General features: G+C 45.6%; 1 protein-coding gene across 1 annotated transcript; it reads right to left on the bottom strand.

Moving 5' to 3' along the window:
- Nucleotides 1-114,071: 114,071 nt before the first annotated feature.
- LOC142588993 (uncharacterized) lies at nt 114,072-227,487 on the bottom strand. Its single transcript, XM_075700787.1, has 7 exons — nt 227,470-227,487; nt 204,022-204,101; nt 200,922-200,990; nt 171,781-171,867; nt 147,966-148,052; nt 123,210-123,472; nt 114,072-114,344 (listed from the first exon to the last, which is right to left on the bottom strand). Exons 2-6 carry the CDS (start codon nt 204,095-204,097, stop codon nt 123,243-123,245), a joined length of 549 nt encoding a protein of 182 aa, XP_075556902.1. The 5' UTR covers nt 204,098-204,101; nt 227,470-227,487; the 3' UTR covers nt 114,072-114,344; nt 123,210-123,242.
- Nucleotides 227,488-288,358: the final 60,871 nt, after the last annotated feature.

Genomic DNA, 288,358 nt, shown 5'->3' with positions numbered 1-288,358 from the left:
GACGCTTCCTTCCCGGTGCCTTCAACCGCTCGACGTTCTGTTGGAGCCGTTCTTTCGCGTTGACTAAGACTTACTTAGCCTTTACCCTCTATCAACATCTGGCAAAAAGTGGGTCGCTGTGGCGACCGATTACGCCGCGCGTTAGCGCATCAGCAGAATGCGTCCATAAGCTGCGCCACAGACGTCGCGGATTTTCTTCCTCACGACATCCTTTCAGAACTAAGAGCTCCCCGGTAATTGTTCACTGACCATGACCGGGCTTACCTTTTCATTATCATCGCCGACATCCTGGAGTCCTGCTCAATCAAGCGCAGGCTGACATTTACCATCACTTGATGTTCGCTTCAATATAGGTGAAGAACACTTAGACAACGCTTAACTGCACTTCATCCTCTATATATGGTCCTGCGGAGCGTCTGAATCGAACCTTGACAAACATGTTTGCAAAGTGTATGTCTCGTCCGGCCATATTGATTTTTACCTAGCTCTACCCTATGTCACATTTGCATAGAATTCTTCGAGCCCATACTCATACTCTTGCCCATACTCGCCTCCTGAACTCCCAAGACAACGAATGGCGTTTGTGCCATTGTCCACATAGAGACGTGCACTTTTCGTCTGGATCTCTGGCACTGCGGAGGTCCCCAGCCCGTCACTTTAGGCTGGCAGAAAACTCCTATCTCGGTACACAGTCCCATAAGGAATGCTGTGTCTTGTTACTCCAGTTATGTATGAAATACACACACCACATATATACATGCTCCTTAGTCGTCGGTCACCGCCGCGAAAGAAGCATTGATTGCGCAATGAAAGACAGGAAACCATGTGCCCCTGAGCTTTCTGCTTCCATCACTAACTACCACACGCTGCCCCCACAATTCCATCACGGTTCATTCGCAATATTATTTCCCTTATGTTCCACCGACATACAATTCCTCCTCCAAAGTAAAGCGTTGCAGGACTCCATGACAGGTTCGCCTTGTTGATTACAACTGTTGCTCACCTTTGCTTCATTCAACCTGTCGTCTCTACGTTGTGGAATGCGCATGTCTTACTGTTGGCGAAACGAAATAAGAAGGCAATACTTTGCAAACTTGCGCAGCAAATCTTCACAACTGGCCTTCTAAGCATAATAAACCATCTGTAAATGTTTTGTTAAATTGTGACACTGCATACCTAATAGTATAAAATGGATATCATATAAACTTCACTATGATTATCATCATCATCGACCTATTTTATGTACACAGCAGGACGAAAGCCTCTCCCTCCGATCTCCAATTGCCCTGTGCAGCGCCAACCGATCGTAACTAGTGCCTGCAAATTTCATAATTTCTACACCCCACCTAGTCTTCTGCCGTCCTAGACTGCGTTTCCCTTTTATTGGTACCCTTTCTGTAACCCTAATGATCCACCATTTATTTAGGCTACACAATACATGACCTTCCCAGCGCCATTTCTTTCCGTTAATGTCAATTCGAATATCGGCTATGCCCGTTCGCTCTATGATCCACACCGTTCTTTTTCTGTCTCTTAACGTGCCGCCTATTATTCTTCGTTCCATAGCTCCTTTCGCGGTCCTTAAAATGATTTCGAGCGTGTTTGTCAGCCTCCAAGTTTCTGCCCCAATGTTCACACCAGTAGAATGCACTGATTGTAGTCCTTTCTTTTTAGTATTAACGGTGACCTTCAAGTAAGGATCTGAGAATGTCCGCCTTATTCGCTCAACCCAGCTTTATTTTTTCTGTAAAGTTTCTTGTCATGATCAGGGTCCTTTGTAATTCACCTAGGTAAATGTATTCCTTCGCAGACGCTAGAAGCTGACTGCCGATCTTCAACGCTTGTTCCCTTGCCAGGTTATTGATCATTATCTTTGTTTTAGGCATTTCAATCTTCAAGCCCACTCTTAGACTCCCTCTGTTAAGGTCCTCAATTGTTTGTTGCAACTCGTCCCCAGTGTTGCTGAACAGGACAATGTCATCTGCAAACCAAAGGTTGCTCAGATATTCGCCGATTATCCATAATCCTAAGCCGTCCAAGTTTAATGGATGACATACTTCTTCCAATCACGCTGTGAATAGCATTGGGTAGATTGTTTCTCCTTGTTTCACCCGTTTCTTTATATGTAAGTTCGTAATTTTCCTGTTGGAAATTTTGTTAGCTGTGGAACTTATGTAAATATCTTTGAAGATTATCATACTTTGCTGGTGATGCTGCGCACTGACACGGACACGGCGAAGACACACCAGAAAATGCGACACTCGCTGCTTGCACAAAAAAAAAACACGACACTCGCCATGTCCGTGTCAGTGCGCTGCTTTACCAGCAAGGTATGATGATTAATCACCAACTAGCCCAACTTTCCGCATTAGTGATCTTTCAAAATATTTACGTAAGCCTCCTGTACTCCTTGAATATGTAGTGCCTCTGTGACTGCTGGTATCTCTACTGAATTAAGTGCCTTTCCATATTCTATGAAAGCCATGTAGAAAGACTGATTGTACTCTGGCGATTTCTCGCTTACCCTATTGAGTACGTGAATTTGGTCCATTGTACAGTATCTGTTCCTGAGACCAGCGGGTTTCCTTGGTTGAATGAAGTGAACTGTTGCCCTCGTTCTATTGAAAATTACCTTGGTGAATATTTTTTACATTACTGTAAGTAAGGTGACGGCCTTTTTTTTTTCAATTCTTTAACGTCTCCATTTTTGCGGATTAGTATATTGTTGGCATTCTTCCAGTTCTTTGGGAGCCTTGTAGTTTTAGACATTTCGTATAAACTGCCGCAAGCTTTTCAAGCACAAAGTCTCCTCCATATTTGATTAAATCGACAGTTATTCCATGTTCACCTGCCACCTTTCTTCGTTTCATGACTTCTAAGGGCCTTCTATCTTCATCGCATGTTATAGAAGGAGCCACTGTAACCTGTCATTTCTGCGTTCAATGGTGGTGTCGTGGCTGCTCTGGGTACTGTGCAGGCCCGTATAGAATTCTCGCGTTGCTGTTACTATATCTTCGAAATCATCGATGATGTTACCCCGCCTATAGTTCCATGCGTACATCTTGGCTTGTCCTATGCCAAGTCTTGTTCTCATTGATTTCATGCTGCATCCATTTATTACTTCTTCGTCAGTCTGGCTTACGTTATAATTACGAATATCCTTTATTGTGTCCTTGTTGATCAATTTTGACTATTCTGCGAATTCAATTAAATATCTTCAGTTGGGCAGTTTCACTCTTTTAGTTTCTTTGTTAGGTCCTTCGTTGCTTGCGGGAGCTTGCTTACTCGGTAAGGGCCTTTGTGCGTTGGTGGAGCCTTGGCGCGTTTGCTCCTTCATCAATTCCTGCTACTGAAGGCAGCCTAGTTACAGCTTCATTCATCAGCTCTATGTTACCTACATCTCACCGTTCTAAGGCTGCATATTTGTTTGCAAGTTCTACCCATAATTGGTCCGCCTTTATCCCCACTGCCGCTAGGTTGGCCTGTCTGTTCTTGACAAATTTTCCTATTTCTATCTTTAAAATCAGGTGAATCCTTGACCTCAGTGACCTATTATCGCTGCATTTTACCCTACCTAACACTTTTACTTCCTGCACTATGCTGGGATCGGCAGAAAGTATGAAATCGTGTTCATTCTTCCTTTCACCATTAGGGCATTTCCAGGCGCGCTTATTGTTGCTACGCTTTCTCCAGAAGGTGCTCATTATTCGTACCTTATTCCTTTCCGCGAATTCTACCAACATCTCTCCTTTAGTGTTTCTAGAACAGACGCCGTAGTTAGCAATACCTTGTTCATCAGCCTGCATTTCTCCTCTTTGGCACTGAAGTCGCCCAATACTACGATATCATGGGTTCGCATGTTTCTCATGGATAATTCCATATCCTAATAAAACTTATCTACTTTACCATCATCATGACTGCCTCGTAGGCTTGTACCTCCCTAAATCTATACCGCTTAAGTTTTATTACTACTGCTGCCCTCTCATTAATGCTGTAGAATTCGTCAATGTTGCCCTCTGTGACCTTATGTATTAGGAATTCTACCCCGTATACCTTCCTATCTAGGAATCCTCTATAGTAGAGTACGTCGGCGTTAGTCAGCCCTGTATAAACCTCACCAGTTGTTCTAACCTCACTAAGGACAATGATATCCACAACAATGCCTGAGAGTTCCCCAAATAGTCCTGCTAAGATCGCCTCACTCGAAATAGTTCGGGTGTTAAAGGTTTCAAGGGTCAGTTTCCATTAGCATCCTGTCCTTCATAAATAAGTTATAGATTTTTATACATAATTCAATTACATTGAAATACATTATTTATGTCACTTATAAACAGAAATTCTACTGATATTTAGTTTAGTTTATATTACCGAGGGAAGAAGAAGAAGAAGCCGGAGGGAGCGGATGCACATCACGTCGGCTCCGTATTCCACGAATGTTCTTCTAGCGCAAATCGCCAAAAAGCCACCCGCTATTGCACGCCAACGGACGCAGCTCGTTCCCAGGAACAAGTGGGTACCGAAAACCAGGTGGGATTCCCATTTTTCAAGCCTCTACGACAATATTTTGGCCGGACCTCGTGGCGGGAGAGACGCGAGGCCATGCGCCGGAGCCGGCTTCCTCAACAATTGCCGATCATTTTCTCAATGATGGAAGTCACCGTAGAGGGGCGCAGCATATCCCAGGAAGGAATGGATACAAGCAAGCGATGGAAGGAGGTCAGACACAGAAGATCATACCGGCGAACCTCCCAACATCGCGAGAGCACCTTGTCGCCGACGCGGCTCGACAAGTGCAACAATAACCCATGGAAAGGCAGGCTAGAGCACATACGCAAGGCAAGCAGAATGTCACATTTGCCAAGAGGGGATTACAAGATTGTGATCAGACCGCGTGGAGGACTCAAATTATCCGAGCACGGTATAGTTCCCCTCACAGCTGCGGTACAAGATGCGGCAGGTATTCCTCGAGACGAAAGGGAGGAGGTCATTGTCTGCCCCAACAATTATCAAAATATCCTCATCGTCAGTACCTCGGATCAAGAGCGTGCAAACAAATATCAGGAAGTAGCACGTATCAAGATTCAAGACAAGTTTTACGAGACCAATGCTTACGAGACAGCGCCTGACATGACGGCCAAAGGAGTCATCAGAGGAATCCCACTCGTCGAGGGCCCAAGAGACATCACAGCAGCGGTGGTTACGTGTAAAAACCCAACGGCGATAGCAGCAAAGAGACTCAGTAATACTACCACAGTGATTGTGCTCTTTGAAGGACACAAAGTGACCACGTACGTCCGATACAGGGCAGCGCTACTCCCTTGCTCCCTGTACAGGAAACAAGTCGACTTCTTTCACCAATGCAACAGACTTGGACACAGAGGAGATGTATGTCCCAACCCTGACAACAAGATTTGTGCGGGATGTGGAACATCCAACCTAGATAAGGACCACAGGTGCCAACCTAAATGTCAGTTATGCGGCGAGGACCATCCGACCGCAGACAAGACGTGCAAAGCCAAATTCAAAAAGCCCTTCATCGTTAAACGGATACAATGGCTCAGACTGCAACGAGAACGACAAGAAGACCATGAAGACGCTATCTCAAGAGAAGACAGAGCAGAGTCTCGCGGAACGCCTGGCCTCCTAAACGCCAGGGAACGACGCTCCAGATCGAGAACAAGGTCTCCATCCACCACCAGATCCTTATCCCGGTTCGGCTCCAGGACACCGGGCACACGATCCAGATCCAGGTCCAGAACTAGGCCATCCTCTTCAGCAAACCAGACTAACACGGTGAGCTGGGCAGACGTGGTCGACGGCGTGCGCCGGGGGGCTGGTGGGGAGACAGCCATTAATAACGAGATCAAGCAACTAAAACACGAGAACGCGCAGTTGAGGATTTTGCTAGCACGTATGAGCGATGAAATCAAAATTCTCAAGGAAGGAAAAAACCAAATAAATCCGGTAACTTCCACTCCACACGCGAGCACGAAAGAGCCATTTGAAATCCCGGGCAATAAGATGGACGAAGGGGATGAGCCCCCTCCACTCAAACGCAAGGCCCAAGCCATCAGTGATAAACAAGATCACGCAGTGGTAGATAAACCATTAGCCGATATTCAAAAGAGCCTAGCAGAAACAAAAGTCAAATGAAAAACGGGACGAAATGATGAATGAAATGGCTAAGGCAATAGCAGCAATTATGAGTAGATTAGACATCCTAGAGGCAAACCAGTCACCAGGTAATGGACTCCCCTCTGTTGCATCAGAAGCACCACAATCCTTTACCCACTTCACAACCACCTAATTATATAAGATCAGCTTCTCTCCAACCTCCCGTCTCCCTCCCATGGTCACACCCGAAATGAGGCGCGCTAAAGAAGGGTTCAGGATATGGCAGTGGAATTGTAGAAGTTACGAAAACAAAAAGTCAGTTTTGCAGCAGTATTTGAAAGACAAGGATACACCGGACGTCATAATTCTGCAGGAAACACACGGGATTGCAAAGCTAGCAGGATACAGATCTTTTGTCTATGCCGAAGGGGACACCAGGGCATTAACTACGCTGGTAAAAAGAAACATAACTTGCATGCAGCACAACACAGGCATAACGCACATGGACAATATTCTATAGGAACTCATCCCACAAGATAAGACAGGACGTAGCTTATTAATTCTCAACATTTATAGTAACCCCATGCTACATAAACACAAATTCAAGAACCTATTCCAGAAAACACTCAGACTTGCTGGAGAAAATCCGGTAGTTATAGGAGGAGACTTTAATGCCCCACACACCACGTGGGGATACTTATATACCAGAGCAAAAGGAAGGGACTGATGGAACGACTCGGAAGAATTAGGCCTCACGCTTGTCACAGACCCCGCCACTCCAACCAGAGTAGGCACGGCGCTAAACAGGGACACAACCCCAGACCTAACCTTTACCAAGAATATTGAAAAGGCGACGTGGCACAACACACTGGAAGATTTGGGTAGTGACCACAACATATTGGAGTTACACGTCAGAGAAGGGCCGAATAAACCCAAGGAACGACAGATCAAATTAGTAGACTGGGAACTATTTCATAGAACGCGAGAGAAGGCACATCAACGATCAATCGCAGGCATAGAACAATGGACTAAGGAGCTCAGTGATGACGTCAAAGCTGCCACAAAAATAGCACCACCTGAATCTAACTTGGATAAATGCGACAGCAGACTTCTCCACATTTGGGAAGCTAAGCAGTCGCTTCAGAATAGACTTAGCGGTCCGAAGCATAACAGAAAGTTAAGAAAGCGCATAGCACTCCTCAACAGAAAAATAGAAGAACATGCTAAGCAATTGACCAAGCAACAATGGGACGAGATATGTAATTCCATGGACGGACAATTAAGCACCGGCAAAACCTGGCACATGCTCAGGTTCCTGCTTGGCCATGACAATAACAAGAAAAATCACATACAAGCCATTAATAAGTTAATACACGCATATGAGGGTACAGAAGAGGAATTTCTCAATGAATTACAGCAGAAATACTTAAAACAGGCACCCCCTTTCATCTATCCTAGCTACAACGGGAATACAAACGCAAAATTAGACGAGGAACTCACGGAGGCAGAAATCCGCGCGGCCCTACAAAAGTTAAACACCAAATCCGCCCCAGACCCGGACGGTATAACCAACAAGACTCTCAGGAACCTGGATGATGAATCGATAGCCAAACTAACAGAATACATAAACGAGTGTTGGGTAAAAGGAGAAGTGCAAGCTCAATGGAAGAAAGCGACGATAACGCTTATTCCAAAACCTGGTAAGAAGCTTGAGATAGACAACCTCAGACCAATCTCCCTAACATCCTGCGTCGGAAAATTAGTGGAACATGTAGTTTTAAACAGAGTAGACAACTTCTTAGAGGATAATACCATATACCCAGATACAATGATAGGATTTCGCAAAAATCTTTCGACACAAGATGCGATGCTCCAACTTAAGCATCAGATAATCGATTATAACACGAGCTCGACAAGGGCCATCTTGGGCCTTGATCTTAAAAAAGCTTTCGATAATGCCAACCACGCAACCATATTGGAAAACATCGAACGAATAGGACTAGGGCAACTGACATGTAACTACATCAAGAGCTTCCTATCAGATAGTAAAGCAGTCATCTCCGTCGGAGGGCTCAAGTCACCCGAGATCGACATAGGGGGGGCCGGCACGCCGGAAGGCGCTGTCATCTAGCCGATGCTGTTTAATCTCGTCTTGATGGGATTCCCCGAAAAATTAAATCACATAGAGTCCCTGAATCACACAATCTACGCGGACGATATTACTATCTGGACCTGTGATGGCAGCGACGGATCAATAGGACAACGACTCCAGACAGCAGCAAACACAGTAGAGGAACACCTCATAGGAACAGGCCTCACATGCTCTGCAGAGAAATCTGAACTTATATTGTACCGCCCCACACTTAGAGGCAGGCCTCCCAAAGGATACGACAGAAACAAAGCTCATGAGGAAATCAAGCTACACACCAAGAACGGGCGGAATATCCCAATAGTCAACCAGCTCAAAGTGCTGGGTCTGGTAATCGAGAACAAAAGCACAAATAGGGAAACAGTAAAGAAGTTAGACACAAAGGTAACAAACACCATGGGATCAATCAAACGAATTACTAACAAGCACCAAGGTTTGAAGGAAGAACGTATCATACGGCTGATACAATCATTCGTAATCAGCCAGATCACATACATAGCAGCCTTCCACAATTGGTTTGCAGCTGAAAGTGTAAAATTAACAACATGATAAAAAAAGCATAAAAACTAGCGCTAGGGGTTCCCATCAGTACGAGCACGGATCTCTTGCTAAAGTTAGGACTCCACAACACACTGGACGAACTCATAGAAGCACAACAAACATCTCAAGCATAGCGACTAACCAAAACCAAAACGGGACGGCATATACTAAGCAAACTAGGAATGAATTATCACAATCTATACGGGGAAAAGAGCACGATAACGAGAGAAATTCGTGACGAACTCCAACTACCAAATATACCCAAGAACATGCATCCAGGTTACAACGACGGCAGACGCAAGACAAGAGCAGAGAAAATTATCCGAAGCTTTGGGTCAGACGACAGAGCAACCTTCGTAGACGCGGCTGAATACCCAGACAGAAATAGCTATGTAGCAGTAATCGTAGATCACACCCAAAAACCCCTTACAAGCGTATCAGTTAATACCAAACATTCCGAGACCGCAGAGGAGGTAGCCATTGCACTAGCATTGGTCTCCACGAATGCTCAGTACATCATTAGCGATTCTCAAGCGGCCATTAGAAATTATGCAAAAGGTAGGATCTCTCCTGAGGCATGGCACATCATCAGAGTCAATGAAGCAAAGTTCGCCAATGCAGAGAAGAACGGCAGGCAATTCATCTGGTTCCCAGCGCATACGACTCCAGACATTCCCGCAGTCAACCTCAACGAGGTAGCACACCGCGAAGCTCGAGGTCTTACTCGCCGAGCTGAGCAAAGAGTGACTTCCATCGGTCAGGAGAACGCGGAGGAGGAAATCTGGAGAGAAAAAGATGTATTAACAAGATTTAGTGATATTACCAAATTCTATCAAAATCGGAGGCGGGTATTACCACCGCCTCACACTAAACTGAACAGAGCTGAGTCCGTTACTTGGAGGCGACTACAAACAGAAACTTATACGAGTCCCGTGCAACTAAAAACTTTCTACCCCGATATATACGAGAGCGATATGTGCAAGCTATGCAAGTCTGTTAGAGCCACCCTTCAACACATGTTGTGGGGATGTGAAATATACCAAAATAAAATGGCAGTCTCCCCAGAAAATCTACGGGCGCGGTGGTCGGCCGTGCTGCTCAGCTCAGAACTGCAAGACCAACTTTGGGCCGTCCAGCGAGCCAAGGAAGCCGCACGGGAGCAGCAGCTCCCAGTGGCCATCTAGGCGGCCCCAGGCCCGGGCCTCCCAATCGCCGGATTCCAAATAAAGTTATCACACACACACACACACATTTACCTAGATATGCTTGAGGTAATGCTAATAGGTACCGAAGTGGTAAAATCAGCCCATTTATATAACTTCGATATTCACAAGGGTAAACAGTGTCGTTTTGAATGAAGGCCTATTACAGGTCCGTTTTTGTTTACCTCATAAGCAGCAACTGTGCATTCAGGAGCGAGCGTAATATTAAAGAATGAATTCATCCATAAACTGAGCCTACATAGACATTGCCGAATTGTGTGTTCGCTATTTTTGCAGATCGGTGGCACGTTACTTTCACGCGAGCATACTGCTCATAATGATTTCTGACACTTTCGAATCTGCGGCCTTAAACCGCGAAGACTCTTGTGGCTGCTTTAATAAAGGAATTACTGAAGAGCTAAATCGTCATGGCCAACTTAATTGGCACATATTTCATCCCAATAAGCTTTGAAATTATTAGCCGCAGTATCAGATCTGCACCTGAGGGCATGACTGTGTTTGCGCAACCGCAGCTCATGTTGATTTGATCATCTTCTTGCATGAGAAAAGAAAATAAGCATTGCGTGATTGTTTTTGAGAGAAGTTACTTCAAGGGAATGAAAGGTCTCGAGGAAGGTATGGGAGGTGTACCGAAGAAAACTGTCTTTGATCCCAGAAAAACTCCAGATGTCATGTACTGCGCTCCTCCAGAACAAGCTTCTTTGAGTGCGGTGAGCATTGAAAGCACCTGTTAACCATCTGATTTTAATATGGTCATAACTTTGAACCTCTGGACTTCAGAGTCAAATTATTATAGTTAGCTTTATCTACGCAGGCTAGTACAGCCGGCTTTTCACCCACCGGCAAGAGCTAGCAGGATATTAAAAATATAGGGTAACTTTTCGGCTGTGTATGTGTAGCATGTTCGTTTGTTGTGCCTATCGTAAACATAATGTACTTAGTTGCACTTGTTTTCTTCGGACGTGGCACTCTTCTTGTCCGAAACATGTGCCTGGCTCTATATGTAGTTATAAAAGCGGTAATTCATTGAGAGCGCAATGGCAAATCGGACAGTGCATCGTGCCAGGCGCGTACGTCAAGCTACAGGTGTGGTGAAAATAAATATTTTGACGGAAAAATAGCGCAAATTTACAAGAACAAAGCAAACATATACATACAGCATTCCTATGGCTTGTTCAACAATATCTTCATTGTCTCTTCATTGGGTCTCTTCATTTACTGTTAATTCATTCAATGTGTGTAAGTCAGCAATAGCGTAGCTTAAACCGAAACTCTACCGTGATAACTTAAACGCTTTCAGGTTAGGCGGTATCAGAGCGACCAAAGGAGAAAAAATATTGTACATGGAAAAATGTGTTATTGTACTTTCAAGAGAACTGGGATATATGAATGAATGAAAAATTAAGATGCCTGTTGACAGTGTACTGACTGTTATTGTATCGTAAAGACACATTGCCCCGTTTTTCCTTGCTCTGTTTTCATGACATTTACAGGACAGCTCTACACCCCTGGGTTCAACAAAATCAAGGTTGTTTTCGCAAATACCAAATGTGTCCTCTTAACGGAATACCTGGATAAAGGTACATCATTAAGAACTTCTCACCACAATTTCACAACTGCGACAACATTAGCCATCTCGATGTTGCAATTTTAGTAGACCGACGTGTATTGCGAGGTATAGCCCAGTTCACTATGTGTGCACTATGCCGTACCACCACACGGACTGTAAAGTCAAAGCGTGGTCATTGGTTGGAAAACAGATATTGTATTGGAAAACAGTGTATCACTAAGTCGTACACATGGAAGGGCCCCTCGCGGAACGCTTTAAAAAGCTTTGCATGCGCAAATTGGCTTGCAACAAGAGGAGACAGGGTTCTAGCTAAGCAAAAATAGTGTACTATGGTAGAATACTATGCATGACAGGGGGAAACAATGCATTGCTAGATGCAGGCAAACCAAGCACATCGCAGCAAATCAAACATTATTGGGCACTGCTGACCATTGCAAGATCGCGAGGCCTAATGTTCATTTCGTGTCTCTTATTTTTCTTTTTTATGGGGCGGAAGATTTTTTTTTTCGCTAGACACTGGGTCTACAACCAGGCATTGGAATATAATACAGGCACCCGCTATCTTTAAAGCCTGTACCAAGGTACTAATTAAGTATAAATCGTTTAGAACAAACTGTTTAAAAATAATTCCTGCTGTTAAAATTGTGAAGTAAGAAAACTAATCTACAGTAAAATCCTACACAAATATTTGGAAACTGACCCTTAACGCTGAAATATATAAGGACCAGTAAAGGCTCCTACCTTGCAATAGCCTGAGCTTGCTTCGAGTCGGCGTTGTCATCTTCCTAGGAGAAATTAATTATCTTAACCTCCTACAACCAAACTGTTCGCTCAATTTATAGACAATTGGTGCGAGAGACATTTGAACTTGAATAGAACAATGGTTCACATTCAGGATACTTGCGTAAAACTACTTTCGCTTAGACGACAAAATAAAGACTAGGTCCTAAGTATTTAACACATGTGAAACTACAAATTACCACACGCACATTCACATTGACGGCGAGAATTCAGGTGGTCACTTTTAAAGTGACTTGCAATGGCAATGTGGACGTGTTGGTTGTTCCTCATGGAATGAGCGAGTTGTATTGCGGGCAAGGCGCAAAGACAAGGGACGATACATATAGATGGGCGTTGTGTGTCACGAATATGTGCCGTCGCGTGTCCATGTGCCTTGTCTACGCTACTAATCACTCGCTTTTAAGACCTAGGTGTCTCCAAAAAAGCGCCTCCTAGTAAATAAGTGATTCGATTAGACCAACTATATTGTGACTGGCGAATACCGTTTCGATCTCCACAATGAACAGACCAATGGCAAATAGAAAAGAATAGGCAAGACAAATACGCCTTTAGTAATATTCAAGCAAGTACAAAGTTGCTCCTGGCACCATAGGGAAACAAATATAACAAGAGGGCAACAAGAAATATGTCACACTAGTATTAACGCCGACCATTTGCTGCCGCCAGCATGGAAAAAGAGAGTCAAATTAAGTTAACAGAAATTGTTTCATTTTTTGTTATTCTTTCTCGAAACCCAAAGGACTTAAATGTTCGGCCGAAAAGTCGGAAGCACTGTTCCTGATGCCCCCCGGAAAACGGCGGCTTCACCAAAAGCGCGAGGCGGGCATGCACCTGTACGTCAACGGCGCCGAGATTCCCGCGGTCGACAGTATCCGCGTCCTCGGGCTGAGGATTCAGGCAAACCGGAAAAATTATGAAACGCCTGCTAGCTTAGAAGCCAGTTCAAATCAAACGTGTCGTCTTATCAGACGAATAGCGAACAGGCACGCTGGGATGAAGGAGGCGAATCTCCTGAGGCTAGCACAAGCCTTCGTAATCAGTAGGATAGTGTACGTGGCACCCTACCTCAAGCTCAGTTCTGTAGAACGGAACAAGCTCGAAATGATTATTAGGAAAAGTGTCAAGGTCGCGCTCGGACTCCCCCCGAACACGCCCACTGGCAAACTTATGAAGCTGGGTGTGTCGAACACTCTCGAGAAACTGATTGAGGCTGCCGTTACCGCGCAGCACCAAAGGCTACTTGGATCTAAAACGGGTAGGAAAATTTTAGAGAAATTAGGCTACGAGCCTAAACATGAGCAAATGTGCTCAGGAGACATACCCAGACAGATCAGGGACAAGGTAAAAATACCTGCGCTATCCAGAAACATGAACCCTGCCTTTCACTACGGCAGACGTAAAGACAAGGCAGAGGCATTACAATCTAGATACACTTGTCGACAGGACGTCCTATATACGGACGCTGCGGAATATGAAAGCAAAGCGGCACACGCGGCCGTGGCGGTTAGAGAAGATGGAACGCCGGTGGCGTGCTGCACAGTCAGTGGCGTCGAGGCGGTTGAAGCTGAGGGAGTAGCGATAGCCTTGGCCCTCAGCCAAAGGGGGGTAAATGTGGTCATCAGCGACTCCGAAAACGCTGTGAGAAACTACGAATCGAGGAGGGTGACGGAGACTGCCATCCGTATATTAAACAGGGAAGGAGGACCCAGACAGCTTGTTCTCCTCGTTTGGGCACCAGCTCACCGGGGACTTAGAGGGAACGAGGCGGCCCATTCGGTCGCCCGAGGTCTTACTTACCGGTCGACCCCGGAAGATCCCAAATCACCGAAACTAGAAACAGAAGAGAGGATATGCGCGCATACCAGGACATCGTAGCACACTACAGACTAAATCGCCAAATTTACCCGGGAGCGGACAGAACGCTCAGTTAGAAAGATGAGGTTATGTGGAGGAAATTACAGACGGGGGTTTTTCCAAACCCCGCACTTTACAGCAAGTGGCATCCAGGAGTATTCAGGTCAAAGTGCAAATTGTGTGATGAGGCAGCAAATCTGGTTCACATGGCGTGGACATGTCCCGCTAAGCATTATAGCTCGCGCACTCTAGAATCCTGGGAGGCTTTGCTCCGCAGCCCAGACCCCAACGTCCAGCGGGACATCATCGGTCAAGCCCTTGCTGCTGCTGTGTCTCAAGGTATTCCGGCCGACGGCTAGGGGCGAAGTGGAGGAGCATTTCGCTCCTGACGTTCATTGACTGGTGTCTTTAATAAAGTTCTTCCTCCTCCTCTTTCTCGGCAAAAGTAAACATATCTGCGTATAAATTAAAATAAACTTTGCGGCTTGCTTCCGTTGCCTAGCGACAGGCGAATCGATAAATGACGAGCAAGGTGCATGCGTCATTCGTTAGACACACCGCCGAAACGAGCGAGACCGGCCGCGCATCTGAGCGGTCACCCGTCTGCCTATTTTTCTATTTTAAAGCGAAAGCTTGACTGGCCGCGACCTTGCGATTTCGCCGTGGCCGTGCTCCGAGGAGGCACATGACGTCACACCGTGTTCCTCGTCACACCGCCTTCCTCGTCGTTGCGTTCGCCTCCGCTCGCTTCGCCAGCTGCTTGGGATGCCTGGAGTATAGAAAATGAGACATCGCGTGCGGCACAACCACACTTGAGGCGGCAGTATGGACGGCGGCTATTCTGATAAGCAGGACGAGGCCTGGAATAGGCATCGGAACGAGATGAAGAGGAAACGAATCGCCCAGGAAACAGACGAACAGTGCGCCGAACGACTGGCTAAACGCCACAACACAGCTAGACAACCAGACTAACCTGGACTTGCAATCAAGAATGACCAAGGCTAAGCATGGTATGCCTCAGCTTTCGCTACGTATATCCTGGCATAGCCGAGCCAAGCCACTGCCAATTTTGGGATTTAGCCTGGTTTGGTGGGCTCCCGGCGAATTCTTGCTTTCCTTCGGAACTTCGACGTGACACCACTGCACTATTGGACTATGGCAAGGTGAGAAATTTTGTTCGACTTTCTGCGAAGCATTTCAAGCAATAGGGCTTACGGCACGGCACCTAGGCTGTACTTGTGACGCAGTTAACGAAAAACAGCGCGGCCGTCATTGCCCAGTTAATTCGAATAAATGAATCGTACTGGGAGATATTTGCGACGGTTTCTATGAAACCGAATATTATTTTAAATTATTACGGTAGTTTTCGGGCACGCTGGTCCCACAGGGTGCTTTGACGCAGTTTCGCGTGTACTGAATCTTACTTCGACAAGTTTTGGCGCTTTATCTGACCCCGAACATTACTGTGACTGATTTCGTTAGGTTTGGGGGTACTCTTCAATCGCAGTGAGTGCGCCAGGCGCTGTGACGCGGTTATCGAAAAGCAGCTCGACCATGGTGCGCAGTCAAATATTGCGCTTTAATGCACTTACAACTTCATGGCGCTTTCTCTGACGTCCAACATTGTCGAAAATTATTTTCGGTACATTTTTGTTGCTTATGAGGCCCGCTCGCCGCGCCTGTCGTGACGCAGGGAAAGGCAGCTCGGCCGTGGTGACAAAGTTAGTTTGGCGCGTACTGATCTTACTGCGACAAGTTCGAGACAGTTTTTACGGCCCTGCAACAATTTAAGCCTTCTTTCGGTACTCACGCTTGTTGAAAACGCGACGACTAATTGTCAAAAGTGATAACACGGCCGCGTGTTGCTTGCGCCGGCCGAACGCGGGAAAGACAGTGCCACGGAGCCCAAAAAACAGGAACTCGTAACTCAATAATTTCTCTTGAGTGCGAGTGAAAGTAATTCGGCGAGCGTGCAGCATCGTTTGGCTGAGAGCCTGTGTTGTGGCAGCCTCTGGGTATAGGAGGCGTACTATCGCGTCGGTTGTAGCCAAGTAGTAGAAACGCGCAGTAGTCCGTGCATTTGTGCTAATAAGGTGCCGGAAGTAACGCCCGCGTGGAGGGGAATACTTGGAAATAGAATCTTTTCGTGGTTTCTACGATATTTGGGATGGGTCGGGTATTTTCTGCGCCGTGTGTCGAAAACCGAGCTGCCTTTGTTTGCAATGCCGCCCATCCACCACTTTCGCACGTTTCGCCTCTACACGCATTATTCTTGCATGTTAATACCAAAATGACACTTGCTTGTAATTTATCTTTTCAGCTCACGTCGTCTGGTGGAGCTTCCTACGGGAAATTCGGCCTACCTCGTTCCACAACGTTGCATGAATGCACGAAAAGCCCACAACGAGCATTTGTATAAAAGAAAATAAACATTTCCTAATTTCACAAGGCGTATTGCGTCTTTAGAAACTGCACATGGCACAAATTCAATGGAGGCTTGTAAAGGTCGTTCGCAGTCAACTTTTCTTAATAATAAAATGATTTCGCTACAAGACCATGCGCCGTTGAGCTGTAGAAGAAAAAAAAGAAAAAAAAGAAGAACCAGCGTAGCTGGCGTGACGCGTACCAGCTAACATTCAAAACGCGCGCGCACAAAACCGAAATCGGAAGTATGGTTCTGGTATTAACGTCGGCGGCTTCTTGCGCTGCAGTAAATTGGGCCGCTGGGCTCTATGGGGGTGTCCTCTCTTGTACTTCTTTCTCTATGCTGCCATCTCTAAAGCACTAGACTTTTGGCGAGGAGCGTTCGAAGGCATGTCTTGCCCGAGAGGCACATTCAATCCACACCTTCAACAATTGTGGGATCCTTCAATGGGAATTGTATTAAGCGGCTTATTCACTCATTTGTCACTTCACCGGCGCTCGAGTAGCATGAATCGCAGCCGATTTGATACTGCGCCCGTTTAGCCGCAGTCATATACACTGAAAAACACCGCAACATCGGCCACATTAGGTTCCACAAAGGCCTTCGTACGGCAATTGCGTAAACGCCACCAAAACAACACATTTTGCAGACGTGCTTGCCGTGTTTCTCACCCCGGAAACTAAAATTTATTATTTCTAGCTGTGGTCACGTCACCGTCCTGAAAAGGGGCAATTATTAATTAATTACGGGGTTTTACGTGCCAAAACCACTTTCTGATTATGAGGCACGCCGTAGTGGAGGACTCCGGAAATTTCGACTACCTGGGGTTCTTTAACGTGCACCTAAATCTAAGCACACGGGTGTTTTCGCATTTCGCCCCCATCGAAATGCGGCCGCCGTGGCCGGGATTCGATCCCGCGATCTCGTGCTCAGCAGTCCAACACCATAGCCACTGAGCAACCACGGCGGGAAAAAAAAAGGGCGGGGGCATTGTGAAACACGTTTTAAGGTTTATGTGCAGACACATCTCTACTATGGCAAACAATACTCAGCATCGCGTTAGGACGCTAACGGCAAATGTATTTATTTATTCAGTTATTTATTTATACATATGCAGCGCAATTTGCGCTATAGGAGGAGTGGGAGTGAGTGCCAAATAAGGCAAGCCACTCAATTTTTTTTTTTTGCGGATTACTGTAGATGAAAGAATTGCAGGTTGTTTTGCTGCTCATTGGTAGTCAAATACAAAGCGCCACAGCGAGGGCTAGCAATCGCCAATGGAATATGTTATTGGCGCCATCGTTGTGGGACTTGAACACGCGATGATATCAGTTTTCTTCGGGGTGGATTGTTGTCCTCTGAATTACAATGGCGCGGGAAGGCAGCGCAAATGCTTTAGTTAATTGCTTACTTTGATGTCCACAGTTGTAAGGTACCGCCTCTGAAACGTAACTGGTACCTCAGGTAATTATTTTTTCGATTGTCTTTCAGGAGGTCTAAAACAACCATGCACTCTATGGGTCGTAGAAGAACATATTACTAAACCTCCCGCTTGCTGCCTGTTTGCCATGCTTGCTTTATGCGTCTCCAGGCCCTACAATGCCTACGAAAGGGAGACGGAGCTGTGTAAAGTTTTGCGCAAAGCTTCAATTGCCAGCAAATAAAATACCGCTCGTATTTTGGTTGCAATGTGTTGCAAAAGCTACACGAACTGGCTCAATGCTAACGAACTGATAATTATGCATCCTTTTATGTGCTCACACTGGGGCCCGCTGCAGCGAGAGGGACATAGCTCACTTTCGCCTGTTTCTGTGAATAGTGCCTAAACGGTGGTACACAGACAAGACTGGAATATTTCATATTGACTTTCAATAAATAACATCGGTGTAAAACAACATGCTCCTTCGTTCATTTTGCCGACCGGGCGCCATTATAACTGAGCATTTGCTGCAGTGATATTTTATTGCAATTAATAATTAGGCGGGGGCTCGAAGGGCGTTTTCACCGTTCGGGCTGTTGTGCTGCAGCGCTACTGCCAGGCGTGAGCGCCCCAATCATCCTTGTCTCAAGAGACGCGCAGTGCGTTTTGTTAGGACATCGATGAATCGAAATGGACGCACTGTAACCACTGTGCGCAATCGGCATCGCCGGAGCAAGGGCGGCGTCCTGACAGACGCTGCAGGCGTAAGCGTTTCTTGCACACGCACTAGCTTTGATGCTGCATAGCTTTGTGCATACCACACCATGCTGCATTCACTGATATGTGTGGAACGGAAAGTAAACGCAAATATAAATTTACCTACCCTTCCACATGCCGCGGAAAAACCCATGGATTTCCCTAGATCTCGTAGAACATCGAGGTGTGGAACATGCAATACCACTGGCAGAGCTCCTAATCATGCCGCCATTTAACGACGCCTTTAGCAGAATTCTAAACATTATTATCGCTTTCATTGCTCTGGCTTTGTGTGAAGCAAATTATTTCTTATATGTACCCGTAACTCACTAGTTAAGCTCTAGTCAAAGTGTAGGCTGGAAATTTAAACAATGAGTTCTCGTCTTCAACCACAAAATAAAAAAATTGTTTATGCGCGCAATAATAAATAAGGGCTTGAGAGCACACAATTACCTCTTAACGATGACACTGTTGCATAGAATGAACGAGATACAGGGGCTTGTTTTAATGCGATGGCAATAAATGGGGATATCAAAACGCGCTTTCCATCCGTTCGTTCATTGCGCTAGGCTGACGACGACCGTTCTCATCAACGATGCTACTGTGGCGTTGCCTATTTGCAACGTTATCCTTAGCTAGACAGCGCTTTGGGGCGAAGAAAGAAATCTTTGTTCACTGCCTCTACCATAGTGCACGCGTTGGCGAAATTCCAAGACCCACCGATTCGTTAATATACCGGGTGTGTCAAGTAACTGAAACCAAGGGTCAAAGAAATGTAAACAACCAGCTAGGTGACACAAACTACAAAGTGCGTTGAGTACATAAGCTAGCTGGGCCAGTCGGTCCATCTTTAGAGCTATTACACACACCACTCACTAAAAAACATGGACGCAGAAAACGAGCGCTGACTGACGACCAAAAGTTTATTGCGGTTAAGCTCGTACACACACACACACACACACACACACACACACACACACACACACACACACACACACACACACACACACACACACACACACACACATATATATATATATATATATATATATATATATATATATATATATATATATATATATATATATATATATATATATATATGAGAACTGCCACATGCATACACCCGTGCACCAGCATTTCCCAAACCAAAAGCAAATCAAGAAATGCAGTGATAAAGCAAGAAGTCCGAAAATTTTAACGATTTGATGTGTCCAAATCAGCCTTTTCTATCTTGTGTAGTGCGAGTTATACCTAGCTTACGGGTGACAGGTGGCTTTCGCACCTGTGACCCCATTTATTGGTTAGGTAGGCCTCTAAAATGAGGCGGGCATTTTCATTTTGTTTGTCCAGATTACGCATGTGCGTTCAACAATGGGCTTGCAAGCGCGCCTTTTAGTGGCAAGCCCTTAAATGGGTTGACAGGTGCGTAAGCCAGGCATCACTCCCGCTACACAACAAAGAAAAAGCTTTTTTAGACACATCTAATCGTTAACATTTTCGGACTTCTTTCTTTATCGCTGCATTTCTTGCTTTGCTGTTGGTTTGGGGAATGTTGGTGCGTGGGCGTACACATGTGTAAGATTTCCTATAAATACGTGTTTAAACACAATAAACATTTACTCGTGAGTCAGCGCTCGTGTTTGTCTGTTCTTCTTCGGTGTTTTTTAGTGTACACTCTGTATAATCGTTACAAAGTGTTTGCGTTCCCGTGGTGGTCCTCATAGAAGGTCCTCATAGTTGCCTTCTTTCTTTTTAATTTGGTACTTTAGTAAATATGAAATATCAAGATACATTATATTAACTCTACAGCCAAGTTCAGTTCGTCACGTTGTAGAATGGGTAAAAAACAAAAGATCCACTTTTTTGCCGCAACGTACCTTCTGGGTGGTACCTTTTTCTGGCATTTCATGCAAGCCAGCAAAATATCAAAAGGATGCAGGTGGGTGCGCTAAAGCGATGTCGCCGCAGCGTTCAATGCCACGTTTCGAGCGAACGGAGTGAACGGACGGTGGTCAAGTGAACAGTCAGTGCTCCTAGCATTGTCTTCAGGCTGTGTGACGGCCATCGAGGGCGGCGTGCGGATAGGACGCGCCACGGTCGCTTATAAGCCATAGCCTAAGCGCTCCAATCCAAGCCACCTAAATTAGAGTGGATTCTGGAAATATTTAGCTTTATACGGTTAAAGGACTTTCATTTACTGGTGACACTCTGACCTGATTGCCACAGTTCATTCAATCGCCTGCTAAACACAGCTACCTGTGTGTCTGGCGGGTAAGATGACAGTTCCTAAGGAGCTATTCGTGGCTTTAACAGTGCCACCAAATGACTGGTCTTCCACTGCGTCGGAACAGTACTCATATGGCCTTACAATATGAATGCATGACTTTCTTAACTTCTGCTACGACTTGACACAGACCAACGTATGAAATACCGTCATAGCCAGGCTCAGACGAATGTCTAAAAGCAGCAAGTTTGGTATCCCGTTGCGCCATCGTGAAAGCAAGATCAGGAGAAGCATCTTCAGGAGGTGGTGTGGGTCTGTATAGTGAGAAACATGTTGAATCGTAACTGAGTATTCCCTTACAGAAGCCTTATGCGACCTGCAATTCTGTCTGCTACAGCAGCAGAGCGAGAGCTCATAAATGACATATTTAGTTGAGGAGGAGCGTGCATGCTTTGTGATTGCCTGATCATATAGAGAGGATTTTGAGTATACAGCGATATACAGAATGTCCTCCACCATTCTTTTCGCATTATTTGAAGTTAACGGCGTTTTATTTTTCGTTCTATTCACGGACATATAGCAAGCGTCAATAAAGATGTAGTCCCATATACTTCCTTTTCACTCGGCGAAGGATTTCTCGAAGGTGTTTCCACCATATATCGTTGTCATTCTTCATGTAGGCCAACAGATAAACTCCATGGGCCATCTGTGTCAATCGTTGGTTTCATGACCGCAAAAACACAACATACAGGGAACTAGTGACAATTTGAGATGCAGTACTCTGTATATTTAGGGCAACCTCATAAAATATTTTCATGTGGTGGTGACCTTGAAGAACACAGTAGCTGTACTTGGAAAGACAAAACTAACTTTTATTGGGCGAACCTGTGCCCACAAAAACAGAGTACACTTATACCACAACGATAGCGGCGAACACGGTCGGCGATCGTCGAAAATCTGATCAGCGGGTCCAGCGCGTCGGCTTTTATACAGCAGTCATCGAATGTTCCAGACTAATCTTCAGGACCTGCGTGCCTTCCACAAAGTTCTACACCATTCGCGTCAGGCGATCAAATCAGATAACACATGATTCGGCGACAACAGACAGCGGATAGAAGCATTGATAACTTTCGAGAAACTTCGGATACAAGCAGGCGCGTTCCGCGCTGTGCAATAACATTTGTTAGGAGGCGAAACGTGGTCACCCGATAAAGAAAAGTACACGTGTCAATAAGGATAGTATACATGGTACAACTAGGGACTGTATCCCATCTAGCTAAGAAGGCAACATATTACAACACGTACAGCGCAAATAATGCACGGACACTGAAGGAATGAGGACATTCAAAGCGCTGTTTCCGACCCCATTCTCTCCTCGGTCCATGATTAATGTCAGCTTTACCAGCCCCTGAGATGTAGATTATATTCACCGACACGAAGTCGGCTCTGCCGTTGCTCGAGTTGTATTAATAGAAGGATCATGCACTAAGGTACTGGAGCCTAACGCCTGCCCTCAGCTGCTTACACCTTAGAAGCCGTTTAAAAAATATGTGCACATATTATTAGCGTTTAGGTAACTGCGGTAATCGCTACTGCGCAATGTTTTGTCAGCATCATACCTTCGTTGTTTGTTGCGGCCTTTCTTTATTTATTGTTTTTTTTTTGTTTTACGGCCTTTAGTTTCTTTGCTTACTTTTATTTTTAGTTTTATTTTTTACGACGAAAGCATTAAGGTACGGACACACTGGCGTCAAAACGCGCGCGGCACGCCGCCAGCGGCGCGCCGCGTGCCGCGAAACCTGCTGCGGAAGCGGTTTGGTCTGCCGCGCAGAGGATGGGTCAAGGAGCCATTTTCGGCGGCTTGCCGCGTGCCGCGAACCAATGAGAGACGTCCGGGCTTTCTCCTAAGCGCCACCTCTTGGCTACTGCCGAAGTTAACTTCCAGCGGCGGCGGCGGAACCACGATCGACGACCGAGCGCTCCAAGCCAGCCGCGACAAACAGCGCGTCGTCAGAACATCGTCGTCTGCATCTGCCATTGCAGGAATCAACGCGATAAGCGCGGTAGATGACGAGGGACGAGGAGCTGGTATCTGCTAACCGAGCAAGAAAAAAGCGCGCGACAACCGCGATATCGCGCCTATGCTTGCGCAGTTCGAGACAACGCGAGATCAGCGCTGTCACGTGACTCCGCGGCGGCCGCCGCGCGCACTACCGATGTGGCCTCGCTGCCGTGCGGCGTTCTTGCCACCGGCGGCGTGCCGCGCTCGTTTTGACGTCAGTGTGTCCGTATCTTTAGCCGGGGCACTAGCGCGTTTGGGCGGCCGGCGCCGATAACTTTTGAAATAGTTTTGAAGCGATTGCGCTGGATGTATGAAAGAAGACGAAGTGGGCAAGGGGAGAAGTTAGAACAAAGAAGTTTGAATAAAATGGTGAACGACACCCGTCTCACTGAGATTGTCTTTCCTACTGCCGTCCTAGTTAGGAATGTTGCAATTTGGCGCAGCCGACAGTTTTAGAAGACGAGATAGGCGGGTTACATTTTCCGTCGACCAGGCGTCCTTGGAGTCTCCTGTTTTCACCTGATATCAAATGCGCGGTGAGTCAGCGACGCACCTTCCTCTCGAAGTTTATTCTACCACGCTGATCAACGTGGTGCTGCAACAAGCTGCAAGCAGCTGCCAAGCCTTGATGCAAACAGTATCGGTGATAGTGAATCTATAGCTCCAAATAATCAGCGAACTCATTCTCGAACCGCTGCAAGAACCGATAAAGCATAGAACCCTCAAAGAGGAAACACCTGCCGGGAAGGTGAGCCTACACTTGACCGTTATATAACAACTGCAAAGGCACATTATGCAGCAGAATGCAATGCTAAGAACTTCGGTCCAAGCGCCTAATCGAGAGAAATCAGCACAAGATATTGTTCGAAACAGATGTTTTTGAAGGAAACACGCAAAGTGCGCAATACCGGCTGTGGTTTTTTTCACTACGCTTGTGGACAAAAATATATGGCACTCTGAAGACACAAAGATTTTGATTATGCGCAGCTATTTGGGCGTTATAGCCAGAAAATGCTATGATGTGCAACACATGGATCATGGAACAACATGTTGGGAACTGTGGAGAAGCAACTTTTTAGCGGCTTTTGAAGGAAATGCAGCAGAAAGATTGGATGCTTAACTACGGTGCAGTTATACATGTGGCTCTCTGCTTGAGTACTCTCTTGAGAAGCGTCGCCTATTGCAATCTGCAGAACCGAAGCTTTCGTCACCTGGTGACGAAACTCTCATACTCCCATACTCCTCAGCCTTGATCACGCAAAAGTTCTGTATCGAGATCCGTAGACAAGTCCAGCCCAAAGGTCCGAGAACATTTGATGACCTTCTGAACTTTTTAGGCACAACCAGGCGCTAGAACAGAGCAACTTGATTCTCGTAAGCTGAGTGAACGTCTGGATCTTTCCCGTCCTCAGAAAGTGAACATACCTTCATAAACAAACCCCTGGGAAGCTTTAATCATGACTGACAGGATGGGGAAGAACCAATTACTGTATTCACAACAAACTACTTCCACATCATCTGACTACCGTGGATCGCAAGCCCGAAGTAATAATTTCAGTGAGACAGTGTATTTGGTGTCTTCAAGCTAACTGTATGCCCCCATTGCGGCAGATGGCGTTGTAGTGAAGGCTCTCATTGACAGTGGGGCTTCAGTATCGATAATCAACAAGACTCGAGTGGATGCCGCTCTTCTGCACGTTGGTAGAACAGTGCGTGTCCAAGCTACGATGGATCCGTGACGATGCATAGCGAATGGATAACTCTGTCAATTGAATTCCAGGGACATCCTGTTACCAGTGACGTATTGGCAGTTCCCAATATCACCTCTTATTTTCTTTTGTCCCGCCCAGGCATGAAGAAACTTAAGATAAACCTCTACTGGGACGACAAAGTAATGGGCGAAGACGCCATCAGAACAGAAGATCCTGGTGAAGAACCTAATGGTATCGAGGCTGATTTTTACCAGGAAGATATCAAGACAAAGTACCCAGAGCTTACATGCATGGGGAGCTATCCTCGAGCGACAAAATCACACGTCGTTCATTTCGAGCTCGCAGCTAAAACAGTGGTACGTAGAACCCCCTATAATATCTCCTGAAATAAAATGGTGTGACTCAAATGAGAGTTGCAAGAAATAAGTATTATCCGGCCTTCTCTATCCCTATTTCCTTCTCCCGTAACTATTGCATCAAAAGAAGACAGGACATTCCGCCTCTGCACAAACTACCCTGCTTTCGATCGTAAAACTCAATTGATACCTAATCCAATGCCGAGAATCGACGATATCATTGGAGAAACTGGTGGTTGCCATTGTTTTTCACGAATAGATCTCTGCAAGGGCTTTTGGTAGATTACCCTAAGTGAAGACACGAAAAATTGCGTTTCGTTCATAACCCAATTTGACTTGTTTAAGTACAACCACCTACCATTTGGTAGGAAAAACTCCTCACCGTCGTTTAAGAAGAATAAGAATGACATTCTGAAACATTACCTGGGCACATTTTGCAATGTCTACATTGAAAACATCATCGCCTACTCCAAGGCAAAAAAAACACCGCAGTGAACTTTCCAACGTTCTACATGCTCTCAGTCTTGCACAGCTCAAAGTGAACTTCAAGAAAAGTGCATTCATTCAATATAGAGTAGCATTCCTTGGCAGTGCGTTTGATGGACACACTAAAAACACTAAGCAAGAATCGGTAGAGAGAATCTCCAAGCTGTTGAAGAGCATTATGACGTGCACTCCGTGCGCGTTTTTCTTGTCTTTGTAGAACACTTCTTGGCGTTTATCAAAGACTGTGCACTGAGAACAAGCTGCCACACATGTTTAACTCAAAACGACTTTCCTTTTCAATGCGACGAGGAGTAAGAAGCTGTCACTTGTGATCTGTCACCGGATTTTGGTCTACCGTTCGTGTTGAACAAGGACGCAACACATTGTGCTTCCGGTGCGGTTCTATACAAGAAACCCTCAAAACAAACTATTCAAGCCAAGCATGCCACCGTGGGGTATTATAGCTACTGGCTTAAACACACTGAATTAAATTACTCTACCACAGAAAAGGAAGCTCTGGCCGTCTTAAAAGCTGTGTAATAGTTTCGTATTTACCTGAAAGGTGGAAAACTCATACTTTTCACTGACCATCAAGCACTGACTCAACTTTTGAGCATGGCCGAGCCAAGAGGCGGCATTGCTAGATGGGTTAAATATCTGCAACAATTTGATTTAGTAATTTCACACCGTCCTGACCGACTCCTCAGTGATGCTGACACACTATCAAGATTACATGTTGACGAATCAAGCAAGAAGCTAGAGGCAATCAATCATATGAAGCTGTGGGAAGGTACAGAAGAGCTCCAGTTTATCAATGGAAAGTATCACGCACCACCAACTATGGTTCCAAAGATTCTTCATCTGTACCACTACGCTCGTGGACCGGGCGAACATAATGGCATCTGGCCCACTTATAAGAAGTTGCTGATAAGATTCACATGGCCGGGCATTACACACGACATCAGCCATTACATCCGCACATGCCACCTCTGCCAGCTGAACAAAGATAAATTAAAGCAATCGACAGACGCTATGACAAACCTTGAATATTCAAGCGTCCCGTTCGAAGGAATTCATTTGGACTTCGCGTAGCTCAAAAAGAAGGGGGGAAGGAGTGAAGCAAACGCAAGCTTTCTTGGTCTCCATAGGGGGCCCAAGGACGATTGCGGCTAAATCTGGCAAAGAAGACTCAAACAGCGTAATAGATCTCCTCAAGGCTGAATGCTTCAACACACAAAAGACGCTCGTCTGCGACAACAGGCCGGCTTTGCGGAGTGTCAAATTATCAAAGTGGGCACAGGAGCACGGCATAATGGTCAAGTATTCTTCACCATACCACCCAGCAAGAAACGGCCTAGTGGAACGTGCCATACAAGACATCAAACACTATCTGAATACGTATCCAGACTTTACCGGTGGCTGGAAGTGCTATCTCGAGGCCCCTGTGAAACATCACAACAGGTCGCACACTAGTGCTTTCGGCTGCAGCTCTCATTTTGCCACTTTGGGTGCAGCGCCCGTACTTACTGCAGATCGTGAGCTCGAAGAGCCTCCTATCGAAGAGCCTTCTAGGAGAACCTCGAACTTGCTGAAGTAAGGATAACTATCAAAGAACGGGAGGTCTACAGGCGCCGCATAAAGAGAAACTTGAAGGCGCAGTAACCAGATACCGGACATACAACCTGGAGACTATGTCCTTGTAAGGTCAGAAGCTGTGCCTTCCAACACTAAATTTTACGGATCATTTCATGTGATTAAGACCGTATCCCAGCATGGAATATTGAAGAACATCTGATACTTCGGAGCCTTGGGTCAAACAGAGTGCGCCTTTATTGGAAACATATTCATGCATTGCACCAGGCACCAGGAGGTGTAATCAATTGAAGTCCGGAAGCCTGAAGCGCTCTGCGCTGCTTGTATATAAGAAAACGAAGTGGGCTAGGAGAGAAGTCAGAACGAAGAAGTTGGAATAAAATGGCGGGCGACACCGTCTCATAGAGATTAGGTCTTTTTTTACTGTCATTGTAGTTAGGAAGATTACAAGGTTTAGAAAGCATTTCTTGAACGAGATCTGTTCTTACCCTTGGGCTGGGACCTCTTAGGCTCCCACGTGTGACAGGTTTATTTCAAGGGCACATTGCAGCTCGCCGAGCCCTGTGGACTGGGGGACCTGCAATTTAAGCCAATGAGCTTGGACCATTTCTTCACCATCGCCAAGATCCACCCACATGATGATTTGTTTCTGTCAACATCTCGGGCGTGGGGGGAACGCATTTTTTCCTGAGTCTAGCCATAGAGAGCTTCGCTGCAAAACTAAACCAAACTAATGTCGCGAAGATTGCCGAAAGTAATGCGCTTAGCATTGAAGCAATATGGCTTCCCAGCATATTGCCACTATCGAGACACCTTATGTATGAGGCGTACACTGCAACGGCACTCTTCTCCCGCACTTACCTGTGATCTATCTGCACTGTCAAGCGGCACCGTCACGAAGTGTGTGCGTGACCTCAAATTTATGCCGCGTAGGTGTATGCGCAGAGAAAAGCATCATTCGCAGCCGGGTTCCTCTCTCGCGTTGTTTCTGCACATCCGGAGCTATCTAGAACACCTGCCGAGATGTTCGCTCATTGCCTTCTAGATATTTGGCACGTTATGGCATGCGAACCCTGCGACTGGTTCCTTCTGTGGACGCACACCTAAAGGCACATATTCAGTGTTCCAAGTTAGCGAGACGTTCCCTTTAAAAAAATGTGAGCAGGAATGTACGAGAGCTTTCGTACCCTAATATTGCTTCGTATATTGTATGGCTACTCATAGGCGGTACTATATCTCATAGAATGAACGATTTCTAGTAGATTGAACAAGTTCCCGTACTACAGGAGATCTCATTCTTGTCGTTGTACCAAATTCTCACACATGGTGAACGAGTGTTCTGTGACCTACAGTGCGTTCGCTACGAACGTGTTTGTTTGCATGACCTCAGTGTATACAAGATGAACGTATTCGTATGACCTGTGAGAGTGTGCACTCTGAAATTAGAACCTCATTTTCATATTCACTATATCGTTGCCGAACCTGAAACTGATATCCCCGAATCTCAGTTGGTGCCCCCACATTAGAAACATAGATTCAGTGGCTTGAAACAGACTGTGACGAATAAGACACCCGTTGAACATACAACCACATAAGCAAAACTTGCAGCTTATACTTCACTCAAGCGTCCCTTACTGCAATATGCTGACTGGGTCCCCGATCCGCCCACTAAAACGGATGTAAATAGTATTGAGGTAGTATAGAGAAATGGCACTACGGTTCATACACTGCGCCTACGGAAGACAGGTATGAATACCTGATCTTTTCAGCCGTTCCCGTCTTCCAACCTTTGTAACTTCTCGATAAATATACCGTTTGAATACATTATTTGCAATCGGTAACAATGATTCCAATATAGCATTCCGTACTCATATGCAGTGCAACAGAACACGACGGACTCGGAACAAACATGATAATACAAATATAATGCCTCAATGCAGAACCAATGCATACAAGCTATTGTCCTTTTAAAGAACGATAGCTTACTGGAACAAATTGCCTGACGATGTGGCCACGTTATCATCGCTCGATGCATTTTTCAGCAATCAGTAGTAGCCAATAAATTTTGTGTTCTTGGTGTTTCACTGGTGTGCTTTTTAACGCGATAACGTTAAGAAATAAATTGCAGAAGAGTACGCATTTGGGCTGGTTCGTTCATGATTACGAGCACAAAAACAGCGCTAAACAACAGGACGAGGAGGGGGACACACACAACAGCGCTGTCTAATTTTATTCTTTCAGTCAGCATATATACAGTCCGCCGCTATCTCAAAGCACATAATCAACACAATTGAGCATGCGCAGGGCAGAAAAATACAAATCATGCGATAGGAAGGCAGTCTGCGTAGAAAACAGAGAACTAAAACACTAAAACAAAGTTCAAAAACGAGCTAGAGATAGTCAGTTATCACTGCATTGCATTAAATGTGCCTTCAAGCCGTCTTTTAAAGATGTGAGCTACCTGTCAAGATACCGCGATAACCGCGCACGTCTTATTTCCGAAGCTTTCTACATTCATGTTAGCGGCGAAGCATGTGTAAGCCCTCCCTCTATTTCTCTTCTTCTGAAGGCTTCCGGAAGCTTCCGAAGAATAAAGACACTTGGTTGTTAGTCAGCGCTGTTGCCTGTGTCCTTCTCGCCGTCCTGTTTAGCGCTGTTTCACTGCGCGTAAGGGTTACGGATCCCGTGTCGCAAAGAATCTGGTGTCCTGTGTCTGGCATTGGACGTCGCCTCGGCAAAAGGAATTCGGAACCATTTCCAGGACAACGCATCACCACATTTCTCAACCACCAAAGTTGCTCATACCTTGTCTTTCAATCTTTACAAAGTTGTTCTTAAGAATTTTAAGAACGGCAGCCCACAAACAAAGGTAATGAAAAAGAACACCGACAGCGCAAGTAAGTAGCGCTAGCTCTTCCCAGGCTGAAATATTAAAAGTACGAAACAATAACAAGAGATTGACCCACGCAAAAGGCCGCTTTTTTAACGGAAAGCTCGCCTTCGCGCATAGCGTTCGCAGCCGGCGTTTCCCGGTGAATTTAAATAAAGAGACACACGGTACGATTCGGCGTCCGATCCGACGTGCGGCGCCGCAGGCTCCGACATGCGGCATACGACGATTCGGGGCACACGGTGCGTGCATCCGAAAGATTGAGCGGCGCGTAAGCTCCGCCGAGATCCAGCCCCTAGTTTGACTTCTTAGCCACGTCGAGAAAGGCAATATAAACAACTCTGCACAACACTGCTTCGCTTTACGCGAACACTGTCAACAAAATTATGCCCCTGCGAGGGACAGAACACGTCACGACGGCGCGATGTCCACTGACAACTCCGCTAACAGCCAGCGATAGGGCTGCTAGGCCTAGCTAGGCAGACGCCGCGGCCGATGGCGCCTACGATCCAACCAGAGCTCGTCGAAGAGCGCTTATGGTTGCCAAAACAATTAACACTGTACACTTAGTTCGCCCGTAATTAAATGCAATTGGTTTACTCGACGCAGTCGTTGCGAAAGGCAAACGTGCAAGCGAAGCGAGCAGCCTCACTCAGATGGTCGGTCTGTGATGTCTACCCTCGAAATGCCCTCGCGTCGCGGCTCCCGATCTCTCCAGTAGTTTTGTCCTGGTGTACTAGGCGGTGCTTTGCATAGCAGGCACACGTTCGAGATAATTTTGCTGAACTAGTAACTATTTTGTGTCGGAAACAAACTGCAGCAGGCAAGGAAAAAAAACTGCGAGAAACCGGCCAGCGAGCGCCACCTCCATGGAGGGAACGTCAGAGAACGTCACATGCTAGCCGCGCTGTCATTGGCTGCGGCCAGACGACGGTGCGGCTGTCGGATGCGTCGGACGATGAAAATCTGCCTGGTTCGTCGCACGCCAGACGTCGGATCCGGCGCTTCGGAACAGCAAAACACCTCGATTCCGGCTGCCGTACCGGCGCGTCGGACGCCGGATTGGACCGTGTGTCTCCCGCTTAACGGTTTCATAAGCTACATTTGTCCGGAAGCAAGAAAAGCATTTGGGGCTTTCACTGCTATCGCGTTCCACTATTCAAGGCGAAGCTTAAGCGTCCTCAAGATTTGATGTTTTATTTTCGGCTTTGAATGTAACGTGTTTGTGTCTTGTTTTGCTTCTGCCTAATGAACTGTGCAGAAACGTAACAATGTGCCTATGTGGTTCTCTCCTGTAGTTCTTGCTATTTTCTTGATGGACCATTAACATGTAAACGTCCTGTACCCACTCTTGGCTTGGCTACCAAAAGGCGGCCGGCAGTGTTGAGAAAAAGAAACAAATAAATTAATAAAATAAATGTAATTCGAGTAAGTATAGTACATCCAAAATCACCTGTGGCGGCTTTACTGCAGTGTTGTGTTGCTGTAATAGTTTCTTGAGAGACCTACACTAAACGTAGTTTTGAGGTGAAAAAAAATGTCTGGTGAAGAAATAGCTTGCACGAGTAAATAAAAGTGAGTGTTTTACGCAAGTTGTCCTTCATATCCATTTCAGATTTTTTAAATAATGTAGTCGTTCAATTTTAAGCAAGACCATATCATATATCTGAAGAAATTGTCTATTAGACCTTCAAATAGCACTTTCATACGCACAGTCTGCTGACAGAAGACAATTGGATATGTTGCTTGAGAGAGCTTGGAGAACACTTCAATAAGTAAAACAAAGCCAACAATTCCTTTCACTCATTCGTTAACATGACACGCAGGCAAAAACAGTTTGGCCTGCGTTTATCACGTAAGAATGGTACTGCCTTCAGAAACAGGATCTGTAATGGGACAATAATAGAATTCATAATCGATAATGGGACCTTTAATAATCAACCTATATATTAATTATTTGGACTCATATTCGTTATCGCGGGTTTCAGTTTGTACTGTAACAGTGAATGGTCGACGGTATGCCTGTAGGGTTTGCCTAGCCGAGTTCACGCCCGTCTGCGCACGTGCGATTCTGGAACTACGAGGCCAGAACCATGTAGAAATCGTTCTATATTGAGTTACGCATCGAGATAAGGAAAACACACCTATCGCGGATACATCATCAAGTTTTTAGACACGTAAGATTTACGAAATGGGTTGCAGAAATCTCCGAAACGCACTGCCAATATGTGCCTGCCGAAATGCCCCCTTCTTGTTTTCAAATCGAGTGAATCTTGCACGTTGTTATTATTTGAAACGCGAGTAGCGGTCTGAGCTTTTTGTCACCCGGTGGCGGAGTCTTCCGAATCGTTCGGGAGCAATTGATTGAATTGGATTTATTAATAGGAAAGACAGAGAGGTCGACCTGAGCTAGTGCGCTCTAGTTTGCTACTCTGCACTAGGGAAGAGGGAAGGGGAGTGAAACTACTGGGATGAATGATGGTGATAAGAGAAGTGGTGAGTGCTTATGTACATGAGACAGTTGTCTTGCTGGAGCCGCTCGTCAAGCTTGGTGTCCTGCAGAAACTTCAACAATACTTTTGTTGCACGTATTGAAATTGCAGTGTCAGGCCATGGGCCGAAGATAGCTTCTATTGTTTGGAACTATTGTTTGGCGGCCCCTCTCGCCCCTTAGAATTTGCCTTTGAGCAAAATTTTTTGTCAATGCACCCTCCTCACATCCGACGTATCAGTCGTGCGCGGTGCACCACTACCAGTTCCGTCTCGTTCGGAAAGACTTCTCCGTTGCATGAGACAGGCAGTTTAGACCGTGAACTGTTTGGTGTACCTCCCTCCAGACGCGAGTAGTGAATTCTCGGTACGCGTGGAAAGTTTCTCATTTTCAAAATTTTTTTTCACACTACTTTTAAGTGCTGGTCGATTCCGCCGAAAATATATCGTGTATCTAGCCGTGTTTGTGGCTTCTTGCGTATGGGCGACTCGGAAACCAAAATGTTAGAACCATTGAGAAATAATATGCCGTACCACCTGCCTCGACCATCAAAACCCGTATACCGCGAATAATTCATGCATGTTTTCAGGCAATTGCGATATACTAAATGGAGTTAAATTGACCCTACCCACGTGCCCCGCACTGACTTTCTAGTGAGAGCCCCCCCCCCCCTCCCCAAAGAAACAAAAAGAAATGGTGGCGCTAAAGGAAGATAAAAAGTGATGAGAAGCTTTGCAGTAGCATGCAAACAATAAGAAACAAGTGACGTAACGTCAACAGTTGCTCCGAGGCCAGAGCTGTTTGGAAATCGTTCAATATTGAGATACCCATCGCCATCAGGAAAAAAAAAACTTCCATCGCGAATAAATCAAATAAGGCTTTAGGCATGTAGGACCCTCTGGGCTGTACATGTCGGCAATAAGGTATCCTCGCGCCTACGGGATTATCTGACTGAGCTATGTCGAATGCTCAGTTGCCATAGTAGGAAGTGCGAATCCCTCTTTAAGGTTTTTTTGACGATAGTGAGCTGGCGAATAACCTACTCAAGTGCCCAACATCTGTAGGCTTAGAGTAATGCCTGTCACCGGCAAAAGATGTCGAGAGCGAGTGGCGCTATACTGATCTAGGTGCAACCAAGTTAGGAAGGCCGACTAAGCTTAAACAAGACACTCCCTCACCAGAGCAGGAATTGGCCTCCCTGGTGCAATATTCGGCCACTCCCTCCCAAATAACTCGCTCAATTACCCAATGCGCCTCAGTACCCAGCAGCTGTGGATCGCCTGACTAAGACAGCACTCAGACCCGTAACACAGCAGAGGGTGCTAAGAATCACTGGGTCCGGACAGGCCGCAAATGGAAAGTGACCCTTGCAACGTTTAATACCCAAATACTCTCGAGTGAGGCTAGCTCAGCAGGACTCTTTGAGGAACTATCAGACATTGCTTGGGATATCATCGGACTTAGTGAGATTAGAAGAACTGGTGAGGCTTATGTATTGCTGAATAACGGACATGTACTCTGCTATAGAAGCGTCCTAGATAAGAAGCAATACGGGTAGGGTTACTAATACATAAGTTCATAGCGGGCAACATGACGAATTCTACAGCATTAATGAGAGGGTAGCTGTAGTGGTAATCAAACTTAATAGGGGTTAAAGATTAAAGGTAGTACAAGCCTACGCCCCAACATGCACTCACGATGATGAGGAAGTAGATCAGTTTTATTAAGTTGTTGAACCAGCGATGAGAAAAGTGCAAACTCAGTGTACTGTAGTAATGGGCGACACCAATGCAAAAGTGGGGGGAAAGCAGGCTGGTTAACATGCGATTCGCAACTATGGCGTCGATTCTAGGAACGCTAGAGGAGAGACGCTGTAGATTTCGCAGAAAAGGGTAATCTTTGAATAATGAACACCTTTTTTCAGGAAGCGTAACAACAGAAAGTTGATCTGAGAAAGCCCTAATTGTGAAACAAGAAATGAAATTGACTTAATAATTTCTGGTGATCTCAGCATAGTGCAGGATGTAGAAGTGATGATCGGGTAAAGTGCAGTGATCATAGGTTAGTGAGGGCTAGGATTCACCTGAATATCAAGTGAGAAAGAGCAGAATTGGTCAAGAAGAAACAGGTCAACCTAGAGGCAGTAAGGTCAAACGCAGACAAATTCAGGCTGGTACTTGCAAACAAATATGCAGCCTTGGAACAAATAGATGATGAGAGCTAATGAATGAAACCGTAACTTGGCTGGGTTCAGAGGCAGCAAATAAAGTGGCAGAAGACATGTCACCAAGGCAACCAGTAGGCAAGCTCTCCCAAGTAACAAAAGACCTATTAAAGAAACTACAAAGATTGAAAGTGCACAACTCAGGAGCTAAGTTACAATTCGCGGAACTGTCACAACTGATCAACAAGGGGAAAATAAGTTATATTCGAAACTATAACGTGAGAAAGACTGAAGAAACCGTCAGAAATGGCCACAGCCTGAAATGAGCGAGAAAAACACTTGGCAAAGGAGAACCCAAGATGTATTCACTGAAAGATAAGCAAGGTAATATCATTAGCAATCTCGAAAATATAGTAAAAGAAGCGAAATAATTCTATATTGACCTGCACAATGCCCAGAGGAGTCAGGATACCTCAATTAGAAACAGTAATGAACCGAATACAGAAACTCCTTCTATTACTAGCGATCAGGTCAGAAGGGCCTTGCGAGACATGAAATGAGGAAGAGCGGCAGCAAACGATGGAATAACAGTCGATTTAATCAAAGATGGAGGAGGCATAATGCTTGCATAACTGGCGGCTCTTTATACGAAGTGTGTGTCAACTGCAAGGCGCCCAAAAAACTGAAGGACTGCCAACATAATAATAATCCACAAAAAGGGTGGCGTTAAAGATTTGATAAATAATAGGCCCATTAGGTTACTCCTAGTATTATAAAAATATTTACCATAATAATCTCTAATAGATAAAGGGCAACACTGGACTTTAGCCAACCAAGGAAACAGGCTGACTTCAGGAAGGGACACTCTACAATGGATCACATCCATGTAATTATTCAGCTGCTGGAGAAATCCGCAGAGTACAATAGGCCTCTCTATATGGCTTTCATAAATTACGAAAATGCATTTGATTCAGCAGAGATACCAGCATTCATAGACGCGTTACGTAGCGAAGGAGTACAGAAGGCTTACGTAAATACCTGGCAAAATATCTACACAGATTGTACAGCTGCCATAAGTCTACATAGGAAAAGCCGGAAGACACCTATAAAGAAAGGGGTCAGACAGGAAGACAGAATCTCTACAATGCTATTAACTGCGTGCTTGGAAGATGTCTTCAAGCTATTAAACTGGGAAGGCTTAGGAGTAACGATCGATGACGAATGTCTCAGCAACTTTTGGTTTGCCGATGATATTGTTCGATTCAGCAGCAATGCAGACGAGCTACAACAAATGATTGAGGACCTTAACAGAGAGAGTGGAAGAGCGGGGTTGGAGATTAATATGCAGAAGACAAAGATAATGATGAATAGCCGGGCAATCGAATTAGAGTTCAGGATCACCAGTCAGCCTCTAGAGTCTGTGAAGGAGTACGTTTACCAAGGTCAAATAATCACAGGGAACCCCAATTATGAGAAGAATATTCATAGTAGAATAAAAATCGGCTGGATGGTATATGGGAGACATTGTCAGCTCCTGAATGGAAGCTTACCATTATCATTCAAATGGAAGGTGTACAATCAGTGCATTTTACCAGTTCTAACATATGGTGCAGATACATGGAGACTGAGAAAGAAGCTTGATAACAAGTTAAGGACCACTGAGAGAGCGATGGAACGAAGATTGCTAGGCATAACGTTAAGAGACAGAAAAAAAGCGCGTTAGATCAGAAAGCAAACGAGTATAGACGATATTCTAATTGACATCAAGAGAAAAAAATGGAGCTAGGGCAACGCGTCAAATGCGCCGGTTAGCCGTTGGAGAATTAGGGTTACAGAATGGGTACCAAGAGAAGGGAAACGCAGTCTAGGACGGCATAAGACTAGGTGGCGTGATGAAATTAGGAAATTCGCGGGCGCTAGTTGGAGTCGGTTGGCGCAGGACAGGGGTTACTGGAGATCGCAGGGAGGGGACTTCGTTCTGCATTGGACATTAAAACAGGTTGATGATGATGACGGGGATTATGATGATGATGATTATCTTCCTTCTATAGCTTCTACACCCAAAATCATTATGTATGCAGATGATTGAAACATATTTTTCTCAAGCCCATTACTACCGATCTTAGAAGACAATGTTAACACTTACCTAAACCATCTCTCTGATTGCTGTCACATAAATGGGCTACAACTAAACGTCAATAAATAAAGTATAATATATTTAAACCAATAAACAAACCATTCTGCGGTGATATCACTATATTGTTCCGCTGTAGTATAATACAAGTGCTAAAAATGGAAACATTATTGGGAATTTGGTTTCAGAATGACTGGGCATGGATAACGCTGGCTCATACATTACCTGGAGAAATAGGTAAAACTGTTGACTGCATGTAGAAAATTAGGGAGCCCATTCCTCTACGGTTAGATAAAGCTTTGTACAACATACTTCTTTTTTCTAATCTTGGGTGCACCGATATGTACACTATCATACTGTGCATCTGTATGAGGAACAAATTCTGTTAGAAATTATAACCCATTGACAGTGTTACAAAAGAAGGTATTAGGAATAGTTGAGAATTACCGCGGTAAACCACGCGATCTTTGTGCAGGCAATTTCTTTATTAAACATACTATGTTTCTAGCGACAAAGGCATACTACTACATGTTATTGCAAAATATAAAAAGTAAGCTATACCTCACTGCTACAAGTCACACTATATCAAAGAGTATCTGCATCAAGAGCAAAGGAGAATAGTTCTGTCTAGAACCAGCTACTGCTCACAGTTCCTCATATATTCGTCAGGTTATGACAGGTATTTTATACATAATTAGAGCAGTCCTGCACAGACAATAATTATTCAAACAATTCTATAGTAATATAAGCTGAAAAACAACAAATTAATACAGACAAGTTTCAAAAAGCACGTACATGTTCAAATGGAAAACATGACAAAATAATGTCTACTGTTCAGAGCCGACAGAATGAGCACATCACTAGTGTTTAAAACACATCGTCTAGTGGGAACGAAAAATAGGAAATGAGTCAGAGTTATTAATGGATGCGTCCAGGCAGTGTCATTCTCGTGTTACTAGCGGAACGAAATCCAAAATGAAGAAAGGGGCTGACAGACGGAATAACACACTATCGTATAAAGTTACAAACCGGGATAAGGTGCCTCAGAAAGGCACCTTATCACCTTTATACATTTATAACCTTTATAACATTGCGTGTAGAAAGATTGTTTAAAGGTGTCACTGTTATGTGAATACTCACTTAGTGTGTGCACGTGCCGGTTCCTTCATGTACATTTGTGTGTCAGTGAAACATACTTTGATGAGCAGATCTTAAATGTGTTATTGTCACGTGGTAGTGACAGTTGAGAAGGCAGCAAAACTGTGAATTACGAAACGAGCGTTTTATTAGGCGAACTTGTGTCCTCAAAACAGGCTAAACTCAAAGAAGGATGGTAGCGGCGAAAACGATCGGCGGTCGTCGAAAATCTGATGAGCGGGTCAAGCGCGTCGGGTTTTATACATCTGTCGTCGAATGTTCCAGAGCAATCGCTGGGACCCGCGCGCCTTTCACAAAGTTCCACATTATTCGCGTCGCGCGCACATGCAATCAGATAACACAAGTTGCGGTGAAAGACAGCGGACGGAGCGATCGATAACACTTCAGAAACTTCTTTTACATGTAGGCGAGTCCTGCGCTGTGCGATAACATTTGTTAGGCGGCGAGAAGTGGTCGCCCGACAAAGATGAAGTACACGTGTCATCATGAAGTAGCTAATACAGGAATTTGAGTCGCACGCGCTTTGTCCTTTTTAGTGTTTCAAGCCCGGAGGTTGCAGCTAGTTCAGTTGGAGAGTCAGTTTGTTTATACTTATTGTGAATGAACCTGAGTGCTTTACGCTGTACACGTTCAAGTCGCGAAAGGTTAGTTACACACTGAGGAAACCAAACTATGTTAGGATTTTCTAGTACAAGTCTAATGAACGTTTTATATGCGAAAAGTCTAGTTTGTTCAGGGGCAATGCGAAGACACCTTTTCAGAAAAAAACAATTTGCCCTATGCAGTTGAAGTGATGTTATCGATGTGTTCGCCCCATCCTAAGTCATTTGTTGATGTAACACCTAGGTATTTGTGTTTGCTGACCAACGCCAGTGGTATCCTATTGATTGTGTACACAAGCATTGATTGTTGTTTTCTTCGTATTACTGAAACTGCTGCACATTTATTTGTGGAAATTGACATCTGCGAGTTATTACACCAAGAATCAATTTTATCTAATGATCTGTTACGTACTACATTGTCTTGGTGACTCGTGATTTCTCTGTAAATTCTACAATCGTCAGCAAAGAGTTTAATGTTACACTTGATATCTCTGGTAATGTCATTAATAAAGATCAGGAACAATAAGGGCCCAAGAACAGAGCCCTGAGGAACACTGCACGTCATTGGCACAGTTTTGGATTGGACGTTATAAAATAAAACGACTTGTGAACGTTGCCGTAGCAAATGTTCTACCCAAGCCAAAATTTCGCGATGACTGATAAAACCCGGAAGTTGTGCGATTGGTTTGGAATGGCACACGCAGTCGAAGGCATTAGCGAAGTGGAGTAATATGATATGAGTTTGGCTGTTATTGTCAATATTTAGAGCTAGGTCATGCAAAACTTCTGTTAATTGGGTGACTGTTGATAAATCGCGGCGAAATCCATGCTGATGAGGTGATAATACGTTATTGCGCTCTACAAACTCAGTGAGCTGCTTTGAAATTATATATTCCAGTATTTTACATGCAGTGCTAGTAAGTAATATCGGCCTAAAATTTGGAACTAAAGAAGTGTTCCCTAATTTACGAATTTGTAACACCTTGGCAATTTTCCAATAATGTGGTAGTCTGGGATTGCCAAGAGATTTCCAATAGAATAGACCTAAGCATTGGCTGCAAGGTTCGGCGTGTCGTGCTAAAAACACATTTGTAATTCCATCGGGGCCGCTTGCTTTCTTACTGCCTATACCTAGTGCAAGATAAAAAATTCTAGCGTCTGAAATGATCAGGGGATCAATTTCTGGGGCATTGTATAGATCTATTTCAGGTTTGACACAGTTATCTACAGTAAAAACCGAACGTAAGAAATTATTATGCGTGTTTGCTTTCCTAACCTTTTCTTCAATTGGGATATAGGAGGCGTCGTTTCTCTTGGTGCTAAAATGTTTGCAGCACCCCCGTTGTGGGTTATTCTTAATGAAATTAAGAAGTGTTACCTGAAAGTAGTGTTGTTTGGCCTGTTTTGCTTTTTGATTGAGGTCTGAACTAGGCTGTGCTAGTCTAGCTGTTTTAAGTACGGTTGCTCCTCTGGATTTATTATTCTGTCTAAGCCGTTAAAGGCGACATTTTGCTTGAATGATGCCATGGGTAATCCAAAATTTTTTGTTCGAGGGCGCTGTAATAAAATGGGTACAAAATGAAATATGCAGTAACAATGTCTTTGAAAGTAAACCAAAGATTGATATATGTATCGGCATTTCACGAAACTACGTCAGAAGAGCGAAATTCATGTTCGAGATAGGTGAGCGTACTTGCATCACCAGCTATGTGAAACTTACGGACGGTTGCTAAACGGGTTGAGGCGAAATGATAATTCCAAGGTTTACCAACTAGCTCAATCAAATACCAATGGAATACCAGCAATGGAATACCATCTAGCCCGCACCCAAACCCTGCTGCGGTAGTACACAAATGGGAATGTCATGATTAGAGATACCTGGTGCAATGGGAAATTACAACTAAGGAATGTAAGAACAAATACGTTTTGCGATGTATCCTGAATGCGTGTTGGACATAATACTGTTTGACAAAGGTTGAAGTTCAACATCAAATCGACGATTCGGTAAGTTGCGGAGGAAGGACGGGAGGTGCGCGTTAGCCCAATCCATTTCAGGCAGATTAATATCACCCACAAGTATCACCCGAGAATCACGGCTGCGAATGTGGCGTTGCACATACTCTTGAACAATACTTATTCACTCGTGTCCAGTAGAAGGGCTCGGATACACAACCTAAGAAACTATCCGCGCCGTTCGTTCTTAGTTTACTAAATATGGTCTCAGCCCCTTCTATATAAGGAAGGAAGACGAAAGAAAGCTGCTGTTTTATCAGCAAAGCTACACCACCGCCACGTGTCTGTCGATCTTCCCGTAGTACCGAATAGTTCAGTGTAGTGAATTCATCATTCGCGATGTCTATCGACATCCACGTTTCGGTGATGCCTACTATATCGGGTTCATTTTCTAGTAACAATTTGTCAAGCTGATCAACTTTCTTAAGGATACTTCAGGCATTTCCGTTTAATATGGTTATATTTTTCATCGTGCCGTGCGGCGGATTCCCTGCTACGGGGGCTTGCTTAGGTCGTCGTTCTTTTTTTTTTTTTTTGTAATGACATTACATCATTTATTTCGTCGACACACAAATATGCATTTATTTATTTAGAGTTTATCAAATGGTGGTGACACCTTCTCATGCTTTTCTAGGTGTGGCTTTGATTTTTCCCACAACTTCTTCCGCAATTCGCGCATTTTTGGTGAAAAATCTTCGCCCACCGAGTAGTCCGTTTCCTTTAGCTTGCAGCAGTTTCTAGTGTCACTCTTTTCTGTCTGGCATCACTAAGCTTGTAAATGGCCCCCCTTTTTTTTATCTGGTTCCGGTCTACCTAAACGCTGAATTCACTCAATGGCAACCGGGTGTAATTTTAGAGTCTCCTGTATTATTTATTCATTGACAGTGCTTTCAAAGGAGTCGTTTGTTTCACCTTCCTCTTCAGGTAAGCCGTATGTGATCAGGTTGGACCGTCTACTGCGGTTGTCAAGATCAACTATTCTCTGTTTAGCTTATCGATCACACGGTTAATGTCTGCTAACTGCTTACGGAAAGAAGCAACAGAATCTCCGAGTCGCGTTAGTGCGTCAAGTTTTTTTTTTTCAATATCGTTTTTCAACTTGTTCTCCTTGATATCCTTAATATCTAATGCTATTTTCTTCAGTTTCTTGGCAATTTCAGCTATATCTGATCTCGGGTTCGTTTCAATATCACCTCCTAGCAGCAATAACTTTCTCAAACATGACGTCACACAAAACATATAGCTCACAAGCCGTGGGCATGGGAGCACTATCACACATGGGTCACTTGAACGAGCACACTGTCGGTACTGTTTCCTCACCTGCACGATGAAAGAAAACGGATTCTGAGCGAACCGCAACCCCGCAGTCCCACCGCGCCCAGTGCCAGTTGATCGTTCGCCAGTGCTATATATATGCTCCAATCTCGTGGTGGCGTTCTCGTCTCCCGAGGCGCAGTTTTTACCGTGCAGCTTGTCTCCGATGAGCGGGCCAGGTGATATGCCTCTGTTTCTGGTCGAAGTCGATGATGCGGCACATGAAAACTTGTGTCGATGAACCCTCCAGCCGAACGGTTTGCGCTGGTCTGTCCTGCATTCCCTGCCGAGGCATGAAGCAAGACGCCAACGAAGAAGAGCACAATGAAAGAAAGCGGATTCTTAGCGAACCGCATCCCTGCAGTGTATATATATATATACGAGAAGAACGGGGGTGAACCAAGGGGCCTGATTTTTATTAGTCATATCAGAAGAAGCCAACAAACACTAACACCAAGGACAACATAAGGGCAATTACTTGTGCTTAATAAATGAAATAAAGAAACGTTAAATTAATGGAAATTGAAGTGGTTGAAAAAACAACCTGCCGCAGATGGGAACCGAACCCACAAACTTCGCATTTCGCGTGCGAGCTTCTGCATAAGAAGCCGATCAATGAATTAGCTTAAGAGGGAAAATAGAGGAAGTCCAGGTCAAGCTACAGAACAGGTATTCGGCTTTAACTCAAGAAGAGGACCTTAGTTTTGAAGCATTGAACGACAATCTTGTGGGCATCATTAAGAAGTGTGCAATAGAAGTCGGTGGTAACTCCGATAGACAGGATACCAGTAAGCTATCACAGGAGACGAAAGATCTGATCAAAAACGGCAATGTATGAAAGCCTCTAACCCTACAGCTAGAATAAAACTGACAGCACTTTCTAAGTTAATCAACAAGCGTAAGACAGCTGACATAAGGAACTATAATATGGATAGAATTGAACATGCTCTCAAAAACGGATGAAGCCTAAAAACAGTGAAGAAGTAACTAGGAATTGGCAAGAATCAGATGTATGCGTTAAGAGACAAAGCTGGCAATATCATTACTAATATGGACGAGATAGTTCAAGTGGCTGAGGAGTTTCATAGAGATTTATACAGTACCAGTGGCACCCATAACGATAATGAAAGAGAGAATTGTCTAGAGGAATTCGAAATCCCACAGGTAACGCCGGAAGAAGTAAAGAAAGCCTTGGGAGCTATGCAAAGGGGGAAGGCAGCTCGGGAGGATCAGGTAACAGCAGATTTGTCGAAGGATGGTGGGCAGATTGTTCTATAAAAACTTGCCACCCTGTATACGCAATGCCTCATGACTTCGAGCGTACCGGAATCTTGAAAAAACGCTAACATAATCCTAATCCGTAAGAAAGGGGACGCCAAGTATTTGAAAAATTATAGACCGATTAGCTTACTGTCCGTTGCCTACAAAGTATTTACTAAGGTTACAGCAAATAGAATCAGGAACACCTTAGACTTCCGTCAACCAAAGGACCAGGCAGGATTCCGTAAAGGCTACTCAACAATAGACCGTATTTACACTATCAATCAGCTGTTAGAAAAATGTGCGGAATATAACCAACCTTTATGAATAACTTTCATTGATCACGAGAAAGCGTTTGATTCAGTCGAAACCTCAGTATTCATGGAGGCATTGCGGAATCAGGGTGTAGATGAGCCGTATCCTGGAATCCTGGTATCCTGGTATCCTGGAACACTCACTTGGCTAACGTTTGTGAAAGGCTGCGCAAAATAGCCTGCCTACTGCATTCTATTAAAGCACTATGCCCAATTTACGTAAGGAAAACAATAGCACATGCATTAGCGTACAGTGTGCTGAGATATGGAATCTGTTCTTTTTATTTCTGTTCAGTGTTTTGGCGCAATAAAGTTGATTCTTTACTAAAATCCATAATTCGGGCGGTGATGTATGGTGTGCACATTACTAACAATTCCAGTCTTTCTTCATGCTCGCACATGCCCTCGTTCAGGCTGTTATTGAAAGAAACGGTAATCCTTTTGTATATATGGAACAATGAGTTCTGCCTCCCGTATGTGCCCGCCAGAGCATTACGTACACGTGACCGCTTTACCTTACCAAGAGTACGGACAAGATATGGCAAACGTGTCCGTGCCTTCTATGTACCTGATGTATTAAATGACCTGCCAGATAAAGTTTTATCTTCCAGCACACGGAAAGAAGTCAAATCTTATATTTTTGATTTGTATGTGTAATTTGGTTTCTTTCCTTTCTTTCTTTCTTTCTTTCTTTAGTTTTATTTTGAGTCTTGTACATAATTGATTTACTGTGCCGCTCCATGGCTTGCTCCATTCTGCCGAGCGCTGCCCCACAAGCCCATTGTTGGCTTGGGCAGGCTCGTATTTGTATGTCATTTTCGAAATATATATATATATATGTAAAAACACTAAAAGATATCTATAGCGGTTCCACAGCCACCGTATTCCTCCATAACGAAAGCAACAAAATCCCAATAAAGAAAGGCGTCAGACAGGGAGATACGATCTCTCCAATGCTATTCACAACGTGTTTGCAGGAGGTATTCAGAGACCTGGATTGGGAAGAATTGGGGATAAGAGTTAATGGAGAATACCTTAGTAACTCGCCATTCGCAGATGACATTGCCTTGCTTAGTATCTCAGGGAACCAACTGCAATGCATGCTCACTGACCTGGAGAGGCAAAGCCGAAGGGTGGGTCTAGAAATTAATCTGCAGAAAACTAATGTTTAACAGCCTCGGAAGAGAACAGCAATTTACAATAGGTAGCGAGGCACTGGAAGTGGTAAGGGAATACATCTACTTAGGACAGGTAGTGACTGCGGATCCGCATTATGAGACTGAAATAGTCAGAAGAATAAGAATGGGCTGGGGTGCGTTTGGGAGGCATTCTCAGATCATGAACTGCAGGTTGCCATTATCCCTCAAGAGACAAGTTTATAACAGCTGTGTCTTACCAGTACTCACGTACGGGGCAGAAACCTGGAAGCTTACGAAAAGGGTTCTACTTAAATTGAGGACGACGCAACGAGCTATGGAAAGAAGAATGGTAGGTGTAACGTTAAGGGATAAGGAACAACATTGGGTGAGGGAACAAACGCGAGTTAATAATATCTTAGTTGAAATCACGAAAAATAATTGGGCATGGGCAGGACACGTAATGAGGAGGGAAAATAAACGATGGTCATTAAGAGTTACGGAATGGATTCCAAGGGAAGGGAACCGCAGCAGAGGGCGGCAGAAAGTTAGGTGGGCGGATGAGATTAAGAAGTTTGCAGGGACAACATGGCCGCAATTAGTACATTACCGGGGTAGTTGGAGAAGTATGGGAGAGGCCTTTCCCCTACAATGGGCGTAACCAGATTGATGATGATTATGACGATGATGATGATGATGATGAAATTATTTGTCTACAGAAACTCGTTCTTATAAATTCCTTAGGAAAATATTTTTGTGAATTCTTCCTGCACTTCCGAAAGTTGTTGTAGTAATGTGTATTTTCACATCTCAGTTCTATTACTATTGTGCTAGGTCAAAACGCTATTTGCCGTATATTTACCGGGTTCATCATCCGTCGGCACACAACAGAATTATGTACTTGGGGGAGTTGGGAGCTTTGTCAAGCAGCGATAAAGCATTTCTACAGAAAAAGCAGAATGTACTATCATGTGACGTAGTACATTCGTGGAATGATGAAAGGCTATAAAGGTCTATTCGTTCAATGCTGCTTCTTCGCTGCCCGACTCCAGCGTCCTCACAGCGAGTTTTCCCGGTCATCAACTGAGATGCGATCATGTTTGCTAGTGCGCGTGTGACGCCATGCTAGGTAATTTAGTTACTAAGTGAAAAGTTAAAACTTTATAGGGCCGATCAATATACTAGCCTTACTTCGTATGGCTAGCTGTCCAATAATTCGCTATCGCAATCGATGCTTAGGATGTAGGGCGAAGGTGCAACTTTTTTCTGTGGTGTGTAATTGCACTGAAGGGACAGCCGCTCCTGAGTCGGTTGGGTGCTACTCTAAAAACAAAGAGAGTTCCGGGCACTCGCTTTGAGGGAGCAGCTGCTTGTCCCATATTTCACTCTCTTTTCAAGAGTAGATCGACCCTCTTAGAGAGAGAGTAGGTCAACTCCTCCTGACAGTTTTGTTACTCCACCGCAAGGGATTGCTAGTACTCTTCCGCAGATTGCTAATACTCTTCCCACAGGGTGTGGTAGTACCCTTCCGCAAATTACTAATACTCTACCCGCAGAGGTAATATACTCCCCCCAGACCGAGTCCTTCTATTCCCCCAAACAGGGTGCTTGCACTCCTTCTGAACAGAGCGGTAGTGCTCTTCCCAATACCCTCTTAGCCAAGTCCTGGCTAAAATCCACGCATGCAGGCAGGAAATCAGATCAAATTAAGGCCGCTGGTATAACGTTCCTTAGGCGGCTCCCCAGAGACAGCGGCCCAATTCCAAGCGGCCTTCAGAATAGGCGTGAGCAAAGTGATGCAGGATTTTAAAGTCATTTTTCCTGGCTATTTGCTGCCTACCATGAGGCGTGACTGCTCTATGCGTTCCGAACGCCACTGTAGAGAAAAAAAAAAGAGAATTGACACTTAATCCGCAATTATCTTCGCAAATTTCACAATCACGGGTCACATAACCGAATTAGAACACAATTGTCAAGGGAATCACATACTCAAGAAAAATCGCAATACTCCATACATCACGTGGATTCGAACCCACGTACGCTCGCTTTGATACAAGGCAAAGCACACATCCTAACCATTACACCACAGCGCCACCACGCCCAGTCGTGTTCTTTTAGAGGTTATATATAAACCGAATGTATTTGGGGAATCGGCTGCGGTGGGTGGAGTTTCTCTGCAGTGTGCTGTGCTGTTGAATACTGGAATACGTTTGCGTTTGCATCATTTCCATTACTTGCTACGACTAACGAAGGAAGACAACGCAGACGACAACATGAGAAATATTCATGGCTTGTCGTCACCGCAGAAAAATAACAAATGTGCCGTTCAGCTGACGATCGAGTGCTTCTCCAGTCCATGCATTACATGTTCTCCGAAAATACGCGGATACAAAGTATCGCGCCAACCATCCACGTATGTGTATTTAATTCTACCGTATACTGGTGAGCATTTCTATTTATTTTTTTCCGCCAGTTCCATTCGTATAAGTTCAACTGCGACGCCAGTACCAGGCATTTCGACGTGCGTCACGCAGCCGTGTAGGCGTTCTTTTCAAGTGCATTAGTTTAGAGTTTGGTGCAGTCCGCTGTAAGCTGTTGTCCTGCATTAGCAGCGGATCGTTATCGTTTCGAAGCGCATGCACTCCAGCATTTGGAGACTGCTTATGCCGATGGCCGCGTCATATGCATCGGCACACATGTTTATATTACTAATGTGTCAACTTGTTACGCGTGCACTGCTCGTATCCTGTGGCAGTGCTCGTTCTAAAAGCTTGGAAGACCATCTACACTCATGCGTGTGTTCAAAATATGTTCCCCACGAACACCGGCTCAAGAGTCGCTCAAACTTTAGTTTATCAATACTAGTGCCATAAGAGTGATTGCGACCTCCCTGGCGCAAACTCTCACCACGGCTACAACAGCACGGGAAAATTTTTACGCTTGGTAATAAGAGGATGCGAGGAAGAAAACTTGAAAGAAATCACGTACGGACAGTCCCAGCACTCTATTCCCGTTTCTATGGAAATTCAGCTATAACTATCGCCTTCGACATTCTTAGCCATGCATCAGGTTAAAATTGCGAATGACGAGACGGCAAATCTCCGCCGTTGGCTTATATCAATTCCAACAATCGAAACGGCTGTACGGTCAGTGGGCAACATGATCTACGCGAACGTGGTGGTTAACCTAAGAGGAGGAAAAATAGCTACTTATTCTGCGACACACCCTAAGATTCGAGTGGCCCACAGCTATACTTAGAGCCATGGCGAATTGTCAGCTACATCAAGTACCAAATATGTTGCATAATTATGCGCCAATGTACAATTTTTAAAGTTTTCACCATTGCACATGCCTGTCCACTGGGCGCAGGCACATTATGGTGGCCACAAAATGACCATGCAGTTGTCAATGCTCACTTCTTTTCTTCAATTACAAGTGCTCCTATCTTCGTTACCTATCCACACCGCCCTTTTTTGCCGCGCTCGGTAAAGCAATCTTACGTAGCACGTATTGAGCACGCACTCTTCCAATAATGGTATTATTGTAGAGGTTGAATAAATAATTAGGCCATATTGTGTGATATTCACCAAGATCATTTTCGATAGAGTAACGGCAACCCTTGACTTCAGCCAACCAAGGGAACAGGCTGGCTTCATGAAAGGATAGTGTACAATGGATCGCATCCATGTAATTAATCAGGTAATCGAGAAATTTGCGGAGTACAATGAGCCTTTTTATATGCATAGAATACAAAAGGCATTTGATTCAGTAGAAATACCAGCAATCATAGAGGTATAACGTAATGGAGGAGTACAGGAGGCTCACTTAAATATCTTGGAAAATATCTACATAGATTCTAAAGCTGCCTGAATTCTCCACAAGAAAAGTAGGAAGATACCCATAAGCAAAGGGGTCACACAAAGAGGAACAATCTCTCCAATGTTATTGAGTGCGTGCTTGGAAGAAGTGTTCAACCTATTAAATTGGGACGGCTTAGGAATAAGGATAAAGGGCGAATATCTCTGCAACCTTCGGTTTGCAGATGACATTGTCCTGTTCAGCACCACTGATCACGAGTTAGAACAAATGATTGAGGTCCTTTACAGAGAGTGTAAGAGTGGGGTTGCAGATAATTATGCTACAAACAAAGATGATAATCAATAGCCTCGCAAGGGACCAGGGTTCAGGATCGCCAGTCAACCTTTACCGTCTCCGAAGGAGTACGTTTACCTTAGATAGTTACTCACAGGAGACCGTGATCATGAGAAGGAAATTTACGGAATATTAAAATTGCGTTGGAGCCGGGCATGTTCACAGCATTTTATTTCCGGGGAAGGGCGCTACGCCAAGGTCACTTTTCTATGCAAATGACGAGGGTGGGGTGCTTTTACTAGAACAAATATGAATAATGCCCACCATTCACCCCAAAGACGCGTAAACCTGCAAAAGAGAATTGAAATAACGTGTATCTCACAGCAACGCCTGTGAGATACACCTCTCCTTTACTTGGCAAACAAGGAACCACATCAAATGGATTCGCGCATGAAAGATGCGCAGGAAGAACCTTGACAAGAACAAGTTGAAAAGCGAAAGCGAAAAATAAAGATTTGTATTTGCGTTTAATTAGCTGTGGAAGAATTGTAGATAAATGTATACTTGCGGAACAATCACAGTTCTTTTAGATCCCTCGTTTACTGCTTCACCATGTGCCAAAACCGACTCGTGTTCTTATTTGGGAAGTTGCGTTATGATGCGGGGTCACCAGTCCCGTACAACCGCACAGAGCGCAGGACGTTGTGGTTCTAGACGTTCTGCGCCCACTGCGGAAGGTTAGAAAAACACCCCCATTAGCACAACAGAGAAGTGGCTACATCAAGCGGCTCGATTGATAACATTGGAAGTGCCATTCAAAATACACGTAATTATTCACCACTTCCCGTGGCGTTTTCTCTACTTCCCCTTTCAAATGAAAATATGTTGATGCATAAATATTTTCACAAACAATTTTCGTTTTTTCCTTTTTGTTTGGCTGATGTCTTGGCTCTCTCCCTTAGTAGATCGCTTAATTTTTCATCTCCTTGCGCCTCTTGTTTCGAGTTGCCAATTTTGCACGAGAAGTGCTGCACAATTATGGAAATGACAGACGAGGTAACGGGTAACAGTTGTATTGCTTATGGGTTTAACGGTTATTGCAGGGTCTAAAGATTGACGCTGTTTCGCATTATTTTATTTTCCCCCTTATCTAACGCATATCGCGGGTATATGTTTCTGAGGATCTGCCAGCGTCGCCGCGAGCAATCAAGGAAGTAAACGGAAAAGTTCAAAACATCTGGCGTTTTTTCCGGCTGCAACTTGTTCCTCAAGCATGCAGACCAGCTGACTGTGAACTGAATCCCTTTCCTGGCCCTTGGATCAGTCTGAACTAAGAAGGTTGAACTAACGAAGCAACAGCGATGCGCGTGATCATTGAATAGATGGTGACATAAAAATTTTGTTGGGCATTATAAACAAAATAAAATTTCATAATTTAAACAATAAATTACGCCCTGCCTGCTGCAATAGATGGTGATGACTGAACTCATCTTGAGTTAATCGCGTGGGCACCGAATTGATGAGAAAACTGGCCTCCACGCCCCAGGAGATGCCGATAACCACCGCCATCTTTGTTTTTTATCCAGCGGCCATGCCACCGCCATACCGAAGGAGTGAAAAAATTGACAACCATTCCGCTATGTGAAGTTGGAATGGCAGCGAACGCTGACAACAGTAAAAGCTCTCAAACGAAAGGCAACGTGTTTGACCTCCGCAGCGGGTAGACCTGAATTTGAAGCAAGCATTAAGCAGCCCCCAAACGTGGGCCACTCGAGAAGGTAGTGCAATGCCGGGCCCAGCCGCGACGGAAGTGAAGCAGGCGTAAAGTGCTCCCCATCCGTAAGCCCATCCCGAAGATATTGCAATACCGGTCCCACCCACGTCGGAGGTGAAGCAAGAGTTAAGTGCTCCCCATTCGTGGGTCCATCCCGAAGGCAGTGCCATGCCGGACCGACCCGCGCTGGAGGCGAAGCAGGCGTTAAGCACTCCCTATACGTAGGCCCATCCCGAAGATTCCGAAGGGCGCGTTATAGGTTCCTGAGACCACAGGTGTATGTGCCACTGATCTTGGACCGTTTTTGCACAAATCACCAGGATCAGCCCACATGATGATTTTTCTGTTAATGGACGCCAAAAAAACGATGGAAGTTAGTCATATACTGATTTCGCTGTAAAGACAGCAAAATGTTGACCACCGAGTACACTGATTTGCCAGCGCCTTATCAATGTGTGTGAGGAGTGGTGGCCTGGGCCGATAGGGGGGGTGTCACTTATTTACCGGGGGGGGGACGGGTCACCCCTCCTGGGTACGTGCCTGGTTGGAGCGCGCATACGGCAAACATACATATCCTTCCTACAAGTTTACAATTATCCCTAAAAAGATAGGTGCACAATCAGTATATTCCGCCGGTCCTAACATACGGGGCATAAACTTGGCGACTGACAAAGATGCTCGAAAACAAGTTAAGGACCTCGCAAAGACTCATGGAATGAAAAATGATACGCGTAAAGTTGAGAGACAGCCCTGTGTGGATCACAGAGAAACCGGGCATAGTAGCTATAATAACTGACCTGAAGAGAAAGAAATGGAGCTGTTCAGGTCACGTATGGAGTACGTTAGATAATCGGTAGACCATTAGGGTTACAGAATGGGTGCCAAGAGATGGGAAACGCAGTCGTGTACGGCGAAAGACTAGGTGGGGTCGTAAAATTTAGAAATTCGCTGGTGCAACTTGGAATCTGTTGGCGCATCACAGGGTAATGGAAATCGGAAGGACAAGCCTTCGTCTTGAAGTGGACTTAAAATAGTCTGATGACAAAGATGATGATGAATTCTGTAATTAGGCGGAAAACAAAAATAATATGATTATCTCCAAGCGACGGCAAACAATATTAGCTTGGTTCTGTCCAGCTAGGTGACCTTTGTATATATTTATATGTTGGTGCATGATAGTTAGGGCATCTGGTCTACTGCCTATGATCACTGATTTAATATTCGCAACGCCTTTACAGCTGTCGTGATGGTGCGACCGGTGCCTAGCATTAGGTATTTTTAATTTCTTGCACTCGGCCTTGTTACTTGTGTACCCATATCGCGTTACTTGGTTTCTTGGGATAGGAACCCTATGAAAGTTTGAGAAAGCTTTGCGAAGTTCTGCGAATGATCCCACATATCCTGCTAACTTGATCTCTGTGTGAGTTTTCACAGCGCTTATGCTAAAGTTGTTCACAAATGTAATAGATGAAATATTCTTTTGTTTTAGCTTTATTTACGTTATTACGTGAGTCATCGCTTGAAGTAGTCACGTTGTTTTGCCGCTATGAAATATTTACTGACAGTTCTACCACGTCGTAACTGTAGTTAGGAACATTTCTGTAACAGAAGCCCTGCCATTGATAAATCATTTTATATGTATGCCTCAGTGCCTCATTCAAACAGGCCGAACGCTATTCCCAGTGCCTTTCTTTTTGTTGGTGCTCCTTTTTTTTCTTTTCCTCATTGATCATTAGTACAGAAGGAGGTCCCGGAGTTACAAGAACTGTCAGGGGGACCTCCTATTAGTAATTTAACATTGCATGAATTATTACATTATGACAACATAGCAGCGACAGACATCAAAAAACACGAACCTAATGAAAAAATAAACAAATTCGTGATAATTGCGAGAAGACTGCTAAAGAGGCATGGTATGATTGAGTTGATTCCTTGAAGGTATATAGCTTATTATTTCCGTTTGAGATAGATTTATTAGGTATCTTTATTTACACAACATGAGCTCACCTAATGTTTTAAGCCTACACACTTCCGGTAGGCGTCTCGCTGTGCCGTTTATGTTAACAGATGTTTAAATTGCACACAATAGAATAGGTATTATGCATTATGTTTTAGTGTATTTACTTCCTACCGCTGCCCCATATTAGAAATGATTTTCTACAAAGCTGTGTTAGCTGTTTTTGTTTCTTTTCTGCAGCAATGTAAGGATTCTAAGGATTCCAATAGCCATTCTAGTACGTGCATTGAATTCAAGATGCATCAATACTTATATTTTTTTTTCTATCAAATACTTCGAGTTCACGAACAAGCCAGCCACATTGATACATGTTTCTTTGGTGCTTAATTATCTAGCGCGACGAACGTCTATAAATGTCTGCAAATGAAGGCACACAATAGAAAGAGAACAACGGCACTGACACAAGCAGTTATTTCTTCATTGCAACATATACACATGGCATATATCACGTCAATTTCCTTCTTTTAATGTCCCATAAGAATGATTACATCTGAAGAATTAAAAACAAAGGCGGGCGTAAATGAGTGCTGGGGGTGACTTTGAGTCCAAAGAACTATTGTTTTACGGTAACGGGGACGCGAATTGGGCACACATCAGATAACCCTTTTCAGTGAAGAGACGTGGGTGATATTGTCAGAAGGCAGCGACGTTCACATTCACAAGGTCGGCACTCCATTATGCAGATCGAGCGCTTTCTTGCAGTCTGTTGCACCACGCTCTTCCAATGAGTGGAATCGCCTTCCGCCTCGACGGTCACCATTGCAGACTATCAATTATACAAGAACATCGTAGCTAACACAATGTAACTAGGATTTTTTCTTCACATTGTTCAACCTGTCCTCACGAATGCCACAGCTAAATTTCTAAATCTAGGTGCCACTTGTTTTATTTTTTGTTTGTATACGTATATATATTCTTTCTTTATCAACTCCAGTTTGTTGAATTTACCTTTTTTGCTTGTAACCGCTCCTCTCTTTAGTGCCGTAATGGCCCTGGGGGCATGACAAATAAATAAATAAACAAATACCTAATGAGACAGTAACAAATATGTGGATGGTAAAACTAACTTTTTATTGGCTGAACCTGTGCCGAGAAAAATAGGTTATGCTCTAAGCGCAACGATAGTGGTCAACACAGTCCCCAATCCTCAAAATCTGATCATCGGTACAAGCGCGTCGGTTTTATACATGACTGATCGAAGGTGCCAGAGTAATTGCCGGTGCCTGCGTGTCTTCCAGACAGTTAAACACAATTCGCTTCGTGCATACATGTAAGCGGAATAAACAAAGTTTGGTGATAATAGACCGCAGGCAGAACCATCGATAACATTCGAGAAAGTTCCCACACATGCAGGCACGTCCTATACTGAGCGATAACATTCTTTAGACAATAAAATGGGGTCACCCGATAAAGATGATCAAGTGCACATGTCAATATTTGGTAAGCATTATTTGTAATTTTAATTGCTTATCTTCTCTTTTAACTAAGCTTTCCGATGTGTGGTCGAATCTATCATTATACGTATTATTATCTACAATATGTGCAAGCTTTAAACCTTAGGAATGAGAGCCCGAAAAATATTTTGGTATTACTTGCAGATATTCTACCGCCTGTAGTGATGTCCGACGTAGAAGCTGTCGCTTTTTGTTTGCAAAATATTTTTGTATTAATGGTCCCTTTGTGATGCAAGAGAAGCTATCATGGTTATGTACAAGTAGATTTAGAAAGTGAAGGTTATAATAGAATATGTAGCCACCGTCAGAAGCATCACAAGTTATTCCCTCCGGCATCGCGACGCCATTTCTTTGAGCATAACTGTAATTTGATATCGCGAAAGCAACCCTTATAAAGGCGTAATTTATTTGGAGCTCACAGTTCCCAGATTTTGGAGATGTCTGTGATTTTATCATTAGTTTCTTTTGTGAAAGCTCACCACCGACTCTATGGCTGTAGTAGAAGGAAATGTGTTTAAACTCAGAAAGTGAACACAGAACTGACCAGTCCTGAAGGAACCACAATTATTAGGGATGGATGCCAGTGAGCAGTGAAATTCGCTTTCATTCGTCCTACTCCAAGCATGTGTAAGTTATAATAAATCGAAGGTATTTATTAATATAAGGATATCTTGTGAAGTATCTGCGTCTAAATGACTGAAATATGTCTGGTAGAGACAGTGTCTTAGATAATTCTAGTAAATGATCTTTTAACAAAGTAGTTCTGGGGCAAGTATATACGCAGTAAATACATTCAATAAAGTCTTTTTCATGCTAGTAACTGAAAGGGGCACAAAGTTTCTGGCATTTAGGATAGCTAAAAATTGCCTAAAAATAATTCACTATTCCCAGCGAGGCATTGATTTTTAGTGCAAGTGAAATGCAAATACTGATAACCTCATCAGACACAAAGGTCAGCGTATCCTAGTGGTAGCTGAAACATAAATGTATATGCGCGGACAGGCGTGTGTATGTCAGCCGTTCATTTAACTAGTAAAACATGAATATGCAAACTTCAATCATTAGTAACAACGCGTGTTTGGTGTATAGTCGCTTTCGCGTAAGTTTTACCTGTTCTTAAAGGTTTGTTTCGGCGCATTCAGATTACATACAGCTGAGCTCTGCCATTATTCAAATTTAAGGACAGGATTAACTAAGAACATTCGCGAAAAACAAAACAATTATTGAATCAAATAAAAATATTTTCTGATTTTATAGCTACGTCAAAAACGATGTTGCCATGGGGGCTGTTTAATTAGGAAGACAATAATCTTCAATGTACAGGCTCACGTAGATAATACCGTTGAAAATCAGGCGTCTGAATAACTGTGGGAATTGTGGATGATAAAGTGTTAGTACTTGTCAGTGCTAGAACAAGGAAACAGGATGTTACCAGACGCATCTACAGTGCTTGTTCGCTGAAAGAGTTGAGACTTAGCAAGTAGTGCATGGATGCAAATTTGTACAAACACTTGATAAGCTTAAGCAATTCTTAGTGGCTGACTGGAAAACAATGTGCATACTTTGTTTGTTGTGTGCGTTTCCATAGGATCTGGCGCAACAATCGGAGCTAACCTGGAGCAAAATCATTCCCTGCATTCATTGCACTCCTTGTAGTCCTTGCACTCATCGTACTGCCTCCTTCGGGACTACAATAACTGATGGCATTGTTTGATATTCGAAATGTATGAATTGTCTTTGTCTTTAAACACAGAAATATTAAAAAGAATAACACGGACTATTCAATTCGTCTTACACATTACAATTATTCGCGCACCGTACTGTAAGTCATTGTGACAAGTCGCATATAGAGCTTCCCTTGAAAGACAGCGCTTATGTGGCCTCTTCGTTTATGTGTCTATTTGTTGTGCTGCGCGATTGACGCAATCGATTTCGTTTAGTTCTTTATTGTATTGCAGCTAGTTTAATCGTACCACAATGGCCTGCGCTGGTTACACCCAAATCCAGAGAACTAAACACGCGCAGGCGATGCTAAGATTATGCGTCGGTGTTGCTTTTAAAATATATTGATGTTCAAAAGCTATCCTAAGCAAAATCAACACATTTGCATAAGATTGCAGCAGCTGACTTTGTTCTCAAATGTCTACATGAATACTTGCTAAATGCTCAAAAAACAGGGCAAAGAATTAAATAAAAGATTAGGCAGGAATGGATTTGTATGCATTGATGTCAAATTTTTCACAATTTTCCGCGTTGCCCCAATGATTCTGAAGGAACTTAGTATCTGTCGTGCAACTTGCCTTTTCCTGCAAGAGAGCCGACAATCAGGCAGCTGGAGTCACTGTAGAGGACTGGATATTCGAAAGCATGAGTGAATGTAAGCGATGCATGATGTCCTGCGTATAAAACACATGCAGCTGTTTTATATGTCATTGCGCTTAGCAACATTGAAGACATAATAACAAGCAGCAGTATCGGAACTTTACTTTATTTAAATTATCTGTTTGCGTTAACGGGACTACTACACGGTCATTTGTAATACATTATCCAGAGCAAGTGATGTCACAATACTTAAAAATGTCAAGAAGGCGCTTGCATGTCGAGTCTTTTAAACCTATGAATAAATTATATAGCAACATTACTGTTATTAACCTTGTGTGATACACACAAGCATCAGATAGGGCAGTGAGCAAAACAGTACATGTAGGCATACAAGATACACGATATGAGCAAATGTGATACGTAAGGCTTCAAAATACAGTTGTAAATTTGACAAAAATATGTCTTCAGTTGTGAAGCGTGCAAGCCATAAATAATACTATCCCATTTAATTGAGGGTTAGCAACGAGAAATACTAATGAAATTGGGATTTTGTTATCTATGGTCAGAATAAAGTACCAGCCCTACACCAATGCCATTCCTGCTTGTACTTCTTGGTCAGAGAGGCACTCAGCCCGGGTTATCAATCGGATCAGTCGAACGTGACAAGGGACGATAAGAGGTACAGAAGCGAGCAGAGAAAGTTGCCATGAACGACAAGCAACCGTGAAATCCCTACGATGCCGGCGGCTACCGCCACAGCTCGTGAATATGATCTTGTGGCTCAGATGTGTCCACTGCGTGTATTGGTCTAATCATCATCATCATCATCATCATCATCATCATCAGCCTGGTTACGCCCACTGCAGGGCAAAGGGCTCCACCATATTTCTCCAGCAGCCCCGGTCATGTACTAATTGTGGCCATGCCTCCCTGCAAACTTCTTAATCTCATCCGTCCACCTAACTTTCTGCCGCCCCCTGCTACGCTTCCCTTCCCTTGGAATCCAGTCCGTAACCCTTAATGACCACCGGTTATCTTCCCTCCTCATTACATGTCCTGCCCATGCCCATTTCTTTTTCTTGATTTCAACTAAGATGTCATTAACTCGCGTTTGTTCCCTCACCCAATCTGCTCTTTTCTTATCCCTTAACGTTACACCTATCATTCTTCTTTCCATAGCTCGTTGCGTCGTCCTCAATTTCAGTAGAACCCTTTTCGTGAGCCTCCATGTTTCTGCCCCGTAGGTGAGTACTGGTAAGACACAGCTATTATACACTTTTCTCTTGAGGGATAATGGCAACCTGCTGTTCATGATCTGAGAATGCCTGCCAAACGCAGCCCAGCCCATTCTTATTCTTCTGATTATTTCCGTCTCATGATCCGGATCCGCAGTCACTACCTGCGCTAAGTAGATGTATTCCCTTACGACTTCCAGTGCCTCGTTGCCTACTGTAAATTGCTTTTCTCTTCCGAGACTGTTAAACATTACTTTAGTTTTCTGCAGATTAATTTTTAGACCTACTCTTCTGCTTTGCCTCTCCAGGTCAGTGAGCATGCATTGCAGTTGGTCGTCTGAGTTACTAAGTAAGGAAATATCATCAGCGAATCGCAAGTTACAAAGGTATTCTCCATTAACTTTCATCCCCATTTCTTCCCAATCCAGGTCTCTGAATACCTCCTGTAAACATGCTGTGAATAGCATTGGAGAGATCGTATCTCCCTGCCTGACGCCTCTCTTTATTTGGATTTTGTTGCTTTCTTTATGGAGGACTATGGTGGCTGTGGAGCCGCTATAGATATCTTTCAGTATTTTTACATACGGCTCGTCTACACCCTGATTCCGTAATGCCTCCTTGACTGCTGAGGGTTCGACAGAATCAAATGCTTTCCCGTAATCAATGAAAGCTATATATAAGGGTTGGTTATATTCCACACATTTCTCTATCACCTGATTGATAGTGTGAATATGATCTATTGTTGAGTAGCCTTTACGGAATCCTGCCTGGTCCTTTGCTTGGCAGAAGTCTAAGGTGTTCCTGATTGTATTTGCGATTACCTTAGTAAATAGTTTGTAGGCAACGGACAGTAAGCTGATCGGTCTATAATTTTTCAAGCTTTTGGCATCCCCTTTCCTATGGATTAGGATTATGTTAGCGTTTTTCCAAGATTGCGGTACGCTCGACGTCATCAGGCATTGCGTATACAGGGTGGCCAGTTTCTCTAGAACAATCTGCCCACCATCCTTCAACAAATCTGCTGTTACCTGATCCTGCCCAGCTGCCTTCCCCCTTTGCATATCTCCCAAGGCTTTCTTTACTTCTTCCGGCGCTACCTGTGGGATTTCGCGTTCCTCTAGACTATTTTCTCTTCCATTATTGTCGTGGGTGCCACTGGTACTGTATAAATCTCTATAGAACTCCTCAGCCACTTTAACTATCTCATCCATATTAGTAATGATATTGCCGGTTTTGTCTCTTAACGCCTACATCTGATTCTTGCCAATTCCTAGTTTCTTCTTGACTGTTTTTAGGCTTCCTCCGTTCCTGAGAGCATGTTCAATTCTATCCATATTATACTTCATTATGTCTGCTGTCTTACGCTTGTTGATTAACTTCGAAAGTTCTGCCAGTTCTATTCTAGCTGTAGGGTTAGAGGCTTTCATACATTGGCGTTTCTTGATCAGATCTTTCGTCTCCTGCGATAGTTTACTGGTATCCTGCCTAGCGGAGATACCACCGACTTCTATTGCACACTCCTTAATGATGCCCACAAGATTGTCATTCATTGCTTCAACACTAAGGTCCTCTTCCTGATTTAAAGCCGAATACCTGTTCTGTAGCTTGATCTGCAATTCCTCTATTTTCCCTCTTACCGCTAACTCATTGATCGGCTTCTTATGTATCAGTTTCTTACGTTCCCTTCTCAGGTCTAGGCTAATTCGAGTTCTTACCATCCTGTGGTCACTGCAGCGCACCTTGCCGAGCACGTCCACATCTTGTATGATGCCAGGGTTAGCGCAGAGTATGAAGTCTATTTCATTTCTAGTCTCGCCGTTCGGGCTCCTCCACGTCCACTTTCGGCTATGCCGCTTGCGGAAGAAGGTATTCATTATCCTCATATTATTCTGTTCCGCAAACTCTACTAATAACTCTCCCCTGATATTCCTAGTGCCTATGCCATATTCCCCCACTGCCTTGTCTCCAGCCTGCTTCTTGCCTACCTTGGCATTAAAGTCGCCCATTGGTGTAGTGTATTTAGTTTTGACTCTACCCATCGCCGATTCCACTTCTTCATAGAATCTTTCGGCTTCCTGGTCATCATGACTAGATGTAGGGGCGTAGACCTGTACTATCTTCATTTTGTACCTCTTATTAAGTTTCACAACAAGACATGCCACCCTCTCGTGAATGCTTTAGAATTCTTGTATGTTACCAGCTATATTCTTATTAATCAGGAATCCGACGCCTAGTTCTCTTCTCTCCGCTAAGCCCCGGTAGCACAGATTGTGCCCGCTTTTTAGCACTGTATATGCCTCTTTTGGCCTCCTAACTTCACTGAGCCCTATTATATCCCATTTACTGCCCTCTAATTCCTACAATAGCACTGCTAGACTCGCCTCACTAGATAACGTTCTAGCGTTAAACGTTGCCAGGTTCATATTCCAATGGCGGCCTGTCCGAAGCCAGTGATTCTTAGCACCCTCTGCTGCGTTGCAGGCCTGACCACTGCCGTGGTCTGTTGCTTCACTGCTGCTGGGGACTGAGGGCCGGGGTTTGATTGTGTTGTTCATATAGGAGGTTGTGCCCAAGTACTGCACCAGGGTGGCCAATCCTGCTCTGGTGAGGGAGTGCGTTACCGGTTCTGGTCACCGGGATTAGGCCACACTGGTCTAATATACCTGCGTAAATGTCGGCACGGAGACTATAAATATTCTCGGTACACAGCATCCCGTCTGTATCTCGGTATGTATTCTCGTACTGTACTATAACACAGCGCGAAAACCCCTCTAATTTTCACGTTCTTTTCACGATTTGTCTGTTCTGCAGCTTGTTTTAACTCAGTGTTTTTTATTTGCGCATTGTTTTTGATTAGATTTGTAAGTTATGATGCGAAACGTGATATTTGAAGCTTGCACTTTTGTGTATAATGGTGAGTTCACACTAGTGGCAAGAATGGTCATTGCCAGCCGCCATAAGGGAACGTGCACGTGGTAAATCTCTGCAGCGAAGATCACAGCGACGCGTGTTTAGTGGGATGCCTAAGTCACGTGACGTCATCTGAGCCCCCGAGTTCTTTCTTTTTGTTCAAGAGTTCTCCGGGAAGTCTGAATGATGGTTGCGAGCCCCTTTCTCGAGTGCAGACAGCTACATCCAAAGTCGTCTCGGATATGCCGCTGATTAGATAAGGCTAGGGCTGGCTTAAATTCAGATCGTTTATAACACCATGCGCATTCGGCACGTTTTGCAATCAGTCCCCCGCACCGCCCACTATGACCTGCCTAAAACAGCCTCTCCACGTGGTCGTCTCCACTTTTCAGTTCATTCACGGCTGTTTGGAACAAGATTTTCGGTCCCACAGTCAAGACACGGCACACAAATGCCACCTTCCTTTGTGAGGCGCCGCACAACCATGGGCGTTGGTTACTGACGCTCGGCAGAGTTGTCATGGCTCTAGAATCATAAATCAGGACTTCACGTGTCGCTGAGTGTAAGATCGCTGCCAGTGCTTCGAGCCCTCCGAGCGATTATACGAGGCACTCACGGAGACGTTCTGGCCAAATCTGTACCAGGAGTCGAAGGGCGCACTCCCAGCAACTCCGTGTTAAGACACGCTCTGACTTGTGCTGACAACGAAATTCGGCACGCAGCTCAGTCTCGTTTATGAGAACCACCAATATAACGTCTGTACTCCTTCAATCGCCTTTTGCGTCAGGCGTCGCCTCGCTCTGCCTGCAGCTACTACTCTCAGCATATCGACTGCAGTAAAACTAGGTAGGCATGTTGCGCACAAGATGAAGGCTATTGTTACTTCCAATTTGTATTCCATTTGCGGCCGTGGCAGAAAGCATGTTGTTCACCCATACCACGCATAGCCGGGCGCTCTTACCGCTTTGGGAAACGGTCTTTTTGGTTATTCCCACTTTCCGCGTGTGTCTTTCTCCGCTAGTGTGATCACCTATTCACGCAGCTTTTTCCAGCATCGCAAGTCTTCTTTTTTTTTCAGCGACAGACTTATGTTACTTAGGCTCGGTGTAAAACGTTCTCAGTATTTCCTCTTACATTGCTGGGGTCGCGTGTGATCTGGCGTATGAGTTATTTAGCTTGAAGGAAGCGCTTTTTAGTCCATCAAATTATGGTAGCCGCTGAATCTAGACAAAGTTCTCTGTGGTGAGTTCAAGGTGTTTTGAATGCCTGACAGTTGTTCTGACTAGCGCATATGAAGAGCGGGGCTATGTTTGGAAAGAAAGCTCATGCGATGGTGCAAACTTTTTCATGCGAGAATGCAACTGTTTTGTTGGGCTCTCAGTGAGCGTATATGCATATTGCACTGTATGCATATTATATGCAACTGTATGCATATTTTTGCATACAGTTTGCATATGCGCGGTGTAATAACTTCAGTACCGTTAGCATAATTACGAAATATGTATCTACAGTAACGCTGTTCCTGCTCGCATCACTTCGAATACGCCTTTCTTCTGCGGTACACATTGTAACACGTGTTGGTTTCATGTGCATTGGAGCCTATTTCGTGATGACGTGTTGGTTATAGCAAGGCATTTGAATTTGAATGGCGTTGAGTGCCAACGGAACATTCATTTTTCATTTCAATTCATCCATCATAAGAAATTATTCTATGTCTACCTGGAAGTATTGCACTACGCGGACATACATCAACCTGCTTTGTGGCTTGAAATAAAAGAAAGGGTACAAATTCCACCACAGTTGTAGAATCACGGTGTCCTTGCTTTTATTGTAATAGTTGTTGAGTTCAAAATGTGGTTTTGGCGCGTAAAACCATAAAATTTAAATTTTTTTTTTTTTAATTTATGAAATTCTGGAAAGAAAACGTATCTGATTAGAATAAAGTACGAAATGAATGCGTAATTACTTGGTCCAGGCAAGAAAAGAATTCAAGACCTATCATTTATTTCTAAAGTTACTGCAAACTAAGTGCACGGATGAACTTTTTTTATGTTATACAGCATAGGGAGGAGGGGGGGAAGGGGGGGAACATTTACCTGGAGGTAAAGCAGAGATATGTCCGTTTATATCCTGTGGTTCAATTCGCATTGTTGGCTGCACGTTTGTCACATTAATTAGTGATAGCTTTAATGTGACATTGCTGAAAAAAATTATCGACAAATCACGTACTTATATCACAAATGAAAAATCTACATATTACGAAGGTTCTAGAACTCAAGTTTTGTAGCGGAGTAGAAGCTCCCAGTATTATTATAGTTTGAGCGGTTGGCTATTACAGATAATTTGGACCAGAACTTAAACATTATTTTGCAGTAGAATATGCAACATTTACATTTTTTCTTTGGTAACCAGAGAAAATGACTGATACCCACCATGGTAGCCAAGTGCCCATCGCATTCCGCTTATGAGTTCGTGGTTGCGGTTTCAATGCTGGCCGCGGCTGCAGTTTCAGCCGAAGCAAACGCTTGCTAGTGCGCATCACAATGTTTAACATACGTCTTAAGGATGACAACAAAAATAGTCACAGGCATGCGCGGCAAACGCAGCACAGTCACAGTAACAGCACGAAGACCGGCTCTCTATGCGTCTTTTTCACGAGAACAAACTGAAATGTCCCCCCGGCGCTCTGGGTTGTGTGCGCTCTACGCAATAGTGGGTTAAGCCCAACGTTGCCGGGTAGGAGCCGCGTGCGTAGCTGAGAGATTCGCTTTTTCAGCAGTGATTCGAGCTTTGCGAGGAGGCGCGATAACCTGTACCGGTATCAGGACTACGTGACCCATGCGATTTCTTAATATCTGGTGCGTGTACCACAAACAACTGCTATATGTCTTCACACCAGGTTGACTGCAACGCAACACCAATGCAAATTTAGCACGTATCGACACTCCGCGGCGTGCATCTCACATCTCGTGAAAAGTTGCGCAACAGAATCTCCCGGTTTGAAACAGCGCGACCTCCCAGCATGCGCGCCTCCCATTTGGCGCACCTTCGAAGTGGCCGCTGGCAGGCAAAAAACATTCACGGGCACCTTGTTCTCTCTGCATAAGAGCACTGCTTGTTAATCCGCTGTCGCCATCGTAATTCCGGCATTTTGCTATTTTTCGAAGTGAAGACATCTTTTGAACTGGGCTAACAAAGTCTAATCCCCTCCCCCTCCGTTTTACTGGCACAACAACGTAGCGTAGTTGCCTTGTGTATAGTCCCCTTAAGTCAGCGTGCAGGGATTTCATCCTTCATCCATAGATCAAACAGCCGCAAAAGATTAACACTCTTCTAAAGTGATCATTTTATCGCAGAAGATGAACATTTTGAAAGTGCCGAAATGATACTCCTCTTAAACGACTGACCCTCGGACAAAAACTTGCATTGTCATGAAGGTACTAATTTGCGCCCATTTAAGGTGTTGCTTGAAACGATATCCAAGATGGATGTCTTCTACGTCTCAGCTATATCGATCATGGCGCCTCAGTGCAGCGCTACACATTGGCGCCACCTCAATCCCGATGAGGGAGGAAAATAGAAACACTTGTTACCATGCTTTAGGAGCCCGCTTTTATTTATTTATTTATTTATTTACAAATACTGCTATTCCTTACAGTATCCTTTCCTTTCCCTACAGGAGCCTTTCCTTACAGTATCTATCCGAAAGTTGCTGCGCAGCTCAGGGGTATTATATTGTTGCGAATGGAAACATGCGCTCATGTAGAATATTTACACAGTGGCAGCGAGTGGTGCCACAACAACGAATATGGCGGGCTGGGTTACAGTTCGTTGCGCTTTCTCGTCCGCAGGACAGGTGACTCATAACATTTCCCTCCAGCGAAAGTCGGAACTCCGTGTAGCCCAAATGCGATGGCACGGAAAAAGTGAACCGCACACAGGGTTAATCAGTATTTGGGACATGATCGGTCTTAAGGCGGGCAACGTGCGCGATGCCTGGGCGAGGTTGAGCCAAAGGCGACGAAGACAATGGAGCAATTTGTTACGTTACATCGGTAATATGGCTGCACAATCGATATTGCCCAGCGTACGGGAACATTAGCTTTTCAGAAAGGTCGACTCGGCACGAACCAGCGAACCAGAGAACCAGCGCCGAAGTTGTTATGGCTATTCTATCGCGATTGCTGTTGGATCTTCGATTTGCTCAGCAGTGCGATGAGCTGCAAAAAGGCAGACACTTGGGCAGGAGCCTAGGTAAAAAAACGTTTTTCTGGACCAGGCATGTAAAAAGGCCGTGCTAGCTTTGGAAAATCTTTCACAAAGTAACGAATGTAAGAACAGAGGTCAAAATACGAGCGGACGTCGTGTGATGAATGGGAAGTTGGAAAGTTCGTAACGCGTATACTTTGTCAGAGCCAGGTCGTATGCCGGCTGCATGAACAATGTGGCCAAAGACGGTGAACTCTCGGTGTCTGAAACAGCGTTTCGAGGAGTTTAGTTGAAGCTGAGCAGAGCCAAATAGCTGAAAATGGCCAATGGTCCTTGTACATAACTGGGAACAACGGCGAAAAAACGACGACGCCGTCAAGGTAACATAAGCAAGTAGACCGCTTGAGCGACCGAAAGAGGGAGTCCATCATTCGTTGAAATATCGCTGGTGCATTACACAGCCCAAAGGGCATTTCTTTAAACTGGTAGAGCCCAAGGCGTAGTGAATGCGGTCTTATCGCGATCCTGCTCGTCAACTGCAATTTGTCTATAGCCGGACTGAAGATCTTTGGAAGAAAAATAAGTAGAGTCGAATACATCGTCTATTCACGACAAAGGGCAGACGTCCTTTATTGTAATCTTGTTCGGGTGCTGATAGTTGCTACAGAACTGCGAGGTTTTGTCTTTTTTTTTCTGACAAGCACCACAGGGGACGCCCAAGGACTCGCAGGTGATGTCCTCGCAGGTGATCCAATGATGTCCTTAGTCACCATATTCCCAACATTTATTTGAATGACACGGCATTTGGGCATAGACACATGGTAATGACATATATAGATGGGCATATCGTCCACAGTATCGATGCGATGTTTTACCAGTGATATCTGGCAAAGGTAGGGTGGGAAAAGAACGCCGCGGTAAGATGATAACACGCTGCGAAGACCTTCTGTTACAGAAGAGGCGATATCAGCGCCAAGCATTCTGTCAAGAGGGCCAACGAAAGCAGTACTCGTGCCCGACCTTGCTGGCGACAACTGTGGAGAATCGATAGTCCGGGTCAGGGGGTCGCGATCATCTAAAAGTGGTATGCTGCCCAACGTGGTGCGTTCGGAAAGAAATTGTGGAGCGTGTCCAAAGTTGAGAATAGGTAAACACGCCCGGTTCACTGCAACAGTCACAACAGAGTGAGGGAGTGCAACACACCCCGCGAAAGTACATCGAGAGCAGGGGAGATCACATAGTCACCGTGACAAACACGGGGCTCTGAGGTCAACGTGACATAGGTCGCGGTAGGGCGTGTTATACGAACAAACTTGACGATATACAAAACCAGTGGCGAATCGATGCTAAGGTCGGCTACTGAAAAAAGTTCCAACTTGTGGAAAACCAGATGAGCAGTCAATGAGGGCAGAATGGGTGCCCAGAAAGTCATGACCTACGTGAAGTCAGGGGAACACTGTTGTAGAACGACGAATGGGACAGGTATGCTGGGCAGCAAAGCTGACACGCGCAGTGCTCATGATAAAGAAGGAAGGTGTACCGCTGTCGGCAACGGGAACGACAGCAGACGTGATGGCAGTAAGAATCTTGCGCAAATGACGATAAAGTCGAACGCTAATGGCAGATAGTTGCACCCCTGAGTCTATGAGCCCCTAAAAACGCGCGCCGTCCACTTCTACGTCTAAAGATTTTGTCGGGTAGCTAGAGTCAACAGAGGATTTCTGGGTCAGTTGTCCAATGTAGCATCACCTCTGGGAGTTGCACTGCTAGTTTGGCGAAAGTGGGCTCCGACGGTGTGGCGAGAGCGAGCGATGGGGCAGCGGAGTGCGAGAATTCCAGTTCTGCGGGGATGGCAAGAGGTCGTAGCGTGGAGTCGGGTTAGGAACATCAAGGCGCGGTGGGTCATTGAGAGTAAGAAACAAATGGAGCCAACTGTCTTCCGACTGGTAAGTGTACGTGGGACGAGGTGACGACGGCCGGCGATAGCTACAATGGCGGGAAATATGGCCTATCCCATATAAGTTAAAGCATGTTGGCCTTTTGTGACGCGTGTGCCACGCGTTTGAATAGCGGCATCCAGGATAGGGCTTTTGTGGACGGGGAGGACGAAAGAAATTGGTAACCACGGGGCGACTTACACCACAGATGAGATGAATGATTGCGTTCTGCAACTTTTAGCTCGCAAGGGTTGGATCAGCGATAATGACGGACGGGACTCGTCGTAAGAACGGGTCCCGTCCGTCATTATCGCTTGTGCGGCCTCATTCTCCGGCCGCACAAGCCACAGCAAGCTTTCGGTGCCATGTGTCTCGACGTCGTCAGAGGTTTAGGTAACGGCGGCGTCGGGGTAACGGAAGTAACGAAGGTGTAACAGCTCTGTGGTGTCCTTAAGATATACCCCGCACCTCCACCAAAGATGTTACAGGGAGATGACAGAAAGGGTGCATGTAAAATATTTACAGATAAGCAGCAATTGGCACCATGACAGTAAAGTTGGCGGGCTGGGGCACAGCTCGTGCTCTTTTTCGTCTTCTAACCAACTACTTCGTCTGCAGGACCAGGTGGCTCATAACAATATAAACATCATAATTATTTTAGTTATTAGTCTTGTTCATGTGAATTAGCTAAGCAAAAACGAACATAAATACATAACCCGTCGCGCAGCAACTTCATTGTGTCTGATGCCTCCAAAATGTCTGTAGTCTCCCTTTGCTGCTCTCAAGTTCATAAGACCCACGTTTTGCATGTTAACCTTTATCATCACAGCAGGAAGTTCGTGCCGTAGAGGCAAGTATAACAATAAAGAAAAAAATAAAGTTCAGTTTTTCTTAGGACCCGGAGATCTGCGCTTAAACGCGATTATTTCAGTGGTTGGCCTTTTGTGTTTTCCTTTTGGTTGGACCGAGATTGATGCGCTCACTAATCACGGCGCTGCATTCATCTATAGCTATGCAAAAGTTGCGGGTCCTGAAGTTCTATCGTCGCCTCAAAAACCACGACTGGCCTCATTGCACGCAACACCCATAAGGTGTCGCGACTGAGATGTATTCCTAATCGCGTAGCACACACACACACACACGCAAACATACATGCACGCATGCACGCACCTACTCATAAAGCGGACCGTTTCGCTACGCAAAGGGGACCCAACGTCTTCGCTGCTTTTCGCGGCGAATTAAACCACATGACAACAAACATAGCACAATTCTATGAAAGAGCCGATATTTTTCATTACACACGCTATCACAGGCCAACACGTGGTTCACGTTCCCAAGTAAAGAAGGCCTTCGTCACCATGTTTTCATCACGCAGTTTACTACACCTGTGCTCTCCCACACGACATGCTGCCAATCTGGCTGACTAGAGAATTATGGCGGTTCTCGTAAAAATAAAAGCAAAAAGACAGACGTCCACGTGGCACCCACCGACACCAACACTGCGCCATTGCACGATGCAAAAAGCTGGCGGTGGCTGTTTCCCAAACCATGATGCACATGCACCAGTGACGTCGTCGGCGTGGTGTGATATACCACAGGACAAACCTATACGTTGCAACAGCTACATGGCATGCTACCTAGTGCGAAAATATGCAACTGCAATTCAAAGTTTGTACCTATCGATGCTACACGGCACGCATCTGACATCCCATGACTCCTTGCGCTCTAGGACGTTTGTATAGGGCGTTTCCGCCGCAACTAGCAAGACCTGCCGTGGCGCAGTGGCATACAGCTGACTGCCGTGTAGAGGGCCGGATTTCCATTCCCGCGGGAACTTGGTATTTTGCTCAATCTTGGCAATACCTCCGACGGACACACCCGGCGGCGGCGGCGGCGTCAGACAACATCGACATCGACCACCGAATCGACCATTGGATTTAGCTGGTGACACGCTATGCTTTAAAACTTAACATGCGAAAGTTCTTCTGACGTACCCCGTGATATCCATGCTGCAGCTTCTGTTGCCATATATTTCTCTCAATTTCAAAAGCATCTGCATTTCTTGTAAGCAGGCAAGCAAGGTGCGTATATAAGTAGCAGAATGCATTTTGAGGCGAGCGATTCACTCAGCTACATCAAAAAAGTATATCACAAGAAAATGAGCGCTTCTGTAAAAATGTTAATGACCATTTTGACTTTAAAGCAATGAAGCATTTGAATGCATAATAACTGTACGTGGACACTTCCTTTAGTACGTGTTTTATTTTTTTTCTTAAAATTAATACGATGCCGAATTCTTTCCTGTACATCGTAAAGAAAAGGTTTGAGCAAGACCTCGACTCGTTCTAAAACGTAATTGCAATCTTGCCAATTTCAATTTGCATTGCAGAAATAATTGAGCATTGAACGGCTGCGGATGCTGCGAAACATGTAAAAAAACTCTTTATTTTATACAACTACTTAACACGAGACTTAACACGAGACTGCTTAACACGAGACTGCTATCCACATCCCCGGCCTCTGGGCTGTGGCTCAGAGTAGCACCACTAATGGTGCACTACTTCTAGCATTAAGCGCGTCATTCAAATCTATATAGTGTCATGGACAGAGCAAAATGTAAGCGTTGTATTGAGAAATACGGGCGCCAGCAGAAGACAAAGAGCCAGAAGACGGATGTGGTTGTTGTTGATAGCGCTCGCCCCGCTCTGCCGTAGTCTCTTTCTGTACATTCATATAAAACACCGAGCGCATCTAGCCTTAAACGCGTACTATCAATTGGTGGAGGTGCTGGCTCTTTTCTTTTCAAACTGCAGCTCCGTACCCGGACTCTACCCCGTCTTGGCCATGCCTGCCGACGTGCCACAGCAAGGTTCTACCGCACCACCGGTGGTCGCCTGCTGTTGAATACCAAGACAGCGATACCCTGTCACCTTCAACGGCACCAACGAGCGCGAAGTCGAGGACTGGCTCACTTCGTATGAGTGGGTGAGTGACCACAATAAATCAGATGACGGCGACAAACTCAGCAACGCCCAATTTTTCCTGGCGGGTGTGGTACAGCTGTGGTTCCACAACCATGAAGCTGATATTGGCAACTGGTTTTCCTTTAAAACGAGTTTCGCGGAAGACTTCGGCCGACCCGCTGTTCGCAAGCTCCGCGCAAACAGCTCTACGCGGTCGCAGCCAGCAATCCGGCGAGAACTTTGCCTCCTACATTGAGGATATTTCCGACCTCTGCCGTCCCATCAACCCTGCTATATCCGTATCTGATAAAATCCGGCACATCATGAAGGGTATCGAGGACGACGCCTTCTAAATGCTCATTACCAAAATTACCCAAACTGTCGCAAACGTCGCTCAGTAAGGCCAGAGATACGACGAGTTGCGGAAACGGCGTATTTCTACACGCCTCCAGAGCTCTGACATGGCCAGCATGTCAGCATTTACTGTCACCGCCGGTTCTATATAGAACACAATATTAACGCAGCTGATACAGTAGTTTGTCTGAGCAATGCCACAATTGCCCCTTGTTCACCGTGTCCCAGACTCCGCGCAGGTGCTTGCTCCCACAATACGACATGCCATAGAGGAGCAAATTTCTGAGGCACTACCAACTTCCTACCAGCATCCGCCTGTTTCCGCTCCCCTGACCGATGCGGAAGTCACACGCACGCAGGCACCAGCAATGCCGCTCGGCGCGAATCCTGGTCGACCTGCAAATGACTACTACGCTAAGTGTGCGCCTGTCCACCCAAACCCGCCACCTTTTCGCAGTCCCGCACCGCCATCCACTAATCTTTGGAGCACTCCGGACAACAGGCTCATCTGCTACTTGTGTTGCCTAACTGGCCATGTCGCTCGCATCTGTCGTCGTCGTGACTTCCGTGCTAGTGCGGGCGCAGAACATGAGGGCTACTTACGTCCTGAGCCAGCGCACCCGATCTCCTCCCACACAACGATGGACACCTGCTCACGAAATCGACGTGGCTACGGCCCACGTCGGTCGCCCTCACAACATCGCCATCCAATTTCCCCTATGCTTCGTCACCCCCAACCCGTTCAAGCGGAAAGCTAGCCATCGCAGTTTCGGAGGCAGGACCTCCACTCGTGTCGACAACTTCAAGGCGTCGATTTCTATCTTTAAAGGAAATAACCGTGACTATGGAAGGTGTTTCCGCACAAGCACTCGGTAATACTGGATCGGCTGTGTCTGTTCTTGGTGGACAACTGTGCCGCATGTTAAAAATGATCCCAATTCTGCTTTCCGACGTCTCCCTGCGTACCGCAACCGCGCACCACATTCAACCTTCAGTGGTATGCACAGCTCACCATGTCATTCAGGACATTATGTACGTAGTCAAATTTGTCGATTTCACCATGTTAGCACGACGTTATTTTGGGTTAGGACTTTTTTCCTACTAACCATGCCGTTGTTGACTGTGCGTGTGCCGAACTTGAGTTGTCGCCATTGTGTGACGCCTCATCTGACAAGCCACCTTCTCGAGTGGTTGTCGCCGCAGACACTCACATACGTCCTTTGTCTTCTGTTCTTGCACCACTTTCTTGCGGCTGTGCTCCCTATTCCACAGTCCTGTGTGCGCCCACCGAAACCTTCACGCCTCGCGAAAATTTCCTACTCCCTTTTGCAGTTCTCGCCGTCGAAAACTGTTGCAGCGCCATTTATGTCACGAATCGGTTTTATTCCACAGCAACCTTATGGGGAAAGTGGAGGGAGCCCCGCGTAACCTCAACGAGGTGGCGCACAGGGAGGCACGAGGATTATTGTGCCGTGTACTCCCTGAAGGGGCTGGATCTCCCGCTCCTGAGTACAGGGACCAGCTGTTAACCTACAACGAAATCACCAAGCACTATTACTTAGGGCGCAGGGCATTCCCGTTGCCACATCCTAAATTAAGTAGGCCGCAGGCGGTTACATTAAGGCTTCTGCAGACACGGACGTACCCTAACCCGGTCATCATGAATAAAATTAATCCGGACTGCGGGGTTTCAGTCTATTGTAGTAAGTGTGGGGGTTTGCTCGATTTAGAACACATGCTTTGGCGCTGCTTGGCGTTGGCCGGTGATGGTTCTCGAGGTGAACAGTGGTGGCAGCGGATGCTGCACAGTGAAGTGCTGGCGGACCAACTCAGGGCTGTCCAGAGGGCCCGTGTGACGGCAGAGGGGCTCGGCCTCTCCTTACCGACGTGGGAGCGGCCCGCATCAGTCCCAGACTGATCCCTCAGGACCTCAATAAAGTTATTCATACCATACCATTATTCCGTGGCGAATAAGGTCGGCTTCACAATATTGCTACATTATCTACGTCGTGTCGAAATCCTCTATTGACGCTCCAAACAAACAGAATTTACTTGATGTTCACGTCGACGGTGTCCTTTTGACGGCGTTAATAGGAACTGGAGCCCAGGTTCCCATAATGAGTAGTAACCTGCGTCGTCGACTGAGGAAGGTTCTCATGCCTGCTACTTCACGAGCCGTACGCGTGGCCGATTGCAGCACTCTTGACGTCAATGCAATGTGTACTTCCCGTATAAGTATCGCCGACCACCATGTTCCTCTTCTTTTTGCAGTGCTAACCAATTGTCCCCATGACCTAATCCTTGGACTCAACTTTCTTGTGGGCGATTCAGATTTGATCGACCGTACTGCCAGTACCCTTTGACTCAAACCTCCGCTACTCGTGCATATGCCTGCAGAACTGCCGAACAACTTTAGTACGACCGCCTTTGTCCGCCTGCCGCCTAAACCCTTGACTTTCGTCAATTTGCCCTAATGTTTTCCTGTGCCTGATGGTGATTACGTCGCCACACCTGCTTCTGGTGTCCTTTTGATGCGCAATATCACTGTGCTCACTCGGTCGTCACCGTCACCGATAATTGGGCAGGCCTCTCCGTCGTCAATTTTGGCCTGACAAAGGAATTTCTACTCGAGGCATATCGGGTGCAACGCTGCGTGCTATAGGAGATGACCACGTCACGACGTTTTTAGTAAACGACTGCTAAGATTTTTCACCATGTCCACAGGATGCTATTTGCCGAGAAACAACCTTTCAGCCCATGATTGCTGCGGACCTATTGCCTGAAGAAGCAGCAGCTCTGTGTCGCCTTTTGGTTTCCTCCTGCAACATCTTCGACCTCAACAATCGTCAATTGGGCCCGATTTCAATTGTTAAGCATTACATAAATACTGGTGATGATAGTCCTATTCATTGCTGGCCATATCGAGTTTCTACTTTAGAACGTAAGGTTATTCAATATGAAGTGAACAAGATGCTTGCCAAAGCCATTGCTGAACCTTCGTCGATCCCTTGGGCGTCGCCCGTGGCGCTTGTTAAGTAGAAAGATGGCACATGTTGTTTCTGCGTAGATTATCCTCATCTAAACCGCATTACCAAAAAAGACGACTACCTCTTGCCTCACATTGACGACGCCCTCGGCTGTCTACACGGTGCCAACTACTTTTCATCAATAGACCTTCGGTCTGGTTATTGGCAAATTTCTGTGGATGAAAAGGAACAAGAGAAGGCCGTGTTCGTCGCCCCTAATGGTATATATCATTTCGAAGTTATTCCTTCGGTCTATGCAACGCCCCAGCAACGTTCGAATGCATGATGGACTCATTGTTTCAAGGGTTCAAATTGTCAACATACCTCTGCTGCCTACACGACGTTCTTGTACTTTCGCCTACAATTGAGACACACCTTGAGCACTTATCAGTTGTTCTTCAAGTCTTTCGCGAGGCTGAGCTCCACTTAATACATCGAAGTGTCACTTCGGTCATCACCAGTGTACAGTGTTGGGTCACCACGTCGATGGTTCCCCTATTGAACCAGATCCGGAGAAAAATCGTGCTGTCACGTATTTTCCTGTACCTCAGTCTGTCAAAGACGTCCGAAGTTTGTAGGGCTCTGCTTGTACTTCCCACGTTTCATTAAAAACATCGCAGCGATTGGCCGAACACTTACTGATCTTCTGAAGAAACTTGTCGTTTACGTAGAGCCCCACTGAAACTGCCGCGTGTGCCCACCTCACCAACATTCTCACCAAACCACCTTTATTGGCCCTCTTTGACCCGCCCTCCCATACACGGGTGCGTACCAATGCCAGTGGTCACGGTATCGGAGCCGTCTTAGCCCAGCACAAACCGGGTCAAGATTGTGTTATCGGCTACGCTAGCCGCCTCCTCACAGTAGACGAGCGCAACTATTCGATTCCAGGTCGTGAATACCTGGCTCTCATATGGACGGTTTCAAAATTCCGATCGTTCTTGTTGGCATGCACTTGTCTGTAATCACGGACCACCAGGCGCTCTGCTGGCTTTCCTCACTCATGGATCCTACCAGCCGGCTTGGTCGCTGGGCTCTATGGCTGCAAGGATACTCCTATGCAGTAGGGTACCAGCAACGCCGATGACGTCAAGATGCAGACTGTTTATCACGCTATGCAGTGGACGAACCACCCGCCGACCCTGACCCGATGTCGATGCTTGCTTTTTATTCGTTTCTCAGTTGCTACACGTTGCCGACGAGCAACGCCGTGATGCCACCTAATGCGCCATCATCGATGGCTTGGAATGTTCGATTTCTGATCCGTCCCTACACCTGTTTGTTCTCCGCGATGGTGTATTATGCTGCCACAATATACGCCCCGATGCTCCTGTCCTACTCCTCATCATTCCCTAGCACCTACGGTCAGCTCTTCAACACGAACTTCATGATTTAGCAACGGCAGATCACCTTGGCGTCGCCCGCACCTACGACCGGATTCTCGGACGCTTCTTTTGGCCAGGCCTTGCCCTCTCCATCCAGAAATACGTTGCGGCGTGTGAGAAGTGCGAGCGCCGAGAAACACCGTCGACTCTCCCGGCCGGGTGCCTTCAACCTTCGACATTCCTTCGAAGCCGTTCTCTCGCGTTGACTTGGACTTACCTGGCTCTTTCTCTCTATCCACGTCTGGCAACAAGTGGACCACTGTGACGACAGAATATGCCACGAGCTACGCCGTCACCAGAGGACTTCCAACAAGGTGCGCCACAGATGTCGCCGATTTTCTTTTACGCGACGTGACTCTGCAGCTTCGTGCCCCACACCATCTGCTCACTTACCCTGGTCGGATATATCTTTCTAAAGTCATCGCCGATATCCTGAAGTCCTGCTCAACCAAGTACAAGCTGACTGGGTCTTACCATTCAGAGACTAATGGTCTCATGGAGCGTCTGAATCGCACACCAACAGACATGCTTGCAAAGTATGGCTCGTCCGACCATACTGATTAGGACCTTGCCCCTACCATATGTCACTTTTGTATATACTTCTTTGCGTCATGACACTGCCGGTTACCCCCCTTTCGTTCTGTTCTTCGGCCGAGAACCCACATTGCCACTGGAGGCATCCTTTTCAAACGCCGAAGCAGAGACCAGCGAGTATGCACTTGACGCCATCACCAGGCCAGTCCAAGCACGCGAAATTGCCCCGCGCTCGCCTCTTCACCTCCCAGGAGAAGCAACGGCGTTTGTACGATCGACAACACAGAGACGTCTACTTTTCACCTGGATCTCTGGTACTCCAGTGGTCGCCGACTCGTCACGTTGGCCCGTCGGAAAAACTCTTGTCACTGTACACAGGCCCATATCGAGTGCTGCGTGGCTTGACTCCAGTTACGTACGAACTTGCCCCAATCAGTACCAGTGCCTCATCTACCCCAAATTTCACTGACCTTGTACATGCCTCCTGCGTCTAACCATATTACTATCCCGTTATCACCGATATTTAGACGCACCGGGACGGTGTGTCGGCCGCCGGGGATAATGATAGATGCATATTGCGTGTTTTTTGTTGACGATGCTCGCAGAATCCTCGACGAAGACGACGAACGTTTTCTTGCTCTGGAGATGTCAGCTGGACTGGCCAGCGCTGCAGTTATCCTTTGTAAATATACTTTTAAAATAGTCCCTAGTTCTTAATCTTTCGTTTGCATAACAATATTGATTCAGTCTACTCTATCGAACTGCCGGATGGTATGTTAAGTCTTCTCGTTGACAGCCTTGCTCCTGTGACCAGCGCCGATTCGTCCTCCTTGGAGGCCTGTCTTCCGTCAATTGACTCCGAACTCCCGCCTGCCCAGCGCACCCAAATTTTCGAGCTGCTCGAGCGCTTTCGAATGTCATTCGACCATAAGCAATCTTCCTTGGGCTGCTCATCCGTCATCGTTCACGATATTGACACCGGCACTGATGCACCCCTACACCATATCGAGTTTCTCACGCTGAACGTCGCGCCATTGATGAAAAAGTCAACGACATGCTTCATCATGGCGTTATTCATCCCTCACACAGCCCTTGGGCCTCCACAGTTGTGCTGGTTGTGATATAAAGAATGCATGAATATCGTACGACGACTATAGACCCGCGTCTTGAGCGATTGTGTTTTGAACGTCTTAAAGTTTCCATGCTGTGGTGGATCGTTCAATAGGAACAGCCCTGTCACGTTGTGACGGCCGCGGGAAAGCATACTGCCAGACACCTTCCACGCCTGCTAACACGCTGCTAGAGACAGCGCATAATGTATTGGCTTAGAGGTATAGCCACCAATACTGCTAATAAATAGGTGATATTTGTCGTCTGGGTTATCAATACACTGCGCAATGAAACATCAAATGCAGCGTAAATATCATCTTTGGCAAATGTACGTCTGCAAGTATATTATTCCTTAATGATGCGAAAGCGTAAAATGGCTCATTCAGCAAAAAAAAGCCGGCGTTTTCTGTCTGTAGCAGGAAAAGTGCACCACGCCACGGCGCGGATGTGCCTCGATGGAGTAGAGCGGATGAAAGGGCACACCTGCAACACCTGGCGCATCGTACTGAGCCAGGTCTTGCGTCAAAGGCGAAAGCATCACCACGACCCACTTCTCCTTCGCTCTCACTCTCGAAAGCCGGGGTTATCCGAGCGTTTTTTATCGAATTAAGCCTTCGCCTGCGTTCTTCAAAAACATTTCAATCGCATCAATAAACTCAAAGTGAAACTGAAATGCACTTCGGTAAGGCTAAATGAAAACGCGCAGAAGCGTCTCAACACGCTCGCTAGTCCGCAAGGAGTTAATAGAGAGTTTTAGGATTGGGGTCCCAAGCGGCTTGAAGAACCAAGAATGCTGCAGGCCACAAGCGCGCATGCGCATGCGCAGAACCGAAGTCACTCTTGGGTTCTTGCGTTTGCGTTGACCGAACACCCAGTACCCGAAAAGAAGCGTTGTACTCCACGCCGTCTAGGCTCTAAAAACAGCCTACTATATTCATGCTGCTAACATAGGGATTGGGCTTATTACTTTTTATTGTTTGTCCTTCTTGCAAAAACAGTTTGTTTGTTTTCACTTGCAAGAAAAACATTTCATCTTCTGCATTATAGAATCTTTTAAGTTTCCCCACTGCGGCGTCCCGACTAGTCGACCAAACGCTGGCTCCGTTTAACACAATTCTCAAACTCTGCTGCTCCTCTAAACCCAAGAGCAGCCAGCCTAACGCGGCTTGGAGACCCAGAATCTTGTATCCCCAATTCTAAATCTCTATAATAACTTGAAGGACCGCACAGCGGCGTTCAATTGGACATTACTTTTTGTGCATCTGCAACTCATAAGAAGTGCTAAGCCCTCCTCGAGTTTTCCTTTCAAGATGAATACCTTCTACCAGCGTTTGGCTGTATGCTTATATTGACAATCGATGCTGATGGTATCTGCGATGTTTTCTCACCTTCTTTTAATCATTCGAGCCTGGTTTCATGTGTAGAATTCTGGGCCGCGAAGAATATCCATGTACCAAAAAATTGAGGCAGAACTTGTCTCGCGATAACTGTCGATGGTTATACCATTAACATTCGCGTAGTGCACTTACACGTATTTCGGAAGTGTCGTTTTATTTAACATCTGTACTGGTTTTTGTGAGACAGCCGTCTCTTCGGCTCTGCAGCGAACTTCGTTATCATTCCCCTTTGCTACGGCAGTTGCTTCCCAAGGTCGACTATCAGCATGACCGCGACTGAATGACACCGACGGAGTGACGACGATATAACGATGAGGAAATGGTGGCAATGAAACGACAAAGGTGGTACAAGGACAATGAAACAACCTTTCCTAAGTGATTAAGATGGTATAAAGACCACAGCGTAAAAATAATAGCACATTGGTATGACATTAACGGTAAGACCTCAAATGCAAGAACAAGCTGGAATGATGACGATGGAACGACCACGACTCCATGACGACCATGGCATAACAACGGACGCGTGACAGCGGCTGTTTGACTATGATACAACGACGACGACCGCGTACCAGTGGCAACATAATTACGATTGAGTGACGGCAACCTCATTACTTCATAATTTCGAAACAGGAATGACATCGGTGGATTGCTAAAGCTGGTATTATGACGAATGACGTTGCTGAAGTTATGTCGATCTCAAATAGCAGCATGACAACGATCGCAATGCGACAATGGTGTGAAGGCGACTTTGTGACAAGGATGGAGTGACCACGACGGCTGAAGACAGTAAGAAAACGGAGACAGATTGACAACGATACATGAACAGGATAGGAAAACAATGATGGTGTGGGAACGAATGGATAACGACAACTCTATGACGATAAGACAACGACGACGACGGCGTCAAACAGTATCAGAACAGTGTGATCACAGGGGTGTGACTACGACTGTATATGAAAGCCCGTGTAACGACAGTGGCCTGAAGATGACGTCATCACGAGAGGCGGACGGCAAAGCTATGTTTACGACGATGCAATGACCGCGGCCTAAGCAATTAGGCAATCTGAATCACTGGGCCTGCATAAAACGCGTAACAACGATGGGCCAGTGAGAGTCAGAGCACCAAGATGGAATGGCGGCGATAAAATGACATCGCGCACATGCCCTAAAACCTAGTGGCTCAAGCCCTTAGATAACACCAACGAATCACATGCTGTAAGAGGTTAGATAGATAGATAGATAGATAGATAGATAGATAGATAGATAGATAGATAGATAGATAGATAGATAGATAGATAGATAGATAGATAGATAGATAGATAGATAGATAGATAGATAGATAGATAGATTCACGTATACCACTTAATACAAATATGATTATTTAAAAACCCTGCCTTACCGTATCGGAAAGCGCAAGGTAGATAGCAAATTCCTATGGGAGCCTCAGGTGGCTCCCGGTTTGGCTGGCACCCCGCAGTGTTTACGAGCCCGCATTCCATGAAATGTAGTAACAGACGTTTCAATCAACCCGGAGAGCTGAATGAGCGGTAGAGAGAACGGGCCCTACCGGTTATCGCCTGTGGAAGCAAACACTTCCAACATCGCTGAAGAGAAAGCCCCCCCCCCCCCTGCAACGAATCACCAGTTGTACCCAATACATAACACGTGACGTTTGCGTCAGGAAGCGCCCGCCTACAGTTTTAGCGTGACGAATTAGGTCGCCCAGCAAATCTATTTTTGCAGCCTATTCTTTTCTTTCCTACTTCATTACCATGAAATAAACAGTGCAAGCTTCGCTCTAGAAATTGTCTCGCCCCTGCCTGGTCGCGATGGTGTCCTGGACGCCCGTGGCCTGCCGAAAACGCCACGATACACAGAAGTTACACCGGTCGATGTTCAAGTAACCGGCGTCGGAATAATAGGCTCAGAGCGGCTGAAATAGGCAGATAATGTCACTTTCATTAATAGTTGCCCTTATATAACAATGTTGTTTCACACTGCGTGGCGATATATCGCGTCGCTCGTGACATTCAATAATACATGCTATGAAGCGGTTGCGTACACAATTAAGGGCAGAGGTCGTACTAAATTCAATCACTTCATTTTCCCTACACAAGGCCAATACGATGTCCCTTGTTCTCCCTAAATATAAGCGTTTCCTGACATTCAGTTTTCTCGGGTCACTGGCAAACAGCGTATCTAGATCATATAGCCCTCTCGACTACTTGCTGAACAATTTTTTTACAAATTTTGCAGCTCATTCGGATGAATGTAGGTTCGCATTAATACCTCCCCTAGCCCTGAACCCATTTTCACTGTACTTGATTGTGGTGGCACGTATACTTATGCCACAGAAAGACGGTAAGCTCTGCGGGCTCAGAAGAAACATTCTACGCGCATCTCTCATCTCGCGTCTCTCGCGATTCCCTGTGGACACGCTCGGCTCTCTGGCAGCGGTGCCGTATGTTCCGCGCATTCCCAGTGGCATATGCACATGAGTGCAAGTTAGCGTTTAGGATTCACTGTTGAAGGTTCTATGCCAGTCGAACACAACAAGTGGTACCAGGGTCTCATACCGAATTACACGTACCCTAGTTGGCAACGAAAAGTTTATTGAAGAGTGGTGCTTGTCATACATCGTTGATTGCACCATCTCATATACGCGCGTGAACGGTTCACATTTTAGCGTGATACCGTCAAGGGCCCCGTGTCGCAGAAAATCCGGCGTCGGCATCCTGCGTCGGGCATAGTTTCAGCAAAAAAAAAAAAGAAATTTGAGAACCATGCATACCCAGGCTTTCAATGTTGCAAAAGGAAGGTACGGAAATAATTGAACTTCTCAAGCTAAAATACGCAGAAAATCTAAAAGTACAACTTAAACACAACCTACGTACATGATATCCTCGGAATATAACTTGAATATGCAAGAAAACATAATTATCTTACACGAAAACTCATACATACCTGTTTTTCACCGCTTCTAGCATCTATAGACCGGCCACCGCCTGCGCCATCGGTGCGCGCCGGTGCGCGGATATCTTGGAGGCCACGGATTGGCGCGCCCAGTTCATCGCACCACCTCCAGATGGCGCTAGCCTACGTCGCATCGAGGCGCACCCAAGAGGCCAGCTTTCAACCAGAAAGCCCGCCTTCGTGAATAGCATTCGCCGCCAGCGTTCCCTGGTAAACATTATGGTTACAAACGCTGCAGTAGCCGGGAAGCTTGAAAAGCAGTCAGGGATCTTTGAATTCCATCGCGCTCCCCTCCTAAACGCGAAGCTTAAGCGTCCTCTACCTTTTTTTACTGGACTATCTTCGTCGTTGGTTGACCCGTTTACACTGCACTATCTTTCAGAACGGCCCACATATTTTTGCGGTATAGATATGCAGATTGGTATTTAGCTAGATAGACAGAAAGAAAATCGGCTTGATAGTGCTATTAACATTAAAAAACAAATGAACTACGAAATCGCGGGACGTTGTATGGGCTGTTGCTGACGAATTTGATAACTGTTTCTCATTCTTTGAAGGCATCAACAGTCACTATATATTACAGCGAGTCTGCTTATGACTAGCTGATTCGCGTATCGAGGATACAGCAGCCTGCCAAGTGGTCATTTAATGAACCGTCGGGATTAACATGGTGATAAACACCAGGGCCGCACATTTCACCTTCTGTGTTTAACCATTTGTACGGAGTGCTCGGGTGGAGATTTCTTATTCTGATTAATTCTACTTAGAGGAATAGAACGTGCATGAGTGTTTATTTATTGTAGTATTTCTCGCAGAATCGCCGATGCCAATAGAGAGCGGCCATGCCAAATATAGTACTGAAGCCCAGCTCTTTCGATTCGCCCACAACTTCTGCGCTCATGGCAAAAGGCAAACACAATGCGCCTGAGAAATCCAGCATTGTGTTTGTCGGTGCATACCAATCGACATACCTGCGTAGTCGCATAAGTTAGCCAGAGAAGCGTTAGGGAGTGCTGTTGGCAGCCTTCGAAGACAGCACCTGTACTTATACCCCAACACCACGTCACATTCGCGCGCACCCCTATTTGCGTCGAAACCGTATGGACACGAGAAAAGCTGTTTATGTAGCATCGATGATGACAAAGCAGAACTCTCAACTCAGGTTTTTTCCATTATACTTATTTCTGAGTTCAATAGTGCCGATCTCTCGTGGACAGTCGGTGCAATAGGCCTAACCTTTGGCAGAGAGGATTAACAATTTCACAGGTGGCGCATGGCGAAGCCTGAGGCTTCTGGATTGCAGCTTGATAAGCCTTTATCTTTACTGATTTACACATTAAGGGAAACCTAAGCAGAGAAATTGTTCGAAATTCGTTATCACTGCAATAATGTTGATGGTGCAGCGGTGGCGTACAGGTAGAACACCCGCCTCGCGTGCAAGAGGTCCGTGGTTCAAATCCCGGTGCCGCGCAATTTTCCACAGGAATAAAAAAAGAAAAAAAATCCGCGTGTTGATAAAATGGCATAAACAGGCCTGGAGTGTGGTCTGATCCCGGTGACCAGAACCGGTAACGCCCTCCCTCACCAGAGCAAGATTGGCCACCCTGGTGCAGTACTTGGCCACAACCTCCTATATGAACACAACAATCAAACCCCGGCCCTCAGTCCCCAGCAGCTGCGAAGCAACTGACCACGGCGGTGGTCAGACCTGCGACGCAGCAGTGGGTGCTAGGAATCCCTGGCTCCGGACAGGCCGCCATTGGAATATGAACCTGGCAACGTTTAACGCTATAACCTTATCTAGGGAGGCGAGTGTAACAGTGCTATTGGAAGAATTAGGGCGCAGTAAATGGGATGTAATAGGGCTCAGTGAAGTTAGGAGCCCGAAGAAAGCACATACAGTGCTGAAAAGCGGGCATGTCCTGTGCTACCGGGGCTTAGCGGAGTGACAGGAACTAGGAGTTGGATTCCTGATTAATAAGACTATAGCCGGTAACACACAGGAATTCCATAGTATTATTGAGACGGTGGCAGGTCTTGTTGTGAACCTTAATAAGAGGTACAAAATGAAGGTTGTACAGGTCTACGCCCCTACATCCAGTCATGACGGCCAAGAAGTCGAAAGCTTCTATGAAGACGTGGAATCGGCGATGGGTAAAGTCAAAACAAAATACACTATACTGTTGGGCGACTTCAATGCCAAAGTAGCCAAGAAGCAGGCTGGAGACAAGGCAGTGGGGGAATAAGGCATAGGCAATAGGAATAGCAGCGGAGAGTTATTAATAGAGTTTGCGGAACAGAATTATATGTGGATAATAAATACCTTCTTCCGCTAGCGGGATAGCCGAAAGTGGACCTGGAGGAGGCCGAACGGCGAGACTAGAAATTAAATATACTTCATACTCTGCGCTAACCCTGGCATCATACAAGACGTGGACGTGCTCAGCAAGGTGCGCTGCAGTAACCATAGGATGGTAAGAACTCAAATTAGCCTAGAGCTGAGGAGGGAGCAGAAGAAACTGGTACATAAGAAGCCGATCAATACGTTAGCGGTAAGAGGGAAAATAGAGGAATTCCAGAGCAAGCTACATAACAGGTATTCGGCTTTAACTCAGGAAGAGGACCTTAGCGTTAAAGCAATGAACGACAATCTTGTGTGCATCATTAAGCAGTGTGCAATAGAAGTCGGTAGTAACTCCGTCAGACAGGATACCAGTAAGCTTTCGCATTAGACGAAAGATCTGATCAAGAAACGCCAATGTGTGAAAGCCTCTAACCCTACAGCTAGAATAGAACTGGCAGAACTTTCGAAGCTAGTCAACAAGCGTAAGACAGCTGACATAAGGAAGTATAATATGGATAGAATTGAACATGCTCTCAGGAACGGAGGAAGCCTGAAAGCAGTGAAGAAGACATTAGGAATTGGCAAGAATCAGACGTATGCGTTAAGAGACAAAATCGGCAATATCATTACTAATATGGATGAGATAGTTCAAGTGGCTGAGGAGTTCTATAGAGATATATACAGTACCAGTGGCACCCACGATGATAATGGAAGAGAGAGTAGTGTAGAGGAATTCGAAATTCCACACTTAACGCCGGAAGAAGTAAAGAAAGCCTTGGGAGCTATGCAAAGGAAGAAGGCAGCCGGGGGGGATCAGGTAACAGCAGATTTGTTGAAGGATGGTGGGCAGATTGTTCTAGAGAAACAGGCCACCCTGTATACGCAATGCCTCATGACTTCGAGGATACCGGAATCTTGGTAAAACGCTAACACAATCCTTATCCATAAGGAAGGGGACTCCAAAGACTTGAAAAATTATAGACCGATCAGCTTACTGTCCGTTGCCTAGAAAGTATTTACTAACGTAATTGCAAATAGAATCAGGAACACCTTAGACTTCCGTCAACCAAAGGAACAGGCAGGATTCCGTAAAGGCTACTCAACAATAGCCCATATGCACACTATCAATCAGGTGATAGAAAATTGTGCGGAATATAACCAACCTTTATATATAGCTTTCATTGATTACGAGAAAGCGTTTGATTCAGTCGAAACCTCAGCAGTCATGGAGGAACTGCGGAATCAGGGTGTAGACGAGCGGTATGTAAAAACTACTGAAACATATCTATAATGGCTCCACAGCCACCGTAGTCCTCCATAATGAAAGCAACAAAATCCCAATAAAGAAAGGCGTCAGGCAGGGAGATATGATCTCTCCAATGCTATTCACAGCGTTTTTACAGGAGGTATTCAGAGACCTAGATTAGGGAGAATTGGGGATATGAGTTAATGGAGAATACCTTAATAGCTTGCGATTTTCTGATGATATTGCCTTGCTTAGTAACTCAGGGAACCAATTGCAATGCATGCTCACTGACCTGGAGAGGCAAAGCAGAAGAGTGGGTCTAAAAATTAATCTGCAGAAAACTAAAGTAATGCTTAACAGTCTCTGGAGAGAACAGCAATTTACAATAGGCAGCGAGGCACTGGAAGTCGTAAGAGAATACATCTACTTAGGGGAGGTAGTGACGGCGGATCCCGATCATGAAATGGAAATAATCAGAAGAATAAGAATGGGCTGGGGTGCGTTTGGCAGGCATTCCCAAATCATGAACAGCAGGTTGCCATTATCCCTCAAGAGAAAAGTATATAATAGCTGTGTCTTACCAGTACTCACCTACGGGGCAGAAACCTGGAGGCTTATGAAAAGGGTTCTACTCAAATTGAGGACGACGCAACGAGCTATGGAAAGAAGAGTGATAGGTGTAACCTTAAGGGATAAGAAAAGAGCAGATTGGGTGAGGGAACAAACGCGAGTTAATGACATCTTAGTTGAAATCAAGAAAAAGAAATGGGCATGGGCAGGACGTGTAATGAGGAGGGAAGATAACCGATGGTCATTAAGGGTTACGGACTGGATCCCAAGGGAAGGGAAGCGTAGCAGGGGGCGGCAGAAAGTTAGGTGGGCGGATGAGATTAAGAAGTTTGCAGGGACGGCATGGCCACAATTAGTACATGACCGGGGTTGTTGGAGAAGCATGGGAGAGGCCTTCGCCCTGCAGTGGGCACAACCAGGCTGATGATGATGATGATGATGAACACAAAAAGGAAAGGAAATGGTAAGCGTTTGCATTAGAATACATTATGCAACTTTTTTTTGCGCATCCTGCAACATAGTTGTAAAAAAGGTTAGAAAAAAAGCTACCTGCTGTTGTGGCCTGCGGCTATGACGTTAGCTACTAAGCGCGAGGTCACGGGATCAAATGATGGGTGCGGCGGCCGCATTTCAATGCTGGTGAAATGCCAGAACCCTTGTGTATTGTTTGCACGCTAAGGAAACCAATGTGGTCAAAACTATCACGGAGACCCCTACTATGGTGCACCTCGTCATCAAATTGTGGTTTTGAGTTACTTTAGTTCCCATAAATTTAAAGGAATTATATTGTGGCGTTCTTGGTTAACGTTATCCGCAGTCACCTTGACTGACATAAAAAAAATCTACGAACCAAAGATAGTGGGCGGCCATTACAAGAAAAAGTCAATAAAGAAAGAAATATACATAAGGTGACAACGAAATCTGTACGCAGATCAGAAAGAAAGAACTGCATTTGAATAAAAAGAGAATACGCAATCACTACGCACTAGAAGATATAAAAGAAATGTGCTGTGGAGCTGTATTGAATATTTTTGCATCCTTTATGGTAAAACAGGCTGCAAAATTATGCAAATGTCAATTGAAATGTACAGTGCAATTTACACGAATGTTAATGTGCCTTAGACTACGTACAGCACATGCATAAAATCAATAAAACCATCAAAACGGATTGTTCTGATTTTAAATAGTTTTGTAAGCTCATTAAGGATATAACATAAGATTTTGTAAGACAAGGTTATTCAGTAAAGTTGGAAGCGCAGATCGAAGCATTTGCTGACCGTAATTAGCTATAGAATGCGGACCCTTCTATTGTTCAGGTGTTGTCGTGTCGCAATGCACAAAGCCTTTTGAAATGTTAACTAACGGAATTCATTCATTTTGGAAGTCATCTCAGCTCAGCGCAATGGGCTGTTACATTTACGGATTAAACCTGTGTTCATATAATCAAGTGATCTTACTTTTGAAAAGTGGGACGAAGATATTGGGACATCACCTTACGCGGCTCCTTCTCGTCGTGACATTAAAAGCTATCACAATTTGCGCCTCTCTGGCGCAATACAGTGAGGTAGCTCATTTATATGTTCTCTTCGCTATAATTTATGTTCAACGTGACTGCTTTGCAATGAGGTCTAGACGAAACGAGTGAACTGGTAGCTCAAAATGCTTATCCGGAAACAGAACTCGGGTGTCATAAATCCATAATGATAATTTGTTGCTTGTTTTTTTATGTAGCTCTTGCGGATTTGCATTAGGTAATGAATTGAATTTCCGTAACTTACAATCCTGGTTACCCTAACTGAAAAATTGTTGGGTGTCCTTTGGTTTTCGTGGCTCTTTGCGAAGAGCTCTAGAGCAAACTGATGATTTCATGACGTTCTCTCTCAAACAGGTTAGTCACGGGAAAGTGTTGCCAGAATACACCCAGAGCTTACACCTTTCTTCAGGAGGAAAATTGGGATAATCGTTCTAGTTAATAGTTTGGTGCCAACAGCCACGGGCGGTTGGTTTATTGTTGGAATAAAAAATGTTAATTGTTCACTTTTGCAAAACACAGTACCAGTACGAATAGAAAGAACCATTTAGAGGAACTAACAGGCGATAAAAAGAAGGATTGGCAGAGGGCACGCATTGTGCTCGACGTAATTGCATTATGTGGATAAGTTACCCAGAGCAGGGGCTACACACAGTAGGGGTTATTTCTTAGTCGGCAGGATAGCTACGGCTAAAGACAGCACGCAATGTTGGTACAATGATCTGTTCGTACGATGTTGGTGCAATGTTGGTACAATGATCTCCTAAATAATGTGTGCCTTATACAAAGAAGTGTTCTAGCGAAGATAAACATGATCGGGCGAATAAAATTATTTCATCTCATACTGGCTCCTGTATGAGTTTTCAGACAACAGCTTTTGTTATACAGAGCTAAATTAATTTAGCCCAACTTTTCGCTTTCATATGTTTGCCAGGTCAATTTCACTGCTGAGTAAGGCCAGCGAACACCACGGTGATTCTGTTCTTTTCAGATCTGCAATAGCAGCAGACGCGGGCAGCACCTCACAAAAGGGAAATTACCAATGAGGCTTCCAGCAATAATTCGACAATAACCCCTGTCCCAATGCCGCAGGCTCACCACTGTTATCAGCTGGTACAAAAGTGACATGAACATGTCATTCAAAGAAAGCCTCTTATTCACAACTTTATCGATATTTCGAATAATTCCTACGTGTTTAAAAAACATGCTTTTGGAATTATGTAACCGTTTAAAAATACCAACAGGATTTGGATCTTGGTATGTGAAGACTTCGTTGTAATTGGAATATTGTGCGTAGACGTTAGCAGCATGTCATTCCATAATGAAGGCGACGTACAAAACTGAAAATATAATAATAATATTTTGTTTACGCGTGTGCTCATATGGCAATTTTGTCCACTGCACATGCGGTCACTCTGCGCGAGAACAAGATCATTAGCAGTGAACTGTGCAGAAAGGGCTATAAGGACATCATAGTGTTTTGGGGAAGCTGAAAGTAGTCTAAGAAATGTTGATTCTGGAACTGTTAACAATACTCAAAGATCACTGCATGAGTCCGCTTTGTTGGATACTTGAAGCAGAATTACCTCAGTAAATTTCACGTTGTTACAAAAGCCCAGTTTACGATGGAAAGTCAACACTTCTATACGCGATCAGCCGGTTTGAAGAGGCCTGCTTGAGTCTGAAGTTCTGCAGTGCCTGTACAACCGTTCTGGTTTAAATATTTGTCCATTTCATATGATGTATAGGCTTATAATAAAAGTTGGTTTTAAGTACTAGACATACAGCAAACGTGTACTGTTATATAAAATGCTTAACCGCTTTATAGTCTCGACTACTTCAGCCTTAAGTTTTTCCTTACATAGATATCATTACTGAATATTTTTCGCTGTCTATAAATTGAACCAGACACCGCGGCATAACATTATTTACGGGATCAACGGCTTCACTGAACTCAAGGGTCATAGAAGGGTTGAAATCTGGGCCAGTTGGTACATACTTGAACGAAAAAAACCAGTCAAAAACACAAAGGACAAGAGGAGAGGTTCACACCACAACGACTGGTGTGAACCTCTCCACCACACACCACACCACAACCAGTCGTTGTGGTGTGAACCTCTGCTCTTGTCCTTTGTGTTTTTGACTGGTTTTTTCGTTCAAGGGTCATGGCACGCTGAGAACTACGAAAGAATGTCGAACAATTTGAAGACAAAATAACAAAACATCTACGACAACGCGCTTCCGAAGATCACAAACAAGTCCAACCTACTTATTCACGCTCGTGGCATTCCCAGCATCGACCGCCCTCCCAGCTCATGCACAAAACACGTAAAGCTAACAAAGTTGTCTAGAAGTTAGAGATTACTACAAAATAGCATATGACATCCGTCACACCGAAAAATAAGAGGACACAGACTTTTCTCTTCACTCGACAAACTGCATCCTACTCATTCAGGTGTAGTCTCTACTGAGTCACTACCAAGATTTTAAATCACCACCTGCATAACAGGTCCTCTGTCATTGCGGTTTTTATTTTTGTTACAATCCCCCTAAATCGATGTTCAGTTTATATTAGCGCTTAGTGAACAATCTAGTTGTAATCACCGATGTTAAGACCTTTCCTCTGTTCGCCAGTGTGTTTATCTACAAATCTATCTATCTGTGTCTCTAACCGTATCCCGCCCATTTTTGGGTCACTGGGCACCGCATGGTCTAATGTGTAGAGAATTGCGCTGAGGAAACCGGGCTCAAAACCGCCCGCCAGGCCCATTTGGGTAACTCGTTTTGTGGTACTGGTTATGTGCCGTCCATCAATAATCTCCTTTGAGGCTAACTTGGGTCTCTAGGTCTATTGGGGTTTTACTGCGGTTGAATAAAAAATAGTTTTAAATGCCGAGCGGAATTGGACTCATATGATTTACATTCAGAGTATCGTGTCGGTACGTATACTCCCGGACGCGCCACGCGCCCACTTCGTGGAAGCGCCGTCAGTTGGCGCAGCGTGTCCTGCGAGAAATGCGAGAGAATAATCAGACTTAATACAAGTCTCCTACATGACATGTTCCGGAATAGCGATACGGCGCGTCACTGCAATGCTTAAGTGTTGTATTACCGTCGAAATTTATAAACAAATGGATTTTGGCAGAACATATTTGACCAGCCCCATTGTTATACAATGAAGAAACTTATAGAATGAACGTATTTGCCCCGCGCAAGAATATACCATTATTTGAAGTCTTTCTCTTTTTTTAGTTCTACAATTTATCTTGCGGCCCGATTCAAGTGATGCCTGTTTTATGTACACATAAAGTTTATGTTGAATAAAAGCTTCTGGGAATATGGGGTGACAATGATCGGGAAACAGCTCGTAGTCGGATCAGTAGCTTGGGTGTAGTCATGCTTTACTGCGGCAGTGACGCTTCATTTACTACATTGCGGCACGACTCCTCAAGACATGCAATGGATCTTCCAGCAGCTGGGCGAGGACAGAAGAGAAAAGTAACACCAAGCACTACCCCACTTTCTAGAAGCGAGAGACTGAATGCAGGCAACGTCAGTGTCACACCCATGCAGGCTATGATTCACATTATTTTCGGAAGAGGCATGAAAGCGATAAAAATGGTAAAGAAACGCACTCTACTGAAGTTTACTTTTCATTGCTGATATCAGTGCACAGTCTAAAGGGGCCCTGAATAGCTTTCTATAGAAGTAGAGAAATGCATCAATGCATTTGAAGCTAAAATACACTTTCTCAGTCAACAATACCGGCAGAACGTACTCGAATGCGTTTAGCAGAAGCGGAGTTATTGGCAACTAAACAGCGCTTATGGTCGCCTTTGCTGTGCCGCCGCTCATCATTGAGTGTTGCTACAGAGCGCAAAGCGAAAAAACACGCTGGCCAAAAAGGCGGATGAATGATGTCAGTAAGCACTGGCTTCCAACTAACATATCTGAAAAAAAAAGATATATATATATATATGTATATATATATATATATATATATATATATATATATATATATATATATATATATATATATATATATATATAATAAATAAAAAATAAATAATGTTATATATAACAGAATCTGCGTGCGTGTTTGTGTGTGTGTGTAATGAGAAATTCTTCAGGCTACCTTTCAAACGCAAAGAATTTGAATGATGCTTCCAGATAAACAAAATGTGTAATTCATTTCAAAAATTTTGACCGGTGGACCTATTTTCACCAGGGCTTAAAGAAAGTGGAAGTTCGGCACTGATAGTGAACACAGCAGACCGGGGGTCCGGTTGCTCCCAGATGCATCAAATGTAAAGGGACAGTTGTGACCGTGATTGACTTTTTCTCGGTCTTTTGGCAAATGTACAGCTGCCTTATTGGCAACGATGCAGTGCGAAAGGAAGGCGGAGTCCCTTGTATATAGGGCAGGGAGGTCAGTGAAAAGAAAGAGAAAAGGAAGCTAAACAGGAGGAAGGAGACATAAGTAAGAGAGTGGAAGTTGGGCGGAGAGTAGCGGCTGCTAGGTTCCCGCTGATACGAAGCAATGGGGGAGAAAACACTGGCTCCGCAGTGCCAAGGCGCGTACCGCCGTTGTAGCGGGAGAGGGGGCAACTTGGACAGGGTGGCGGGGAGCACAATAGAGAAGGTGCCCGCAAGGAAGACGGAAGAGCATCAACTTGTTGAAGGTAACACAGTGTCACAATACACATATGCAAGGCACGACACGTTCCGGAAACCTCGGGGTCCAGCTGATGTGCGGAAAACGCCTTTTTCTAAAAATAACAGGCACGTGGGGTTCGCAAAAGAAGCACGTCGCTGGGCTTACTTACCTAAAGCGCCATGAAAAAGTCAATCACTTTTACAACTGTCCCTTTCGGTATGATGTAACTGAGAACGATGAACGACCGGGCCCCCGGTCGGCTGTCGTCACTATCAGTGCCGAACTGCCATTTTCTTGTAAACCCTGATAAAGATCGCTCCACCGGTCGAAACCTTTGACAATACAGATTTGTTCAGTTTACCTTGTAGCAACGCTGAAGATATATATATATATATATATATATATATATATATATATATATATATATGATAGAAAGAATCGCGCAAGGAAGATGCGGTGAATAGCGGTAAAACAGGAAGACGCGGAGTCCAATAAATGGGGCTCCACATAACTACTCTGTATATGGCGGTACAGTAGTCGACAGGATCTACCGTGGCCTACATCAAGACCACGTCCAGGTAATCCATCAATGTCCCGATGTACTCGGGAGTTCCCGAGGACGTCTGCTTTGAAAAGTAGCTCCGGCTCGTCGAGGGGAACACTGCGGCTGCTGTATGGACGGAGCGACGCACGGTGTGCCATTTCTCCGATTACCTTGAAGGTGTGGTCTTCCGATCGTACTTTACAAGTGATCTTGACAAAGGCTCATCTTGGAAGAGCTTCACCAAAAGATGACGCAACGCTTTATAAGCTCCCTCGAGAGTCCTTTAAGCCTATGAACCGCCGTGGTACGCTCTAGTGAACGATTTAGAGCATTTCATCGACCACACAATTTTTACTAGTCTGAAAGCAGGTAACAAATATCTGACCTCTTAGTAGTGACTAGCCTTTCTAGTTCATTAAGTGTTCTCGAAGTTCTTAGAAATCAGCAACTAAAAAAATGGATTTATCTGGTAGAAAGCTTCTTGCGCCTAATCTTTTCTATCCCTGTATCCTAAAAACTTCTCGTAAATATGCCACGTGAGTAGCAATCAGTTATATATACCAACAAATACTCAAGATATTGAACAAAATAGTAACATCCTATTATAGTTTGCGTATGGCTGATTGCGGGGCAACCCTCACAATTACAAATAAAATTCAGTGAATACATCAAGTGCCGCACTTTACCTCGTGTTATCAGCGCAGTCGTCATGTTGCTGGTGTCGCGGGGATGAGACGCGTGAAGTGATCCGCATTTCTGCTGCACATCTGTGATGTTCTCACAACAATCGGGCCCAGCCTCTCACGCGCCCTGCTTCATGATTGAGTGGCACTTGAAGTTCAAAGGTATTAACAAAATCCTTCTTCCGTAGGTTATTGAAGAGTTGAGAGCATAAAGCCTCTTTGGCCAAGCCGTCAGTTTAGATATCGCACTTTTCTATATTTGCTATAAAAATGCAATATTTAGGCCGTATAATTTAGGTATTTGGTGCACCCAAAGCGATTGGTTTCAGAAGTTTGGGCCCTGTGTAATTTCGTCAGCATTGCTTACGCGCCTTTGACAAAGTGCTGGCTGAAGTTAAAGTAACATCGCTTATGCGGCAAGCAAAATTTATCTGGAGCAGTAGTTATATGCATTAACGTTTCTGAAAGTTGACCTATCCTTGAAGCAATCGCTGGCTACGGTTTGTTTGGACATTAAATACTCCTGTCCTGGCGTATTTTCTGTAGCACACTAAACACATCACAGCCTGAAACAATTGGCGTAATGATAAAAAACTGAATCCGAGAATCCCTCGCTGCCGGCTCAAATTTTCCAAAACGTCTTCGTTAAGACTAGAAGCGTTGTATTTCTACGTATCCTGAATATGGATGTTTTATTAAATGGTGCTTGTTTTATTTTTAAGGAGAACATTTTACAACATACTTGTTGTTCTACTTAGCCCGGGTTAGTGGTAACCGATTTTTCTTGTTTGTAATCTGAATATTCACGCAAAAAAGGTTATATTGCCTTGTCGGCTTGCTTTTTTATGTTTGAAACGGGCTACCAGACATTTTAAAACAGCCTCGAGAAAATGGAAGCTCGATCGACTGCTAGTGAACGTAGGATGACGCGTATATCAAGGATGACTATACTGAAGCTTTGGTTTTTTTATTAGGATGTCATTGGAACAAGCTTACTGATGCATCAGCCCACATGTATTTCCTTAGTTTCTGGCCGAAAATCTGCGTGATAGAAAATTTGGTCTGACGCATATGTCGTTTCTGCTAGTTTTACATTCTGTTGTTACTGCTACTGTAGCGACAGAGTGAACGTTTAACAACCGTCACAATACCCACAAGTTAATCGAATATAATCTGCCTCGCTACGCCCCATAGATATTAGGCGGATAACGAACTACATATAAAAAAGAGAGAGTCAACCAAGTGCCATAGCTAAAGAAGACAAAGGTGAATACATAGTGGTGGAAAATACCTATCGCAACGCCAGCGCAGTGGGCTTGGCGTCAAAACAAAATTTGAGGCACTCACGCCGAAGATCCGCAACAACCACCACCTAGTCATAGCCAGTGGGCAAAGGGAGATGCTAGCATGCGACGGATCACATTCATTCAACTTGGCCGTAAGCATCACCAAGTCTCCACACACTTGGCAGCCTCCGAGATTACGTAGAAACGATTCGTCACTGGCATCGACAGGGAAGCGCATTTGCACGAAATAATGGCAAATCTATGCTACCCTCAAGTATCGATTCTCTACGCTCCCAGGCCTGGAAAGCAGAATGTCCTTCTCCAGCCAGCCATCCATCTCCAGCCCATCTCAGCACCTTCGATGGGCTGGAAGTCCCGAGGTGATGTTATTACGGAGAACACCCGATGAAAAAACTGCGACCGCAAAAGCCCACCAATGACCAACAAATTGCGTGCTGCGCCAAGGCACAGACCGCGTACCCGAGACCCGAGACCGCGCACTTGGGTTGCCCGGCCCGATGGCTCAAACCGTATAACAAATCGCACCTCCTTTGAAAAGCCTACCATTTCAGCGATGACAAGGATGCCGCTGCAACCAACAATGAACCGAAAACTCAGGGGGCAAGCAATTACCAAGAATCACGAAGACCAACGTATAATGAGGCCAATCGGCACGAACATCATCAGCCTCAAATAAACGAGATAATTCTAGGGACAGCTCGAGGTCGCAATGCAAGGACACCCAAGAGACAAATGTCGCGAAGCCGTGACAAGCGACCATGGGTCGGAACGAATGGCAAGTACCGATACACTAAACTCTGAAAGGATCGTGGGGACCCCGTCCTCCAAGTGCATTGGAACAAAGAAAAACCGTCTTTCAAAAACCGTCTAGGCCACAAAGTTATGTTTTCTTGGAATGACGGTGTTACATTTCGTGGAGTAGGCGCGAGTGGCTCCATCCCCTTGGTGTTTGTGCTGTGAGTGTTTTGTTGGCTGGGAAAGTATTTGTGTCAGAATTCCTTGCTCTTTGTCGTTGTTTGCACGATGTTACTCTTGGTATCGATTTTCTTGAACTGTGCGGCACTTCCGTGGACTGTGGTTGTGCGGAAATATCATTGAACAAGTTAATTATATCAGCAGATTCCGAAAAAAGCTCGCGTGTCGAAGGCATGGACACAGACACACTCAGTGTTCACTTCTTGATGAAGTTATTGCACCGTCGTAGTGCCGGACGCCCGTTCGTGTTTTTGCAAGTACTGTTGACGCTGATTGTGTTGACCTTGTAGTTAGGCATCTACGCATAAACTGTGCTAAACAAGATATATTTGTGCCCTGCTCTGTCGTGTGCATGACGAAAGGAGTCGCCACATTGTGGGCACTGAACTGTTCCGCCATGCCGGTTGTCCTTATTCGCGGTATGAAAATCGCTCTCTTCGATGAAGCCGTATGTAACTGAATAGCGGCACTAAGTACGGACGTCTCTACAGCTTGCTCTCCTTGATATAATCGCCATTTTGAAGACCTAATTCTTGGCATGATCAGCAAGACTCTCGGTACATCTGAACGGCAAGCACTGGTACATGTCCTTGCCAGGCATGAGGCTGTATTCGACTTCACGCATTGAGATGCACCCCTTCATTTACCGTCGTCCCGCGCTCGTCACAGAATAAATACCGGCTCCGCACACCCCATCCGCCAAAAGCCCTACCGAGTGTCATCCTCCGAGCGCAAATTATTGCAGAGCAAGTCAATGAGATGATGAACAAAGGTGTCGTTCAAGAATCGTCTAGTCCATGGGCAGCCCCAGTAATCCTGGTCCAAAAAAAAGATGGCTCCTGGAGATTCTGCGTGGATTACAGGCATCTAAAACGCAGTGACTAAGACGGATGTCTATCTACTACCACGAATCGCTGACGTCATTGATTGCTTACACGCTGCTTCTTACTTCTCAACACTTGAGTTGCGATCGGGGTATTCTCAAATACCTATGGACCCGGCCGACAAAGAAAAGATCGCTTTCGTGACTCCAGATGGCCTATTCGAGTTGAATGTTAGGCCTTTTGGCCTTTGCAAAGCTCCTGCCACCTTCCAAAGATTAATGGACAGAGTGCTACGTGGTCTAAAGTGGGAGATATGCATGTGTTACCTCGATGATGTTGTAATCTTTGGCCGAACGTTTGAAGAACCTAAAAGAACGTCTCTGCCTTGTTCTCGACTGCATTGAGAAAGCGGGACTGGTTCTAAACTAAAGGAAATGTCGCTTTGTCGCACGTCAAACACTGGTCCTGGGACACTTAGTGGACAAGGATGGCCTCCGACCCGATCCTCGTAAGATTGAAGCCGTGAGCTCCTTCAAGCCACCGCAATCAGCACGAGAACTTTGCTCATTCATTGTACTATGTTCGTATTTTCGTCGTTTTGTTCACGGGTTTGCGGACACCGTTTACGTGTTGACAAGTATTTTGCGACAAAATGCATCCTTCCATTGGACACCAGAGTGTGACGCATCATTCTGTCAACTGAAGTTTTTACTAAGGTCAGCACCCCTCTTGCGTCATTTCGATCCATCTTGCCCGACTGAAGTTCACACTGATGCTAGTGGAATTGGAATAGGAGCGGTGCTTGTACAACGCCACACTGGCGCAGAACATGTCGCATATGCCAGCCGTTGCCTTAGCAAATCTGAACGCAATTATACGGTTACGGAACAGGAATGCCTGGCAGCTGTTTTCGCCATACAGAAGTTTCGGTGTTATCTTTACGGTAGACCATTCAAGATTATCACCGACCATCATTATTTATGCTGGCTGGTCGGTTTGCGTGATCCCTCTGGTCGGCTCGCATGTTGGGCGCTGCGCCTCCAGGAATACGACTTTGTGGTGTCGTACAAGAGTGGCCGTCGTCACGCTCACGCAGGCTGCCACTCTCGGATTCCTCTTGCGCCTACCCACTGCGATGCTGAGAATCTCGCTGCTGTTACTTCTACGTTCCCTGACGTGGCAGACTTTCAGCGAGAACAATGGAGTGATGTTACCCTCGATCCGCTCTTTGTCGCCGCCCGTACTTCTCAAGGCAGCGGTCGCTTTACTGTCCGTGGTAAATTACTCTACAAAACTAATTACTCTCCGTATGGAGCGCGTTTTCGGCCTGTTGTCCCCGAAAGTCTCCGCTCCGACGTTCTACGCGCCATGCATGATGATGTGACATCCGGCCATTTCGGCTTCGTACGAACGCTCCACCGCACGCAGGAGCGCTTTTACTGGCTCAAGATGTACGAAACAACTAAGTGCTATGTGGTTAGTTGTGAAACGTGCCAACGTCATAAGCAACCGACCACCGCAGCCTCGGGTCCTCTTCGGCCATTGTCACTGCCTAGTATGCCGTTCGAGCAAGTAGGCATAGACCTTTTGGGTCCATTCCCGTTATCTAACGACAAGAACCGTTGGATAATTGTCTGCGTAGACCATCTTACACGGTATGTAGAAAAAGTAGCCACACCGTCTTCCACCGCCGCTTTCGGGACGGTCTTCCTGCTGCGTTCCGTGGTCCTTCGTCCTGGCCCACCACGTGTCATCATCAGCGACCGTGGTCGCCAGTTCACGGCTGATGCCATTAAAGAGTTACTTCGCTTGTGTACTTCACAGCGTCGTCATTCCACGCCGTATCATCCACAGACCATTGGCCTCGTTGAAAGGAGAAACAGAACCATGACCGACATGCTTGCCATGTACGTCTCCTCCAATGATAAGAACTGGGACGACGTGCTGCCCTTCATCACTTATGCATACAACACGGCGAAATACGAAACCATGAACTATAGCCCATTTTATCTCCTTTATGCATGGTTACCGCGAAGCCCTCTGGACACTTTCTTGCCGTTCGTTCTGCACAGTGACGATTCTGTATCGAAGACATTGCGTCTCGCCGAAGAAGCCCGTCGAATAGCTCGTCATCCTACTCTGGCCTCGCAAAGTTGTTCGAAAGAGCGATACGGCGACCGTCACGTACAAGTATCATCAGAAAAAGGTGACGGTTTATTTTTGGACACCGAAACGCAAGCGTGGATTGCGCCAAAAGTTCCTGTCACAATATTCAGGCCCATTTGTAGTTGTGGACCGCCTGAGCGAATTTACTTACGTCATAGCTTGCCTACTGTGCAATGGTCGGCAATCAAGGAGAACTTAGCTGACTCATATTGCTCGCCCAAAGCCTTTCTACCCTGCTTGTCTATCCTTACTCGCCCCATGGGCTTTGACTGCTTCTGGGGGACTGTAACAAATACGAAAGGCACGGAAAAGAAGAAAGAAGAGAAGGCGAAGAGAACGAGGAGTTTGAGAGGCCGACTTCAGTCTAACATACCTAGCGGAATTCCTAGCTGTTGTCCTAGCTTTACCAAAGCTACAATCTTCCAGGACCACCGCGGTAATAATCACAGATTCTTTGTCGCTGTGCACCTCACTTACGGCTCCTGGCGAGTCACACATATTGAAAACTTTGTACTAACTGGCTCCAAGTCATTTGAGAAGTTTACGATTAATATGGGTAGCTGAGCACAAAGGCATATTTATGAATGAGGTGGCAGACAGCTGGGCCAAGGCTTCTATCAGCGGCCCGGTGCTTCGCCTTCTTCCAACGATGGGATTGATCACGTCCGCCAGGTTCAGAAGATACATCCTTTTAACATCACAATCAAACCTTGAATCATCCTTGGAACTACACCACTTACAATTCTCTTGGAGCAGGAAGTTTTACAAAACAAGTCAAACGGAAAATTACATTAACGAGACTACGTTGTCGAGTCCCACCTCTAAATTTTACATGCACCGATCTGGTCTGGCAATATCCCCATTGTGCTATTCTTGCAATGCATTAGAGACGAATGAGCACTACTTACTGGAATGCCCGCGCTTCTCCTCCATGAGGAAAATGGCATTAGAAATTACAGTGCGACAGCTTGGCCTGCCATTGAACACTACGGTACTACTGTTTTTCGGAGCGCCTGTGCTTGGGCACTCACACAGGACTGCGTACTTCGCCTTAGAAAAATTTATTATTGAATCAAACCGATTTCATTGATGACAGCATTATTATTTTCATTCCTCCTCCATTGCCTCATTTATATATTATAGATAATTATTTGTTTTCCTCTTCATAGCATGACAGTCTACTGAGCCCTTTCAATTTTACCTCGCCTAAATTCATGTAACAAAATTATAGATTTTTTCCTCCATTTTCTTAACACATAAGCAAACTCTGCCCGACTCTTGATCAATCCCAGCGAGTGGGTAAGCGCCAAACTCATCAAGGACATCATCATCATCATCACCGAGCTGCGCTACGATCAGGCTACGATCATCGTCCATCTCCTGCATATAAATCCATTTCTTCGCAACCTCTCCATAACAATATAAAAGGTGTTGACTTACTGTTACAACGAAAGTTCATATCACTTAATAATAGTCCTCTAAATTTTAGCATGCAGAGGCACCACGTCGCTATGAAATATTCATGCAATATGTATGTGTGCAAGTGTTACCCATGCATTTCTGCCATTGTTTGAATTCAATGGGTAATACTTGTATAGATAGAACTGCAATCCCTATTGTTTAACCATGAGGTTATACTAAGTGTGCCTCATACAAGATTAGAACTGAAGCATAGATTATATATGGTAAACCTAGCATTAACACCTCATTTGAACTTCACAGTAAGTAGACGTCTGTTGATGCAAGCCTCCCACAGTGCTAAACCGTGCCGCATGCTTTACTGAGAAATTATAGTGTTATCACTTAACTCTGAAGCTATTCAGGAATGCAGCATTGTAGAAGACATCAACAAATGTCCCATTTCATGTGTAACAGCTTGACTTGCTTGGACATCGAACAAAGTGCAAATAAAAATTCTCCTTGTTTAACATTTTTGCCTGCTAGACCACAATCGAATGACATCAATGTATTACCATATTAACTCAAAGAACCTACTTTGGCTTACGTATTATCACCTTCGCGTACTGCCACAGCTGCACTCTGCCATATGTGTTGCAATAATGAAGGAGTACGTGCTTGTCCACCAGCGCTCCAATGTCAGTAACAGGGATCATCTACACGGTCATGATTAAGGTAGCAAATAGCTATAAGAAAAAAAATCCACTCACTTTGAGAACTACAATGCTGCGGTAACTTGAGAGAGATGGATACATTGGAGGCAGCAGACCTCTTCTCAGCTCCAGCAGGCCAACAGCAACTTGGCTTTCAGTAAAAGAAAAAGATTAATTAGTAATGATAAGTTACCTTGTTCCTGCTGAGTATCAGTACAATTTGATCTTCATGCATACCCACTCGTAGCTTTAGTAATACAACTGAATTATTCGTAAAATAGAGTCTATCATGATACCATTCGCTTCCTTTGTATTTCCAATTTTTTTCGCACTGATACAACGTTTACTGCTTGTTTACTGACACGAATGCCTTGACTGCCCAGACATCATTCGAAGCAACGTTCAAGCAGTTGCACCAAGGAAACACAGCAGAGCAGCAAGATCGGAAAACTTTTTTTTTTGTGTCACTACTTTTAAAATGTACATCCAAGCAAGAAAATAACGATCACACCTAGTGAGCCACTGCTTTTACCTTAAACGTAATTTCTCTATTCTAACAGAAGTTGTTGTATCGGATGCAGTATGCTCTCAAGCCGATACAAGAGTCAATACAAGTGCGCAACTTAATGCAGTTTTATCTTACGCTTTTAACGCAAGTGAGCAAGAGGTTAGAAATGTCACATGGAAATTGCGATCGAGCCGATCGCGCTACCACTGAAATTGATCTGAAAAGATAGGGTGATCCATTTCCCCATTCATGCGACATTTTCGTCGTAAGAGGCTGCATAGTGGCCTTTCCAAACAACATTTCTGTTCGTGACGCCGGCTTACCACACATCATTTTAACATCTACGTTATGCAAGTCTAATAAAATTAAAATGGGCTTACCTGATGAGAAAGTTACGGGCGCGTGCAGACTGTTGAACTGCCGTTGAAAGCAGGCAATCGCGTGTCCAAGCGCATGCGTGCACCCGAACGCAGGACAACTTCTTCGATGCCACAACATGCACAGTTTGCTACACGAAGCTCAGCGCAAATATCCCTGCGCGATGGCTGAACATCACGAGCGCACAAGCGTACACTACACTGTGACAAATTCGAAACTTTGCGAATTCGAGCGTGCCGAGACCCAAGCAGCGTAACAATCCATCGCTTCTGTTCTTCGCTCTCGATGTGTCAATCTCTCTTCTTTGGGGCCCTGCTCCATCCTTGAGCACACATCAAGACATATTTACGGTAAATTAAAGATTTTTACGACACGACACCATAAATACCGGCTGACAACACATGTGTAGCTTCGTCTACCACTCCTTAGGTCGGAAGCGCAGCGCACGCTGTTTCATGGTGCCACACTGTGTGAGCGCGGAGAACAAAACAGAATCGGTTTCGTTTTGTATTTCCGCTCCAGTTTCTGGAACAGCAAAATAATTGCTTGACAAATAATTGATTTCTGAAAGTGGAGAACGCTTTCTCTCCCACAAGGTTGTGCGTTTTATATGAAGAGAGAGATAATGCAAGAAGCAGAAAGGCAGGGTGCTCGCCCAAACCATTTCCTACTGGAGATATCAAACCCCTGAGTTGCAATGCAGTGCAAAACAGTGCACTGCGATTCGTCAATAAGCTCTAGTAAAGTGCTAATTTGGGCTGGTTGGTGCATGTGATGAACGGGTAAATATTCACTTGTGTCATAAGATTTATCCATGGATAAAGAACATTGAACAAATGCTGTTGTATTCTTGATCAAAAAGAAATAAAACTTGAATCGTTCCAGCTCGGCACTAGGCATTCTTTCCTTCCGTCTCTTTTTTTTTCTTTTTGACAGTACACACAGTGCTAGCACGGTACTAGGTCCTTCATACACATGTCGGTGGATGTTAACAATCTTTATTCTGCCGTACAAGACCGTGCGCGCTCACCGGTCTTGTGTGAAGATGAAGCGCCAAATGTTTGCGATTACACCTTACCGCAAGAATTGACACGCGAACAGCGAAGATTATGTGTAATCGATGTGTGTCAATGAATGAGGGGTTCTTGACAGAGACGACATATTTTGGAAATATTGTTACGGTGAAGGGAACGAAGAAGTTGGATTGGACTAGACGAAGACGAAGTCTGGCAGTTGCCTGAACGCCATATACGCCAGTTGTAAATATACGTTATTGACACGTTGCTACCTTCCGCAGTACAATCACCCTGCACTGGTTACGCTCGCGATGCTATTGACTTAGCCGCCCAGGTCCGAGATGTCGCCCGTCATCGCCTCACAGCCTCGCAAGCTTCTCAAGCTTCGGCACTGAGACTACCATTTTTCACCTGGTTCGCTTGTCCTTCTCTGGACGCCTTCACGTCGCGTCGGCTTGTCGGAAAAACTACTTTCCCGGTATTCTGGTCCGTACCAGATCTTACGCCAACTCTCTGACGTGACATACGAGATCGCCCCAGTCGGTCAGCCTTCAGCGCATCGTAACGTCACCAACGATGTTTTTCACGTCGCCAGGCTTAAGCACTATGTCCCCTCATTGAGGCTCTATAATCTGCTCTAGGACGGAGCTACTCCACCGGGAGGGTGATGTTTCGGTGAAGGGAAGGAAGACGTTGGATTGGACTAGAGGAAGACGAAGTCTGGTAGTTGCCTGAACGCCATATACGCCAGTTGTAAATATACGTTATTTTACACTCGTGGGCCTGCTTTCTCCCTGCAACAATATTATGGCAATCAGTTAAACCAAGTACATATCAGTTCAGCAAAGCCCTTTCACACTTGTGTTGATTGCTTCCCGCATTCGAAAATTTCATCCGACCGTTGTGCTTGGATCTATAGGCCGCCAGTTCCCTTCGAATCCATTTGTTGCTAAATGCGAACGCAGGTACGGTCGGTATACCACTCCCTGCGTTTCGGTACAGCTTTATAGTGTGCACAATTTTCGGCGTAGAGCACCAATGTCATTCCCAGTGCACCGCCACCTGAATGCCGCAAGTTTGTTTACATAGACACTCATGCCCACGGCTCTTCTGTCACCTAAACATATCTGCTGTATTATGAACTACAAAGCGGTTAATTTGAGAACATTGCAAAAACATTTATATATTACCTGATATGATCAGCGTTGCAAGGTCCGTATACGCGGCAAACTACGACCTAAATAAAGGATGCGTATATATATATATACATATATATATATATATATATATATATATATATATATATATATATATATATATATATATATATATATATATATATATATATATATATATGATCGGTTATGGAAGCTTGTGGTAGAAGGCTAGCTCTCACATTGTGTGCGTATGTTCGTAATGCGTACAGTTTGCGTCTTCAATAAAATATTGTCAGAGAAAGCTTTGTGAGTACAAGCGCTCATTCAGTCAGCGTGTATAGTATTCCTCGCAAAAATACGGATGTTTGCAAAACAAAAAATGCAGAATTCTGTCTGTTTCGTGCAAAACAGTGTAGCCATTGTATTAGCATAAAGAAAATATCCGTAAAAATTAAAACGAGGAGGATTTTCATATATTAACAGACGCTTTCGGCGTATTTTTAATACTACAGACTTTCCGTAGTTTTACCTGCAATTCCTCCGTATAATGACAGTAATCCTCCGTATAATGACGTAAGTTTTTTACAGTGATATATATATATATATATATATATATATATATGGGAACATACATAGGGAACTTTACATAGAAACTCATGCATGCAGATGCACGTAGTCTAAAAACCTCAAATGCCTGCAGCCGTGAATGTTTATGTAAGGCTGCATGAGCATTTGTGCACAAGCACATTTAAGAAATGTTACAGTTACATGCAATGCCTCCGCTTAACTGACACCTGCTAGCTGTCTGCTATCGACGAGTTTGTTTAGTTTCGTTTACATATGGCTGCAAGAAATTTATGAATATATATGTATATACATATATATATATTGATGATTCTCATCTGCATTCGGGCTATTAAGCCCAATCTGCCAGTTAGTTAGCTTTGTCTTTTTGGCTTTTCTCATCGTTATGCCACGTTTCGCGCGTGCTCTAAACTGGACAATAATGCTTGTCTTATCAAGATTTCTTATCGGCACACGATGACAGGATTCGATATCGGAAACAAATCTTTGAAACAATCTCGGTGACCTGTTCGTTGTCGCGTTTTTCGACCCCTTCAATTTCCACATTGCAGTTTCTCGAATACTGTTCTTGATTCGTGATACGTCTTTCAAGCTCACAAGCACGCTGTTCAAGGGTTGCACACCTGGTTTGCAAAGCTTCATTTTCGCTGTTCAACTTAGCATTTTTGGCAATTTCTGCTTCTAGACTCTTCCTTAATTCCGCCGCAGAACCGTGTGAGAATTCAAGGTTTTCGTTCATGTTTCTTTGTTCATTCCGGAGCTCATGAATTTCAATTCGCAAGTCTCTCTCCAATGACTCTCTCGATGTCCTAGGTTCATCTTTGAGTTTATTAAATTCTGCCTTAAAATCTTCTTTTAACTTGGCCATTTTCTTTGCCATTTCACTCACACAACGCTGTAGTAGCAAGCCGAAGAGTATAAAAGAAGTATGTTTACAAAAACAGACAAACAACAAACTATGGCAGTGGCAACAACGAATACGTCTTAGAAGAACCGGAAGATACTGCAAGTCTATCGAGCACTAACCTGCACCAAGAACCGACAGCGATTAGGCCAGGTGCAGTGCCGTCGTCGCCACTGCCTAGTGTGGCCGGTAGCAGCTCTTGCAGGTCCTTATATGCGCTTAACGTGTCAACGAAAGTCAAGTGCCTGCTGCCTCGTATCGATGATCTTCTGCAGAGGTTGTGGCTTGCGAGGTGTACTTCCTCTATCATCGCCAAGAGTTACTATTAGCAGATAGTAGTAGATGAGCGGGACTGTGACAAAACTGATTTTGTCACTCCGGACGGCCTTGATGAATTTTGTGCTCTCCTGTTGCTCGTCTGTTCAACTCCCGCCACATTCCAGCTAATGTTAGATACCATTCTCATAAAATTCTCATACCATTCTCATAAACAGCATAAAAGCTGTTTCGTGTATCTCGATTGTGTGGTTGTGTTTTCCGAGACCTTTGATGGACATCTTCGTCGGCTTCAGAAAGTACTCGAAGCCATTCGGTTGCCAGATCTCACAGTCAATCTGAGCAATGTCATTGTCTGAGAAATGTCATGAAGAACTGAAGTAGCTTCATCACGCGGTGAGCCCCGTAAGAGCTCTCTCCCTGCCTGGCAGGACTGCCGCTGCTGCGATGTTACATCTCCAACTGAAACGACCTATGAACAACAATTTCCAGGCCTCTGCCCCCCCCCCCCTCTCGGCGCGTCATTGAAACTTTCTCTGAGGTGGCCCAGCCGATATTTTGCCTAAGGCGCGATCATACACTCTTTATCTCGACTGGTGAACAAGAGACTGCATTTGCCAAGCTACAGGATCGCTTGTCTTCAGCGCCACTGCTGGGTCTTGCTGAAAAGGACACTGATACTGATGAAAACATCGGCCTCGTGGCTGTACTGGGGCAAACACAGGACGGTATTGCATGAGTAAAAGCCTACACAAGCCGCAGAGTGTCATCCGTATAATCAAGCCAGCCTACCTTTGAAAAAGAGTGCTAAGCGGTGATTTGGGTTGGAACTGAGTTTCTACAGTATCGCTAAGGCAGACAGTTTCCGGTCACCAAGGATCATCACGCTTTCTACTGGTTGGTGAACCTCCAAGATCCTTCTGGGCGATTAGCACATGAAATCTTCTCCTTCAGGAATTTGATCGCGTCATCGTATACAAATTGGTAGAAAAGATAAAGATGCGAGCACTCTGCCAGGCGCACCTTTAGAAGCTGACAGTTCAGACGTGGAAGATGACAGCGCTTTTCTGGGAGTTCTCAGGGTGCCGGATCTTCTCGCTAGACAGCGAACGGGCGCAGCACAACGGCATATCGTTGACTCTTCTGAGGGCCACTCTGCGCCCATTCCCCTTTTGATTTCACGAGGACTGTCGTCATTCTGCTTAAGAGAAGGCATCTTATACAAAAGAAATACAGGAGCCAGGGACAGATCCAATCTCCTAGTCGGGCCCGAATACCTCCCAAATAATGATCTCTCATCCTGCCGCGACGATCCTACATTAGGTCACCTAGGCTACTCAAGGATATTAGCTAAAGTGCGCCAAATATGCTACTGGCCTAGCCACACTACCTCCGTCGTAAAGCGTTAGATGAAAGGCTGCCGCGAATGTCAGCGAGAGAAATCAGCAACCTTAAAACAAGCAGGCCTACTTCAACTTTTGACCCACCGGGCGCGCAGTTTTATCATTTGAGAATGAACTTCTTTTACCGCACCCCTTGCCTTCCTCTGGAAAGAAGTTGATCATTGTCGACGCTGATTATTTTACTCGTTATGCTAAGTCGAAAGCGGTATCACGCGGAGCAGCAGCTGAAGTAGCCCAGTTTTTATGCATTGTATCGTGCTTCGGCTGGACGCCCCGCCATTCGTCATCACTGACTGAGGCTCAGTGTTTACGACAAAGTTCGCGGATGGCATCTTCATACTGAGTTGTACAAGGAACTCAAAGACCGCTGCATACCCCTCACATACTAACGGCTTGAAGGAAACGCCTAACAAAACGTTGGCAAACATGATCTGAATGCACGTGGATGTGCACCAGAAAATCACGGACGAAATCTTACTGCACCTAATATTAGCGCGCAACACTAATAATGAATAAAAGTGCGTGGAATAAAGACTAGGTCTGGGACAGTGCTCTAAGAGCCCTGCACTGGAGTTGGCTTAGTTACGGCTTGAATAAGGCCATACTGAGACGTAATGTGATAAAGAATATTCACATGATTGCATGGATACACTCCGGAATGTAGCGCAATGCGCTGTTCTCATACTCATGCATGTAGACATCTAAATTACTTAAATATTCGGATGACACATCTGGTGGTCTTTACATGGCATAAAAAACAAGAGTGGAGCTCCAAGAAGGCAGTTTTGTGCATAGGCACTCCAGGTCAAGTAAATCATACAGCAAATCTATACCAAAGTGCTTTTGCTCAAGTTCTGCTTTGCGGACAACTAACTGGTGGCCGCAAGCCACCTTCATGGGATATTTCACTGCGTAACAATGTCTCAGTGATGATAGGGATATGGAGACTATGTTCCAATATGATTAATTTGAATTCCTGCTTTATTTCTACCGGTGGGGGTGTTTAATTTAGGGAGCACCGTTAGCACCGATGTCATGTCATGGCATTCCCGAGCTTTCTCTCTCCGCTCGCTCGTTAGCTCCACTCTTTCTGTTTATCATATACATAAGTATACATGTATAATATGGCAAGGCAAAGGCCTCTGCCATACTTTCCAACTACCCCAGTCATATGGTAGGTGTGGCCATGTTGTCCCTGCAAGCTTCTTAACCTTCCGCCCACCTAACATATTGCCGCCCACTGTTACGATTCCCTTCTCTTGGAATCTACTCCGTAATAAATGATGAACATCCGTTATCTTCCCTCCGCTTTACATCTCCTGCCCATGCCCACTTCTTTTTCTTGATTTCAACGAAGATGTCATTAACTCGCGTTTATTCCTTCACCGAATCTGCTCTTGTCTTAACCCTTAACGTTACACCCATCATTCTTCTTTCCATAGCTCGTTGCGTCGTCCTCAACTTAAGTAGAACATTTTTCGTAAGCATCCAGGTTTCTGCCCAGTAGGTGAGTACTGGTAAGACACAGCTGTTATACACTTTTCATTTGAGGGATAGTGGCAACCTGTTATTCACGATCTGAGAATGCCTGGCGAATGAACTCCAGCCCATTCTTATTCTTCTGATTAATTTGTTCTCATGATCCGGATCCTCGGTCACCAACTGCCTTAACTAGATGTATTCCCTTATCCCTTCCAGTGCCTCGCTACGTATCGTACACTGCAGATTCTTCCGAGACTATCAAACATTAGTGTTCTGCAGATTAATTTATAGACCCACCCGTCGGCTTTGTCTCTCTAAGTCAGTGAGCGTACATTGCAATTGGTCCCCTAAGTTACTGAGCAAGGCAATATCATCACCGAATCGCAAGTTACTAAGGTACTCTCCATTACCTCTTATCCCGAATTCTTCCCAATTCAGGTCTCTGAATATCTCCGGTAAACAGGCTGTGAATAGCATTGAAGAGATTGTATCTCCCTGCCTGACGCCCTTCTTTATCGGTATTTTGTTGCTTTCTTTATGGAGGCAACGGTGGCTGTGGAGCCGCTATAGATATCTTTCAGTATATTTTCATGCGGCTGGCCTGGACCCTGATTCAGTAATGCCCGCATGACTGCTGAGGTTTCTGCTGAATCAAATCCTTTCTCGTAATCAATGGAAGTTATTAATACGGGTTGGTTATACTCTGCACATTTCTTTATCACCTTGATAGAGTGAATAGGGTCTATTGTTGAGTAGCCTTTACGAAATCCCGCCTCGTCTTTTGGTTGACAGAAGTTTAAGGCATTGCTGATTTTATTTGCGATTACCTTAGTAAATACTTTGTAGGCAACGGGCAATAAGCTGATTGGTCTGTAATTTTTCAAGTCTTTGGCGTCCCTTTCTTTAGGGAATAAGATTAGGTTGGCTTTCTTCCAAAATTCCGGTACGCTCGAAGTCATGAAGCATTGCGTATACAGCGTGCCGAGCTTTTCTAGAGGAATCTGCCCACCTTTCTTCAAGAAATCTGCTGTTACCTGATCCTCTCCAGCTGCCTTCCCCCTGTGCATAGATCCCAAGGCTTTCTTCACGTCTTCCGGCGTTGCCCGTGGGATGTCAAATTCCTCTCGGTTATTCCCTCTTCCATTATAGTCGTGGGTGCCACTGGTACTGTATAACTCTCTATAGAACTCCTCAGCCACTTGAACTATCTCAGCCACATTAGTAATGGTATTGCTGGCTTTGTCTCTTAACGCACGCATCTGATTTTTGCGTATTCCTGGTTTCTTCTTCACTGCTTTTAGGCTTCCTCCGTGCCTGAGAACATGTTAAATTTTTTCTATAATATATTTCCTTAGGTCAGCTGTCTTACGCTTGTTGATCAATTTTGAGAGTTCGGCCATTTCAATTCTAGCAGTAGGGTTAGCGGCTTTCATACATTGGCGTTTCTTACTCAGATCTTTCATCTCCTGTGACAGCTTACTGGTATCCCATCTAACGAACTTACCACCGACGTCTATTTCACACTTCTTGATGATGCCAATAAGATTGTCGTTCATTGCTTCAACACCAATGTGCTCTATCTGATTTAAAGCTGAATACCTAATCTGTAGTTTCTTCCGGAATTCCTCCATTTTCCCTCTTACCGCTCACTTATTGATCGGCTTCTTATGTACAAGTTTTTTCCGTTCCCTCCTCAAGTCTAGGCTAATTAGAGTTCTTAGCATCCCATGGTCACTGCAGCGCAGATTGCCGAGCACATCCACATCTCGTATGATGCCAGGGTTAGCGCAGAATATGAAGTCTATTTCATTTATAGTCTCGTCATTCGGACTTCTCCACGTCCACTTTCGCGTATCCCGCTTGCGGAAGAAGGTATTCATTATCCGCAATATTCTTCCGTTCTGCAAACTCTACTAACAACTGTGCCCTGCTATTCCTAGAACCTATGCCACATTCCCCATTGACTTGTCTGCAACGTGATTCTTGCCTACCCTGGCATTGAAGTCGCCCATCAGTATAGTGCATCTTTTTTGCTTTACCCATCGCCGATTCCATGTCTTCATGGAAGCTTTCGACTTCCTGGTCATCATGACTCGTTGTAGGGGATTAGACTTGTACGACCTTCAATGTGTACCTCCTATCAAGTTTCACAACAAGACCTGCCCCCCTCTCGTTAATGCTATAGAATCCATGCATGTTACCAGCTATATCCTTATTAATCAGGAATCTGACTCCGAGTTTTCGTCTCTCCGCTAAGCCCCGGTAGCACTGGACGTGCGCGCTTTTTAGATTTGTAAATGCTGCTTTTGTCCTCCTAACCTCACTGAGTCCTATTATATCACAATTTCTTTCCGCTAATTCCTCCAATAGCACTGCTAGACTCGCCTCACTAGATAACGCTCTAGCGTTAAACGTTTCCAGGTTCAGATTCCAATGGCGGCCCATCTGGACCCAGAGTTTCTTAGCTCCCTCTGCTGCCTCACAGGCGTGACCACCGCCATGGTCAGTTGCTTATTAGTTAGTGGTTAATTGTATATATATGTATGTCTTACAAGAACACGTTGAGGTAAAGGCATTACGCTTTATATCACAATGACAGAGGAACATGAATGTGATCCGGTAAACGGCGAACTGAGCGAACACAACCACTAAGAACAGTGTTCTTTCACGTCTATTGCTGGCGTCTAAGGTTTCCACTGCAATTACACCTGGGCTAAAACAAGCCGACCTGAACACCTACGGAAACGGTGATACTGCTGGGTCTTAGTGACGTTTAAGCCTGTTGAGGTGAATTGTTTTACGCCCGCGGTGCCGTTGGCCCGTATGGGTGGCGGTGCTCAGTCACGTAGTTGACAGCGGACGTATGACGTAGAATCCGGGAAGGAGCAGCATACTTAGGTAGAAGCTTTGTGGGAGCGCTCGGAGTGGAAAAGGGAACGCCAAGTCACACCAATGTGTCAGGTGAATATGACGGCGAAAAGCAGCTGTGGTCGTGACAGTCTTTCTGGCAGGCCTCATCTTGTGAGGCGAGTGAGCAAGCAAAGCCGGTGGCATTACTTAGAAGGCGCGGCAGCTCCAGATAACGTCGTGTATTGAGAAGCATCAGGGAGGATGGTGTCCATGAAGGGGAATGCTCATAGTCGTAATTAAAGAAGAACGGAGAGAATCCTGAAGTTGACTAAGAAGCGATGTTGTAAGCATAGATAACAAATGGTAGTACCTGATCCCCATTCGTACGGTCAGCTTATACATTAATTCCGAACGTGTTTCTTAGTGTGCGAATAAATCGCTCACTCATTACGTTGGTTTGTGGATGATATGCGTTGTTAGTCCGATGGGCCATCTTGCATTAACGTAGAAGAGCTTCATCGGCTTCGAAACGGAAGGAACGTCCGCGATCGCTCCCTAGCTCACAAGGCGCACCCGTGGCGAAGGACGAAATTATGACGCATGAAAAAGGAGACTTCACGTGATCTGGCAAACGGAAGTGCTGAAGCTTCAGCGTAACACGTGAGGTGGTCTATAGCGGCGATGATCCAGTGCTTGGTATTTAGAGTAATCGGAAGGGGTGTGTACAAACTAATTCCGATGCGGTCACAAGCCTGGGTGGGACAGACTGTTCGCGTAAGGTACGTTTTACGCCGTTGGCATTCGGAGCACGAGCGGACGTACTGCCAGAGGGAGCGGAAAATTCCGTGCCAGCAGTAGCGAAGCCGTGCGCAGGTCGTTAGCACTCCGGCATGTGTGCATTGCTTGCGGCTCGGCAGGGAAGTAGAACGATGACGAAAATGAATCCCCATGAACCATTTACGGCCATCGGATAAACGAACGCGGCTGTACAGAGGGCCATCGTAGATAGTAAATTGACGAGCAGTGCGTCTATGCGTGCCGTGTGTTGTACGCGGCTAGGAGTAAAATATGAACTTTTGGAGAGAGGCCGTCCAATAATCCTGGTGCTGCTCGGATGGCAAGTCGGCGTATGTAAGGGAGGAAGAGTCGCAGCTGGTGACCGACGCAGCACCAAGCTCATGGGGAAGTGGAGAGAGGGAAAGGGTATAGGCATCTGCATATATAAGGCCGGACATGCAGGCAGCTCGAGTGTGATAGTATTGGATACGTAGTGCCCAACGAGCCAGGCGACCACATATATCCCCAATGGAAGACAACCAGTACATGGGCAAGACGTCGAATGGTCAGCCGTAGACATCAGGTGCAAGGTTTGTGTTTGCCCAAACGATGGCTAGACACACTTTCTTCGTAACAAAATAGTTTGCTTCCAATTTGGTGTTGGCCGGACTTGCGTAAGAGATGACGTACTTGTTGGTGTCAGAGTTGCTTTAGGCAAGAATAGCGCCAAAGTCGACACCGCTAGTGTCCGCGTGGATTTCTTTTGTTGCGTCCAAGTCAAAATGGCACTAAGCAGGAGGGGAGGGAAGAAGTAGGGCAAAGTGGCGAATGTGTCGTTGCAAGCGGGAGACCAAGCCAAAACGTCGTTTGTCTGCGAAAAACTGTGTGAAAAGCGCGATGATGGACGCAGAGTTGGGAACGAATCATAGAAAATACAAATAAAGGCAGATAAGGTGGCCCTTTGGTGATGTTGGTAGGAAATCAATGCAGTTTTTGCGCACAACACGAGGAGAAAGAGGTTAATACACGCGAGCGCAGACTAACAACAGTGTTTTATTCTGAAGAAGGTGACCACATACGAGTATATAGCAGAATGTGTGACATCTCACGTGCGCACCGCACACAGAAAATTTCTATCTCTGCTCAAGATGGATGGCTCTTTGCTAGAAAGGGCGATATACGGTTTTGACACAACGGTGTGACTACACCTATCAATCATTTGCGCTTCGATGATTGCTCCGGTTAACTAATTACGATTACTGCTGACAATCCAGAAAGTACTATGTACAAGTTTACACGTAACTGTATTGGCCGCGTTTGCCTAAGTATGCATACAATCTCTACAGTGGGCATCCAAAAACCCCCGCTTGATTTGTACCACGTTGTAGAAATGCTTCCGTAGCCAGCCAATGAAACATCGTTCGCTTTGTCAAGGCCAATTACGAACTATTCTTTCCGCACAGTCAACGAGCTTTGACTTCTGTCTCTTTTTGCATGCACACTCTGTGTGGGCACACGGACGGGTCAAGCTGTACAAAGATTGGAGTTTATCGGGAGTGGAAAAACACTTTGACATTGGCTCACTGGCCAATCCTTTCCAGTGTATGCGATATGCTATGGATATACGGAATAACAGTATATACGGACTTTTAAGTAAAGTGTGGAAGAATGAATGGCATTAGCTAATTGTGGGGACATGCACTTCAACAGGGAGTCAGCAACGCTAACGAGGACATATGTGCGGTACCGCACGTTCCTGAGGCGAAGTGCTTCTTCAGAGAGGCTGTGCGCCATGAGCTCTGTGCAAGAATTGCTTAAAAAATCGGACAGGCAAGACTTCGCCATGCCCCTTTTTACCAGCATTGAGTGCGCTTACGCATACGGGAGCAGTGCCCTATTGGCAGGAGGCTCGCATTTCCAGTATATACGTCTGTCGCATGAGTTGCCGCCTAACGGATGTCTATGCTTTCTTGACATAAGGATTTTATTCCCACAAAAACTGCCGCTGCGCTGATGAAACATGGTCCGAAACTAACCACAGGAACAACTTCGGTCACTGAATGTATGGCAATGTGTGTTGACGTGTCGCCCTTCGACGAGCCTCTTTCACGTCGGAATAGTGCATGGGCAGATACGGGACCGAGAGGGCACCGATTCTCAAAGAAACTGCTTGACGTCAAATCAGAACACCGGGGATGTTCCAGTCGGTATGCGCTGGTCTTCAATGACTCTCTTTGAAGCCAGCTTGGGTGACTGAATCTGTCCCAGTAGGTGTGGGCCGCTCTCCTATGAGTGACACCAACTTGGAACAGGAATGCGCCACTGGAATTGTGCCCTTACACAGTAAAAAAAGAACCTGTAAATTTATCCAATGCTGAATGGAATCAAGTCCACGCCACAAAGGTTCCTCAAGGATTACAAACCGATGTTCCAGCAAGCTTTTGCACAAATGCACTGGGTGTGTGCCCTTTTTAACAGACGCCTTCACGCCAATGATTTAGCGAGCTACACCATGAATTCTCAGGTTATGTGCAGTACGATAAACAGCTCGGCAGCATGGGTCATTTAGTATGTGCGCTTGAGTGTGTGGGGCGAGCGCATTAAGAATTCTTAGCGCTCGCAAGCACCGGGGCTTGAAGCTTCTCGTGCCGCAGGCCACGCACGGGCTTCTTGGCAGTGCCATTAGATCGCGCAGCGTGTCACACAAGACACGCTGCAGAGGAGCCCGGTTCTCGCATGACGGGTTTCGCACCGTACCCATGCACCGGGGCACCGTGCGTTTCACAGTCCATGTGCAGACTTCGCAACGGCGGCGCCACAGCCGGCAAGTGTTCTTAGGGAAGCCGGAAATAGGGGTCTTCCTGCAGTATAGGCCTCGTAGATAACTAGTTTTCACGTTAGCAATAATTTGTGCCCCTACAGTGACACGATGCTAACGCATTACCGTCGACAATCATTGTGGAATGGGTTACACCGCTTTTTAAATAAAAGACTACTGCTGTGGCTGCTGCAGCGGCCATGTTAATTGAAACAAGTAGTCTTGAGTGCTCTGCGACGTCTGTGAGGTGAAGAACTCAAAGTCTGAAGGAGCGTCCTGTTGATCGTAAAAAAAGAAAAGTGCATGCCGCAAGGTTAATTAGTAGGTTTTACCAACAGGCATATCCAGAAGGAAGATAAAGCGAACTTGACAAATGCGTCGTGAGAAAAGTCATCGAAACACGGCACGCTATTGCCAGTATGTACTTCTAATCAATCAGGAATGCATCTTATAGCTCATTTGGCATAAATGCTGCTGATACAAGAACGCAAGAAAGGCGAACACGGAAAATATAATGGTTTATTTTTCGGTGCTTATTGTCACTGCGACTGTATAAACAAATTCAATATGACGCAAGAAAAACAAACACGCATTGCGTAGTACTCAAGATTAGCCGATTTTTCTAATGACTTTGTCATAGTCTTTACAAATTCGTTGTTCATATTTATAGGCATTATACGCAGGATTCCCACACAAAGCTGTGAGAAGAAAATTACAATGCGATAGCGGATTGTTAATTGCTGCTTCTGTAACCCATAGGGAGCAGGAAACCCGTTCTGTAAAAAAGAAATGCAGTAATCAGAGAACAGAAAAATAGAATATGTGCAAAGATGTAGAACTAGCTGCGGATAAGTCTTTTTTTTTTTTTTTTTGATGTGGTCAAAGGTTCATCCAACGTATTCCTTGTACTGTTTTTACAGGTAGGTAAGGCGGATCAGGAAAGCTTTTTATTCAAGTATATTCGGCGTGCCTTGCTCGCTTTGCTATGTTTCCCTTTAATATACGTGAAACACAATCATGCGGGAGGGCTGAATACTGGCTTTCTTAGCGTCAGGGTTAATACTGGGTGTTGCGGTGCGGCGTACTTGAAAGAGCGAAGCAGGTGCAGATGCTCGTACTTATCAGTGCTGCAACAAACGCCGCGTCTGCTTCTATAGCATGAATGCGCACTTTCATAGAAATAAGAGCGCACTGGAGTGGGCGCCTCTCGATGCGATACTAGGAAGTGTGTTTTTCTATAACGACACATACATGCAATTGCGCTACACTACTGAAATGCTGGAGTGTTTGGTGGAAATTCATCGATATTGCAGCTTTTCGCCGTTATGAACACGTAAATACCAATACAGCAATGCACAACAAATAACAGAAACCTTTGATAGCCTAAGCAGACAAAATCAAGTCTTCTCTGAACAGTTGGCTACACTAAAAAAAGTAAAGCTACCCTCAGTTTTTCTTTTTACGCAGACAGGCGCATTTGAACCTTTTTTCGCCATTTTTTCTGACTCAGAAACAGTTCGATCTTGAAGCTTCTTCCGGAGGCAGCTTTATCCAAACATTTAGTGATTACTTTTTTAGTGGTCTGCATACAGCTATGCAGATAACGAATAAATCTTGCAACTTGGTAGCGCATGGTGTGGCATTGGTTGAGATGTCGTGGTTCTGTCTAAATTTTGAAGCCTACTTGTCTACGTTCGTACACGTTTATAATTTAAAGCTTCTTCTTCTATTTAAAGTATTGAATGCCTTATAGTTGGGGTTCCTTGCAAACGTGGAGGAGAAAATATCTGCAGTAGCTTGGTTGTATTGATAGCAGTCAGTGCTAGCGCAGTGGAGGGTGGAATTTCTTAATCAAACAGATGTTTCGATATGACTGCGCCTGTTGAATTCACGAGAGATATAAGATTATAGAAGAACATGGGTAAAGTGCACAATATTTGGTTTCGGAAACGCTGAACACCCTGAACAGTTTCCAGTGAGAGGTTAGAAGGACATTGAAACACTTGCCTTCAAAGTCCGTAAATGTATTTAAAGTTTACCTAGGCAGTTTTATAAATTGTTTCCAGCAAAAAAGTACCTAAATCCCTTGCGCTGAAGCTAAACAAGTACCAATATATGATCGATCCCTTTCACGGCGCATCCACTCCTTCTTCGGTGCCTTGCGCCATGAAGGCTCGGACGGAGACCGACTTTCCCTGAACGCTCCACCAAATCAATGTCCGGGCGGCGCGCAATTGAAACTTGATTTTGCATGTTCACGTAGACCCCATTATTTCTAGATTAGGCGCTACTATGCGCAAAAATTGGTTGTCCTCGGTGAGCCGCAGAGCGCTCAGCGATCAGGATCATCGCGGCACACCACGAAAGCGGCGCTTTTACATTGTGCAGCATACCACCACTAGACACAACTATAGTGCCTATCCACAGCGTTTTTTGGACACGAAAGGGCTGGAGAGAGCCCACGCGCTCATGTGCACTACTTTGGCAGTGCTACGTGGTGCAGACCGCCTTTTCCCTACGCCAGCTTGACGGGCGAATATTAGCCACATGCAAATGCCACATTTTTCGCTGCTATCAACAGGTCAATAGAAGCCTACGAACGCGCCTAGCCAGGAGCGGCTTCAAGTGGTGGCAAGCGTGCCTTTGGTGCGACCTTAAGTTTCACGTGGTTCTAGGGCTATCGGAGGGTTCTCGAAATTAGCGATACCCAATGGCTACGACAACGATAAGCATGTTGGCAAAACTAATTCCTACGTAGGTGACGGTGGCCGAGTGTAAGCAGACGATTATCGGCTTCTTCCTGAAGTACGTAATTGTTATCGAAATTCGCAAACACATTTTCGCTTACTTCAGCCTGTTTATTTACCTCCGTCAATAAATATAAAGAGTAAAAGTAGGAACAAGCATACCGATTCAAAGACACTTCTTGACTGACTTTAGCTATCAGCCAATATCAGCAGTCTTTGTCACTCTTGTATATGACAACACATGAGAACCACCGGATGTTTCGAAGTGAGCGAGAATGCCTCGTTTGAAAAAACAGGGTGTGAAAAATATGTGAATTCGTGCTACGCTTGTTAGCTCGAAGCGCTACACATGGCTCCGAAATTTTGATGATATATTAACAGCAGCGTATGTTATCCGCAGACTCCGTGTTTTCTAGCAAGCCATCGTTGTGGTTCATTACTCATTTATAACATAAAGACCACGTGCGTGATATTGTGCGCAATGGCGACAAATGATGTGCTGAATATGGCGGGTGTGCCTCCTCGTAGCCCGCAATTCGAACCTCACGCGAACTTTTACCGAAGGCTCTACGAAGTTGTCGATGTAAGGCAGTAAATGTTATACGATACTGGCGGAACAAATATTACGTTTATTTCTTTTGCCATACAGAGCAGCATCAAATATTTCTGAAGGTCTAGCAGTAGCCTTTTCATATTTTAACGTGTAAAAACTTGCGTGTTTTCTGACAGCATTCTTTCAACTGATTTCATTATTTGAAAGATTGCATTGGCTTGGTCAAAAGAAAGCATCACGCGATAGACCGGTTATGCTAAAATTGTACGATTACAATGGAAAAGTGGCAGTCTTAAAGAACTGCAAAGAACTCAAAGAAACAAAAATGTGTGTTTCTCGCGACTATTCGCCGGAAACAATCGCAAAAAGAAGACTACGTTAGAAATCGGCTCAGACTGATAAACACGATGGCGCAAAGCTCAGTCTTGTTCACGATAAGCCTTTTATCAATAGCATTGCTTATACATGCGACTTTGAGCACTTGATAATACGCCAGTCGATAATGACACAAAGAGGGTTTAGAGATAATTTGCATTAGTTGTTCACCCCTGTTTAAAAATATGTGTCCAAGAAAATCAAGCGTACAAGAAAATCCACTCAATGGGCAATTAGAACCTTATTCATTTGAAGCGGCGACTGATTGCTGCACGTAAAAGGACGCCAAGAGGATATGCAGAAATAGCCAGTCTCAGTATGCAAGTTAGAAAAGATTGAAAAGATGCGTAGGCGGCATTTTTTTCAATAACAGTGGTGGATTTATTGCAAAACTCGCCTCAAACATTCTACGATTATCTGGTTCTACGTGCAACATAATGAAATTAAGGTAGACGGAAATGTCTGCAGTAAGCGAGCTTTGAGCGCGCACAGTCTTTTAAAAGTATTTTTAACTCTGTATTTACACCTGACAGTAATAGACGCCCTATAAATGAGAGCGATGTTTTGTGGCTGTGTGAAGATACAACTGATACTGTGATTTCTCGAGAAGGCATGGTAGCATTGTTGACAAAACTGTATACCGAAAAATCTTGTGAGTCCGATAATATACCCAATGAGTTTTTGAGGCGTTATTGTGAATTTATATCACATTTCTTGTCTAGTATATTTACAATGTCAATACGTATCGGAGGTGTGCCGGAAGATTGGCTCCTTGCAGGCATTTTACGTAGTTTTAAAGCGGGCAATAAGTTATAGGCGGAAAACTATCGGCCAATTTGCATTACCTGCACCCCGTGTAAAATGTTAGAACACATAATATTGAAACATCTTCTTGAACATATAGAAAACAACAACCTATTCTACAGCAAGCAGCATGGCTTTCGCCAACGTTTGTCAACAGTGATGCAGCTTTTTGGGGTGTCTCTTGATTTTGGCGTTGCAATTAACAAGGAAGAAATTGATGTTATAGCAATTGGTTTTTCGAAGGCTTTTGAGCAGGTATGTCACGCAAAACGTATTGCAAAATTATATAAACTTTCAGTTAATACTCAAATTGTGAGATGGATTCATGCGTACCTTACACATAGAAAGCAGTATGTTGAAATAGCAGGCGAACAACGATCCTCCTTACTTGTTTTATCTGGTGTGTCACAAGGTTCGGTTTTAGGACCAATTTTCTTTCTATGATGTGTAAATGAGATTGCTAATAACTTGCATCCCAACATTGAACTGCGTCTATTTGCGGATGATTGCCGTATTTACTGTGCGGTTAAGAATTTTCCGGATCAAGTATTGTTGAACGAATGTTTCAAAGAATGTATGACTAGTGTGTTACGTGAGACATGAAAATTCATTTTGATAAATCAGTTTACATGGCCGTATCTAACAAGATAACGGCATTGTTTTTATTTACAGAATAAATAACAGCCCACTTCAACATGTTAGTAAGCTTAAGTATATCGGGGTCACAATCCCGCAGAATTTGAATTAGAACTAACGCATTGAAAACATGTGTGGTTCTGCTCAACGCAAACTCGGTCTGTTAAGGCGAAACTTGAAAGATGCTACACCCGAGGAAAAGCTCAAGGCGCACCAAACAATTGTACGGCCCACACTGGAATACACATGTGCAGTCTGGGATCCGCATCAAGCGGGCTTGATTAATAAACTGGAACGGATTCAAAGACCAGCCACACGGTTTATCTTTAACGCTTACCAAAGAACGCAGTCTCTAACTGCGTTATTATCTCGACCCGGTTTTCCCAAACTCGCAACGCGCAGAAAAATAGCAATGCTGAAACGTTTGTACCAACTGTATAACAATAAAATTCAATTATGACTCCAGACTATACTTGCGTCCCCCTGGACCAGTGTCCCCACGTACAGGTCAACCTCATGATCTAATGCTCTATGAGCCATACGTTGATGCCTTCAAATTTATCTTTCTTGTGAAAACTATAGTCAGTTGGAACAGCCTTGGTATCTCGTGGTAGGGTTTCATCTCGTGGTAGGGTTTCATACAGACATCATGCACAACTTCCGTAGAGCTGCGCCGTCTTGGGCTTTCGTGTCCAGCGGATTTCACTTGGTAAGTGACGTCGCTTACATGACGAATTATTTCTTCAGGGCCAAAGTATCGTCAGAGAGTCTTTTCAGGCAGTTCACAGTGTCCCAACTGAGGTTCACACCCACACCTTGTCACCGGGCTGATAATGAGATTCACTACGTTGCTGGTTGTACGCACTGGAGTCGATGCATTGTTGGCAGCGTATTCGGTACCTTGCCATCTGTCATGCCTTCTTGGGTCTTTGCAAGAAATCATCTAGCTCAGATGAGTTACTGTTTTTTTTTTAGCTAACGGCAACATATGAATCAAAGTTGTTGTTACTGCTCGGCCGAATACAATTTCAAACGGGCCGATTCGTGTTCTTTCATGAACGGCCGTATTTTATGCGAAGGTGACGTACGGCAAATTTTTTTTCACACAGCCTATGTCCAACGTCGCCATTCATCGAAAGCATGTCAGCCAGTGTTGTGTTCAGGCGTTCAGTTTTTCTGAGCGTGGTACGCCGCAGTTCTCCCATAATCAGTAGGCGCCATTTGCAACAAGCATTTGATTAGGCCAGCGGTAAAGGCTGTGCCACGATCGGTAATATCAACTGTGGGAGCTCCATGCCTGAGCACAATATTGTTGATAAAAATTTTGCATCTTCGACAGCCATTGCACTGTACAGAGAATCAGTTTCTGCGTAACGGGTCAGATAGTCCGTGGCCACCACTATCCATTTTTTGCCTAAAGATAAGTCATATATAAAGCGACAAGTCTTGACATAGTGCCGCACTGATGCTAATAACTTAGGCCAGTAGTATTTCAGACGAATCCTGGCGAATGTACGGCTCATGTGCATGCCTTGGAGCCATTTTGCTGGCGCGGGTGTACATGCTACTTCAGCAGACGTAGGCAGCACGCTGTTGAAATGCCAGCCACATGCGATTTCTTTAGGCTATGGACGATTGTAATTTTTACACTATTGCAGCCCAGCCCTTGTAAAGCGGCGGCAGGGCTGTGCAGCGGTCTGTGAGGCGTGCGCCACGTTGCAGTGCTGCAAGACACCCAGCTGCGCGTGCCAACAAGACCTCAGCCTCCTGAAGAAAACCAAAGGTAGCGACATACATTCATCTTGCCACCGCACCTGCATCAAGGAGCATGAGAGGAGGCAGAAGAGAAGGCATGCGTCTCTCAATTGGCTGAGCGCCGTCACGTCGGGTTTCTCGCGCCATTTTTTCTATTTTTTTTCTACGTCTCTGTGCAGACATCGCCACGACAGTTGCTGGTCTAGTTTGCTGTGGAGCGGTCTTCGCAAGGTATGTTGTTTGTTTCGGGTAATATTCCTGGATAGTGCGTCATTGGAGAAACCTGTTATTGTTTTTTTTACGTTAGGGATAGCGCTTAAGTGTGCTGAAGGAGCAATAGTGCGCGAAGAAGGTTGTTTGCTTTGTTCACGGGCTACGGAACTCAGGCGTGGTTAAGCTTAGGCTTGGTTTGACTTGTGCGAGGGTCGCTTTCCCGGTTATCGTTCATATATTTTTCTGCTGATTGCACTACCCTCAGCCAGCACCTCCGCATCAACATTTGTATAGAGTTATGAAGTGCATAGGCTGTCTGCTGTGCATAAAGCGTAGCACACTTTATTTTGCTGCTGAGGATCCATAGCTTTCCACTCTGTGCCTTTTTAGGCACTGCAAGTATATTTTCCGAAGACAAGCTGCTCTTGACCAGTGTAGATCATTTTCGCTATTGGGAGTAGGCTTTATAGCTGGAAAGGTATACATGGGGATTTGGAATGAAGCATCGGGCACTGTCGCTCACGCGCTGACCGAAATGTGTGAGTTGGAGCACTTTGAAACTACACTACACCGGTGAACGTCGTGCAATCATTGTTTCGTTCTCAGCAAGATTCCGCGTGAATAAAGCATGTTGAGTGTTCGTGCTATATTCTTTGTACATTCGCGGCTGTATACAATTCGGTACAAACTTCGTCCACGACAGCCGTTTCCTTTTCGTCCTGGATAATGCGCCCGTGAACCCAAGGCTTTGTGCTTGGCACAAGATGTTCGGATGAACGCAAAAGTGATAATTTTAACGTGCATTACGAGTGTGAGCTTTATAACAGTTATTTCGTTTTGCGATGCGCAGTCGAGCTTTCTCGTTCGCGCACTCTGTGTTTGTATGTATATTGAAGTGCCTTTCAATCAAGCACATATTTAAACCTGGAATCCTGTGTGTCTATTCTCGCGCTTTCTATATTTTTTTGTATGTTCCAAGAAGTCGAGCAAAGTGAAAGGTTCTGGAGCTGCGGTAAATCAATTTTCAGACAGATTGGTCAATAGCTGCTTTGAACATCCGCTGGCAACAATAAACGGCGCATTCCAAGAGGGAGAATCACTTAACGCGTTTTACACTCTCGTTGCAGCACGCAAGGCCAACATTTGTAAAGTGCTCATTGACGGAAACCATTTCCGTGTTTATCTTTCGTCGTTGAACACGCTTTCCTTAAAAATGAAGTACAGGTCCCACTGAGATGTTTGAGCTTTAGAGCCAGCGGCACCAGTTTATAATAAAGGTGCATGGCCACTTTCACCGCATGCAGAGATGAGAGCCTAGTGACGAAACGACGAGAGTAGTTGAGACACTCCGCGTTGATAGTGCGCTTTTACGCATGGAGCTCGCGGTTTTCATGGGGATATATCACGTGCCTTAAGATCGCTCATCGTGGTACTAATAATATTAAGTTATTAAGCTGCACAAGCTCCAAACACAGAAGCAGATTGGGTACACGTAGATGTACACGTGTGCCCTTTCAAGCAGCGCAAACACAACGAGTTGTTGAATCTGTAGGCGCTATAAACAACTACGCAAACGCAGCGCATTTCGCTTGTAACGGCTAAACATTGACTTGATGGAAACATTTTCACGCCAGGCAACTGTCTTTAGAAAGCGAAAAAACATGTCTGATCACTGAAATAGAAATACCTCGCGAAGCGGCTTAATCTGTGCAAGTCGCAACAGCATTTTACCTGCATGTACACTGCATGGTCCTAGACGAGACAACACTCAAAACGTTGGCATGTATATGAGCATCGATTACATTATGTATACATTATTGGCAAGTCAAAGAGTTTTGATTTTTGTGCTAGTACTCGACTAAAAAAGGAACTTGTTCACCAAACTAGCCTGAAGAGATTCCAAATGGAAGCAGGTAGCCAACCTTAAGGGGCAAGAAAAATGCGCAGTTATTCGCAGCAAAAGCACAAAAATCATCTTCTTCTGCCAGTTTCACAGCGTTTCCTAATCGCTCCTATCCCAGCACACAATATACAAGCCTTAAATACGCAAAAATTACATGTGCAAACACCTAGGAATTTTTAATGTTTCACTTCGTGTAACCCTATGGGAGGCTCCGGAGCGAACTACCAAACTGCTAGTGCGAGCGACAAGCAAACGAGCGAGCAGCGGGGAGGACAGGAGAAGGATAGGCGAGACGAGGATAATGCGGCGACCTTTAGTTTGATTCAGGGGGCTTATCATGGATGGAGGGATGGATGTTATGGCCGTCCCCTTTGGAACAGGCAGTGGGTTGCACCACCAAGCTCTTGGTATTAAACCGCCTAATGTCCTACCTAGGTTAAACAATAAAAAAAGAAAAAAGAAACACTGTCAACTCCCACAACCAAATTTTCTGATCCCCTATTGCGAACTGTGCTTTTGTAAATCTCCGTTTTTTGTCGTTTCCCTGCGTTTCTTCCACCAATCCCGCAATCGCCTCCTACTGAACCCTATTGCAGACATGCTTACTTTCCACTGCTCTCGCTGAACCCAATGGCTTCAAAGAGGCCAGTCCTACCTAAATCGACCACTGGGCAGACGTCTTCAGATGCTAATAAATTATGCTCCATAGTTTCCCTAGCTTTACCGCAGCAAGCACATGCTTCTTCTTCCTTCTTATATCTTGCTTTATAGGTGCGTGTTCTAATGCATCCCGATCACGCTTCGAAAAGTAATGAGCTTCCCTTTGACTTATCATAAACGATGAGACCAGGAGGTGAGCGTCATCTAGTGGTGTTACAAGAAACCCAGCGGCACGCGCGGCAACACCACAGCAGCGTCCTGAAAGTTGGGTAAGGAAAAGAAGTTTTGCTTTAAGAAAACCAGAACTAAATTAGGCGCTTAGCACATACAGGCCTAAATCAGTTATCTCCCATGATAGGTTTAAAGGTTGAGGAGTACACAAAAGATGCAAATATTCTGTGAGAACGTTAAATGTAATTTCATGCGCAGTCAAGAGTCCGCAGAACATGACAGTAAATTGTACGTAGCACATGTACCTGCAATACATAGCCAAAAACAGTTTACAGGCCGTTGTCTTTGTAGTACAGAAAGGCAGCGGGGAACAAAAGTATCAGCAAAACACTGGAGTGCCTGTAGCAGTTCTCTTTGCTTATATAGAATCTAAACGACACGAAGACATTTCAGTGGCATGAATTTGTGTTCCATGCCAGCCTTATGACTTGGCCTATAACCCCGCAGACCTAATCAAACAAGCGAGCTCCTCGATCAATTTATCTGGGCACCGGAATATATTCGAAATTGGTCAATGAATAATATGTATTGGTGGATGCTGCACTAGTCGTTACCTGCGTAGACAGTTATGGCAACCCTTGAGCTTGTTAGAGAAAATGCTAAAACTGAATTTTGCTACACTAAGGAATAGTAATGCAGAGACGCTTGAAAAAAATTGCAAACCCAAGCGGCAATAATGGGAATCCTTGTCAAACAGACGGAAGTATCGGCACATATATTGAAAAAGTCCTGGTGTTCCTCCTATGCACCTTCCGGCTCTGCACAAGTTTGAACTTATCGTCATAGGACGGATCCTCGTTGCTACGCCAGTAGACATGGGTGCCTTCGATATCGCGGTCATTGTGCAGCCCGATCCATTTTCTGGAGGCGGCAGTCGCTGACGCAGCCGGTTACGGCAGATGGCCTGGACCGTCCACTTCCATCGCCACCGAACTAGACGAGACGACTGATAGATAGACTGCAGGTTCCAGAGAAATATCTACAGTAGAAAAACAACCCTTCGCAAAGAGAAACTTCGTCCAATCTCACGTTAGAGTTTTCCTTCTCGTAATGCCCTGATAACCCTCGTGTAACAGTGCCAATGCTGCTAAACGGAGTGATCATGGAATCATCAGGCAGGTACCTTTGTGCAACAAACAACTGCTGACTGAGAGTTCATCAACCACCACGGAATGCCTGAAAACATCCATCGGCAACTTGGAAGTCAACTCGCAAACTGTAGTGTCCCGGTGCCTTCTTGACGACCACAAGTACGGAACACCAGGGCGTAGGTCTGTCGACGCGGTACATCAATCCGTCACTCTCAAGCTTCTTAAGCTCACACTAGAGAATTTTATGCAACGAATACGAATCCGACTAAGTATGCTGAGGGAGAATTGAGTGCTATCTGATTTAAAGAGAATATTATACTCATCCTTGAGGGTAGCAAACCCGCGGAGCAGTTCAGCGTGCCGGGGCAATGCAAGGTGGCGTCACCGCGTATGGACGTGTCTTATAGGCTTCGTGAGTGTTCGGTTGTAACGCCCCTTTTTTGTTATATCCTAGTCGCTCTTTCACCAGGGATATGTGAATAGTTCCGCCAGTATCTGAGGCTATTTTGAAAAGATATGTGCACTAGAACGCCTTTTATTGTGATTTTGTGGTTCGTCGCCCGCAAGTGCTTGGTGGCTCTTTGACGTCGTCAGCGTTCACGTCGACGCACGCTGTCGGCGTGAACCAGGTCGCGGTAGAAGAAGTGGAGGATTTTTCTGTGGAGGAGTGGGAAACTTACATATACGACGCGGCATATCAAGACGCACGCCGTCAGGATGGCGTTGTTGCCACTGCCAAGGCTGTTGTATGGAAACAAGTGATGTCCAAGAATCACGAAGTGATTGCTCCCAAGTTAGCCGAAGGCTTAAACAACGCTTTTTTCACATTCTCGGAAATTTAAACGCCTCCCGCTTCGGGCACTTCCAACGCTCTAAGCATCTCTCTACAGTACCCGGCTTTCTAACCAGTATGTAGCTGCGCCAAGATGTTACCATCAACCCCACCGCCAACACAATTACTCGCAGCACGGAAAGCTTCAATCACCTGTCCAAATATTTCGCAATCAAGTCACTCACGGTCGACGGCCAAGAGCACGAAGTCACTCCTACATTGTTCTAAACTCCGAGACACGGAAATGTATTATCCACATTGACAAAGTATGCCTTGGAGAAGCTTTCTATGAAAGAGACATTCAACCCATGCTTCCTGTGTGCAACGCACAAATGCAATTTCTAGAAGCCAGACGGATGGGATAAACTACCGATGCAGTATTCGTGATTTTCTTGGGAACGAAACTTCCTTCTTGGGTCACATGAAATGGCGATGCTCCGGTGCAAGCCTTCCCGACGAATAATGGACGCCTGGGCATGATGATGTAAAGTTGCGCACTGGCCAGACGTGTGTCCTACGCACATGCAGGATACTTCTCATAAATACACAACTGTGAGTCCTCCGACTGATGATGCGTGTATTCCCAAGTATGTACTGTGTAAGTCATGATACTGGATCCATTCACTGTGCCTTACGATAAAAGCCAGAAATCTCATTCCCCAAGGTGTACAAGGCTCCTCCTCTATCCAAGACCAAGTTGCCACCTTTGCCCAAGAAGCAGGGACTTCTTAACAAAAAGCAATATAATGATTGACCTCGTCTATCCGTTGCTCCCTCTAATACTAAATGAAGTTCTGCTTAAGTAAGCTGGGCAACGGTAACTTCCCACAGCTTACCTAAACTTAATCGTCCTGATGCCCCCATTGATACCCTCCTCCAGCAGTTTTAGGAAGAATATCGCGTTCTGCGTAAACAAATTCTAGACCTCCAAACCCCTTCTCTGTGTAAAAATACTACTTCTCAGTCTAAATCATCTAACGATAAAGAACCCACCATACCTCCTGCCACTGTCTATAAGAATGGCGATCAAACCTTAACCGGGGACACTTTCTATCACGGAAGGCTGTCCATAAGCACGGAGGTCTCCGCGAGACAGGATGGCTAAGGCTGGTGCAGGCGTTTTTCGTCAGTAAAATAACATTCTCCCTTTCTTAGCTCCACTTAACTAAGTCCGAGGAAGGTAAAGTTAACTCGCTCACACGCAGACTTTACAAATTTCCTCATGGGAGTGCCAAGTAGAGCCTCCCCTGAAATGCTTTCGGCTACAGGTACCTGTAATACTTTTATCTAGCTCGCAGAAGCCCACATCACAGCTCAATTCCGGCGGTTATCGAACACCCAAACTGGCAGTCACATCCTAAACTCACCAAGTATTACCCCAATACTCATGACCAATGAGACATTTATAATTCGTCAGTACATCAGAACTTGCATATCCCTCATCGCCCTAAGAATATGCCCCCAGTTCATCATGAACATAGAATGCAACATCGAGCTAAAGCCTTATCGAAAGAGTTATCTAACTACAAAAACGTGACCTATGTTAGTGCCGCAGAATATCCGTGTTGACACAAATACTCGACGTCGGTCTTGTACTCCAATGGCAGTGTTGCGACGAGAGCATCTACTATAGCATCTTCTTCACAGGAGGCGGAGGAAGCGGCGGTGCCACTCACCGCAACTATACTCAATTGTTCTGTCGTAGTAATACTAGGCAAACACGGGGAAGGCGGCCGGTGGAAATTCAAGACAATGAGCAAACGAGAATAAGGAAAAACGGAAGGCAACGCTTCGACAAGTGGACTTGTCGCGACATATGCTTTCCTTAGCACTGTATATGTAAATAGGGTTGTTCTAAAGGGAAAAGGAGATAAGGCGCGAGGGGGCAACGACCGGCGTGTTAGCGATGAGGTTGCAGAATAGAGAATAGTGGAGTGCTCTGCATAAGGCTGGTGTCACAGCCATGTGTCAGCCGGCATGTCAACGGCCATGTTCACAGCAGCCCTCTTTTAACTGCTTCTCTGGAGGTGGTGGGCTATCGTCTCTCTGAATGAGACAATAAAAGGAGTGGCATAAGACGCTGCGCGTGAAAACAAAACTTGAATCGAATAAATGTATTTTTTAAAAAATAGAGAAAGAAAAGGACGTAAAGAAGAACTATACAACCAAATGCGAATGACTAAGTGTTCGTGCATACAGCTTGAAATCGAGCATAGCGACTGGATTCGAAAGCTGTATTTAAAACCTTTATACCTACTGGCTGCAATTTCATTAACTTAGGATAAGGTATGATTCTCTACACTTTCTCATTCAGAATGAAAATCTTGCTCTAAGATATACAGTTTAAGCTTATCGCAGATGTGACCTGCTTAGTTGAAATGCTCAGCGACAGCTTTTGGAAGCTTTTCAGCTGTGTCCGCATGATGTCTGTTTAACCTGATGTTCATTGAATGTTCCGTTTCACTGGTGTATTCTCTTACAGAAAAACATTCAACAACATAAATCACATCCCAAAATGTACAAGTAAAGCTAATTTTCACTTCGTGTGTATAACTATTTGCGGTGCTTTGAATCATAATGTTGCTTTGAAGATACCTGTACGTTTTGCACATGGGGTGATAACACGCTTTTATTACAGGGGAATGATGTTGGCTGGCATTCCCGTGCACTACCATATCTTTGAAGTTTCTGTCTGAGAACGCTTTTCTCAGACGCTTCTTACCTTCAACATTGGGCGGTATTTCTGTAGGATATTTATGTTTGGGAGGGCCTTAATATTTTGCTATAAAGCGTGGCGGTGTGTCAGTGTGTGATATAGGGTGTTTCTTAGCTAATTCCGCTTGTTTCAATCCTGACGCGACTTCACAAGCTCTGTGGAGGGCAACTTGTGGATAGCTTTTTTCTGCTACCGTTACATTAAGGTCATTTAGGTAGTGGATATAATTGTTGTTTTCGCTGCTGATTCTCCTTATTTGTTTCGCTTGTCCGAGAAAAAATTCTTGCTTGCAGTGTCGTGGTTAATGAATGTTGTAGTCTACTTATTGCTGCCTATTCGTAGGCTTCCGATAAAGTCTCGTACTTAGTTTTCCGTTTTCTATGTAGATCGTTTCGTCGAGGGAGTTTATTTGCCTAGGAGAGCGGCGAGCAGTAAATTTCTCACTCGGGTGAAAGCAATTGAAACAGCTAATTATGTCGCTTAACGAGCTTGTGCCATGTTCCTATATTATAAATATGTCATCAATATAAGGCAGATTAGTGTAGGGTATTAAAGGGTAGCATTTTAGCAGGTCTACTTCAAGCTGTCACATGATATATTAGCATTCGTGTGAGCCAACAATTTTCCCATGCTAGTGCCGCAAGTTTGCAGGTAGGGAATTCAATCGAATTCTAATAGTTGAGCGAGATAACTAACCTATCGAGTGACAGGTAAACTTCAGGAGCGTTCACTTGGTGGACTGGGGCCAATTTCGATACGGCTTTAATTCCTTCACTCATGGGTACAATAATGTAAAGGGCAGAAACATTGAAAGTGACTACAATAGCATAGTGGGAAAGGATTTGGTCGCCATTGATGTCGTCAGTAATTCGAAGGGAGTGCGGCGTGCCTTCAACAAAAGATTGAAGGGCGGTGGGGATGTTTGATGGGTGGTGATCTAAGAATTTAGATAATGATTCGGCAAGTATTTTGTTATCAGAAACTATAGACGGTTCTTTAATATCTGCTGCAAATACTTCTTCTAAGGGAGCCTTATAATTTTAGGAAGAAGATAAAAGCGGCCGGCTTCTGAATATTGCAATTTAAATATCACTTCATAAAGCCCAAGAACAAAGTAGCAAGCCGCTTTTTTTGGTCAGTCATTTTCAGCTTGGTCAGTGACCTGCTTTATATGCAACAATAATTTCACTTTACCAGATGGTATACCGTGGGACTCTTGAGTACATTCGCCTCCGCCACAAATATGTGCAACCGGGTACCACTGGGATTTGGTGGTTTCTTTGCGCCTCTAAGCAATCGACAGCCTTCATGATGCACCTACCATTCAACCTATCGGCAAATCTAAACCTCACTTGCCGAAATAATTGCTTTACAAACACGTCGTGAAATCAGCAGAACAGCTTCAAGTAGGGATAGCAGACGGTAGACACACAGCGAAAAATCTCGAGACTCAAGTTTTGTTCAGTATGCGGAGTTGCAATTTATCATGTCGAAGGTTGTGCCTGGAATATGTCTTATCGAGAGCCAGTAAACTCGACGAACAAATAAGCAGGAGGCGTCATAAGAGAGAAAGCAGAGTACCTTGCCAGTAAGAGACCTAATACGCTGGAGACTTCGAGGTCGGGAACATGTCTTCCTACAAGGTAACTGCACCAGAAATCAATTTTACGAACCTAAGTCGTAAATTATGCCGGGGAAAGCGATCGGATAACCCGTAGGTTGTTTGTGCTTTTGAAGGCGCAATTAGTTTGCTTGAAAATCGTAGGCTCAACGAAATAACCACTCGAGTAATATAAATGCTGTTGGGTGTTATAAATCAAGCACTCAGCAATTTCTTTTGAATGACCAGTGAAAAACAGTCAGGTCCTCACCTCAAAACAAGAATTTCGCCGTTCTGCCTGTCAATAATTGTAACCTTACAGTAGTGCTCTGCTGTTCGGCAAACCAGTCGAAAATAGAGATACTTAGGAATAGCCCAACGTATGCCAATACTGACAGGGATGTGACCAGGAACATTCAAGCAGGCTGTATAACAAACTGCTCTGCACCAATAATACGGCTCCTGCCGTCGAGGACTTGCAGAAAATTCACAAGAACGGGACACGTCATAGCCCCATAGCTGACTTTAGAAGGTCGCCCCTATTCCGCCTGTCTTAGTATATGCATAGCATACTGGCTCTGCTCGCCGGCAGGACGGACGCTTATCTCTAGAACACGTGTCACTTCATAAAGAAGGTGCTAGGCATCTCCATGGATGAAAAGAATGTACTCGTGCCACTCGATGTAAGCTCCTTTTTACAAGCGTAGCTGTCGATCTTGCCGCGTAAACTTGTAGGCAATTGCTTTGCAATCCACAGACTTTGCAGGATCGCCCTACGCTGGACGTCAATGAGCTGTGCAGCTGGTGACGGTTTTGCTTGCCCAACACGTATTTCTCCTACAATACGAATCCTGCAGTGTTTCATGCAGCAATAATAGCAGGCATTTCGCTCATGACTGCAACTTTGACAATCGAAACACTTGAAGCCATGGCGTTGTAGACATTTCCCCCAGACCTGAAGTGATCTCGAGATACGTTGAGGGTTTCTTCCGCGTCATAGACAAGAAGGATGTACACCGCTTTCTTGACTGTCTAAATGGTGTGGAGCCTTCCATCAATTCTATTGTAATAAACGAGGAAGACGTTCGCTTTCCTTTCTTGCATGCAATCCTTAAGCGCACTGCCACTGCGTCGTCTTCAACACGTACCGCAAGCCGACTCAATTGGGTAGACATCTCGACTCCGAGTCATTTTCTTGGACGGCCCACAAATACTCAGTGGTTCGCTCATTAGTTCAACGCATACTTCGCACCTGCTGCGCTGCAGGCAGCCTGCGAGGCCTTCGGATCTTTGAAGAAGACTTAACGACGAATGCATAACCCAAGCACTTTATACAGAGGTGAATCAAGTCCCTCACAAATAATCGGCAGCCTGGCAGGCACTAAATACTTCAGCATAGAGACAGAAGCTCGCTACGGTCCCTTATACTCGAGGTGTGAGCGAGCAACCCACCGCGATGGTTAGCGGCTATAGGAGTGCGCTACTAAGCACGTGGTCAAGATATCCAAACGCGGCCCCGGCGGTCGCACTTAGTTCGGGGCAAAATGCAAAAACGGACTTCTTTCCGGGTTTGTGGGCACATTTATGATGCGCTTATTGTCAAAATTAATACGAAGTCCCCCAGTATGGCGTGCCTCTTAATAAAACGGTGGCTTTGGCACCAGAAACGGCAGAACTCAATTCAATACCGGTGCAAGCGAAAGCCTAGCTTATGGTTGACGGAAACGTAATGTACAGGACGCGCATGTGCCAGCAAGCAAATTTAAATGTGAATTGTTTAATGTGAGGGATCTTCTCGCTTGGAGGCGATTTTCTGTCATGGTATACAGGATGCTGTGCGCCGATTGCGAGTCTGCATATTGGCAAAAGCTGAAATTTCTGCAGGGCTCTCAATCAGCGGAAGAATGATGTCAGCAAAGGTCACAGAGTGACAAATGCCCTCGCAGATTATGGCGATCTGGTGGAGCCTTGAGAAAAGTTTCGACAACGCGTGCATCGTGGCTACAGAGAAAAGTTGTCTACAAGACTAATTCTTGAATCACGAATTATTCAAACGGCAAGTAACACAACCAACAGATCTGGAATGTTACACCGCGTGTACTCCCGAGCTAGGCGTCATGCACCGAACGCTTCTTGAGAAGCTTCTATGTAGCTGATATTCCATTGTGAACAAGCGATATGTATGAATCCTAAAACGTCATATTAGTTTTATTTTTACCTTGGTCAGTAAGCTGCTTCATCTTTAGCAATAATTTTACCTGACTGGACCTTATTTCGTCAAAGTCTTGCCTACTACATGATGATGTTATAGCGGTAATTTACTGTAGTGAAACTACCGAAGTAAGTATTTGTGTCTCAGTCATGCTAAAAGTAATTATAATTTTTAATGAATGTGTTCATTGAGCTTGCCGTTCGAGAAAGGTTTTGGTGGGTGTCTGTGCTTACAAGGAAAATTCATCATAATTAGCCGTCCAGCACTACTTCTCGTAAAATATTTTCATAATGTTTTCCTCAATTTTAAGATAGTTGCTGCAGAGACGCATATCACAATTTGTGTTTTTTTTCTATGAATTCTGACTATTTTAATTTAGAAAATGATTTGAGTGGCTCAGCTTCATTCCATATGCAACTTTCACATAACAACAATACGGACATGGATAGAGTGTGGCTCGCGTTTAAGTGAATGTATCTCATTGTATAACCAATGAAATACCATCTAGGAAAAACAAACTTAGTAGGAGTAATCCATGGATAAAGCTTGACGTTATACATGCGAAACGTAAAGTAAACCAATCAGAAAATTGCTCAAAAGTAACCCCGAAAATTTAGGCGTGATAATCTTAGCGCAGCTATCCAATGTATGAAAACAAAAATTATTATTCTGACAGCTAAATAGTTCTACTTTACTAATACACTGACAAACGCTTTGAAAATTGCTCCCACAAAGTTTTGGAGCTACATTAAGGAAAAGAATCCTAACGACAACGGAGATTCAAATAAAGGTAGTAGAAACTATGCTAACTTGCTTAACGACTTCTTCTGCTTCGTTTTCACTGAGGAAAACGGCACACTACCACAACCAGGCTTCTCTAGAAACAAGCCGCAAGAGCCACTTACACTAAGGGAAACAGGTATATTTAACCTACTACTGAACTTAGACCCCAAGAAATCACCAGGACCTGATAGTATACCAAATGCATTCATTCGCAGATACGCTGAGTGAATGGCCAAGTACTTATTAATCATTTTTAACAAATCAATATAGTCAGACACGTTCCCTAACGATGGAAAACAGGCAAAGTTAAACGAATTCATCAGTCGAGAAGTAAAACAAAAACCGCGAAAAGCAGACCAATCTCACTAACATGCTCAGTCTGTCTATTTGTTTATCCTTAAACTGATGTATAATAAATATATGTACGCCCCCTAAGCCAATAAAATAAAATGAAATGAAACTACTATACCACATTATTTTAAACGCATAACCAAGCATCTTGAACAGGAAGAAATACTAACAGATTGTCAGCATGGTTTTCGCAAAGGAGTTTCCACGGCCACACAACCATCGGAGTTTGTCCTTAATGTATCGTTAAGTATTGATCTACAGAAACAAATTGATCTACTCTTTCTAGACTTTGCAAAAGCTTTCGATCACGTAACACACAAGAAATTAATTTATAAATTTGAACTTACCTTGGGATAAGGCTTTATTTTCAACTGGATGAATGACTACTTTACTATTCGCACTCAATTTGTAGAAGTTAACCAGCAATACCCCATGAAGTCTAGCGTAAGATGCGTAGTTCCACAAGGAAGTGTTCTGCCTCCCTTTTTAATTTCTCATATACATTAATCATGTGTCAATGTTAGACTTTTGCTAACATTGCGTTCTGTATAAAGTAATCAATTCTTATAATGACCATGTGGCTTTGAACGACGCTTTGTTACTTTTATAGGAGTGGTGTACGAATGGCAAATGACTTTAAACATTAACAAATCCGCAACTTTATCAATTACGACAAAAACGCTCAGATAACAATTTACGTAAACTATAAATAATGTCACACTAAACAAAGTGAACGAGTACAAGTACCTTGGCTTAACGTTCACACACGGCCTCAGATAGTAACGCCACGTTAACAATGTCACCTTCACCGCACAAAAAAGTTTTTTTGAACAGACGTCTCGGACTAGCACCTCTAAACACAGAATTTCTACCATATGGCACATTTGTCGCATCTCAATTAGAATATGCTAACGCTGTTTGGCTTTCTTTCACCAAGGAGTTCATTAACAAACTAGATGCAATTCTAATGATAGCACTAACATATATATATATATATATATATATATATATATATATATATATATATATATATATATATATATATATATATAATTACGTGTAGCTGGAGTCCAATACTATATACAATTTATTTACAGGGAAGCTAACGGAAGGCCAAAATGGCGACGCTCAATCAAGCGGGCCCACGTCGTCTTCTTCCTCCTCAGTGCAGCCTCACTGTGGCGGCTGTTCCGTAGCATCACCCCCGGCAGTAGAAGCACCGTCCCGGTGCTTAATCTACACATCCGCGGCGAAAGGTGTCTGGTATGGCTTTAGTCTCGCCACGTGAACGAGGTCACTTGCAGCCGACGATGACGCTGACAGGTCGGCGGGGATGATTTCATGCGTGACATCGGTCACTTGTGGCATCGCACTCTATGGGGCAGTGTAGCGCGACAGCAGCTTTTCGGAAAGGCCCACACGCCGAATGGGTGATCAGAGAAGCACCAGAGAACCCGCAGTAAAGTGCACGTCGCGATGGTGGCAATCATAGAGGCGTCTCTGATGCTCCTGTGAGGCCTAGAGACGGATGCGGGTGAGCTGGCGCGCGTGGTCGGCGTGTGCGATCGCGTCGCGGGCGTATTCAGTGATTGAACGTGTGGCCGAGGGCAACAAAGTGTCCAAGGGCAACGCGGTTCTCGGCCATATAAAAGATAGAATGGTGAATTGCCGGCGCTGTCGTGACGCGTTGAATTATACGCGAACGTCACATATGGTAAGTAAAGATCCCAGTCCTGGTGGTGGGTCTTAAAAGCATGTCAGTGATTGTCCGTTTGAGGTGCTCCGTGAGGCCGTTGGTCTGTGGGTGGTAGCACGTGCTGAACTTGTGCTTTGTCGAGCAGGAGCGGAGGATGTCCTCGAAGACTGCTGACAGAAAGCTGCGGCCACTGTCAGTGAGCAATTGGCGCGGCGCACCGTGCACTAAAATGATGTCATAGAACAGAAAGTCAGCAACGTCAGTAGCACAACTTGTCGGAAGCGCTCTGGTGATTGCGTACCGCGTAGCATAATCAGTAGCGACGGCGACCCATTTATTTCCCGAGCCCGAAAGAGGCAACAGTCCAAGAAGGTCTAGACCAACGACGAAAAAAGGGTTCCGGTGGGAATTAGATCGGCTAGAGACATGCAGCTGGAGGTGTGGAGGGCTTCTTCCGGCGCTGACCGGGCTCACAAGCGGTAACGTAGCGTCGCACGGAGCGGGCGACACCCGGCCAAAAGAATTGACGGCGTACATGGTCGTATATGTGCGAGACGACCAAGTGTCCAGCCAAGCGAGCGTCGTGAAGTTGTTGGAGGACAGTCGAACGCAGGTGTGATGAAATTACGAGCAAAAGGTCAAGGCCGTGTGGATCGAGATTGCGGCAGTATAATGTCCCCTCCTTAAGGTGCAACATCCGGACAGAGGCGTCGCCAGGCGTTGACTCCAGATGGTCGATGAGGGCTCGTAATGAAGGATCGCGGCGTTGCTCATTGCCGATTTCAAGCAACTGGGACACAGAGAAAACGCAAGCAATGGCGTCCGCATCAGCCGGTTCGTCGACGGGGTAGAGGGACAAACAATCGGCATCCTGGTGCAAGCGTGCCGTCTTACATACCACGAAGAAGGTATATTCTTGCAGGCGTAACGCCCAGCGAGCGAGTCGTCCCGTGGGGTCCTTGAGCGAGGATAGCCAGCAGAGCGCGTGGTGATCAGTGATGACACAGAAGGGGTGTCCGTACAAGTATCGACGAAACTTCGCAACAGCCCACACAAGAGCGAGGTACTCGCGCTCTGTGATTGAATAATTGCGCTCAGCGGGTGATAGAAGGTGGCTGGCATAGGCTATAACGCGATCATGTCCACGCTGGCGTTGTGCTAACACTGCTCCTATGCCGTGACCACTGGCATCGGTTCGACCTTCCGTTGGGGCAGACGGCTCAAAGTGGGCCAGAATTGGAGGCGTGGTAAGGAGAGTGGTCAGCTGTGAAGAGGATGCGGCATGGTCATGTCCTCAAGAAAATGGGGTATCTTTCTTTAGGAGGTCGGTAAGGGGACGTGCGATGGTCGCAAAATCCTTCACAAAACGTCGGAAATCAGAGCAAAGCCCTGGGAAACTACGAACGTCCTTGGTAGACTTTGGAACAGCAAAGTTCGCAACGGCGCGAATTTCATTCGGATCAGGTCGCACATCTCTGGCGTCCACGAGGTGTCCAAGGACAGTGATTTGGCGACCAGCGAAGTGCCATTTTGACGAATTCAACTGGAGACCGGCGCGGCGGAAAATGTCAAGAATCGCTGAAAGATGGTCTATATGCGTGTCAAAAGTGGGCGAATAAACGATGGCGTCGTCCAGATAGCACAAACAGGTGTACCACTTGGACCCCTGAGGCAAAGAATACATCATTCGTTCGAAGGTGGCAGGCGTGTTTCAGATATCGAAAGGTATCACCTTGAACTGATAAAGGCCGTCAGGGGTAACAAACGCAGTCTTCTCTCTGTCCATGTCATCGACGGATATCTACCAGTAGCCGGACCGTAAGTGAATAGAAGAAAAATAGGTGGCACCGTACCGGCAGTCTAGAGCGTCATCAATACGTTGCAAAGGGTACACGTCGTTTTTTGTGATTTTGTTCAGGTGGCGATAATCTACAGAAAAGCGCCACGTTCCATCCTTTTTTTCGACAAGTATGACGGGAGATGCCCAGGGACTACAGGAAGGCTCGATAATGTCCTTTGCAAGCATCTTTTTGACTCAACGCAGAAACACGATATGAACATCGGTGAATAGTGTTCGCATCGCCAGTATTTATGCGATGGGTCACGATGGACGTTTGACCTAAGGGTCTATTGTCAAAGTAAAGATGTCGCGATAGCCATCAAGAACGCGGCAAAGAGCTTCAGCTTGAACAGGTGTAAGGTCAGAGGAAACCATCATCCCAATGTCGACGTCAGTATCGTGCGATGACGTCACGGTATAGGCTGAGCTGTGACGATCTTCCACTGTGAATAGCTCGACCTGATGTCATCATCCTGCAAAGCGCTAATTATAGCCAATGAAATCTCCTGAGGCAGAACTTGCGCGTTTAGCGTGAAATTGACGAGGGGAAGGCAGGTGCGGTTACCAGTAATTATCAGCACACGGCGCGGCATGGTAACACCATGTGTAATTATAACTGCCGGAATTGGTGCGACCACATAATTACCGTCAGGTACACCTGGTGAGGACAACAAGTCGACGTGCGTCACAGATTGAGGCGGTAGGCGAATAAAATCCATGCAGCTCAAACGGCTTGCAGGTGGGTCCACAGGGTCGGCAAGAAGAAGCAAATCATGGCGAAGTGAGCCGGCCGATCAGTCAATGAGGGCCGAATGAGGGCAAGGAAATTCAGACTGAGAATGAGTTAGTGAGGGCAATGCTTGATGACGGTGAAGAGAACGACGGTGCAGCTCTCAGCAATGATGAGTCGGGCAGAGCACATTCCAACAATAGCGACCGTCCCTCCGTCGGCGACTTGTACAAATCGGTTCGGGGCGGGCGTGGGAACTTTCTTGAGCCGACGGCGAAGAGCAGCACTCATAATGGACACATGCGCCCCGGTGTCAGTCAACGCTCACACAGGAACATTGTCGACGAGAACGTCCAAAAGATTATTGTTCGTGGGTAAGGTGAAGCAAGGATTTTGAGCCAAAGTCGTCTTGCAGCTTCACCTTCAGAAGCTCGACTGTCTAGTTTTCCGGTCGGGGGTGCGGCGAGTAGGTCGGAGGAGGAGCACGGCGTGACTGGTGCGAACGAGATTGACGACGGGATGGGGAAGGCTAGCAGGAGTAGCGGGGTCGTGGCAAAGGTGTCGCACGGTCAGATGATGGAGCGGGCTTTGAAGAAGCGAAGGAAAAGGCCGCGCAAGAAGGGCGAGGGTGGCAATCAGGAGAATAGCATATCGGAGAAGTCCAGCGGCTGCGGCAGTGGCGAGCGACATGACCAATGCATCTGCAGTTAAAACAGGTCGGCTTGTCGTCCACGGTTCGCCATAAGGAAGGGTTGCGCAGTCCGTAAGAGGTGTAAGAAGAACGCGGTAGGGACGTGCGTGGAGAAAGAGGTTCCGAGGGTATGGAAAGAATGGATTGCAGGCCGACGTTGGACAACTCTTGACGGACGACGGCTTGGATCAAGGAGATTGTCACCGGAGAATGATCAGGTGACGGGAATAAAGGGCCCGCCGGTTGTGCCGCTTCGACCTCGCAACGAATGTTGCGCGTCAAGTTGTCACATCATGACGGCTGGTGGAAGAGGTCGTCAGACGATGACGTAGCACCTGTGTTGGGAAGTCGCGTGATGTGTTGGGATACCCGGAGGCTTTTAGCATGCTCGAGACGGCGCTCCTTGAGGATCGCATCGATGCTGGCGGCGTTCGTAAACACCAGTAACTGAAGGCGTCATCAGCAGTGCCCTTGAGGACGTAATTAACCTTATCGTCCTCAGACATGGTCGGGTCAGCCTTGACACAAATGGCCAAGACTTCGACAATGTACGACACGTAGGGCTCTGTCGACATCTGTACACGTGTGGCAAGGGCTTTCTTGGCATTGACTTGGTGACCAAACGGATTGCCAAAAAGGTCGCGGAGCTTCTCTTTGAAGAGATCCTAGCTCGAGATCTCCTCTTCGTGACTCTGGAACGATGCAAGTGGAGCTCGGTCGAGGTAGAAAAGAACGTTCGCAAGCATATTAGTCGGATCCCACCTGTGACTGGTGCTGACACGTTCGTATAAGTGGAGCCAGTCGCAACATCAGGACTGCCGACTCCGTTGAAAACACCAGGATACCGGGCGGGGGGGAGAAGGCGACGTGGGCTGGGGCTGCAGGCGGAGACGGTTGCATAGATGAAGTGCCGGCAGCCGGAGCCGAAGTTCCACTGCCGCCGTTGCGACCGCTGCGAAGCTCCATGACGGGTACGGGGAACGTCCACCTCCACCAAATTAATGTTACGTGTAGATGGAGCCCAATCCTATATACAAATTATTTACAGGGTAGCTAACGGAAGGCCAAAATGGCGACGCTACATCGAGCGGGCGCGCGTCTATTTGTCGTACAAAAATCCCTCACGTGAATTGATCCTAGGTGCCTAGGTACAGCATCGTTTAGGGATTTTTGAGAAGGCGCGGTGATGGCGCCGAGCGACACCGTAGTGGCGTGTTCGTGCTCGGCGTGATCGGTATCAGGACCGCGCGTTCTTCAATATTGCTCATGTGATTGTGCGTGCGTTGCGTGTGTGTCGGTTGTAGGGCCTGTGTCACTTGGCGGAAAGCAGTGAGTAGTGGCGGTGCGACAGTGCGGCTTTGGCTTCGGTGAGCTCTGGCAGTACAGAATCTGCGTTGTGTGACCCGTGCTTTCTTGAGAACCCCTCAGTGGTGACAATTGAAATATCGAAGTGGCCTAGCGCCTCGCAGCGAAGTTTTGCGAACCGCGATGTGGCGTCGCCGTGTCCGACTTTGCTTAACGGACAGCGAGGGATGTGCTGCTCGCTGCAATCATGTCAATGCAACTGCTTCGACCGCCCAATGTTCAGCGCTGAATGTGTGTTTGGTGTGCTGTGCTTGAAACGAGTGGTGCAGCCGTGCAGCGGGGGTGGCGGAGGAGACTCCGTTTGCGCTTTCACAGACGTGCTCCCGTCTTGGCCTCATTCGCGGCTGTCGCGGGATTGTGGTGTGCTAGCTCCTCGCCTAGTATGAAGTTTGCGACGCTAACACACAGCATGGTCACGTTTTTCCGCGCTAAATGTCATTTGCATGACGGCCGACTGGAAAACGAGACATATGTCTGTGTTCTGTGCGTTTGTGTGTTGTAAATCACGTTCTATTGTGGAAGATCTGGGAGTCATATTACGCAAGGAGTGCGAACGTAAACATGAACACATGTGTCTGAAATTTTGAATTACCCATAATACACTTTGCGACTGATAAGCGGGCTGCACGGCCTGGGTGAGTCAGCTGCCCTATGTTTATTTCTGTACTGTTGTACAAAACATTTGTTTATTCACTCAATAGAAATGTATGGCATCTTCGCCGCAGTAAATTTTAGTTCCGCGGTGAAGGATACTAAACGTGGGAGGGGGCCGCTATCAGCCAGCCTAGTATGTCTACTTAGGCGACCTGAGAGGCGGCGGGTGCGCGAGTGTGTCATTGAAGAAATCTTATTATGTCCAGTGAGAGTGGCCCTTTTGCACTTTTAGTATGCGTCACCGTAGTACATTGCTTAGGATTCACTGCGAAATATTAGTGTATTGCGAGAAAGATAATCGTAAAAAGCCTGATTATGCAACGTTTCTTTTGTAGCTTGCTACACCGCAGTGCAGGGATGTAAATAAGTATCCTGCAGTAAAGCATACTAAGAGTGCAAAAGGCACATAGGTTTACACTGTGCTCATTATTTTCATTTGTGACATAATTTGCAAGTGCATCTGTGCTCGTGTTAAGCTTCATTGACAATTCTTTGTACATTACAAACTCATATTGCTGGGAAGCTTCTTAAAGCACATTCGCCACAATGGTACGTGTTATTCACCTTCAATGCTGGAGCACAATGCGGATTCTTGCCCCTGCTGTTGGCTGGACTGCACATGCTCTTTGAGAATTGATTCATTCTTTGATTAAGCGCGAGACCTAGCAATGAGTAGCCCAAATATAGATTTGAGAAAACCAAAACGAATTCAGCAGTAAGAAGCTAAAGGGTTGTTTTGGTTTAGACCAGTGGCCAAGTCCGCATATGAAAGAGGAGGAAGAAAAGCCGAGTCTTTCCACTTCAACACTGGGAGCCACAACTTCCACAAATAAATACGACTCTTACCTATTTAAGTTTTTAAGGAGATTACCGACTTTCATTGGCAAGTGTTCACTTCAACAAACACTCCATGAAGTGAGGTTCCGGCGCATATTTTACTAGCTACTGCATCATTGTTTCACATTATGAGCGGAACTGCAATTTTCTTTATGCCACAACTTGCCCAATTTTGTGTTTTGCAGTATGATGTTAGCAGTGCTATCAAGACACTTAAACACTGATGAATAGTAATAGAGAGAAAAAAATAAAAGTAAGAAAGCAGTGACTTTTTGTGCGTAGAGTGTGTATACACCTGGTGCTCTTATGGTCATTTTCTCCCTATCCGCTAAACCATTCTAAACAGGAAAAGTTTCAGCATTGTCGTTTGTTGGGCGTGTTGTTAAACTGAAAGCATATTTTAGCGCATTGTGGTGTCGTCTGCCTTCCGTCCTTGTTTGCTGGCGCTAAATATGCTTTCAGGAAATGTTAATACACAATTAGTTTATACACAGACCACATGTAAACCACAGGTATCGTTGGTAAGCAAAGAATATTTATTCGGTGACATTTTCTGCAGCCCTGCTATTTGGCTTGCCTTCCTTCCTTTTGCAGGTTGAACCTGCAAAAGGGGGGAAGGTAATGAACCTGCAGCTGTGCAGGTTCATTAAGAAGTGATGAGACAGTTTGACAATTTTATTCGTTGAAAGACTTAGCGAAGCCTTTTTCGGGTTGTTTTTTCTTGGTTTCAGACTTCGCACATTGCATTTTAAGGCGCGTTTTCTGTGTTTGTTGCTTTTTCTTTATGGGTAGGCATGTCAACATTTTTTACACAAAGTCAAGTATGTGGTGCCATAGACTGTTCTTAGATGGAGTCTTCTCCTTTCATTCTGTACAATATCATGTCGGTTTATTGTGTTCAAGGCGGTTTTACAGCCTGATTGTAGTATTTTCCTAAGTTTTGCCTCTGTTACCCAAGCTTGAAAGATTGCTACTCACTGCTGGTGGCATGACACATGTGATATTTCTTTTTCAATAAAAGGAAGTCTGTTACTTATCCTGTGCACTGGTTGTCTTTTGTCTCTTTGAATTGCAAGTTATTGCCTATATTTGCTCTTTTGTTGCATTTCAGATTAGAAATGGCTATCATAATTGACATTTACCCATATTGCACACAATGTGCATGATATGTAATTGCAATATAGGGCCACCATAAGTAAAATAGATGTTATTAATTCAAGAATAGTGTCTTTGCATGGTGGTGCAGCCATGAATTGTGGCTATAAGGTACCAGTGCTGCAGCTAGCACTGCTTGTGCAGAATATAGTTCAACTCTACTACTTTCAAACATCATTGTTTTTTTCTGCATTTGTATAGCTCCAGTTTCTGTGAACAACACACATCTGGTGGAAGAGTGGCTTGCAGCTGCAGTTGGGTCCAATGAATAGCCAAATTTCTGCCCGTTTTCATGTTATTAGCATATTAGTAAAGGCAGTCGTTTTCATCGTAGCCTCTTCGCCCAGTGTAGAATCCGCTGCAGGGTGTCAGGATCTCATACACTTATTCAGCTTTGCAGGGGACACAGCATCTGGCACATAGTTTGTCACAGGCCATGTATTCGGGGCAAGTTGAGTTTACTCACTAGCAAAGGGAGAACCAAGCTCGTTGGATATTAAGTAAACCGTCAGTACACTCAGTGCCCTTCTTTTATTTTGTGTGACATTTGTGGTTATAGAGGCCCTTGTTTTATGCACTTCTCCGGCTGCAGTCTATTGCATACGAAATACTCGGCATAGCTTTCCACAAACTGGAAAGGAATAACACTGAAAAACCAGCAGATGTTAATCATTGCACTTATAATGCGAAGCGGAGTACAGTGTGATGAGGGCGTAAATAAATGAGGGTGTTCCTCAAGGCCTTGTAGCATATGTCACGTGTTTCGAGCAACATGATGTATAGCACTTTTTTGATCGCATGCTATAGGTTTAGCAGGTGTGGCGATGGTTGAAGTGCAGTGCAAGGTCAAGAAAACAAATATCTATGAGCGGCACCCTGGTAAAGGAGACTCTGGGAAAACTAGTGGGAAGCCTGTTGAACATCTGGTTGACCCACTTGCTGGCTCAGGCAAAGGCACTTGCTGGATCCATCAGGCAAAGTATGATAAAGCTCAGGAAGTCATCAACACATCAGAAGGTTTTTACATATAAGCACTGTGCTAAGGTCATAACATGCTAACAAGTCTTAGTGCGCAGGCAGTGTGCAACCAACTACATATGCCTTCTGTTCGGACATTGCTTATTGTAAATAACCAGGGTAGAGTGGACAAAAAAAAAGAACAGCAGCTCCATTACCTAGTTTCACTGGTATCAACAGTATTTTGTAAGTGTACATTGCCATACTCCCTAATGCCTTCTTGCCTGACATCAGCAAGGACCAGCTTGAGGCAAGGGGTAATAAAAGTCTTTACAAGCTAAAAATGCTTGCATGCATGGAGAGCACATTGGGTCCAAAAAGTAGGCACTTCACAGGGGCACTGGAGAAGGAACATAATATTAACAGTGGGCAAAGACAAGCTACTAAACACCAACACGGTTGCCATGTAACAACCTCTGAAACATTCCATCTTAAAGAGGAAATCATCTTTGTGTATCCATAAAGAGGGCAGGGTGGCAAAGCCCCTTCAGTAATGCTGCGAGCTTGAAAAGCCCACTTTGCACGTCCTGAAGGCTTCCTTCTTATGACTTTGCTGGGTGCAAGCATTCTACTGTCCAAAAGCTGTCATTGAAAGCACTGTTGGTTTCGTGGCAATGCAGTTCAGAAGCAATTGCAACAAACCTACCTTCCTAGTTAGCGTGGATGCTCACGGTGCTTATGAAGCAGCACCATGAGGCAAGCAAGGTGAACGGATGCCTCCAAGCCCTTGTTCGTTTATCACACTGTTCTGTTAGTAACAACCATGAGACTTGAAACCAACAAGCTCAAGTTCGGAACTCGCATGGTTACTGCGAAGGATCCATAAAAACAGAAAACTCAAGGGAAAGGATAAAGCACCATTTAACACTTAGTATTGCTGCAGCCCACCGCCTTATTTATTTTGTCGGGTCGTGCTACATCTTTGTACTATAGATAGGCATGAAGTTAGGTGATGTTCCCAATCAGTGTCCAATTTTCATATACACTATGTGCTGGTTCAAAGAGGCTCGAAACACTGCAATGGAAGCTTTAAGTAGAAAAACGTGCCTGGAAGAAAAAAAAAGCTGTGCTGCAGCCATCTCAGCAACATCTTGTCCCCTTAATAAAAATTGTTGCTTCCATATCAACTTGAGCCCTCCAGATTACAGTAAAGTACCAGTGCACTATGAACAACTAATCAATTCTCAAAGAGCATGTGCAGTCGAGCCACAATCATCGGCATGGATCCGCATTGTGCTCCTGCATTGAAGGTGAATAATGTTACAAAATGGCGAAAGTACTTTATAAGCTTCCCTGCAATATGAATTTGTAATGTACAAAGAATTGTCAATGAAGCTTACCACGAGCACAGATGTACTTGCAAATTATGTCACAATTGAAAATAATGAGCACAGTGTAAACCTATGTGCCCTTTCCACTCTTAGTATGCTTTACTGCACGAAGCTTATTTACAACCCTGTATTGCGGTGTAGCAAGCTACAAAAGAAATGTTGCATAATCAGACTTTTTACGATTATCTTTCTAGCAATACACTAATATTTCTCGGTGAAGCCTAAGCAATGTACTGTGGTGAAGGAGGAGGAGGAGGAGGAAAGAGAAAAGAAGAAGGCAGGGAGGTTAACCAGAATAACGTCCGGTTGGCTACCCTACATCGGAGGAATGGGAAAGGGGAAAGCAAAGATCACAGGGAGAGAGAGGAGGGAAGGAAAGAATCAAATTGTGGCATTTCGCTGACGCGTGCGGTTTTACAGAAATTGCCTTAATAGTCACAGGTGGTCGCACAAACCCGTCGTCCTTAAGAAACACAAAAGTGCCTTCACCGCTTTATGGGCCGATGGGCGATGGGGGCGGTGTTCCAGCAGCACCTGCACAGAAAGCGGCCGATTGTCCAGTTTTTGGAAAGCTTTGGCAAGTTCTTGTCGCTCTAGAGCATATCTTGGACAGTGGCATAGCAGGTGGTCGATGTTTTCTTCGGTGCCACAGACCTCGCATGCTGCACTGTCAGTCACCCCAATTAATGTAGAGTATGCCTTTGTGAAGGCCACTCCTAACCAAAGGCGACAGAGAAGCGTAGCTTCACGTCGAGGAAGTCCGGGTGGAGGTCGGAGCTGCAGGGAGGGGTTTAGTCGATGTAGTCGTGTAAGTCGTAAGTTTTGCGAGTTCCAGTCGGTCACTGTGAGGCTACGTGCCAGGTGTCGAAGCTGCCTTGCAGCGTCAGTCCTCGAAAGCTGAATCGGAATGCTGTGCTCTTCTTGATGAGCTGTGCGAGCAGCGTTATCGGCGGACTCATTGCCACTGATTCCTCAGTGGCCAGGTACCCACTGAAAAACGACTTCGTGGCCTTTTTGTTGGACATCATGGTGAAGTTTCACGACTTCGTAGCATACTAAAAGTGAAAAGGGGTCACTGTCACGGGACATAATAAGTGTTCTTCAATTATACACTCGCGCACCCGCCGCCTCTCAGGTCGCCTAAGTGGACATACTATGCTGGCTGATAGCGGCCCCTTCCCACTTTTAGTATGCTTCACCGAGGGAGTAAAATGTACTGCGGCGATGACGCCGTACATTTGTATTGAGTGAATAAACAAATGGGTTTTACAACAGTACAGAAATAAACGCGCACCATGCAACGGTCTACCACACGGAAGAGCGTCGCAACAAACCGCAACTGATTCACACAGGCCGTGTAGCCCGCTTATTAGTCGTAAAGGGTATTATGGGTAATTTAACATTTCAGACACATGTGTTCATGTTTATGTTCGCATTCCTGGCGTAATAAGACTCCCTGAACTTCCACAATAGAACGTCATTTACAATGCACAAAGTCAAAGAACATAGACATATGTCTAGTTTTCCCCTCGGCCGTCATGCAAATGACATTTAGCGCGGTAAAACGTGAAGATGCTGTGTGTTAGCGTCGTAAACTTCATACCAGGCAAGGAGCTAGCACACCACAATCCTGCGACAGCCGCTAATGAGACAAAGACGGGAGCACATGTCTATCAACGCGCAAACGGAGCCCCTAAGCCACTCTGCTCGTCCGCCACCCCCGCTGCCCGGCTGCACCACTCGTTTCAAGCACAGCACAACAAACACACATTCAGCGCTGAACAGTGGGCGGTCGACGCAGTTGCATTTACATGATCTGGCAGCGAGCAGCATATCCCTCGATGTCCGTTAAGCAAAGTCGGACACGGCGACGCCACATCGCGGTTTGCAGAACTTCGCTGCCGAGGTGCTAGGCCAGTTCGATATTTCAATTGTCTCCACCGCCGGGTTCTCAAGAAAGCACGGGTCACACAACACAGATTCTGTACTGCCAGAGCTCACCGAGGCCAAATCCGCACTGCCGCACCGCCACTACTCACGGCTTTCCACCAAGTAACACAGAACCTAGAACCAACACACAAGCAACGCACGCACAATCACATGAGCAATGTTGAACAACGCGCGGCCCAGAGACCGATCACGCCCAGTACGAACACGCCACTACGACATCGCTGGGCGCCTTCTCAAAAATCCCTAAACGATGCTTTCCCTAGGCACCTAGGATCAGGTAACTGAGGGATTTTTGTACGACAAATTGACGCACGCATTAAGCAGGCCCGCGTCGTCTTCTTCCTCCTCAGTGCAGCCTCACTGTGGCGGCTGTTCCGTAGCAATATATATATATATATATATATATATATATAGGTGAACATACTCACCCACGTGATTGCCAAAGCAGGCCGATATAGTGACCTTAAAAACCAAGCCAAGTTTGCACGAATAAAAAATTATCTCTCCTCCCCCCAACTTATTCATGATTATTTAAAGTATACCTCTCCGAATACCTATCTATAGGACAAACACAACTCAACCGATATAAACATTCGCTATCATTAAACGTACACCCATTGCATACCGAAAGTCATAAGCATTCATTTTTTCCCTCTAATGACGCGCGAATGGAACAAGGAGGACCCCAGTATTATAAGTAGCCCGACCTTATCTATTTCTTTAACATGCCGTAAATGAATTGCATGCTTCGCAATTATGACGAACCTGTGTCACCATTTATTTATGTGCCATTTAAATTTATTTAACGATGCCTAAAACGTGTCATATGGATTACTATTTCTTTTGTATACCTCACTTTTATACCTCCTTTCACTTGCGATTACTGAGCACTATTTTATATTGATGCAAATTGTTTTGATGTTGTAATTATTACCTACCACCATTCCTCTTTCGCTGACTATCTCATTAACGCTTATTGCGGTTAAATTTACTGCCACCTATTATTACGTACTTATTTCCTGCCATTTGGTTTAAGTTTGTAAATTGTGTACCTTTTCGATTACTTCTTTCTTTTTGGTAGCCGTATTAAAATGTATAATGTCATTTTTCTGCCTACTGTATTGTTTGCCTTTGCAAATTTCCTATATATTGTGTGTCCCCTAATATAGTGCTAATTATTATTGTTACATTGTGAGATAACTATGTAAATGACCTTCTGGTTATGAACCTGCTGGGACTGACAGTGTAAATATATAAAATAAACAAACAAAATATAAATGCAATTGTCGTGCGCTAGCCAAAGAAATGGCGAATAAATTAGTTTTGCTGCACTCCACACCCTCTTAGCTTGGGATTAATACTTAAGCATTTGAACTCGCCTTTTCTTCCCAATAATCCGTTAAGGTTCACATTGCAAATCTTGCACTTTTGTTGCCAATTTTTGCGCCGTAGACAGAACTGTACCGCCCCTCTGAGACACAGACGTACGAAGAAACAGTCACAATAAGCGAACTGATGCTAGACATCAGTGACCTGGTGGCGTAGTTGCAGTAGCTACCGATCAAATATAACGGGTTTCTTCATATATGTAAGTTCAAAACCGATGCGTAACCTCATGCGTTAGACAAACTGCGCAGACTGTCAAGTCAAGTCAAGGTACCAGTCTTACCCGTCTGGTTGTAGACTCCAGTCAGTACACATTTGCCATCGCTGTAGAGCACGTAACTGATGTACGTGCTTTCTAATAATGACGTGCCTGAAGAGAGTAAACGAAAACTATCACACATATGTCACCAACAAATAATCCTCACAATCTGCTCTCTTTAACTCAATTTCTCTTTCTTGCAGTTGGGTCAGCACTGAAAAAGGATCCACGGTAACACAATTTACTGTTCTCTGCAGAAACCGCTACTGCCTCCTGAACGCCATACTCTCTGAAAACGTGCTTCGTCTCCCTTCGGGGTACGAACACACTTGCGCCACGGCTACTTGCCTGCGCACGCTTACCCTTTTAGGATATCCTCTCTTCACCATTCTTCCAGCAACATGGCAAGATTTATCTTCCGTTGTAGAAATACCTGTTAGCGCTATTTTTGCTAGAGTCGCCGAGTACACGCGCCCATCAGCGCATTTAGTGCAATTTTTCGCAGAAACAACAAGAACGCGACAGTCATTGAGCAAGACAACCTTTATCTTCCCTTCGCCTGTTGACCAGTTGGGTGGAGATGGCATCGAATGACATTGCAAAGCCGATACCTGCAACATCACGCGCACTATCTCGCACGTGTACGCAATAACACGCAATAACACGCAATATCTCGCACGTGTACGAGTAGTCTCAACTCGTGTCACATGACTGGAATCATATCACTGCCGCGTGCCGAAGCACGCGAAAAGCACGTGAGAAGCACTGCTGCCCGGAGCATAGTACAATTGAACTAGTTGCGGGAATTTGAGGCGTAACGGTACGTGAGCAACTGACTGGGTGAGCAAACAACGTTCAACGGCGCATTCGTTATCTTGCTTCGTGAGCGCGGTCCATCGGTTTCCCTGAACAGCATTACGGTCGTGGTGAAACAGTGCTGGATATGGATGATCCATATTTTTTTTCCTTCAAGGGCCAGAAATGGCCAAAATGCCCAATGATACTCGGATTTGAACGACAATGACAACATGATTTGCAAGCGGTGGATGCGAGATGCCTGTATATCGGGCTAAAAGTATATGCTCTATATGGCCTAACATATTTGTCTATTAAAATAATGCCAATGAACAGTGACTCCAATCGCTATCAAAGTACCTTGTCACGAACTGTTTAATAATACGCGTTAAATATAGCAGCACTATTACCGCAGCAGAGCCCTTAAGCACAAGGGCTGTGAGGCATCTGCTCTCTAAGTTACTGCATGGTTGCTGCACCCTCGAAGCAGAGGCTGTGCTATGAAACCCCTGGCCAAATGAGTTCTATCGTATTGGTTTCTGTTAAAATAGTTAGTGCTGTTCTTAAATAAATATAGGGTCATTGCGTAAAAAGAATGCCGGGCGCAAATGTATCGGCACGTGCACTTGTTTATCTTTTTTGGGTGGCCATTTTTCTCCGCCTAACAAATGCCATCGCGCAGCACGGGACACGCCCGCGTTTATCAGAGGTTACTCGAATGTTATCAACGGTTCTTTTGCTTTCTCTTGTCACCGAAGCATGTGCAATGTGATTGTATGCGCTACGCTCTATGCGTAAAACATTCTAGAAGATAAGGGGGCACTAGAGATTAGTCTGGAACGTTGGATGGCTCACGTATAGAAGCAGACGCGATCGACCGCGCATTTCAAATTTTATTCATTGGCGACTGCGTTCACCGCTATCCCCGTTCATTGAATGTAGCCTGTTATGGAAGGCAAAGGCTCGCCCGATAAAACGCTCATTTCGTCATCTCAGTGTCGCGGCTTTCTTCGGTATGACTACTGTGTGACATCTGGATGAGGTGCTTTGCGTTCATGTGACTGACCCCCCCCCCCCCCGCCCCAAAGGCGTGACTCAAACCCAAACGGGGAAGGCAACACCAAAGTCGCCAAGAGCCAGCTATGGAGCCGCTGGATGCAAGGACTCCCCCGAAGCAAGAAAGTTTGCCTATGACGACCAGGAGGATCGTTGCCAAGTCAACGCCAATGGTGACCCTGCGTCCCTTAGCGGGCTGAAAGAGCCGAAGGAGCCACCGAACGCCCATGTATAATCGACTGTACATCCAGAAATCTGACTGGAAACTTACGAAACAATCGCCACGATTAACAACTGGACTTCCGACGACAAGCCGCGGTATGTATACTTCGTCTTAGAAGACACCGTCAGAATATGCTTTGGTAACTGAAAATTTACCGTAACAACAAGGGACCTGTTCCGCAATTGCTCATGGGAGACATTTATGAGTATAATGCGGAAGGAAAAAGACGAAGCTTTTCTAGAAGCCTGAGTGTAGCTGCCTAACGAGACCATCGCGATCTTCATGGAGATCCTCATTCCGCCACGCCAAACCGGAATTGCCCGAGGACAATAAAGTCCGCCTACTTATGTGTGGGGTGAAGCAGGAACTTTTCGACGGAATGATACGAAGCCCTCCAAAAACCGTGGAATAATTTCTTCGCGCGGTCACCAGCATGCAGAAGACAGTGGATATGCCCAACTGGCAAATAAATCGAAGCAAGAGCTCAAGCAACCATGCCGTGTTTCAATCACTGGCCACCGACGCCCTGTGCGAGACTATCAGAGCGCTCGTGAGGGCGGAGCTTCAAAAGTTGGTCACTTCATCACAGAGACAAGTAACTTCGATTGCCGACGTCGCACGCGAGGAGTTGCAACAATCACTCCGATTACGTCAATCGCCGAAGCGTCAGCCGGGAGCGATGGCGTAGGACGTCGCAGCCCACTGTCAGATTCCCCACCGCGCCCGGGCACCAGGACGCTGAGAGTCCATCGCCAGATGCCGCCACCTCCTCCCCCACGTGGGCCACCTGTGGGCCAGCGAAACGCTCCGATCCCGACAGGCATTTGGCGCGCCCCCGACCACCGTCTGCCCTGCTACCACTGCAGAGAAGCCGGCCACATCTAACGCCGATGTCCTCACCGCGAGATGGGACAGCGAGGGTTCGGCGTCAGCACAACACGCTCTCAGGAAGCTGAACGCCCTGGGGATATCGCCGACTACCTGGCCGTTACGCAGTGGAGCCCTCGACAACCACCCCGTTCGCCATCACCAGGCAGCTGCCTGTCACTGCAGCCCCGTTAGTATACTGGCCCAGCACGGGGCTGACCCGTAAGCCCAGATACGGAATACTAAAAACACAAACCAGATGGAGGTGCAGTTGCTGTTCGAACTGACAAATAGCCTCCGCCGCCGATAAAGGCACCGAAAAGACAATTTTGATGACATAACAACGACACGCAGCCATCCCGACGAAGCCTGGAAGCAAAGCATGCACCGACGAAAGACCTGATGACGTGACGTACCAGTCACATGTCAACGCGATGTTGCGTGATCTGACGCCAAGACCTAACTGCAACGCTAGACAAAGAACCACCGACCTTGACGTGCTTCTCAATGGACAGACAGTCACCGCCTTACTGGACACGAGAGCTGTCTACTCCGTCATCAGTAGATTGTTCACCGCCAAGCTGAAGAAAGTCAAGAATGAATGAGAAGGCCCTCAACTTCAGACTGCTGAAGGACACCTAATCACGCCGACTGGGATGTGTATGGTAAGAATTACAGTTCACGACCGGACATACCCTGGCACCTTCATTATCATCCAACAGTGTTCAGGAGACGTTATTCTCGACAAGTATTTCCTGAAACAACACTGCGCAATCACCGACCTGAAGTCGAAGTCGATAACGCTTTCGGAAGATCAATCAATACCGCCACAGAGCTCTCGTAGTCACCACGCCTTGAGTGTGCTAGAAGATCAAGTGAGCATCTCGCCTCGCTCCAGCATTGTTATTTCCGTCGACAGCGAAACACCCGCAGACGTAGAATGCGTCATTGAGGGCGACCAATGTCTACTGCTTGATAGTGAAATTTGAGTCGCAAAAGGGATCGCTGTACTGTGCGCATGGAAACCGAAAGTGATGCTGACAAACTTCAGCAAGGAGTTCAAGCACCTCAACAACAGCACCGCGATCACGAACATGGAAGTGTTTCTGGAAATCAGCAATGCGTTTGTCTTCTTGAATTCTGCTGCAACTACCGCGAATACCCTAGTTATCGAACCAGACTTGGACATAAATCCAAGTCTCCCCCTGAGTAAGCAGCAACAGCTGACAAGTCTTCTCCCAATATACAAATATTGCTTTTTGACGTCATTGAGGATTCGACGAACACCAGTTGCAAATCATCGCATAATAATAAAACAGTGCGCTTGGACATTACGCCACAGCCCTCACCAAGTTTCGCCGAGGGAATGTGAAGCTATTAGGCAACAAGTCGACGAAGTGCAGGATGACAGCATCACTCATTGAAAAGACCGTGGGCATCTGCTCTACTCTTGGTGAAGAAAATGACGGATCCCTACGTGTCTGCGTCGATTATTTTAGACTGAACAAGATCACGAAGAAGGAAGTATAGCCTTTCCGACACATAGATGACGAATTGGATCGGCCCTGTAACGTTAAATATTTCTCGTCGATGGACCTCAAGTCTGACTACTTACAAATAAATGTCGACGAGACAGATCGCGAAAAGACCACCTTAATCACGCCAGAGGGCCTCTATGAGCTCAAGGTTATGCCATTTGGACATTGCTGCGCGCCTGCAAAGTTCTATCGCGTGATGAACACGGTTTTAGCAGGATTTAATTGGCAGCCCATTCTTGTTTACTTGCATGGCGTGGTCCTCTTTACCACAAATTTGTACGATTACCTTAGTAGGCTTCCGATAGTAGCAGAGGCCATGAAGTCATCAGGACTAACTCTGAAGCCGGAAAAGTACGGCTTTGCTTATGATGACCTTCTTTTCATTGGGAACGTCATCAGCCATTCTAGAGTGCACCCCGACCCACAGAAGACAGCTGCTATCACAAACCCCCGCACGCCATCGACAAGAAGGCAGCACGTAGATTCCATAGCAGGTGTGCCTACTAGGGGAGCTTTGTGAAGGACTTTTCACGCATAGCTGAGCCGCTGACCCCTCTAATAAATGTGATTTCGAGTTCAAGTTGGAAACGCCGAACGCCGACGCATTTCCAGAACTCAAACGACGCATGCAGTCGCCACTGGGGCTTGCGAACTTCGAAGGACACCAACTCCGAAATCCACACTGACGCCAGTAGCCCAGGCCTCGGTGCCGTCCTAGTCCAGAAGAAACACGGACTTCAACGGGTAATAGCTTACGCCAGCCTGTTTCTCTAAAAAGCAGGAGGCAGTATTTAAACGACCGAAGCGAAATGCTTCAACGTCATTTGAGCTACAGCACCACTCCACCCTTACCTATATATAGGTCATTCAAAGTCGTCGACGACCACCACGCATTGCGTTGGCTTGCGAATTCAAAGGACCCTTCAGGACGGCTCGCGCGGTGGAGCCTCCGACTACAAGAATATTACGTCACTGTAATATTCAAGTCCGAAAGAAAACACTTTGATGCCGATCGCCTACGAAGCGCCCCCATTGACCCGGCGCCGCAAGATGACGAGGATCAGAACGCCTTATTTGGAATAATAAGCGCAGAAGCGATCGCTAACCAGCTACGAGCGGACCCGGAGATAAAAAGCCTCATCGAGTATTTGGAAGGGAGCCCTACATTGTCACGAGGGCATTTACGCGAGGATTGTCTTCGTCGTTGACTCAAAGCAACCTTCTCGTAAAGAAGAACACACCTGTCCGCGTCAACTACCTTCTCGTACAGAAGCACTGCACGCCCTACATGATGATCCAACCGCTCGACACAGCGGATGATCCCGGATGCTATCATCATCATCATCATTATCGTTCATTCCAACAGCCAGACAAGCCACAGGAGGACAACTGCCTGCCACCCGCAGACGAATCGTCTTATAGGGCTCCTGAATAAGACCCTTGATGCTAGCAATGAAAGTCGACACCGAACACATGAGTTTGGATGTGGTCTTGCCGTACGTAACATTCGCCTACAGCATGGAGTGTCACAAGCAACTCAAATGACGCCATTCAAGCTGGTTTATGGCATGAACCCGAGGGCGTCTCTCAGCGTCATATTGACGTACGTCACTGATGAAGAGAATCTTGACGTCGCCACCTTTCTCCAGCGCACTGTAAAAGCCCGCCAAGTCATTAGCCTGAGGATCAGGAACCAGCAGAAGATCGACAACCGGCACTACAACATTCGACGACGCTACGGCGAGTACCAGCGCAGCGACCGCATTTAGGTTTGGGCCACAATACGGCGACGGCCCCAATACGGGAAGTACTTTTTGCTCTTCTGTTCTACTAATGGGCACTGAACGAGAAAGGGAAGGACTTTAAGTCTATTTCCGCGCCTGATACATGTCGGAAAGCAGTTCCCTATAGAACAGATGAGTTAATACTGTAGGTGTGCCTAAATGCTAAACTACAATGTAGTATTTGTTGGTGTCTTGTTTTCTGAAAGACCGAGTTCTCTATTTCTGGTTTGATTAACTACAGTTTGTTTGATGTCAGGACCTCTGGAAATACTCCCGTAGCTCATGTCGTAGAAATGGGTTATAGTCTTGGTAAAGTACAGGAATTATAATGTCTGCAACACAAAAAAGCTACAGAGGAAGCCTTTTCGTTAGTAGCGGCATCGCCCTTTAGGCCTCTCTGGCCTTGTACTCAACAAAGAAAAAATATTTGGTTGGACATGTACGTTGAGCACAGATGGTTGTACACGTCATTGAGAATGGAGTTCTTGTGTTTTTGTATACACAGTTTGCTACTAACAATACTGAATATACCTGTAAATATGACACCCTTTGTTATACGAGTTTGCTTTATATGTTTCACAGCAGAAATAGTAAGTAAGTAAGTAAGTAAGTAGGTTTATTCTCCAGGTTCAACTGGAGGGTTTTCTGGCAAAGAGCTCCATGAGCAGCTTGACTATGTCCAGAAAACCTCTACAAGCAGTAGCACACGAGTGGTACAAAATCAGACACACATACAATAATTACAGTCAATAAAGAGAAAACATTCACCAGTTATACATACAGAGTGTAACAATATATTGCAAAAAAATTATACAAGAAAATCGAAAATAGAAACTCTCAACCGGTCATACAATGTTAAGAATTAATTAGGAATAATCAAGCAAAGCATGAAAGACATAAAATCACATTTGAACAATATATTTGCGCAGCACAGCTTTGGTATATATTATTGTGTGTTTATATGTGTTAAGAACATGGGGCAGGTTGTAAGACAACATTCGTAATTTATAGTTAGTACGAAAACGTGGTCTATACCGTGTATTAATAGTTCTTGTGTGTATGTTAGCATGAAGTATGTCCAAAGATGCCAGAGTTCAATAAAAATCGGCAATTGATGCCGTCGAAAAATACATTTTTTGTGACAACTTAAAGTGATACAAATGGTTGACCCCGACAATGTTATGTGCTTAAAAAGCAAACTTGGAGGTAGTTGTATTATCAATACTGGCGATTATTCGAACAATTTTCTTTTGCAGTGCGAGAAACATATTTATATAAGTTTTGGTCATTGTGGCCCATACTAAATTGCAGTGTATCCACATACCTTCGCTGTCAAGAGCTAGTTTTGGGAATAAATGCACAGGATGTTGAAAATGACGGTTTGAGAGCTGCACAGGGTACACAATAGGCATTCGTTGAAGCGCCTGTACGGAATTCCGCGAAGGAGTACTTTGCCTGGAGTAAAAGAAAGTGCGAATGTATGTGCCTCCGGCGCATGTTCTGGTATTGCGACAAAGTACATATGCCACTGAAAATCTTGGCGTTCCCAAACTGGCGCATGAGAAATGGAAGGCATTAGGAATGTTTCTTGATGGGGAATGCTAGTTTCATTAGCCAGTTCTTCTATACGCAAAGGTAGAGGAGCGCGAACGGCAGGGAGGTTATGGTTAATTCTGGCAGAAGACAAGTCGAATAGAGTTCAGTGACACGAGCCTGTATTATGCACGAGAAGCAGAAATATGTTCCGTGTACGTGCAAGGACGATTCGTTGAGCTCGAGGTACAGGCTTTCCACAGGGCTTGTTCTGAAAGCACCCGTTGTTATGTGTATACCGAGTTTGTCGACTGGGTCAAGGAATTTAGGACACTCCTTATTGCGGAACGGTATACCACGGCTCCATAATCGAACCGTGAGCGTACGAAACTTTTACACATGCTAATGTCACAGCCCCAGGTTGTTCGAGACAGCAGGTTAAGCAGGTTCATAGTATTCAGGCACTTTGCTTTGAGATATTTCAAGTGAAAAATGAAATTAAATTTTGTGTTTAAGATAACACCTAAAAATCTGTGATTAAAGCTGACCAACAGTCTTTCTCTATTAAGGTTGATAACTGGTTCTGGTAAAATATGTTCCTTGTTCGTGAACAGAAAACATGTACTTTTGTTTTTTATAATTTTCATCCGCTCACTTTGTTTAGAACATGCTGCAGCTGTCTCTCCCCGATGCTGGGATTGCAAGACTTGAAATCTATATGTACATCGTCCACATAGAGTAAAATATTGTGCAAAGTGTTACACTATGTAGGGGTTTCATTTGATAATGAAGCGCAGAGAGCTCAGCAAAGCACCCTGTGTTACACCTCTCTCCTGAGTCTATGTTCGAGACTGAACATTACAAAGTTTAACACGAAACGTGCTGTCAGCAAGGTAGCTATCAAAACTGCTAACAAAGTTGCACAAATATCGATTCCAGAAAGATTCCGCCCGAAAATGCTGTGGGGGAAAATGATAAGTAGACAGGAAAGAAGAAACAGCAAAAGAAAGCTAAAAGATTAAACGGGGGGACAGGAAAAGGCGAGTGCAGATTTCCCCCAGGTGGGTCAGTCTTGAGGTGCTGTCTATGGTAAGCAGATGCCCAGGAAGCGTATTGCCTCCGTCGGGGGACCTTAGAGGCCTAACATCCGGCATCGACTCAACCTCCAGGATCCCCCTTTTGCACGACACGGCTAAGCCGAGCAGAGCTACACGCGGGAGGGTCCAGCCCTCTTGTTCTATCGTACGTGGGGTCGCAACACATCAAGTGCTTTCTCACGCACACGCCCCTGCGAGAAACGGCCCGGAAACACAGGAACTAAGGACGAATGCAAGGACGAGCATTTCTCGTCCTTGTTTTCATGTCTCGTCCACTTGTTTTCCGCGTTGTTAAGCCATGAAAATATCGTAGCAACTGCTTCACGCTGTGATCCTGTTAAGTCACCTTCGTGCCATCACCGCAGGGTGATCCAAATGGGTTTCATTCTCGCCTTATGCGGGACCCTAAATCGCCGCTCACACACGCGGGTGAGGGCAGGATAAGTCCTCTCCTCAATTATATTGCTCGAAGATGCAGGACAAGCACACTGCTGCATGCAGCGTGACGGTGCCCACGCTCATCACATCGTAGCGCGAAGCTTGCTATTGGTGTATTCGAGCCCTAAAGATGAACCGCACTCTCACTCAGTGTGGCGCAATGATAGTAACAACCACAGACCGTCATTGTTTGAACTTTTAGGTTCAAATAAGTTTACAAATTTTAACTTGGCCTCCAATTTCACCTGTGGGCTATGCAATATGTACATTCTATTAGGACAGCTAGAAGGATACGAGGAAAAATGGGGCGGGGGCTTTTAGAGCGCAGGTCTTAGGGGCCCGTTCCTGCGGCGAGCGTCGGCATCCGCGATAGCGTAACCGCGCGAACGAGCACAGCGAAAAATAGAAGCCAACGCGGCAGTGCTGCAGCACAAAAGACGTGTGGAGGAAAGCGGACAGGAGGCTGCATCGGAACCTTAGGCGGAACGCGGAGGAGGGTATGGGGATATCGTTAGAAAAAAATCGCATGCAGCGACGATGGCTGCGAGATGGCGCCAGAATAGCGCGCGTCGTCTGGGAGGTTTCTCAATGGCAGCTGCTGTGAATCGCGTCCACGCATCGCCCACGCGCTGGCTCTCGCGACCTCCAGGTTAGTGAGGCAGTCGCGCGGCACTTTGCTCCGTTTGTAACGTGCCGCATGAGACGATTTTCCACGCCAGCAAATATATCGCGTAATTAAAACACGTATAGAGCTGAACTGAAATTTTACATTAGGAAGCATTGTAAATATCGGTGAATTTTTTAATATCACAATAACATAAATCCTATGGACAATGAAGCCAGGGGAGCATAAAGAAAATCAAGCGTTCCCTGTATCAAATATTGAAATAAAGAAAGGGAAAATTAAAGTAGTCCTCACTTTACAGCCTACTAGCTTCCTATGTCATAGTGTTGCCACGTCCCATGTAGCACACATGATGATATTGTATGTGTTCATTTCATTGGTGCAAGCCCAGATATAGCCAAAGAGCGCCACTCAGGAAATAGGGAATGTAGCATCTATCGTAGAAAGTGAGAACTGTCGGGGTTGTCAATGAGGATGTGAATGGTGCATGTAACTTGGATGCAGAGATGTCTAAAGAATGCACCGTTCTAAAGAGCGTAAAGTGTGCAGACAATAAAATATTGACATTGTGTAGTGGTTTTTGCTATGAACGTAAAAGTTCTGTTACCAAAGCATGATGTACGGAACGTGACTAACCGTTGCCCTCATACCTCCCTTGAGCTCAAGGGTTTATGTGCCATGTGCTTTGCAACGATGCTATCGCAGCCGCAGCCTCTAATGTGAAGACTCGCTACACATGCCTTTGTTTGATAACGTGCAAAGTACCAACCAACTGGTAAACACGCTAAATAACCTATTGGGAAATATCGCTTCCACGACGAAGAATATTGCGGGGTGGAAGGGAATGTGTCGCCGGTATGTCGGGGAAATGTACTTTTTTGTTCAGCTTCTATTTCTTGATACCCTATCAACCCGCCGTGGTTGCTCAGTGGCTATGGTGTTGGGCTGCTGAGCACGTGGTCACGGGATCGAATCCCGGCCACAGCGGCCGCATTTCGATGGGGGCGAAATGCGAAAACACCCGTGTGCTTAGATTTAAGTGCACGTTAAAGAACCCCAGGTGGTCAAAATTTCCGGAGTCCTCTACTACGGCGTGCCTCATAATCAGAAAATGGTTTTGGCACGTAAAACCCCAAATATTATTATTATTGATACCCTATCAAGGCGTGAAGACCCGTAAGCGGCGTGCCCCACTTATCGCAGACAGGAGGATCATCACCGGTTAATAGGTAGGAATGAGTGCCATGAGTAGAACCTATCTTATAGCGGCAGAAAATAACCCCAGTCTTTGGGATCTTTGCTATTGGTTCCTATTTCTGGCATAATAGCATGGCGTTTCTTAAATATTTCAGTGCCCCACGTACGCTGCTAATAGTCCTAAGTTTCTGCGCGGGAAGAGCTTTAAATATGTGACAGGGACAGCTATGGAAGAATTACAAGTCTTTGTAGTTAGTGATGTGGCTATACGGTCGTCAAGGATACTACCCTCCATGACTAGGGGACAAGCTAGGGGACATGACTAGGGGAGAAAGAAGAAGAAGGCGTTACGAACGGTCGCTTTTCTCATGTTCTCCGCTTCAAAGGTTTTATCGGCCCCTGGCCGAGGTGCTGCTGAGGCTTCAGCCAGCAGCAATGACTACCGTGTTGTGTTACCCCGTCTTCCTACCGGTAAGCTGGTTGTGGACTCCGTTTTCCTGCATGCTGACTTAAGTGGTCGACCGTACAGAGCCCAAGACTTCAGAGACGCCCTTCGGAACGTTATTGACCTGAAGGAAATAAGTTCCATCGGACAATTTCAGATGTCGCACGTGCGGATGGTGCAAATCAGGGATGACAAAATCAAAGCTAGTCGCATGCGGGGAATTATCCGTAAAAGGTAGACGCTGCGTCGTCATTGATCCTGAGCCCAGGGAAGTTCAAATGAAGCTTTTGTGGCTTCCTGAGCGTTTGGAAGATGACTACATTCGAGATGCGCTTCAGGCTTACGGGAAAGTCAAGTCTATATCAGCAGAAAGCTGGAGTATCGGAGATGGAACAAATGCGTACGCTAAATCGGGACGTGGTGTTGACTCTTGCTGATGGAGTGAGCGTGGGGGACGTTCCTCATCTACTACCTGTTTTTGGAGTGCAGAGTCTCGTATTAATTCCAGGCCGGCCCCCACTTTGTCTGCGCTGTAACAGGGTGGGGCACATTCATCGAAACTGCAGAACCCCGCGTTGTGAAACCTGCCGACGCTTTGGTCACACATCTGAAGAATGTGTCGTAACATACGCCGATAAGTTACGACACAGAACAAAGCCTCCGGATGAAAGCTTGCAAGAACACATTCTTTTATAAAGTTCATAGTGAAACCATACCGGTTAAAACATGGCTACAAAAAAGGGTATCTTTGTCTCTTCTGTTAACTGTCGCCTTTGTGATGTACCAGAGACAATTGAACATTGTTTTATTAGCTGCACCGACGCCATCCTATTTTGGGATGTCCTCCAACGGACTTTAAAGAAAGACTTTGAGATTAACGCTCATACTGTGCGATACCTGCTACCAACCTGTGATAATAGTGCGCCTTTCCATATGTTTTTTGTAATGGGAATGCACAGTTTGTGGAAAACGCGAATGATGGACCGCAACGCCGAAACGGTTGTACCTACAAGGGCAAATTTCATCCAAATGACACTACACCTAAAGCAGGTTTATGATGGACTCGGTGTACAACCGGACTGGTACCCTATTTTGTTGAGGTGCTTATCCTTGCCACCCTTCTAAAGTGACACGAACGTTTCTACTCACAGTATGAACGCTACCTTTTCTGTGTGTGACTTTCATTGTGCCCTCCATTCTCTGACTATGCAGAACTGGTGAACGTCTGGTTGAATGGTTGAATGCAACTATAATAAATACCATGAAAGAAAGAAAAAAAAACTAGAGGACAAGCTAGCCCGCATAATAGGATATGTTTATGAGATGCGTGCAAAATGCAGAGGGGCGAATAAAGTTCAGTAAAGAAGGATTATTATGATTCTGAAGAGAAATGAAGCTTTTGACGATGCCCTAATGAAATTGTAAATATTATGGACTTTTCAAATTTTTTTCCTTGATGTGTCGTACAGCCCACAAGAGTACATAGGCCTCCTCTGCAAAGATACGTCCTTCCGGTGGAAAACAGCCCGATTGTGTGAAGGATGGGTCGACTTTAGCACAAGCAACGCCGGTGTGTGACTTTCAAGCATCAATGTAGAATTCGGGGCAGGAGTCTATAGAAAAGCGTTCCAGGAAATCCGTTTTTATGTCTATTTCCGGGGCGTTCTTTGTCACATCTACAAAAGACGTGTCATAAGCTATCTGCTGCAAGGGCTCCTGTTACATTGGCTTCGCTGGAGCCATAAGTGGATTTTCAGGAATTGGGGCAGCGAGTTTTCCGCTGAGGTTTCTCACACTTAATGGAAAGAGAACCGAAAATGGCAGGAAGTAATGAATAACGTAGCATGTTCATAGTTACAATTGAAAGTGAGGCGCGGAGGACGCCTCCCTGGGGAACCCCAGTTTCCTGCGTAAATAGACGCGAGACTATGTTGCCCATTCTTGCCCATAATGTACGTTCCTAAAGCCAACTCTCTACTACACTCAGCATGTTGCATCTGATACCCATTCGTGACAGGTCTTGGAGCATTCCATATCGCCACGTGGTGTCATTGACCTTTTCCATGTAAAGAAATATCGATAAAAATGAACTGTTTAGAGACAAATGCATCACCAATAAAATCCGGCAAATCCCACGCCATGTGAAAACGGATGCTATGCGAAGCAGTGTGCGGGGAGCCTACTAAGTCAACGAAACGACGAGAGCACCAAGATGGAGGCGGCAGTTCCATGTCCTACATCACGCGCATGTCCTCACATTCGTGTCATGACCTATCATTCATGTTCGTCGCACAGTCTTTTCATACTATGCCGATTTTGCACCTGCCATGTTGAAGAAACGACCATGAGAGCATTAGGACGTAGTCGGCTAGTTAGATACTGTCAAAGTGGCAAAATGCTTTCCATCTATTAGCCTCCGCAACCACGACATGATCGGTTGCAGACCAGCCTTCTCTGGATCCGCATTGGTACGGATAAAGCATTTTGTTTGATTCAAGGTGAAGTAGAAGGCGAGAAATTATTCTTTCTTCAAACAACTTGCAGAAGCAACTTGTTAGCGCTACCGGGCGTAGCTTGTTACTGAGCCGGAATCGTGGCTTTGTTTCGACACATGGATGACATGTTACTTTCCATGAAGATAGAAGAGGTGCGGTCAAAGGACTACCGCTCTTCCGTTTCTTTTAATTTCAGGAAAGACAAGTAAAAGTTCATAGAGCCGCAAACGCACTCAAAGTGCTCACCAAAAGCATCAGCCTGGTCCTCCAAACAGTTTCCTGCTCATTCACCGAGGGCAAAGGATGGATTTGCTGCTCCTTCAGCCTTGTTAGTCCATCCCAAGCTTTCATGCCTTGTGTGCATGATGTAATAGCGGAGAGAAACCTTCATCTTGCACTCCTCATTTCATTTCATTTCATTTTTATTCCTTAAAGACCCCGTAACGTGGTATTACATAAGGGGTGGGTTACACAGAAATAAGCACAAACCATGTATTAATCTATGGGGAAAGGTGGATTGGTGACGCTTTCTATGAAGGTGGATGGACAAGGGATGGCAGCGGTGTCGCCCAGAAGGCCATTCCAGTCAGCAGCTGTACGAGGAAAAAATGACGTAGAAAAGGTAACGGTGCGTGCACGTGGGCGCGCGACTTGAAGCGGATGACCAGTGCGACTAGATATGCGTGTTGGTGGAACAATATATGGCGGGATACCCATCGAGCTATGAAAAAGTTTATAGAATAAAGAAAGACTGGCGATACGGCGGCGACATGAGAGAAGGGGTAAATTAGATTCTAATTTTAGTGAAGACACGCTCATATCATAAGAATATGAGCGATGAATGAATTTAGTGGCACGGTTTTGAAGTGACTCAAGGGCGTCTTGAATATAAGCTTGCCGCGGGTTCCAAATTGGTGAAGTATATTCCAATTTTCTTCGCGCAAGAGTTTTATAAGCTAACAATTTTGCGTCCGTAGTTGCGTTATGTAGATGACGTCGCAAAAATCCAAGTGCTTCATTTGCGGATGATATGACGTTAGTGACGTGCAAAGCCCAAGAAAGGTCATGGCAGAAAGTGACTCCCAGATACTTAAACAATTGAACTGCTTCGACAGGAACGCTGCTAATCGCATATGAAAAAACAAGTGGAAAGCGGCGGCGGTTGAAAGATAAGGTTTTGCATTTGTGAGGGTTAAGTTCCATTAGCCAATGATCGCACCATTGCCTTACATAGTTAAGATCACTTTGAAGGGTTAATTGATCGGAGGCGTTGGCAACAGTGCGGTAAATAACACAGTCATCGGCAAACATTCGGATATTACAAGATACATGCGTTGGTAGGTCGTTAATGTATATAAGGAATAAAAGCGGGCCAAGTACGGACCCTTGCGGAACGCCTGATGTTACTGGAAGGGAAGCAGAGGTAGTACTGTTCACGAAAACAGCCTGAGAGCGGTTATTTAGAAATTCACGCATCCAATTTATGATGTCGGGGTGAAGAGTTAACAGTGAACGTTTGAGTAGAAGGCGCTTATGGGGTACTTTATCAAACGCTTTCGCGAAGTCCAGAAAAATGGCGTCAGTCTGAAAATTACAATCTAAGTTTGCATGTAAGTCGTGCGCAAACATGGCCAGTTGAGTTTCGCACGAAAAACCTCTGCGAAATTCATGCTGCGCAGGATTGAAGAAGTTATTCGAATCGAGAAAGTCCATGATATGTGTGTAAATAACATGCTCCATGATTTTGCACGGCATACTGGTTAAAGAAATGGGTCGATAGTTTAGCGGTGATTCTCTGATACCTGACTTGAAGACTGGAATGACCTTTCCGTATTTCCAATCGGCAGGAAGCTGGCCCATGGAAAGTGACAGTGAGTACAGTGAACACAAAAATGATGCACAAATGTTTTGAGTGTTCCTTAGAAATTTTGAGTTAATGTTATCGATCCCGGCTGATGAAGATAGTTTAAGTTTGTCAATTAATGCAGAAATTCCAGATGCGACAAACAAAATTGGCGGCATAACAGTTCCGAAGACGTTGGATTGTACAGGGGGTGGCATGTCGGTTTCTTTACTAAATAAGGATGAAAAGGCGGTGTTGAACATATTAGCACATTCAAATTCGGTGGCCACTTCACCTGATTCTTCGTAAGAGCGATAGTGGATGCGTGGTTTGGGTTTATAATCTGCCAGAATTTTCTTAGGTTGGTAGTCAGTATTTTCAGCAAGTCTGCGTGGAAAACAGAATGCTTAGCGTTGCGCATTGCCATTAGGTATGTTTTTTCAGCTGTATAATATTTCAGCCACGCATATTCATTATCCCGCAGCTTGCCGGAGCGGAAGAGGCGTTTTTTTCTTGTTTTCTAGTCTTTTAAGTGTTTTAGTTAGCCATGGTTTTTGAGAGCAGGCACGGAAACTAAATTTAGGGATGAATTTGTCGACTAATATATCTATTTTACCCTTAAATAGCGTCCAGTTTTCATGCACTGAGCGACAATGAAAATTTTCTTCGAATATTGGAAGAAAATGATTTAGTTCGTTATTTATAGCGGTGGAATTTCCCTTGTCGTAGAGTCGTATGGTCTTTTTGGTGGTTTGTCGTTTTATGGGAATAATTATAAAGTCGGCTTGAACTACTTTGTGGTCACTTATATCTGGCAAGTATGAGATGTATTTTATGGTTTCAGAGATACTGGTTAGTATTAAGTCTAAAATGCTTTCACAATCTTGGGTTACACGGGTTAGTTTGGATATGATTTGAGTAAGGTTAAAATTAAGGCAAACATTTGTAAACTCGATTGCCTCGCTGTGGCATCCTCCGTCAACAGTTAGGTTAGGCCAATCAATATTTGGAAAATTAAAGTCACAAAACAAGATTATATGTGTATTCGGGTGCTTGGTTGAAAGTTTACTTAGTACGGAATTAAGTTTGCCAGGGAAATCAGGGTTTCTTTGAGGGGGTCTGTAGCACACGCTAAGTAAAACGGAACAGGGTGTAGCTTGACATTTTATCCATAACATCTCGAGACCGGATGAAAGATTAATCAATGTGCATGGTAGTTCCTGGCTAACCGCTATGAGTACTCCTCCTCCCTTTCTGCCATCGCGGTCCTTGCGGAATACTTGAAAATTCGGCAAGTCAGCCAGGATCTCGTTATCAGTGACGTCACTATTAAGCCATGTTTCTGTTAATACGAGTAAGTTGCTGCTGGAGGATGAGACAAGATTAGAGACGAATTCACGTTTGAAATAAAGCTGCGTATGTTCGTAAAAACTGCGAAAAGATATAGGGTAGTTTGCGGTGCTGATTGGGGTGTGTTTGAGGATAATTGACATCGTGGTGATTGCAACGTTAGTTTCTTTACTGTCTGGGAGGATTGATCAAATACGTAACGTTTTGAACCAATGAACAATGTTTTGAAGCTCAACTTAAATACTGTAGATTTTGTTTTGGCGAAGGTTACTAGATGCTTTCGGGCATGCCGGACTGAGGGCGAGAAATCTTCACCAACGCTGTAATTTGTTTCTTTGAATTTCTTTCCTTCGAATAAAATTGACTGTTTGACTTTAAATGAGTTAAATTTTACGATCAAAGGCCGGACGCGATAAGACGAATGGCGTCCAAGGCGGTGTGCGCGTTTTATATGTGAAGGATCGGTTGTTCGTTGAAGGTTGTCGCTGATGTGACGAATGAATATTGCTTCACAATCAGCGAAGGATTCTTTAGGATTGGGATCATGAATGCCATAAAATACCAGATTGTTTCGGCGTGAGTGGTTTTCGCTGTCGTCTATACGGGATTCAAGGTCATGATACTGGCGGGTTATTGTAGCGCCTAAAGTTTTGAGGTCAGGTAATTCAGTGCGCATGCTTGAGAGCCGATTGTAATCTGATTCAAGGTCAGCCAAACGCTTGCATATGTCAGTCAATGTTACGTCCGTAGATAGCAGGTGATCTTTAACAGTCTGAAGTTCGGAGATTAGTTTGGTCTGGCCTGCGGACACAATTTTTAATTCAGCGAGCACAGAATCTAGCGTGGGTCCCGGGTTAGTTTCAATATCCCCTGCCAAAAGTATTAAAGAACGGATCACTTGCGAACATTCGACAATAATAACAACGCAGCAGTGCGGGCTCGGCAGCTGTACTAAGAAGTAATTGCTTGATTTTTACAAAACATAACCTGAAGTTACCAACCTGCATGGTAAAGATGAACGGATTAGTAGACTGTGCTTTCACAAAGCTACGGAGCCCACAGAGCGGCGCAGACGGCTGGCACTCTCTTATAGTGGCTGAGGTTGACGTTTGTTTTGTTGTGATTGGCCAGGCTGGATTGAAGATTGCCACATCTGGTGGCGGGACAGTAACGTGCAGATTGGTCAGTGGATGGCGCCCGTTGTGACAGCCATCTTCGAAGCAGTTGGGGGCTGGATTCGGTGCAGGTACGGCGTAGGTAGGCAGGAGAGCCACCAGGAGCGTGCTGGCGACGACGGTGAGTGTCTGCATGATAAAGATGAACGGATTAGTAGACTGTGCTTTCACACAGCTACCGAGCCCACAGAGCGGCGCAGACGGGTGGCACTCTCTTATAGCGGCTGAGGTTGACGTTTGTTTTGTTGTGATTGGCCAGGCTGGATTGAAGATTGCGGCATCTGGTGGCGGGACAGTAACGTGCAGATTGGTCAGTGGATGGCGCCAGTTGTGACAGCCATCTTCGAAGCAGTTGGGAGCTGGATTCGGTGCAGGTACGGCGCAGCTAGGCAGGAGAGCCACCAGGAGCGCGCTGGCGACGACGGTGAGTGTCTGCATGGTAAAGGTGAACGGATTAGTAGACTGTGCTTTCACACAGCTACCAAGCCCACCAGCTCCTTGCTTACCTTCGCGTCTTCCTTCCCTGCGAATTGATGTGTTTGAATGCAATGCGGTTCTCGGCATCACAATGTCGATGGAGAATGCCCCACGTTTTAATTAGTTTCATACTTGCCTTTCTACATTCATCATTCCACCAAGGTACTCATCTTTTGCACGAGAGACTGTCTTCGGGATGCATTTTGTGCTGCGTCTGTTTCAAAAGCGGGTGTATACTAAATTCGCTGATAATACATTGACTTCCGCTTTATACAGCAACCAGCTAGCGTAATATATGACCCTTTCAAGTCCGTGTTTTGTCTAGACTAGGACAGCCCCGAGGACTACGCTGCATGCATCGCTGTGGATTTCAGTATCCGCGTCATCTTAGAAGTGGGCGAGTACATCTGTTAACTCCAGGCGTCCTTTTACTTAATGAAATGCCTCACCTTGCGGTGTGTCCCACTTAAATTTGACATCGGATTCCGGGAGAGTCAGAGGCGTGGTGGCGGGAGAGAGGTTCTTGACTAAGCGTTAGAGTAGGCGCACATGCCGAAAAACCTGCGCCATGAATTATTTATCAAGGCCTACAGAATGTTAGCAATGGCGGATCGGGAGTGACTCCTGTCCTTTTGATGACGTGGTCCAAGATAAGAGTTTTTCCGTATTCATAATCAAACCGATAACCTAATGGCATTAAGGACTGTAGCAACAGAGCTAAACTTATCCTCGAAGTTTGAGGGAAAGAGGACGACGTCATTGAGGTAGAATAAACAGGTCTGCCATTTCAAGCCATCCAATATGTTGTCCTTACCAGCTGGTAAGTTGCGGGTGCCGAGGAAAGACCAAACAGCATGAACAGTTGAATTCGTTGAGGCCTTCTGGCGCGATGAACTCGGTCGTGCTTTATTCACTCTCGTTGTCTTCGATATAGCAGTAGCCCGTTGAGATGTCCATTGACTAAAAATACTTTGCACTGCAGAGCCGGTCAAAGACATCGTATATCCGTAGGAGACGGTATTTGGCCTTTGTGACTTTGTTCAGGTAAACGTAATACAAGTTCCATCGTGGAATGAGGTAATGTCTTGACATACGCACATGCAATGATAGTCATGCACGAGATTCGAGGTAATCATGTTTTGACATGCATGCCATGTCATTTTATTGATGTCATACATAAACGCCATGATGTAAAGCTACTCCAAACTTTCCAAACTCTTCAATACAATTTTGCACTCATCCCTCAGCAATAAAAGATTGCTGCTGCCAATTGCTCAGGCACTGGCTACTCGTACCTGTCAGAGAGCATGGGTTAATTTGTAGAAAATAAAGTTTTTTGCGTTTTCGAGCACTTACGCCACGTTTACGAACTCGTTCTGCCAACTCTTCTTTGCTAAGGATCCGTTTAACGGCCTTCTTGACCTTCCGTTGCATGGCACCGCGATTTTCGACCAGCCACCTCAAGCCAAGTAAGGAAAAGCGGACGAATAGCAGACGCTGGCACCACCCTCTTCATCTTGTTATCAATTTTCAGTTCACTGGCTTGACCCCATCAAATCCCTCTCCACTTGAGCGTGCCCTTGACCTCTTGTCAGCCAATTAGATAAGACACGCCGCTCACTGTAGGCAATCGTATTAGTTGTTAACGCGAACAAAAGTTAGCTCCAATAAACGACGAAAACGTTTGATTGCTTTTTTGAGACAACCCTGCGGGTCACCGCCCGAGGCTTGCGTCAGCGGTTACACAAATTTGACGTCAGGAGGTTGGAATAAGAGCATATTGGAATAGCTTTACGTTATAGGGCCCCTAGACTACGGAAGATGCCCAAGCACTTTTTGACGGTTGGTTGATCTCGCCGCGGAGCTTTTCGTCGACCTGGGGCGCTATAACGTAAAACTATTCCAATACTGCTATCAGCCCTCCACGATTGATCAAAAACTTTTCTCGACCACGCTTACTTCACCTGTCTGTCACGCGAAGTCACGAAAACCGCGATACCTCCCCAACTGATATTATTTGTACACACTGATCATGCATGATTTGACAGAAAAAAGAAAAACAGTTATTTCTGATTCAACCCCTTTTCGCCATTATCCCTCGACTATTGGTAAAAAGTTATCGGGCTGCACCCACTTCACCTGCCTGTAACGCGACGTCACAAAACCGCACAAACTCACTGCGTGAAAGTGACGTGTACGCGATAAAGATGCATTAATATGCCGAACAAAACTGAATTTTCTTCGGAAAAGCCGCCGGCTGCCCTGTTCCGAAAGGAATAAAAGATGGCTGCCGCCGATCGCGGAGACACTGGCTACTCGCACCTGCCGGAGAGCATGGGTGTATTTGCGTATAATAAAGCGTCTTGCGTGGCCGTGTAACGTTTTCAATCCCTTTCGGCACATTTGCCACCTCATTTTACCAATTTTTCTTTGCTGAGGGTCAGTTTTAGCATCATTTTGAAGCTTCCGTTGAATGCCGCCGCGATTTTCGACCAGCCACCACGAACTAAGTAAGGGAAAGCCGACCAATCGCAGACGCCGGCACCACCCTCTTCATCCGGTTATCAATTTTCAGTGCACTTGCTCTGCCCCAGTGAATCCCTCTCCACTTGAGCGTTCTCCTCGCCTCTTGTCAGCCAATTAGATACGACAAGCCGCTCAATGTAGGCAATGTTATTCGTTTTTCAAGCAAACAAAAGTGGCTTCCTATCAACAAGGAGAGCGTTTGATTGGTCTGTTCAGTCAACCCTGCGGATGACCGCCCGGTGCTTGCGTTGGTGGTTACGCAAATTTGACGTCAGGAGATTGGAATAGAAACATATTGGGATAGTTTTACGTTATAAGGCCCCTGTTGTCATTTAGCTTGACCTCCTCACCTGGAAAGGTTTTTAGGTGTCTGGCGACCTGGTCGAGCGCATTCTCCGAATATTAGACGATGCGTAGCAACTTGTGTTTCTCGGATCCTTGATGATGATTAGAAGCAGTTCTTTCGTTGTTTCAGGCACATCTTAAGCTGTGCCCCGGACTGATATCAAAGGCACGTTCAGTAAGATGGATCATGGTTGTAGGTTCGTCGTAATCCGAGCGGACTAGCGCATCACCACCTGTTCTACCTCCTTCCATGCATGAAACCTTCGTACGATTGCTGAGGTGTTTAAATTCATGCCTGAAGTTTGTCACCATTTTCTGTGCTATACCTCAGCGAAGTTGCATGATTGCCTTTCTGACGTAATTTTCACGGTGTTCACCTGTTGGTCACGCTCAACGGTGACTTCTATGTCTATACTGTCTTCTGTTCCCACGGAACTCGGAAATCATCATGCTGGCACGGGGTAGAATAGTAATTTTACCTTAGAGCGCGTTGAAGGGATGGCAAATCAGACTCTCATTATGTAGCAGGGCTTGGCCCGTGGGCAGCATTATTGAATTGCATCTTAAGCCGATGACTGTGACGTGTTCGCTTAGGAACTCCATGCCGTGTATTACGTCCCGTGAGCATCGTGGTAAGATAACAAAAAATCAGGGACTCCAAGCGACTGCAGGATCTCCTCTAGAAATGTGTGAGCAATTAACCCAATTTGTGGCTGCGTCCAAAGGAAGATACGGTGCATTTCTTAGCGTACAACGACTCTGACGATTTTCAGAGCTCGTCGGAATCTAGTGCTTCCATTTTGCTCTACGACGAAAAACTACTGAGGGTGTAGTGCCACGTTTGCATTGGCAGGGTCTTTCCGATACCCGTCGTTACCGTTAAAATTGATTCGACTGATTTTATGTGAGTGGTGAATTAATCTGGCGAAGAGCTCTTGCTTCGCACCAGGCATGAGGAAACGACCTTTCTTGTGCTGAGACATGTCCGTGTCGGCGTAGGACCGCAGTCGAGTCATCGCTTCCTATGAAATCACAATGTTCTCGTAGGGGACATTCTTACGGGATTATAGTACTGCTCCAAGCCTCTTTTTACGGAGGGCGCTCGTGAAAGTGTTCTGGAACGTGTGGCGGAAGAGGCCCCATGTTTTCAGGGCAGACTCACTAGTATAGAACAACATCCTGTGGCATCTTCCAAGGAAAAGTGCGCACTCCGCATCTTGCCGTCAGAGTTGCAGTTGTTGAAGTACCTGCACTTTTGTACGTTTCCAGCCATGTTTCGAGTGCTTGAAACGACGATCTGCCAAACGTTGGTGGCTTCCTGGACTGCTGCACCACGAATGGTCTAGGTTGCACTGGAGCTGTCATCGTAACGGCGGCCATGGCAGTGCACTTCCTGGTATTCTTGGGATGAATTCTGTGCTCAAGGGGGCAGATATCGAAGCTTGCGGCTATATCGATGGTCTGGCGCGACGTAGGTGTTGTCCTGGTGGTTTGGAGTTTCATAATTTTGCAGGGGCGTCAGGTACATGAAGGCAAAATACCTCCAACAGATGTAACCTTACAGTGACCGTGAAGATTAAAGCAACGAATACCATGAATCACGAAACTATCTCTTTATTTCACGAAGATGTAAACAGAAACAACAAGTAAGAGTCAAGCACAACGACAGCGCCTTCCGCAGTCGGCTGTCGTCGGAAATATGCCCTGTGGATCAAGGGCTTTAGCTTTTACACATGACTCATTGACGGCTTAAGGGCAACTGCAGGCGCCCACATCGTGCCGAGAAAGTACTACACTATTTGTGTAGCGAATACAAACTGATTATGCGAGGTTCAACGCGAACATACATAACATGTAGAATTAAATATAGCATTTGAGTAAGCACTAAATTATGCAGGTACGTCTTGCGCTGAGCGATAACTTTAATATGTTAGAGCGTAAAATAAATAAGTACGAATAAATAAACAAGTACACGTGTCAATACTGGGCTACCAAAGGTAACAATTATGTGTTGGAAGCTTCGCACTTACCATCGCCATCCAGGGAACGTGGTGCTAACGGAGTTGTCGGAACGGTAGGTGGACTTCTCTTAGGTTTTTCTGGCGTTTTATTTTCCACTGCAAATAGTACAAGAAATATGTTTACGCCTAAATAAAGTGCACAATGCGGCGTGATCTGAAAATGATAGCTGCCACATTCTGAATTAAAATTACAATGTAGTGTAAAATATCGAAGCGTATGTTATTTCGTACTAAACTTTTCAGCTCTGGAGGAGTCCTTGGTCTTACTGTTTTCAATTCACGGCCACTACGGTGAGCTTTTCCTTCAAAGCTGATTATATTAACTGGCTGCTTCCCGTAATTCACTTACGGTCATTTCAGGGGACAGCTAGCGAGAACAGTGCTTGTGCACGATATGATATGCGAAATGACAAGCACAATATTGAGCTCCCTGTATCATAAACTTAACATGTACCATCGGGTTGGATAAGTTCCACATGTCAATAAAATAAACAGCCGTCGTGTATACAAAAGATTGCTCGAACCATGTCACACGCTTCTCTATTTGTTCTTCGAAAGTGGCTGCGGTTTTTACTAAGGCGCTAACCATTCTGCTTCCGGGTGCTTTTATAGCGACGCAGATGACAGCCTGGAAGTGGGTGTGCCGCATGCATCTGTCCTTTGCGTTGAGCAGTAGACTACTTTTTCTCATCAGATAAACTACCCATGTTCACCTTTGCCTTGTCAATCGCGAAGAAAAAATTATACCACCATTACCGGCACTGAGTTTTTAGCAAATCCTTGGAAACGCAACGGGCAAACTTTGGTCACTACAACTACAAAGCGCTGGGACGTCCTTGCTTGGTAGAGCTATGATGTCTGCTAATCATTTCTGAGCACGAAGCAATAAATTCCAGGTCAATATTGTTACGAGGACTATTTAATCGGGAGTAGCTAGTGGGTACTCGTCATACTACACAGCAGAAAAACAGAGGCTTCCGCCAACTGAAACCTTCAGTCATGCATTCATCGCAAGGACCGTCTCGGTGCTTGCTATGAAGTTATGAAGTGAGAGGCGAGAAAATGCACGATGTCTCTTAGTGGTGTGGCAGTCGATGACTTGGGCGTCAGCGGAGACATTTTATAGGTGACCCATGTAATTTGGTGCCGGACTCGGTAGGGCCCAGCGTAGCGTGAGAGGAGCGTCTCGCGAAAGGCAACATGACCACATGGTAACGAGAGCAGGACGAGAGGGCCTGAAGGGGAATAGGCATCTTTGTGTCGACCATCGTACAGAGATTTTGCTCGGCCTGCAATGAAGAAAGCCAATCGCCGGTTACCATGAGCATATGGAGGGGCGACCAGTCATGAGAATATGAAGTTGTTGTTGCTTAACTACATGGAAACACAATGTTCAAGGGCAAAAGTGTTCATGGCCAAACAGCAGGTAAAAGGGCGAGTAGGCAGCCCTTTCATGACGGGATGTATTGTCAGTGAAGAGCAAACGGCAGAGAGGTGTCCCAATAACTGTGATAGCAACACAGATAGACAGCACGTCGGGCAGTGTACGGTTAAGCCGCACAGTAAGATCCTTAATCTGGGGTAATACGAAGTGTATAAGCTCATGTATAACTCATCCCATGATTGATTGTGATGAGTTATACAGGAGCGGAGAAGGTCGTCAAGCACGCGAGACAAAAAAAATCAAGACGTCCGGGATCTGTTGGTAGCTGACGAGGTGCACCATGCTGGAGGATGATGTTGTAAAGGAAGAAATAGGCGACAGCAAAAGCGCAGCTGGTCGGCAGTAGTCCAGTGATTGTGTATCGCATTGTTTAACCCGTAGCGACCACAACTCGTTTGTTCCCCGGGGTACGTGTGGGGAACTTGTCTCGCAAGTCCAGTCCATCCCGATGCAAAAGCTTGGTAGTTCCTTCCAAGCGGAAGGTGACCGGCAGGCCATGCCGTAATGGTAATGCGGTAACTGAGGTAATTGTGATAGTAAAACGTCCGTGTGACAATGACTGCTTCAGGAAAAAGCACGAGGATGACCGTGTGGCGACGATTGCGTGAATGCGATGGCATGACGGGAGTCGTATGCTAAAATCAAAATGACTACCATAGAAAGACTGGGATGACGTCATGGCGACGGTATGTCAAAATAAGCATAACAGCTTTATGACAATGACACAATGACGACGATGCATGATAAGGGCATGAGTATATTGAGTTCACGAGTGTATGAGGGCAATGAAATGACAATGAATTTATCACTGAGCCTGTATGACGTTAATTGCATATTGATGCCATATGGCAAGAGTCGCATGACGCTCGAGTGATGAAGATTGCACGACCACAGGAGCATTTTTGTATGACAACGAATGCACTGTATCGGCTGTCGAACGACGACGAAATGAGAACGAGAACGTGATAACGGCGGCAAAATCGCGATTGAATGAAGATGGCCGTCAATGGAACGACAAAAGTGGTAGGACGCCGATGGCATGATTACAATGGGATGACGTTGTTGAAGTGATCACAATAACGCACCGACAGTGTTACCGCCACAGCATGATGATAAGGGTATTGTCATGACTGTGTGATACTAAAGGCATCGAGAGAGTCGAATAAATAAGTGGGAATGACGATGAAGAATAGACCATGACTGCACCACGACGCTCTGACATCAAATGCATGCAGAAAATTGTGGTGACGGCAGCTTGTCGACGATGGCATAAAAATAACAGGAATCACGACAATTCGCCATCATACGAACATGCCTAGTGGTCGAAGCCATTAAAAAACTTGGGTCGGCGTAGAAGGCTTGACGATGACACCATCAGGAGAATCATATTATGAATATACAGGGATGACAATAGAACGAGCACGACGAGATAACGACCATCAACTACCTGGCGGCCCAAGCTGGCAGACCACTTGGCTTGCAGGGTCAGAGCAAGATGATGGATAGATTGCATGGTAAGGGTATGAGTACATTCAGTTTACGAATGCATGAGGACAATGAAATGAGAACGTCTTTATCACTGAGTGTATATGATGGTAGTGGCATAACGATGCGATGTGGCAAGGCTCTGATGAAACCCGAGTGACAGACAGACAGACAGACAGATAGACAGATAGATAGATAGATAGAATATTAGGCCGGAAAACCAGTTAAGTCTGAAATTACTCCCGATGTCATTAAAAGAAGTAGCACGTTAAGAATGCAGTGTATGCGATAGATGACTGCTACTTCGTATTTTCACGGCTGCTGCACTTATGAAACGATAAAATAAAAGAATTAAATTATGGGGTTTTGCGTGCGACACCAATTTCAGATTATGAAGCACGCCGTAGTGGAGGACTCCGGAAATTTCGACCACCTGGGGTTCTTTAACGTGCACCTAAATCTAAGTACACGGGTGTTTTCGCACCCACCGAAATGCGGCTGCCGTGGCCGGGATTCGATCCCGCGACCTCGTGCTCAGCAGCCTAACACCATAGCCACTGAGCAACCGCGGCGGGTAACGATATAGTATACAATTCATGTAAGAATTATAACTTTCTCGTGCAGTAGTAAAATAAACTGCATAGAAACTTCTTGACAGGATAAACAGGTGCCATATTATCAGTATTTTGTGTAATAGCCTTTGCAAAAGAATGTAACTCGCCTCGAAACCGAGTAGGAAGATGATGGCTGATTTTCAACCTGGTTCAGGTTTGCTAGATTGTGGGTAAATAAAGAACATGCGCAAGTAAAAGAAAATATATTGTCCATTATATCTCTTTGATGCATTGTTAAATATGTCTCTGCGGTAAGGATGGAATAAAATGGTTTCATGTGGTTTATAAAAGTTATCAGTCTCGAAAAATAAGGGCTTGAACTGGTAGCAATTTACCTGTAGAAAATAATCTTCTTACACGTCACACGCCTGAAGCATCTTTTTAACTATAAAAATCATTGGTGACTTCGATTTCGTACAAAATGTGCATAGCTGATAATGATTATTTGGATACGCTTTCAATAGGGAAACTTCAGACCCTACAAGGAGCGCAACATTCTGCACTGCGTCTACTTCTGTCCGACGTAACGTGGTTTGTTGACATTTGCATATTCACGGCGAAACATTCAGTCCATCCAGCCAGGCACGGAATTTGACGTTTTACTTTTAACCTAAAAACTTCTTCACTGAGTAGTCCATTGTTATATAATAAACCCCAAGTCTCTAGCTCGGTGTATACACGATCGACTTCAGGTAATTCTGTAGTAGTACACCCAGTTCGAACACAGGACTTTTTCGTATCCATTTGCTGCTACAAACAGGCAATATTGATGAATTCTACAGCATTAATAATGAGAGCGCAGCAGTAGTCACAATAAAACTAAATAGGAGCTATAGAATAGCGGTAGTACAAGCCTATGTTCCAGCCTCAACTCATGATTCTGATGAAAAATAGAAGTTTTATGAAGACCTTGAACTAGCGATGAAATATTTGCGAACTCGATGTAATGTAGTGATTGACCACTTCAATGGAAAAGTGGGCGAAAGCAGGCTGGAGAACAAGCAATTTGTAACAACGGCATCAATTCTAGGAACACTAAAGGTGACAGGTTGGTAGAACTCGAGGAAAGAAATAAGCAGCTAATAATGCACGCCTTCTTCAGGAAGCATTGCAACAGAAATTGGACCTGAAATGCCCTAATGGTGAAACAACTAATGAAATCGATTTTATACTCTCTGCGGATCGCTGCACAGCGCAGGATGTATAAGTGTTAGGCAGAGGAAAGTTCAGTCATCATAGGATAGTGAGGTCGATAATTCCCCTCAATATAAGAAATAAAAAGCGAAATTGGCCAATAAGAAGCAGGCCAGCCTTGGCGTAGTAAGGAAAAAAGTAGACCAATCGAGGCTGACTTTTCAAACAATTATTCAGCCTTAGAACAGAGGGATGGTGATCACACAAATGAAATGAACGAACCCCTAACTAGACTGGTCTCAGAAGCATCAAATAAAGAAGAATGTACGTCACCAAGGCAACCCGTAGGTAAGCTCTCCCTAGTAAGAAAAGACCTCATAAAGGACTGCCAAAAAAATCAAAGTGTCCAACTCAAGAGACCATATTGAATTCGCGGAACTGTAAAAACTCTTCATCATGGAGAAAGTATGAGATATTCGAAATTTTAACATGAGAAAGGCTGTGGGAGCAGAAAAAAATGGAAGCAGCATGAAATCAGTGAGAAGAAAACTTCGCATTGGACAAGCCAATATCAATCACTGGGCACGGCATCTTCCAGAACATGCGGCTGCTTCACAATCCAGTTCTCTTCTTTACGCAGTTTCTTGGTCTTCTTATGCAACCGTATGCCAACTGCCGGACTGTCATTGCGATCACTGCCTTTGCGCATGAACGCGACGCCCCACCACGACACGTGCATGGAAATCCGATATGTATGCCAAGGGATTACCTTCCATCATCGCATCAGGTCAGCAAGCACTGAGTGCTTCCTGTGGGACCTGCAGGGGGCGTCCCTGTGTCGAGACCCTATAAAAGAACTTACAGCAAACTTCCTTGCCGCTGGGCACAGTAGCTTCCAGAACATGTGGATGCTTCACAATCTGCTCCTCTTTTTTACGCAAATGAGAAGGCATCAAGAAAAATGTTTTCGATCTGACAGCCCATGTTTACTGATGCTGCCGTGCCCATTCATGAGTTTTGTCTTACTTGTGGTACTTTATTCACTGCGATTGCTATTGTTACTCGGAGGTAATATTGAGTCAAATCCTGGTCCTGACCGATCCCAAATTGCGAACGAACTGGAAAAGAATGACGTCGGACAGGAAAGAAATAAAAGCTAAATGATTATCCGACATTGATGTTAAATGGGACGCTGTGGCTGTCCTAAAAGAGATAACTTCTTCATGCCAGAATCAGATTGAAAGCATAAGTAACACAATCCAGTCACTTGAGGCACGAATTGACGATTTCGAGAACCATACCAGACGATCCAATTTAATCAATTACGGTCTTCCGGAATCTGAGAGAGAAGATACCGAATCGCTTGAAAGGGCAGTCAATAAGGGCATTATTCAGTAAACTCTTGAAAATAATGAAATTGATATGGAGCGCTTTTACAGGTTGGGCCGACCAAACACGACCAAACGAAGTTAATGCCAGTGATTCTAAAATTAACGGACTCAAGGAATAGCATAAAAATTTTGAAGAAAGGTGACAAAGTAAAAATACTGAATATTCTATTGGCGAAGATTTCGCGGTTAGAGTACGCGAGCTCAGAAGAAAGTTATGGACAAGTGCAGAAACAAACCGTGAAAAGCATAAGGTTTCTTTGGATTTTGATAAGCCGTATATAAATAACGTGGCCTATGTGTGAGATGAGAACTAAAATAATGAAATACGTCTGCAAAAAAAAACGAGAACAACAAACCACACAGCCCTTTCACCTGTAGTTGCATGCGTATGCAGCACAAAACTTGAGCAATAGTATTCAAACCAGCACTTCATCACATTTCTACAATGAAACCGTTAGTCATTTTACACGTGTTAAGCCAAAGAAAAAGTACATTAGGCTTTTAAATATTACTGCCCCAATCATTATTAGCAAACAAGATAGTCTGGAAATAACGTTATTTGAACATGACCGACACATTTCAGTCCTTACTGAAACTTGGCTGCGCAGCGACGTAGCAGACCACTTAGATTTTCCTTATAAAGTTTTTCGCAGAGACGGAGAAACCAAGGCGGGGGGAATTGGAATCCTTGTTAAACCTTCAAATGAGGCAGTAGTACTGGACTGCTTCCGCGATCTTGAATGCTTATAATTAAAAATATCTTGCTGGGGTCATAGCTTTATCCTTATAGCATGTTACAGGTCACCTGATTCTGTACTTGATTGCCTAATTAAATAGCGAGAGTGTACGTACTACTGTCAAGCTAAGAATGTTTTCTTGCTAAGTGACCTTACCGAGCGTCGACAGGGAGCAACTACAAGGAAGTACCAAATTCAACAAAAACATGAACATTGTCTTCGATATTGTCACGGTGGAAAAAGACGAAAAGTCGTCGACGGTAAACACGCCGAAGTGGTAATAGCCTCTCGGGATTCTCGGCTGCTGTTTATACACGCCTTGTAAATACATCATGTAAAGACTTTTACACCTGTGACATTTTGGTGGACGGGCGGGGTACGCGTCTTAGCCACGGAGCTCGCATAGTGGACGTCTCATGGAGGCTGTGAATATGCTTCCAGTGGAAGGCACCGCATCTGCAGCTGCAATGCCCACTAAGCATGCCAAATACGTTGTTCTACCTCAGCCGCAAGACCCCGGCAAGTTCACCGGCCTCGATGCCATCGACGTAGAAAAATGGTTGGAGATGCATGAGGGCGTCAGCAGGGTGAGGAGGTGGGATCCGACCATAATGCTTATGAATGTCGTGTTCTACCTCGATGGAACACCGCGAACGGGGTTTTACACTCTCGAGGGAGAACTACGAGCTGGGACTTGTTGAAGAAAAATCTGTCCGACATTTTTGACAATCGCAACAGTCGACAACTAGCCACCAAGCAACAGCTCCCCACACGTGCCCAAACTGCCATCGAGTCATATGTCTATTACATTCAGGACGTTCTAGCCATCTGTCATAAAGTCGACACGTACATGCCAGTGGCGGACAATGTTTGACACATTATCAAAGGCATCATGGACGACGAATTCAACCTTGTGGGGTTTAGAAACTTATCGACTGTCGACGCCATCATGAAGGAATGCCTCCGTTTCGAGCAGGCAATGAGTCGCCGTATATAGAATCAGTTTACACAGCTTCCAAATACTACAGCGACCTCTTCCTGCACCTACCCCACCGACCAATCTAGCTAGCCACCACCAAGCGAAAACGTGCGGGACACAAATCGTACGCCGCGAACTCGAAGCAGCGCTTCCTGCCTCGCCTCAACAGATGTCTGGGAACAACACTGCTGAGACGATATCGCTGATCCAGTCCGTGGACATCACTAATGTGGGTCTTCACAGTTTCCACTCTTTCAGTCGCCCTGACACCCGCCCTGGTCCTGTGCCTCGGTCCTTTCACAGTCCACTTCACAGTGTCCGTTATCCCTATGCTACCATGAATCCATCGGACTGGCGTTCACCTGCCGACAGGCCGATCTGTTTCTGCTGTGGCCGAATCAGTCACACTGAATTAGTCACAACGGAGCCATTCGCCGTCCCCTCCTCAAAACACTTTCTGGAATTCAAGTTCGCCCCTAAGTTCCTGACCCCATCACTTCTACGACGCTTCCGACGCCACTACCTTGACTCATGTTCGCTCGCCCTCGCCTCAACGTCGTCAGCCACGTCCACCCCAGCTTCAGCGTTCGCCATCGCCGACCTACCCAGGACCGTCGAAACAGGAAAACTAGGCAATGCGGTCCCTCCAGGTGGTGCTGCATTGTCGGATTCGCCGAAAAATTGTCCTGTGACACTGTTTACGAGACGTAACCTTCTTGACGTGCAAGTTGATGGCACACCCATCACAGCACTCATAGATACCGGAGCACACAGATCGATTATTACCAGCCGCCTACGCCGCATTTTAAAGAAAATTGATACGCCTGCCGTTAATCGGTTCGAACGAATCGACGACGGTGGCAATGTGTACTGCACGTGTGAGCTTTTCCTGGCACCATACTGTCGTTCTTTTCAGTATGCTTGACCAATGCCCGCATGACGTCACCCCCCCATTAGGTCTACACTTCCTCTCCACCCATTCAGCGCTCATGTATAGTTCCGCAAGTACTGTGTAACTTGTTTTGCCTCTACTGGACGTTCCTCAAACACCACCCAAAATTCACCTGAGACCCACTGATCTTGTTCACGTTCCACCACAGGTCTTGACATACATCGACATGTTGCCTTCTACGCCAGTTCCCTATGTAGATTACATCTCCGATCCCATTACTGCCATCATTCTTACCCACAACGTTAACATCCCATGTACAATAATGAGGGTCACAGTCAATCGCACTTATCTCCCTGTGGAGAATTTCCGGCTCACTAAGGCAATTCTGCCTAAAGATATCACCCTGCTACAATCACTGCTTTAGAACTTAGTTGCGTTGAGACTTTTGCCGTCGACGCTTCCTGTGAGCCTTTCCGGTCAGCCAAATGTACTGACAATGACATTAGGAAAACGATCGCCCCGAATCTCACTCCTGCGGAGACTGAACAGCTCTGCAGTCTATAGCCTTCCTACAAGGACATATTTGACCTGAACAACCGAACCTTAGTCCAGACGTCACTTGTAAAATATCGTATACCTACAGGAGATAATTGGCCCATCCATCAGCAAACCTACCGAGTTTCAGCTTGAGAGCGTCACGTCATCAAAACTGAAGTAGACAAGATGCTGTCGAAAGACATCATTGAGCCATCGTGAAGTCACTGGGCGTCCCCTGTTGTGCTGATCAAAAAAAGGACGGCTCGTGGAAATTCTGCGTCGATTACGCCACCTCAACCGCATCACGATGAAGGACGTCCACCCACTACCTCGTACCCATGAAGCCCTTGACTGCTTATGCGGGGCACAGTATTTTTTGTCCATAGACCTACGGTACCGATATTTGCAAATCGTTGTCGATGATCTAAATCGTGAAAGAACCACCTTTCTAACACCTGATGGTCTTTACCGCTTCCAAGTTATGCCTTTTGGGCTATGTAATGCTCCGGCTACCTTTGAGCGTAAGATGGCCTCATTAGTCCAAGGGTTCAAGTGGCCGAGTTGTCTCTGCTACCTAAATAATGTTATTGTGTCCGCGCCCTCCTTCCGCACACACATTGAGCGCCTTTCAGCTGTACTTGCCGTTTTTCGCAAGGCCGGTCTACAACTCAACTCCAAGAAATGTAACATCGGCCACCATGAGATTACTGTTCTTGGACATGTCGTCAATGCTACTGGCATTCGACCGCAGCCAGAGAAAATTCGTGCCGTGAAAGAGTTCCCTCTTCCACGATCTGCAAAAGATGTCCCAATTTTCGTGGGTCCTTGCTTTTACTTCCGTAGCTTCGTTAAAGATTTTGACACCATAGCTCATGCTCTCACAGATCTCCTGAAGAAAAGTGCACCCTTTTCATGACGATGCTCTCAGGACACCGCCTTTTCTCGCCTTACCGCTAGGCTCACCACCCCATCGATTCTTGGATACTTTGTTACTTTCGCCCCCACAGAGGTTAACACCGATGCCAGTGGCCATGGAATCAGTGCCCTCATGGCACAAGTTGAACACGGCTATGAACGTGTCATCGCGTACGCTAGGCGTCTTTTGTAACCTGCGGAGCGGAACTACACTGTTACCCAGCGCGAATGTTTGGCCATTGTGTGGGCAATGGGGAAATTCCACCCCTATTTAAACGACAGGCCCTTTTCTATTTTAACGAACCACCACGCCCTCTGTTGGCTTTCGTCCTTAAAAGACCCCACAGGGAGACTAGGGCGATGGTCCTTGCGGCTACGAGAGTATTCCTGTTCTGCGGTGTATAGATCTGGCCACCTACACAAGGATGCCGACTACTTGTCTCGTTACCGTGCACACATGTCCGCCAACGCCAACATGGACGCTACCGCAAGAGCTATTTCCGTTTCCCAGCTTTTGGACATGGCCAACGAGCAACGCCATGACGCTACTTTGAGAACCCTAATTGACCGAATGGAATCTGCTCCTACTGATTCATCGTTATGGTGGTTCGTCCTTAACAACGAGATATTGTACCGACGCAGTTTTCATCCTGACGGTCCTCGCCTTCTCCTTGTCGTTCCTCATCACCTCCGCTCAACCGTGCTTCAGGAGTTTCATGACGTCCTAACTGCGGGACACCTTGGGTTTGCTCGCACTTCCGACCACATGCGCCATCGCTTCTACTGACCAGGCCTCGCACGCTCCGTACGGCATTATGTAGCTGCTTGCAAGCCCTGTCAACATCGCAAAAAGCCAGGAATGCTTCCTGCCGGGTAGTTACAGCCGATTGACAGTCTACTGGAACCATTCTTTCGCATGGGTTTCGATCTCCTTCGCGGTTTCCATAAGCCCAGCTCCGGCAACAGATGGATCGCGGTCGCTACTGATTACGCGACGTGCTATGTCATTACTGGGGCACTTTCCATGATCTGCACAACCGACGTCACAGATTTCATACTCTGGGATATCATTTTAGTACATGGCGCCCCGCAACAGTTCCTTACTGACCGCGGGTGCACTTTCCTCTCCCAAGTCATCACCGATATCCTACGCTCATATTCTACCAAGCACAAACTAGCTACCTTAAATCGTCCCCGGACCAGCGGCCTTACTGAGGACTTAATCGGACCATAACTGACATGCTAGCGAAATACGCTTCATCCGCCCTCAAGGACCGCCATATGGCTCTCCCTTTTATCAGGGTCCCATATAATTCGTCACGCCACTTAACTGCTGGGTATTCCCCTTTTACTGACTCTTCGGTCGTGGCCCTGTATTACCATTGGACACTTCACTCCTGTTGATAGAGGATTCCAGGACCGAGCATGCACGTGACGTCATCGTCCATGCCGACCATGCACGCCAGCTGGCCCGTACTCGTCTGTTGTCATCACAGAAATCTCAATAGCACTCTTGCCCCCCCCCTCCCAATCGCCACTATCGTGACACATATTTTAACCAGGCTCGCTTGTGCTACTTTGGTCCCCTAGCTACCGAGTGGGGCTCTCAGAGAAAGCACTTCCGTGCTACAAATGCCCTTATCGTGTTCTACGTGAAGTGACCAATGTCACTTACGAGATCGTGCCCGTGGCCTCGGTCATGCCACCCGGTTCCACATCACCTGACGTCGTATAAGTCCCTCGGCTTCAGCCTTACTTTTTCCTTGCCGAGGGCCCTGTCTGAAGCACCGGGACGTGCTTTTTCTGCTGGAGGTCCTGTTATGCGGAAAAACTGCACGCCGTCGACGGTAAATAGGACGAAGTGGCAACAGCCTCTCGGGATTCCCGGCTGCTGTTTATATACGCCTTGTATATACATCGTGTAAATAGTCTTATACCCGTGACAGTATTATGCTCACTCATGACCTTGTTCAAATGGTCAAACAGCCCACTCGCATCCAAGGTTCATCTTGCTCGACATTATATTTCGCCTTTATAAACAGGGCTTTTACCGAACACACTGTTATTCTTGAAGAAGGTTTATTGGACCACTGTCTTGTATATATTCTAATAGCTCTAGTGAAATTTGTTCCTCATAAAACTAGTAGCATGAGCTGTTTTAGAGCGAAAGAGCTGATGCGTCTGTGATTGCGCATATTGAAAATTTCCTAAGTGACTTTCCTGAAGAGCATTATAATGTATCCTTGCTATGGAATAAGCATGCTGATATGTTCAATTATTCTTTGAATACGTTCGTACCAAACAAGCGAAAGAAAGTGCGCAAACGTACACCCTGGGCAACGCGAAAGATTATTAATTTAAAACGGAAACTAAAGTGGGTTAGAATGCTCTACGCAACAAAATGGCTCTCACACGTACCATAGGTGAGCTTAAGGACTTCTTTTTCACAATAATTTTCCTAACGTCCTGAAAAATGAACCAATGATATTTTTGGTTTACATGAGCGATGCTGACAGGCACGTGACGCAAGTTTCTGTTTATGGTAACTCTGTTACAAAGCGACAAGTTATCGCTAAGTATTTTAAAACCTATTTTACTGGAGTGTTTTCTAAAGTAAATACACCCACGAATCTGCATCAAGGGGCGTTTTTAGAATTCCAGGTTGATTTTATTTTATATCCCGGTCTACTCGCAATGCTGTTAAATCTGAAAACTTAATCGACTTGCAGTCCTGATGCTTTGCCCAATATTTTTCTTTGTGGTTATGTCGAAACTAGTGCTAAGCTTCTTGTGGTTTTTTTTCAATGTTCACTATTTTGTGCGAGGCTACCTGACTAACGGAAAATAGCTCATGTTATACGCGTCTATATATAAGGTGACCGTTTTTTATTAGGAAAGTATCGCCCACTATTCTTAACATCTTTTTGTTGGAAATTGTTGGGAAACGTTGTAGCAAAACGCATCATTCAATTTCTTGAGGAAAACTTTATAGTAACAAGCTTTCAACAAGGATTTAGAAGAAATGTTTCTGCTGCGATACAACTCGTCACCGTATTTTATTTATTTGCAGCATGCACAGATCCTAATGGACCAATTGACGCGATATTCTTAGGCTTTAGCAAAGCGTTTGGCAGAGTTATTCATAATAAATTGCTCGATAACCTCATATACATTAACCTTCCAGACATTTTAGTCTCTAGGGTTTCCGGTTACTTACACAACCGAACGCAGTTTGTTTCATTTGATGGTTTTGATTGCTGCAGTCTTCCTGTAACACCAGGTGTGCCTGAAGGAAGTGTTCTGGGACCCTTGCTGTTTCCTTTATATATAAGTGACATTGCGTCTTTAATCACTTCTAAACTGAAATTAGGTTATTTGCAGATGATGTTTTATTTCGTGAAATCATAGGTGTACACGATCAGGTTGAGTATAATCCTACTGTCACTAATGTATCTAACTGGGGCAGAAATTTTGGCATGACTGTAAATAACAATAAAACTGTATCTTTGTGTAATGCTTAAGCAAACTCTTCTTAAACATACCGATAACCTCACATCTCTTCATTTGAAACAGGTTGCTAGTCACAAGTACCTAGGAGTGTCACACAATCACTAGTGACCTCCCTTGGAATCTGCTCATTGATAACATTCGCTCTTCACTTTTCCGCAAACTTTTTTGTTAAGACATAAACTTCTGAATTCTCCTCCTAAGCTCAAACTTCTTAGCTATTTCACATTCATACTAAATTAACTTGGATATTGCTTTATTGCTTGGGATCCTTACACTAAGCTTAAAATTAAAAAAAAGTTAGAAAGAATTCAGCGAAAAGCTGTCAGGTTTATCTATTCTAAATTTAACCACACTGATTCTCATTCGGAGCTTATGAAAGCTAATAACATTGAACTACTCGAATCGAGAAGAAATAAATGTCGCCTCAATTTTTTAAACTTATTTCTTCAAGGTAAAGTGGCTATTGACCAGACACAGTTTCTTTTGCGTTTGGCCACAAGAAGCACGCGACATTACCAAGCACAGTTTGTAACCCCTTACTTTGAGAGAATAAACTTTTTTTATTGTTTCCGCGTTCTGTGTCCAACTGGAATAGCCTAACAAAACCTTCTGACGCACTGTATGACTAGATGATTGTCTGTTTGTGTTCTTTCCTCAGGTGCTATCATGCTTATTTCCTTGTTGTTGTTCTCTTTGTGTGTAATAGAGATATACTGTAAATTGCATTGACCGTCCTCCTTGGACCAGATTGGTCTGCGGCATGTAATAAATAAATAAATAAATAAACAAATAAGTAGGCATTGAAAAGTCAGCAGGGTATTACAGTCAGCAATTTCATTAATGGAATAAAAGCAGCGCGATAATTCTATAGTGACCTGTACAGCACCCAAGGCAGCCACACTGCCCCCATAAAAAGTAGTATTTAAAAAGATGCAGAGGTTCCGTATACAAATAGCGATGAAATTTAATGGCCTTGCATTGCATGAAACAGGGAAAAGCAGCTGGAGAACATGAAATACCAGTCGATTTATTCAAAGATGGAGGAGACATCATTGAAAAGCTTGCGACCCTTTAAACAATATGTCTATAGACCTCAAAGGCCCTGGAGAAGTTGAAAAATATCAGTATTATACTCGTCTGCCAAACGGGAGACGTTGAATATTTGAAAAAATTTGGACCTATTAGCTTACTTCCACTGTTATATAAAATATTCACCAAGAGAATTTCCAATACAATAAGGGCAACACTTGACTTCAGTAAACCAAGAGAACAGGCTGGCTTCATGATGAGGGACTCCATAATGGTTCACATTATTGTCATAAATCAGGTAATCGTGAAATATGCAGAATAAAATCAACCTCTCCATATGGCTTTCATAGATTAGCAAAAGATATTCTGTTCAGTAGAGATTGTAGCAGTCGTAGAGGTACTACCTAATTATGGAATTTAGGATACTTGCGTAGATATTTTGGAAAATATTGTTACGGTAGAAAAGGCGCTTAACAATATTTATACACGATATATACAACGGGCAGAGCACAGGCATACAAGTTGGAGCCCGTGTGCACGACTTTTAGCGATGGTCGTATTCGCCAGTCCTCTCATGATCATTCGCTCCTGCAGCGCCTCGTAGCATGACCCTCGGCGGCGAAAGCACTCTCCCGGCGTTTGGTAGGTATAAGTGATATTTCTTCACTCGAGCGAAGGGAACGAGATCAGAGGACGATTGCGATGGGGGGGGGGAGGTATCGAAAGGTTGTAACTCGTAGGCCACGGCTGTCACTTGACGCACAACACGGTATCAGCCTGAGTACGGTAAAATCAGCTTCTCGCAAAAACCAACTCTCCGTTCTGGTTAAAAATGGGGCACGCTGACATCAAGGTTAAAGTGGGCAGCGCGGTGAAGAGCGTCATGTATGCTTCGTTGCTTTTCTTCGGAAGTGGTCAGAGGCAGGCGTGCAGTCTAACGTGCATCGGTCACTCTACATAGGGCACCTCGGGCGTATTCTGTTCAGGCATTCACATTTCGTGATCGAGTATTTGCGTTCGGCTAGTGACAGAAGAAGGCTAGCGTACGCAATCACGCAGTCGTAACCGTGGTATCGTTGGGCCAAAACAGTGCCGGTACCGTGCCGCTGGCGTCGGTGCGAACCACCGGACACATCGACGGGGCCTCACGACGTGTCACGACGTGTCACGACGTGAGACGCGTTGTTAGCTCAGCGAATGCACTAGCTTGGTCGGGGAACCCAGACAATAGCCGCAACTTTCTTAAGAAGTTGCGTAGAGGGCATGGGAAGTGAGCGAACTTTCGCGCGAATCTGTGGAATTAGGAGCAGAGGCCTACAAAGCTTCGAACATTGGTTGCCCAGGTGGGCACAGGAAATCCTTGACCCCACGAACTTTTGCCGGATTGGGATGAACACCGGAAGAATCGGCGTGGTATCCGAGCACAGAGTTGCCGGCGGCATTTCGTCGAATTAAGCTGAAGCCTTGCCTTGAAGAGCACTGAAAGAACTGTCGAGAAACGTTGGAGGTGTGTGACAAAAGTAGGCAAAAGGACACAGGCATCATCGAGGTAGCACAAGCAGATTGACCACTTTAAGCCGTGACGGAAGGCGTCCATCATTCGTTCAAATGTGGCGAGAGCTTTGCGCAACCCGAATGGCATCACTTTAAACTGGTAGAGCCCATCAAGTGTAATAAACGCCGTCTTTTCATGATCCACATATTAAACTGAAATTTGCCAATACACCGAACGTAGGTTTATAAAAGAAAAATACTAGCAATCATTGAGACCGTCAAGGCCGTCATATATTCCAGGTAAGGGGTACACGTCTTTTTTGACTACTTGGTTAAGATTTCAGTAGTGGATAGAAAAGCGCTAGCTGTTGTCCTTCTTTCTAACGAGCACGACAGGAGATACCAATCAGCTTGAAGAAGTTTCGACGATATCACGACCAAGCATATTGTCAAGTTCATTTTGTATACCTAGCCATTCAGCGAAGGAGACCCGATAGCGGCGTCACGGCCTGGCATGGCCAGTGTGAATACTATGCTCGACAACTGTTGTTTGGACCAGTGGTCGATCATTGAGATCAGAAATGTCCTGGTATCACATGAACAGGCCCCGAAGCGCGTGTACGTGTCCGGCCGGAAGGTCAGTGGCGACCATCTTCGTTATGTTATCTAACATCGGGGGGTTCGAATCAATAGCAGCAGGAAGCAGCGAAGCAGATTTAGTTAAGAGGAAGCTTTAGCTCGGGCCCAAGCTCAACGCGGTCTATTCAAATACATGTAAAAGCCTAAAACGTTTTTCTGAGATAACCCCAGAACCAATTTTAATGAAATGTATTGAATTTAAGAGAGAATGTAAATTCTAGTGACTGTTGGAAGCGGAATTTCGATTTAGGGCCTTTATTTCGTTGAAAACACTTTCAAAAATGCGAAAGTATGAAAAAAAATAGAAGCACGAATTTCACAAGTTAATAGCTCTGCAACAAAAACAGATATCGGCGCTCTGTAACGGCATCCGTTAGATCATCGAAACAGGACAAATTCAACCTGTGAACTTACATCTTACGTGAATGCCTTACGTTGTATTCAAAGGTTCCGCATAAGCTGTGTTTTTATATTACAAAATTTTTTTAGATTCAATTGGGACATAACAATTTCCTCCGCTTTAGATGTACTATTACATGCAATTCACAGAATTGTAGTATCAGTTTTCATTGCTGAGTTACAGAGTTTTAAACCTAATAGTTTCGTGTTTTGGAAGTTTGCAATTTTGCCAATTGGTAGTGAAAAATGGACGACCTAAATCGAAAATTCGAAACAAACTGCCACTACGTTTTAAGTTTTCCTTTTAAATGCAACAAACCTCGCCAAATTTCGCGCAGTGGTTGCCGAGAAAAATGAATTCTCCTTTTACATGTATTTAGATAGGAACACCCGAGCTAAAGCTTCCTCTTAAGACGGAAACATGATAGTCGGAGCGGAGGCTGGAGCTAGCGTTACAAGATAGATACCCTGGGATACCACTTGATGGCATAGTCCAAAATTCACAATGGGGAGACATGCAGCATTGCCCTTTACACTAATGACCGAGTGCGGGAACATGACATTCTGCGAACAGAGGACGGTAGCGTTGGTTGACACGATGTAATCACCATCGTCAACAGGGGGATCAGGAGAGACGTCCATGTACACCCGGCCACAAAATATTACGGACCACCAAATCTGCGAGAAAGCAGGATATCATCGCAACCTCGCAACGCAGCCTAGTATTTGCATTTCAGACCTCGACTAATATATGCTAGGGACATCTTTGTATACGCTATTACTGACTACTCCTAGAGGCTGCTCGAGAATTGAACGTTTTGCAACATCCCGTAATAGGTAAACATTTGTGGGCGGGTGTACGTCACGGCTAGATGCGGTAGATGAAAGTTCTTGGCGGAACACAGCTCTCTCGGCGCAGTATGAGAAGGCTCAATCGAATGAGGTAAGGCAAGTTGATGAAAAAAGCTGATGTTGATATATGAAATGATGATGGCATGATGTATGATGCAGGAGCTGATGTATGAAATTTCTCAGTAAAACTATTTCTTAGCTACGAAAAGTCACTCCTTGTGAAGTGGAACAACCAACTATCGCATGTGCAGTCAGAAGGTGGAAAATACGGGACCATTTCTTGCGAATATCTAACCCTATATCTACCTGTACTTAGGAATTTAAAGATGAATTGCAAATGCCACACTTTGAAAGAAAAACGGTTCAAGACTCCCACCAACCAAGTCCAACAAATGAATGTTTCCGTTTTAAAACATGTAAGCCTAGGCATAGAATTTTTGTAGTAGTGCACGAGACTAGCCATAAAAAATAATGAAATCAGTCTCTTTCTTTTTTGAAAAAGGATGGAGACACTCAGGTGTAATTCTGCGATGTGGTTTTGAGAAATTGATTCTAAGAATGGATCATGCTAATCCTACTCGTGTAATCTTTACTGAAACTCATTGCATAATAAACTTTTGCTTATTTAGAGTTTTGTGAGGAGTCATGAACACGACACACGCGGGAGTTAGAGAAGCATCCCTAATAAATGCTGCAGAAACTTGTCCAAAACAAGTCGAAAGCAAGTTACTACAACTTCTCGCAATACCGAAATATGAGTGTCATATTTCATTCAAGGTAATGCATTGTTTTCACGGACATAGCCTACATCACTGTGTCTCAACCTTTAGAAGCAGCAGCGCATAACATTTGGTAAATAAACACGTTGAAGCCTTATCCATACTGCACAGTAACTATCCCTTAGAACAACACCAATTCTTCGATTATGGCATCCATTTAGCACAGTTTGTGCTCATATTCCATTGAGCAGCAGACGCAACAACGAGAACGAGCACTAATTCCTGCTACTTATACCGCCTGCCGATTCTTCTAAACCGCTGCCTCGTTTCTGCTCGGTTCGCGCCATCTGCGCCCTGCGGAGTTCATTCATCGTCGAGTCATCTGTACAATTATCTGGCCCGTGCTTCACCTCCCTGGACCACGCTGCGCTACCTTGGCGCGCAGAGGATATAAACGGATCTGCTTTGGCTCCAGCTTCATTAAGCAGCAGTCGCAACTGCGAGAACGAACACTAATTCCTGCTACTTCTACTGCCTGCAGGTTGGTTTTCATTTTTTGTGGAGCTTTCCTACGTCACGGTTCTTTTTGCGATTGCTGTTCTCTGGGTTTTGGTTTTTGGCTGCTGCAACTTCTTATGCTCTGAGATGCCTGCTAATGCTGAGCTATGCAAAAAGATTGAGCGCCTCTTGCTTGCTTGCAAGAATCCTTGCTTGAGGGCAAAGCGGATTCTGTTGTTGAAGAGATTGCTGCTAGGATTGTACAAAAGCTTGATGAACAGGACCCTGGCAGTATTTCTGCACTTGCTGATAGTGTACGTTTTATCAGTCAGCAGTATGAAGAAATGCGGACGCCGTTTGATGGACTGTCCGCTACAAATAAGGCTTTGACAGCACAAAATGGATCCCTGACAAAAAAAATTGCATCAATGGAACAGTACAATAGGTTTAACAATATTGAAGTTAAGGGAATCCTGTCAACGCAAGGAAAGAATTGCGCGCCATATTGAGTACTGTCGCTGATTCAATTCACTGTCAAATGGATGTGGTAAACATCGACACAGTTATCCGGGTTGCTAGCAAATCAACCTATAAAAATTTAATCGTTCGATTTTGCTCCTGTGTCAAGATGAATGGCTTCCTCCATAAGCTTCGAAAGGCACGCCTGAGAACCTCAATGATTTGGCTCTCTGGTAACAATGATAGCCCTATTTATGTCTATGAGCACCTTACATTTGAGAACAAACGTCTGTTCAGCCGAGCTATAAAGAAGCAGCATAAGTGGCAGTTCCTTTGGACAGAAAACTGTCAGATTAAAGCACGCAAGATTGAAAATGGCAAAGTATTTTTCATAAGCTTTGAGTCTGACCTCAGCGTCATCACTTAGCCTGATTATTTGCGATTACTCTGTGTTTTAGTCGTTGACTCATTCCTTCAAACATGTATTTGTTTTTCCATTCTGAAGCTACATCACTACCTTAATCTGCTGGTTGTTCATGGCTTCACTTCAATGCGCGAAGTTTGCGTAATAATCATGATCACATATATTCATTCGTCAATTCTCTTTCCCACACTTTTTCATTCATCTGCATAACTGAGAAATGGTTTGGCCCGGCTGATAGCAATTTATACGGGTTGCATGCTTATCAGGCTGAGTATTGTCACCATGTTTCAGATCAACATGCTCGCAGCGCAATTTTTTGTTGCACCCCACATTAAATATAATCGTAGACTGGACCTTTCCCTAGATCTATTTCACTGCGGAACTGTTTGGATCTAAACCAATGCCTTGTCTTTTTCAAATTATTTTGGCGGAATCATTAATGGCTGCATTCACCGTTCTCCATCTTCTTCCATACCTGATTTCCTTCGTCATCTTAGCTTAGTTCTTCAAACAATTACTAGTGAAAGCAAGCCTGTCGTAATTGTAGGTGATATAAATATTAACTTGCTTGATGTCGACAATAGTACTGTATGATCTTATACGGACTGTTTTACTGGCTTTGGGCTTGAACAATTAATAACTTCGGCCACCAGGTTTTCCACTCAATGAAGCAGCTCCCTCTCAGACCTTGCCTTCACTAATATTTCGCCTTCACTAAATTCTTGTGTAATTGACATAGACATATCAGATCATTACCCTCTACTCGTCTCTTTCAAATCTAACGCTCCTAGGTCAGATCCCTGTTATTTTACGTCTCATCGTGATAAGAAAAATTTTGTTGATGAAATTGGCAAAATTGACTGGAGAGTTGCAGCTACCAAACTAAATCCAGATGAAGCGCTTCAGTTATTGTCCTCTTCATTTTTAAAAGCTGTTCATGCTAATACTGCCACTGTAAAGTGCAAAAAGAAATTTATATTTGTGCATAATCATTGGATCACTAATGGGCTACTTGTTAGCATGAGGAAAAAGAAAACATGTAGAGGAAAACTAAAAAAAACAGCCTTTCAATGTTAATTTAGCATTACAATATAAGAAATATTGCAACATGTTGAGTAATTTATTGAAGAAATCAAAAAGGCAATATAACGATTATGAACTGATGGAAAATAGGTTTCATCCAAAACAATCAATGGCAACTTATCAACGAGTTTTTAATGTACTACGTTCTGGCAGTTCCATTGAAAAAGTAATTTACAATAATATAACTATCACTGACCCCGCTTAGCGTTTCTAGTGCGTTCAGTAATCGCTTTTATGAAATTTATAATACCACCTATGTTCCTTCTGTTTATCGTATGAGCCGATGCGACCAATCTTTCTGTTTGTTTCCTGTAACATGTGAAGAAGTCCTTACTCAGATTTACAACTTAAAGAACACAAATCCTGGTTTTGATGGAATTTCCGCATTTTATCTAAAGCTTGTTGCTCCGATTATTTCCGATGCTCTCAGTAACCTAATTAACCTTTTGTTCAAAACCGGTATATTCCCAAGAAGTCTAAAAAAAAGCTAAAGTCATTTCTGTTCATAAAAAGGGCGACAGAGGTCAAGTCGGGAACTATCGTCAAATATGTATTTTACCTTCAAGTAGTAAAGTTGCAGAAAAATAATAATTAATTGTATAATAGCCACCTTAAGAAATTTATCCTGCTGAAACCCTGTCAGTCCGGTTTTCGTTCAGGAAGCTCGACTGCTGGCTTTGCTAACATTAACTGACTATACTCGACATTTTCTTGATCTCGGATACTTTGTTGGCTGGGTCATTTTAGATTTTACTAAAGCCTTTGATACAATAATCCACAATGTTTTGTTTACTAAACTGTAGTCTGTAGGAATTGCTGGTCCAGTTCCTAACTTATTAAAAAATTATCTATTTAATTGTGAATTAACAGCGAATGCAGGCGGGCCTTTCGGTCAAAGCAGTATAATTAAGCAAGGAGTGCCTCATGGCTTGATTTTAGGTCCACTATTATTTTCCATTTTTATAAACGATTTGTCTGACTGCCCTAATTATACCCTACCTATATTACACACTGACGATACGAATGTTGCCCTCTCGGATAAATCATTACTTTCACTAACTTTGAAACTAAAGAGTGATCTGTCAAAAATTACTGAACGGCGTAACGTCACTGTTCTAATTTTAAACCCCACGAAAACGCCATTCTTGTTATTTAAGTCATTATAGAGAAATTTACCTTGCTCTCCGACCATAACTCTATGGGCATGACATTCCTGTCTGCAGTTGTGTTTCTTTTCTCGGCATCGAATAAATCCCCGCCTTAAGTTTACTAACCACATTGTACACATCAAACTAAAAACAGCATTTAGCATTAGAGCACTACCCAAATCCTGTGCATTTTTTCCAAAGAAGCAATATTATCGTTATACTTGGCCTTCAATAATAGTCATATCATTTATGACATCGCTTCTTGGTGTAATGCTTATCATTAAGATCTTTGCTCTATTCAGCACATTCAAAATCAGGCTTTCCGCATTATAACTAGAAGCCATTTTCTATCTAACGCCTCTTCACAACTATGTAGAAACCGCATTTATTAAGTTACTGGTTTGTTTAACTATCATTTAGCGACATTATTTTTCAAATTACTAATTCAACAAGTTTTTTACAACTTCGTTAGTTCTTATCTCGTTTTTAATTCTAATAACACCAGGTTTTCAGTACAAGGAAATTTCCTGTTTCCTTCTTGCCATACTAATTACGGAAAGATGGCTTCCTCTTCTTACGCGCTTAAACTTTCGCACAGTCTTCCATATCAATTAAGTTCTCATCTACCTTTTACTTTTTAAATATGTACTCACGAATTAATTGCAGTCTGATTAGTTTCCTACCATGTTATTTTGCTATTTAGAAGCTGTATAATTACCATTGATTGTGCACCTTTCCTCTTCTTTTTATCTTTTATGTGTGTAGTCACTGAGCTTCTTCGTTATATTTCGCATATTTCATAATTTGTTTTTCTGCTCTGTATCCCGCTTTATCTTTTATATAACTTCTAATCCAAGGGACCCAATGCAGTCTCTCACTTTGGGACCCTTGTCTGTATACCATTTCTTGTAACAAATTGTTGTGAACAAATAATAACCTGAAACTGAAATTAAATTGAAACTGAAAGAATGAATCTCTTAATGGCAGTTCAAGAATGTGATATCTTTACAGTTCCCTGCACGAAAAGAAAGGAGAAGGCTAGGCAAGAGGAGCCTAGGCAAATAAGTTAGTGTTTAAACACACTCACACACACACAAATATACATATATGTATATATATATACATTTAGCATAGTTGCAACTGCAGGACGGCAGGATGTCGTGGGCAACAACTGCATAGTTCGTGATTTCCACTTTCTGACTCTTCTTGCTCTTCGTGTCAAGGCTCGGTCTTTTGCACCTTCTCGCACAATGCAACCAGATTGCTCGAGGTGAAAAATAAAAAGAATGTTCTTGCTCCCCCACACTCTTTGTGCGACTATGGCTGATCTTGTGAATATCACGTACCAGTGGCCACCCAGCTGTAAGCAAATGCACCTGGGTCTACAAGCTTTCCTCTACTTAGTGATTCTCCTCTGATAACGAGCTTCACAGCCAAACAGTGCGTCTATGCAAAAGGCAGAATACCCTCCTGCTAACATGGAGCATAGCTCCATCACACATGGCAATTATGAGAGAAAATCCTGAGGATCACGAATGAACGGTCACGCTTTAATGGTAGATTTTTCCTACACATTACCTTTTGTAGCACTGCAGAGAAGACAGGAAACAATCGCTCTGTCCATTTAGTAACCTTGATCCACGTCATATCAGTAGAAAGTTGCCAATGATGCTGTAAGCCCCACTACGGGCGGCGGCAAATCAAACCCAAAAGGACGGCGCGGGCCGTCTGGGCAGGGGGCATGCGCCCCGACGAGATTGTTTGCACACTTGAGTAATGGCTGTCAACGGTTGACACAGAGCGGGGCCTTGCAAGCAAGCAGAGTAACCACGCTGGCGGCACCGATGGCTGCCGCAAAGTTCGGGGAGCGGAGAGGACCACCAGCGCCACAGCAGCGGTCGCGCATCACAGTAAAAGGGGAGCTTCGGACCCCCGTCGCATTGCGCTTCCTAGGAATCCCCGCAGGCGTTTTCCTTGCGCGCGGCCGGCTGGCGGGTGTGAACTCCTTCATAGCTGGGGTCTCCCCGAATGGGCGTCAAACGCGGTAACGGGCGGGCGCGTCTGACTTCCGCGGTGCTCTGATGGGTGCCCTTGAAGAGTGCTTGGTTCGGGTCTGGCCGCGGGCAACGGAGATCGCGCGGACTCAAGCAGGCGCACCAGCCTCATAACTTTTTATGGCTTTGCACCGCGCGCTGACCGGCGTAGGGATTCTTTAAGCCGCAAAAGAGCCTGCGGTTTCGTCCCGGTTCCGGGGCGTCGTGGGGACGTCTTCTTCGGTTTACGGCCCGGACACGAGGACGACCTTGGCGGGTGGACAATTTTCCCGTGCTCCTGTGTGACAGTTTGGCTTGCAAACAATTGCTTGTTTATGGCGCCGCGTGGCCTTCGGTTTCTTGGAATCCGGTCGCGTCGCGCACGTGTTCGAGCACTGAAAACATGGTCCCGACGTTCCCAGGCTTTTGGGTTGTGAATGTATTTTGTTGCTCAGTGCTTCTTGCGCCGGCTGTGCTCGCGAGCCGTTGCTCGGAACTTGCGATGTGTACAGTGGCGTGACCCTCACGCCTTTGTTGTTGCATATTGTGTATTTCGGGTGAGGATGCTACACTGTGAACTGTACTAAAAAAGATGTTCTTTGACTGATGGTTGTTCGACTGGCCAATCACGCACGCAAGTTCTGCTGAACACAGTGATTGGTGAACGGATTGTCCAGTTGAGACGCAACCCGACAGTAATTCGCCAGCAAAGATTGTGGGCGGAGCGTTCCGTCTAGAAAACGTGGCCGCAGCGCTCCGATGGGGAGTTCTGGACGTGGCTTCGGTGCTAAGCACCATCGGCTCTGCCGAAATAGGGTCGCCCTATGTGGTCCAAACCAGTGTAACTATTTGTAACCGATGTACTGTTGAAACTATGCAATCTTGTAACCGAACTTTGTAATTTCATCTGTATATACAAGTTGTTGTTTGTTCGTTACTGCAGCGGCTTTGTCGTTCGAATCTAAGTCACCCATTGAGCCACCTGTGCAGACCGTCTCTGACGGTGCGTCTCGGACGCCGACGGTGGGGGTGAATCTCAACGAACCAATCGATCAATCGTTGGCATCGAATTCTTACTGAGGCAGAATGTCTTTACTACCATGGTGCCCACAATAGCTAGTGTTTTACGATTTGTTGATAGTTTTCTCCGCTGTGAGAAGTAGCCAAGTAAGGCTACTCAAGGCGCTTAGCTCTATTGTAACGCATTCTCCACTGTGTCATGCATGTTCACGCAAGCAAAACTGCTACAGGAAGGGAAGCTCCAATATCTGGGCCTTAAGATTTTCCCTGGTGAGCCTTGTGCTTCAGCTATACCCCACACTCAAAGTTCGTTTAGCGCACTTGAGCACTGAATTGTGTTGTTGCAACAGACACAGCCGAAATCACCCTTAACCTGTGCACGATGTGCAGTGGAGCTATTAGACTGAGCTACAACGTTCGCCTCTAACAGGTTGTTAGCACTGGGTTTTCACATACATCAACGAGAAGCATTTAATGGCATTGAACGTCGGTTACATCTCAGGTCGGAGAACTTCGAGGACGCCGTGGCCTACCCCTGTTACACAGTAAGTACATAATGGCAGCCGTCAATTCAAGCAAATTCGTGACAGCGTGGTAATTCCCTTTTTATTTTTAGCGGCAATCTGGCAACGTAGGAAAATGTCAACCAGACCAAGCCAAGATGTCAAGTTTGCATAAGGTATGTGCTGGAGTTCATAGCAAGTGCCGTCGGTGCTGTTTACAACATCCTACTGCCCTACAGCAGCGTTACCTAGTACAAACAGGCCAACGACTGAAGGACTATCTTAGGAAACACGCACCGACCCTTGACACAAGATGTGGTAGCAGCGTAGCTGTTATTGCTGCTTTGTGCAGTTCTACACCAAATGGTAAGCAATGAAGTATCCTCACGCCGAAGTGCGAAAGCAACCACAACTCGCGCAATTGCTCGCACATATGCTAGCGTGTCATCACATAATATTGAAGCATTCAGAAAAACAGCAGGAACATTCTGACCTGGGCCAATTGGTGCATGTTTAGAAAGGAATGGAACGGTGCTACATATAGGACAAACTCAATGCGTTTCTTTTGCCCATTGTCTTCCCTTTTGCCTGGGAGCAGCATTCCTTCCGTTGTAAATATTCATATATTTTAGTCGCCTGGCCACCTAACACAGCCGCGGGCTAGGGCTATAATTTTACACGGTTCTGTTTCCTTCCAACCTTGGACCTAACTAGGGGTGCGCTAATAGTGATCTTTGAGAGGTGAATCGAATAATACAAGACGCGAATCGAATCGAGTATTCAATATTTTTTTAAGCAATTATTAGCTGCTATCACAACGAATATAAAAGGATGTTCACATTCCAGTATTCATAAAATGAGCAATATTCTGTGATTACGCAGTACGTTACCAAGCGTTGCTTTTAAATATCACAAGTGAAGCGTTAGGAGCAAAGAAGTAGTTTCTTCAATGCGCAGGACTTTAAGAGAGAGCGAATTACCGCTGCACAGCCTGTAAAGTGCGGCCACCTAAGCGACCTAGCCTTTTGCGTTACGTAAGTTTCCATGTTTTATTTCCATACTATGCCTGCGGAGTGATCACTTGCCGTACCTTTGCGCAAATATAAGTTTATTTCTGCGCAGTTGATATTTCGAAATATCCGCATATGCAGTACGTTACCAAGCGTTGCTTTTAAATATCACAAGTGAAGCGTTAGGAGCAAAGAAGTAGTTTCTTCGATGCGCAGGACTTTAAGAGAGCGCGAATTACCGCTGCACAGCCTGTAAAGTGCGGCCACCTAAGCGACCTAGCCTTTTGCGTTACGTAAGTTTCCATGTTTTATTTCCATACTATGCCTGCGGAGTGATCACTTGCCGTACCTTTGCGCAAATATAAGTTTATTTCTGCGCAGTTGATATTTCGAAATATCCGCATATACAAATAGTGAATAATCGATTTGGAAATAACATCAAATAGGACAATATTTGCTTCGTTATGTGAAAGTTTTGAATATTCGCACACCCCTTACGTCGGCGCATGTTCACCTATTACAGTTAGCTGAACAGAGACTCAACAGTGGCTAACAGTGAGATTAACAATTGCTTCACTAAGTTACTATGGAGCCCCGGCATGGCAGTGCTAGAGAAGAATACGCAGATGTAATTGGATACTCATTAGGACAACACTACACAAACAATTATCTTATAGGTGCTTGCTTTATCTGCGGCCGGAAATCCTGTATTCCTGCGCTATTAGTGTTTATCAAACACCACTCATATGTGCACCCAAATCAGGTATGGAAAAATATCCCTTTCAAGCCGACGTGCTCATTCTGAAACAACTGGTTACCACGGGTCGAACAAAATGTCAGTTACCGTTTTGGATGCCTCTTGATCAGTTGTTCTACTTGCGGAGGCCTCATCATTCCACTAACATTTGCAGTCAATATCCATCAGGACTGCATATGCAAAACCGATATACGATAGAACGACACAGTTCACCATATCAATTAGCACAACACAACTGACTGTTGTGGCACTGGTACTTCCAGAAGGCCCCATGGCTTAGGGACTGAGCGCACGGCGGCACCCATACATACTTCACTGGTGCCACAGCTGCGTTTCAAATACTGATATTAGTCATTTTTCGACCGCTGATTCAAAACACCAGCAAAAACATGTTTATACATAACTATAGAAGCGACTCACTGAATTGCGCCTAATGCTGCGAGACAGCTCACAGTATTTCATGAAGTACTAATGGGATAAAAAAAATTATGGGGTTTTACGTGCCAAAACCCCTTTCTGATTATGAGGCACGCCATAGTGGAGGGCTCCGGAAATTTCGACAACCTGGGGTTCTTTAATGTGCACCTAAATCTAAGTACACGGGTGTTCTCGCATTTCGCCCCCATCGAATTGCGGCCGCCGCGGCCGGGATTCGATCCTGCGACCTCGTGCTCAGCAGCCCAACACCATAGCCACTGAGCAACCACGGCAGGTTACTAATGGGATAGTTCAATTCATCTAAAAAATGGCTTCATGAAGCACGTTCTACTCTGCAATAAACCAGACGTTGTGCTCCGCGTAGCTTACAACGCACGCAACATGCGTTCACAATAGGTATTGCAATGATGCAAAAAAGGAAATATTAGTCTAGGCAACTATAGACAGCAAAGATTAGAACAATTCCTGAACATCACTGTTCACATGTCGTTTGATTTGCTTTTACACGTGTTTAGAATATTCATAACTGGGGAATATATATTACGCGCATTTTGCCACCACTGTATTTTGTCAAGGTTGTGCTAAAACTTACTCATATCGCATGAATTTTCTTTACAACTTTCGCCGCATATGGGTTCAATTGACGTGGCAGTGCTCACTCCAAGAATACGTGCAATGCGGGCATACTGCCTCAAAACGATGATCTTAGTAACTGGCTGTCGAGAGCAAAAACAAATAATTCGAGGAGTAGGGGCATCTGATGCTGACTGGCAGCTATCAAATTAATCTCTTCATTTCGCAGCTACCGGTAATCGGTATCGCGCGGACACTCACTATTGCGTTCTAGCACGCCTGCTCGGGTCGATAAGAATGGAAAGCGCACCATGTGATACACGTGTCACTAATACTTCAGATGGCACACGGTTACTGCAGCAAGCATGCTACACCGTCCTTTCATTGTAACGTAAGGGAATACTCTTCGAATATGCTCTGTAAGATGTTCATACACAAACAATCTGTCGATTCCGTGTGCACGCAGCGATTATGCACGCCCATCCAGGGGACTGCATCCGAACCTTAAAGAAAAAGAATGAGGAGTAAGAATTTCACTGTGGTGCAATGAGTCACCGAATATGGCTAACAATGTTGCAACACGTCGACAGAGATTGCTAAGGGAATCGCCTACTACACTTTATTTTGAAACGACAAGTACACAACAAAACAAATTTCACACTGCAGTGCTAATGGCAGTAAACCATCGGCCACATACAGACGAATAGGAAGCTCCTAGAGGCGTAAACTGCTCTGATATTGATTACGCGTTTCAGTTGTAGTCCGTATGACATCTCCACAGCAAATGCAACGCGCCCTTATCCCAGATTCGCGAAGTCGTTTTATCAATCCTCATGGCTAAGCAGGTATGCCGTTGCAGTGTGCCTCAGAGAACACAGCATAGCCCATCACCGCCCATAGGGGTGCACTTCGTACGCACGACGTCCACCAATAACGAGACAAAAACACTTAAATCACTTACCTCTGTGACGATGAAGCGCGGATTCCTTTCAATTCAGAGCGAAATCGCAAATGCGTCAGGAAAACTTCCTTCTGACACCACCATTTGCCGCCACCAGTACTATTGTGCCGGAGAATCGCAACGAGGCATGTAGGCGCGATTAACGGTGATAAGCAGCGCCACCACTCAAACATATCCTACTTTCAGTGTTTTTGAGATTGGTTTGAGAAGTATGTTCAGACAGCGTTATCTATGGAGCTAATATGTAACCGGCGAGAGTAAAGAGTGTTTTTCTTTGTACTCTTTCAGTGTTGATTTTTCGCTCTTCACCTGTTAAATTGACTTGCACACGAAAGTACGGCCGGCTTTCCATATTTGAAAAAATGACGCTCTCGTTCGCTTTTTTTTGTACGTAGTCCTGCCGTTTTTGATAAAACAGAAAGGTCTACGTAATTTTTACGTAGGTTTTGCCTGTAAAATTACGCAACATTTTTGCACTACAGTGCTCTCTGAAGACAATAAGTGGCGGTAGGGTTCTCACCATACGCGCCGATACCGCCGATACCGCCAATACCGCCAATACATCATAAACAGCAGTGAGAAAAAGGCAACCCCTGCCACAGTCCCTTGTTGATATGAACATTCTCCTCACTCGTCATCCCTTCCCATTCAACGTAAACGGTATTTTCTAGGAAAATCTCTCTCAAAAGGTGCAGACAGTCGTCGCCTAAGCCTCCCAATTTCAGGATATCCCATAAAATGTGGCGGTCTTCCTTGTCATACGACGCTACAATTTCTAAGAAGGTGAAACATAACGGTCTGCTTTCTTCGCTTGATATTTCAATTCATTAGGTTAGGACAAATAATTTATAAGCCAAACGCCTACCTACTCTGAAGGCATTCTAAAGGTCTCCCGAAATGCTGTTATTTTCTGCCCATGCTTGAAGGTTTAATTTAATTGCCTGCATGGCTAATCCGTGTATTACCAGTGTAATGGTGAATGGTCTATACCAGTGAATTCCATCTTTCTCCCTCTTACCTCCACTAATTCGATTCATTCTACTTTGTCACCAACTGCCTGGTATTATTTCCACTGCTTTCAGCAGAGCGTCACCAGATGTACATGGTGAGGATGAAGAGGGTGCTAGTAGGAAGTGATATGGGTTTATTATCTAATACAAACAGGCGGCTGCAGTACTAGAGCAGCAGCTTTCATGTTTATTTTATGCTGACGACATCGTGAAGCTAGTTTACAAGGAAAGGGATTTGCAACTTCGGGGTAATATCTGTGGATAGGAAGGCGACAACTTAGGTTCGAACCTTAGCATTAATAAATCTGGTGTTATGATATTCAATGAAAACAGCGAACAGACAGTGGCAATACAGGGCCAGGATATACCTCGGGTCAAAGAATATAAATACCTTGTTAGGTAAATATATATATATATATATATATATATATATATATATATATATATATATGGAAACACAGGCACAACACTAACAGCGAAAGAAAGAGAAATGCAGCCATAATAAAACACACAGCGCTACGGGGATACAATAGGTACGATGTGCTCAAGGGAATGTGTAGAGGTGTAACGGTTTGAGGACTTGCATTTGCAAATGCGGTTGTTTGCTTGAAATCAAGGGTACAATCAGAACTCGACAGCGACCAACGGTCTATGGGACGCCTTTCAGTTGACGCTCACGGGAAGACTAAAGATGAAGCTGTGCTGGGTGATATGGACTGGACAAATTTTTAAGTGAGGGAAGCTCACACTAAAATTGATTATGAAGAACTACTGAGGAATATTAAAGAAAGTAAATGGACATGTAGAGTGTTGATTTATTTGTTCAGTGTACAGGAAAAACGATTATTCACAGCGGAGGAAATAAATAGCAAGCTTACCAGCAACAATGCGGCCTGTAGAGTGAGCAACACAGCAACAAAGAACGTCAACCAAATGTCAGAGAGGCTGAAAGGATCTCATGGGTAGCGGCAATGGAAAGGAAACCTGTCATAAGTAACTACTTAAGGGGAAAAATGATGTCGGTAAAGAAACACGTTATGATAACTCAAAGCGAAGCTCATTACTTTTCGAAGCGAGCCCACGATGCCTTAGAACTTGTGTTTGCTGCGTAAAGCTAGGGAAACGATGGAGCATGTTGTATTAGAATGTGAAGATATCTGCCCAGCGGTTGATTTAGCCACCACTTGTCTCCTTGAAGCCCCTGGGATCAGCGAGAGCAGGGTCAAAGCAAACAAGTTCGCAAGAGATTAAGAGGTAATTGGAAGATTGATGGAAGAAAAGTAGGCAAACGACAAAAAACGGACACGTACAAAAAGAAAGTTCGCAATTGGAGGTCGGAAAATTTGGTTATGGGAATTTATCCTGAGTTTTAATTTCGTTTTCTATTTCTCGCATTAGGCTGTATAATAGCAAAATCTTGGTAGCACGACATGCACCGCCATACATCCACCGCCACTGCACGAAAACACCATCGGCGGCCGCAATAGCGACACTGCATACACGCCTCGAACATCCGGGTAAATCGTGCCGGAATAAAAGAAAGTTAACAAATGGAATATTTACCTTCTGAGCGCTCTTCAGCTGCATAGATATATGGCTGTTCTTCCTTAGGCTTGATTACCTTCATCCATAGTTTCATTATTCTATAAAATAGAAATTATCAGTGATATATTACCCAAAGATCGATCTACGGCGAAGCTATTCGACTCTCTATTAGCACGTAGTAAGCGAAATTCTTCGGTTTCGTGCAGCAGCCCAAAAGAATTTTGGAGAACTATCATCCTTCGTGAGTCTTCGACTCTGCATCTCTGTTAAATTAACCCGGTATCACCATTTCAAAACATATAGTTACCGAGACTCTTAACACCATCTTTAAGTTTGTCTTCACCAAGGAACTGTCCATTAGCCTTCCAGCATGCCGCCTCTTCGATTATCCATACATGGCTAGTATCAATTTAGAATTCCGTGGTATCTCTAAAATTATCGGCTCATTAATACTAACCCCATCTGAGAGAGCAGACTTATTCGCATAGTTTTAAAGATGCTAAGCATATCGTCATCACCATTTTAGCGGATATCTTCCCACAGTCTCTCAATCAGGCTATACTCCTTTAGATTTGAAAATGGGCAAAGTAATACCTATTCCAAAAAGTGGCTCAACAAACACTTACCGTGCCATTACACTCACCACTGCGTGTTAAAAAATAATGGAGCACGTTATTCACTCACATCGTCTCAAATTTTCAACCTCCGTCGATTATTTTACTCCTAGCCAACACGGATTCAGACAAGGCCTTCCTTGCGAAACTCAATTAGCTTTTTGTTAACGACATCAGTTTTAGTCCAGACAATAACATTCCAGTAGACGCCATATTTCTGCATTATGAAAAGCCTTCGATAAAATACCTCATCATTGACTCTTGCCCAAAATTATCACGTCTAAACTTACACCCCTTAGTGCTTGAATGGATAAGAGACTTCCTCACCGAACGCCAACGGTTTGTTTGCGCCAATGAAGCCAACTCCACCTTGTTTACTGTCGCCTCCAGTATCCCAGAGGGAGCAGTGCCTTGCCCCTCTACTTTATTAATTTACATCAATGAACTCCCCGTGTGCATCTCTTCAAACATGCGTCTATTCGCGGATGATTGTGTCATTTATAACTCCATCACTAATCACAACCGCACACTAATGCTTCACCACCACCTAATAAACGTTGAAATTCGCTGTCATACGTTGCTCGTTGTCCTTAATATTCAGAAAACTTCCGTATTTTATTTTCATAGTCGACAAGAATATCAAATAAATACGTACATGCCTAATGGTGTCGTCATTTCTTCAGTAGATTGCGCCAAATATTTAGGAGTTAACATCACCCGTGACCTCACGTGGTCGCCACACGTCCGCACATCACAAACAAAGCTAACCACATCCTCGGCTATCTATGACGTAATATTACACCTTCCCCGTCTTCCGTTAAGTTATTTGGCTCTTGTAGGACCTAAGTTGGAATATGTGTGCACGATCTGGCACGCTCATGAACACAACCTTAGCAAGACACTCGAGTAGGTACAAAATCGTGCAGCCAGATTCATCTCTTCTGGCTACTGATATCATACGAGTGTCACTCAGCTAAAATCAAGGGCTAATCTTCCTAAACTAGGAAGTGCCGCAAAACATTAAGACTTTGCCTTTATGATAAACTCTACCATACCCTCCCTCCCGACAACACCCTTATCAAACCAGCATACCTTCTTTCCATTCGTATCAGCCACCATAAAGCAGTTGATCAGCCACATCTTAGGAGAACTGCTCATCTTCATTCCTTCTGTTAAGAACCTAATTTCATTTAATTTATGTGAACGTGGGCTTTGTGAGAACTCATGAGAGTTTTGAATTTTGCGTCGAGAATTGTGTGCCGAGAAACAAGCAACAGAAGAAGGCGAGCCATGGACCGTTTTCGTGGCAAATGCCCGTGACTGGGTATCCGCCAAACACATCAAGGTCATCATCGTCATCGTCGACAGCTTGCGCATTTGGCAGTATCAAGAAAATTGAAGAGGAGAAAAGGAAGAGGAAGAGGCGGGTGCCGAACGAGCCGGCGAGGCGCACTCGCGATTTTCGAAGACTCAGTAGCAATTGCTCCTGCTGCGGTACCTGAGGCAGCCCAGAGGACGCGCCTGCCTGTTGGTGAAGACACGGAGGGGCGCCTGGTGCGACGCGTGTGGAAAGGGCCTGGCTGTCGCCTATTCGTACCTGCCTATCGGAGAAGCGTAAAGCTGTGTCCAGGATGAGGCCTAATTCAGTCCTAAGGGACGCATTTGCTTTGACGGCGCCTTTTCCTCGATGTGGCATGTGGAGTTGGGGCGGTAGACGCCACCCGCCTGACACCCATTTGAGTACGCTGGCCACGGTAATGCAGCTGGGGCCCGTCGCCTGCCTCATACAATGACCAGTGCCGTCATTGTGTCTTAGTTCGCCTCTCACGAGAGTTCCTGCCTTGGATCGCCTCCAACTAGAATCGTCACGACAGTTCTACCGCCGACCTTCGTCACTAACGGAAATGAACGTGTGAGACGTTTTCACTCCTTTCTTGAACGCCGCGCGTATGACTTATTATCCACATGAGTTTGCTTTAGTGACTTTTGTTCTGTACTCTGTTTGCTGCTAGTTTTGTTTCCCTTCTACCATCTTCGATAACTGTGGGTTTACATCTGTCCGCGCGTTTTTGACGTTCATTACCGCTTGGCTATACATAGACATAATTGACGAAGAACCGCTACACCTTCTTTTCTCAAGGAAGCATCGATTCAAATAATGTTCCAGTCAGTGTCATTATTCATGATGGTGCTGCGCGTTTTAGGTCCACCATTGAATCACTTGTCTGATTACGTCATCTGCTCGTATTATCTGTATTTGTTTAAAACGTGTTTCTGTCGACGTCTTAATATGTTTATCGAGATTGCTGCCTGTTTTTACTTACTGTGTTCCATAACTAGAAAAATGTTACTCTCACTTCTTGTACACATTACGTTTGCTACGAGGTTTACTGACCGTTAGCGGGTTAGCGGGTCAAACACAGAAAGCAGCCGCGCACTCCCAGCCAAACGACGGCGAGAGCCGAAGCAGCGACACAGACCATTTTGTCTTCATCTTCCTCACTTGAGGAGCCACGCGGCCGCCATAGCCTTTGTGCTATGTTCGTTCCTACAATGACCCCACGAAAGAAAAGTCGTCATCCTGGCGACTCTCCTAGACGGCACGATAAGGGGATAATAACGTCTAAGCCAGCTCGTGTACACTGTCTCACGACCATGATGCCGAAGGTTGTCAGATGGAGTCAAAGGCTCGAACACATAGCATACAGCAGATATACAGGTGGCGATCGGATATTGTCCGCCGTATTGACCGACAACAAAAGACCGGGAACAAAAGCTCCTCAGGTTCCCGGTCTTCTACAAAAGACCGGGAACCTGAGGAGGAATCGCTAACCAAAGGAGGGAGCTGACACGCAAAATGGTAAGGCTCAGGTAATGGTCATGCCGATACCGCTGATGAGCTTGACACTCCTTTGTGAAAAAGCGTTCAAGTGGGCGGCATTCTTCAGCGTATTCGACTGCTCCTAATATGGGCCTACATTCAGAGGCGTGGGATTGGTAGGACAATACTGTGTCGAGAGTGCACAAGTGTCTCGTCCATACAACAAAAAGAACGGCGGAAAACGTGTGGTTGCTTGAGTAATGGTATGGCAAGCACAGGCTACGAAGGGGAGAACCATGTCCCAGGTGGAGCGGTCCGACGTGACGTATGTAGGGAGCATGTCGCCAAAAGTGCAATTGAAGTGCTCAGCTAATCCATTGGTCTAAGCATTGTGCGCAGTAGATGTGCGCTGGGCGGCTTGGCACTCGGAAGGGCAGGGCTCAAACCATGGGAAACAAAGCCACGCGCTGTGTTTTGTGTTCTTGAGGAGCGTCATGTCGAAGCACGAAATAGCGCGGGATGAAAAGAGCAACCTCACGTGATGTAGCGGCTGCAAGGATGGCTGTCTCAGCACATCACGTGAGATAGTCAAGCCCAACAATTATCCATCGGTGTCCATACGTAGTGCTCGGGAGTGGGCCATAAAGTTCGATGCCGACACGATTGTAAGACCGCGGCGGGCAAGGTAAGAGCTGAAGTGCGTTGATCGAGCGTTGCGGAGAAACCTTGCATTGTTGGCAGGCTTCGCCAGCACGGGTATACTTCGCGACAAAGCTGAACATACCGCGCCAGTAAAGACATTCGCGAAATCTTGAGGAAGTTTTCAGCACGCCTGAGTGAGAACTCTGTGGGTCGGCATTCGAAACCGCGCAGATGTCGGAGCGCATGTGATGAGGTATTACGAAAACCACTTGAGACCTTCCGGTAGATGACTGCGGCGATAGAGAAGGCTGTCTCGCACGGTGAAATGAAAGACTTGATGGCGGACTGCATGGGAAGGCGTGATGGCGGTAAAATTTGACAAAAGGTAGAGCAGGGAACAGTCCACGGATCGTTCTGTGCTCCAAATGCACAGACTCGACGTTGAGCGCTGAGATAGCGGTGTACTGGACTGAAAGAGACGCTGTATCATGGGGTAGAGGAGAGCGAGAAAGGGCGTCCGCACCGGAATGCTTGCAGCCAGATCAGTACACTACTTGGATATCAAACTCTTGCACCCGCAGGTCCCAGCGATCGAGGCGATCCGATAGGTCTTTCAAGTTCAAGTTCATCATCATCATCATCATCAGCCTGGTTACGCCCACTGCAGGGCAAAGGCCTCTCCCATACTTCTCCAACAACCCCGGTCATGTACTAATTGTGGCCATGCCGTCCCTGCAAACTTCTTAATCTCATCCGCCCACCTAACTTTCTGCCGCCCCCTGCTACGCTTCCCTGCCCTTGGGATCCAGTCCGTAACCCTTAATGACCATCGGTTATCTTCCCTCCTCATTACATGTCCTGCCCATGCCCATTTCTTTTTCTTGATTTGAACTAAGATGTCATAACCTCGCGTTTGTTCCCTCACCCAATCTGCTCTTTTCTTATCCCTTAACGTTACACCTATCATTCTTCTTTCCATAGCTCGTTGTGTCGTCCTCAATTTGAGTAGAACCCTTTTCGTAAGCCTCCAGGTTTCTGCCCCGTAGGTGAGTACTGGTAAGACACAGCTATTATATACTTTTCTCTTGAGGGATAACGGCAACCTGCTGTTCATGATTTGGGAATGCCTGCCAAACGCACTCCAGCCCATTCTTATTCTTCTGATTATTTCCGTCTCATGATCCGGATCCGCCGTCACTACCTGCCCTAAGTAGATGTATTCCCTTACGACTTCCAGTGTCTCGCTGCCTATTGTAAATTGCTGTTCTCTCCCGAGACTGTTAAGCATTACTTTAGTTTTCTGCATATTAATTTTTAGACCCACTCTTCTGCTTTGCCTCTCCAGGTCAGTGAGCATGCATTGCAATTGGTCCCCTGAGTTACTAAGCAAGGCAATATCATCAGCGAATCGCAAGTTACTAAGGTATTCTCCACTACCTTTTATCCCCAATTCTTCCCAATCCAGGTCTCTGAATACCTCCTGTAAACACGCTGTGAATAGCATTGGAGATATCGTATCTCCCTGCCTGACGCCTTTCTTTATTGGGATTCGGTTGCTTGCTTTATGGAGGACTACGGTGGCTGTGGAGCCGCTATAGATATCTTCCAGTATTTTTACATATGCCTCATCTACACCCTGATTCCGTAATGCCTCCATGACTGCTGAGGTTTCGACTGAATCAAACGCTTTCTCGTAATCAATGAAAGCTATATATTATGGTTGCTTATATTCTGCACATTTCTCTATCACTTGATTGATAGTGTGAATATGGTCTATTGTTGAGTAGCCTTTACGGAATCCTGCCTGGTCCTTTGGTTGACAGAAGTCTAAGGTATTCCTGATTCTATTTGCAATTACCTCAGTAAATACTTTGTAGGCAACAGACAGTAAGCTGATCGGTCTATAATTTTTCAAGTCTTTGGCGTCCCCTTTCTTATGGTTTAGGATTATGTTAGCGTTCTTCCAAGATTCCGGTACGCTCGAGGTCATGAGGCATTTCGTATACAGGGTGGCCAGTTTCTCTAGAACAATCTGTCCACCATCCTTCAACAAATCTGCTGTTACCTGATCCTCCCCAGCTGCCTTCCCCCTTTGCATATCTCCTAAGGCTTTCTTTACCTCTTCCGGCGTTACCTTCGGGATTTCGAATTCCTCTAGACTATTTTCTCTTCCATTATCGTCGTGGGTGCCACTGGTACTGTATAAATCTCTATAAAACTCCTCCGCCACTTCAACTATCTCATCCATATTAGTAATGATATTGCCGGCTTTGTCTCTTAACGCATACATCTGATTCTTGCCAATTCCTAGTTTCTTCTTTACTGTTTTTAGGCTTCCTCCGTTCCTGAGAGCGTGTTCAATTCTATCCATATTATACTTCCTTATGTCAGCTGTCTTACGCTTGTTGATTAACTTCGAAAGTTCTGCCAGTTCTATTCTAGCTGTAGGGTTAGATGCTTTCATACATTGGCGTTTCTTGATCAGATCTTTCGTCTCCTGGGATAGTTTGCTGGTATCCTGCCTAACGGAGTTACCACCGACTTCCATTGCACACTCCTTAATGATGCCCACAAGTGTGGGCAAGTTCAAGTTCGACAACCAGCAAAGAGCATGGTGGTCCGTAACGCCGTACGGGGGCCATCCGTAAAGCGCGGTCGGAACTTCCCAGGAGCCACGAATATAACCAGGCCCTCTTTCACAGCGGTTTGTGAGTTTTTAGATAGATTACACCACAACATACTCGTTGTAGCTAGACGTGCGTTGCGCGAGCACCGCACCAACTTCCATGCCGCTTGCATCTATCTGTGCCTCCGTAGGCGCCCAGGGATCGTAGTCCCAGAGTATCGAAGGAGATATGAAGAGCTCGCTCACTGTCTTAAATGCCTCATCGCATTCAGGAGCCCAGTTAGACGTGTGGTGCTAGCAGTAAGAAGGCGCATAAAATTTTCCATAATGGTCACGAAATTGTCTGCAAGGCGATGAAAATAGGAACAAAGGCCAATGACGCTCCAGAGATTCTTCAGTGACGTCGATGAAGGGAATTCGGGGAAAGCGTAAGTTTCACAGAATCAGTGAGGATCCAATGGGCCCAAGATTGTCAGAATGCAAGCTGTAAAGCGATGCTTTTTGATATTGAACTGAAGACCACCGTTTTTAGGACATGTCAAAACTTGGTGGAGACGACAGGTACGTCGAGAAACCCGAAGAAAACACGACGATGTCATCGTGGTAGCACAAACAGATGTTCCATTTGAAACCACAAAGTATGTTGTTCGCCATGCACTGGACAGTTGCGTCGCATTGCAGAGTCCGAATGGCATGATGTTAAATTTATACCATATATCAGGTGTGACAAATTCTGTCTTAGGATGGTCACATGCGGCCATGGAAAATTGCCAGTAAGCAGATCGCAGGTCATATGACGTGATGTATGCGGTGCCTTGTAAACAACCAAGTGCATCGTCAATTCGGGGTAAATGCAGACATCCATCCCTGTTACTTTGTCGAGACGGCTCTAGTTGTCGTAGAATGGAACACAACCATCCTTTTGATGCAGTAGCACAAATATAAAAGGCCACTGATTCTGGGATGATTGAATTACGCTATGTTCGAGCATGTCCTTCACTTGGTCGTTGATTACACGGCGCTCCGCCGCTAAGACGTCATAAGGGGGTTGTCTGAGGGAACACTGGGACCCGGTGTAGATGTGGTGGGAAACACTGTCCGTACGGCCCAAAGTGCGGCCCGTACAGTCGAAGAAAGGGCTGAAGCTATGTGCAAGAGACAGAAGTCGCGCGCGGTTTTCAAGGGAAAGGTTGGCGTCAACGCACGAATCAAAGACCTCGGTAGCCTATCTCGGAGCTCTACGGAAATGGCATCATGGCATCAAGCGAAAGTCCAGAAGAGCAGCCCGGCACATCCAGACACTCAGATATGCCAATGGGCTCGATAGAGCCGAGAGACTTGCCGCGAAGGAGAGTGAGTGGGTTTGTGAACAGGCTGCGAACTAGCATAATTGTTGTACCAGCAGCTACCTCAAGAACGGCGAATCGAAGTAGCGGAGGTTTCCGGTGAAGGAAGGAGATAAGGGCGTGAACTGCACCTTGGCGTCGGGTCCATATGGACAAAACAAAACGACTGGCGTTGAAGTGCTTGGCAGCAGATCAGTATCGGCGGCGACGATACTCTTTACAGGGATGGGAGAGACGACCATCACGGAGTCGCAGAACTATTTTGGCGTGGGCGCAGTAAATAATGGCTCCGTGGCGCGAGAGAAAGTGCCATCCAAGGATGCCATCATGAGAGCAGGAAGGGAGCAGAAGGAACCCAATCGTGTAAAGTATGTCCTGAATGACCATTCTAGCGGTGAATGCTGCTAAACGTTCGACAGGCTCGATAGTGGCAGTAAGAATCACTAGTATAGAAAGGGATGTGTTGGCCTTCTTGATCTTATGACAAAGAGCCTCACGTATGACGGAAATGGCAGCGCCCGTGCCAACAAGTACGAATTTAGTGACTCCAACTTCTATTTCTGTATATTTTTCAGTGATACCGGAGGTCTTGCATTTCGACAATTATACAGCTCTTGCCTACAAAGCTGCAGCACTTAGTTTCCCTTCGTTGGAGGCGGGCGACGACGCAGTGATGGTGAGCAAAACCTGCTAATGTTCAAGCGACTGGTCGAGAAGTTCGGTGTGGATGAACGACGACGACGTCCGCACGCAGCAGGTAGTCACGACAAAAGCGTGCGACGTATCCCTCGAGACGCAGAAGAAGCATATCGGGCGATCGTCCTGCGTGCGCCATGGATCTTTCGGCCGCAGGTCTGAGGGGGCATTTGAGGCACAAGGGAAGTGCTGGGTGCGGTGGCGGCGTCGGGTAGGAAAGCGTCGCTGGTCAAAGACGCGACTCGACTTCAGTGTAAATCAGCAGTGTGGCAATAGGAGCGTGCTGGTAGGCTGGCGTAAAAGCCTCTGCAACCTGCTCGTGGTTGGCCTGCTGGACGGCCTAGGTCGAAAATTCGGCAGGCACCTGCATGAGAGGCAGCATGGAGAGCTGGCAGGCCACATCTTCACAAACGAAGGCATTGATGTCAGGTAGCAGAGATCCGTCCTCAGTCTGTCCGGGTGCCGTCGCAAAATCTGAAACGGAGGCCACATGACAAATAGTTTGGAGGGCAAGCGCTCGTTGCCGGCGTAATTCATCGAAGATTTGGCAGTAGGTGACTACGACTGCAACAGTAGTACAATTCTTAGCCCGGAGCATGTGACAAGTGTCGTCTTCAATGCACTCAGGATATTTTAAATCTTCTCTTCCTCAGTCATCGTTAGGTTTCTTTCGGTTGCAAACATCAATGACGTCCTCATATAACTACTGAAATTCTCGGCCGGCTGTTGCATTGATTGGTCTATGCGTTGTTTGACGCGAAGCCTTTGCTCGGCAGGATAGCCAAATACCTCCACGAAAGCAGTCTTAAGTTCCATGTGGCAATAGTAGCCTCATGGTTTCGGAACCAGAGGTTGGCGACATGCGCAAGATAAAAAATAACGTTGGTGAGCTTTGTTGGATCATACCATTTGTTGTGGTTACTCACCCATTCTTGCGATGAAAGCCAGTCGTTGATGTTAGTATCAGCGGTTTCACTGAGCACAGCTGGGTCTCATTACGGATGGCACCGTAGGTGACTGGTCCAGATGAAGTGGGTCGCTCACCGGCGTCGTCTGGGATGGTCTGGAGTTCCAGGGCGAAGGGTTAGCGTACGCCGCGCCTCTACTAAATGCGACGAGGTTTATTGACGGTTTAGCGGGTTTGTGCGCCAAGCGTCGAGAGCAGCCGAGCAGTCACAGCCAAATGACAGCGCGAGCCAAAGCAGCAACACCAACCCTTTCGTCTTCATCTTCCTCACTTCAGGAGCCGTGCGGCCGTGGCAACGTCTGTGCTGCCTTCGTGATCACACGCTCAACACTTGTCAATTGTCATATCTGAAAAGATTTCGTGTTTCTCGTTTGTGTTTTTCGGTATCTTAACCTATGGATGTGCAAAATGTTGTAGTTCTTACGTTTTTCTTCGTTACTCTTTCTCTTTCGAGTTATTTCAGTGCTTACGACAGTGGTATTGTGTTTCTGCTCATTTGTATGTTTGCCCCTCCTCCTCATAAAAAACCCCTCCAGCAGGGGTATTTGAGGCATTGTAAATAAATAAAGTGCCCAATGTTAAAAAACTGTATGTTGTCCATAAAATACCAAACGGCCTCTAACAAGTTCGTCAGAAGAGTATGGGCTTGGGCTGGTTGGTGATACATAGTTACAGTATTAGCATAGCGCGGGACGACGATCGACAAATACTAGACAAGTACCTGTCTAGTCTTTGTCAATCGTCCTTCCCGCGCTTTGCTTCTAGCGTACCTCTAACACGTTATCCGGATGACATTTTCGTAAAAGGCGGATTATATGGCCGTTCTAATATTTCACATAGGGAATACTGAAAGAAATATCGTAAAGTGTTGAGCCGTATTGCTCCCATTAAAGCCAGCCTTGGTAAATATGTATGTGCTTTAACACTCAAAATTACTGATGGCTTTTTATGATGCAGGGTCAAAGGGAGTTCAATGCATGCCAAGTGTGATGGCTCAGTTGAGATGTAATGTGCGGTGGCGTGTGTGTAGCACAAAAAAAGCTAAGGAGGAAAGGGTGAACAGGGACCCAGCATTCCACGCCTTCGAAGTGCATTTTTATATTTACGTGAACTTTGAGATGCATGATACTATTTGGGCGCTACGGTGGCTGGCTGGGTCCGGACTAACTCTCGCCGACTGTAAGGGTCATTGAAAAAAGAAGAACGCAGGCAGTGATAGCAGTCGTGCTGTTAAGTAGTCTGACAAATGATCAGCTCAAAATATGGCATTCCTTTTTGTGGTGCGCCCGACATTATAAGAATAATCAGTTCCGTGTTGCTCCGCTTCGTATTTGCGTGAAACACATTGTGACAGGTGAAGTGAAACGGGTCTTTTTCAGGGGACAGAGCGATAGATTGCAGTGCTGCTACACACCCCCATTTTTTTCATTTACCACACACACAGACTCACACACACACACACAAACACACACACACACATAAGTGTGTGTATATATATATATATATATATATATATATATATATATATATAAATACATATATATATGACAGAACAGAAAATGCTTGTTGCCTTGAGAAAGATTGGCCTCCCATCGAAATGTCAGCACGATAACCAACTGTGATATTAGAATTATGCCATATTTTCACTGATGTCGATCTCTCTCTCTCTCTCTATATATATATATATATATATATATATATATATATATATATATATATATATATATATGTATATATAGTGAGAGAGACATTAGCATAGACAGTAGAACTTACAGTTGTGCTTACTGTGCTCGTAACAGTCACTACCACGCGACAATTTATATATATATATATATATATATATATATATAAATTGTCAAGTGGTAGTGACTGTCAAGAGCACAGTAGCACAACTGTCAGTGGTGAAACCAAATCTTTGGTGGGCTAACTTGTAACTTGTGCCCACAACAGCAAGTTACACCTAAAGCACAACTATAGCGGCGAACACAGTCAGCAATCGTCGGAAATCTCATCAGGCGGTCAAGTGCGCCGGCTTTTATACATCAGTTGTCGAATGTTCCACAGTAATCGCTGGGACCCGTGTGTCTTCCACACCGTTCTAGACCATTCGCGTCGAGCATACATGCAATCAGAGTACACAAGGTTCGGTTACAACAAACAGAGGATGGAATCATCGCTAACTGTCGAGAAACTTCCGATACATGGAGGCGCGGCCTTTGCTGTGCGATAACATTTGTTAGGCGGCGAAACATCGTTACCCGATAAAGATAAACAAATGCACGTTTCTCTCTCTCTCTCTCTCTCTCTCTCTATATATATATATATATATATATATATATATATGTATATATATATATATATATATATATATATATATATATATATATATAGAGAGAGAGAGAGAGAGAGAGAGAGAGACCAGGGGATTTCATTTGGTGCGGTTCTAACTTAAACTTGAAATGAAGGCAGAATGAGGCGTAGTCATGTGGTTCTTTGTTATTTGCCTGCAGTTCCGGAAGTAGAGCTACATCCACGAGGAACATAATTGCTTGTTAGCTTCTTGGGTGCAGCGGCCGTAATATGCATCCAAGTGAACCTCGCCTTAACTTTGAAAAGGAGAACGGTACGTGGTAGGTTGAGAAAATTAGAGCTAAGGTTGGCATACAGTCAAATTATGTATATTTATGGTACCGGAGCAATTACGTGCGCAGACGAAAGCTTGATGAGACGACTGCAAGCCTATGGCACCCATATATATTGTGAACGGCTTTGTACTGCGCTGTGGCATACAGAGTCCATAAGGGACAATATGGCGGCAATTATATGTTGACTCGCCGCCTCATAGTAGCGCGACTTGTATATCTGTGCGGCTCCTGGAAGAGCGGTGCTATAACTCAATATGGTCTCTCCTGGATCTTTCGCCCAAGTACAAATTTTTTGTGAGCGTTGTTGGAACTGAGCTTTGCAAATAAAACGAAAAAGAAATTATAAGATTTGCGAAAGGAAAAAGTCGAGTGCACCAATACTGAAATACAGGAAGAAAGACCAAAAAAGTAAGCATAACCAATGCAGAGATACAGAGCGTATAAAAAAGTATTAGTACACATGTCGAGAGACGTAGATCGTTCAAGATGTGCTGAAAATTGCTCGACATACAATATTACACTAATTCTGATAAATTTATCCTCTAAGAGATTGTTTGCGGACAAAATAGCCAGCCCCGGCTTTCGTTTATCCCGTCAGTGCATGTACGAAACTTGAGTACAAGATAGGATACTCTTTGCTCCCTCTCATATTTCTTAAATGTGACTCCGTTACTGGAAGGCGATCGCCTTTATACGAAAGTCTATAAAGACCAACTGACCTAGTACCTAAAATTTTGGTACTAGGAGCTAGACCTAGTACCAAAATTTTAAGACATGTCACCCCCAACGCTAAAGATCTCTCATCCCACACTCGCAGACACAAAAGTGTTTTAGGATTTCTTCAGATACCCTAAAATTTGAGGAAAGCTCGGAACACATTTAGAATTAATTAACACGCTTACCTACCCCAAAATCATCATTTACGGCTCCATAATCCAGGTCCATGGCCTAAGCCAGCATGAATAACCTAAATAAGAGCTCCAAGCGCATGGAGTATACGCCCAAAGAAATCTTGTCGTGACCTATTTCCCTACAGTTAAACGAGGTGAGCATTATACTATTGAAACTGGTCAAAATAATTAGGCAAAGTGTGCGACTGTCTTCAATACACAAAACGCCACCTCCTCTAGTTTACCGCTGCAATGAAAACGTAGGCCAGTTTTATGTCAGCTCTATAACAAACATAATAGGCCTCCTGAGCGTTGCCCTCGTGGAAAGCACTTTTGCAAGGTTTGCCCACCCACGCACACAACTCATGAACCAAAATTGAGCCACTCAGATTTCACCCACAAAATGAACCAACAACTTGACGTTGACAGAAGCACCATAGCGTGCGAACTACGGTCCAACATATGTGGAAAAGAGTACATTGTGCAAACTGATACACCACTGTACCTGTAATTCAACAACCACACATCGCATGGTGCTTAACTTCGAAATTTGGATCTTTCGAAGTTCCGGCACCTACCCAACCGTGGTATCAGGTTCATCAATGTCCCCGTTCTCTAAACCAGCTATGGAAATACCTAAAAGCGGCACCGTGAAAAAAGGATAACTCGGCTGTACACTTATTATTTATTTACCACTACTGGGGGGGGGGGGGGGTGCTGTCTCTATTTTGAGACATAGCGACAGTTGGTACATATTTTAGCACAAAAAATAAATCATGGGGCTCACGTGCGAAATCTGCAGCCAGAATATGAGACACGCCTTAGTAAGGGACTCCAGGATAAATTGAGCCACCTGGAGTTATTAACCGCCCACTTAAATCTAAGTACACGAATGAATTCGCATTTCGCTCATATCGAAATGCGGCCGCCATGGTCGGGATTCGATGCCGTGACCTTGTGCTTAGCATCCCAGCACCATAGCCACTAAGCAACTACGGCGAATAGTAAAAATAAAAGAACAAACACTCAAATTATACAAACAGATTAACAGGTGATATGGTTAGTTGAATTCTCAATTAACTCTTCAAAATGCAATATGAACAGCGACCCATCCAAGTTGTTGAAAATTTCAACTGTCAGTGGAAAAAATATTTTAAAAGTGTCAATGCATGTACTAAAAGGAACGATGTTTAGTGCAGGACTTTGTTGGGTTGCACCTGCGCTGGATGATACAAGAGAGAAAGGTGCCTGAATACCGAAAGGGCGTGTGAATGATCTTGTGCAGCATAATTATTTGTTCCTGTGTGGACTCAGTTTCAAATTTTGCAATGCTAAGATATGACAATGTGATCAAGGCAAAAGGTGACGATAATAGCGACCGTATATGAAACTGATGCTTTGCTTCTAAACTTATTCCTAAAGGTCAATCTCACATGCACAGTGAGGGGATCAACGTCTCAGGCGTATTATAGTATCGGATGAACCAGTGATTTGTAAGCAGTTGCCTGAGATTTCATAGCTGCATTTTTTAGAGTTCGTTTGAGGTAACTAGGTTTCGTACGTGCTTTTGCAGAAATGTTATTATTATCAGCTTGCCATTTCAAGATATATGAAAAAACATCCAGGTATTTGAAGTCATTGCCGGGAGACAAGTGACTACCATAAATATTGTAAGAGAAAAGTAAGGACTTTACTCTTCGACCGAAAGACATTGCACGCGTTTTACTGATAATAACAATAGTTTTGCCACGCCTTAGTCCATTCGGAGAACAATGAAAAAACTTTGTTTACTTCCTGTCGATCATTAGCGTTGCTAGCAATGCTATATAGGACGCAGTCATCAGCTTATGCACACAGCTTGACCCAAGTGCTACTAGTATTTTTACTGCATCACATATGTAAATTACGAATAACAGGCCACAGCAGCGAGTCCTGAGGCATGCCTGATGTAACTGTGGTTGATAAAGACTCTGCGTGATGCAAAAGGACAAATTGAGATCCCAATTGTAAGTGCCACAACCACGCAGAATAAAATCTTCTGGTCAGTTATTAGGTGCCTTCAGTACTCAATTACCTACAATATTATGGCTTCGAAATATGGAAGCTTCGAATAAATCATATAATTAATTTTTCTTGCTATCAATATAGTGTTTGCCGAGTTTACTTTCGAGCCCGTCGATTGCTCTGTCCACTTCTTCAAGGAACTTCTCGAGAAGGAAGCTTCGCTACCTCGATGTATGTCGTTTGAAACTCAAACGTTATGCTGCCTCATGACATTCTTCTGCATTAACAACACACACTTCGTGTTTAATGAATATTTTTCCTGCAGCGGCTTAAAACAGCAATGGGAGCGTCCGTTTCCATTGCTTGCTCGAACACTGCCCTTGAGGCACTTGAAAATTCTGCGATGGCCTCGTCGAAGACCGCTCCAAATGTTTGCCCAATACACAGACGAATGTTTTTTGAATAATTCGCCGCGAGAACGTGCTGCTTTCGTTGAACTTCTGAACTCTTTTGTACCATGTAACCAGTTCACCATGGAAGAAAAGAACACTGGACAGATTACCTTCCTCGACGTCCTCATAACATGTTCGCCGAAGGACATTACAACCTGTGTGTCCTGGAAAACGACCCACGCGTGAGGTTTGACTGCGCGCATCGTATGGGACAGAAACGCTCTGTTGCCACTTTACTTTTCTTTCGCGCATTGCGCATCGGCTCCGAGCCTGGGCAGCGCATGCCTCAGCTAGCCGAGGAATGAAACGACCTATCCAACAATGGCTACCCAGCACAGCCTCTGAGGATTGATCAATTGCAGTCTTCAGTCGCTTGGGCAAATACTGCCCTAGAGGCACTAGAAAATTCTGCGATGGCCCCGTAGATGGCCGCTCCAAATGTTTGCCTGATACACAGCCGACTGTTTTTGATTGATTGGTCGCGAAAACTTGCTGCTTTCTTTGAGCTTTGGAACACTTTTATACCAAGTATCCAGTTCACCATGGAAGGAGAAAATTTTGGCTAGATTGCCTTCCTCGATATCCTCATAACACGTTTGGCCAAGGGCATTAGTACCAGTGTGCATTGGAAAACAACCCACGTGTGAGGTTTGACTCTTCGCATCCTATGGGACAGAAACGCTATGCTCTGTTGCCGCTTCACTTTTCTTTCGCGCATTGCGCATCTGCTCCGAGCCTGGACTGCGCAAGCGTGAGCTAAGCGTGGCAAGAAAGGATAGGTGATAGATAGGTGAAGCTGGGAATTTTCAAAGAAGGATTCAGCAGCACGAGAACGATGTCAGGAAAGACAATGCAAGTTCCAACGCTTTCGCGGATAAACACATGATGACTAACCACATCACCGATTTGGTGTCTGGAAGCATAATCGCGATCGAGAAGCGCCTATGTTCAAGACTACTCTTAGAATTTTTAGAGTACTAGAAACACGATTAAACGGACACGGGGTAATCTCCCCGAGATATGCATGCACACTCGGCGCCGCCTAACACATAAATAATCTCCCCCCTTGCGCTCATGTTCGTTGTGAACAAGGGACCCATAGCAGTTTCGAAACGTTCTTTCATGTTTTAATTCCTTTAGAACCTCATGCGAGTGCCACTTTATTTTATATCGTATAACCAGTGCATTTGCGGCTAAGCCTGCTAAACCAATGTAAAAAAGTTCTGGGGTTTTATGTGCCAAAACTACGATCTGGTTATGAGGCACGACGTAGAGGGGGACTCCGGAAATTTGAATCACCTGGGGCTCTGTAACGCGCACCTACATCGAATTGCACGGGTGTTTTCGAACTTTGCCCTCATATAAATGGGCCACCATGGCCGGGATTTAGTCCTGCTGAGTGGTGCTTACGCCAAAATTTGGAGTTGCAGTCCTTGTAGAGCCCTTGTGTCGGCTTCTCTAGTGATACATATTGCTACGTGTGATACGTGTAGCTGAAGCCCAATGCTATATACAATTTATTTAGAGGGAAGATCACGGAAGGCCAAAATGCCGACGCTATATCAAGCCGGCGCACGTCGTCTTATTCTTCCTCAGTGCAGCCACACTGTGGCGGCTGTTCTGTAGCATGACCCTGGCAGTATAAGCACCGGCCCGGTGCTGAATCTACACATCTGCGATGAAAAGTGTGTAGTATGGCTTTAGTCTTGCCACGTGAACGATGTCACTTGCAGCCGACGATGACGCTGAGAGGTCGGCGGGGATGACTTCATACGTGCCACGGTCACTTGTCGCACCACATGGTATGGGCCGGTGTAGCGGGACAGCAGCTTGTCGGAAAGGCCCACACGTCGAAAGGGTGACCAGAGAAGCACCAGAGTGAACATCGCGATGGTGGCAATCATAAACGCTTCTCTGATGTTCCTGTGAGGCCTCGAGACGGGTGCGGGCGAGCTGGCGCTCATGGAGGGCGTGTGCGATCGCGTCGCAGGCGTATTCAGTGGCTGAACGTGTGGCCGAGGGCAACAAAGTGTCTAAGGGCAACGCGGGTTCTCGGCCTTATAAGAGGTAGAATGGTGAATAGCCGGTGGTGTCGTGACGCAACGAATTTTGCGCGAACGTCACGCATGGTAAGTGAAGACCCCAGTCGTGGTGGTCGGTCGCAACGTACTTCGAAAGCATGTCGATGATGGTCCGGTTGAGGCGCTCCATGAGACCGTTGGTCTGTGTGTGGTATTACATGCTGAACTTGTGCTTTGTCGAGCAGGAGCGGAGGTGTCCTCGACGAGTGCCGACAGAAAGCTGCGGCCACTGTCAGTGAGCAATTGGCGCGGAGCACCGTGCACTAAAATGATGTCATAGAACAGAAAGTCAGCAACGTCAGTAGCACAACTTGTCAGAAGCGCTCTGGTGATTGCGTACCGCCTGGCATAATCAGTAGCGACGGCGACCCATTTATTTCCCGAGCCCGAGAGAGGCAACAGTCCAAGAAGGTCTAGACCAACACCGAAAAAAGGGTTCCGGTGGGATGTCGATCGGCTGGAGACAACCAGCTGGAGGTGTGGAGGGCCTCTTCCGGCGCTGACAGGGCTCACAAGCGGCAACGTAGCGCCGCACGGAGCGGGCGAGACCCGGCCAAAGGAATTGACGTCGTACGCGGTTGTATGTGCGCGAGACGCCCAAGTGTCCAGCCAAGGGAGCGACGCGAAGTTGTTTGAGGACAGTCGAACGCAGGTGCGCTGGAATTAAGAGCAGAAGGTCAAGGCCGTGTGCATCGAGATTGCGGCGGTATAATGTCCCCCCCTTAAGGAGAAACATACGCAGAGATGCGTCGCCAGGCGTTGACTCCAGATGGCCGATGAAGGCTCGTAATGAAGGATTGCGGCGTTGCTCGTTGCCGATTTCAAGCAACTGGGATACAGAAAAAACGGAAGCCATGGCGTCCACATTAAACGGTTCGTCGATGGGGTAGCGGGACAAACAATCGGCATCCTGGTGCAAGCGTCCCGTCTTATATACCACTTAGAAGGTATACTCTTGCAGGCGTAACCCGCAGCGAGCGAGTCGTCCCGTGGGGTCCTTAAGCGAGGATAGCCAGCAGAGCGCGTGGTGAGCAGTAGAGCAGAAGGGGCGTCCGTACAAGTAAGGACCAAACTTCCCAACAGCCCACACAAGAGTGAGGCACTCGCGCTCTGTGAATGAATAATTGCGATCGGCGGGTGATAGAAGTCAGCTGACGTAGGCAAAACGCGATCATGCCCACGCTGGCGTTGTGCTAACACTGCTCCTATGCCGTGACCACTGGCATCAGCTCGAAGTTCCGTTGACGCAGACTGGTCAAAGTGGGCCAGAATTGGAGGTGTCGTAAGGAGAGTAGTGAGCTGAAAAAAAGATGCGGCATGGTCAGGTCCCCTAGAAAATGGGGCGTCTTTCTTCAAGAGGTCGGTAAGGGGACGTGCGATGGTCGCAAAATCCTTCACAAAGCGTCGAGAATAAGAGCACAGCCCTACAAGACTACGAACGTCCTTGGTAGACTTTGGAACAGGAAAGTTCGCAACGGCGCGAATTTTGTCCGGATCAGGTCTCACGCCCCTGGCGTCCACGAGGTGTCCAAGACAGTGATTTGGCAGATAGCGAAGTGACATTTTGACGAGTCCAGCTGAAGAGCGGCGCGGCGGAACACGTCAAGAATCGCAGCAAGATGGTCTAGATGCGTGTCAAATGTTAGCGAATAAACAATGACGTCGTCAGATAGCACGAACAGGTGGACCACTTGAATCCCTGAAGCAAAGAGTCCATCATTCGTTCGAAGGTGGCGGGCGCGTTACAGAGGCCGAAAGGCATCACCTTGAACTGATAAAGGCCGTCACGGGTAACAAATGCCGTCTTCTCTCGGTCCATGTCGTCGAAGGAAATCTGCCAGTAGCGGGACCGTAAGTTCATACAAGAAAAATAGGTGGCACTGTAGGGGCAGTCTAGAGCGTCCAATACGTGGCAAAGGATACACGTTCTTTTTTGTGATTTTGTTCAGGTTGCGATAGTCTACACAAAAACGCCACGTTCCATTCTTCTTTTTGGCAAGTACGACGAGAGAAGCTCAGGGACTACAGGGTGGCTCGATAATGTCCTTTGCAAGCATCCTTTTGACTTCCCGTAGGATAACGGCTTCTTCGGACGCAGAAACACGATATGGACGCCGGTGAATAGGGTTTGCATCGTCAGTGTTTATGCGATGGGTCACGACGGACGTTTGACCTAAACGCCGATTGTCAAAGTCAAAAATGTCGCGATAGCCTTCAATAACACGGCAAAGAGCTTCAGCTTGAGCAGGTGTCAGGTCAGAGGAAACCATCTTCTCAATGTCGGCGTCCGTACCGTGCGATGGCGTCACGGTATGGGCTGAGATGTAACGATTTTCCACTGTGAATGGCTCGACCTCATCATCCTGCAAAGCACTAACTATAGCCAATCAAATCCCCTGAGGCAGAACTTGCATTGTTAGCGGGAAATCGACAAGGGGAAGGCAGGTGCGGTTGCCAGTAATTATCAGCACAGTGTACTGCACGGTAACACCACGTGTCTATAACTGCCGGAACTGGTGCGACCACGTTATTACCGTCAGGTACAGCTGGTGAGGACAAGTCGACGTCTGTCACCGAGTGAGGCAGTAGGCGAACAAAATCCTTGCAGTTCAAACGGCTTTGGGTGGGCCAACAGGGTCGGCAAGAAGGGGCAAGTCAAGGCGAAGTGAACCGCCCGGAACAATCAATGAGGGCAGAATGATTGGCAAGGAAATTCAGACCGAGCATGTGTTCGTGAGGGCAATCCTCGATGACGGTGTAGAGAACGACTGTGCGTCTCTCAGCAATGGTGAGCCGGGCAGAGCACATGCCAACAAATAGCGACAGTCCCTCCGTGGGCGACTTGTACAACTCGGTTCGGGGCGGGCGCCAGAACTTTCTTGAGCCGGCGGCGAAGAGCAGCACTCATAATGGACACATGCGCCCCGGTGTCAATCAACGCGCACACAGGAACATTGTCGACGAGAACGTCCGAAAGATTCTTGTTCGTGGGTAAATTGAAGCCAGGATTTCGTGTCAATGTCATCATTGCAGCTTCACCTCCAGGAGCTGCGCTGTCTAGTTTTCCGGCCGGGGTGTGGCGAGTAGGTCGGAGAAGGAGCACGGCGTGACGGGGGTGAACGAGTTTGACGACGGGTGGGAGAAGGCGAGTGGGAGTATCGGGGTAGTGGCAAAGGCGTCGCAGGGTCAGATGATGGAGCGCCCATAGAAGGGGCGAAGGAAAAGAATGCGCTAGAGGGGCGAGGGTGATAATCAGGAGAATAGCGCATCGGAGAAGTCCAGTGGCTGCAGCAGTGGCAAGCGACATGTCCAGTGAATCGGCAGTTAAAAGAAATCGGCTTGTCGTCCATGGTTCGCCATTCGGAGGGGTTGCGCTGTCCATAAGAGGAGTAAGAAGAGCGCGGTGGGGACGTGCGTACAGAAAGAGGTTCCGAGCGTAAGTGACGAATGGATTGCAGGCCGACATTGGACAACTCTTGAAGGACGACGGCCTGGATCAAGGAGATTGCCAGCGGAGAGTAATCAGGTGACGGGAATGAAGGGGCCGTCGGTTGTGCCGCTTCGATATGACGACGAATGATGCGGGTCAAATATTCAAATCGCGATGGCCGGTGAAAGAGGTCGTCACAGGATGACGTACCAGCTGTGCTGGGAAGTCACGTGATGTGCTGGGATACCCAGCGGCTTTTAGCACGCTCGAGACGGCGGCCCTCCTTGAGGATCGTATCGATGCCGGTGACGTTCGTAAACACCAGTAAATTGAAGGCGTCGTCAGCAATGCCTTTGAGGACGTGATTAACCTTATCGTCCTCAGACATGGTCGGGTCAGCCTTGGCACAAAGGGCCAAGACGTCAAGAATGTACGACTCATAGGACTCGGTCGATGTCTGTACACGTGTTGCAAGGGCTTTCTTGGCATTGACTTGGTGACCGAATGGATTGCCAAAAAGGTCGCGGAGCTTCTCTTTGAAGAGATCCCAGCTCGAGATCCCCTCTTCTTGAGTCTGGAACCATGCAATTGGAGCTCCGTCGAGGTAGAAAAGAACGTTCGCAAGCATAATAGTCGGATCCCACCTGTGACTGTTGCTGACACGTTCGTGTAAGCGGAGCCAGTCGTAAACATCAGGACGGCCGACTTCGTTGAAAACACCAGGATCCCGAGGGATGGAAGCGGCGACGTAGGTCGGGGCTGCAGGTGGTGACGGTTGTGTAGATGAAGTACCGCCAGCAGGAGCCGAAGTTGCACTGTCGCCGTTGCGACCGCTGCGAAGCTCCACGACGGGTACGGGGAACGTCCACCTCCACCAAGTTAATGTTACGTGTAGCTGAAGCCCAATGCTATATACAATTTATTTGCAGGCAAGCTAACGGAAGGCCAAGATGGCGATGCTATATCGAGCCGGCGCACGTCGTCTTCTTCTTCGTCCTCAGTGCAGGCACACTGTGGCGGCTGTTCCGTAGCAATATAATACGTATTTTACACGTGCATGAGAAACACATTTACTTAGAAGGTCCTGTATTAAGTTGAGTGGCCTTAAAATGAAGAGGTGTAGCGCAGCACTCATAGCACTGACGATCTCTTTTCAGTGTTTCCTATTGAACGCGCTATCGAAAGGAAGGCGCTAAAGTTCGAAAAGTAATCCGCCAATATAATCTAACACATCTCGAAATATAACTGCAAACTTCTTGTATTACACAATTTCCTAATAAATTTAACAATGTCATATGAGGAAGGTTATTGTAATCATTCATTCTAGTTGTTTAGAGAGCGTTCCACCTGTTTACGAGATCCGTTAAAACTATTTACGAGGGAGCAGAAGAAAGTGAGGATTACTGGGTTTAGTACGCCTTCTGCCCGACATTCTATTATGTTTACGATGAGTCTCCGTTACAGCAAGACACGCACTTGCTTAGTTTTATTTTATTATACGATAACTGCTGGCGTCCACTGGTTTTGATGCTGCTCCTTTTCGGACGTAAAAGAGATAAACAAGCTTCACTTCCAGATAAGACTGCTTCTGAAATATATATCGCTCCCTGTTGCGCGCCTGCGAGCGTAACTCCTTTTCCGGGAGAAGTCTTGGTGCTCTAGAGACTTTCGAATACCCTTGAGACAGCAGTATGAGATATTGACACGCATGCTTCTTTATCTTTATTCGGGGACCATCTTAATCGGCTAAGGAATGTTAAGCAGTGGTGCTTAATGCAGGACGCGCCTACATTTATCAAAAGATTCTCGAATGTTATGCTTTGGCTGGGTTGCCATAAATCTTCTTGTAATCTGATAAACACGTGACGCGAATGTTGTGCTTTACGGAAGCCACACGAGCACCAGGGATTACAGTGTAACCTTACAAAAGTCATGCATAAAAGGTGGCGCGCTCGACACGTTTATCAGATTTTCGACGATCTCTTATTTTGCTCACCGATATCGTTCTGTTCGAGTGTTACCTGTTTTGCTGGGCAGTAGTTCGCTCAATAAAGAGGTAAAATTGTAACTCATTCTTTTCACGCTACGTCTTTAGTCACTGTCACTACAACGTAACCATGTGGTGCCTTTCATGTAAACATTTTTCTCGGTTTTGTGTCATGCAGATCATATGCGCCTCCAAGGACCTTCAGCCATCCCCTAAATAGTGGAAAAAACAACATTGATATTAACAGTAAATGTGAAGTACTCACTGATATCCGAACTTGGTGTGCCGGCTGGAAAAGACAATGGTAGATTTCTTAAATTAGATATTTCTTTTTTGTATTTATGGTCATTTAGTTCTCTAACCGAGAGGACGGGATGGACAAACCCTTGATCGCATCTGGACGTAGGTATGTCATTTATGAAGCTTTTCATTCGTCCCGCATGACACAACTACCTAGTCATTCAAATTTGATTAACATATTGCACTGGTATTCAATTTGGCGTAAGTACGGCAACAAAATTATAGGTACTTTTGCACCAAAATAATTTATTCTCATGGTGACCTGTGTAAGAGGTAACTATGCCGCGGAACATGTTTTTTCTAACAGTAAATCGCTCCGTTTTATAGACACAATCATAACGACCATGCTTTCGCTGCTGTTCACAATGCTGTGTCAGGTTTTGCTTTGGAAATTGAAGAAACAATAAGATAAAGCTATCCAATATTCAAGGGGTACCATTTGCAAAACAGAAGGAAAGCTTGCGCGGAGACTCACACAGGGATCCCATAGTACTCTATAGTACGGTGCACCATTTGATCGGATTTTTCCACAAAGTTTGACTTCATGCACATGGTGTTCCGTGGATTCCAGCCGTAAGATGCGCGAAACAAATGAACTGTACCGTTAAAATTAAGGACCTGCAGAAGGAAAAAAAAAGTTTAGTATATTGGCGTAAATGTATTGACCAATTTTACAAATAATATTTAGCTGCTCAGATGTAAGAAATGGGGCGATTAGTGTCTTGAGTAACGGTAACGTGATTCAGACACTTCCAGTATGTTATTGGCTCCTCAATTATTGAACTCTTCACAAATCGTTAGTTTGCAATTTGCTTGAATGCACGTGTTAAAGTTGTACCAGTCGCTGGCATTCTGTAACTCGGCAGACGTTCCACCATGAAATGTGTCGCGAAAGAACCTGGCCGCACGATGTTAAAGATGAGAGTGCATGTCATGTTTCCTACTCAGTTGGCGCAAGGAAATTGACTAGTGATTAGGTGGAATTTGTGTGAGGCTGGAGATACTGGCCTGGCTTTTGACCAGGTATTGTATTTCAGTTACTGTAAGTTTGATATTAGTTGATATTCAAATAGAATATAATGGGCAATGAAGAATTATTCTACAACCTCGAGTGACAATAAAATCACTGCTTGAATGTCAAAAACAATGACGGTCATTGGAATGTGATGGGGTTAATGTGTTTCTTGCATTATTGTGATTGTTTTTTGCCATCGTGCATTTCGCGTTATTGATCACGCTGTAAGCAATAAAAGTTACCTATATAGAATTTATGTAACGCACGAAGACCAAATTGTGCTTGGAGTAATGAGTCCGTCATACGTTCAAAGGTAGCCGGAGCGCTGCATACCCCAAAAGGCATTACTTCGAAGTGGTAAAAAGCATCAGGCGTTATAAACGCCATATGGTCTTTGCACGATCGCGATCATCTACAGCGGTTTGCTAATATGCGAACCATAGGTCGTTCGACGAAAATTTCTGTGGCTCGTATAGGCAATCGAGGGCGTCATCGCTACGAGGTGGTGGGTAGTTGTCCTTCGTGAGGCGGTTGAGGTGGCGATAATTGACGCAGAATCTCCATGCGCAGGCCTTTATTAATTAGCATGACAGGTTGAGCCTAGGGACTTGACGTTGTCTTTCACTACCATCTTGTCTACTTCCGTTTTTATTACGTGGTGCTCTGAATCTGAAGTCCGGTAGAGTCGCCGAAGAATGGATGGATTATCCCCTGTATGTATACAATATTTGACAAGTGATGTCTGGCCTAAGGGTCGGTTGTTCTGGTCGAATATGTCCTTGTGAGCAAGTGAGAGACTGCAGAGCTCCTCAGCCTCCGCAGGTGTGAGATTTGGGGCGATATCTTTCCGAATGTTGTTGTCAGCACAATTGGCAGACCGGAAAGGCTCACAGGAAGCGTCAATTGCAAAACTGTCAAGGCAGCTAATTGTAAAGCATTGATTCTAGCCAGAGCAGAACCTTAAGGGAGAATTTGCTTAGTGAGCCCGACATTCACCACATGGAGACACGTCCGATTGCATGTGACCCTCAATATTGTATGCATGACAGTGACATTGTAAGTGACACCGACTGCAGTTGTAGAAGTGGAGAAATAATCACCATCGGGAACTGGTATAGAAGGCGAAATTTCGATGCATGTCAAGATTTGTGGTGGAAAGTGAGTAAAACCAGTGGGTCCTTGGCGAATTTCGTGTGGTGTCGGAGAAACGTCCAGTAGAGGCAAGAGAAGACTCACAGTACTTGAGGAACTATTGACAAGCGCTGAATGCTCAGATAGGAAGTCTAGGCCTAGTATGAGGTCATGGGGTCATTCATCAAGCACAGTGAAAAGGACGACAGTATGGTGGCCGGAAATGCTGACACGCGCAGTACACATTTCGAACACAGAGAAAGGTAGTTATTACGATAGAAAAGGTGAGAGGTCGGCCTGAAGCAATCTTCTGACCTGCTTTTCGGCGTTGGGGGAAGGGGAAAGGGTATGAACAGAAAGAATAGAGAAGACGTTTGTTATGATAATAAAGATGGTGGTGAAAATCTTGAACGCTCCAAGACTCTTCAAAGTCCCTTGTCGAATCCGCTCTTATACAGAAATTTGTTGAGAGCCTTCAGACTATGAGGCTGAAGACGAGGATCAGGTGAAGGTCCCAGTAGAATATTTTCACTTAATGGTCCAACAACAAATTTTGACAAGACGTCTGTCAGAAATTTTTTCTGTACATCGAATCGCGGGAAGATGCACAAGAGGTATTTGTCGTCTCAGGTATTAATATGGCATTCTTCACAATTCGGACTGCAAAACTGTCCACGCAACTAATTCTAAAGGAGTGATCGTAGCCAGGGTGATACCTTAAGACAAAATTTGCTTAGTGAGCCCGACATTCCCCACATGGAGATACGTCCGATTTTCTATCACCCTCGATATTGTATGCATGACGGTAACGTTGTAAGTGACAACGATGGCAGTTATAGAAGTTATAGACCGGCCGACGAGATGTAGGTAGCACCGGGTGAAGACTACACCTAGTCGTAATCTGTGTAGCAAGCTTGCATTACACCTTTTCATGTTCAGCGGTCTCCGTCTTTCTATCTCTGGGTCGAGTTCGTGAAGGTGATGATGACGGTGATCTGTCGAGGCCAAACATACTTCAGTATTAGAGCGCGGAAGTCTGTACAGCAGGGAATTAGTGTCGGGTCGCGAATATTGGATGAACACTGGCGTGGCAATAATGTGGGCCACCGTTGCCTCCGCGTGGACGAGCTCATTTACACTTAAGATACAGTGTCCCGAAATCCACTGAAACATTATGCAATCGCGAGCACTTAGGCCGGCATCGTGTGATACGATTACCTCTTGAGCAAGGACATAGTAAGGTCTTCGTGTTAGGGCTGCCTCGATAAGCTGAGGCGCCGGCTTGGAATCGCCAAATATAGTGCAAGTCTGATGCGGCTCCATCGATATAGAACAAATTGCCTCCCGAATGGCAACAATCTCTGCGACCGTTCAGGTAGTTTGGCGGACGAAATGGCATCGCTTTCAGACCCTCATATTCGGTATTACGAATGCCGTGGTTGAAGTCGTTGTTGACACCTACCCGTCTGTAAATATATGTATTGAAGCGGCATCTTCTTCAGATATATGGGTCAAAGTAAGTTGCTTAAGAAACTAGGAATTGGCAAGAATCAGATTATGCGTTAAGAGACAAAGCCGGAAATATCATTACTAATATGGATGAGATAGTTTAAGTAGCAAAGGAGTTCTATAGAGATTTATACAGTACCAGTGGCATCCACGACGATAATGGAAGAGGGAATAGTCTAGAGTAATTTGAAATCCCACAAGTAACGTCGGATGAAGTAAAGAAAGCCTTGGGAGCTATGCAAAGGGAGAAGACAGCTGGGGAGGATCAGGTAACAGCAGATTTATTGAAGGATGGTGCGAAGGTTGTTCTAGAAATACTTGTCCCCGTCTATGCGCAAACCCTCATGACCTCTAGCGTACCGTAATCTTGGAAGAACGCTAAAATAATCCTAATCCATAGGAAAAGCGACGCCAAAAATTTGAAAAATTATAGACCGATCAGCTTACTGTCCGTTGCCTACAAAGTATTTACTAAGGTAATCGCAAATAAAATCAGGAACACCTTAGACTTCTGTCAACCAAAGGACCAGGCAGGATTTCATAAAAGCAACCAAATAATAGACCATATTCACAGTATAAATCAGGTGGTAGAGAAACGTACGGAATATAACCAACCGGTATATATAGCTTTCATTGATTACGAGAAAGCGTTTGATTCAGTCGAATTCTCAGCAGTCATGGAGGTATAATGAAATCAGCGTATATACGAGCCGTATGTAAAAATACTGAAAGATATATATAGCGGCTCCACAGCTACCGTAGTCCTCCATAAAGAAAGCAACAAAATCCCAAGAAAGAAAGGAGTCAGGCAGGGAGATACGATCTCTCCAATGCTATTCACAGCGTGTTTACAGGAGGTATTCCGAGACCTGGATGGGGAAGAATTGGGGATAAGAGTTAATGGAGAATACCTTAGTAACTTTCGATTCGATGATGATATTGCCTTGCTCATTAACTCGGAGGCCCAACTGCAATACTTGCTCACCGATCTGAAGAGGCAAAGCAGAAGGGTGGGCCTAAAAATTAATCTGCAGAAAACTAAAGTAATGTCTAACAGTCTCGGTAGAGAACAGCAGTTTACGATAGGTAGCGAGGCACTGGAAGTTGTAAGGGAATACATCTACTTAGGGCAGGTAGTGAACGCAGATCCGGATCATGAGACTGAAGTAATCAGAAAAATAAGAATGGGCTGGGGTACTTTTGGCAGACATTCTCAGGTCATGAACAGTAGGTTGCCATTATCCCAAGAGAGAAAAGTGTATAACAGCTGTGTCTTATCAGTACTCACGTACGGGGCAGAAACCTGGAGGCTTACGAAAAGGATTTTACTTAAATTGAGGACGACGCAACGAGCTATGGAAATAATAATCAGTGTAACGTTAAGGGATAAGAAAAGAGCAGATTTGGTTAGGGAAGAAACGCGAGTTAATGACATATTAGTTGAAATAAAGAAAAAGAAATGAGCATGGGCAGGACATGTAATGAGGAGGGAAGATAACCGATGGTTATTAAGGGTTACGGACAGGATTACAAGGGGAGGGAAGCTTAGCAGGGGGCGGCAGAAAGTAAGGTAGGTGGATGAGATTAAGAAGCTGGCAGGGACGACATGGCCACAAATAGTACATTACCGGGGTAGTTGGAGAAGTATAGGAGAGGCCTTTGCCCTGCAGGGGGCGTAACCAGGCTGATGATGATGAAGAAGTTGTTTAAGTGCACATGAAGGTACATAAAATTTTTTCCTGACTCCGGGAATTGATAGGTTCACCAGAAGTCTTGACAAAGTCCACGCTAATATGGCCGCTGATTTAGCCATAGTAAAGCCTGAGGGAAGGACGCTCTCATGACGTGAAAGGGATCCCGAGAAAGTGCTGTCCAGACGTAGAATGGGAATAGTCGATAGAAGGTGACGTTCATGGCGGGCCAATATTCGAAGATACACCCTTTAAAGTCCGCATGAGAGAGAAGCGTCTGTAGGAGGTACACGTGCGTCCGCAATTACGTCCTTTGTCGAAGTGCAGCGTGGCCGACCAAGACATTTTCTCAGTGTATGACCTCGTAAGCACTCCAGTGTGCGTAAGCAGGAGGGAATTTGTGGCGCAAGTAGCCTACGTAAAGGGATTTATATAGTTGGAGCAATGATCTCTGACAAACACCTCATAACGTCTTCTATATAATTAGGCATTTGTATGATGCTGCCTAATTTGGAATTCGAAGCATCGGCACTTGCTTCGACCAGTACAAGGATCGGTGAATCATCCCTCCTAGAAATCTGTTGTGCGTCACGCACGGTATGGCTGCGCCGTTAATCGTAATCTGGTGGCGGTGCATCGCCTGGCGGGTAAAAGCAAGGGCCGCACATTTCGCAGGTGACCGACATTGCACATTGAAATCTTGCACGAAGTTGGGGCCATGAAACACCAGAAGCCCATATGCAGATAACGTCAGCGTATATTATCATGGTTGTCTCTGGCACTATGCTGGCGAGTCCAATAAGGGTTATATTGAACAGCATAGGGCTGAGTACGCCTCGTTGCCGAACACTACGGCTGCTTTGATGAAGGCTGGTCTCCCCATCTGTAGTCGTCATAAATAGGGCCAAGCCTGTAAGGTAGTTCATTAACCATTAAAAGAACCTACCTCCAATTCCTAGCTCCTCAAGTGTGTAAAGAATGGCATATTGCAACACGTTGTTATGTGCACATTTCACATCAAAAATTGTGCTCCAGACAAACGTTGACGCTACTTATCATGTTTGGTGGCGGACACCAAGTCAATCACGCAGTCAATGGACGATCTTCCTTTGTGAAAACCCGCCATCATGTTTGGCTAAAGCTTGTACTTTGTGAGAAACAACTCTAGTCTTGTCAGCGCCATTCTCTCCACGATCTTGCCTACCCAGCTTGCCAGGGCAATCGCATGAGGCGTCTAGCCCGGCTTCAGAAGCTGCAAAGTACGACTAGTTTTCCATTTCTCTGGCACAGTGCCTTAACTCCACGATGCATTGAAGAGGGAGATGAGAACAGTGCCTGCGTCTTCCCTCAGAGAACGCAGCGCAGCGTATGTGATGCCATCTGGTCCAGCCACTGATGATCTTCGAGATGAAACGAGTGCAACGTCTAGTTCTTGCACTGTGAACCTAATGTCAAGACAGTCGTAAGTGGATGGTGGCGCTTGTCGGGCGATTGTTGAATGTGGACCGGAAGCTACAGCCGCAATAATTTTGCAGTAGTCCTCAGCAACCTCCTCGTGCAGCCTCCACCTTCCTTCAACAATTTACCGTTGCCAGAGCCCGGGATTGGTACTTTTCTTGAGTGAGAAAGTGTAAGCTACGCATTACCTGCCATATTTTAGAGGGGTGAGCGAGGACCAGCGCAATTACGAAATCCTCTCCAGCGCTTAGTTCCCTGTTTGTCAAGGTGCCTACGTATATGTGGTTGAACTCGGCGACAGGTACTAAGGTTTGAGGTAGATTTTGTTCTTCGGTATTTCCTCTCGGAGGGGTGAGGTGCAGCTCATAGTTTATCATATTCGATGTCGATGGAGCTTTTAAGTGCCGATATGCGTATAAATTTTGTCCTCCTACGAAGAGCTGTTTTAATGATACGTTCTAGATCAGGTGGCGAAGGTTGGTCTCAGCAAGCGTTGTGCACCACTGTCTGATGATCTCGTCAGTTAGTAAAACAAATACGAGATGAAGGTGCTTGAAAGAACCATTGCAGTTGTACATATTGACGCCTGTATTCTACGCAGAAGTCAACGGCGATGGGCGCGTTAACGGGCTCTACCTAGTGGGTGGCTGAGATTGGGCGAGGACGAAGACGTGCCTCTGTTCCGTTTGTTTTTGAAAAGGGTGTTCAGAACGTCTCCCTTTCTTCTGTCCGCGTTATACCACGACACTGGTGGAGGTGCGCAGTACTGAGCTCGCTTGATTCTCCGGAGTCCGTCTGGGTGTCGTTCATCTAGCCCGGACGCATTGTCACCGATTACGACACCCGTGCATCGCTTTAGTCGTCAACTGCTAGGCCTTGCCCAGGGGTCCTCCTCTCTTCAACCTCCTCTCTCCAGGAGCTGCACACACCACGCAATGACCGAAACCAGCTCACCGCAGGCACTCTAAAATAGCCGGTTTCCCAGTCCACAAAAGGTCCCCGTTCTGCATCCACTGGTTCCCGATCACAATCGCGGTGCAGTCTTTGAAGACATTGAAGACTGGATTGACAAGTATGAACTCGTCGCACAGCTTAACCAGTGGACTTAGCAGCAAAAGCTCTCCCACATCTATGTCGCCCTTGACGACAGTGACCGTACTTGGTACGAGAACCATGGAGCTAGCCTAACGACATGGATTGACTTTCGGCAGAAGATCACGGATACTTTTGCAAGTGCCGACGACGCGAGTGCGCAGCAGATTATGGAGCTACGGGTGCAACAAACTAATGAGTTGGTCACAATGTTCCCCGAGGACATGGCCCCCCTCTTTCGTCTAGACGACCCGAACATGACCGAAGATAGGAAGTTGCGCTACCTCACGCGAGGTGTAAAAGAGCAGTTGTTCGCGGAGCTTGCGCGGAATCCACCAGTCACCGTCGCTGACTTTATCAAATAGGCTACGGCTATTCATCTATTCAGCAGGATCGACTGTCCACCGGCACTGCAATCAATGCCGCCGCAGGGACTGCCGAGTATCAGAAGAATTCCTTACGTGAATTGATCAGAGAGCTTGTCAGAGAGGAGGTGCAAAACATTCTGACACCGGAATTCGATACACCCGTAGCATTTATCGCCGAAGTGGTGCGCGACGAAATCAGGCAGGCGTTTCCGGCAGCCGATGTTCAAGGTCACCAGTGTCCCATGACTTACGCCGCCACTGTCCGATAGCCACACCACGTCACAACCACACCGACGTACCACCAGCCTCTGTCACCCGCTCCTTGGTCACCGCCGCAAGAGGAGGCTTCGAGGCACACCCGTTGTGCCGCTGCAGTAACACCACCAGCCATCGTTCGCCGCGCCTTGGTCAATGCCGCAAAATGACGCCACGGGATAGCCGCACTTTCGGAGAACCGACGTATGGCGCACATCGATAGGCGACCACTTTATATTCACTGTGGAGGCACCGGACGTATTTCGCGTAATTGCTGGCACCGCAACACATCATTTCGACCTCATCGTCCGTGGTCCTATAGTCGACGGGCAAATGACAATTCCATGCTACGCCACGACGACGCTGCTTTTCTGGGACCTCCAATAGCGCACCAGAATCGCGAATCCATGCTCAGTGATAGGTCCGATTTCGGCCGTTGATCTCGCTCTCCAACACCTCCACGTAAGATGGCTTCACCTACTTGACGTACTTTTGCTGACCTGCGAGGACGAAGGTTGCCCAGCCCACACCGGGGAAACTGAAGGCGGCGACATCTGCGGGTAAGGACGCTGGCTCTCCGCAAGACAATAAAAAAACCCCCAACACTCCAGCTTCAGAACGCTGTGAAGCCGATAAACACCGAAGAAATTGTGAGCGCCAGCACCGATCTTTTCGTGGACGGGACGCCGGCGAAAGCGTTAGTCGACACTGGTGCTGTCTTCTGTATAATAGGTCAGGAACTCGTCCGCCGCCTAAAGAAAGTAAAGATGCCATGGACGGGACCTCATATAATGACAGCAGGCGGACAAGTACTGATGCCTACTTTAATATGTACTTCTAGAATTATTATCGGGGATTTTTCTTTTGTGGCCGCTTTCATCGTTCTTTACGTGGTCTGCAGAGATTTGATTATTGGAATGTATTTTCTGCAAGAACATTGAGCCGTAATTAACATACCGGATAGCATGGGGACGTTTTGTAAGAATGCTGGATTAGCCCATAGCTTATCACCGCAACACCACTCCTTTCGTCGAACAGAAGACGATGTTGTCATCGCACCTCGATCATGTACCCTAGTTTCGGTAGCATGTGGCATACCATTTTATTGCGAAGGCGATGCCGACCAAATAACCACGTTGTTGTTCAGTCATGGTATCTCGGTCGCACGAGGAATCGTAAATGTCACCGACGGGCGCACGAACCTGTTGCTAAGAAATTTTAGCAGCACGGAGCGACGGCACCTTCGAAAGGGCACGGCTGTGGCTTATTTCGGCGGTGTTGCGGATGCCAGGGGCTGCTGTTCACTACTATAAGAAGCGCCTACGCAAGACCCAGCTCCTGTACATGACGTCAGCCCTGCTTTGTCGTCGAACGAGCGAGAACGGCTTCTGATGCGACTGGGAATTCAGCGACTGCTGTGCGTCGACGTCGAGCGTCGGTCAGACACGTCTAACAAAGCACCGAATAATTACAGAGGATACGGCAAGACCAACTCATCAAAATCCTTAACGTGTTGCTCCCAGAGAAGGCGAACCCATACAACAAGTGACGAAAATGCTTGAAGACGACGTGATCCAACCATCAATGCTTTCTTGGGCATCTCCTGTAGTTTTAGTCAAGAAAAAAGACGGCACCTTGCGTTTATGTGTGGAATACCGAAAACTAAATAAGGTGATAAAGAAAGACGTGTACCCGCTTCCCCGTATAGACGATTCACTCGACAGGCTTCCACACGCACGTTACTTCTCTGCAGTGGATTTAAAAAAGCGCATATTGGCAAATCGAAGTAGACCCGATACACCGTGAAAAAAGCTGCTTTTGTGACACCGGACGGCATATACAAATTCAAGGTCTTGCCTTTCGGCTTGTGCTATGCCCCAGCTACGTTCGAACACCTCATGGACACTGTGCTTTCAGGCCTGAAGTGGAAAACCTGCTTAGTGTGCCTAGACAACGTTATCGTGTTCTCCGCAACACTTGAAGGAGACTTCGAACGGCTTGAAGCGGTTCTGTAGTCCATCCGGCCTGCGTGCCTTTCCCTGAAACTGGAGAAGTGCCACTTTGGCTATGCGGAACTACAGTTTCTTGTTCACGTCGTCAGCCACGCAGGTGTCCGCCCGGATCCTCAAACAATTACCGCCGTCGCACAGTTTCCCGTAGCATCCGATAAAATGGCTTGTAGACGCTTTCTCGGCCTCGGTGCCTATTACCGGTGGTGGATTGCAGACTTTGCTCGCATTGCGTTGCCGTTTACTCTCCTAACAAGAGACGACGTTGATTTGTATGGGGTGACAAATAGCAATGTGCATTCAAAGACTTGCGGCAACATCAGCAGGCACCTCCAGTGCTTGCTCACGTTGATGAGACCGCTCCTACCTTGCTCCACATTGATACCAGCAATGTTGGCTTGGGAGCTGTTCTTGTGCAGCGGCAAGACGACACAGAAAGAGTGCTCGCCAATGCAAGTAGAACCCACTCATGCACACATGGTAATTACTCCACAACTAAGAAAGAACGCCTCGCCGTGGTGTGGGTGGTTATGAAATTTTGCCCATATTTGTGTGGCCGCCAGTTCACACTTAGCAACCACCATTCACTCTGTTGGCTGACAAACCTTAAACATCCTTCTGGACGACTCGCGCGCTGGAGCCTATGGCTCAGTTTGACATGACTGTCATGTACAAGTTGGGAAAATGGCATACGGATGCGGACTGTCTGGCTCGATCACTGATAGAGACAGGTGCTCCGCCCGAAGAAGAAGACTTGGCATTTCATTCGTTCTGGACACATCGGCCGTCACGCAACAACAACGGGATGACCCTGAGTTGCTTCAACTGATCAATTACTTAGATGGTAGATCTGCAAAACCCCCTATAGTTTTCGCAAGAGCACTGTTGTCATTTTACTTGCGAGCCAAAGTCCTCTACAAAAAAAATTTCTTCCACCGGGTCCCCCTATCTACTCGTCATTCCTGCAGCTCTTCGCACGGAATTACTGCAAGCCTATTACAACGAGATGCATTCTGGTCACTTAGGCTACACGAGCGCGTTGGCCAGAGTACAGCAAAGATAATATTGGCCGAGACTTACCAGAGCAGTGAAACACCACGTTCGCAGTTGCCTCGACTACCAGAGGCGCAAGTCGCCCCCTTTGAAACCAGCCGGCCTCATACAGCCCATCCAGGTTTATCGAAGATCATTTTATCAAATCGGAATGGATATTTTCGGCCCACTTCCTACTTCTACTGCAGGCAATCACTGTATTATCATCGCAGCCGGTCATCTCACACGTTACGCTCGAACAACGGCAATCCCGAGAAGAACAGCAGCCGAGGTAGTGCGCTTTTTCATTGAGCATATGGTGTTGCGGCACGGTGCACCGACCATCGTGATAACAGACCTAGGAACCACATTCACGGCTGCACTTTTCTATCACGTCTTGATGCTAAGTGGAACGGCTTATCGGAAGTCAACCGCCTACCATTCACAAGCCAATGCATTAACAGAGCAACTAAACAAAACAATAGAAAGTATGCTCTCAATGTACGTGGATTTTGAACATAAGAATTGGGATGACATCGTACCTTATATCACCTTTGCGTATAAATGGCGAAAAAAAGAGACCACGCGCATGACTTCCTTCATCCTTGTTCAGTGACGGGATGTACGGACTATGCTGGATGCGAAGTTTCCACCACTTTTACGGCACTGACACAGACGCCGATGTCTTTACGCAACGCTTTGAAGAGGCTCGGCACCTCGCACGCTTGCGTATGTGCCAGCACCAAGACTACAACGCCGGCCTGCCCCAATGATCTTCACCACAGAATAGTAAGCTATGAAGTCAGCGGCGAAGTGTGGCTTTGGACACCCATACAGAAACGAGGCCTCTCCGTTAAACTGCTAAGGCGGTACTTCGGACCTTATCGAATATTGCGCCGACTCAGTGATGTCACCTATGAGGTCGTTCCCGATAGTCTGAATTGTACGCGGCGCTTCACATACTGTCCTGAACTTGGGCACGTTGTGCGCATGAAGCCGAATGTGCAAAATAACTATGCCAGAGAACCTTACTTCCGCGAGTGGCATTTCTGGTTCAGCATCGGGGCGATGGTCTTTTAGGGCGAGATAAATGTCGCGTGTATTCTACGCAGAAGACAACGACGATGGGAGCGTTGACGGGCTCCTTCTATTGGGTGGCTGAGATTGGGCGAGGACGAAGAAGACGTGCCTCTGTTCCGTTTGTTCTTGAGCAGGTTGTCCTGTTGCTCTTCAAAACGTTTCCCTGTCTTCTGTCCGAGTTGTAACTCGGCAATATGTAGGCATATGGTTACTACCATGCGTCTCTAGGTCTCTGTACCAGGTTTTTGAGGGTAGAAAACATCTGTATACGAAGTCAAGGTCTAATCAGCTGCTATATGTTGCGCCAAGCAGAAATGTAGGGTAGCTGTCATTTCCACCACAGTCACTGTGCTGCCGTCGGTGAATCGTGCGAGCCGAGTAACGATTTTCCTTAAAAGGCGGTGTAGGCGGCTGGTCATATTCGATATGTGTTCTCCGGTATCTATGAGTGCTGTGATGGGTTTGTCATCAATATGGACGTCAAGAAGGTTATGTTTGGTAAACATCATCACAGGAAGATTTTGTTGCGAGTCCGATAAACCAGCAGCATCTCGAAGTGCCGCATTGCGTAGTTTTTCTGCTGTAATGGTACTGGGTAAGTCGGTGAGGGCGAGTGGTAAAGCTGGGGACCACGTGGCTTGCGATGTCGAGGCGAGGTCCTGCGAGTGCAGCAGCGAGATGATGAAGTGGCGTCGGGAGCGTCGTAGAAGCAATGGGGTGAAGAACTTCAGAGTCAACTTGAGTTCCAGAAGGTGTTTCGAGGTGTGGACACCCAATGGTTTTGACAATGATGGGAAACGTGACCGATTTGGCCACAACAGAGACAGATCGGCCTATCATCAGGTGTACGCCAGTCCGATGGATTCTGGGCAGTGTAGGGATAACGGTCACTGTAGTGTGGACTGCGATGGGGCCGAGGCACAAGAGCAGGGCCGTTGTCTGGGCGGTCCGAGGAGCAGGCGTTGGCAAGGCCCATATTAGCGATTTCCTGTCGAACCACGGACCAGATCAACGTTATCGTCTCAGCAGTGTTGTTGCAAGACGTCTATTGAGGCGAGGCAGGAAATGCTGCTTTGAGCTGCGGTGTACAATGCGGGTCACGTTTTCGCTTGGTATTGGCATGATGAATTGGTCGGTGGGGTCGGTACAAGAAGTGGTCACTGCAGTATTTGAAAGCCACGTAAACTGATTCTGTATACGGCGACTCTTCGCCTGCTCGAAATGGCGGCATTCCTTTATGATGGCGTCGACAGTCGATCAGTTTCTAAAGATCAGAAAGTTGAGCGTGCCGTCCGCGATGCCTTTCTTATTGTGGTCAACCTTGTCCGCCTCTGGCATGGTCGTACCAGTTTTATGACAGTGGGCGGGGACGCACTGGATTTAGCAGGCATGCGACTCACCAGCGGTTTGGGCACGCATGGCAAGTTTTTGCTTGGTGGCTTGTTGTCGATCTGTTGGATTACCAAAAACGTCGGACAGCTTCTCTTTAAACAACTCCCAGCTGACTCCCTCTTCCTGTGTGTAAAACCACGTTCACAGTGTTGCGGCCAGGCAGAACGCGACATTGCCCACCATTATGGTCCAATCCCACCTGCTCACCTTGCTGACACAATCATACATCTTCAGCCATTCTTCCACGTCAACACTATCGAGGCCGGTGAACTTACCGGGGTCTTGTGGCTGAGGTAGAGCAACGTACTGGGTATGCGTAGTCGGCATTGCGACTGCAGACGTGGTGCCTTCCACTGGAAGCATGGCCCCAGCCAGCGTGAGACGTCCGCTGCGGAGCTCCATGGCCAAGACGTGCACCCCGCATGTCCACCAAAATATCACGCGTGTAAAACTATTTACACGATGTATTTACAAGAGGCACTTAAGCAGCAGCTGAGAATCCCGAGAAGCTATTGCTACTTCGTTGTCTCCACCGTCGTGGACATTGTCCTCTTTTGCCACAATAACAATTTTTATGGAAATGTAATAATGTATAAACGGAAAAATCAGACACCCACCCGTTCGTAGCAATTGCTACAAAGGAAACCCATACGAGTTCCTCGAAAGAAAAGCCTCATAGTTGAAGAAAAATTTGTCCTGGTCCGGGACATGAACCCGGGACAACAACCTTTCCGGGGCAGCCGCTCTACCATCTGAGCTAACCAGGTGGCTAGCAGATGGCAGGGCGAAGTGGAATTTGTCGACAACACGAAGCAAACGCAAGAGTTTGACGTAGTAGTTCTGCGGAGACCCGCAAGGTGGAGAGAAGTAATGTATAAAGGGAAAAATCAGGCATCCACCCGTAGTTATTCACTTCGCTTTCCACTTCGCTTTTATTTGGGTAAAGGTTTCTTCTTCATTGTGCGCTTTGAACCCATTTTTTACTCGTTTCTTCATATTCAACCGCTTATATTGTCCACTTTTTCACATCTTAGAACCCGACATTTGAGAAATTATGTTGCTGACTTCCCTCTTACCTCCTTTTCTTGCCTACTCACGTGCGTACCAAGTAGCACCATGCATTCTGAAGGTTTCACAAAGAATGTTGAAGCAGCCTGTGCCACATGCAGAATTGTGCATGTCAAGTGGCCCTGCTGTTGTATCCTTGACAAAATGGCAGTACGGGTAGCTACAAGATGGAAGGAAACAGGAAACTAAAGCTTCATTTTAAACTGGGCTCGCGTAGAAGTCTATAGTGTATTTTTATGTATGGTCATGCTGCATTTTTTTCACATACACGTCTGATCAAATTTCACAATACCTATTTCCCTTTCTACCTTTGAGTAGGTTTAGGGTGCAATTCTCTACTCTCAAGTGTAGCCTGCTTTGGAAATTTGCTCATCAAGCATATTTTGCGCTATGGTGCAAAATATGCACCATATTTGTCTCACTATATTAGGTGCTGACCATACCAAATGACAGATATAGTCCGCAATATACCGGCACATGAGATGCCCTGACTAAGAATGAGAAGTATTTTTTTAATATTTTATTAACCACAGAACGCCAATTGACCAAAAATTTACGTATTTGTTAGTTGGTGCAGCCTTTGTAATGTGTACTAAAGCACACACATTACTGCTGCAACTGAAAGCGCCTCGCTGCTGTGTAGCACTATACAAACCAGGTTCCGTTTTTATAGAAGTCACTACAGAAACCTTTGACAAAACCACACACCACGACTGTAAAACACTAGATCGGAACAACACAAAAAAGTCATAAGGTTAAGGCATCTCTACAGAAGTACAATACAATGCAACCGAACAAAACACAATAAACCGGCCGACCGAGGCAACATAACACGCAGAGAACACGACAAAAAAATTTGATAACAAAATGGAAGCCAAGACACCACAACATCGACTGATTCTCAGCATACAAGCTGTAAAATATTCATACAAAGATGCTATCAGAAAAATCTTTGATTCTTTGTGGCCTAGATAAGAAACGGTGAGGTCATTCCTAACCGCTGCAAGCTTGATGCATTGGAAAACGACTGTCGACTTTTTAAAGTTTACATTCGCAAACGCAAAATTCTACCAGACATGCTCCTGCTAAGTCACTTCGCCTTGATCACAGATCGTTGGGTTACGAACTTCAGCGCCACCCCCCAAAGTGGTCGGAATGAATTTAAGCACTTTGATTTCAATTCAGATGGAGTGCGATATACACTCACTTTTACATTCATGTAATTTGTTGACCACTTCAGAATTGTATTACCACAGTGTGCGTCGATAAAAACTTCACCTTATTCTTTCAAAAGCACAGAATATAAGTGAAAATATTGAGAGATCTTTTTTAGTAACAGCCACTAACTGATTCTCGCGGTGGCGTATGATAAGTATACGCTAAACAGCAATGTAAAATTTTTTTCTAGATATCAAACTGGAAAACCTAGAAGAACCTAGAAGAACTTTATCGCCTCGAGGAGAAGCTTTCAAACTTACCTTACTTGCGTCTTGGTATTTGTATGCTTCGTACAAATCTGCATACATTGGTGGTTCAGGAGTGACCTCAGCTGCCAGCACCACAAAGGGGGCTAAGAAGGAACACAAGATGTGCAGCATTTCAACAGCCTAGATGCCCGTGCTGTCGCCCTATAAATCAGACGAGTGTTTTATGTACACTCTAGTGGTATTTCCGATTCTGCTGACATATGCTACACAGTATATATATATATATATATATATATATATATATATATATATATATATATATATATATATATATATATATATATATATATATATATATATATATATATATAGGGTTTTCTTCAAAGTTCAGCACGCAGGACCCGACGTAACATACGCAGGAAAGAGACGACGAACTTTTTCGGAGACTTCTTTTACTTAACGTTGTGGGCTGGTGGGCCAGCCTTCGTCAGAGTACAGACTGTACTCTGACGAAGGCTGGTCCACCAGCCGAAAACGTTAAGTAAAAGAAGTCTCCCAAAAAGTTCGTCGTCTCTTTCCTGCGTATATATATATATATATATATATATACGTATGTGTGTGTGTGTGTGGCCTCTGACATATCTATTTCTCGATCGCCGTTATTGCTTGACAAACTCGATACCGCAAGTGACATCGAAGAAAATGTAAAACGAGAAATGCATAGAAGAAAACAACTTGATATTTTTGAAGAAAGAGAAAGATTAACAAGCGTTTTTCCTTGTTACAAAGCACTGAGTAAATGCTGTGACTTTTTTTTTCAAATATTCTTGTTTTGCGCAGATATTGTGACAGGTGAATTGTCCTTACCGCGATAACAAAAATTATTCAGATCCAACTTACTGTAGGAATCGAGTTTATGCGAAGCATTCTGCAGGCTGCTGGTTATGGCATTGACCATGCAGCACCGTCTCTCTCCCGGTTCATTGAATCTCGATGAATTGGAGCAGGCGCTCATCGTTGATTTCGAGCATATTGATAATCACAATGAACGAGGGCTTGCATGGCTGATTGATCATTGCGACACGTTCCCTTGTCTCTGCGTCCAGTAGTAGTCGAGCCTAGAGCTACTCAAGTGAACCTCCACTGAACGATATAGTTGAGTTGACGTACCTATCGACGAACCTGCGGTTTTACAAGAGCTTACCTGTGAGTTTCAGCAGCTTTTTGGAGTGCGTGGGTTGCAAAAGTTGCTTTCAAATTAATGAACGGGCCTTCTAGGTTGACGTTGATGATTGTATTGCACTTAGTATTACACTGACGGAAAAACATATAGAACAAACATAAAAGAACGAAAACTGGACCTACGTCCCTCAAACTACCCAGTGGTTCTTATGGACACGCCTATGTACAGGGTCATTCAGGGGCGATGCATTATAAAATATATCAAGGCGCACCGGTGCAGGTGAACGCCGCTGTTCCAGCCCCCCGCATCATAACATATCGTGATCATCATTATTAGCACTTTTTTTTCCGCTGCAGGGCAGGGGCTTCTCCCTGCATTCTCCAATTACCCCTACATGGCGTCAACGGATTTTAACAAGCACCTATGAATTTTCTAATTTTATCACCCCATGAATCCTTCTGCCGTCCTGGACTGCGCTTCCTTTATCTCGGCGCCCATTCTGTAAACCTAGTTGTTCGCCGGTTATCTAACCTGCGCGTGACATGGCCAGCCCAGCTCCATTTTTTTTCTCCTAGTGTAAATTAGCATATCGGCTACTCCCTTTTTCTCTTTGATCCACACCGCCCTCTTCACGTCTCTTAATGATATGCTTAACATTCTTCGTTCTATAACACTTTGAGTGGTCCCTAACTTGTCCACGAGCTTAGTTGTCAGTTTTCTAAGCTTCTGCCCCATATTTTAGCACCGGAGAGTGCTCTGATTGCATACTTTCCTTTGCAATGATAGTGGTACTCTTCCAATCGGGATCTCACAATGTCTCCCGTATGGGCTCCAGCCACTCTTTATTCCTTTGTAAATTCCTTTCTCATCATCAGGGTCCCCTGTGAGTAATTGACCTAGGTAAACGTACTCCTTCACGGACTCTAGAGGTTGAGTGGCGATCCTTAACTCTTATTGTGTTGTCAGGCTATTGATCGTTGTCTTTGACATCTGCATATTATTATTCAACTCCACTTTTACACTCTCTCTGCTATGGTCCTCGATCATTTGTTCTAACTCCTCCCCAGTGTTGCTGAAGAGGACAATGTCACCTGCAAACCAAAGGTTGCTGAGTAATTCTCCATTCATGCTCACAGCTAAGCCTGCAACCATGCAGTGAATAGCGATGAAGATATTGTCTCCTTGCCTGACCCCTTTCTTTAAACGTACCTTTCTACTTTTCTTGTGGAGAATTAAGTTCCCTAAGGATTATTGTAGATCTTTTCCAAGATATTTCCGTAAGCCTCCTGTACTCCTTGCTTACGTGACACATATATGACTGCTGGTATCTCTGCTGAATCAAATGTCTTTTCGTAATTTATGAAAGTCTTATAGGGGAGGCTAACTGTGCTTGCTTATTGTACGATAACATTCGAGAAACTTGCGATACATGCGGGCGCGTCTCACGCTTAGCGATAACATTTGTTAGACGGTGAAAAGCGGTCACCCGAAGAATATAAACAAGTACACGTGTCAATGCCCCCCTCTGAAAGATCATCGTTAAGTTGGTACAAACAGGAGTGAGAAAAACCAAAAGTATACTTAACAAACAGTAACAAAACATCAAAGAAACGAAATCCAAAGTAGAACAATCCAAAAAAAGAAAACCAGAAGTTCAGCTATGTAAAGTTCGAGAGTTCGTTAGCGCTATTAGAACGACTTAAATCGCAAAACATGGACTGCTTCAGGTTGTGAGTGGCGCCGCAGTGATGGCGATATGCCGCCGGGCACCACCTCTTAGTCAAGTGGGCCAATGCATCGGAAGATCTTGTGAGGCCCGAAATAACGGCGTAAAAGCTTCTCGCTAAGTCCACGTCGGAGTATTGGTATTATTACTCAAACACAGTTGCCGGGCTGGTACTCGACGTAGCGACGTCGAAGGTTGTAGTGTCGGCCTTCGGTGCTATGCTGGTTGTTGATGCGTAGGCGGGCGGCTGTCGGGCTTCTTCGGCACGCTTGAGGCAGGTGGCGACGTTAAGATTCTATTCGTCGGTGACATGCGGCAGCATGGCGTTGAGAGTCACCGTCGAGTGGTCGCCGTAAACCAACTTGCACGGCGGGACCTGTATTGTTTCTTGATCAGTCATGTTGTAAGCGAAGGTGACGTACGGCAGGACGGCATCCCAGGTCTTCTCTTCGAAACCGACGTAGATTGCTAGTATGTCAGTGAGGGCCTTATTCAGGTGCTCAGTAAGACCATTCGTCTGCGGGTAGTAGGGAGGTTCCTCCTGCGGCTTGTCTCGCTGTATTACAAAATGGTTTGAGTGAGATCAGCTGTAAATGCCGTTCCCCTGTCGGCGATGAAGACTTCTGGGGCGCCATGTCGTGGCAGGATGTTCTCGACGAATAATTTTGCCAGTTCGGCTACGCTACCATTGGCAGAGCTTTCATTTCAGCGAAGCGGGTGAAGTTGTCCGTTGCCACGACAATCCACTTATTTCCGGATGTTGATGTCGAAAAGGGTCCCAACAAGTCCATCCCAATCTGCTGAAACGGTCGGTAAGTAGGCTTGATTGGCTGTAGTAATCCCGCTCGCCTTGTCGGGGGTGTCTTGCGCCGCTGACAGTCTCGGCATGTCTTGACGTAACGGGCGACGTCGGCGGTGAGGCGCGGTCTTTAATATTTTTCCTGTATCCTCGATAGCGTCCGGTAGATTGCGAGGTGCCCAGCGGTTGGATCATCATGAAGAGCGTGCAGTACTTGTGGGCGCAGCGCTGAGGTGGCAACAAGAAGGTAGTTGCTGCAGACTGGCGAGTTCTTAACGAGCGGGTTGTTTTGAAGCGAGAACGAAGGAAATCCTCACTGAACTGCCGTAAGGCCAACGTCGATGTTCCCTTCCAAATACTCAGCGAGGATTTTTAGCTCTGGGTCTACTCGTTCCAGTTCAGCCAAGTCTTCCGCATTTACTATACCAATGCAGGCGTCGTCATCCTCGAAATCTTCCAGCGGCCAGTCAATGTGGGCGCATGATAGGCGATAGGCAGCAGAGTGTTTTCGTCCGGACTTGTAGGTTAAAGTGATGTCATATTATGACTAGCAGTCCGAGGCACTGCGCCAGGCGTGCTGAAGGGTCCTTAAATTCGCTAGCGAACGCAGCACGTGATGATCGCTTAAGACTTTGAATGGCCTGCATATAGGTAAGGGTTGAATGCTGTTGTTGCCTCAATGATGGCGAGGCTGCCCTTTCCGGACGTAGAATAGTTGCCTTCCGCTTTTGACAGCGATCAGCTAGCGTAAACTGTCACCAGTTCAAGTCCGTCTTTCCTCTTGACAAGGATGGAACCGAGGCCTAGGCTGCTGGCGTCACTGTGGATTTTAGTATCAGCGTGCTCGTCGAAGTGCGCAACTACGGATGGCGACTGCGTGTGTCGTTTGAGTTCTTGAAAACTGTCAGCCTACGGTGTTTGCCACTTGAACTCGACATCACATTTACTTAGATGTGTCAGCGGCTCAGCGATGCGTAAAAAGTCATTGACAAAGCGCCTGTAGCAGGCACATGCCAAGGAATCTACGCACTGCCTTCTTATGGATGGGCTGCGGGAACTTGGCGATGGTAGCTGTCTCCAGATTTGCTGATGACGTGGCCCAGGAACAGAAGCTCATCGTAAGCGAAGCAGCGCTTTTTCTGCTTCAAAGTTAGCCCTGATGACTTGATGGCCTCAAGCACTATCGCAAGCCACCATAGGTGATCATTAAATTTCCGGCGATGATGACGGCGTCATCCAAGTAAACAAGAGAGGTTCACCACTTCATTCCTGTAACACCGTGTCTCTCACGCACTGGAACATTGCAGGCACTCAACAGACTCCAAAAGCTCGACCTTAAGCTCTTAGAGGCCGTCAAGCGTGATGAAAGCGGTCTTATCATCATCTCTTTTGTCCACTTCTATTTGCCAGTAGCCAGACTTGGGTCCATCGACGAGAAGTATTTGCGTACAGAGCAGATCCAATGCGTCGTGGGAGGGGGTATACGGCTATCTTCGTTATGTTGTTCAGTAGGCGATAATCGACGCGTAAACGTAAAGTTCCATCCTTTTCCTTCACCAAGACTACTGGAGATGCCCACGGGCCTTTCAACGACTGCATGAAGTCATTGTCCAGCATTTCGTCGACGTGTCGCCTAATAGCTTCACGTTCTCGCATTACCACTTGATGAGGGCTCTGGTAGAGTTAATGAGCACATCCTTCGGTGATCGTGCCATGCATTGCATCGCATAATACGAAGTCGAATCTGATGATCTCGAATGCTCGATGACGTAGAAAAGCAGTCTTTCTACCATCCGAGAAGTATTCTGAACTAGTAGGATCTTGATGAGTGCCAGCTGGTTCATACTTAAACTAAGGTTAAACAGCGCTAAAAAGACAAGGACACAAGGAAACAAATAAAGCGCTGACTGCCAACTGGAATTTTATTTGAAATTCAGCGGACATTTGTACCTTTTTCAGCATAGGCATGCGCACACCAGTCGCAAAAATCTCTGCAAATCAGCAACATTATAATCTTTCATCCAAAAATGTTATTTCTTTTCCCGACAAGGCGATAGGGGAGTGCTTACACATTTATCTACTCCCTTTGTAATATGATAAGCATCTACTATTTCCTTTTCCCTCTTACCTTTTCTTTTCCCGATGAATTTTGTCTTTTCCAATATGGGGGTACAATGACACATGTTACAGTGTCCGGCTAAATGACTCCCTTAGCCATTCCTTAGGTTACTGCTGAGCTGACGAGCTCTTTTATTGAAGCACTGTGCCGTTTGACCTATATGAGATTTTCCACAGCTGAGCGGTATCTGATAGATAATGTTGCGCCTGCGCTCAGTGAAACGAGTTTTACGATTTGTGGTGCATAGGTGCCTTTCGCTCTTGTTCATACGATTACATATCGAGGACAGCTTACACCGGGCACTGAAAACAAAATTAATATTATGTCTATTGGAAAGTTTCTTTAGATTGTGTGACAACTTGTGTAAGTATGGCACCATGTGCGCTTGTCTTCTTTTCTTTTTTGGAAGTTTCGGAACTTCTTTTCTCTTTCTGCATAATGGCTTCGCATAATGAATTGATCACAGAACTGGGAAATCCTGCTTTCTGTAATAGCGCTGTCTGATTTAAAAAAAACTTTGATCGCATTCATGCTCACACGACTTAATAAGTGCTGCCTTAATGCACGTTGTTACTATGCCCCTCTTAATCAATTTAGAGTGTGCGCTGTCGTAGCGCAACAAGCTTTTCTTTGATCTGGGATGATATCCCCAGCATAAATGCCCGTGTAAGGAAAAACAGAGGTTAATATCTAGAAACTGGATACGGTTGTTAATTGGCAATTCATACGTGAACTTAAGTCCTCCCGATGAGTTGATGAACAAGTCCAAAATTTCTTCGACCGCGTCAAGAAAATGCATACAGGTATCTTTCTTCATAATAATTATTTAGTCGTAAACATATCTAAAGACTCGCGTTACAGGCATGTCCACCAACTTAGCAGAAATTACACTGTCAACCGAGAATAAAAAAATATCACATAAATTAGGGCTATGGCTGATCATATACAGGAGCAAGTGCGTTGGATGCAGAATTGGCCATCATAATTAACAGCAGTTGAATGATGATAAAAATCTCAAAGCGTTAAAATATTGTCGCTGTTGACACCTACAGAATTCTGAAAATTAACTTCTCCAAAATATTCTATCCTATCGCGCACAGTGCACATCAAGCCATCTGGCGGAACAGAATAATATAAGTCTAGATCTACTGAAAATGCGGTTAGTGCAGCCCCCTGGTCTTCATTCATCGCCAAGATAACTTCTTCGGAGCTTCTTACCAGGAAAGGGTCATTTATCTGCAACTTCTTGAGATGGCCTTGCAGAACTTGCACAAAAGTTCTGCTCAGTTGATCTTCGAGCACACTCGAGCCATGGTTACTACGAGAGCTCTCCGGCGGTACCGCTTGACCTTCCGGCGGCGTTATCGTCTTTGACTGAAGCTCAATGATTGCGCCGTTAAGGTTCAGGAAGTACATGGGGAGAATGACGCCTCGTGAGCACTGTTTGAGTATAATAAAAGTGGCAGGGTAAGTCCGGTCATGAACGGTAATACTTGCCGTGAAGATGCCAGTCGGCCTTATGAGGTGTCCTTCAGCTGTCCGGATTTGAGGGCCGTCCCATGCAGTCTGAACTTTCTTCAGCATGGCGGCGAGTAATGTACTCATGACAGAATAATCGGCTCCTGTGTCCACTAAGGCGGTGACTGCGTGGCCGTCGAGAAGCACGTCTAAGTTGATGGTTCTTTGTCTCGCGTTGCCGTTAGGTCTTGGTTTCGGATCACGGCTGCGTTTTGTAGACGTGTGGCTGGTACATCGCGTCGTCAGGTCTTTGGTGGGTGCATACTTTGCTTCCTTGCTAGGTCGTAATGGCGGTGTGTCGTTGTCATGACGTCGGAAGTGTCTCTTCGGCTGGCGTCTTCCGTGGCGGAAGATCTTCGTCAGTTCAACGAACAGCAACCCCACCTCCATATATGGACCGCCAATATATGGACGGTGTTACGGCGAAAGGTAGCGGCCTGGTCACGCCAAATAGGATGGTCGTCAAGGACTCTACTATGTAGCAGCTAGGTAATCGGCGATATCACGACGGTGTTCACCTTGCGGATGGCGCAGTGCATTGACAGGGAACATTCACAGTCCCATCTTGCGGTAAAGTCATCGGCGGTGGATGTGGCCGTTTCTTCGCAGTGATAGCAGAGCGGGCGGTGGTCGGGGGCTAGCCAAACGTCAGTCTTGCTTTGAACGTTGCGTGGGGCGATGGTTTGGACCGCTGGGTGCGGCGGTGGTGGACGACGGAAGTATGGGGCTACCGGGCGCTGGCGCAGAGGGGGAACGTGACGATGGTGGGCTAAGGTGGCGAACATTATCGCTTCCTGCTGAGAGTACGCCAATACAGGTACTCCAAAAGATTGTTGAAGGTCCTCACGTTCGACGTCGACAATCGATGCCACTTGAGGTTGTGATGAAGGGAAGAGCTTCTGAAGCTCCTCCCGCACGGCGGTTCTATAGTCTCGCGCAGATCGTCGGTGGCCAGTGACTAAACTCCGGTCGAGTTTCTTGAGTTGCCGGTTCTGGCAAGTCAAGAAATGTTGAATTGTTGACTTGCCGGTACGCATTAACAGTGAGTTCTTGATGCTGGTGTCCTCGCGAAGAGACTCATCGACGTTCTTCGGCGGGGTTTGTATCATTCTGGCGAAAAGTTTCTCCTTCATACAACGCATGATTAGGTGGACATTCTTCTCCTCAGACATTTCTTGATTGACGTGGCGGAATAGACGGCTCTTCTCCTCCATCAAGGTAGCGATGTTCTCATCGGGCAGCTGCACTGAGGTTTATAGTAGAGCTTGGGCTGGCTGACTGCGTAGGACGCTTGAGGATGTTAACAGGAAGCCGCTTCGAAGGATGTCCCACGTCATTAAGGTGGCTTCTTTATTCTCGAAGCACGTCTTGACGGCGTCTTGCAATGCGGAAATGTCATGTCGCAGCTTCTTGTCGCTGTTCCAGCTGTTAAATATAGCGACCCTCTCATACGCCCCAAGCCAGCTTTCTGGGTCCTCGAATGTTGAACCGCGGAACGCCCGCGGCTCTTTGGGTTGCTGCAGCAGGATCGGTGTTGGCGACACTGGGGCTTTCAGTATAGCTGCTGTCGTGGCCTTGCACTTCTTGGTTTTCTCAGGCAAAAGTCCGTGTTTCGGAGGCAGTCCCTTCAGCGTGCGGCTAGCTTGCTGGTTCTTTTCGACGTCGGTGTTGTCTACCGCATTCGGGCTTGGGTCATGCATTTGGGGGACGTCCGCTTCATTATAGTAAAGTACCTTCACCAGAAGTCATGTAGTAGCGACCGTAAAAGACACAGTAACAATACTTTGAATAAGAGAAATAGATTTTAATTATTGAACCAGTACCCACAATGAAGCTACACTTAAGAAAACCGATAGCGCGAATACAATCGGCGATCCTCGAAATCTGTTCTGCCGGTCAAGCGTATCGGTTTTTATACATCACCCATCGAAGGTTACAGAGTTATCGCTAGTGTCCGCGTGTATTGCAGAAGGGTTTACACAATTTGCGTCTCACATGTAATCAGACTACACAAGCTTCGGTTACAACATACAGCAGAAAGAACAATCGATAACATACGATCGACTTCCATACATGCGGGCGCGACCAGCACTGAGCGATACCATTTGTTAACGGTGAAAAGTGGTCACCTGGAAACTATAAAGAACTACACGCGTCAGTGTGTTGTGCCATGCATAGTTGCTCTGTGCAAGTATTTATATCAGTGAAGAAATTGATTCCTCCATTGCATGTAACCAAAAGAATTCATCCCGCGCTGAGTATTATCATTCAACACAATTTGGGTAGATGTGTAAGGTTCTTTTCTTTGCAAGTGGCTTTTTAATTTTTTACTAAATTATTGCGCATGTGGCATGGTTATGTGCATTTTTTTCTGGATAAGGATACAAGGCATGACCTCAGTAGCAACATGCTCACTTGAAGACAATGTCATATGCCCCAATACTGTCAAAATGATATATTTATGTGGCGCACGGTAGTGTGGAATTCCGAGTTGCCCATTTGAAAAGCCACTGTAAGCGCACTCTTAAAAATACACCAGACCGGTTAGGTGTGTTCTGCTGTTTTCTAGTGTAAACACGAGCACGGTTTACTGTTCCCTGGTATGCACAGCGGAGTGGCCTGGTGTGTTCTAGTGTGTAGACCAATGGCCTGTTGCGCTCTGGTGTGCACACCGGAGTGGCTCGGTGTGTTTTGTTGTGCACGCCGCAGTGGCTTGGCGTGTTCTGGTACGCACATCTGAGTGGTCTGGATTCATTTGGTGTGTCCACCAGAATGGTTTACTGCTACCTCACGTGCACACCAGCGTTTTCTGGTGTGCACATCACAGTATAGTCTTGTGTTACTTGGATCGCACGTTAAGGCGGTGCTATCTGCCGTACATGCTAGTATGTTGTGATATATATTTAGCTTTTGCGCACCTGCTCCGGTACATGGTTTCTTCTGTTTTGTACGATTAATGTTTTCTAAATGCTAAACTAGCTACTTTCAAGGTAGCACAGCCATCAGATTGCAATTTATTTCCTTTATTTATTTCACCCGAACGGCCATTGCGGGAAGTTAATAAAAAATAACAAGGGAAAATAAATAGAAAACAAAATGCAATGCTACTTCAGTGTATAACATATACAGGCACGAAAATTCAGCATAGTGACAAAGAATGAACATGGCCGGGTAAAGCATTCCACATTGTTTAGTGTGGACAAAAATGTTGTTTAACGGTCTCGGGGTGGTGATGAGGAGTCGTATTTAGTCAGGAGAGTATAATGTGCATGTGGGACCACGAGTTCTTAAAATGGTGCTAGGTAAAGGTAATTATGGAGAGGTAATCACAGTATGGAAAAACTTCAGTGACTTACTGTGGCGTTAGGTAGAGATAGGAGCAAGCTGAAAGTTTCAAAGATGGAAACCATAGCATTGGAGCTGTGCTTCCAACTTGTGGCAGAAAACATAAGCTGAATTATGAAATTGTATACGTGAACAGTGAAAGTTTTAATGGCCACGAAGTTACACATTTGCTTTCAAAATTTCAGGATGCATGACACCTACGTTCATACCAGTGTGCTATTCCATCTGTCAGCCCCTTTCTTGATTTTGACATAAAACTGACAGAGGAAAGTTGATTAAGCTCTCATGAAAAACTGAATTGTTACGTAAACAAAGATTTCTTTGTAATGTGTTGCTGCTCAGTATCTATTAAAATTTTAGTCTCATGGAGGGTTCCTATTATCATGATATACATCACTAACTTCGAGCTTGTGCTCTTTTGCCACCCTGCACTAATGTAAACAATGTTTTTGCGACACGTTTTATGCGCTCCTTGCATGTGTTCTTAATGCGACAGCTTTATGTGTCACTACCATAAGTTAACACAGAACTTCTTTTGTAGTGGCAAGGCCGTGACCCACAACAGTGTCCACATCACGGGAAAGCCCCCAGAAATGCAGCAGCACGAAGCACAGTGTAGATGGTCGGGTCATGATAATATGAAGTGTACGTGTTCTAAAACGAAGGCTCTCGGTATCGTTCGTGGATAAGTTTATAGGCGTATTTCTTAATAGGCCTTACAAAGAAGAGTTAAGTGCTGGGCTAATTGGTTATTTTGCATACTAAAATGATTTTGCGCCAGAACAACACACGCAAGAAAGATGACGACACCACGGACGCTACTGATATCTGATATCTGCAACTAAGCAAGCCTCGCTTGCCTGCTGGCGTTTCTTAATTCACTATTGGGCTCTCGTGCATAATCTGGCTACATTATCTTTTGCTGGAAATATGTATGCATAACAGTATACAAGTGAAGAGAGATACCTACTAGCACAATTAATCTCTGAAGGTGAACGAATGGCTGTGGTGGCAGTGCGGCGGAGGGCAAGATTAAAGCACACTAGTTATCAGCCAGCTCCGGTGTGCTCACATGTCAGCCTGCACCTCATTGGTGCTTCTTTTCTGGGATGGTACCAGACAGGCGTCGTACGAGACGGCATTGACATGAAATTTTCTCGTATAATCGATGTTTAGTACATTATTTCTATGGGAGACAGGACCGAATCACTCAGTTGTCCAATGCGGGTGATCGCATGACTAGGGGATGTATAACGAGGTTGTACAGCATTTCTTGTAATAAGAATGTAACGCCCCCTCAGGCATAATCTTGGTTGGCCTGCCAGGCTAGGTGGCCTGTCAGGCTCGGTGAGCGACATTGTTCACCGGACCCAATAAACTCCGACGAGCCCAGCTGCTCCGTGGTCAGTCATCCTTTATCACAGACACGCTGCGGAGGGTCGGTCTAGCTCAGGGTGCCTCGAGCCCTCCCTCGTTCACGAACTCGGACTGATAGTGAGAGTGACGACGAGTACCCACGGATCGTCCCATGCCACCGCGAGCGGCAGAACACCGCTCCTGTTGCTGACGCCGTGCCGCTGTACGGAAGGCTCTAGCCGTTCGAGGGACACGGGTCCACCTGGCCAGCTTACTAGGAGCAAGTGCACGTGTTTTTCCGGGCAAACGACACGCCCAAGGCTAAACAGCGGGAAATTTTCCTGGCCAGCTGAGGGACCCACGTCTTCAGTCTCCTGCTCGACCTTCTGAAGCCAGCCACACCGCATGTTAAGACGCTGGGTGTGCTAATCGCCACAAAGCGCTCGCATTTCAATCAAGCACCGTCCACACTAATGGAGCGTTTCCGCTTTAACAACCGGAGCCACCGGGAAAGAGAGACCCTCGGCAGTTCGTTGCTGCGCTACGAGGGTTAGCCAGTGCCTGCGCTTTCGGGTACCAGCTGGACTCGCTGCTTCGGGACCGTTTAGTCTGCGGCATCAACAACCTCGCCATGCACACGCGGCTCCTGGAGCTTCCTGACCCGTCGCTGGACGACGCCGTGCTTCAAACGGTGCAGCGGAGTGGGTGATGCAGACCATTAAGGACACGCTCAAGAAGAGCGAGTCTGGGGATTTCTGGATACAGTATGCCCGGATACTGTTCCAATAACGGAACACGCCCAAAGATGTCACTGGCCCTTCCTCTTCTTACCTCCTGCTGGTTCGTGTGGTCAAGACACCCGTGGACGTCTTGCATCCAGGCCTCCGGTCCCCAGTGCTTCTGACGCAGCTAAAGCAGAAGCCGGCTGCTGATCGACGGTGCCATCCCGGGCCTTTGCCGAAGTCAGCGGCTCCAGTCTTTCCCAAGAACTTCCGTCCTGGCGCACCCTGGTGTTCTGGACAGGTGGTGTAGCCTGCCAGCGCTTCATCACTGCTCGTCCGCATGCCAGAAGGGGCCACCTGGCACCGACACGCCGACCATGTTAGGCCTCGCCTTGGGACTTGGTTAGCACCTTCTACTGCCGCTTCAGAGTTCCAGCCCGCAGGAGGAATAGCGGCAACACCAGTCGCTTCCAGCTAGCACCATCCACCTCGGAGGCGGCAAGCGTTGCCAATGGTGTGGTGCCCGTTGGGCCGGTGTCAAGTCCGATAGCACTCACAAGGCCGATCACTGTGGACGCTCCGGATGGAGCGAGGTTGGTTCAGGCAGCACTCGGCGTGCCACACCCGGCCCATTCACACCAGTGCTCAGATAGAGTACTCGACCGTACATGCAGCCGGACCGTTACTCTCCTGGATAGCGGGCACCGTAGACTTGACTGGGACGGCGGCAGAACCTTGCACATTATCTTGGACGTTTGTTATTGTCAACAAACAAACTGGGGGTAAGGGGATGTAACTCGCATGTGACGCCCTCTCAGGCATAATCTTCGTTTGCTCGCCAGGCTCGGCGGCCTGCCAAGCAGGGTAGATAACATAGGTCACCGCACCCAATAAACACCGACGAGCACAGCTGCTCGGCGGTCAGTCATTCTTCATCACCACGATGATTCGGAGCGTCTGTCTAATAGACGGTACCTCGAGCTCTCTCTCATTCACGAACCCGGGTGAATCGTGACATTTGTATTGGAGTTTTTTATATTGTGTAAGGGTCATTTACGAGCACGTCTCGAATTGTTTTCTGTTTAGTATCTGTCCAATATATATATATGGCTACCATGGTAACTGGCTAACTCACCTGCGTTAAAGCAGGATTAATATTGTATGCCTTGTGTTTGCGATTGTGGATATATGTGTACTGGCTTGGTCAACCTTATTTGAAGTTATCGTCCGTATAAAGAAGAACTGGCAGTGGTTCTATAAACGTCTAAAGCTGATAGAAAACTGTGTTTCAAGAAATAAGAGTAATACATTCTGGTAGAGTTACTTACGTTGTGAAATAAAACATGCAGCTTCATTTGACACTGTCGATGAGTTTCCTGTTACTGCGTAATTACGTTCTTTTAATACTAGTAAAACACCGCATTGCAAAACAATGCTATATGAACGCTCTCAATAAATCATGTCGTCGTATTCTTAATGTTGTCGAGGAAAACAGTTGGTCTCAAGCATGCACGTTTTCTAGAACACGTGCTCGTGTCCGTAGGAAAAAGGATGCTCAAAAATATCTTATACAGCCGTGTTTGAATTCCGTAGGATGCACAATCTTCTAACAAAAAATGGCGGAAGGTGCTTGCTTTTTCCTATTTTAGTAGGATGTGGCAGAATGTGAACATGGTCGGGCAACAAGGCGGAGTAGAAGGGCTGTTTGCGGTGCCATATTACATTTATGCCAGTACCAGGTCGCAGATCTGTACAGAAAGCCATCGGAATGTACTGCAGATCTTAGATAATCTTAGATAATTATGTCCAATTTTGTGACTACCACACCTATCTCTATCTCCCTCTCTCGTGCGAAAATTACGTTGCTTAAATAACGACCGTCATCTTGGCAATGGCAATCTTTGCAGGCATTGTCTTCGCAAACCGAATTTTTACGACTGTTCAGTAGAAAGACGGCGCGAGTTCAGTTCCACTGGGGAAATCATCAATGTCATGATTAAATTACAACGGCGATAATATAGGGCATGCCGTTTATATCGATTTCCAACAAAGAAATTTATGACCTTAGAATAGTGCGCACAGACAGTACACATACCATGCCACGTGTGGTGCAGCAGAGAATTTTCATTTTCGAAATAAATTTGTTGTAGCTAGGCCTTCACGTGTCATTTCTCCCGTTCTTTGTCCGTGTCTTCAAACCCAAAAAGATTTCCTAGGAAATACCTGCTGTAGGAAAAACACCGCAGCACTTCGGTGCAGTGGCATTTTTGCTGTGGTGTGATAGCTGACGACTCCATGCTCGGTTTGTGGCGCGCTTGCAAGTACAACGGTGTGGTCAGTTATTGAGAAAATATTCTTTTTGTAATATCTTCTGTGCTTTTTTGTTCTTACGTGTAAACTCTCCTGCAGACTTATTATACTAAAAAGTTTAATGAGTTCTTGCTTTCGCTCCACGACTCGTCAGCTTGCTGACCACTCGGCAGCAGCACGGTGTACTATGTCGTTGACGGCAGCAACGATAATCGCGCAGTAAGACCAGGGATAAAAATGTTGAAAATGGAAGGTTTTGTTGCATTTCGGAGGAAAGAAGAGGGGAATGACCGAAGACAACAAAACTGTCACCCATACTCAGAGCCTTTTTGCTCGAGCAGATTCACAAAAATACACTTCCACGTTTCTGCGACCCACGGCTGCGTTTCTCTTGTGCTCTTTCTGTCAGGTGATGCCGTACATTACATCACGATTTCGACAACAATCGTGTTAAAAATTAAATTGTGGGGTTTTACGTGTCAAAACCATTTTCTGATTGAGGCACGCCGTAGTGGGGTACTCCAGAAATTTCAACCACCTAGGTTTCTTTCACGTGCACCTAAATATAACTACACGGGTGTCTTCGCATTTCGCCGCCACCGAAATGCAGCCGCCGTGGCCAGGGATTCAATCCCGCGACCTCGTTTTTAGCACCCCAACGCCATCGCCACAAAACAACCACGGCGGGTAAAAATCATGTTGCCATCGCCGAAGACAGCGAGTTTCGGTTGCTGACGCAACCGCTAGTGAGGTAAATGTGTTAATTTAGTGACTCGGGACACTTAAGCTGTTGTTTTGACATGAGACTCTTCTCGTGGATTAAGTAGACAATGATGTCTCCGTAATTTCCGGAGAGTCGCACGCCAACGTCGCCGGTGGCCAGGAAGTGTTCAGGGGTGGTCGCCACCACATTTCCTGTGAATGACGAGGTATGGGTCCCGATAGTCGCCTGTTAGGATTTGCGCAGAATCACGGAGTTACATATTTTACATAGACAATGCTCTGAACATTGAGAACTTGCAATTCAGCACAGATCGGGATACGTAAAAAGCGAGAGGCAGGCTAGTCGTCTGCAAGCATAAAACCACAATAATGACGTCACACTGCAGTGCCGTTGTGCTGCCATGCGGCTGAGCGGTATTAAGTAATTGCCCGATCTGCAGAATATTCCCTCCCTTGCCATATTAATTTATTGCAGAGCTTTGTTTTCATTTCCCTGAGTAGTTCTAGAGCTCGCTGCTAAGCGTAATATCACGCGCGACCTCATAGTAATGTCTGTTTGGCCTTTGGGCCTCCTTTGGGTAACAGAGGTCTCGAAAGCAATGGCGCCACTTGCTGCAGTGCGGTAGAAGCTATTGAGCGGCTTGGAAAAACATGATCAACGTCAGATACTGGATCTCGCCTACGTCTTCCTTAAGAGTGCCATTAAATAATACAGTAAAATTAACGTTGAATTTTTATTATTATTCTATATATTCTCTTTAAGTAGGTAATATTTGACGGGTGGTTTTAGAAACAGAGTTGACGCACATCAAAACGCAAAGAAAAGCGCATAGGCTAAACGCATGGCAAAAATGACTGAAACCACCACCAAACGTTGTCAGTGCTTGGTGCACGAAGAAAACTAGCTAAGCTGCTCCTGCGCAGCATTCACTGCGCTGCCACTGATGATTGTCTTTAGGTATAATACGATAGGTAGCGCACACTGAAATATAACTTGAGTGAAGTATAAATAGCGCATGTTGTTGACCTATTGAATTCCGTGAACGTCTGTGCTAACCGGCCATACTGTGCATATGTTTTTTTTATGTAGGAGGTGGAAGGGGCACGCAAGTTGGCCTAACGAAGACTTAAATTCTTAGACCTTAATTCGACCGTTTCTTTATGGTTACCGCCAACGAAATACAATACCGCTTACAGAAATCAGTATGCCCGAACTGGAACTTGCAAGCAAATTGTGGTGGCAGTTCTAGTATGCGCAAAGGGTACAATGCTAAGGAAAGCTTCGCACCATTGCGGTCCCGAAGCAAATAACACGACCTCTAGGCGCGGTGGGTATTAGTTCTTTTTCCATGGATACCGCTACTCCAGAGCAATGTGAACACTGGTCATAGGCACTTTTAGGGCTAAGGAAGCAGATGCCGAGTTTCTATTTTAAATAATCATATCGGAGCTTAAGGACAGTCATGCCTACTTGACGTGCAAAAGACGAAGCCACAGCTTAGAGAAGAGGCCCTTTTTTCTGGTGATGAAACCAAGAAGAAAAATAGGAACCGTTACTTCAAGAATGGTTCCTGTTTGGCTCCCCTCGTGCGTCACTGCCGAATGACCGTTGTCGAGACCAAACTTTATTTCAGATGACCTGAACATTTATTGACCCCAACCAAACATCATAGCGCGCTTCTTTAGTGGTATTTTTTGAACGGTGGCGTCCATTCGGCATGAGAGATATTACGTGTTTCTAGGGAGCATTGAAATGTCAGCTTACGCGCTTTTTCGAACTAAAATGCTTATGTAAAGAATAGAAAAGTCAGAATACCATTCCGGTTTCCGACCTTCAATTATCAAGCTGTAGTGTGACACTTCTTATTCTCGCCTGTTTCTGTTTTTTAGTTTCTCAAGAAAAAAAGGTCTTTTTTTATTATCCGGAAGCATTACGGCATGTGCATACCCGAAGTCAAAGCACAAGAAACTGTCATTTTGTGGTGCAGAAAATTTTCCTCAGATCAATGGAAGAAACGGAGCAAAATAGATTTCGCTCTGGTAACCTTGGCCAAGCAATATTTTGACATGGTCATTGGCACAGGGCGATATTTACAGTAATCTTGGAAGCTTGGAGATGGCGCGAAAAGTTAATATACCTAGGCTGCAAGGGCTACTGAAAATGAAGAAAGAGCACCCCTGAAGAATATAGTTGATAAAAATTAAATTGTAGAGTTTCATCTGCTAAGCCACGACATGATTTGGAGGCACCCAGAAGCGGGGGACCACAGATATTTACTACAAGGGTTTATTTACCGAGTACCCAATGCACGGTACACAAAAATTTTTGCATTTCGTCCACATCGAAATGCGGCAGCCACGGCCGAGATGTGATCCCGCACCATCGGGCTAATCAGGCGAACGCCCTAGCGACTATGCTACGACGGGCGGGGGACTTTGCAATCAAAATTGCAACCTGAAAATTAAATTATGGGGTTTTACATGCCAAAATAACTTTCTGAATATGAGGCAAGCCGTAGTGGAGGACTCCGGAAATTTAGGCCACCTGGGGTTTTTAACGTGCACCTAAATCTAAGTACATGGGTGTTTTCGCATTTCGCCCTCCCCGAAATGTGGCCGCTGTGGCCGTGATTCAATCCCGCGGCCTCGTTCTCAGCAGCCCAACAGCATAGCCACAGAGCAACCACGGCGGTTAAAATTGCAACCTAATCTAACCACTGTGAACTCAATACTCTGCGGGACTATTACGCTGAATTTAGTCTTTTTCTATGAAAGATCGATATAAGCCACGTTTCAAGGTGATATTGTAAGAAGTGCACCTTGAAGTGCAATGCGTTGGCGTGATAGTTGGTGCGAATCCATAATTACTTTTATTAGCGCAATATGACGGACACAAGGAAGACGACCAGGACAAGGCACCCTTCTCAACTGACATCATTCATGGACTGTTTCTCCTCCTCAGAAAGTGTCAAAGTTGTGCAGCAGTACTTCTGAAACAAGTAAAGAACCGCATTCTGAAGGGAACCACGCGAAGTTTGTAGATTGCAGCGTCAGTGTGGTATATAAGATTCCGTTGTAATGTGGCAAAGTAGTGTAGGGCAGTCAGGCGGCTGTGTTAACGAGCCCTTAAGAACATCAGCGATCCATACCAACAGGCACAGGTTCCCATGCGGCTCAACATTGCAAAATATGCAAGTGCAAAGCTAAGTTTAGTGATGCCACGATTTAAAAAATAAAAAGCCATGACATCACCACCCGAGAATTATCGGAAGCTTTCTTGTTTTAATCATGGGGGTCACATTGCATAAGTGTGCTTTGTTTAACATTGTACAGTGCGGAATAAGGTTTTTTGGAATATGTCGGTATGAGTGCGCTCCTGCTGATGGCGCTCACTCCGCATGTTCTTCTAGATTCTCCTCTCTATAAAGGAGTGACACAATAAAATGATGTCAGTTGAGAGTAGCGCCTTGTCCTGGCCACCTGTCTTGCGTCCGTCGTTTTGCGCTAGTCAAAGTGATTGTGGATTCGCACCTTGAAGACAGCATACTTGAAAATCAAGGCACCATGTGAATGACAACTGTACGATGATCGAATCTAGTGGCAGCTTCTGAGTAGAATGGACACTTCGGACATAGGCAAGAAACTCGTGGAAAAAACATCAGACCTCTGATTTTCAGCATGGCTTTCTTACACCCTTCTGTAGATATTTGAAACCGAGGACTGTTCTCGTCAGGTAAGACATGATGCCGAGCTTGCCTAAGGGAAGAAAGAAGCCCGTTTTATTTGTTTATTTTCATTTATTAGGGATTCTCAAAAGAAAAGGACACTTGTTAATCAGAAAGCACTGCTTCATGTCTACAATGGCGCGAAACTGGTCACATTATAGTAACATAGGACAAAGTACCTCCTGCTTCAAGAAACAATTAAATTTCAATGAACAGGGCCGCGCACCGAAGGCGAGTAGACGTGCTCTTTCGGTACCATAATACTTCCGCGCATGTGTAACATCACAGACCCATAGAACAAAGCGTTGGGATGCACTACAAATCTTGGAGATAAGCACGTCCAATTCTGTGATCCTTCAGATCCCTCTCTCCCTACAACAGAATTTACCCTCACCCTCATAAAAACATCAACACTAAAAAGGCAGTAGCCTTGAGACTTATCCATATACATTTCTAAACCTACACGGATAGAGCAAAATGTACCCACTAACATATCGCGGCAGCTACCCTGGTGTGGCCCACGCCCTCCAATCTTCCACATTTCGTCAGGGTGCGGGTGCAAACCTCAACACTGAAATACGCCTAGCAAATAATTTGAGCGGTGGAAGGTACAGCTGACCATCGATGCACTGGCGAGCCAACAAGCCCTCTTCCAGCAAGTACTCCGAACAGCCATGGCCAGTGGAGCCCTTGAATGCGGAGACCACGCACAGGAACTCCCGAACAACGACCTCTATTGTTATAATAAATATTTTCTCTCTCTCTCTATTGAACAGAGCATTATGTTACTCAAATAGGGCGGTGCCCTTGTGGAATTTCTGACGAGCGTAACAATCCAGCAAAAAAATGACCGGCATCTTGCCATTGATTGTAGGAATTGTCTTTGCAGAACGGCTTTTCTCATGTTCAGTAGAATGCTTTAGCGAGTACAATTGAACGGAGGAAATCATCAAAGTCATTGTGATTCGACAGTCGGCTATTGTACAGGCGTGCCTTCCCTTTCGCCTTCCAACTAAGACATTGATTACCTGGAGAATAGTGCGCACTGACAGTGCAAATACCTTGGCTGGTGTAGTAGTGCATTTTCATCTTCAAAATAAGTTTGTTGTATGTAGGGCGTCACGTGGTAGCGAAGAGACGCTAGTGGGTTCAGCGCTACTGGCTCTAACCACCAGCGGGTCGAGCGCTCCTGCTCAGCAACGGCTCTCGTGCTTGGAAGCTGTGACTGCCCTGCCCGTCGACGTTACGCTGCTCCGAGCTCTGCCAAATAAAGACCTTAGGAATTGGTGGAGTGTGCGGGGTACCCTCAGGCGATCACCCTGGAACTCCGGTCCCGTACCCTACCATCTACCCTGCCCCAAGACGCCTCCCAGCAAACCTCTCCTCCTGCACCTACTGCGTGTCCCGGGGTGCCTCGTCATCGCGACCCTCCTATCTACACTGGAGCGGACGACACTAACGTGGACGAATGGCTCACGGCGTACGACAGGGTAGGCGACCATAACAAGTGGGGCGAAGCGGCCAAACTGAGTCATGTTCTGTTCTACCTCACTGGAGTGGCCAGCCTGTGGTTTAACAACCATCGAGCAGAGTTCCAGACACGGTCGGAATTTAAGAGTTCTTTCGCCGATGTATTTGGTCGCCCTGCTATTCGCAAGCTGCGTGCCGAGCAACGTTTGCGAGAACGAGCTCAACAGCCAGGCGAAACATTCACCAGTTATATCGAAGATGTCCTAGACCCATGCAGGAAAGTCGATTCGACCATGGTGGAGTCTGATCGAATCCGAAATATCCTGAAGGGCAGAGAAGACGAAGCCTTTAAGATGTTGCTGGCCAAAAGTCCACGCTCTGTGGCTGAAATTGTCACACTGTACCAGAGCTATGAAGAACTCCGCAGGCAGCGGTCATTGACCCGTCGATCTCTACCACGTGACGAACACCTCGCTGGTTTGACTGCCATGTCCAACGAGGCAGCGCTGCTCGCCAAAATGTAGGCGTTCGCCCGCGAGGAAGTTGCCCGGCAACTCTCGTTGATGGATTTCGCATAGCCGTAGTCGGTACACGCGCGTACGCCAAGTTTCGCGCCTCCGCTTCGCCGCGTCACAGCGCAAGAACGGCACGAGGTTTTGCCTGAGCAACACCAGCGTGTTCGTGCGGCTGCGCCTTACAGCTACGCCCAAGTCATGGCCATGCCCCAACAGATCCCGACGGCTGTGCAACTCAGCTACGGGGAAGTCGTCGTACTCTCAACAACTCCGCCAACGGGGACCTTTCACGTACGCCGAAATCCTCGCTATGCCCTGACAACAGCGTGTCCGGCAATCACTTCACCAGCCGCCACGTCCAACGCGTCCTTCCACATGGATGTGACCTGCCTCAACGAATCGGTGGCGTACAGCAGACACTCGACCGATATGTTTTGCGTGCGGCTATGGAGGCCACGTCGCACGCCACTGTAGTCGCGTGCAGTCGCCTAGCGCTACACCGTATGTGCCAAGTTCTATGCGGGTTCTCCGCGCCCTTATTACGATGACGAACCTCGGGCTGCGTCACCACCATTCCGCCGGTCCGCCAACATCAACTTATCCACGCCGACGCTCCCCATCACGAATGCGGCCTGGTCCCGAAGCTCGGGATGAGGAAAACTAATCATCGCAGTCCATCAGGCAAAGGCTGCGACGCCGTCGAAACACGTAAGTCTTCAACGCAGCCCGACCAATGTGATAGACGTGTTGGTTGACGGTGTGCGCACATATGCCCTCGTGGATACTGGAGCCCCTGTATCAGTTATGGACGCAAAGCTTTGTCGCTTCCTTCGAAAGGTTACGACGCCCATTGCTGCAATCGCCCTCCGCACAGCAGGCGCACAGTGTATTCACCCGATTGTGGCGTGCACCGCTCGCGTTCTCATCGAGGACGTTGTATACGCCGTCGAATTCATTGTGATTTCCTCGTGCTCCCACGAAGTTATCCTGGGGTGGGACTTTCTCGCCCGCCACGATGCCGTCATTCATTGCGCACGGGCCGAACTAGAACTCTCGCCGATCTCAGATATGACACTTGCCGATAATGTTTCTTTTGCGAACAAACTACTCGTCAGGCACGACACCAACGTTCCTCCCTACTCGTCAGTGATTGTATCAATGCATTGCAGCAGCCTCTCTGACGCCATCGCACTACCTTCTCCGTCGGGCCACTTTTATACTCGAAAAGGTCTGCTGCTGCCTTTTGCGACTGTGAACGTCAAACAGAGCTCCACAGCTGTTTTTATCTGTAACCCCTTCTCATGCCCTGTGATGCTGCTTCAAGGCGAATATCTTGGCCACGTGGAAGTGATCGACGCCGTACAAAGTACAGATGTTCCCGAAGACACGTCCTGCGCCATTTACCACACGCTCGGTTCTCTCTCTACGTCCGACCCTTTGCCCATAGCTGTTTTCGATTCATCTATTGCCGATGTCCTCAACCCACCTCAGCGTTCGCAGCTTCTGCGCATCTTAGAAGAATTTCGTTCTTCTTTTGATGTCGGGCAACCTTTGCTGGGCCTGGCGTCTGCTGTCACGCACCATATTGACACTGACTCCCAACCGTCATTGCGGCAACGACCATATCGTGTCTCTGCCACAGAACGTATTGTGATTAACGAGCAAGTGGACGATATGCTTCGCCGCGAAGTGATCCGACCCTCGAACATTCCATGGGCATCGTCTGTCGTCCTTTTTACGAGAAAAGACGGCTCGGTATGGTTCTGTGTAGACTATTGGCGCCTGAACAAGATCACTCGCAAACATGTATACCCGCTGCCGCGAATCGATGACGCCATCAAGAGCCTCCAAAGAGCAGAATTCTTTTCATCTCTAGATTCACGCTCTGGCTATTGGCAAGTACCCATGGCTGACGTCGACAGTCCGAACACAACCTTTGTCATACCCGACGTCTTATACGAATTTAGCGTCATGCCGTTAGGACTTTGTAATGCGCCAGCAACCTTTGAACGCATGATGGACACGGTTATCCGCGGTTTGAAGTGGCACGCGTGCTTATGTTATCTCGACCACGTTGTTCTTTTTGCGTCTGACATCACCATGCACCTTCAACCCCTAGGGCGTGTTTTGACGTGCTTAGCAAACGCTGGCCTCCAACTGAACCTGAAAAATTGCCGATTTGCAGCGCGGCAGCTCACGATACTAGGTTACGTCGTCTCGAAGGATGGCATCCTCCCCGATCCAGACAAACTTCGTGCCGTAGCTGAATTTCCTAAACCGACGTCCGTCAAAGAACTGCGCAGTTTTGTAGGTTTGTTTTCCTACTACAGGCGCTTCATTCGCTATTTCGCCGCCGTCATATCGCCCCTGACGAAGCTCCTTGGCAGCAACGGACCTCTCTATTCGTGGTCGTCCGAGTCCGACGAGGCGTTCACTACGCTCCATCGTTTGCTGACCTCTCCTCCCATTTCGCGCCACTACGACCCAACGCCACCTATTGAGGTATGCACAGATGCCAGTGGTGTTGGCCTCGGCGTTGTCCTGGCGCAGCGCAAAGGGTTTACTGAATAAGTTGTGGCATATGCAAGCCGAATGCTTAATAAAGCCGAGACCAATTACACCTTCACGGAAAAAGAATGCCTGGTGATCATCTGGGCGCTTACCAAATTCCGGCCCTATGTGTAAGGTCTCCAATTTAATGTCGTCACGGACCACCATGCACTAGCTGGCTGTCGTCATTGAAGTATCCCTCATGCTGTCTCGCCCACTGGGCGCTTCGCTTACAGGATTACGATATCCGCGTACTGCACCGCAACGGACGCCAGCATGCTGATGCTGACGCCCTCTCACGTTGTCCCTTGCCAGACGACAACGCCTGCTGCGCAATATCCCAGCTTGACGTTTCTTCCGTCGACATTGGGACCATCGCTTCTGAGTAGCGCCAGGACCCCTGGATTGCTTCCTTCATAGACTACCTTGCTGATCCGTCATCTCAGCCAACCACTCGTGCGCTACGCCATCGAGCTCGCCATTTCGCCATTCGCGACGACCTGCTTCATCGACGCAATTACACCTCTGACGGCCGCCAGTGGTTATTAGTTGTACCGCGAAGGCTGCGTTCTGAAATCTCCGCGTCGTTCCACTCTGATCCACAGTGTGCTCACTCGGGACTTTTCAAAACTTACCAGCGCCTCCGATGACGCTACTACTGGCGGGGAATGTACAACTACATTCAAAAGTTCGCTCGCTCATGCGCCGACGGCCTGCGCCGCAAATCTTCACCCCACCTCTCGCCAGCTGGTCTGCAGCCCTGCCCTGCCCGGCCGTATGGGCGCGTTGGCATCCATTTCTATGGACCACTTCCCCTGACGTCGGCTGGTAACCGCTGGGCCCTTGTGGCAGTAGATCACCTTACTCGATACGTTGAAACCGCCGCTCTCCCAGCAGCTACAGCGCGCGATGTTGCATCATTCCTGTTTCGCCGATTCATCCTGCGACATGGTCCACCTCAAGAACTGCTCAGCGATCGCGGGCGCGTCTTCGGAAGTAGTTGAAGCAATTCTCAAACAGGGCTACGTTGTTCATCGTACGACTACGGCGCACCACCCTCAAACGAATGGCCTCACAGAACGCTTCAACCGTACGCTCGGAGACATGCTTTCTATGTACGTTGCCTCCGACCACACGAACTGGGACGCCATTCTGCCATTCGTCACCTACGCGTATAATACCGCTACGCAGAGCACCACTGGATTTTAACCCTATTTCTTGCTGTATGGTCGGCACCCTTCGCATACCATCGACACTATTCTTCCGTACCGGCCGGATGCATCCGAGTGCGTGCCTATATCGGCCACGGTCAGACATGCAGAAGTGTGCCGCGACCTCGCAGGGGCCTTTACTTCCTATGATCACTCCGAAGGGCACTCGCGGTGACGCCACTGCCACGGTCACCTTTGATCCGGCAGCGCTCGTGTGACTCTCAGTCCCTTTAACTGCCCCTGGCCTCCCATCAAAACTGGTCCTTTAGTATGAAGGCCCTTATCGTGTTCTGGAACGCGCAACTCCCGTGAACTATGTCATAGAACCAGTTGAGCCATCGTCAGATATACGCCGCCGTCGACGAGACATTGTTCATGCCGACCGCTTAAAGCGTTGCTACGACCCGCTCCTCGTGACGAGCTGTTAGGTCACCGGACGGCTCCCTTCTGGCTCCCGGGGAGTCATTGCAGCGAAGAGAGACGCTAGTGGGCTCAGCGCTACTGGCTCTAAACACTAGTGGATCGAGCGCTCCTGCTCAGCAACGGCTCTCGTGCTTGGAAGCTGTGACTGCCCTGCCCATCGACGTTACGCTGCTCCGAGCTCTGCGAAATAAACACCTTTAGACGCGTCATTTTCCCTTTCTTTGTCCGGGTCTTCAAGAAATAAAATAATTTCGCTACAATAATTCTCTACCGGTCAGCCATTACCGGGCGCTTTGGTGCAGTGGCATTTTTGTTGTGGTGTGCTAGTAGGCGATTCCATGCACTGCTTGTGCTGCGCTTGCTAATACAATGTCGGGCTCAGTGATTGCGACAACTTGGCTGCACTCACGTCTTATGTATTTTTTGTCCTTCCAATGTACCGCCTCCGTTGACTCATTGTGAGCGCCACTCGGAAGTTTGCTGCATAGCTCAGCAGGAGCAAGGGGAACTGCGTCGTTTACGGCAGCAACAATCACTCGCGCAATAGCAGCAGGGATGATTTTTTGAAAGCGACAGCTTTACTACGCCAGCCAGCGAGTCATTTCAGCTTGCGGCGCCGTATGCCGTATGCAGGCAGCCGTATGCGGTATGCCATATGCCGTGGCCTACGAACGAACTTGAGCCACCGTTGCTTAGCAACGCCGCAGCCGGGCTCCAATGGCGCCGCCGACGACGCCGCTGCCGTCGCCGCTCGCTCCACCAGATGTTCTCCGCTGGGGTAGAGGGAGCGGACGTGTCGCTTCGCGGGGTATATATATATGCATATATATATATATATATATATGCGCGTTGCCTCAGTGTATTTAGTAGTTATGGAGAATGCGAAAGAGACGCAACGACATGCCGAAGCGAGGAAAAGAACGCGCTCAAGAGACGCCAGCAGAACTTCACTTTGGCCTAGTTGGTGTTTGCGGCATATCACATTGACCGCAAATAAAGACGGGGACAGAGGGAGCGAACACATAAACAGCGCCGGCGGTATGGCCACACCAGAAGAATGCGCCGCACGACTCAAGAAGCGTCGTCACGAAGATGCGGCTAGAAGTCGTACCCCGTCCCGAAATGAATCTTCAACTGTGGAAGAGACGGCTTTGAGTTCTCGAAATCGTCGGAATGAGACGTTTCGTAGACGTAACCTAGTCTTTACCTAGCCTAGTCGTTACCTGAACAGTGTTGTTGCCGTATCTGTACAATAGAGCTAAACTCAACGCTTAACCACAAGCGTAGCCATGCAGCTTTTGCTTTCGCAATTCAACTAGGGTTAACCAGAGCTAAACCAAAGGCAGCTTTTTAACTTACGGTTTTGCATTTTGGAAAAGGAACAGGGTATAAAGGTGTTAGCCACTAGTGGGTGGGCCAACAGTAAGCCCAGGGCACGTACTCCATGCGCGAGGACCGTTCCGAGAAGAACGGGACTGGAGAGCTTGACGCATTAGAAAGCGTTGGATGACGTCCCAAATTGTAGGGTCGGAGGCGACGTACATTGCTAGCAGCTTGCCGAGAGTACGAGTGAAGCGCTGTCTAAGGCCATTGGTTTGAGAATGGTACGCCGTAGTTCTGCAATGAAAAGCATGGCACTCATTAAGAATGACTTCAACAACATCGGATAGGAACACACGTCCGAGATCAATGAGCAGTCGCTCAGGTGGTCCATGGCGCAGGATGAATCGATGAAACAGGAAGGAGGAAACATCACGCGCTGTAGCTGCCAGGAGGGCGGCACTTTCTGCGTACCGTGTGAGAAGGTCAATCTCCACAATGGTTCAACGATTACCTGCCTATGTCAAGGGAAGCGGCCCATACAAATTGACGTCGACACCCTCGGACGGCTGGTTAGGGCAAAGTAGAGGTTGCAGATGGGCTCGCGAGAGGAGGGGCGCAGATCTGTCGGACGAACAACATGGCGCTCTTTAAGAATGGCTTCACCTACTTCGGATAGGAAAAAATGTCCGCTATCGCTTAGTAATTGCTCAGCTGGTCTATGAGGCATGAGGAATCAATGAAGCACAGTGGACGCACCGCACACTAGCTGCTGGGAGGCCCGCAGTTTCGGCGTATGGCCTGAGGGGGTCAACTTCTACAATGGCCCAAGTACAGCATATGTCAGAGGAAGGTGCCGATGCCCCAAGCAGCCGTGTAGGCCAAGGCAAAGGTTGCAGAGTCGCTGGCGAGAGGAGGGGTGGAGATTTGGGGCGCTGACAATCGCGACGAGAGCGAACAAACTTCTGAACGAAGCTGTACATCCCACGCTCGTAGTACGGCTGTCCGAGACGAAGATAAGTTTAGAAAAGACCCAAGTGTGCGCACGGAATTGGCGCGGAAATGTACGCATATCTCGGAACAGAGACTACGTGGTACTTGTAATAACCACTGGTGTTCGTCCGAGTTATAATTGGGTCTGAAATTCAGGTTGTCGCGAAAGGCGAAATGGTGAGCTTGACGACGCAGCGTGGGACTGGTTGGTGGTACTGGTGAACCAGAAATCAAGTCCGTAAGCGAAGTGGTTTAATGATTCTTCCGCTGCTCAGACGCGATGGCGGAAGGTCGAGCGACGAAACAGTAAATTGGGATAGTGATCAGCAGGCGTCGTCATCAGGCAAGGGAGTGCACGAGAGGGCCTGTGCGTAAGAATGCTGGCGTCCACTCTGGTACAGCAGGCGGATATCATAGTCCTGCAGGCGAAGTGCCCATCCGGCAAGACGACCTGATGGATCTTTCAAGGGCGACAGCCAACATAGCGACCCGTGGTCTGTGAGTGCATCAAATGGACGGCAATAAATATAAGGCATAAACTCGGTGAGAGCCCAGATGATGACAAGGCATTTATTGCTCGGCAATACCCGTGCTAGAACAGTGCACACGGATGACATTTGTGTGCAAGTCAGTAGGGGTTGTCGGGTCGTAATGGCACAAAATTGGCGGAGGCATTAGAAAATAACGAATATTTCTGAAAGCCTCGTCGCACTCGGACAATCAAGAAATCAGGGACCCATTGCGTCTAAGTAGATTGAGCAGGGTCAATATGACGAACTCGAAATTACAACCAAAGGGTGTCAAGTAGAAACACAGACGTATGAAAAAGCGCAATTCATTGACGGACGTTCGTTTAGAGAATTCGGCTGTGGCTTGAAGTTTGGCTGGATAGGGGAAAATTCCAAGTCTGGATGCAGCGAAACCTAGAATTTTAGCTCACGAGCTGCAAATCGTCACTTATTTGGGTTTTGTTGAAGGTCAGCGTTTGTTCGACACGTTAAGACCCACCGGAGCCATTGATGATGCCTCGTGGAATGAGAAGCAAGAACAACAACATCGTCAAGGTAGCAGAAGCACGTGTGCCACTTCAAGGCGCTAGGACTGTCTCCATCGCACGTTCAAAGGTTGCGGTCGTATTACGGAAGCCAAAAGTAATTCGGTATTTCTGATCTGATCAAGAAACGCCAATGTATGAAAGCCTCTCACCTTACAGCTAGAATACAACTGGCAGAACTTTCTGAATTATTCAACAAACATAAGAGAGTTGACATAAGGAACTATAATATGGATAGAATTGAACATTCTCTCAGGAACGGAGGATGCCTAGAAGCAACGAAGAAGAAACTAGGAATAGGCCGGAATCAGATGTATGTGTTAAGAGACAAAGCCGGCAATATCATTACTAATATAGATGATATAGTTCAAGTGGCTGAGGAATTCTATACAGATTTATACAGTACCAGTAGCACCCGCGCCGATAATGTGAGAGAATAGTCTAGAGGAATTTGAAATCCCACGAGTAACACCGGAAGAAGTAAAGAACGCCTCGGGAGCTACGCAAAAGGGGAAGGCAACTGGGAAGGATCAGGTAACAGCAGATTTGTTGAATAATGGTGGGCACATTGTTCTAGAAAAACTGACCACCCTGTATACACAATGCATCATGACCTCGAGCGCACCGGAATCTTGGACGAACGCTAACATAATCCTAATCCATAAGAAAAGCGACGCCAAAAACTTGAAAAATTATAGACCGATCAGCTTACTGTCCGTTTCCTACAAAATATTTAACAAGGTAATCGCAAATAGACTCACGAACACCTTAGACTTCTGCCAACCAAAGGACCAGGCAGGATTCCGTAAAGGCTGCCAAACAATAGACCATATTCACACTATCAATCAGGTGATAAAGAAATGTGCGGAATATAACCAACCCTTATATGTTGCTTTCATTGATTACGAAAAAGCGTTTGATTTTGTCGAAACCTCAGCAGTCATGGAGGCACTACGAAGTCAGGGTGTAGACGAGCCATATGTAAAAATACTGAAAGTTGTCTATAGCGGCTCCACAGCCGCCGTAGTGCTCCAAAAAGAAAGCAACAAAATCCCAAGAAATGCGTCAGGCAGGGTGATACGATGTCTCCAATGCTATCCACAGCGTGTTTACAGGAGGTATTCAGAGACCTGGAGTAGGAAGAATTGGGGATAAGAGTTTATGAAGAATATCTTAGTAACTTGCGATTCGCCAATGATACTGCCTTGCTTAGTAACTCAGGGATCCAATTTCAATGCATCCTCAATGACCTGGAGAAGCAAAGCAGAAGGGTGGGTCTAAAAATTAATCTGCAGAAAACTAAATTAGTGTTTAACAGTCTTGGAAGAGAATCGCAGTTTACGATAGGTAGCGAGGCACTGCAAGTAGTAAGGGAATACATCTACTTAGGACTGGTAGTGACCACGGATCCGGATCATGAGACTGAAATAATCAGAAGAATAAGAATGCGCTGAGGTTCTTTTGGCACGCATTCTGAAATCAACGGCAGGTTGCCACTATCCCTCAAGAGAAAAGTATATTAGCTGTGCCTTATCAGTACTCACGTATGGGGTAGAAATCTGGAGCCTTACGAAAAGGATTCTACTTAAATTGAGGACGACGCAACGAGCTATGGAATGAAAAATGATGGGTGTAACGTTAAGGGATAAGAAAAGAGCAGATTGGGTGAGGGAACAAACGCGAGGTAATGATATCTTAGTTGAAATCAAGAAAAAGAAATGGGCATTGGCAGGACATGTAATGAGGAGGGAAGATAACCGATGGTCATTAAGGGTTACCAGCTGGATTCCAAGGGAAGGAAAGTGCAGCAGGGGGCGGCAGAAAGTTAGCTGGGCGGATGAGATTAAGAAGTTTGCAGGGACAACATGGCCACAATTAGTACATGACCGGGGCAGTTGGAGAAGCATGGGAGAGGCCTTTGCCCTACAGTGGGTGTAACCAGGCTGATGATGATAATTGCATAAGCCGTCGGGTGTGAGAAAGGCTGTCTTCGACTGATCGGCGGCTGCAATGGCTAAGTACCAATACCCTGTGCGCATATCTAGATATGAAGACGATTTGGCGGCTTGTGGACAGTCAGTCGCAGCGTCTTTGGACGGGGGAGGGTATACGTTCTTGCGACTGATCTCGTTAAGGCGGTGCTAGTCCGCACGTAATTAAGTCTACAGGGGATGCCCATGGTCTATTGGAACGTCGTATCGCCTGGCAGCAAAATATGTTTACTTGTCCGTTTATTACATTATGCTCTGCAGTATATAAAAAAGAGTAAAAATAATCATCGGCTTTTACATGCCAAAACCACTTTCTGGTTGAGGCAAGCCGTAGGAAATTTTGACCACGTTGGGTTCTTTAATGTCAACCTAAATCTAGCAGTAGATAAAGGATACAGACGTTGCAGCAATTGGGGTTGTGGACCAGTATTGATGCGACATGTATCAGTTTGTGTTCGGTCCAGGAAAGATTTTCCTACATCAAAAGAACAATATCCTTCTGGAAGGCACAACACCTGGGACCGCCGCACCGTTATAACGGCATGTGCAATAGAAGAACAGAACACAATATTGGGCGATAGGCCACCCGTAGAAATAGCACCGAGCGGACTAGAAATGGAGCAGTAATTTTCATTGCTATCTTCCCGTACTTTCAAACCTTCGAGAGCTTCTACATTGCCAAGATATTCCACTCGGTGTAGCAACACAAGATATGGAGACGGGTTGCAAAGGAAAATGGTGTTGTAGCCCTGCGTGATGCGCACTGTTGGCAAAGGCAGCAGCAGATTTTTCCGACTGAGAAAGCGGTCAGACGGAGAGACTAGTGCAACAGCATCTGAAATTCAGCAGCAGAACATGGGGACGACCGATAAGGCACTTCGAGGAATGTGCATGTCGGCTTGGACAAGTAGTTTCTGCGAAAGCGAAGAAGTGCCGACGGGCGGCAAATCTGAGAGCGGCGAGAGTTCTATTTCGGCCCGTAAACAATAAATAACTGCAATGTGGGGCGACAAAAATACCAGCCTAGGATAACGTTGATAACGGGTGATGGATTTTCTGCGTATAGGACATCGGCAATGACAACGCGAGCAGTACAAACAGCCAAGGCGTGAACATGCTGTGCACTGCGTGTGCGGAGGCACAGTCCAGAAAAAGGCATTGTGACTTTTCCAAGTAAGCAGCAAAGCTTAGCTTTCATAACACATACTTTACCCCCAGTGTCCACGAGTGTAGATGCTCGAATGCCCTCAGCAAACACTTCGATTACGTTCGAGGCGCTGCGGTGAGGACTTTAACATTTCGATGTGTTCGCAGTCCTTGCGTCTTGGAATGCGACGATTAGTATTCCTCGTCCGGAGTTACGGGGCGAGGCCGCATCGGCAACAGTGAGCGATGGCGTGGAGCAGGCGAACAGTGGGTCGTTTTCCGGGTGAGATTTTCAAGTTTGCATTATTAGGTCTTGCATGTAACCTAACCTAACTTAACATAAACATCGGAACCGTGAACCAGCATAATTTTTTTCTTCATTTTCTGCATTGCAAATCCTTGGTGCAACATAATTTATGTTTTGAAAGTGCTTGCACCATAAGCAACAATAACACTAGTACGGCATAATTCTGTAAATTGTAATATTGCCCCTTGATGTATACTTTTCTAAACACATGGAGCTCTGCCTGAGGTGGGAATGGTTTCCTGATATCCATTCGTGATGCAATAGTTCAAAGCATAAAGGCACTCGATAACCCTGGTGCTACATTTTCCAGAGAACCTCAGCCCATTATCTAAGTGAAAAATAATATACCTGGAATTAACCTTATTGACTTTGGAAGAGCGCTACATGTATCTCATTTAAATAGTACCAGATAAAGAACGAATTACAAGCCTTTAGCTACATCGGTTGCACTTTATTCCTATGCATGGCCTTATCATTTGTTGCATGCTCTATTCAAAACGACGACAGCTAGGTCATGATTATGGTGGTTTTCAGTAAAGTTGGTGTCACGGAAGTTGCCACAAACTTATGAACATAATTTATGCGGGTTCTTTAAGAAATAAGACTTATTTCAGAAAATTGTACTTTTTGGTGCAGCCGGTCTAGAGAACGTTTCTTAGACATGACCATGGCATTTGAGAAAGAAACAAATGCTATTTACTGCCGATATTCCTTCCTGTTCAGGCAAAAATAGCCGGACATAAACATCTGAGTTTCCCAAAGTGAACTCATTGAAGCTTGAGCCACTCGTTGCCGCACGTTCCTACAGCGACCGTGAGAAAATTACTTCAGACGGACGCTGGCACCTGACCTCCACAAATTACATCTTTACCTAGCTAGCTCTGTCAGGTGGAAGCCTTATTCCGCCAATTCCACTGCTCGCGCACCGTCAGAATGCTGGTCGTGTCATTGCCGTCTTTTGTGACCAAACCATTCTGGCATGTTTTAGTGCGCTACAGTCCTACTCTGGCCACCACCTCTCTAATGCAGCTTTTTACGTGCTTAGGTAACCAAGTAGGTCAAAGATGCCAAAGGCTAAGAAAATCAACAGCTGCAACTATACCACTTGCTCAAGCTCAATGCAGTTTGACTGTGGAATTATTGATTTCTTGTTAACCCAAAAACGGAAAATAAGTAGATTGTATGGTCTCGAAACGGACATTCCTTCCCGAGAACTGGTAGTAAAAAAAAACAACGGCTTGATGGTCGGTAGCAGTGATTTGGCATAGATATGATAATTTTTATGAATGCTGCTAGCAATGGAAGCGGTAGTAGATTGAGTAACAGAGGAGTTACATCTAAATGGTATACTGGGAGTGAAATTTCATTTTTCGGCCAGAATTTTAAATCGTCCCAATATTAATTGCGCAGATAGTCGGTGTGTCTTTCGACAGCACATCTTGATCTCTACTTGCTCAGATTATCCTTGTGCTGCATAATTCACTTGTTTAGGTTCCCTGTTTATCCCACCCAAGCAAAGATATATTCAAGACAGGAAACCTAGTAGATTACTTCCGGAAACTTGCTTAAGAGATCCGAGGGCGGTCTGCGGCTCAGGTTTCTTTATAGACGCCCTCGAGAGCTTCGGATCTTGCAAATATCGTAGACATACTCCTGCCGAGAAAGTTCTTGCTTTCATCCGCCAATTTATTTGCGAATATGAATTTTCCTAACTTGGTGAAACTGTCAAACTAAAATAGGCCAAGCAATACCGCTGCCTGACGTGGGGAAGCAGGGAACCTAAAACAGGTCAAGTAATATCGCTGACGATGCATACACATTCCAACTGAAATAAATGAAAAGAAATATAGCTCCCAATGCAAAATAATACAGGCCTGATGCCATTCTGATGCCATTGAAAACTGATTTCAATGCAATTGAATCAGTTTTCAGCTCTTGATCTGAAATCCTTTATAATTTAGACTACTAAATGCTGCAAAGGGTCGCGACTTGAAGTTTGCACGTTGTACTTTATCCGCAATTTATTTTACTATAACACACGATGATACTCAACCAGCTGTGAAAGCAGGGACATCAGAGTATTTATTACTTTATATTGCGCCGAAATCCGTTTCCTTGTCGATCGCAGCATTGCACCCTAATAAGTTTTGGCAGAACACATGATACAAAAGACATGACACATAGGGTGGTGTAATTTGCTTGGGTTGTTTGGGAGTGAAGATCACACCATACATGCCATAGTCATGTTTGTCGTTGCCTTTAAAAAAATTGTTTTCTTTTTGTCCCCCAGCTGCATAGAGGTTTGTACGGTATACAATTTAAAATGAAAACCTTCAAAACTGATGCTAAATGAGCTCTCCAAAGCTTCCGGCTATTAAGTGAACTATTTTTCGCAGGACACACTCTCTGCCTCTTTTCACGGCCTAGGCAGGGATTCAGGTTGTTCAGAGGTGTTTCTTCCTGTGGGGCGGTACATACGATTTTACTTATTTGCAGTATACTGGATTGTAAATTTGTCACATGAGATCAAGTTATTACGGTCCATTAACTTGTCGTAAATGTAATACAGCTGTGTTCTGGCCCAGTGGTGACAGCTTGCAATAAGTAGATCTTGTGGAAATATATTTGCAACTGCCAAACTGTATTTATTTATTTATTTATTTATTTATTTGACATACTGTCAATGCCTCATGGGATTATAACAGAAAGGGCAAGTACATATGGTAGTATTGGCGAACAAAGAATATCAATACGTTATATAATCATGAGGGTGTTATTGCAAAGGTTATGGCTTCGCTAAACAAATGAATTAAGCAGTTCATCACAAATGCAATATCTGGGTACAATAAACTACAACAAGGAAGAATCTGAGAAAAGAATAAACCAAACAAAATATTAAAAAGACACCTGAAAACGCATGTGATATAAAACACCTAATTAACACAACAAACAGGATGCAGTTACGCGTATAATGAATCGTACAAAAAGAACACTCATAGATTAAAGAGTTAGACTATGAAGGTCGGTAACAAACCTGAGTATTGAAATCAGAGCTGTAAGGCGAGGACATGTTTTCCACTGAATTAGCAAATGTATTTATTGAGGAGCTGATACTAATCGATTGACTCAGATTTTTCCACTCTCTTATCGCTAAAGGAAAAAATGAATTCTTAAAGCAATTGGTATGTTAAGGATACTCATTGAGTGTTTGTGTGTGTTTATGTCGCGTTGGCCGTGTTTCATTTCTGGAGATATATCTAGAGGTATCAATATTATGTTTGTTGTGTAGGAGCTGGTACATAAATTGAAAACGCGCAAGTACAGCTCGGTTTTGTACTGTTAGGATTCCGGTTTTGTTAAGTAGTTCGGTGGGCGAGTCTGTTAATTCTGAACTTAACGTTACAACGCAAACACCTCGTACGAACCACAAAAGGAAGAGAAGACACACACTGGCGCTGTCTGAACTTAACGTTACAGCGCAAACACCTAAGACGAACCACAGTGTCATTACCTATAATGTACCAACTAGGCCCAAATGAAGTTTTACTCAGTCTGTTAATTTCTGTTAATTGTATATATACCGTAGAGCTTGCCTTTGTACAGCTTCAAGTATTTTAATTAGTTGTTTAGTGTATTGGAACCAGATAGCATTTGCGTACTCAAGCACTGACCTGACGAAAGTTATGTAAGCCAGAAGTTTTGTATCGGGTGGTGCTAGTCGAAGGTGTCTTCCAAGAAAGAAAAGGCGTTTCATTGCAGTTGCTGTAACGTTATTCATATGGGAGTTCCATCTGAAGTCATGTGTTTACGTTAATCCGAGGTACTTGTGTTCATTATCTTGCATTAGTTTCACGTCGTTAACGGTATACATAAAGTTCGAGTTACATTTTTTTTTCTGGTAATTGAAAGAACAGCAGATTTCTTAGTACTGATGGTCATCTGCCGGTGGTCACACCAGTTAGACACGACTTTCAATTCGTAGTTTAATGTTTTTTATTCATCATGCTAGTTATTATTTCGATAAAGCATGCAGTCGTCAGCAAATTGCCTTATGTTTCCTGTGATTTTTGCGGGTAGGGCCATTAATAAAAATGAGAAATAAAAGGGGAGCCAGAAGGCATCCTTGGGAGACTCCCGATGTTACCCGGGCTGTCTGGGAAATCTGTTCGTTCACTTCCACAAACTGGGTACCGAACTGGGTATGGGGCCTGTACCTTATGTAATCTCGTTTCCCTATGAGTTTTTTGTCTGATACCCGATGAAATGCCTTCGTGAAATCGAGTAGGATGAGGTCTGTTTGTCTGTGTTGGTCGATATTAAATGATATGTCATGGGCTAGTTCCACTAGTTGAGTGATTGTAGAAAGCCTCTGCGAAAGCCATGTTGATGTGGTGATATGATACTCGCCTTTTCTATGAAAACGGTTATATGTTTTAGTATATGTTCCGGAAGTTTGCACAGGGTACTCGTAAGTGAAATCGGCTGAAATTTGGACGGGTCGTCTTTTCGGCCTGATTTATGTATAGGGACAACTTTTGCAGATTTCCAATCCTATGGAAGAAGAGAAGATGATAATGATTTGTTAAATATTATACAAAGGTACTTCGTCGTCTATTCTGCGTATCGTTTCAAAAAGTGCTGGGTATTTTATCCGGGCCTGGCCCTTTTTCGTGCGCAGGTTTAGGAGAAGGTGCAGTACTCCAGCCTCCGTGACGGTAAAGGGGCTTAGTCTGCTATTAACGGAGATGTCAATGTGAGGTAGTTTCCCATCGTCAGTTGTGAAGATAGAAGAAAAATAGCTGTTTAGTGAATTAGTGCTTTGTTTGTTAGTTTCGGCCGACACTTGGGCATCACTTGATGTCTTAGTTTTAAGGTAGTTCCAGAATTTGCGCGGTGAATTTCATAGAAATCCTTGAAGTGTGTTTGAGTGAAAGTTTGACTGCGCTGTCTTTATCTTATATTTCATGTCTTTGATAGCTAGAGTAAGATTAATTCGAGATGAAGGATTAGGTGCTATTTTCATTTATTTTTTCAGGTGCTTGAATTTACGCTTGGCATGAATGATGTCACGTGAAATCCAGGGATTGTGCTTCCTCGTTTTTTTAACTTTAGAAGGTACATACTTGGAAAAGCAATGAAACATTATCTTTTTCATCATCATCATCATTTATTGGTCCTTAAAGACCCCTGGAAGGGGCATTAATAAGGGGGGGGCGGAACTTTTAACACAAAAACGTAGGTCACTGTCAAACATTGTCACAATCAGTGAACAGCAGGATATATACAGAAGAAAAAGTACGAAAACCCTCTAAATAAGCAATAAATAGTATAAAAATAACAACAGTAAAGTAAACAGAGGCAAACAGAAGCTGGCAAGAATTTTCACATCATGTTTTCAAATAGAATGTCAGCAACTGCCGGAACTTATATGGGTCGCGGTCTGTTACAATATGGTTTGGTAATGAGTTACATTCTTCAATTGCAAGAGGCAGGAATTACTTGTTAAATGCGTTAGAGGAGCCGTGCAGACGTAGAATGCTCATGGAGTTGAAAAGACGGCGTGATGTTCGGAAAGGTGGAAGCAGAAGAGAGTCCCGAAGCGAAGGAAAACAGAAGTATAGTTTAAGAAATAATGACAAAGGGGCGATTTTTTGTCTCTGCGTCAGAGGCTCTATGTCATGCGATATTTTATACTGGTAACAATGGAGTGGGTGTCGTAGTCGGATGAAATATATCGGGCTGCGTGGTTTTGAATGGCTTGTAGGCTATCAATTACGTAAGCCAGATTTGGATTCCAAATTGGGGAGCCAAATTCTAGTTTGGTTCGGACAAAAGTTTTGTAAGGTAGACTGCGAATAAAGGGAGGGGAGGAGCATAGGTGCCGTCTGTTGAACCCAAGTGATTTCGATGCATCAGCTGCAATCTTCGTAATGTGCTCGGACCCGGCGAGTTTGCTGGTGATGTGAATTCTTATATAACTGTAAGAGTCAACTTGGGAAAGGGTGGTTGAGTACAACGAACATGCGTAGCTGAGCTTAGTGCGCTTGCGTGTTACCTGCATGAATGTGCACTTTGATACATTCAGCTTCATTAACCATGTCGAACACCAGTCTTCAATTCTGTCTAAGTCATTTTTAAGCAACAACTGATCATTGGATGTGGTTATGCGGTGGTACAAGACGCAGTCATCTGCGAAAAGATGAATGCACGATGAAATGCTAGAAGGAAGATCGTTTATGAAGATTAAAAACAAAAGTGTGCCGAGCACCGTGCCCTGCGGGACACCAGAAAGAACTTTAGTTGTGGGCGAACGATCATTATCGATAACATTGAATTGAGAACGACCAGATAGAAAGCAACGAATGCGTGTTAATATCAGCGGATCAAGACATAAGCATGAAAGTTTGGCTAAAAGGCGCTGATGGGGTACACGATCGAAAGCTTTCGAGAAGTCGAGATATATGACGTCCGTCGGAAATGAAGAATCTAAATTTAGGTGAACATCGGTTGGTAAATGGAAAATTTGGGTTTCGCAAGAGTAACCGGGTCTGTAGCCGTCCTGGTTGGGAAAAAAGAAGCTGTTGGAATCAAGGTGAGATGCAACTTGTGAATATATTATATGCTCCAGTAGTTTGCAAGCAATGCATGTTAGTGAAATCGGTCGGTAGTTAGAAGGATCAGAACGGTTACCTGCTGTGAAAACCGGTACTACCTTGCTCAGATTCCAGTCGTCTTGAATTGAGTCGGCAGGAATCGATAGCCTGAATGTTATTTGCAGAAACTGGCTTCATATGTCCTTGGTGCATTTCCGAATCTTAGACGATATATTATCCGGTCCAGGGGCGCTTGAAACTTTAAGCCTTTCAATAAGTTTTTTCATACCATGTGTAGTGATGATAACGGGCGGCATCTGTGAAAACGAAAATGTAGATAGGGGAAGGTTATCTAGGGTCGGTTCACTAGTAAAAACTGAGGAAAAGAAAGAATTCGCCACATCACTGCGTTTGTCTGGTGGAACTTCAGAACCATTCTTGCTAACCAATGAGATATTATGTCATGACCTAATGGCTTGAGTTAAATGTTTGGAGAATTTTTTTTTTTTTTGGATTGGAGCGAACAATGTCCTGTAAATCCAGATGATAAAATTTTCTTTTTGAGTATCGCAAAAGTTTTGTGTAATCGTGAAGACAAGAGAAATACCATTCCCAACGCAAAGCGCTAGCCGAATGGTTTGCTGCCCGGAAGAGTCGTTTCTTTTTATTTGAGAGTTTTTTGAGGGCATTAGAAAACCAGGGTCTGCTGGCATTGCCTCGAATGCAACCAAGGGTACATATCGGACAATGAGTGATAAAATTTTTGTTTGGAAAGCAGCCGATTTTCATTTACTGTTCAGGAAGTGGAGGGCATGCGGAAATAATGAAAAACTTGTCCAGCTCGATGATAATATTCTGAATGTCAGCTTTCTTATAGTCTCGGATATATTTGATGGATGGTTGACGAGTAGGGATGGGTACGGACAGTTTGCACAATAAGGAGCAATGATCGCTGAAAACGGGAATGCGTGATAATGACTGAATGGATTCAGGGTTCGAAGCAAGAACAAGGCCAAGAATATTGTTTTGGCGCGTTGAGATGTCAAGGATTTGTGTAAGATTGAAGGTAAGAACTAAATTATAAAAAATCATTTGATTGGCCGCTGTGCGCCGATAAGTCAAACCAGTTAATGTCAGGGAAGTTGAAATCGCCACAAAGTAAGCACCTCGCACGGGGATAGCGGGACTGAAGATCCAGTAGGATTGAATGCAGTTGGTTAACAAATGAAATGTCAGCGTTCGGGGCACGATAGCATGCAATTAAAATGAGTCTACTGGAAGGCAGTGTTAATTTCAGAGCAACAATCTCATGATTACTGATTGCAAGACACAGAAAGAGGGCACACTAGACCTTACGCAAAAAAGCACACCACCACCCCTCCACTCCACTCTGTCGTGCCTGTACACCGTGAAAGATCACACGTCGTGTAGCAACTCATCATTCGAGATATCAGAAGTTAGCCAGGACTCAGTAAATATTGCTATGTCTGTACTGATATCATTTAGGAAGGCTTCGACAGCGTCTTTCTTTGGCAGATAGCTCTTAATATTGGCTTGAAGAACCCCAAAAGTATGACAAGTCGGTGCGAAGTATGTCACGCAGGGTGACCGCGGCCGGAGGCGTGGCGGCGACCCGCGAGCGGGTGGCGATTGCTATAATTGCACTTCCTCTACAGAATTTGTTTCGCAATTGTATATGAATTGCCTGCAATTTATGTTGAGCTTGTCGAATCGGATCTGAAAGTTAGTGCTCCTTTCTTGGGCGTAAGTGAAAAAAAATTTCCGGGCTCTTCGCACGCGTGTTTAACAATCATCACGAAATGCGTAAGACGTATCTTTAAGCTTGGGTCCCGCAGAGACAATGTTTGATTTAACTTTGAAACGCCCGAATTTTACAACTATAGGGCGCTTTTCGTCAGCCCGGAATCGCCCCAGCCGATGCGCTCGCTCAATGTCGTCAGGATTTAAGGTAATGTCAAGTTTCTCTGAGCAAAAGGAAATAATCTCAGTCTCGGACTCTGCCCAGGTTTCGCCTTTATTATCCTTTATTCTGAAAAAAAAAATCAAAGTTGACGACGGAGGCGGTTCTCGGCGTCATCACATTTGTTGGTAAGAGCTTTGATTTCCATGGAGAATTTCTCGATGCTTGTTTTCAAGGCGCAAGAAGACAGTCGTTCGTTCGGTTGCTTATTCTCGACAACTTTTTCCAGTGCGTCGACCCGCGAAGACAGGCGGCCGACCAAACGTTCTATATTAGTTTGGACAGTGGGGATATGACAAGTTCTGGGAGAATAGTGGTTTGGGACTGTTCCAGGCGAGACAGTGTATGTGGAATAGATACAAGCGATACAAGTTCGTCGCAGTTCTAAGGTCCGGGAATCAGTTCCACATCACCGGACATGACAAGCAAGCGAGATACCAAATGGGCATTGAGGCAAAAATAACATGAAAAAAACAAGAATCTGCGTAAACAATCAAGCAGGTCAGAGGGGCACTACACTGCGACGAGAAAAATACTACTGGTTCGGAGGCAACTAGCGAGAGGGAGGTAACTAACCCGCGCAAGAAGGAGCTGTTGCATGAACACGTTCGTCGCAGCGGCGTGCCCCAAATGGCCCCAGAACAGAAGCGGTATTTGTAGGCCAGCCAAACCTGCTGATGTTGCAGTACTGCGTGGTTGTCAGGCGAAGAACTCGACTGTAGCTGGATGCGGAGGATCCAGCCTGTCTTCTGCTGCTCGGTCGTTATCCACAGGAGGCCATGTACCAGTGTCATCGGGTTGACGAGCGGTGGCGCGATCCATGAGGCCGAAAGCGGGATGTAGCGGAGCAAGGGTGCATAGCAGGAAAGCCTGCGCAAAAAGAAGCGGTTGCATGACCACGTTCGTCGCAGCGGCGTGCCCCGCATGGCCCAGAACGGAAGCGGTATTTGTAGGCAAGACAAAGCTGCTGAGGTGGCAGTACTGCGTGGTTGCCAGTCGAAGAACTCGACTGTAGCCGAATGCGGACGATTCAGCCTGTCTTCTGCAGCTCGGTCGTTATCCACAGGAGGCTCTGTAGCAGCGTGATCGGGTTGACGAGCGGTGGCGGGATTGATGAGGCCAAAACCGGGATGTAGCGGAGCAAGGGCGCATAGCAGTAATGCGAGGATATAGCTAGATATAGCCAGGTTATACCTGGTAACATACAGGAATCATATAGCATTAACGAGACGTTGGCCTTGTTTGGTCTTGTTGTGAAACTTAAGAAGCGGTACAAATTGAAGGTCGTACAGGTCTAGGCCCCTGCATCCAGTCACGATGACCAGGAAGTAAAAAGCTTTTATGAAGACGTGGAATCGGCGATGGGTAAAGTCAAATAAAATACACTATTCTGATGGGCGACTTCAATGCCAGGGTAGGCCAGAAGCAGGCTGGAGACAAGTCGGTGGGGGAATATGGCATAGGCTCTAGGAATAGCAGAGGCGAGTTATTAGTAGAGTTTGTAGAACAGAATATTATGCGGATAATGAATACCTTCTTGCGCAAGCGGGTTAAAGGAAAGTGGACGGGGAGGAGCCCAAATGGCGAGACTAGAAATGAAATAGACTTCATACTCTGCGCTATCCCTGGCATCTCAAAGATGGGGACGTGCTCGGCAAGGTGCGCTGCCGTGACCATAGGATGCTAAGAACTCGAATTAGCCTGGATATGAGCAGGGAACGGAAGAAACATGGACTATAAGAAGCCAATCAATGAGTTAGCGGTAAGAGGGAAACTAGAGGAATAGCGTATCAAGCTACAGAACAGGTATTCAGCTTTAACTCAGGAAGAGAACCTTAGTGTTGAAGCAATGAACGACAATCTTATGGGCACCATTAAGGAGTGTGCAATTGAAGTCGGTGGTAACTCCGTTAGACAGGATATCAGTAAGCTATCGCAGGAGAAGAAAGATCTGATCAAAAAACGCCAATGTATGAAAGCCTTTAACCCTACAGCTAGAAAAGAACTGGCAGAATTTTCTAAGTTAATCAGCAAGCGTAAGACAGCTGACATAAGGAAGTATGATATGAATAGAATAGAACATGCTCTCAGAAACGGAGGAAGCCTAAAAGCAGTGAATAAGAAAGTAGGCATAGACAAGAATCAGATGTATGCGTTAAGAGACAAAGCCGGCAATATCATTACAAATATGGACGAGATAGTTCAAGTGGCTGAGGAATTCTATAGAGACTTCTACAGTACCAGTAGCACCAGCGACGATAATGTGCGAGAGAATAGCCTAGAGGAACTTGAAATACCACAAGTAACACCGGAAGAAGTAAAGAACGCCTTGGGAGCTATGCAAAGGGGGAAGGTAGCTGGGGAGTATCAGGTAACAGCAGATTTGTTGAAAGATGGTGGGCACATTGTTCTACAAAAACTGGCCACCCTATATACACAATACGTCAGTACCTCGAGCTTACCGGAATCTTGGAAGAATGCTAACATAATCCTAATCCACAAGAAAAGGAACGCCGAAGATTTGAAACATTATAGACCAGTCACCTTACTGTCCGTTGCCTACAAAGTATTTACTAAGGTAATCGCAAATAGAATCAGGAACAGCTTAGACTTCTGTCAACCAAAGGACTAGGCATGATTCCGTAAAGGCCACTTAAAAGTAGACAATATTCACGCTATCAATCAGGTGACAGAGGAAAGTGCGGAATAAAACCAACCCTTATATATAGCTTTCAATTATTGCGAAAAATCGTTTGATTCAGTCAAAACCTCAGTGGTCATGGATACATTACGGAATCAGGGTGTAGACGAGCCATGTGTAAAAATACTGAAAGATATATATATATAACGGCTCCACAGCACCGTAGTCCTCCATAAAGAAAGCAACAAAATCCCAATAAAGAAAGGCGTCAGGCAGGGAGATACGATCTCTCCAATGCTATTCACAGCGTGTTTACAGGAAGTATCCAGAGACCTGGATTGGGAAGAATTGGGGATAAAAGGTAATGGAGAATACCTCAGTAACTTCGCTTAGATTTGCTGATGATATTGCCTAGCTTAGTAACTCAGGAGAGCAAGTGCAATGCATGCTCACTGACCTGGATAGGCAAAGCAGAAGGGTGGGTCTAAAAATTAATCTGCAGAAAACTAATGTAATATTTAACAGTCTCGGAAGAGAAGAGCAGTCTACGAGAGGCAGCGAGGCACTGGCAGTGGTGAGGGAATACGTCTAATTAGGGCAGGTAGT

Source organism: Dermacentor variabilis, chromosome 7 (genome assembly GCF_050947875.1).
Source record: "Dermacentor variabilis isolate Ectoservices chromosome 7, ASM5094787v1, whole genome shotgun sequence".
NCBI classification, from domain to species: domain Eukaryota; kingdom Metazoa; phylum Arthropoda; class Arachnida; order Ixodida; family Ixodidae; genus Dermacentor; species Dermacentor variabilis.
This window is presented reverse-complemented; position numbering and strand designations above follow the sequence as displayed.

Bases quoted from the DNA above. Each gene is read 5' to 3' on its own strand.
- LOC142588993 (XM_075700787.1), bottom strand. From the start codon at position 204,097: ATGAAACTATGGATGAAGGTAATCAAGCCTAAGGAAGAACAGCCATAT. The intron at 171,868-200,921 runs GTATGAACATCT...TACTATTTGCAG, and splicing joins GGAATCGACAGATTGTTTGT to TGGAAAATAAAACGCCAGAA. The intron at 148,053-171,780 runs GTAAGTGCGAAG...TACTCTCTTCAG, and splicing joins ACGTTCCCTGGATGGCGATG to GCACGTCATTATTAGAAAGC.